The 246,439-nt window shown below is 44.3% G+C and overlaps 3 protein-coding genes across 5 annotated transcripts; 2 read left to right on the top strand and 1 right to left on the bottom strand.

The window, feature by feature from the left end:
* The first annotated feature begins 985 nt into the window (after positions 1–985).
* Positions 986–57,139, top strand: LOC121532201 (inactive serine protease PAMR1). The gene is made up of 14 exons (XM_041837987.1): positions 986–1,154; positions 24,312–24,488; positions 27,721–27,846; positions 33,074–33,188; positions 36,184–36,401; positions 37,012–37,119; positions 46,568–46,738; positions 46,987–47,178; positions 47,413–48,504; positions 48,695–48,871; positions 49,089–49,155; positions 50,202–50,434; positions 53,114–53,490; positions 56,052–57,139. Exons 1-14 carry the CDS (start codon positions 992–994, stop codon positions 56,619–56,621), a joined length of 3,786 nt encoding a protein of 1,261 aa, XP_041693921.1. The 5' UTR covers positions 986–991; the 3' UTR covers positions 56,622–57,139.
* Positions 57,140–80,816: 23,677 nt separating this feature from the next.
* LOC121532202 (excitatory amino acid transporter 2) lies at positions 80,817–154,759 on the top strand. Of its 3 annotated transcripts, XM_041837989.2 has the most exons (12): positions 80,817–81,084; positions 136,475–136,513; positions 137,738–137,877; positions 141,714–141,866; positions 142,081–142,331; positions 142,584–142,734; positions 143,050–143,176; positions 143,973–144,206; positions 144,410–144,604; positions 146,579–146,713; positions 146,916–147,153; positions 150,379–154,759. In XM_041837989.2, exons 3-12 carry the CDS (start codon positions 137,748–137,750, stop codon positions 150,463–150,465), a joined length of 1,701 nt encoding a protein of 566 aa, XP_041693923.1. In that variant the 5' UTR covers positions 80,817–81,084; positions 136,475–136,513; positions 137,738–137,747; the 3' UTR covers positions 150,466–154,759. The 3 variants fall into 3 exon arrangements, with proteins under 3 accessions (XP_041693923.1, XP_041693922.1, XP_041693924.1); XM_041837988.2 differs by lacking the exon at positions 136,475–136,513; XM_041837990.2 differs by lacking the exon at positions 136,475–136,513 and having other exon boundaries at positions 80,818–81,084; positions 146,916–147,104.
* A 9,185-nt stretch (positions 154,760–163,944) lies between these two features.
* LOC121532204 (CD44 antigen) lies at positions 163,945–210,111 on the bottom strand. The gene is made up of 8 exons (XM_041837991.2): positions 209,777–210,111; positions 199,630–199,801; positions 197,944–198,083; positions 197,647–197,745; positions 168,742–169,341; positions 166,082–166,168; positions 165,298–165,376; positions 163,945–164,983 (listed from the first exon to the last, which is right to left on the bottom strand). The coding sequence occupies exons 1-8, from the start codon at positions 209,841–209,843 to the stop codon at positions 164,770–164,772; spliced, it is 1,458 nt and encodes a 485-aa protein (XP_041693925.1). The 5' UTR covers positions 209,844–210,111; the 3' UTR covers positions 163,945–164,769.
* Positions 210,112–246,439: the final 36,328 nt, after the last annotated feature.

A 246,439-nucleotide genomic window follows, 5' to 3' on the forward strand; every position in this document is an offset into this window, starting at 1 on the left:
AATGTCAAAAAAAGGTAATTACCTGTTCTCTTCTCTAAATCTTCGGATTATGGTGGACACAGTGAATCTACTGATGTTTGGTTGTACCCTTTGTCCAGCCTCCCTCATGCTCATACCATGGACAAGAACATGGTCAATCACAGTAGCTCTGATTTCATCAGATATTACTGTTCTTTGTCTTCGCTGACCACCTCGACCACCTCGACCTCCTCTCACACAAACTCTTCCTCTCAGATTTCTATCCATTGTAGGGCCTCACAAACCAGTGCTCTCTGAACTGGCTTACTGTATATGTTCCCTCACATCATTAGCCACAAGTGTGATCAATTTTGAGTTGTTGTGTTCAAGTGGTGATACCTGTGCTCTAATTGTGTTTGACTTTTGTCACATGTGCTCACCATTATGCAGCACGGGTGCATCACAATGAAAATGTGTTGGCAAGTTGTGTCTAAACAGGTGAAAAGTGCTTATGGTTTTGCCAAAAGAGTGATTGATTCAATCAGTGGGTTCAGGCAACTGAGAATTTGGTTCAGACAATAGGGTTTAGTGTTTTAGCAATTGAGAAAAACTGTAATTCTTCTGGACAAGACACTCACATTAATACACCTCTTGGAGTTAGTTCTGTTTCTGAAAAGACAGTGTGTGTGTGTTTGTATACAGCTGAGCGAGAGCATAATGGGTTAAACAGCCTATGGTTTAATTCATAGGCTTCCTGACTGGAGCTCCTTAACAGGCTGGGCTGTAACCTGAAGCCAAGGAGAGAGAGAGAGAGAGAGAGAGAGAGAGAGAGAGAGAGAGAGAGAGAGAGAGAGAGAGAGAGAGAGAGAGAGAGAGAGAGAGAGAGAGAGAGAGAGAGAGAGAGAGAGAGAGAGAGAGAGAGAGAGAGAGAGAGAGAGAGAGAGAGCAACAGAGGGAGAGGGAGAGAGAAAGAGTGAGAGGGTGATGTCAAACCAGCTGAGCTCAGAAAGTAAACAGAGCTCCAGACTGCAGCATGCTTTCTGCGGGACGGGGACTGCAGCTGGGGGAAAGCCATGGGGGGACCCCTACGCTCCCTCACACCGGCACCCACCACTGCCCCGGGACCCCTGGCTCTTTCCTCTTCATCACCCTCTTCATCATCATCTCCCTGCACCAGGGGATAGCATGGCCCTATGGTAAGAACCCTGGCAAAATCAGATATGTTTCTGTCTCTCCACCCTTCCTCCTGTCTTTATCTCTCCTTCTCTTAAAGGGCAGAAAGGCTTTCAGAGTGCCTTGTGAAAGAAGAGCCATAGAGTGAGATGTTAAGTAGAGGCTTTTGAAGAGGGAGGAAACAGAGTTTGTTGTTGGTTTGACTTAAATACCCTGCTGTGGGATCCTTCTATGGGATCCTGCATGAATCAACCTCTTGGTGTTTTAACTTGTTATTGTCAACTTAATAGTCATCACGCTCTTTCTTTCCTCCCCTTTACTTATTGTGCAACATGATTTCACTTCTGCTGAGTACTTTACATTTTTTTCAATTCAACTGGCCATCTCTTATCTGAGATATGTCCTGGATCCCAAAACAAAGCCACACATTCCTTGTAAATAGATGGAGCCGTTCCGAGCCTGCTCATCATCCTGTTAAAAGTTTGGCAGTCTGTGTCTACAGAGTGTTGTGGATGAGGTCTGCTCAGAAGCATTTGTCCATTGGCCCTCAGTGACCATTTGAACCGCTGCAGGGTATGAGTGATATTGGAGTGAATAATGCTGTCTCTGCTGATGTGTCTACCATACAGTGTCTCTCAGACCTTTCCAAAGACATGTCCTCACCTCCTGAACCCTTAGCAGTGAACTACACAGACACTTACCAACAATAACTAAAACCTTCACGTGTTGTGGCAGTACAATAAAGCCTAATTGAAAAAAAAAATACGAGGTAGACTACAACCATTTTAAACACCTGTAATGAAGATACCTCCCTTTGGCGATGAGAGATGTGCCAGAGTTTACTACTTACCTGATATTAAACAGCAATTACAGCAGTGAGGCTGACTCAGGATATTTATGCACCAGTCGCTTCAAATTCTTTATACAATCAGATGATGAAGAATGAAATTGGTTGAGCAAAACAGCAAACACTATGCAACTGTGCCTAGAGGGAAGGCTGTGGGTTTGATGTATTTTCTTAAAGAGCAGAGGTGCTTACACACTGGAGCCAAGTATTTGGGGTGAGGGCAGTGCAAGAGAGGAAGAGTAAGAGAGCGAGAGACGAAGATAGAGACAAAGAGAGACAGAAAGAGAGAGGGGGGGGGGGACTGGAGAGAGAGATAAAAACAAAGACAGACAGATAAATCTTGTGAGAATCCATAACTCTCTGAGGCTCAAGCTGAGTTCAGTCAGCAACAGGCTGCAGGCTGCCTGGACATTCATTCCTGATGAATGTGGGGTTCTCCCTCCACTGTGCTCCCAGAGGCCCTCTGTACTTCTTACACATTTCCTACTCTCCAGTCAGTCAATGATGTCTCCTCACAGCTTATTTGGCTAAGATACCCAGGAGGCTGGTTTAGGCTAATGGGTAGTTAGCAGTCAGAAATAGAGACCAAGGTCACTGGCAGATAGAAGAGAAGGATAAAAGGAGAAAGAAGAGGGTAGAAATAAGAGGGAATAGGGGAGAGAAGAAAAGGGGAAAGGATGAGGGGTGCGGGGAAAGGGCAGAGTGGAGGTGGGAGAGGTGAGAGGAGAAGAGAGAGTGATGGGAGAAAAGATTTGGAGAGTCTGCCATTGACGAGAAAATGTTGGAGAAGTCGAGCGTTTGGAAAATAGAATGTCATATTGTCTGAAGGAGTTCAGTTTAAGTCTCAAGTTAACGGACCAAAGGTCTAAAACAAATGTGCATATTTCAGGCTCCTGTTTGACCTAGATTTCAGTATACATTTTTACACACGACACATCATATAACTAAAGTGGACAATAGGGAAACGGGGTATGTATTCAAATGGACTTGTGGTTTCCTATCGGACAGATGTTTACTTAAAGCATTGAGGAGGTTGTCTGTGGAGATCTATGTTTGGGATCAGGGTCCATATGTGTGAACAGAGCTACAGTATCCCCAACACACTCCATCCCACATACAGTACAGCACACAGGAGGTTGGTGGCACCTTAATCGGGCTTGTGGTAATGACTGGAGCGGAATGAGTGGAATGGTATCAAATACATCAAACACATGGTTTGATACCATTCCACTCGCTCCGTTCCAGCCATTATAATGAGCTGTCCTCCCCTCAGCAGCCTCCACTGGTACACCACAACCCCCAGGGGAGATTCCTGTTCCACGGCCGCTAAATCGCTCAGACCCCAAAATACCAGACAGCTGCAGCCAGGGAGCAGAGAGAGTCAGCATGCACACACACACACGCACGCACAAGCGCACACACGCACACACTACAGATGAGGAATCAGCTCTTTTTCGACAGCTAGTGTCACAGCTATTCTGCTTTGAGTACGGGGACAATTTGTTTGGTAGCAGATGCAACGTGTCATTTTATTGATAGTTTCCTGACACAACTGCTTATTTCATACAACTCAGACAAAGAGCCTGACACAACACTGGCGAGGCCACAAGACACACGGCTCCTGAATCACAACACTTCCTGTGACATAAACACATGCAGCCATCAACAGGCAGCAGCAGGGAAATATGGAGATTTTGAACAGCTTTGACAGAGCCCCGAATGCAGACGGCATTCATCTCTAATACAACGTTAACTCACTGCTCAGCAAAGCTCAGCGCTTCCGTTCTCTCGCTCGCTTGCTCACATTCATGAACACACATACACACATGCATGCACACACACATGCCCGCGCACTCGCTCTCGGTGGTGTCTGACTCTATTGTGATCTTAATGGTCCTCAGCTGTAGTAGCAGGCTTGACTTAAGGAGACAGTCACGCCCCGCACAGTCTACGGTATGGTGCCATTTTTAGAGCAGAGGAAAGGCTAGAGTAGACAATACGTTTTCTTTGGGGGGGTTGAGTACAGTACTCACAGCTGTGCCTCTCAGTGCATTTGGATTTGAAATCAGAGATGATAGGAAGGAAAATAAGTGGATGTTTTCTACACAACAAATAAAGAGACTGTAGAGCAACCTTGAGTTTGACCCAAAAATTTACATTTATAGGGGGACTGCCATGAGTTGATATGAGTTGGCATGCTGCCAGGGCTGGAGTGCATGCTGGTTTATGGTCAATATTAGGATTTTGGCCAATAATATTCTGCATAATAGGCATATTTTGTGTATCAGTCAGAGCAGCCACATATTGGACGTGGCATATCAGTCCATAAGGCTCCTTGTGTTTGTGTGATAGTGTATGACCTCTCCGAAGGTCTTGTTGCTATATGAGACCTGTGGCATGGAGGGGGCAGTAAGGCAGCAGGGTAGCAGGGCTACTCACCAGCTCTGCACCCTCCGCTGCAACTCGCCCATGCCCCCCCCACTTCTCCTTCACACAAATTCAGACAGCTGATGTTCTGAAAGAGCTGCAAAATCTGGACCCCTACAAATCATCTGGGCTAGACAATCTGGACACCTTTCTTTCTAAAACTAGCTGCCGAAATTGTCGCAACCCCTATTACTAGCCTGTTCAACCTCTCTTCCGTAATGTCTGAGATCCCCAGAGATTGGAAAGCTGCCGCAGTCATCCCCCTCTTCAAAGGGGGTGACACTCTAGATCCAAACTGTTACAGACCTATATCCATCCTGCCCTGCCTTTCAAACGTTTTTGAAAGCCAAGTTAACAAACAGATCACCAACCATTTCGAATCCCACCGTACCTTCTCCGCTATGCAATCCGGTTTCCGAGCTGGTCATGGGTGCACCTCAGCCACGCTCAAGGTGCTAAACGATATTATAACCGCGATCGATAATAGACAGTACTGTGCAGCCGTCTTCATCGACTTGGCCAAGGCTTTTGACTCTGTCAACCACCGCATTCTTACTGGCAGACTAAATAGCCTTGGTTTCTCAAATGACTGCCTCGCCTGGTTCACCAACTACTTCTCAGATAGAGTTCAATGTGTCAAATCGGAGGGCCTGTTGTCTGGAACTATGCAGTCTCTATGGGGGTGCCACAGGGTTCAATTCTTGGGCCGACTCTTTTCTCCGTGTATATCAATGATGTCGCTCTTGCTGCTGGTGACTCTCAGATCCACCTCTATGCAGACGACACCATTTTGTATATATCTGGCCCATCATGGAACACTGTGTTAACAAACCTCCAAACGAGCTTCAATGCCATACAACACTCCTTCAGTAGCCTCCAACTGCTCTTAAACACTAGTAAAACTAAATGCATGCTCTTCAATCGAACGCTGCTGGCACCCGCCCACCCGACTAGAATCACTACTCTCTACGGGTCTGACCTAGAGTATGTGGACAACTACAAATACCTAGGTGTCTGGTTAGACTGTAAACTCTCCTTCCAGACTCACATTAAGCATCTCCAATCCAAAGTTAAATCTAGAATCGGCTTCCTATTTCGCAACAAAGCCTCCTTCACTCATGCTGCCAAACATGCCCTCGTAAAACTGACTATCCTACCGATCCTTGACTTCAGCGAAGTCATTTACAAAATAGCCTCCAACACTCTACTCAGCAAATTGGATGTAGTCTATCACAGTGCTATCCGTTTTGTCACCAAAGCCCCATATACTACCCACCACTGTGACCTGTACGCTCTTGTTGGCTGGTCCTCACTACATATTCGTCGCCAAACCCACTGGCTCCAGGCCATCTATAAATCACTGCTAGGCAAATCCCCGCCTTATCTTAGCTCATTGGTCACCATAGCAACACCCACCCGTAGTATGCGCTCCAGCAGGTATATCTCACTGGTCATTGTCACGATCGTCTTGAGAAGAAGTGGACCAAGGCGCAGCGTGGAATGCGAACATACTTTTATTTTTAATGATCACACGAACAAAACAACAAACGATACGAAACGTGAAGTCCGACGGTTACACAAACCAAACGGAACAAGATCCCACAACACACTGTGGAAAACAGGCTGCCTAAGTATGGTTCCCAATCAGAGACAACAAGCAACAGCTGATACACGTTGCCTCTGATTGAGAACCACACCGTCCAACATAGAAACAAATGAACTAGATAATCACCCTAGCACACAAAACACATAGAAACCACACACCCTGGCTCAACATAACAGAGTCCCAGAGCCAGGGCGTGACAGTCATCCCCAAAGCCAACACCTCCTTTGGCCGCCATTCCTTCCAGTTCTCTGCTGCCAATGACTGGAACGAATTGCAAAAATCTCTGAAGCTGGAGACTCTTATCTCCTTCACTAACTTTAAGCATCAGTTGTCAGAGCACCTTACCGATCACTGGACCTGTACACAGCCCATCTGAAATTAGCCCACCCAACTACCTCATCCCCATATTGTTATTTATTTTGCTCATTTGCACCCCAGTATCCCAGTATCTTGTTGTTTTTATCGCACTGCTTTGCTTTATCTTGGCCAGGTCGCAGTTGTAAATGAGAACTTGTTCTCAACTGGCTTACCTGGTTAAATAAACGTGAAATAAAATAAGAAAAGTATAGGAAAGGATTTGGTAAATCTGTGCTATTTCCCTCACACTCTCACAATTATGTTGTCAGGCATGGCAATTGCAGAAAACACCTAATTTACAGATAATTAGGAACAAAAATGCATGCATACACATTTTTTGAAAAAGTCACCTTATAGGCCTACTGTCATTAACATATAGCCTATTTGTTGGATAGATTGGATGCGCATTGGTGTCTAGCTGTAGGCTAGTTGTCTAGTGATATTGTCGACCATCATCAGCGGATCCAGGAAAGAAAATAATAAAGCTAAATAAATGGTCTATTACACGGAACAAAAATATAAATGCAACATACAACCATTTCAAAGATTTTACTGAGTTACAGCTCATATAAGGAAATCAGTCAATTGAAATAAATAAATTAGGCCATAATCAATGGATTTCACAAGACTGAGAATACAGATATGCGTCTGTTGGTCACAGATACCTTTAAAACAAGGTAGGGTGGATCAGAAAACCAGTCAGTCTCTGGTGTGACCACTGATCTCCTTCGCATAGAGTCGATCAGGTTGTAGATTGTGGCCTGTTGAATGTTGTCCCACACCTCTTCAATGGCTGTTCGAAGTTGCAGGATATTGGCAGAAACTGGAACACGCTGTTATACAAGTCGATCCAGAGCAAATTAAATCAAGCTTTATTTATATAGTACATTTCAGACTTCGAATGCAACGCAACGTGCTTTTTACAGAAAAAAACTAATACAAAAAATATGAAAATAAATACTAAAATATTTACTACACAACAAACATAAAATAAAAAACAAAAGACTGACACAAACTGAACAAATAAAAAGCACCCTAAGGAAAAGCAAAGCTAAACATATGTCTCCTGAGTGGCGCAGTGGTCTAAGGCACTGCATCGCAGTGATAGCTGTGCCGTTAGAGATCCTGGTTCGAATCCAGGCTCTGTTGTAGCCGGCCGTGACCGGGAGACCCATGGGGCGGCGCGCAATTGGCCCAGGGTAGGGGAGGGAATGCCCGGCAGGGATGTAGCTCAGTTGATAGAGCATGGCGTTTGCAACGCCAGGGTTGTGGGTTCGATTCCCACAATAATAATGTAAGTCGCTCTGGATAAGAGCGTCTGCTAAATGACGTAAATATGTGTTTTAAGATCTCTTTTAAATATGTCCACAGTTTTGGCCACCCTCAGGTTCTCTGTCAGGCTATTCCAGAGGCTGGGGGCATAATAACTAAAGGCTGCCTCTCCATGCCTCTTGGTCGTAGGCTTTGGGATAGTTAAAAGGCCAGTGCCAGAGCACCTGAGGGACCTACTGGGTACATAACTTAAAAGCATGCCGTAACCCCACTGCCACCACGGGGCACTCTGTTCACAACATTGACATCAGCAAACCGCTCACCCACACGACGCCACAGACGCTGTCTGCCATCTGCCCGGTACAGTTGAAACCGGGATTCATCTGTGAAGAGCACACTTCTCCAGCGTTCCAGTGGCCATCGAAGGTGAGCATTTGCCCACTGAAGTCAGTTATGACGCTGAACTGCAGTCAGGTCAAGACCCTGGTGAGGATGACAAGCACGCAGATGAGCTTCCCTAAGACGGTTTCTCAGTTTGTGCAGACCCACAGATTCATCAGCTGTCCGGGTGTCTGGTCTCAGACGATCCCGCAGGTGAAGAAGTCTGGATGTGGAGGTCCTTGGCTGGCATGTTTACACGTAGTCTGCGGTTATGAGGCCGGTTGGACGAACTGCCAAATTGTCTAAAATAACGTTGGAGGTGGCTTATGGTAGAGAAATTTAAATTAAATTATCTGGCAACAGCTCTGGTGGTCATTCCTGCAGTCAGAATGCCATTTGCACACTCCCACAAAACTTGAGACATCTGCAGCATTGTGTTGTGTGACAAAACTGCACATTTTAGAGTGTCCTTTTATTGTCCCCAGCACAAGGTGCACCTGTGTAATGAACATGCTGTTTAATCAGCTTCTTGATATGCCACACCTGTCAGGTGGATTATCTTGGCAAAGGAGAAATGCTCACTAACAGGGATATAGACAAATTAGTGCACAACATTTGAGAGAAATACGCTTTTTGTGTGTGTGGAACATTTCTGGGATCTTTTATTTCAGCTCATGAAACATGGGACCAACACTTTACATATTGCTATTATATTTTTGTTCAGTGTACTTCGGGCCACGGATGGCACAGAGAACACCAGTATAACCAGTAAAAAATTAAAAGTAAAAATATACTCATTTCTTTTCTTTTTTTTACAAATTAGAAGAAAAAATATATATATATATTTAAAAACAAAAAGTAAAGTGGTTGTCCCACTGGCTATCATAAGGTGAATGCACCAATTTGTAAGTCGCTCTGGATAAGAGCGTCTGCTAAATGACGTAAATGTAAATGTAAAATATCCGCACGCCAATCTGAAAAACATAGCTGACTGACTGCATAGCTGACTGACTGCAAACAACGACAAATCAATGGATAAATCTAATGCATTGGAATAAATGCTATTTCTATCAAGTACGCATGGCAAACAAATGTCACAAAATGTTAAGTACAAAGGAAAATCTATGCTAAAGGAGCTGAGGCTGAAATGCAGCACTACTGAGTGAACAGGTTAAAACGATGACAGAGAGGTGGGGGTATTTGTTTCATTTGGAAGCTTTTATTTTCATATTTTGTGGTTCACACAAACAAGAACACACACACAGTGAATTCACACCAGCCCTAATGTCTCCCCTTGTAAAACCCACAAAATTGTTAGGCTACTATCCAATGTATAGTGTTTGCAGGTGTTGAGCTTGATGCCTCACGCATGTGTGTTTATAGGGCAGTAAGCCATATCTCTCTGCTTTGCATAATACCCGCTCTTCAGGCACATGGCAAAGCACAAACCAGCAGATGTGCTACCACTAAGTCCTGGCAAACAGTCAGTAGTAGAGGAGATGGGTGGGCTCCCCTCAGATATAGATGTACTGTACATTCCTGCATGGTCCAGCACTGACAGAGAGAACACTTTTAGTCACAATCATATTTATCAGCATGACTCGGTCTCAGTAAACACAGTCTGTCTCTTTACTCAGTATAAATACAATATAACACAGTCTGGATGTATTTACTCCAAAAAGATAGAGCAACTAGCTCTCACAGTCTCACGTCAGAATTAGAAATTCATCCATGTTTCTCAAACAGAAAATGTCTAAGTTGTTGCAAACATCAAATTTCGAAGTGTTTAAGGTTACATTTAGGCATTAGCTATGATATCTGAAGGTCAGGCATTAACTTCACACGTTTAAGGTAAGGGTTAAGTTTTGGGATAGGCTTAAAACAAAAACCTCAAAAACAACTTTCTATCGCTCGATTCGAATTTGCAACCTTTGGAATCAGAGGCAGATGCTTATGCCCCATCCACAACACCCTAGCAAAACCGAAACCTACTTGAAGGTAACAGCGTTCACTGTTGCCCCTAGTGGCCGGTTTCCACGTCATCTCCCGACGTCCTCAGATGTCGAAAACTGACTTGTATCACATGTGACCTAGCTGGATAGAGACCAACAATTCACGAGTTCAGCTTCTCGCCATCTGACGAACATTTCGGAAGGGGTAGTAGTTGATGGAGGTTTTTGGCGTGGATGGTGGTCGGAGATGCCAGCCCCTGGTCATGGACCGGGATTGGTAGCTGGCCTCCGGGCAGGGTCAGCCCCCAGTCGTGAACTGTGGTTGTGCTGAGCCTGCTGGCAGGGTCAACCCCCGGCCATAGGCCGAGGATGTGTTGGCCCTCTTGCTGGCGGGGACAGCCCCCGGTAGTGGCCCGAAGTTGAGCTGGCCCCCCCAAAAGGAACGTCCAGCCAACTGGAGGGGTACGTAGGGGTTTTAGACTTCTGCTTGTTGTATGAGCGTCGGCCAGACCGTGATGGTGGAGGTTAGCCTTGTTGTGTGGGAAAGGGGTGGAATCCCGATGTGATTACGCCTGGGGCCCACAAGTTTTGTTGGGCATATCGGACGTGTGTTGGGTTTGAGCGGATGTAAGTGTTTTAGGCTTCGGAGGACCAACGGCCGAGGTGCTTGATGATGGCAGCGGCGAAGCCATTATGTGGAAGAGGTGGGAGGAGTAGAGGTGAGCAGGGTAACCGACGTGGGAGATGGTGGTCTTCAGGTGTGCCTGAAACCAGTATCTGGTGGTGGGGTGGCCTCTGTCAGTTATGAACAGAGACTCATAAGGGGAAGAGTGAAGGGCATGGTAGTGGAAGTAGGAGGAGAGGGAATCGAAGTGGTTGAAGAAGGAGGGGTCCTTCTTGCTGTACTTGAGGTGGTATCGTATGGTATCTGGGTCGAGGATGGTGAGGTCAGAAAAGCAAGGTTGGTGTGAAGATATGTGCAAGGGTCGTGAATTCCGAGCAACAGAGGAACCCAAAGAACGCAAGTGTGTAGATGGCTTCCAGGGTCCGGTTGGTGTGGAGAAGAACAAGTCCGGTCCTGAGAGCGGTGATGCAGGCAGAGAGGATATCGAAGGTGATGGGGAGCCGGGTGAGTGTGCTGGAGGGTGGTTGCCTCTTGCGGATGCCCCTCAGTAGAAGTGCAGTGTGGGGGTGTGTGATGGCTGTGCAGGGGGAGCTGTGTAAATTTGTGCATGAATTGCAGGCTGCTGAGGTAGGTTCTAATGCTGGTGTAGGGGCGGAGGTGCTGGTGGGCATACGTGACATAGGATGTGATGGTGGGAAGGTCGAAGTTGGGGAAGCAGAGTGAGTGCTGGTGGTGGAAGGTTCTGAAGGAGTTCCATGGAGTCCAGTAGGTTTGTAGGGTACTGGAGATGAGGCCACGGAGAATGGTGCCTCTGGTTTGCTGGTTGAGTGTGTGGAGGGGATGATCTAGAGGAAGATCAGCTCCGAATAGGGTGGTACAGGTGTCAGGTCCGGGTTCGTGTCTGGCACCAATTTCCTGAATCTCTGTAGGTGGAAACGGGAGAGAGAGTCAGATTTGAGATTATTGTTCCCTGGGACATGTGCAGCTCGGTTGATTAAATTGTTGCAAGTGGAAATCCAAGTGAGGCCGCAGAAAAAGGGAGCAATGTTTGGGGACCAGGGTGCTGCGAACCAGCGGCCACGGTAGTAGGCGCCAAAACTGATCGAGGGGGCATTATCAGTCTTCTGGGAGGGAGACTTCATAAAATAAAGATACAGTGGGGAAAAAAAGTATTTAGTCAGCCACCAATTGTGCAAGTTCTCCCACTTAAAAAGATGAGAGAGGCCTGTAATTTTCATCATAGGTACACGTCAACCCTGACAGACAAAATGAGAAAAAAAATCCAGAAAATCACATTGTAGGATTTTTTATGAATTTATATGCAAATTATGGTGGAAAATAAGTATTTGGTCACCTACAAACAAGCAAGATTTCTGGCTTCTTCTTTAAGAGGCTCCTCTGTCCTCCACTCGTTACCTGTATTAATGGCACCTGTTTGAACTTGTTATCAGTATAAAATACACCTGTCCACAACCTCAAACAGTCACACTCCAAACTCCACTATGGCCAAGACCAAAGAGCTGTCAAAGGACACCAGAAACAAAATTGTAGACCTGCACCAGGCTGGGAAGACTGAATCTGCAATAGGTAAGCAGCTTGGTTTGAAGAAATCAACTGTGGGAGCAATTATTAGGAAATGGAAGACATACAAGACCACTGATAATCTCCCTCGATCTGGGGCTCCACGCAAGATCTCACCCCGTGGGTTCAAAATGATCACAAGAACGGTGAGCAAAAATCCCAGAACCACACGGGGGGACCTAGTGAATGACCTGCAGAGAGCTGGGACCAAAGTAACAAAGCCTACCATCAGTAACACACTACGTCGCCAGGGACTCAAATCCTGCAGTGCCAGACGTGTCCCCTTGCTTAAGCCAGTACATGTCCAGGCCCGTCTAAAAGTTTACTAGAGTGCATTTGGATGATCCAGAAGAGGATTGGGAGAATGTCATATGGTCAGATGAAACCAAAATATAACTTTTTGGTAAAAACTCAACTCGTCGTGTTTGGAGGACAAAGAATGCTGAGTTGCATTCAAAGAACACCATACCTACTGTGAAGCATGGGGGTGGAAATATCATGCTTTGGGGCTGTTTTTCTGCAAAGGGACAAGGACGACTGATCCGTGTAAAGGAAAGAATGAATGGGGCCATGTATCGTGAGATTTTGATTGAAAACCTCCTTCCATCAGCAAGGGCATTGAAGTTGAAACGTGGCTGGGTCTTTCAGCATGACAATGATCCCAAACACACAGCCCGGGCAATGAAGGAGTGGCTTCGTAAGAAGCATTTCAAGGTCCTGGAGTGGCCTAGCCAGTTTCCAGATCTCAACCCCATAGAAAATCTTTGGAGGATGTTGAAAGTCTGTGTTGCCCAGCGACAGCCCCAAAAAATCACTGCTCTAGAGGAGATCTGCATGGAGGAATGGGCCAAAATCAAATCAAATCAAATCAAATCAAATCATATTTTATTGGCCACATGCGCCGAATACAACAGGTGCAGACATTAACGTGAAATGCTTACTTACAGCCCTTAACCTTAATATATAAGGCTATATATACAGGGGGGTACCGGTGCAGAGTCAATGTGCGGGGGCACCGGCTAGTTGAGGTAGTTGAAGTAATATGTACATGTGGGTAGAGTTAAAGTGACTATGCATAAATAATTAACAGAGTAGCAGCAGCGTAAAAGGATGGGGTGGGGGGGCAGTGCAAATAGTCCGGGTAGCCATGATTAGCTGTTCAGGAGTCTTATGGCTTGGGGGTAGAAGCTGTTGAGAAGTCTTTTGGACCTAGACTTGGCACTCCGGTACAGCTTGCCGTGCGGTAGCAGAGAGAACAGTCTATGACTAGGGTGGCTGGAGTCTTTGACAATTTTGAGGGCCTTCCTCTGACACTGCCTGGTATAGAGGTCCTGGATGGCAGGAAGCTTGGCCCCAGTGATGTACTGGCCCGTACGCACTACCCTCTGTAGTGCCTTGCGGTTGGAGGCCAAGCAGTTGCCATACCAGGCGGTGATGCAACCAGTCAGGATGTTATCGATGGTGCAGCTGTATAATTTTTTGAGGATCTGAGGACCCATGCCAAATCTTTTCAGTCTCCTGAGGTTGAATAGGCTTTGTCGTGCCCTCTTCACGACTGTCTTGGTGTGTTTGGACCATGACAGTTAGTTGGTGATGTGGACACCAAGGTACTTGAAGCTCTCAACCTGTTCCACTACAGCCCTGTCGATGAGAATGGGGGCGTGCTCAGTCCTCTTTTTTTTCCTGTAGTCCATAATCATCTCCTTTGTCTTGGTCACGTTGAGGGAGAGGTTGTTGTCCTGGCACCACACGGCCAGGTCTTTGACCTCCTCCCTATAGGCTGTCTCATCGTTGTCGGTGATCAGGCCTACTGCTGTTGTGTCGTCGGCAAACTTAATGATGGTGTTGGAGTCGTGCCTGGCCATGCAGTCATGGGTGAACAGGGAGTACAGGAGGGGGACTGAGCACGCACCCCTGAGGGGGCCCCCGTGTTGAGGATCAGTGTGGCAGATGTGTTGTTACCTACCCTTACCACCTGGGGCGGCCCGTCAGGAAGTCCAGGATCCAGTTGCAGAGGGAGGTGTTTAGTCCCAGGATCCTTAGCTTATTGATGAGCTTTGAGGGCACTATGGTGTTGAATGCTGAGCTGTAGTCAATGAATAGCATTCTCACGTAGGTGTTCCTCTTGTCCAGGTGGGAAAGGGCAGTGTGGAGTGCAATAGAGATTGCATCATCTGTGGATCTGTTGGGGCGGTATGCAAATTGGAGTGGGTCTAGGGTTTCTGGGATAATGCTGTTGATGTGAGCCATGACCAGCCTTTCAAATCACTTCATGGCTACAGACGTTAGTGCTACGGGTCGGTAGTCATTTAGGCAGGTTATCTTAGAGTCCTTGGGCACAGGGACTATGGTGGTCTGCTTGAAACATGTTGGTATTACAGACTCAGTCAGGGACATGTTGAAAATGTCAGTGAAGACACTTGCCAGTTGGTCAGCACATGCTCGGAGTACACGTCCTGGTAATCCGTCTGGCCCTGCGGCCTTATGAATGTTGAACTGCTTAAAAGTCTTACTCACATCGGCTACGGAGAGCGTGATCACATAGTCATCCGGAACAGCTGGTGCTCTCATGCATGCTTCAGTGTTGCTTGCCTCGAAGCGAGCATAGAAGTGGTTTAGCTCGTCTGGTAGGCTTGTGTCACTGGGCAGCTCGCGGCTGTGCTTCCCTTTGTAGTCTGTAATAGTTTTCAAGCCCTGCCACATCCGACGAGCGTCAGAGCCAGTGTAGTATGATTCAATCGTAGTCCTGTATTGACTCTTTGCCTGTTTGATGGTTAGTCGGAGGGCATAGAGGGATTTCATATAAGCGTCCGGGTTAGAGTCCCGCTCCTTGAAAGCGGCAGCTCTACCCTTTAGCTCAGTGAGGATGTTTCCTGTAATCCATGGCTTCTGGTTGGGGTATGTACGTACGGTCACTGTGGGGACGACATCATCGATGCACTTTTTGATGAAGCCAGTGACTGATGTGATGTACTCCTCAATGCTATCTGAAGAATCCCGGAACATGTTCCAGTCTGTGCTGGCAAAACAGTCCTGTAGCTTAGCATCTGCGTCATCTGACCACTTTTTTATTAACCGAGTCACTGGTGCTTCCTGCTTTAGTTTTTGCTTATAAGCAGGAATCAGGAGGATAGATTTATGGTCAGATTTGCCAAATGGAGGGCGAGGGAGAGCTTTGTATGCGTCTCTGTGTGTGGAGTAAAGGTGGTCTAGAGTTTTTTTACCTCTGGTTGCACATTTAACATGCTGGTAGAAATTAGGTAGAACGGATTTAAGTTTCCCTGCATTAAAGTCCCCGGCCACTAGGAGCGCTGCATCTGGATGAGCGTTTTCCTGTTGATTTATGGCCTTATACAGCTCATTCAGTGCAATCTTAATGCCAGCATTGGTTTGTGGTGGAAAATAGACAGCTATGAAAAATATAGATGAAAACTCTCTTGGTAAATAGTGTGGTCTACAGCTTATCATAAGATACTCTACCTCAGGCGAGCAAAACCTCGAGACTTCCTTAGTATTTGATTTTGTGCACCAGCTGTTGTTTACAAATATACACAGACCGCCACCCCTTGTCTTACCGGAGTCAGCCGTTCTATCCTGCCGATGTAGCGTATAGCCCGCTAGCTGTATGTTATCCATTTCGTCGTTCAGCCACGACTCGGTGAAACATAAAATATTACAGTTTTTAATGTCCCGTTGGTAGGATAACCGTAATCTTAGGTCATCCAATTTGTTCTCCAATGATTGAAGATTGGCTAATAGGATTGATGGGAGCGGCAGTTTACTCGCTCGCCATCGGATCCTTACAAGGCACCCTGATCTACGTCCATGATATCTCCGTCTCTTCCTCATGCGAATGACGGGGATTTGGGCCTTGTCGGGTGTCTGTATGATATCCTTCGCGGCCGCCTCGTTGAATAAAAAATCTTTGTCCAATACGAGGTGAGTAATCGCTGTCCTGATATCCAGAAGCTCTTTTTGGTTATAAGAGACGATGGCAGAAACATTATGTACAAAATAAATTACAAATAACGCGGAAAAACACACATATTAGTACAATTGGTTAGAGGGCTGTAAAACGGCAGCCATCTTCTCCGGCGCTGTTCTAAATACCAGCAACAGTGTGTGAAAACCTTGTGAAGACTTACAGAAAACGTTTGACCTGTGTCATTGCCAACAAAGGGTATAATACAAAGTATTGAGAAACTTTTGTTATTGACCAAAAACTTATTTTCCACCATAATTTGCAAATAAATTCATAAAAAATCCTACAATGTGATTTTCTGGAATTTCTTTCCTCATTTTGTCTGTCATAGTTGACGTGTACCTATGATGAAAATTACAGGCCTCTCTCATCTTTTTAAGTGGGAGAACTTGCACAATTGGTGGCTGACTAAATACTTTTTTCCCCACTGTATGAGGTTACATTGGGAAAGGAGCAAGGACCACATGCGTAGCTCCTCCAGAAATCTGGCCGTGGGGACCAAATGGTTGGACAATGCCTGGGTCGAGGAAGCCAGCTCCAAGAGGTGGGAGATGAAGGGACGGCCTTGGGGAAGGATGCACATGGCAAAGTTGAGGTGAGCTAGGTCCCGTCCATGATGAGCATGAACCAGTCCAGCTTGTCCTGGGGGAAGGAAGCTTGGCTGAGTCGAGGTGGACACCTAGGAACTAAATTGAAGAACTTCTCGGCTGAGAGTTGGACCCCCAGAGTGATGAAAACATCGATTAAGGTGGCTAGCCCAGAACTGGGGGGAGAAGCAGACAATAATTGTTGGTAAGGGCCCAGCACACTACCTCTGAGAGGGTGTCGAATATTTTGGGGCTGCTCCTGCAGCCGAAAGTGAGGTGGACGGCGAAAAAATAGTCTCCACCTGACCCCACCTGGATTTGTCAAGGCAGTTTGTAGGTTGTGGCATTTGGTGAATGCGGTGAACGGGGCCAAGAGGCCAGGGTTGAATCCATTGGTTAGGCCGGTGGTGAGGTATTCTACTAGCTCTCTGTTGGGGTGGTTGGAAAGTTTATGGGTAAGTCGATAAAGGAGTCAATAAATATTTTCTATGTTTTTTATTAATAATTACGCTTGCAGATGGGGAGTGGGAACATAGGTGGTGGGGAGGAGGCATGTGGGAGAGGCGTCTGTGAGCCGAGGCTGGGGTTTCTCGCAGGCGGGCAAAGACCCCTGAGGGGTGGGCCCTAGAGATGGGGCCCTGGAGGAGCTTCCCACCCATCGTGGTGCATTAGACTTGTGGTCTGCAGTGGAGTGGCTGATGCCCCTTCTGGTCAGTACTTCCCGCAGTTGGCCCTTGGTCCAGTCTTGGATATCGGAGAGCGCTGACTTGAAATTATGTGGTGGGAAGGGGGCTCAGGCGTTCTCATGCCGAGAGTGGCCTGAGAGTGGCCTGAAGAGGCTGGCGGGCTGAAGATCGGCTGGAGCAGGTGTGGAGGTCGAGGCAGGGACCACAGCAAGTGCAGCATGTTCAGCTGGCAGGAACCAGGGCCCATTGTATACATTTCAGGAATAATTTATCCTTGCCTAAGGGAATTGTTTATGGGTGTTACATAGAGCCCCTCAAATGTTTTCCTTAGGTAAGGGCATACTTACGGGGTTTTACAGTAGTTTGAAGGCATGTACGGCAGAAAAAGTATCTGGTTACCATGGAGACAACCTGATTCACTGACTGAACGTCAAATCAAAGAGATTACATTTATTTTGGGAGATCGCAAAATAGAAATTCTACATTAAAGACAGGAGAAAAAATTTGATTCAGAAGATAATAACACACGTTTCTTTTAGTTACTTTGTCTCAACTCGTTTTATTATTTTATAGCACGACAAGCTAATTTACAGAGTAGGTACAGTGCATTCAGAAAGTATTCAAACCCTTTGACTTTTTCTACATTTTGTTACGTTACAGCCTTATTCTAAAATTGATTACATATTTTTTTTCCCTCAACAATTTACACACAATAACCCATAATGACAAAGCAAAAACAGGTTTTTAGAAATGTTTGCAAATAAATCAATAATAATAACTGAAATATCACATTTACATAAATATTCAGACCCTTTGATCAGTACTTTGTTGAAGCACCTTTGACAGTGATTACAGCCTCGAGTCTTCTTGGGTGTGACGCTACAAGCTTGGCACACCTGTATTTGTGGAGTTTCTCCCATTCTTCTCGGCAGATCCTCTCAAGCTCTGTCAGGTTGGATGGGGAGCGTCGCTGCACAGCTATTTTCAGGTCTCTCCAGAGATGTTCGATCGGGTTCAAGTCCGGGCTCTGGCTGGGCAACTCAAGGACATTCAGAGACTTGTACCGAAGCAACTCCTGCATTGTCTTGGCTTTGTGCTTAGGGTCATTGTCTTGTTGTAAGGTGAACCTGCGCTCCAGTCTGAGGTCCTGAGCACTCTGGAGCAGGTTTTCCTCAAGGATCTCTCTGTAATTTGCTCTGTTCATCTTTCCTTCGATCCTGACGAGTCTCCCAGTCCCTGCCGCTGAAAAACATCCCCACAGCATGATGATGCCACCACCCTGCTTCACCATAGGGATAGTGCCAGGTTTCCTCCAGACGTGACGCTTGGCATTCAGGCCAAAGAGTTCAATCTTGGCTTCATCAGACCAGAAAATCTTGTTTCTCATGGTCTGAGAGTCCTTTAGGTACCTTTTGGCAAACTCCAAGTGGGCTGTCATGTGCCTTTTACTGAGGAATGGCTTCCATCTGGCCACTCTACCATAAAGGCCTGATTGGTGGAGTGCTGCAGAGATGGTTGTCCTTCTGGAAGATTCTCCCATCTCCACAGAGGAACTCTGGAGCTCTGTCAGAGTGACCATCGGGTTCTTGGTCACCTCCCTGACCAAGGCCCTTCTCCCTCGATTGCTCAATTTGGGCGGCCAGCCAGCTCTAGGAAGAGTTTTTGCTCTGCCATGCACTGTCAACTATGGGACCTTATATAGACAGCTGTGTTCCTTTCTAAATCATGTCCATTCAATTGAATTTACCACAGGTGGACTCCAATCAAGTTGTAGAAACATCTCAAGGATGATCAAAGTAAACAGGATGCACCTAAGCTGAATTTCGAGTCTCATAGCCAAGGGTCTGAATACTTATGTAATTATGGTATTTCAGTTTTTTGCAATAATTTCTAAAAACCTGTTTTTGCTTTGTCATTATGGGGTATTGTGTGCAGATTGATGAGGAAATACATGTATTTAATCAATTTTAGAATGCTGTAACGTAACAAAATGTGGAAAAAAGGGAAGGGGCCTGAAGACTTTCCGAATGCACTGTAGCTAGCTAGCCAGCTAGCTTTGTAGCCATGGATTGTGCACCTTCCATTGTTTAGCTAAGTAGCTACCTAGCTAGCTATACACCTATCTAGCTGGTTGATGTTTTCCTTTTGCCACCAGGGCAGAGGAAAGCAACATTCTACTCCACAAATGCTGTTTACATTGATATCCATACTGAATGATGGACTTAAGGGACCTCATGGGCACCCTTAACTTTTTCACTTAATTAAAGTGGGGAAAAGTAGCTAAAGTTAAGACGTTGTCAGCTATACTCATTATTTGAAATGGCTAGCTAACTAGATGGACTGTAAACCAGCCTCAACACTTCATGGTATTTTGCATCCAGGATCCAAACAACCCGTTTTATAATCTTGTGTAATCCACTTTTTGCTCTAATCATATCAACAAGGATGACTATTTGACAGTTTTTACCACCCAAGCGTCTGTACTGCTGTACACTGTTGTAGATCAGTGAGTGTAGCAGACATGAGTCTGGGTGGAGTCCAGGCCCATAACCACAGGGGCTAGATTAGTCTACCCAGAAACTTAACAGGTGCCATACAAATCACAGGCTCCAGTCACTGTCGCCTCCACCATGGATCTCCTCCAGACTGCTGCTGGTGGTGCACTTAGTGCCGAGCTTTGCAGGATATGAGAAAAGGACAAAGTAGACCTTCTACTTCTTATAAAAGCATAGGGTTTATTGTTGCTACCTTGTAGTCTAACCTAGGTGCATGAATAGAAAAACAGACTGGATACGTGAAAAGGTATTCAGCCACTGTGTCACGCTCGTTGATAGACGGATCGGACCAAGGTGCAGCGTGGTATGCGTACATATTCCTTTATTCACTGAATACAGATCAAAACAACAAAATACAAACGACCGTGAAGTTCAACAGGCTGCACAAGCCAAAACAGAAACAAGACCTCAGGCAAAATGGCTGCCTAAGTATGATCCCCAATCAGAGACAACGATAGACAACTGCCTCTGATTGGGAACCACACCCGGCCAACATAGAAATAGAACATCTAGAATTCACACCCTGACCAAACCAACTAGAGAAACAGGGCTCTCAAGGTCAGGGCGTGACACACTGCTGGAGGATAAATGGAAGTTCGTCAAATTGTCAAGACTGAATGCTGTAAGGCTGAGACGTTTTGGCTTAAACAAAATACACAAACAGTGAGTATGCCTCTGATGCGGTCTGATTAAATGTATGAGTAATTGACTACCGTAACAATGTTGGTGAGGCTGGCTGAATGTGGAGCTTTCTCAAATATCCCTACATGCTCTCTAACAATTTCTGCTGAAGTCTTAAATGCAGGGAGAGACAGGGAGGAGAGAGAAGTTAAGAAGAGACAGCAAGAGAGAGCGAGAGCGAGAGAGAGAGAGGGAGAGAGAGAGACAGAGACATAGACAGAGACAGAGACAGAGAGAGAGAGAAGAGAGAGAGAGAGAGAGAGAGAGAAAGAGAGAGAGAGAGAGAGAGAGAGAGAGAGAGAGAGAGAGAGAGAGAGAGAGAGAGAGAGAGAGAGAGAGAGAGAGAGAGAGAGAGAGAGAGACTTTAGGAAATCCCCAAAAATGTCAATTTAAATAGAAACTATAACTACTAAACTCATTTTTAGTCAGGGAGAAGCAGACAGCCAGTAAAATCTGAAGACACCATACAATACAGAAGAGGTGAGTAGGAATGAGAACAAGAGTACTGGGCCACATGTGTTTTGAACACATAAAACCATCTGGGAGTTATTGAAGGGGAGGGACAGGCTTGTTGAGCAAGGGGCTGGTGTTTACATGAGTAATAGCTCGATGTCATCATACTGGAATTATAATGTAATTCTGAGGTCATAGACATTATGTAAATAATGGATGCCCTGTTTAGACTACGCCCTGTTTAGACTACCCTCCCTGTTCTCACTGGAGTAGAACATGTTGTTTTGTTGTTTTACATTCACCGTAACCCTTCTTTTCAGGGTTACCACAGCAATAATATGTCAGCCAAAGAACAACGGATCCAAAACAAACAGAATTGCGAAATCTTTCCAAACAAAGTGTGAAAGCAGCGCCATTAACTGTCTTCACTTAGCACTGATAATACTTTTGACCTGGCCTATTATGCAATCCATTCTCAGAGTGATTAATATAAAATAGTATGCCATTCCTAAACTGTTCTTGGATGTCAGAGATGAGATTCTTAAGGAGAAGTGCAGATCTTCCCTGGAGTAGGATATAATTTATGAGTTCATTAATGTTACAGGGCCAGAGAGATGTGGGAACTGTAGGGAGGGATATCTAACGGCATTCCAGGACATCTGTACATCCTGTCCAGCTGACTGTCCTGAAACGGACTCTCACAGATTAATCAAAGCCTCAACACTAAGTCACATACTCTGTGTGTGTATGCGTGTGTGTGTGTATGTGTAGGCTAAAACTTAATAACATACTGTTGAGGTTGTTACCATGACAGACCTGCACAGCTACGGGACTTCGGGTCAGAGGAAGGAGCCAGAGAGCTCCTTAATAAATTGAACAGTTCAGGCCTCATTGGCTGAATTTACACCTCATATGAAAACTGGAAACATTTATGTTGAGAGAGAGAGAGAGAGAGAGAGAGAGAGAGAGAGAGAGAGAGAGAGAGAGAGAGAGAGAGAGAGAGAGAGAGAGAGAGAGAGAGAGAGAGAGAGACAGAGAGAGAGAGAGAGAGAGAGAGAGAGAGAGAGAGAGAGGATTAGGGAATCAGGAAGGCAGATAGTTTTCCCTTTAAAAACAGCAAAGCCTTTGGAGGCAGAAGGCAGGATATGCACAGCTAGACAGATGTCCCCAGTTAGAGACGCAGCCAAGTTCTGTCTTCTCTCTGCTCACATGCCTCACAGTGCACACTTTCAATTAGAGGTTGGCTGACTTGTTTTGAAAGATCTGGGTTGGTTGGGTTGGAAGAGTTTGGTTGGGTGGTGTGTGTGTGTGCATGCATGCATGCGTACGTGCTTGTGGAGGGGGGTTAAGAAGGGGTAAAAACAATGCAAAAACAATGCAAACTAGAATGCTATTTGGCCCTAAACAGAGAGTACACCGTGGCAGAATACCTGACCACTGTGACTGACCCAATCTTAAGGAAAGCTTTGACTATGTACAGACTCAGAGAGCATAGCCTTGCTATTGAGAGAGGCCGCCGTAGGCAGACCTGGCTCTCAAGACAAGACAGGCTATGTGCACACTGCCCACAAAATGAGGTGGAAACTGAGCTGCACTTCCTAACCTCCTGCCAAATGTATGACCATATTAGAGACACATATTTCCTTCAGATTACAGAGATCCACAAAGAACTCGAAAACAAACCCAATTTTGATAAACTCCCTTATCTACTGGGTGAAATACCACAGTGTGCCATCACAGCAGCAATATTTGTGACATGTTGCCATAAGAAAAGGGCAACCAGTGAAGAACAAACACCATTATAAATATAACCCATATTTATGTTTATTTATTTTCCCATTTGTACTTTAACTATTTGTACATTGTTACAACACTGTATATATACATAATATGACATTTGAAATGTCTTTATTCTTTTGGAACTTCTGAGTGTAATGTTTACTGTTAATATCTATTGTTTATTTCACTATTGTTTACTATCTTCTTCACTTGCTTTGGCAATGTTAACGTACGTTTCCCATGCCAATAAAGCCCTTAAATTGAAATTGAATTGAATTGAATTGGAGAGAGAGAGAGAGAGAGAGAGAGAGAGAGAGAGAGAGAGAGAGAGAGAGAGAGAGAGAGAGAGAGAGATGGTGTGACCATGGTGAGGGGCGTGTGACCGGAGCTGGTGTTGCGTCTCTGGCGAACTCCAGGCTGCTGCTCCTCAAAACCCCGGCACGGCGACGTTTTCCTCCTCACGTCCTGGTCCATCAGCCTTCCTGGGGAGCGGTTGAGGCGTGGGTCCCCCCCATTGCCCTCTCATTTGTACTTTTACTTTTTGCACACACAGCACACGCTCTTGCACACACACAGGCTTACTGAGCGGGCCCTAGTAGAGCCAGCAAGTTGTGTATTGTGCAAGTAGTTGAATTCGTCTGTGAGCTATTTTATCTTCATTTATAGGCTATTTGATATTTTATTTAGAGTGTATCGATCGACCAACGGCCTGTACAGGTCCTGACTGATTCACTCGTTTTTTTAAATATTTTTATACATAGTTAATAATTTAACATTTTAAACATCTTTCTCTTTTGAGACTTTTGTGTGTTTAATATTAACTGTTACATTGTGATTGTTTATTTCACTTGATTTGGCAATGACAACATATGTTTCCAATGCCAATAAAACCTCTTTGAAAGAGCGAGAGAGCGAGAGAGCGAGAGAGAGAAACTTTCGACTAAATGTTCCTCATCTTTTCTGGGTAACAATTAAGTATCTTACTGTGATTGTTTTCAATTAAAATGGTTACAAATAAACAAAAATATATTCTTAGCAAAGTGCAATTTCTCAAGCAAGAATTTGCTAGGACTGTCTGGGAGTGGTCTGAGTGGGGAGGGAAAACTGAAAACTAGCTGTTATTACCAAATTAATGATGTCTGATGTAAAAATATGACAAAACACACACAGATGAGCAGGCAGAGGAGGAAAATATGTAAATGAATTTTGTAAATACAACTCTGGATCCAGTCTTCTCCATCACCCTCACTTTAATAAATTCCACCTATTTTTGCACCTGAATCTCTGACTCCAAGCCCAATAGGCTGCCGGGATAATGGAATAGTTCCAAAAACTCCAAGCTAATACTTTATAGTATTTGAAGGTATCTGACTCATGTATTTGACCCAGGTGTACTGGTTGGTTCCCAGACTACAGGTACCTGTATAACCACTGTCCCGGCCCAGAGTGGAACGTCATGTGTCGGGGCTGCTGTGAGTACGACGTGATCCGCTGTAAGTGTCCCCTCCAGGGCACCCCCGTTGGCTACGCTGTGCCTTGCTGCCGCAACGTCCTCAACAAGTGTGACCCCTGCATCATCCACCCAGGTAAACCTGTCCAACACACCACCATGCTGGCTCAAAACCTGGGGAGTCCATCCATTTTGGTTATTTTACCATTCTGGTAAACCCGTGGAGGACTGGTTGAATGCATTCCTGCACGCTGTGTATTCGATTTTATTGACAACAACATGGTCAGATACATTATGCCTTGGTGCTGGATTTGTTAATACATGTTTAATTTGCAAAAATACACAGTATAGGAGGCCATTCTACCAGTACATTTCTGAAATGTCTGCCACTACAGTACCCGTTAGATCCAGCTTAATGTCTTGACTGATGTTGTAGTCTCTGTGCCATCTGCCTCCAAGGCTCTGTTATAAGCCTGGCAGACATACAAGAGCGGTGAGTTTGTGTCAGCTAGAGTGAAATGCAGTGAGTTTAGGCCAACAACATTAGAGAGCGATGCCTAATCCCGATTATTTTCCAGAAAATTTACTTTCGTTAAGTGCATCCCTCTGTCGTGGAAATTACCACCAGGGACACCTGAAGTAAATCTTAAATGAATCATTCTTTATTAACAGCAAGCTGGAGAGGTTCCAAAAAAACTAAATGCACCATAGTACACGTCGGTCGGGAGCTCCCCCGGGCAGTCCCGTTAGTTCTCTTATATACTGCTTACACAGACAAGTTCTATTTCCATGATTTAGCTTATTCATTATTCATAATAAATTCACCATTAACGTTTGGACCGACCAATACCTCACGAGCATTGCTTAATTTGAGATGGATCCTGTTCCGGCAGGAGCCACCTGTCCGTTTTGGACTGTTTTATTCCGTAACCTATTTGGCCGAATCCGGTACCTCTCGTGGCATGAAAAATAATTTTCACTTTTTGCAATGTAAAAATACAAGCGATCAAAATTCATTTGAGTTGCCTCTTAATTAATTATACTGCCCCCACACAAAAAACGTCATGTGAAAAAGTTGATTTTCAGCTCGGGCCGGCCCAACCCAAATCAACTCATAGAATATTAGGCCCGGGCTGAAAATCAACTTTTTCACATGACGTTTTTTGTGTGGGGGGAGTAGAATTAATTAAGAGGCAACTCAAATGAATTTTGATCGCTTGTATTTTTACATTGCAAAAAGTGAAAATAATTTTTCATGCCACGAGTTTATGGTTTGCGCAACATTATAACCTGTGTTTGAGACCAATGCTGTGTGGTGGCTGTGTGAGAAGCGCGCCAGTATCTCTCACATAACTAGAATGAGATTCACTTTCTATGATCTCTCTCCCTCTCTGCTCTGATACATGACACTGCAACTCTCCAGCGTTGCACTTCATCATTTATTTCCTTATAGAATCATAGCTGCACAAAGGGTTCTAGAGGAACTGCAGCACCCCTGATAAATTGAAAAACATTTGCCAAAGTTATAGAATTACTGCTGTCTGTTCAGAAATAAATGAAATAATTCAGAATAGCCTACTACACCACGAGAAGCCCTATAATTTAGCCACAGAGGATCAATAGCTTCTTTTTTTTAAATAGCCTGTGGATTGTAGCCCAATAACAAGGAATAGCCTACAGTAGGGGACCACGTGGCAAATCTGTCAGTGAAAAAACAGCACGCAGACAAAACAGGCCTTTCACAATATTTCAAATACAATGGAGGGAAAACACAGGTTGGAAAGCAATGACTCCTGCTGAAAAGAGAAGACTCTATGCTGTAGGCTACCAAAATATTTGATCAACTTCCAAATATTGTTTTACAAAAGAGAGAGAGATAGGCTTTTGGCACAAGCATATCGACAATCACCAGCAAGTGATTGAGTCAGTGAAACTGGAAAGCATTTTTAGGACTATAATTTCCTCCTCATATTGTAGCCTACAATATGTGTCTCCACACACCTAGGCCTAGGCTATTGATGGATTTAAGACAAGGTCGTTTTTATTGATCTCAGATTCTCAGTTTGTCAGTGTCAAAGTAGCCTGCCATTTCGATCATTTGTGCATTATTAAAAAAAGATTCTGCCAAAGTCTCCAGTAAAATGACGTAGAATTGCATGAAATGCGTTTTTAAAAGGCCAACATTTTCCCGGACCCTAGGCTACTAAAAATACTCTACTACTCTACTCTACTCTACTGCTCTATGCCACTACGCAAATGCGATGATATGCATGCAATGCTTTATTATAAAGGTGATTTTTTTCTTATGTGTTCCGGTACCTCAGAAGTCCCCAGGTCACCGCCCTCTTGCGCTCTTTTTTATTTCCGGCACCTCCCGATTTACAAATTAAGCACTGCTCACAAGGCTTCTTCTCTCCAAGCTGAGACCTTGAAACTGATACACCCCTTTCGGTCTCAAAACAATGTTCTGGGATAAGAGAAAACAGATTGCTGAAAAGGCACAATGCGTAGTTATAATATTTCACCACAAGATTATTATTGACCTATGGGAATATGCTAATACTTTCTCTTTATATATTCTTAATCTGCTTCATTTTCACATCAGATGTACTCCTCTGCCTGAACTATTTTTTTATTTGTCATTTTAGCAGACACTCTTATCCAGAGCGACTTACAGTTAGTGAGTGCATACATTATATATATTTTTTTTCATACTGGCCCCCCGTGGGAATCGAACCCACAACCCTGGCGTTGCAAACGCCATGCTCTACCAACTGAGCTACATCCACACTATTGACACACATACACACGCACGCGCATCCCTTTCCACCCTGAGTGTACTGTATGTAGACGGTGGAGGAGACATGGTAAAGTCATGTGATGTTTACACTGATACCTGTTGGTGTTAATATGTCCTGCTGCTGTATCACTGACGTCCATATCCCTGTCTCCCAGCTTGTCCTCAGGATGTCTGCACTGCAGAGCACCACAGAACCCCAAAAGTGAAAATACATCCGAAACTCAGTCCTTCTGGGGGTTTTCTGGACATTTATATTTCAGGAAGCACAAATGTGTTTTTGCTGTTCTGTTACCCTGTTACAGTGAATGAGGAGCCTGATGAGTTTAGCAGGTCTGAGGTAAAGAGCAAACAGGCACTAAGGGGAATACAGTAGAGGTATGTGGCCGATTTGAACCGAACAGTCATTGGGAACGGTCAAACCAAAACTGTGACTGAATGCATCACACTTATGGTGAAGAGGTTTTAGACATTTCAGTGTTCAGTCAGCACTATGTAACCTCTCTCTCTTTGTCTCTTTCTCCCCGCATTCACCCTCTTTCTTTTATTTTCTCTCCTCTCTCTCTCATAGGTTGCAGCATATTTGAGAACTGTAAGCAGTGTAACAATGGGACATGGGGGCCCAGAGATGATTTCTTCATCAAGGGGAAGTACTGTGCTGAGTGTCGTCCCGGCTGGTCAGGCGGTGACTGCTTGAGTTAGTTCACTCCTTCTCCCATATACCTCTACCCACATTACCTCCCACCATTGTTACGGGTAAAACTCACCCTTAACCAAAGATCTAGGATCAGTTTACCTTATTCCCCCAGTTCTAACCAAAACCATTAGGGGGATGAAAGAATATCTGACCCTGTATCAGGGTTATAGGCAACTTCTCCTAGCTTCCTTTCCATGCCTATAGGCACATACCATCTACCTACAAACCAATTATACTGAACAAAAATATAAACGCAACATGCAACAATTTCTAAGATTGTACTGAGTTACAATTAATATAAGGAACAGATATGCATCTGTTGGTCACAGATACCTTAAAAAAAGAGGTAGGGGCATGGATCAGAAAACCAGTCAGTATCTGGTGTGACCACCGTTTGCCTCATGCAGTGTGACACATCTTCTTCGCATAGAGTGGATCAGGTTGTTGATTGTGGCCCGTGGAATGTAGTCCCACTCCTCTTCAATGGCTGTGCGATATTGGCGGGAACTGGAAAACGCTGTCGTAAATGTCAATCCAGAGCATCCCAAACATGCTCAATGGGTGACAGTTCTGGTGAGGCCATGGAAGAACTGGGACATTTTCAGCTTCAGGAATTGTGTACAGATCCTTGCGACATGGGGCCGTTCATTATCATGCTGAAACATGACGTGATGGCGGCGGATGAATGGCATGACAATGGGCCTTAGGATCTCGTCACGTTATCTCTGTGCATTCAAATTGCCAATGATAAAAAAATGCAATTGTGTTAGTTGTCCATAGCTTATGCCTGCCCATACCATAACCCCACCACCACCACCATTCACAACGTTGACATCAGCAAACCGCTCGCCCACATGACGCCATACTGTGGTTGTGAGGCCGGTTGGACGTACTGCCAAATTCTCTAAAATGACGTTGGAGGCGGCTTATGGTAGAGAAATTAACATTAAATTCTCTGGCAACAGCTCTGGTGGACATTCCTGCAGTCAGCATGCCAATTTCACGCTCCCTCAAAACTTGAGACATCTGTGGCATTATGTTGTGTTACAAAACTGCACATTTTAGAGTGGCCTTTTATTGTCCCCAGCACAAGGTGCACCAATGTAATGATCATGCTGTTTAATAATCTTCTTGATAAGCCACACCTGCACATTTTAGATGGATGGATTATCTTGGCAAAGGAGAAAGCCTCACTAACAGGGATGTAAACAAATTTGTGCACAACATTTTAGATAAATAAGCTTTTTGTGCATATAGAGCATTTCTAGGATATTTTATTTAAGCTCATGAAATATGGGACCAACACCTTACATGTTGCATTATATTTTTGTTCAGTGTACTATAGGACGTTTTGCACAACTGTATGTTGGGTGGATGAAAGCTAAATGCCTCAGGGTTTTTTCATTAAATGAGCTGAAATTACAAGTCAAGACATTGTTAATCAACATCCTGGAATCTCACAATACAATTTGATATGTCATGTCTGGAGTATAGCTTTTACAATATGCAAATAACTAAATGTGCTGTGAGGCACAGGTAGAAAGACTTTTCATCAACAGCAGAAACTTGGCATGTATTTACAGCTCTTGGCCGCAGGCCTGTGGTTTCTGCGTATTTAATTTTTTTATTTGCTATCTAGAACCTAAACATGTTCTTCGGCTGTCCCCATAGGAGAACCCTTTGAATAACCCTTTTTCGTTCCAGGTAGAACCCTTTACACAGAGGGTTTTACATGGAACCCAAAAGAGTTCTAACTGGAATCAAAAAGGGTTCTCCTATGGGGACAGCCGAAGAACCGTTTTGGAATCCTTTTTTCTACGAGTGTATTTCATTTTGTTACTATATAACTGGTAACCAACATGCAATTCCTCAACTCTACAAGACAATTACATACAGTATAATTTGTGAACATTTCTAAAAACATAATTCCACTTTGACATTATGGGGTATTGTGTGTACTGTAGATCAGTGCCTTCAGAAAGTGTTCACACCACTTGACATATCCACATTTTGTTGTTGGATTAAAGTGGATTTAATTGTCATTTATTGTCAATGATCTAGTGGAATATATATATATATATATATATATATATATATATTTTTTTTTTTTAAGTATATGATTTTTTACGCTAATATATCTTAATTAGATACTGTAAGTATTGGACCCCATGAGTCAATACATGTTAGAATCACCTTTGGCAGCAATTACAGCTGTGAGTCTTTCTGGGTAAGTCTCTAAGGGATTTGCACACCTGGATTGTACGATATTGTCCCATTATTCTTGAAAAAATTGTAAAAGCTCTGTCAAGTTGCTTGTTAATCATTGCCAGAAAGCCATTTTCAAGTCTTGCAATACAGTTTCAAGCCAATTTAAATCAAAACTGTGACTAGGCCACTCAGGAACATTCAATGTTGTCTTGGTAAGCAACTCCAGTGTATTTTGCCTTGTGTTTTAGGTAATGGTCCTGCTGAAAGATGAATTTGTCTCCCAGTGTCTGTTGGAAAGCAGACTGAACCAAGTTTTCCTCTAGGGCCTTGCCTGTGCTTAGCTCTATTCCGTTTATTTTTATCCAAAACAAAACTCCATAGCCTTTGCCAATGACAAGCATACCCATAACATGATGCAGCCACCACCATGCTTGAAAACACAGTCATGTGTTGGATTTGCCCAAAACATAACGCTTTGTATTCAGTATTACTTTAGTGCCTTATTGCAAATATTTTTATTGTGTACAGGCTTCCTTCTTTCCACTCTGTAGTTTATGTTAGGGCTGTGGAGTAACTACAATGATGTTGATCCATCCTCAGTTATCTCCCATCACACCCATTAAACTCTGTAACTGTTTTAAAATCACCACTGGCCTTATGGTGGAATCCCTGAGCGATTTCCTTCCTCTCCGGCAACTGAGTTAGGAAGGGCGCCTGTATCTTTGTAGTGACTGGGTGTATTGATACACCATCCAAAGTGTAATTAATAACTGTACAATGCTCAAATGGATATTCAATATCTGTTTGTTTTTCTACCAATAGGTGCCCTTCTTTGCGACAGATTGGAAAACCTCTCTGGTCTTTGAGGTGGAATCTGTGCTTGAAATACACTGCTTGACTGAGGGAACTTACTGATAATTGTATGTGTGCGGTACATAGATGGGGTAGTCATTTAAAAATCATGTTAAACACTATTATTGCACACAGAGTGAGTCCGTGCAACGTATTATGTGACTTGTTAAGCACATTTTTACTCCTGTACTTACTTAAGCTTGCCATAACAAAATGGTTGAATACTTATTGACTCAAGACATTTCAGGTTTTCATTTTTAATTAATTTGCAAACATTTCTAAAAACATAATTCCACTTTGACATTATGGGGTATTGTGTGTAGAACTGCGTCACAAAATCTCAATTGAATCCATTTTAAATTCAGGCTGTAACACAACAAAATGTGACCGACCGGCTCAATTTGGTCTTATGTAGCAACATTTGAAATTGTGTTTTTTACATTGGATAAAAGTAAAGACTCAGAACTAGACAATGGTATATCATACACTACAGTTGAGGAACAATGGGGAAGAAATTCTGCTTTGAAAGTTGATACATTTGTAACCTCACTTTTGAGAAAATGCCCCTTGAATGTTTTGGTAAACCTACTGGAGAGCTCTTCTTTGTCTACACCCATTCAGCATTGTTCACACCCTCTTAAGCCTTAGCCCCACCCATCTCTTTAAGGATTCACATGTGAGGCCATGTACCAAACAATCAAAGATTTCAAGACTAAAGGCTGGTATATACTACGTCTATTGACAGTTGTCGCAGTGACATCATTCTATTGTCATCCGACATCAAACTTGTCGTTGTTGTTATGAAAAAGTATAAACACCAAAACTACAGGCTCCATGACATCAGCAGCCTGGTGGTCCAAAATAGCATAACTAGTGTTATTTAACACCAAGAAATCCACCTGTTAAAAAATGTATTTAGTATATTTCAATCTAGCAAACCAGGCAACTAAAAGCAACTTTATAAACAATGTTTTGGTTAATTTCTAGCTTGTTAGCTAGCTAGCTAATGTTAAGTTAGCTGGCTAGCCAGTTCAAATAATGACCATATCATATAGCTGACAACGTCCTCACTTTAGCTCATTTCTCTTCATTATTACAGAAAAATAAACTCACTACAAGATCATTATTTACAAGTTAATGGCAAGCCAATTACAGAAAATAGCTTACGGGTATGAGTGTGACAGAATAAAAGCAGGGCATTCTACCGGATAATTTTTTTACTTGGACACTGTCTAGTTGTCCTAATTTGACTTTGGTGCAGTTCTTTACATTACCGTCTCTGGTAAACACATACTATATCAAATAAAATAAAAGTTGGTTTGTCACATGCACAGGATACAGAAGGTGTCGTGAAATGGTTACTTGCATAGTAGAGTCTTTTGTTTAGACATATAGCTAGCTAGCTAGCTAAATAATGAACCATAATCCCAACTCATAACATTACTAACCTGCATGAATCTGAAGGTAGCTAATCAACCATGTTCAATGTTACCTAGCTAGCTAACATTAGGCTATAACTAGCAATGCAAATGGCTCTGAGATACGAATAATATTACTACACAGATCATACACGCAACATTAGCTAACGAGCCAGCCAGCTAATGTTAGCTAGCTAGCGACTTTCTGACAAAATTATAAATGTATAATATCTGAAAATGTAGCTAGCTAGACTACCTTACCCATATACATGGATGGACGATCCTCCCTCTCTGTCATGGATGCCATGGTTGCCCTTAGTTTGAAGATGTAATCCGGAGACAGGTGTTTTATACAACAGCCTTCTGTGTGTTCTTTTTTTGACTCCCACTGCATATTTGCAATCAAGTAGCAGAATTTTCTCCATATCCTTAGCTATCATACTCTAAAAAAGTTTAAGTTCAAATGCCTCTCCTGTGAAATACTGAGGCGTGTCATATGCCTAGTTTCCTGAAACGAGTCAATAATGTGGAAAAAGTCAAGGGGTTTGAATACTTTCTGAAGGCACTGTATGAGCTACACAATACAATGATTCATTTATAATGAATGGAAACTGGCCAAATTATGTTTCAAATGAGCAATTAGTATGCTGTCTTAAAGTAACATATAATTACATCAAGAAATGAAAAGCCCATTGCATTGCATCATTATGTAAAGTGTGAGCTCTGAGTGGTTCTGTTCCTGTTTACAGAGTGTGGAGGAGTGATCCGTAAACGTCAGGGCCACATAGTTCTGGAGAGTTACCCCACCAACGCTCATTGTGAGTGGACCGTTCAGGTGGACCGACCATTCACCATCGACTTCAGGTGGGTGTGACCAACCGTGTATTTGACCTGGGTTGTCTCTAAACCTCAAGACCGAGTTAGTTCACTGAGCTAAAGCCTGGTGTCGCTAAATGACAGCTAGTTCTAGCTAGTCTAGCATTGTGAAACAATAAGTGTCACTTAGTCATAATTTCCTCTGACATGAAAGGGCTAGACTTTGGCCTCTCTGGTGACCATCTGTAATAGTTATTAATACTTGAACCATTTAAGACTAATTTAATTTCAGTTTTCACAATTCTGTGAGAGGTATTTCATGGACCAATGTCTAGACGAAGGTTGGAACCACTCCTAGTATTGAGGAAAAGTCCTTGCATTTCATTTATGTGATAACTTTCATTTTTTCCCAAAATACATACAACTTTTTTACAGGCAAGCATTTATTTGAGGGCTTTTACGATAAAAAAAAGCCACATTGAATATTGAACTGCATTCAGTCTGTTGGCAAATACGTAGTACATAGAGTAATAGCTTTGTGTGTTAAAATAAACAGATCCATAGTAAATAATGTTAAACTACACAACCATGACAAGCTCAGACAGCCAGGCCAAATCCATGATCAGATGACAAATGGATCTGCAAGCACAGTAAATAAATAAAACTGGTTTCCAGGCCCGCTTTGGGCTAGTCACACAACATGGTCTATCGACAGAAAGAGATTGATGAAACATCTCCAAGTGAAGAAATAAGGCCTCATACTGCTGTTTTCCGTCTTTTATGACATACAAGCCACAGAAACCATAAATGAAATAGTGCTCCTCTCTGTTTCATGTTGCTCTGCTCATAGTTGGACTAATGGAAAGTTATGAGTTTTGGCATCAGCCAGCGAAACCTTACTGGCAGGGCCATCTTGTATTTATTACTCACTACTCTTGTCTACATCCCTCTTATTTATTGCCGTACTAATGAATCTCACTTCACGCTCCACACAGGCAACAACACACTTAGCGAGTTACACAACAACACACGCTGCACGCCAAAACTTTTAAGGCATAAGATTTTCCTGAAAACAAAAACCCAGGGCCGATTAGCACAAGCCCCCTTGACCTAAGAGACTTTGATAACACTGGGGGAACTTGGTATTGTGACAAAGTCTGATTTAAAATATGAGGTAAAATTATCCTTTGTATGTCGAGCCAAAGATCTTAAATCTACCAATATAGAGCCAGGAGATATTCCTTGTTCTTTTTCCTCTTGTTCTGTAAGAGCTGACTGTAAACTCACACTCCTCTATCCAAATCCTTGTTTTCTGTATTCCCTGTACTGTTTCCAGCTGGTATCACTCACTGTGCTGTCCCACCACAAAACCAAGCTTGTTAATTAAAAGGACATATACCAATACGTTTTTCTCACCAATTATCCTATTCACTTTAACTCTCATTAAAACAGGTCCCAAAGCCACACAAACCTCTGGATGACCTTATATTCACAGAGAATGCTGACGAAGCGTGGTGGGAGTTGACATCAGTGTATTCACCAATCATACTATTTAGCTTGGCAGTGTGACTTTTTTAGTTAATAAGCGATAATACATCAATTACATTTCAACAACTCACAATCAATCACTTACAATCAGACCAGTGTTAATACAATCAATCACACACATGTACGTTTGCTTATGATCACTGATTCTAAAGAATGAGATGAGATGTTTACGGGCATCAAACACACATACCATTCATTTGTCACTGGGTTCAAAATATTCAAGGTACTTAAACTGTTTGGATATCTACTCTGATGGAAATCTGTGGGGATCCAGATTGAGTGTTAAGTGCAAATTTACTCTTAAAGTTAGGGTGAACACGTCAAGTATCCCTAAGATGTTTCTAATAGTGCTAAAGCTTGACTATTAATATAGCATCTTTTTTCTATATCTGGACTTGTGTTAACTCAAACATCCGTTCTTGTAAAAATGTATGTCTAAAATATGTTCTGTTTTTGCTGCCTGTGTCACTAACAATTGTGACGTCATATCTTACATTTTTCATCTTAGCTCAAGTGCATTATTGTCCCATTAGTTCCATACAGTAACAATTGTAGCTTTGTTGCCTCAAATTGGACAGCATTAGACTCAGCCATGATCTCAGCTGAAAGCCTTGCAGATGTCTTTTTTATAACGACTCTGATTTTTTTTTTGTTGCATTGATCTCTTTCACAGGCAAGAGAAGCAGAAAAAAGGTGACTGTATAAAAAAGTACTCATGAGTGTTATCTTGGTGAAAAGACACAATATCCATAATAGATTTTGCTTCCAACAGAATGGGAGGAAATTAATAATCACTGTTCCAATCACTACTGCTGGCTAGTAAAAGAGTCAGGGGTGTGAGATGGTGCCAGCCAGGTTGGCAGAGCCAGGAAAGCCAGGTAGGTGCTCCCTCTCACGGTTGCTCCAGGAAAACAAGGGCTCTAGCAGGAAAGAAAGATAATAGTCTCCCTACTCAGGGAGGAAAGGGGGCAACAACGTGCAATAACATGCAATTTACATCATGTTTACCATATATACCAAGTGAGAAACCTCTTAATTGGTTTTATATGGAAAATCCAGGCCCGGCTACTGCAATGAAAACTTTCTGGCTGGAATAAACAGAGGAGTGACTGGATGACGGAATGGTATAAGTGACTAGCTAAAACAAAAACCGTGCCAATTGGCTGCCGTATATCCACCTTTTAAATGTCACTGTAAGAGAATAGGTACGTTGTCAAAATACCTTATTTTTTTTACTTGCAATGTTTTAGCTGTAGACACATCTATTTCCAAGTTTATTCAAAGTGTGGAGATCTGTGTATGTGAATTTGTGTTGCAAACCAACCCCCCAAACCTCATACTCCCATTAGTACTTCACATTGAGGTAAACTGTCAATACCACTAAATAAACTCAGTTTACCTCTGCTACAGGTACAATAATTTAGAACAGTCTCCCTTGGCCACTTCTAACCATCTCCCTCCATCCCTCCCTCTCTCCCTCCCTCTCCACCCACAGGTTCATGATGCTGAGCCTAGAGTTCGACCACTCCTGTCGCTACGACTACATCGAGGTGCGTGATGGTGACAGCATCAACTCTCGTGTGATTGGTCGGTTCTGTGGGAACAACAAGCCTGCTCCAATCCAGAGCTCTGGCAACTCCCTACACGTCCTGTTTGTAGCCGATGGCTATAAGAACTTTGATGGCTTTTTCGCCACCTTCCAAGAAAGCTCAGGTAGGAACAGTACCTCCCAGAGTAGATTTAGTACCGAAAGTTGGCAAATTGATTAATAAGATCTGGGAATATATTGTGGTTTCAAATATCCCATCATAAGTTGGGAAAGTTGAGAAAAATACTTGAGCACCCCGGTAGCTACCTGAATGTTAACTTATGGCTGTTATGATAACTAAGCAGAGCACAACCTTATCAAACTCATTCCAGGGAACCCCTGCTTGGCAGCCTAACAGAGAAACCACTTAAGTACCAACTTAACCTGTCACTCAGCTCCTCATTCAAACCCAATCACCATGAACACACACAGTAACACAGTACTCCAAGCCAACTCCACTCAAGACAAAAAATACATACTGTAGGCTACTGTACATTTTGGGGATGGGTGTTGGAGAGCAGGCATGAATTTAAACACCAAAGTATTTTCTCACCTGTATACAGTTTATACATTTTTTGCCATATCCCCAAAATAAGGAATCCACTACAAACTTTGATTAGTGCAGATGAAGGGAGGGAGTGAGGAAAGCCTGCAATTATTTGTATATTTTTTAACTACTGTTATGTAGTCCATGTAATGTGTCTAAGCCTCCGTTCTGCTCCTGTGTGTTTTCAGCATGCAGCTCCTCCCCCTGTCTCCATGATGGTACCTGTATCCTGGACACGTCCTACTCCTACCACTGTGCCTGTCTGGGCGGCTACACTGGTCAGAGGTGTGAGAATGGTGAGTACACTAAACTTTGGGTCAGACTATTCACAGAGGTGATGTGACTTGTGTTACTGGTGTCTGCCAGCTGTATAGGACAGTTAAAACAAAGACCTCAGACAACAAGCATGCAGAGTATCTATGTTGGAATTCTCCCATGACCATCTCTTCAGAGAGTCCCATTAGTGTTAACAACAGTGAGTGAGTCACCATCACTAATCCTCTAAGTCCCCGGCGGAGCCGGGAAATGTTTGTTCCCTTGGACTGTCGGCGTGCAGCAGTGAAAACTCATTTGAATCTGCTGGGGACTTGCAAACTATTAAATGTATAAGATGAGACATGTTCATTGTTGTCACGGGGAAAGGTCCGATGGATACCTTCATTTGTGAAAAATGTATTGAACTTCATGCAGCTAAAGAAAGGATTATTACACTTCAAGAAGAAATAAAACATTTGACAAAGCGCCTTGAACTGAATAAGGATTCCATGAGACTATCAACATCTTTAAATGCTTCCTATGAAAACAACCAAGAGGATCATAATGGGACCTTCCTGGACTATGATCACTTTCCGCCACTGAACTCCTCTACTAGCTTGAACCAGAAAATGGCTGCTCACTGTTGGACTCCAGGTGAGCGTAAATGGATGCATGTCGGAACCAGAAAGAAAGAGAATAATTATTGTCGGCGCGCCTGCCTTCTTTCCCCGCGTCCGGACTTAAGACTTTCAAATCACTTTGAGCCCCTGTACCAGCTGTCTTCTGCCGGGGGCTTGGGTGTTCCCTCCATCCTGTCATAGTCAATCAACTGCCTGGCCACAGCCTGGACCACCGTGGCCCCCCTCTGCTGGGCCGTGCTCTCTGGATCAGAGCTCTGTCCCTTTGGCGGTTGTGGCCTGCATGCAGCCAGCGTCTCAGCAACCCTCTTCTCAGGTGAGTTCTGTGGCTCTGGCCTCGCAATCTGCTTCGACACACGGCAGAGGCCGGATCATTCCGGCGATTGTGATAGAGTTCGATGGTGAGGAACATATCTGTACCTGGGGCAAAGACTTTGTGTTTTCCTGGGGCAAAAGTTCAGGATATCACCAAGTTGCTTCCCGAGGCTGTGAGTCAGTCTGTCATGGTTCATGTGGGGTCAAATGACATTATGAAGGGCAGCTCAGAACAGCTGAAGATGGATTTTAAAGAACTGATTGGGTCTCTACTTGACACCAACAAATGCCCCATAATATCTGGCCCTCTGCCCTCCCTAAATCGTGACATTGAACGGTTCAGCAGACTTTTAGCCCTCCACAACTGGCTACGAGACTATTGCAGCTCTGTGGGTGTAACATTTATTGACAATTTTGATACCTTCTGGAAACAAAGCTCATATTATAAGGAGGATGGGATCCACCCAAATAATTTGGGTTCCTGGATACTTTCACAGCATTATAAGGCTGCGTTGAGACAATGAGTTATCAATGTCCTAAATCCAGCTCATTTAATCCCTACCATTGTGTCGCTGAGTTGTCATAATGTACATTATATAATAATAATATAATAATATGCCATTTAGCAGGCGCTTTTATCCAAAGCGACTTACAGTCATGTGTGCATACATTTTTACGTATTATCCTAGGGGCGATGGAAGACACAATGTAAATAACCTCATTTATGTCCCTCTTACTGCCCAGAATGCCTCTGCTGATCCTACAGCTATTGTATGCAGTAATCATATGCCTATGAACCAGAGTAATACTGTTAGCACTGAGGTGGTGTGCCCTAGTAGGAAGTCCACTGTGTGCAGCTCACCCTGCACTAATAAAAATAACCTGAGTATGTCTACCTCTGCTAAGCTTCCCAGTAAAGCAGGAAAAATAATCAAGCATCCCAGAAAAGTGTTAAAAATAGCCCACGTTAACATATGTAGCTTAACAAACAAGGTTCATGAAATCAATAATTTGCTAGTAACAGATGACATTCCTATTCTGACTATCTCTGAAACTCACTTAGATAATACCTTTGATGATACAGTGGTAGCAATACAAGGTTATAACATTTACAGAAAATACAGAAATGCCAATGGGGGCGGTGTTGCGGTCTATGTTCAGTATCACATTGCTGTAAAGCTTAGAGAGGATCTCGTGTTAAATACTGTTGAAGTAATATGTCTACAGGTTCACCTGCCTCACCTAAAGCCCATTCTGGTGGGAAGCTGCTATAGACCACCAAGTGCTAACAGTCAGTGTCTGGATAACATGTGTGAAATGCTTGATAATATATGTGATATCAATAGAGAGGTATACTTTATGGGTGATTTAAATATTGGCTGGCTTTCATCAGGCTGCCCACTCATGAGAAAGCTTCAAACTATAACTAGTACCTGCAACCTGGTTCAGGTTATCAATCAACCTACCAGGGTAGTTACAAACAGTACAGTAATGAAATCATCAACATGTATTGATCATATCTTTACTAATGCTGCAGAAATTTGTTAGAAAGTAGTATCCAAATTTATCAGATGTAGTGATCGCAATATAGTAGCCATACAGTGGGGAAAAAAAGCATTTAGTCAGCCACCAATTGTGCAAGTTCTCCCACTTAAAAAGATGAGAGAGGCCTGTAATTTTCATCATAGGTACATGTCAACTATGACAGACAAAAAGAGAAAAAAATATCCAGAAAATCACGTTGTAGGATTTTTAATGAATTTATTTGCAAATTATGGTGGAAAATAAGTATTTGGTCAATAACAAAAGTTTCTCAATACTTTGTTATATACCCATTGTTGGCAATGACACAGGTCAAACGTTTTCTGTAAGTCTTCACAAGGTTTTCACACACTGTTGCTGGTATTTTGGCCCATTCCTCCATGCAGATCTCCTCTAGAGCCGTGATGTTTTGGGGCTGTCGCTGGGCAACACGGACTTTCAACTCCCTCCAAAGATTTTCTATGGGGTTGAGATCTGGAGACTGGCTAGGCCACTCCAGGACCTTGAAATGCTTCTTACGAAGCCACTCCTTCGTTGCCCGGGCGGTGTGTTTGGGATCATTGTCATGCTGAAAGACCCAGCCACGTTTCATCTTCAATGCCCTTGCTGATGGAAGGAGGTTTTCACTCAAAATCTCACGATACATGGCCCCATTCATTCTTTCCTTTACACGGATCAGTCGTCCTGGTCCCTTTGCAGAAAAACAGCCCCAAAGCATGATGTTTCCACCCCCATGCTTCACAGTAGGTATGGTGTTCTTTGGATGCAACTCAGCATTCTTTGTCCTCCAAACACGACGAGTTGAGTTTTTACCAAAAAGTTATATTTTGGTTTCATCTGACCATATGACATTCTCCCAATCCTCTTCTGGATCATCCAAATGCACTCTAGCAAACTTCAGACGGGCCTGGACATGTACTGGCTTAAACAGGGGGACATGTCTGGCACTGCAGGATTTGAGTCCCTGGCGGCGTAGTGTGTTACTGATGGTAGGCTTTGTTACTTTGGTCCCAGCTCTCTGCAGGTCATTCACTAGGTCCCCCCGTGTGGTTCTGGGATTTTTGCTCACCGTTCTTGTGATCATTTTGACCCCACGGGGTGAGATCTTGCGTGGAGCCCCAGATCGAGGGAGATTATCAGTGGTCTTGTATGTCTTCCATTTCCTAATATTTGCTCCCACAGTTGATTTCTTCAAACCAAGCTGCTTACCTATTGCAGATTCAGTCTTCCCAGCCTGGTGCAGGTCTACAATTTTGTTTCTGGTGTCCTTTGACAGCTCTTTGGTCTTGGCCATAGTGGAGTTTGGAGTGTGACTGTTTGAGGTTGTGGACAGGTGTCTTTTATACTGATAACAAGTTCAAACAGGTGCCATTAATACAGGTAACGAGTGGAGGACAGAGGAGCCTCTTAAAGAAGAAGTTACAGGTCTGTGAGAGCCAGAAATCTTGCTTGTTTGTAGGTGACCAAATACTTATTTTCCACCATAATATGCAAATAAATTCATAAAAAATCCTACAATGTGATTTTCTGGAATTTTTTTCTCTCAATTTGTCTGTCATAGTTGACGTGTACCTATGATGAAAATTACAGGCCTCTCTCATCTTTTTAAGTGGGAGAACTTGCACAATTGGTGGCTGACTAAATACTTTTTTTCCCCACTTTATCTAGGAAAACCAAAGTTCCAAAGGCTGTGCCTAATATTGTGTATAGGAGGTCATATAAGACGTTTCGTAGTGATTCCTATGATGTTGATGTGAAGAATATTTGTTGGTCCTTGGTGTGTAAATGACGAGCAACCAGACGCTGCACTTGACACATTTATGAAATTGCTTATCCCAGTTACTAATAGGCATGCACCCATTAAGAAAATTACTGTAAAAACTGTTAAATCCCCATGGATTGATGAGGAATTGAAAAATGGTATGGTTGAGAGGGATGAGGCAAAAGAGATGTACAACCAATTGGCAAACGTACTGCAACTTGAGAAATCATGTGACTAAACTGAATAAATATTACAAGAAACTACACTATGAAACAAAGATAAATGACATAAAGAATGATAGTAAAAAGCTTTGGATCACCTTAAATGAAATCTTGGGCAAACTCCGCTCCATCATTCATTGAATCAGATGGCTCATTCATCACAAAACCCACTGATGTTGTCAACTACTTTAATTATTTTTTCATTGGCAATATTAGCAAACTTAGGCATGACATGCCAGCAACAAACCCTGACACTACACATCCAAGTATACCTGACCAAATTATGAATTGAATTGAATTCCTTAAAGTAAGTGTGGAAGAGTTGAAAAAGTATTATTGTCGATCAACAATGACAAGCCTGACAACTTCAATGGAAAATTACTGAGGATAATAGCGGACGAAATTACCACTCCTATTTGCTATATCTTCAATTAAGCCTACTATAAAGTGTGTGCCCTCAGGCCTGGAGGGAAGCACAAGTTATTCCCCTACCTAAGAATAGTAAAGCCCCCTTTACTGGCTCAAATATCCGACCAATCAACCTGTTACCAACCCTTAGTAAACTTTTGAAAAAAATGGTGTTTAACAGATAAAATGCTATTTTACAGTAAACAAATTGACAACAGACTTTCAGCACGCTTATAGAGAAGGACATTCAACAAGCACAGCACTTACACAAATGACTGATGATTGGCTGAGAGAAATTGATGATAAAAAGATTGTGGGGGCTGTTTTGTTAGACTTCAGTGTGGCTTTTGACATTTTCGATCATAGTCTGTTGCTGGAAAAACGTATGTGTTATGGCTTTACACCCCCTGCTATATTGTGGATAAAGAGTTACCTGTCTAACAGAACACAGAGGGTGTTCTTTAATGGAAACCTCTCCAACAAAATCCAGGTAGAATCAGGAATTCCCCAGGGCAGCTGTCTAGGCCCCTTACTTTTTTCAATCTTTACTAACGACATGACACTGACTTTGAGTAAAGCCAGTGTGTCTATGTATGCGGATGACTCAACACTTTACACGTCAGCTACCACAGTGACTGAAATGACAGCAACACTTAACAAAGATCTGCAGTTAGTTTCAGAATGGGTGGCAAGGATTTAGTTAGTCCTAAATATTTCTAAAACTAAAAGCATTGTATTTGGGACAAATCATTCACTAAACCCTAAACCCCAACTTAATCTTCTAATGAATAATGTGGAAATTGAGCAAGTTGAGGAGACTGAATTGCATGGAGTAACCCTGGATTGTAAACTGTCAAGGTCAAAACATAGCTAGGATGGGGAGAAGTCTGTCTATAACAGCACTATCAACAAGGCAGGTCCTACAGGCCCTAGTTTTGTCGCACCTGGACTACTGTTCAGTTGTGTGGTCAGGTGCCACAAAGAGGGACTTAGGAAAATTGCAATTGGCTCAGAACAGAGCAGCACGGCTGGCCCTTGGATGTACACAGAGAGCTAATATTAATAATATGCATGTCTCCTGGCTCAAAGTGGTGGAGAGATTGACTTCATCACTACTTTGACATGTTGAATGCACCGAGCTGTCCATTTGAACTACTGGCACACAGTTCGGACACCCATGCATACCCCACAAGACCTGCCACCAGAGGTCTCTTCATAGTCCCCAAGTCAAGAACAGACTATGGGAGGCGCACAGTACTACATTTACGTCATTTAGCAGACGCTCTTATCCAGAGCGACTTACAGTTAGTGAGTGCATACATTTATTTTTATTTTTCATACTGGCCCCCCGTGGGAATCGAACCCACAACCCTGCCGTTGCAAACGCCATGCTCTACCAACTGAGCTACATCCCTGCCGGCCATTCCCTCCCCTATCCTGGACGACGCTGGGCCAATTGTGCGCCGCCCATTGGGTCTCCCTGTCGCGGCCGGCTACGACAGAGCCTGAATTCGAACCAGGATCTCTAGTGGCACAGCTAGCACTGCGATGCAGTGCCTTAGACCACTGCGCCACTCGGGAGAGTGGCGCAGTGGTCTAAGGCATAGAGCCATGACTACATGGAACTCTAGTCCACATCAAGTAACTCATGCCAGCAGTAAAATTAGATTTAAAACACAAAATACACCTTATGGAACAGCGGGGACTGTGAAGCAACACAAACATAGACACATGCATACAAACACACAATAACATACGCACTATACACAAATGTACACATGGATTTTGTGTTATAGATATGTGGTAGTAGAGTAGAGGCCTGAGGGTACACACTTAATATGTTGTGAAATCTGTTATGAATGTATTGTAATGTTTTTTAAATGTATAACTACCTTAATTTTGTTGGACCCCAGGAAGAGTAGCTGCTGCCTTGGCAGCACATAATAAATACAAATACAAAATATCCATATTCCCTACTGGTTATCTCCCTCTCTAGCCCTGGGCAATCAGCTGCTGGGGGAAACTGTGTCCAATGTCGACAGATGGACCATAAATTACTATGACCACCTGACAGAATTCTGACTTCTTGAAACTACACCTCACCGTCTAAGTTTACTGTATGAATGGATAGTAAACGTCTTCAAGAGAAAGACAGACTGAGAGCGAATGACGAGAGCGAGAGGGAGAGGCAGAGAGGAAGAGAGAGACAGGGCGAGAGATAGAGAATTATAGATTTGGGCAAATGGAAAATGAGTGAGCAAGACTAAGCTAGGCTAAGCTTCCCTCAGCCCATCTGAATGTCACGCCCTGGCTCTGGGGACTCTTTAATGTTGAGCCAGGGTGTGTAGTGTCTATGTTGTATTTTCTATGTTTCGTTCTAGTTCGTGTTTTCTATGTTGGCCAGGGTGGTTCCCAATCAGAGGCAGCTGATTCTCGTTGTCTCTGATTGGGAACCATACTTAGGCAGCCGGTTGGCACTAGTTATTTGTGGGATCTTGTTCCGTAAGGTTTGTTTTGGTGTGTTAACCTAGGACTTCACGTATCATTTGGTTTGTTGTTTTTTCGTGTGGTGTACTGAAATAAAAGATGTACGCATATCACGCTGCGCCTTGGTCTGCCTCTTACGACGATCGTGACACTGAATCTGGGGCAGTCACCTGCCTGCCAACCAAATCGTGCCAGGCAGCCCCCTACTTTATCCTGAGAGGGCTCCAACAGGGCCCTGTATAGCTGGAGCTCCTTCTGTCCACAGCTACACAACAACCCTGCTTCTTTATGGCCGTCTGGACTCAGGCCTGGGTTTCCTTACCCACCTTCACACCCCTCCCCTCCACCCCGCCCTCCCACTGTTTACCCTGTGAAAACAGCCTGGCCAAGAGCCTTGTCGTTTTTTCAGGGCTAACCTTTAGTCTATACAACTAATGTTGAAACAAACCTGCCTCTATAATATGAGGCAGCTTTTCCATTGGATGAGAGGCGCTCATAAAACGCATTGGAGAAGTGGAGGGATGGAATTTCGTACTTGTTGTTCGTTCATCTGGTATTCCCGTGAGGAGGGCTGGACTGCTCGTTTGTGAGGTAGATTTAGGATAACACTAATGTCGTATACAACCTTTGTCAGAATAACATGATTTCAAGAAAGGATTCTTTCCTAACTTTCTGTATATTTCCGATGCAGTCTTTATTTTAGACTAAGAATATTGAACCATAGTTTCCGAGGCGTTGACAGGACTTAGTGGTGAATTAATTGTGCTTCTTTAATCATAACATCCTCTGTTAGCATTCCTTCATAATGGCCCTATGACTCATCCCAGTAGAGAGAGCCCAGTAGGAGATATACTGGTGGAGAGAGACAGACAGACAGACAGACAGACAGACAGACAGACAGACAGACAGACAGACAGACAGACAGACAGATGGATGGACAGACAGATGGATGGACAGACAGATGGATGGACAGACAGACAGACACTGGGACGGGAGGACTGGGGTGTGGGCAAACAGAGGATTTGATAGGCTCTCAATTCAACATCCCTCCACATTTTAGCTTTTTTTTAAACATTTTTTATTTTCCATGTCTGGAATTCCAAGCTAATTCCCCCTGTCCCATCCCAAATGCGGCTCGACTGAAGGGTGGAAATGCTGGAAGGCAGGGAGACAGTGATTATAGGGAGGGTTCCTCTGATGGTTTTGGACCACACTTCTGTCAGACCATGGCCAGAGAGAGGGAGAGAGGCACGGGGCTGGTCCTGCAATCCTCTGCCCCAATAGCCACAGTATGGCCAGAGTGATATAGCATGAACATAATACGTTTGTGTAGGTGTGTTTAAGTGTATGTAGGTGTATGCATGTGTTTGTGCAGATATGTGTGTGCTTGGTATTTAGCTTCGTTCCGGATCAGAGAGAGGGGACCCAATGGTGAACTACAACTTGATGAGTGCTATTTGTGTCAATCAAATACTCTGTTTCACAGTCGGGCATTGTCTGAACATTTACACACTATTCCATTCCACTCGACCAACCCAAGCCGCATGCTACTAACCCACATCATAAAAACAACCAGTACCTTGGAAAATGGAACAGTTTAACTAAAGCATATTTTTACTGGGAGTGTTCTATTTATTCCTCCGTTACAGACAATGTGTTAGCATCCCCATGTGAGCTGTTCACACTTTTTCCAAGCCTGCTGAAATTATCTATTAATGAGGCAGTAAGATGTGGAGGCTATATTTATAAACTTCTAGCTGCTCAAAGAGGTCATTCTGAGGAGGAAGAATGGGTTTGTGAGCTGTGAACTGGGTTCGGAGAGCCCTGAAGCTGTAGGTGGCTGTTCAGAAGGAGGTGTGTTAACACCTAATACCGCACAGCAGTAAACGCACTGAAGGTTATGTGAGCAGTAGCTGTGTGGTCTATTCTGACGAAGTGGGATGAAGTTGTGTTTAGGGCTGGCAGAAGATTGTTAGCATTATAGTGGACAGAAGACAAAACACTGTAACAATGTGTTCAGAATGTGTGAGGAGGGTTGTTTATATATGACTGTGTGTAGCACTACATTCTGAGGTCTCTCTAATGTCTTTGTACATATGTTTTTGTGTCCTTCCAGTTGTAGGGTGCAGGAGGCCCCCAGTACCTGTCCATGGCTCCACAGAGGGGGTATTCCATCACTCAGGGGCACGAGTCACGTTCCGCTGTGACCCTGGGTTCGAGCTGAGGGGGATCCGCACCGCCATCTGCCTCCGGGATGGCAGCTGGAGCGCACCTGTCCCTCAATGTGGTAAGAGGCCAGAGAGAAAGAGGCACAGCACAATGCACAATTTAGATGCTTACTGAAAAATCCAACCTGATTGACCTTAGTGACCTTGACACTGTAGGTTTGTTTTATACAATACCATTTGAGACATGTGAACACAACAGCTCCTCTAAGGAATAAACATATTTACAAATCATCTGCAAATGCAATAGCGTCTGACAATCTGAATCCCAGCTTCACTGAGCCTACATGTTATCTGTGTTCCTCTGCAGTGCCTATGGTGAAATTCTGTGCCATCCCAGCCAAGCCTGTCCATGGAGACCACTTCCTTGTGTACGGGCCCAATGACGTCATCATAGCCCTACAGTACCTGTGCTACCGGCCCTACAAGCTGAGCGGGACGCACCAGAGGACCTGTTTGCCCAACAACACCTGGAGCGGAACAGCCCCCACATGTGGCAAAGGTTAGGGTCAGAGCAAGGCATGATGGGAATCAGAGTTTGGAGACAGTGGGAACAGGTTTTGATAGACATCAAAGGTGGACCTACTATTATTAGGAATTACTATGTGCTACATGACCAGGCCTGCGTGAAATTGATTATATTGTACTAGTAGAATGTGTGCAACCATTCAGAACTGTATAACAACACTTATTTTCTATCCAGAAAGTCACTTGTTTTCTCTCTTTTTATATACAGTGAATAATACACTTGCTGAACCAGGCAAAGACAAAGAAAATGACATAGCAAGAGATACAGAGAAGGACAAAGAAAAGGATGCAGAAAAAGAGAAAGACACTGACAAAGACATTGAAAAACCCAAAGACAAAGAGATAGACAGTAATACAGGTATCAAGGAGGACGTGGCTGGTAAAGATCCAGACACAGGCCTGAGGAACACAACAGTGGACGGTAAAGATAAAAACATAGACATTACTCTGGTTAACATCCCAGGACGAAGCGAGGATAAAACAAGTGACAAAGAAAAAGAAACTGGGCTAGAAAAACCTACTGGAGGTACCAAGGATAAAGTGGACAGTAAAGAAACGGATGACATCATAAACACAGTGGAGGGAGGGAGAGAAAATTATGTGGGGAAAACCAACGCGGACACAGATGGCAGTCCAGATACTGGGGGAGACACAGACGTGATACGGGAGATAGGAAAGACAACAGAGATCCCTGAGATAGTGGTGGTGCTGGAGGATAAAGGACAGGAGGAAGAGGAGAAGAAAGAGGCACCAGTAGATAACAGCAGTGATCCAAACATAGTTGATCCTAATGACTTAAAACCAAGGGGAGACACATTTGCCATAGATTACACTGAGTTAAAACCAAGGGGAGACACATTTGCCATAGATTACACAGAGTTAAAACCAAGGGGAGACACATTTGCCATAGATTACACTGAGTTAAAACCAAGGGGAGACACATTTGCCACTGTTACGGATGTGTTTGGCACCAATGACATAGAGCACGGTATGAATACAACAGTGTCTAAAGACATTGTGAAGATTATTATTCCAACTAGAAGCAACAGCACACAGTTCACCCCATATTTATCAGGAGGTCAGGAAACCGAGAGGCTTGCAGAAAAGCAACGCAAAGATATAGGAGCAACTAAAGATAAAGGCTCAACTAAAAATATAGGCTCAACTAAAGATATAGGCTCAACTAAAGATACAATGGCAAGTACAAGCAAACCTGAAGAAGAAAATACAGGAAAAGATTCAGACAAACCAACTAAAGAAGAGTCTGAGGATGAGAAGAGAGAAAACCAAAGCATCAATGGTAAGACTCAGAATCACCCCAAACACTTCAGGTGCATGTTGTACAATACACTGCATTATTGAAACAGATATTATAATGACCCTCAGCATCTTACATTTTCTCCTCCACTCTCTCACTCCCTCTCCACCTATCTATCTTCCACTCTCCGCCTGCTCTCTTTCCCCTCTTTTCCCTCCGTCTCTCCTTCCAGAGAGGAGCTGTCCCCCTCTCCCACAGCTCTACCACGGGTACCAGCAGGTAGTGCCAGGGCTGGTGCCAGAGACAGTAGAGTTCTTTTGTAACCACTCAAACGCTCTGAGTGGTGACGCCAGACGCACCTGCCAGCCTGGCGGCACCTGGGGGGGCACTCAACCCCTTTGTGTGAGAGGTAGGCACTTACGTGTGTGCGAGTTTGTGTGTGTGTGTGTGTGTGTGTGTGTGTGTGTGTGTGTGTGTGTGTGTGTGTGTGTGTGTGTGTGCCTGCATTATCAGCAAGGGACACACTGTAGCACCTGCCAGTTGAGCACTCTCAACCCAACATTGAGAATGAAAGCGGCTGCCAGCCTGTAAGTAGGTTTTAATGGGAACCCTGTGTTTGTCTGCAGCCTGCAGAGAGCCCAAGGTCTCAGAGCTGGTCAAACAGAGAGTTCTGCCTGCACAGGCTCCATCCAGGTATGTCTAACGATGTATAATATATTATGTTACAGAGCACACATAAACATACACATTATATAGTCTACATTAAATGCCAGACGTAAGCATTAACCAACACTATACTGTTTATCCACATTAACATTGCAGTCATGATATATCAAAACCACATACATAAAACGTACAGTATATGTGCATAATCATATACCAACATCATTGGCACACCACACAAGAGAGACCATAAACATTATGTATGAACCTCCTTAATACACACATCACAGCAGAAGACTTAGCTCTTTTTAGTGTGTGACAGAACCACTTTACCATGTGATGCCCACATAAAAATGTGGCTGCGGATCTGACTTTTCCTGGATCTTTCTTCCCAACAGCTAAAGGTCCCGAAGTTTGTGCATGTGCAGGATTCTCTACTTTAGGCACAGTCTCTGCGCTCTACTCGTAGAGAGCGGACTACTCTGGTGAATGGTGCTCGATCAAAGCTGAATCAATATCTGCAAGATCACATAATGATAGTGTTGTACATAACAGAGCCAAATATAATAGCATACAGTAGTATAACGTTACTGTAAGACAAAAAACACCACCTCATTTCTAATGAGATTTTAGGACGATTGTGTGAATGGTCGCATTTCTCTCTCATGCGGGCACAACTCAATATATGCATTGATTGAAACAAAACACAGGTAGGCTATGCTACAGTTTGTTAACACTATCTGCTCTAAAATTGCAACACTGTACATAACTAAGAAGATCATTCATAATTGACAGTGAGAAATGTGAAGGGAGGGTGACCACACATTTATTTTGCGTTAAATAGAGGTAAAGAAACACATGCGCAGAACGTGATACAGATCTTTCCAGGGGTTCCAGGGGGGCGAGACGGGGGTGGAACGGGGAAGTTACCTGCAGATCCGCAGCCTCTGCCTATAAATTAACAATTTAAAAACCTAAAAGGACTTATACACACTGCTAGCCTCTTTAGGTACATTATACACTAGTTTGTTTCTGTAAAGGCATCTCCATGGACCCCTCTCCTCTCTCCCTCTCAGGAAGACCCCTGTGCATAAGCTCTACTCTTCCTCTGGGTTTGTGAGGATGTTCCAGTCCACCAGCCCCACCAAAGGTCCTCCAGTGCTATCCCAGCTGCCCCAGGGCTTCCACCACCTCTACACTCACATAGCGTACGAGTGTGCCTCTCCCTTTTACCAACACTCAGGCAGCGCACGCCGCACCTGCCTCAAGACTGGCAAGTGGAGTGGGCGTCATGTCTCCTGTTCGCCAGGTGAGGGCAGCAGAGCCACATTACTTGATGTATATCTTACAGTTTTTCTCGATTGTTTACACACATTTTCTGAAAGCATGCCTCATATTCTCAGAACTCTACACACAAAACAAAAAACACACACACAATGGGCAAAACCCCTCAATTCTCCAGCAAAATGAAACTTTACATTCAAAACAATGTTATTTCTTATCAAAATTGTATTTTGTTTTCAAATGACACACACAAACCATCATATGAATAGACATTTATAAGAACCAGTTGAACACTGATGTGCTCAATGTAAAACACTATGATGAATGGAAAACATTTCTTCTCCATTCATCATAATGACTTAGGCCTTTTTTTGGTTCAGTGTTGCCATTACTACAGACAGTACATACATAAGTGTGTTGTAAAATATTTGAGAATATTGTTTTTATACTCAGAACACACAAATACACGGTAACAAATATATTTCATTTTTCCCACAAAAACAATGTACACTGTGTACATCCCATTCCCAACCAACACAAAGTTGCACATACAGTGGTCTACATACAAAACAGAATAATTGAATGTATACAGTTACAGAAAAAAAATATATATATATATATATATGATGCTGCATCTTCTCTTCTGTTGCGGTCTGGCCACAGCACCTCACCCACATCACAAGCAATGTTTTCCCTGGCCAAGCAGTGGGGGAAATATTGCCTAGCATGGCGATTCCAGCCATGAAAAGCATCAGCTGCTATATCTCCACATGCATCTTCCATAGCTTGGAGAAGAGGTATACGCGTTTGTGGATTTCGGTCATACACTTTCCATCTCCAGGCAGAAAAAAATTGGAGAATATGGAGGGAGATAAACAACTAAAAAGCGTGGGTGGGCAGTGAACCAGTTACGAACCAGAGCAGCCCTGTGGAAACTTACGTTGTCCCAAATGACAACGTACCTGAGCTGCTCTGGGCCATCTACCTGATCTGGTGGAATGAGTGTGTTGTGTAGGGTGTCCAGGAATGTAATCAGATGGGCCGTGTTGTAGGGGCCAAGGGTAGCATGGTGATGGATGATGCCGTGGTGGGTAATCGCTGCACACATTGTGATGTTCCCTCCGCGCTGGCCAGGGACTTGAACAATGGCACGCTGGCCGATATTCCTTCCCCTCTTTCGTCTTTTTGTGAGGTTGAATCCAACCTCATCAATGAAGATGAACTGGTGCTCCACTGCAGCCACCTCTAGCTCAAGTACTCTCTGAAACACACATGACAATATCAGAAATAGACATGGAGTGGTCACTATTGTGAAGCACAATCATTATGATTACAATACTGAAATATGTATAATTTATACAGTGTTGAGAGTATGTATCAATTGTGGGATTGTATAGGACTCACTTGCACATAATTATATCGCAATTCTTTGACTCTTTCTGAATTGCGTTCAAATGGCACCCTGTAGACCTGCTTCATCCTGAGATTATTTCTGCGCAAGACACGGTCCAGTGTTGATAAGCTTACCCTATCAATATTTTGAAATATCTCATTGTTTTCTATTATTTTTCTTTGTATTTGCCGTAATGTTATGGCGTTATTTTCTAGGACCATGTTCATGATTTCAGTTTCCTGTTCAGGAGACAGAACACGTTCCCGACCACCTTGTGTTGGTAATCTTTCAGTTCTGCCAAACAAAGAGTAAAATGCTGTAAATACAAAGTAGAAATACATTTCCCAAATACTTGAAACATACTTTATTTTTACAGTCCTACAGAACACTCCACAGGCAATACTGTACTACTGTACTCATTGAGTACTGTATTGATATGCAGTACTGCAATTTTCTAGTGAGAGTAGATTTCTTACCTATTCTCATTTCGGAATGTCCGGATGATGGATGCTACAGTGTAGCTGCTCAAATTTGGCTGTACTCTTTGCCCAGCCTCCCTCATTGTTAGACCATGGTTGACCACATGATCAACCAAAGTGGCTCGGATCTCATCAGAGATTACGGTCCTTGGCCTTCCTCATCCTCGTCCTTGTCCTTGTCCTCCCCGTCCTCCTCCTCTTACTCTCACTCCTCTGGCTCTGCCTCTGTTTCCAATGTTGGCATCCATTGCTCCAAAACAGAAGAGCTTACCTGTTGCCCTTTTATGCTAAAGCTCTGATTGTTAATTGTAAAACTTTGTGACGGGTGTTTGCCCATGTGATGAGTCAGTGTGCATATTTGAATGGCAGTGTGTTCATTATGAAAACAATATATTTTCTGCATGAAAATTGTGCCAAATGCAAAGATTTGTGTGTAGTGTTTTGAAAAAAGTGTAAAGCAGGAATTGTGCTTGTAGTTTAGCAGAATTGGTTCAGGGGGTTGGTGCATGAGTTACATGTTGTGGTCATTGTGTCTCAAGTACCAGTATTTGTGTGTAAACAATTGAGAAAAATTGTAATATAAGGAAAGGTTTGTCTTGCCACCTAGGCATGCTAGAATTGCACTTTCAAACCACACTTAGACATTAAGCAATCAAGAAAATTGTGCTGAAAAAGTACTATTCCAGGGTGGGTGTGATGTGGAATAAGGTTTTCACACAGTATCAAATGTTGTTTTATCAATGTCTTCCTTCTCCTTCTTTCCCACCCTTCTCCTCCCCGACCACACTTTCCTCTCCTCCACCCTTGTCTCTCCATCCTTCTCTTTTCCCAGTGTGTGGGAAGCACCCCACCTTTGACCCCCAGAGCCCGGCAGAGTCCCACTGGCCCTGGCTAGCCGCCATCTACCGACGCCCCACCAACGGAGCAGGGACCAAGCTGGACAAGAAGGCCAGCCTTGCTGGGTCACTAAAGAAGGAGGCTGGAGCTGGATCAGGTGCTGGGGCTAGATCCAAGGGGCAGGACGAGGCCTCAGGCTGGCAGCTGGTGTGTAGCGGGGCCCTGGTGAACCAGCGGAGTGTGGTGTTGGCAGCCCACTGTGTGACTGAGCTGGGGAAGCTGTACCCACTGGATGCAGCCACGGTCAAGGTGGTGATGGGAAAACACTACCGCAGTGACCTCAGAGAGACCAAGGGCTTGCAGCATCTCAGGGTAAGAGCGGGGATGGAGAGGGCTGAAGGGTGGGGAGTAGAGAGTGAGAGCTGTTTTGGAGAGGGCTAAATGGGTTGGTGGGTGGGTGGTGGGGAGTGAGAGAGGGTTTGGAGAGGTCTAACTAGGTTGGTGGGTGGGGAGTGAGAGGGGGTTTGGAGAGGGCTTACTGGGTTGGTGGGTGGGGGTGGGGAGTAAGAGGGGGGTTTGGAGGGCTAACTGGATTGGTGGGTAGGGAGTGGGTAGTGAGGGAGGATTTGAAGAGGGCTAACTGTGTTGGTGGGTGGGGGGTGGGGACTGAGAGTGGGTTTGGAGAGGGCTAACTGGGTTGGTGGGTGGGGGGTAGGGAGTGAGAGGGGGTTTGGAGACGGATAACTGGGTTGGTGGGTGGGAGTGAGAGGGGATTTGGAGGGCTAACTGGGTTGGTGGGTGGGGGTGGGGAGTGAGAGAGGGTTTGGAGAGGGCTAACTGGGTTGGTCAGTGGGGGGTGGGGAGTGAGAGCCAGTTTGGAGAGGGCTAACTGAGTTAGTTGTTCGGGTGTGGGGGGTGAGAGGGAGTTTGGAGAGAGCTAACTGGGTTGGTCAGTGGGGGGTGGGGAGTGAGAGGTGGTTTGGAGAGGGCTAACTGGGTTGGTCGGTTGGGGGTGGGGAGTGAGAGGGGGTTTGGAGAATGCTAACTGGGTAGGTGGTTGGGTGGTTGGGGAGTAGGGAATGAGGGAATGAGGGGGTTATAGTATATAGCCTAGAGGAGACCACCTGTACTCAGCCACACTGCAATGATTAGACTGAAATATAACTATGGTGTACAGTTCATCACACATGATGTTACACACTCTATAGGTACATTTTCAAGCCTTATGGGATGGTAAAAGCTCAAGGTCTACGTCTATATAATACCAATGGCTGGGTGGTTTTGAACCTGTGTCCAATTAAAATGTATGCTTTCACAAACATGACATCATGTCTACTACATCTAGCCATGTAAAACAGCCCCATGTTTGTTTACGTTCAATCGTTGAATAGGTGCCAGAAAGTTACTTTGACCGTAAGTAAACACCAATGTGGTTGTGCGACATGGCTAGTCTGGATCTAACCAACATATACAGTAGCGTATTGCCATTTTGCAGTGTATTGTAAATAATATGGTGTAATGGTACATTATGCACTTTATAAAGGGCTGTCAATTAATATATGCTACATGACAAAAAGTATGTGGACACCTGCTCATTGAACATCTCATTCCAAACTCATAGGCATTCATATGGAGTTGGTCCCACCTTTGCTTCTATAACAGCCTCCACTCTTCTGGGAAGGCTTTCCACTAGATGTTGGAACATAGGAACATTTCTGTATGGACCTCGCTTTGTGCACGGGGATGTTGTCATGCTGAAACAGGAAAGGGCCTTCCCCAAACTGTTGCCACGAAGTTGGAAGCACAGAATCGTCTAGAATGTCATTGTATGCTGTAGTGTTGAGATTAATTATTATTATTATATTATATTATTATTATTATTTCCCTTCACTGGAACTAAGGGCCTAGCCCGAACCATGAAAAACAGCCCCAGACCATTATTCCTCCTCTACCAAACTTTACAGTTGGCACTATGCATTGGGGCATGTAGCGTTTTCCTGGCATCCGCCAAACCCAGATTCATCCGTCAGACTGCCAGATGGTGAAGCATGATTCATCACTCCAGAGAACACGTTTCCACTGCTCCAATCCAATGGCGGAGAGCTTTACACCACTCCCGCTGACACTTGACATTACGCATGGTGATCTTAGGCTTGTGTGCGGCTGCTCAGCCATGGAAACCCATTTCATGAAGCTCCCGACGAACAGTTATTGTGCTGATGTTGCTTCCAGAGGCAGTTTGGAACTCGTAAGTGTTACAACCGAGAACAGATGATTTTTACCCGCTACACGATTCAGCACTCACGGTACCGTTCTGTGAGCTTGTGTGGCCTACCACTTCGCGACTGAGCCGTTGTTGCGCCTAGACGTTTCCACTACACAATAACAGCACTTACAGTTGACCGGGGCAGCTTTAGCAGGGCAGAAATTTGACGAACTGACTTGTTGGAAAGGTGGCATACTATGACAGTGCCACGTTGAAAGTCACTGAGCTCTTCAGTAAGGCCATTCTACTGTCAATGTTTGTCTATGGAGATTGCATGGCGGTGTGCTCGATTTGATACATCTGTCAGCAACAGATGTGGCTGAAATAGCTAAATCCACTCATTTGAAGGGGTGCCCACATACTTTTGTGTGAGTGAGTTGCCAGGTAACAAGCACAGCCATCCCACTGACAGCCTAGCTGTCACCCTGCTGTTAGGTTTGGCACAGGGTCTCTCTTCTGTCTACAGCTTTTCTTTTTTTGACACCCCCTTTCTTTCTCTATTCTTTCTCTTACCATCCCTCCTCTCTATCTCTGAAAATTCCTTCTTCATTCTGACCATCCCTTCGCTCACTGACCATCCCTTCTTTCTCTGACCAGTCTATTTTCTCTCTCTCCCTGATGATCGTTCCTTTCTGTCTCTCTACCCATCCCTCCTCTTCTCCTTCAGGTGGCCTCCATCTCTATCCACCCCAACTACGACCCCCTGGTTCTTGACTCAGACCTGGCAGTAATCAAGCTGCTGGACAAGGTTCGTATCGGGGAGAAGGTCCTGCCCCTCTGCCTACCTGACACCCAGGGGGGAGAGGTGACCTCCAGAGAAGGGTTGGTGATGGGCTGGGCCCCCCTGCAGGACCCCCGGATTGGGGAAGAGGAGCAGGCCAGGGTGGGTGTGCAGCACCTGGCCGACGTGGTGCCCTGTGAGCAGCAGTACGCCCGTAAAGGGATGCCCGTGAGTGTCACGGACAACATGCTCTGTGGCCGCCAGCGACCCGACTACAGCCCGTCTAACATCTGTCCCGCGGACACAGGAGGTATCCTGATCCTTCCTGCCCAGACAGGCTCCGCCCAGGACCCCTCTCTTGCCTCTCCAGCGAGGCGGGACAAGTCCAAAGGGGAGTGGCGGCTGCTGGGGTTGGTGAGTTTCGGCTATGACCAGGGAGAGTGTGACCCGGACCTGTTTACTGTGTACACACATGTGGCCAACTTCAAAGACTGGATAGAGAGCCATATGAAGTGACATCACCAGGATGTGACTCGCCTTGTATCTCTCTTTTCCTCCCTCTCTTCAACCAACTACCCCCTCTTTTTCTTCATCATTATTTCCCCTCTTACTTTTATTTGCCAACGTCTTTCTCCATTCTCCCTCCTTCCTCCTCCCATCTACCTTCTTCTTGTCATACCCAGGCAGGGAGTGTGGTCAGTAAAGATCAGAGTAACACTGGACTGCACAGTGCTCTGAGCTGACTTTAGGAGGCCCTAACACAAACTGATCAGGTAAAGCTGCGCTCCACTCAGCACAGTACTTCAGTGTTCAGGTTTTACCTAATTTGGTGTTAGACTTGAAAACAATCAGAAAACCAGTTCCCTCAGGCCTCTGGGAAAAGCTGGTTTTCATTGTATTCTTTCATATGTATATATCATGTAATGTATTATTATTATGGCTCTGCACGTGGCTCAAGGGATGTACATATTGTATAGAAGGACAGAAAAGTAATGTTGTTTTTAATTAAAGATATGTGGTTGTGTGTGAAGACACGGTGGTCTGGTTAGAGTTGTTCATCGAGTGTGGTTCTGTGAGCTTTCATCCTGCATTAATTCAAAGGATACCCATGTGATTCTACTAAATATAATTGAGAGAGAGAACCTGGCACTTGCTATGTAAATCAGACCGCCGTTTGGCCAGGGCCAGTTCTTCAGCCTATGAATTAATCCAGGTAAAATATAAACAATGAAGGGCTGCAATCGAACACCGGCAAACTGAAGTAATTAACAAAATAATTTCCCCTTCTTTTATGTGCCTACACAGTTAATAAAGTGTGTATAACGCAGTTAATAATTTAAGTGTTGACCGCTCTGCAAGCATCTAAAGAGAAAATTAGGGAAGTAATCGATGGAGAAAGTGTAGTGTGAACATTTAGCCACAGGGTGGCAGTTTTAAAATGTCAATTTATATGGAGGGATGCTCTGGCATTGGCATTTTGGTATTTTATTAGAATCCCCATTGCAAAAGCAGCAGCTACTCTTCATGGGGTCCACACAAAACATGAAACATGACATAATACAGAACATTAATAGACAAGAACAGCTCAAGGACACAACTACATCAATTCTTAAAAAGGCACACGTAGCCGACATATCAATACATACACACAAACTATCTAGGTCAAATAGGGGAGAGGTGTTGTGTGGTGAGGTGTTGCTCTGAGACAGGCTCAGCCCAAAGCTCACAGCCAGAGGGACTTGGTATTCACACACACCAAAATGGTACTCACTCCACTTTCTCTCTTACAATGTCTACTACATCTACAAAAAACGACTTCAGAACAAGCCCACAAGCCCAGCACAGATTAAGATCAGCTTGTAATTATCATGACCATATGTGTGTGGTGTGTGTGAAGCACTGTAAGTGTGTGTGTGTCCACTGTTCTCTGCTATACGTTGCAGCACACCTACTGTACCTTTCCCCACCTTGCTCTTTCTTCTCACACTCTCTCTCTTGCACACACACACACACACACACACACACACACACACACACACACACACACACACACACACACACACACACACACACACACACACATGCAGACACACACATGCAGACACACATACGTAGACACACATGCAGACACACACATGCAGACACACACGGTGTCTGAAAGATGAACAGATGAAGGGGTATTTCTACCACGTTGGGGGAGCTGCTGTGTCTGTGGTTGTGTTATCGGCTCTTGGGTTATGAGTCATGAGGATTCTGGGAAGGAGAATGAGCTGGTGATGCTGGTGATGCTGGTGCTTAGGAGTGAGATGTCCATCTGTGATTGTACAGGAATAGGAAGCATCTTGGGAGGTGTTTCGACAACATCTACAAGATTGCATTAGCAAGCTGAGAGACATCACATTGTAGCAAATCTGCTCTTGGCAACAATTACATTCTGACCATAGCCTTCCCTTGGACACTCACTGCCCTGGTAGGAATAGTCTGTACAAAGGATACTTGGAGGGAGATCGAAGTTCAATCAAATATTTGGGTGGACTGCATCCTAGAGACATTATACGTTCTCTTTCGCACAGGAACAAGATTTATGAAAGCTTTTCTGTCCCCTTTCTCCTCCTGTTTACTGGAAATGGACAAGGTCCTCATTTAGGCCCCAAATTCCCCTGAGGAGAGAGCTCTTCTACCCCGGCTGAAAGCAGACGTATTCTCAGGCCCCTGTTAGTTCATAGGTCAACATCAGTATAGCCGGCCAACACTTCACCACAACTTGACTGTTCTGCTGGGAACTAGAAAATGACCCTGAGACCAGTGGAAAGCACCTGACAATGCTGAGAAAAGTGCTGCGATGAGGGCTACATAGTGTTTGCACTGAAGAGGCTGAGGGGCAAGGCACTTGACACCTGACGTAGGCCTACACATAATGTCAGTTCACAGTCCAGTTTCACAGTCAAACCAAGCTGTACTACGGATTTCGCTAACGTTGCGTGTTCTTTAGAGCAAAGAAAAGAGATCCGCCTTGACTCACTCATTGGAGACTCCAGGGAGAGGGAATTAGACAACAAAGAGATCGCCTTCCTTCCTGTCGACACGAGAGAGACGTGGGACTAGTCTTGTGATGTTCTCAGGGTTCTGCTGTGTCCATGGAGACCATGCATTTACATTTAACCTCCTCGCAGGTGTTCTGTGATGTGTTTACCTCCCCTCGCTATCACTACCACACACACACACACGCACACACACACACACACACACACACACACACACACACACACACACACACACACACACACACACACACACACACACACACACACACCTACACATTCACACACACACCACCATCACACCCATCCCCACCCTCCTAGCCCCTGATCTACTCACCCTGCCTGCCTGCCACCCCACTCTTCCTCCCCTTTCCATCTCCATGTCTACCCAATGCATGGCTATGAGGGGCTTTAGGCACCAAACAGAAAACATATATTATTCAGTCATATACATGCACAGAAACATATACAGTACTTGCACACATAAGCACATATATTCACATAACACTGTGCACATACACCCACACACACCAATTCTGTAGTGTATTTAAAGCCCACTGTGTGATTTCACGATCACTCATCCATATGGAGGCCTCTGACGAGGTGGCCAAGCAGAGGTGACAATGTGATTTATTGCTGCTTAGTTTATTTGGCTTCCACTGCAGCAGAAACCATGTAATGGATTCTGAAGCTGGTTACTGCTTCTCACAGAGCGAGAGAGAGACAGAGAGAGAGAGAGGGGTGGGGGGGCTTTCTATGATAGACCGGAAGCCCTGGATACATTGAATATAAACACAGCGCCAGAAGTTGCCTAGAACAGGGGTTCCCAAAGTGGCCAGATCTCAAAATATATACAAAATAATAATAATAATAATAATACAATTTAAAAAATACAAATAAAAACAACAGATTAAAGAAGTTTTGGACACGGGGTCCGTGGAAAAAGTTTAGAAGGTGCAATACAATACAATATAATATTATTAATCCACAATGGATGTTCTTAACCCTTAGATGCACAACATCGGCCTGGGAGGCTCACAGGGATATTGGTATCCACAGTACTCCACAGTATCCCAGTTCCCCAAAAATGTTGTTTTGAACATAAATGCACTGTAATTTAAGCTTAAAAACTGCAAATGGCACACTCTGCCCCATGGCAAAATGTGTAGAATTGCAGGAAATTAGCTTTAAAACTGCAACATTTTCTCTCTGATGCGAAGAGGAGGGCCTTTAAAATGTTCTTTCCCAGGGCCCGAGACTTGATTAGTCCGGCCGTGTACTGCAGAAGTCATAGTAATACTGCTTGGGTGCTTTTTGTATTGCACTCTAGGGGCTCTATTCAATCCGCATTGTGGAAGTTCAGCGTTACAGCGTGATTGAAATTTAAAGACAACATTCCCGCTTTAGCAGAGACTGCATTCACGGTAAACACTGCATATGTCGGCTCAATTGGAAATTACCTTTACATTTCTATCACGGAATCTGTAATGCTTCAGCTTTACAGATTGAATGGAGCCCTAAAGCAAGATTTGTGTTCTTATACTATGACGGGGTCCCTGATGAATTTGCTATCACAAAAGGGGTCGCAGACACAAAAAAGTTTGGGAACCCCTGGCCTAGAGCTTACCCCTCTACTGGTTACCAGTATTACACTCTGTACTGCTGATGTTGTTTTTGTTTTTAATCCCCCATCCAAAGATGTGGCTTAAGTTTAAGGTTCAGTCTTTAGCTCCATTCAACTCCCACCATACAACACAATATCTATATCTTCCCTCCTTAACCACTCCATACAACACAATTTCTATACCTTCCCTCCTTAACCACTCCATACAACACAATTTCTATACCTTCCCTCCTTAACCACTCCATGCAACACAATATCTATATCTTCCCTCCTTAACCACTCCATACAACACAATATCTATACCTTCCCTCCTTAACCACTCCATACAACACAATATTTATACCTTCACTCCAAGAGGCATTCCCCAGGATCCGGTAACTTTATTACTCTGTAACACGCTAGCGACATACCCAGAGGTTCCCTGATCCAAGCTACGGTTAATGTTACTTTAATGATTTTTGATTAGATGTATTACTCCATTGCACTGCTTTCGATTGATTATTGATTGCCGTTACCATTAGTATGTATCTATTTATCCTGGTACTGGTCACTATTACTCCTGTTTACATGTATATATTACCATTAGTATATTACCATAAGTATTTATACACTGAGTATACAAAACATTAAGAACTCCTGCTCTTTCCAAGACACATACTGACCAGGTGAATACAGGTGAAAGCTATGATCCCTTATTGATGTCACTTGTTAAATCCACTTAAATCAGTGTAGAAGAAGGGGAGGAGACAGGTTAAAGAATACATTTTAAGCCTTGAGACAATTGAGACATGGATTGTGTATGTGTGCCATTCAGAGGGTGAATGGGCAAGACAAAATAGTTAAGTGCCTTTAAACGGGGTATGGTAGTAGGTGCCAGGCGCACCGGGTTGTGTCAAAAACTGCAATGCTGCTGGGTTTTCCATGCTCAACAGTTTCCCATGTGTATCAAGAATGGTCCACCACCCAAATGGACGTCCAGCCAACTTGACACAAATGTGGGAAGCATTGCAGTCAACATGGGCCAGCATCCCTGTGGAACGCTTTCGACACCTTGTAGAGTCCATGCCCTGACGAATTGAGGCTGTTCTTAGGGTAAAAGGGGGGACAAGGTGTTCCTAATGTTTGGTATACTCAGTGTCTATCCTACTACCAGTCACATTTGATGTATAAACCCACCGCAACCAATCCAGTACCGCTGCACATTGAATATGGTACTGGCACTGACCTGTATATACTTGCATTCTCGTGTTTCTATCTCACATCGTAATACATTTGTATTTTTTATTATCTATATTATAATTATTATCACTGCATTGTTGGGAAAGAGATCTCAAGGTAAGAATTGCACTGTATTGTTTTACACCTGTTGTATCATGTGAACGTGGCAAATAAACATTTTATATATGCAGAGTATGTAATGTATTTGAATTGGGACTGGTGAATTTCACTGCACAAAGTTTGCACATATCCGCTGCAAACAGCCTTATATCAAGAGATATGGTGCCTTCAGAAAGTATTCACACCCCTTGACTTTTTTCCACATTTTGTTGTGTAACAGCCTGCATTTAAAATGGATTACATTTAGATGTTATGTCATTGATCTACACACAATACCCCATAATGCCAAAGTGGAATTATGTTTTTAGAATTTTTTATAATAAATCTAAAGCTGAAATGTCTTGAGTCAATAAGTATTCAACCCCTTTGTTATAGCTAGCCTAAATAAGTTCAGGAGTATGAATGTGCTAATAAGTTGCATGGACTCACTCTGTGTGCAATAATGGTGTTTATTATTATTTTTTAATGACTACCCCATCTCTGTACCCCACATATACAATTATCTGTAAGGTCCCTCAGTCGAGTAGTGAATTTCAAGCACCGAGTCAACGACAAAGACCAGGTAGGTTTTCCAATGCCTCGCAAAGAAGGGCACCTATTGGTAGATGGGTAAAAATAAAATAAAGCAGACATTGAATATCCCTTTGAGCATGGTGAAGTTATTAATTACACTTTGGATGGTGTATCTATACACACAGTCACTACAAAGATACAGGTGTCCTGAGGATGGATCAACAACATTGTAGTTACTCCACAATACTAACCTAAATGACAGAGTGAAGAGAAGGAAGCTTGTACAGAATAAAAATATACAAAAACATGCATCCTGTTTGCAATAAGGCACTAAAGTAAAACTGCAAAAACATGTGGCAAAGAAATTAACTTTTTGTCCTGAGCACAAAGCATTATGTTTGGGGCAAATCCAACATAGCACATCACTGAGTACCACTCTTCATATTTTCAAGCATGGTGGTGGCTGCATAATGTTATGGGTATGCTTTTCACCGGCAAGGACTATGGAGTTTTGACGCAATATAGAATTAGAATTTTAAGAACAACAACAAACAATACCTTGACAACCTGCTGTGGTCATTCCCTTGTGAGAAGGCATTGTCAATGGAAGATCAACTTGTTCAAAGTGGCTAGAGAGGACCCTGTAATGAGAGAGATAAATAATTGTATGGAAAATATTAGCCTACAAGATTCAATCGAGCTACATTTGCTTCAGTTGCATCCCATTAATGTTCTGGAACAGCTCTGCAGAGTGGTCACTAGCTGGCATATCCACAATGTCATAAAATAAGATTTTAATCCTAACCCTAACCTTAACCCTAACCTTAACCAAACCGTTAACCCTAATGCCTAACCCTAACTTTAAATTAGGACCAAAAAGCAAATTTTTCTTTTCATTCATTATTACAATATAGCCAATTTTGACTTTGCAGATGTCCTATCTAAGGGGAAATCGCTCAGTTCTGCCTCCAGGACAAGACTCAATGACAATAAACATCAACTGAGAAAGAAACGCAAAACTGGCACCGGAAGTCATTCCTTGCACATATTCTGATCATCATGACTTGCTTAGGGTAACTTGGGGGAAATCGCACCGGACGAGAACGGTGTGATTTCCCCTTAGATGGGCCAGCTGCAAAGTCAGACTTGGTTATATTGTAAAAATTATTGAAAACAAACATTTGCTTTTTAATCTTAATTTAAGGTTAGGGTTATGCATTAGGGTTAGCGGTGTGGTTAAGGTTAGGGTTAGGGTTAGGGTTAATATTAGGGTTAGGTTTACGACTTTGTGTCTGTGCCAGCTAGTGACCACTCTGCAGAGCTGCCTCCAGAACAAGATGCATGATGTAAAATGCTAATCTGCGTTTCTTTCCTCTCATTAATGGGATGCAACTGAAGCAAACGCAGCTCGATTGAATCTTGTAGGCTAATATTTTCCATGTCATTATTTCTCTCTCTCATTACGGAGGAATCTCTAGCCACTTTGAACAACATGATCTTCCATTGACAATGTCTTCTCACAACGGAATAATGACCACAACAGGTCGTAACGGTATTGTTTGTTGTTCTTCTTAAAATTCTAATTCTATATTGTGGCAAATTTGCGCACACCCAATGTTCCATAATGTTTTGTCATGGAAAATATGAATGTTGTTTCCAACTACCAATCAACAACTGTGCCGTAAATCCGGCTGCATATTGAACGTTGAGATTGCCAAAAGGCCAGTCTCTTCGGCAAATGACAAAAGTAGTGGAAAGTTAGCTCAAAAGACCAGTATCCAGACTAAATGAAGCCTACTTTCGGAAGCTGTCGTAGTAAGTCATCTTGGACCAGTGGCGGCTCCTGAAAAAATTCTCAGGAGGGGCAATTTTTCTGATGATTTAGGTGACCTACACACATTTAAAAAAAGATATGTCCAGCAACAACATGAAGACAGGGGCAGCATATAAGTCAATACCAGAAGCATTTATTGACTGATCTCAAAAGTGTTGGCTTACCAGGTGTAACGATCCCGGCAGTCTGAGTCGGGTCCTGTCTGTGGACTAGTTTTTCTGCTCGTGATCTCCAGTTTCCCGAGGGTTCTGGAACGCTCCGGGGAGCTCTCTTGATTTCCGCACCTGCATCCCATCAGCAATCTGCACACCTGGTCCTGATCATCACCCTTCTTAGGCTCTGGCCTAACATCCATTCCCTGCCGGATCGTTAGCCATGAACAGTAGGTTTATCAGAGTATCAGTCTTAGAGCTTCTAGCGTTAGTTTTGTTGTTTTGCACCTTGTTGGTTTGTTGTTTACTTACCTCCGTTTTGTTCCATCTGCAGTCACTCGTCCGGAACCTTCATCCCACCTCTGCCTGGTGGTCGGCGGCTGCCGAGCCATGATTGGATCAACCACTGCACCCCCAACAACTAATCAACGCCGCCCGCTCTGTTCCCTGGATTATTCAGCATCACTCTTGAATTTGTAAATAAACACTCACCTTCGTTTCAACTTACCTTGTCCTGGTCTGCTTCTGGGTTCTGGCTTTGTAACTCGTGACAGAACGATCCGGCCATTAATGAACCCAGCGGACCTGGACTCTGTTCGCCATGCCATTACCCATCAGGAGAAGATGTTGGGCCATCATAGCACGGAGCTACAGGAGATCGCGTTGGCAGTTCGGAACCTTTCTACCGGTCTGACGGAGGTCCAGAACCAGCGCAAGTTTCCGGTGGAGGATCCACTACCGGTTTCATCCATCTCGCCTGCCGCGTCTGGAGCGGTGTCCTTCCGTGAGCCCAAGGTTCCGACGCCGGATAAATATGAGGGGGAGCTGGGAAGATGCCGTTCTTTCCTTATGCAGTGTGGGTTAGTGTTCGATCTACAGCCCTACTCTTATGCCACAGACAAGGCTAGGATAGCCTTTGTGATTGAGTTGCTGCGTGGTCGAGCGCTGGAGTGGGCTTCAGCCGTTTGGGAACGACAAGACCCCTGCATGGCTTCATACCAGGGGTTCACGGCCGAGATGAGGAAGCTTTTCGACCATTCCGTCCGAGGGAGGGACGCAGCTAGGCGCCTGTTTTCGCTTCACCAAGGAACTCGCAGCGTGGCCGACTTCGTGATCGAGTTCAAGACGTTGGCTGTGGAGAGTGGGTGGAATGAGGAGTCTCTGCAAGCGGCCTTTTACCAGGGTCTGTCGGAGCAGCTCAAGGATGAGTTGATCTCCTATCCGGAGCCTAGTGACCTGGACAGCTTGGTAGCCTTGTCTATTCGGGTGGATAATCGAGTCCGAGAGCGAAGGAGGGAGAAGCAATGGGGTCCGTCCAATCGATCAGCTTCTCAGGTTCCAGTCGGGTCGGGATTGGACCAGAATACGTCGATCATCGTCCACCACACAGGATTAGTGGAGAGGTCCTGTCTCCCGATTCGGAACCAATGCAAGTAGGGCGGCACGGGTTAACCAAGGAGGAACGCCAACTCAGACGTAGGACTAACTGTTGCCTCTACTGTGGTGGTTCGGGACATTACCTCGCCACCTGTTCCCGGCGGTCGTCAAACTGCGCGGCTCGCTAAAGTTGGGAGGACTTTTAGCGAGCCAGTTTCGACCTCTCAATACCTCTGTCAGACCCCGTTTCCCGGCTACCCTTGTGAACAGGAATCAGAGCTTAGCGATTAACGCTTTTATCGATTCAGGTGCCGATGGAAGCTTTCTTGATGCCGAGTTGGTGGAACAGCTGGGGCTTTCCAAGGAGCAATTGCCGGAAGCCATTGAAGCGACCACTCTGAACGGCAGTAGTCTGGCACGTATCACGATGAGGACTGAACCGGTTAAGATGCTGTTGTCGGGGAATCATTCGGAGATGATTTCATTCTTCATTCTGCCGTCTTCCCATGTTCCTCTGGTCCTTGGGTACCCCTGGCTGAAGGAACACAATCCCACGTTCGATTGGGTGACGGGCAAGGTAACGAGTTGGAGCCTTGATTGTCATGCTAACTGTCTCAAGACTGCCTGTCCCCATTCGGTTCCCAGTCAGGTGATTGAGGCTAAACCCCCAGATTTGTCCCTGGTTCCCGAGACATATCACGATTTGGGGGAAGTGTTCAGTAAGCAGAAGGCTCTGTCACTCCCTCCCCCACCGACCATATGATTGTGCCATCAACCTGTTCCCTGGAGCTGTCTACCCCAAGGGAAGGTTATACAGTATCTCCCGCCCTGAACGTGAGGCTTTGGAGACCTACATCAAGGAGTCCCTAGCTGCTGGTCTCGTTCGTCCTCGTCATCACCCCTGGGGGCAGGATTCTTCTTTGTGGGTAAGAAGGATGGCTCTCTTCGACCGTGTATTGATTATCGGGGGTTGAATGACATCACGGTCAAGAACAAGTATCCCCTGCCCTTGATGAGTTCTGCCTTCGACTCCTTACAGGGTGCTACGGTGTTCACCAAGCTAGACCTACGCAATGCGTATCACATGGTCCGGATCAGAGAGGGAGACGAGTGGTTGACGGGTTTCAATACACCGATGGGTCACTTCGAGTATCAGGTGATGCCGTTTGGACTGACCAATGCTCCAGCGGTATTCCAGAGTATGGTGAACGACGTCCTGAGAGATATGATCGGTCTCTTTGTGTTTGTTTATCTGGATGACATTCTGATCTTCTCGAAGGAACCTTCCGACCACGTCCAGCATGTCCGGCAGGTTCTGCAGCGATTGTTGGAGAATCGCCTGTTCGTGAAGGCCGAGAAGTGCGAGTTTCACGCCCACACGACATCCTTTCTCGGGTACATCATCTCCAGGGGAGAGATTAGGATGGACCAGGAGAAGGTTAGAGCGGTTCTGGAATGGGCCCAGCCCGGTACGAGATTGCAGCTCCAGAGATTTTTGGGGTTTGCGAATTTCTACCGCAGATTCATCCGGGATTACAGCCGTGTGGCCGCTCCGTTAACTGCCTTGACTTCCAGTATCAGGAGCTTCAAGTGGAATCCGGAGGCGGATCGAGCGTTTCTGGATTTGAAGAGGCGATTCACCAACGCACCGATTCTCTCTCAACCGGACACGGCCCGTCAGTTCGTCGTTGAAGTGGACGCGTCTGATGTGGGAGTTGGCGCCATCCTGTCGCAGCGATGCTCCACGGACAGTAAACTCCATCCCTGCGCCTACTACTCTCGTCGCCTTTCGCCTGCGGAGAGGAATTACGATGTGGGTAACCGGGAGCTTCTCGCGGTGAAACTTGCCTTGGAGGAGTGGCGCCACTGGTTGGAGGGCGGAGCAACCGTTTATTGTCTGGACTGACCACAAGAATCTTGCTTACGTGCAATCGGCTAGACGTCTCAACTCCCGTCAGGCCAGGTGGTCGTTGTTTTTCGGACGATTCAATTTTTCCCTGACGTTCCGACCTGGATCTAAGAACGGCAAGGCGGACGCCTTGTCTCGGATGTTCTCCAAGACGGAGGAGAGTGGGTCCAAGACCGAGACAATTCTCCCCCGGAACTGCGTCGTGGGAGCTGTTAGGTGGAAGATTGAGGAGGAGGTGATGGCGGCCTTCAGACGCAGCCCGGTCCCGGTAACGGTCCACCCGGTCGGTTGTTTGTGCCTGAGTCGGTTCGTCCTGCGGTCCTCAAATGGTCCCACGCCAGCAAGATGGCTTGTCACCCTGGCGTGGCTCGGACGATGGCGTTTCTTCGCAGACGTTTTTGGTGGCCTGCCATGGCCGAGGATACTCGGGGTTATGTTGCTGCCTGTCCAGTGTGTGCGCAGAATAAGAGTACCAATCGGCCCAGCTCTGGACTACTTCACCCCCTCCCTATTCCCCGGCGACCATGGTCGCATCTGGCCCCTGGACTTTGTCACTGGGTTGCCCGCTTCTGAGGGGAACACGGTCGTTCTGACTATCGTGGACAGATTCAGCAAGTTCGCCCACTTTGTGCCAATTGCCAAGCTTCCCTCTGCCTCGGAGACGTCCGAGATCCTGGTTAGGGAGGTTTTCAGGGTCCACGGTTTGCCCAGTGATATCGTTTCCGACCGTGGCCCTCAGTTTACCTCTGCTGTCTGGAAGTCCTTCTGTTTGGCCATTGGAGCTACAGTCAGTCTCACATCTGGTTTTCACCCCCAATCTAATGGTCAGGCGGAGAGAGCCAACCAGAAGATGGAATCCACGCTACGCTGCCTGGCCTCTTCCAACCCCACCTCCTGGGTCTCTCAGTTGCCTTGGGTTGAGTATGCCCACAATACTCTCCCTACATCTGCCACTGGGATGTCTCCCTTCCAGTGCCTGTATGGCTACCAACCTCCCTTGTTCCCTTCTCAGGAGAAGGAGCTCTCAGTGCCTTCTGTTCAGGCCCATATTCGTCGTTGCCACCGGACCTGGCATCGGGCCAGAAAGGCACTCCTTAGAGTTTCGGACCGGTATCAGCTCCAGGCGAATCGTCGCCGGATCCCCGCTCCCACCTATACCATCGGAGATAGGGTCTGGTTGGCCACACGGGATCTTCCTTTACGGACTGAGTCTAGGAAGTTGTTACCGAAGTTCATTGGTCCGTTTGTGGTGGAGAAGGTGATCAATCCGGTGGCAGTTCGACTCAAACTCCCGAGGACGCTCAGAGTCCATCCCACCTTTCATGTCTCCTGCCTCAAGCCTGTTTTCCTCAGTCCTCTGTTGCCTCCTCCGCCTCCTCCTCCTCCTCCTCGGATGATCGGAGGTGGTCCTGCCTACACGGTGCGACGCATCATGGATTCCAGACGGCGGGGCCGGGGTTTCCAGTATCTCGTGGACTGGGAGGGGTATGGTCCTGAAGAGAGGAGTTGGATTCCGCGGCGACAGATCCTAGATGCTGACCTCATCCGTGACTTCTACCGCCTCCATCCTGGCGCTCCGGGGAGTCCGCCCGGTGGCGTTCGTCGGAGGGGGGGTACTGTAACGATCCCGGCAGTCTGAGTCGGGTCCTGTCTGTGGACTAGTTTTTCTGCTCGTGATCTCCAGTTTCCCGAGGGTTCTGGAACGCTCCGGGGAGCTCTCTTGATTTCCGCACCTGCATCCCATCAGCAATCTGCACACCTGGTCCTGATCATCACCCTTCTTAGGCTCTGGCCTAACATCCATTCCCTGCCGGATCGTTAGCCATGAACAGTAGGTTTATCAGAGTATCAGTCTTAGAGCTTCTAGCGTTAGTTTTGTTGTTTTGCACCTTGTTGGTTTGTTGTTTACTTACCTCCGTTTTGTTCCATCTGCAGTCACTCGTCCGGAACCTTCATCCCACCTCTGCCTGGTGGTCGGCGGCTGCCGAGCCATGATTGGATCAACCACTGCACCCCCAACAACTAATCAACGCCGCCCGCTCTGTTCCCTGGATTATTCAGCATCACTCTTGAATTTGTAAATAAACACTCACCTTCGTTTCAACTTACCTTGTCCTGGTCTGCTTCTGGGTTCTGGCTTTGTAACTCGTGACACCAGGGTTGGTGGAGCCCTCAGTTTCATCTTTGCCTCGCAAAGCTAACTCAAACACTCCGCAAAACTTCACACACTGGATTAGCCGGCTGAGGATGTGGCGGTTCTTGCTAATGTCGTAGTAAATATATTTGTTATAGTGAATATGGAATATGATATGTTGAGTAAAATGTTGTGCTAAGATCTATTTAGGTCAGGAGCTGGTTATAAGTTATGTTCCTATCCAATAACAATGGACAAAAGGGTCCTATCTTGTCAGCCTTGTCAGCAGGTGGCCAAGGACAACACCCACGCCATAGGCCTCTCAGTTCTTCCAACTCACGAGTTCTTGCTCTGAGGACACACACACACACAAACACACACACACACACACATCATCACTGTTAAACACACACACACACACACATCATCACTGTTAAACACACACACACACACACACACACACACAAAAATCCCCTCTCTTAGGCTGAACATTTGAAGACAGAGAACCCGACTCAGAGCCAATGCAACAGTGACAGTAGCCTGGAGGGGACCTCGCCCAACTCATCAGGACCAATCAGAAGATCAGAACTACTAGATTGAACCTACTTCATTTATTGCATAAAATGTCTGCACACAATGTTTCGGGGCTCTCTTCAGATAATAATAATAATAATAATAATAATAATATGCCATTTAGCAGACGCTTTTATCCAAAGCGACTTACAGTCATGCGTGCATACATTTTTGTGTATGGGTGGTCCCGGGGATCGAACCCACTACCTTGGCGTTACAAGCACCATGCTCTACCAGCTGAGCTACAGAAAGTGGATACTCATGGATGCGCATTGCAATTGTAAAATGTCAACACAATTGGAGACACCACGTCATTTTTGGAGACATGTTATTGACAGTAAACTATTGTAGATGCGACTGCTAACTAAATAAAACATTTTAGCTGGCTAGCTAATCATCTTAGCTAAATGTGGGGCAAACAATTCAGTTATTTACCGTTAATTTGAGGGATTGGGGTGAAAGAAATCGAGTTACATAGTGATACTTTACGATATACTGTATTGACAATATCGCAATATTTTAGCGCTAGTTGGCTGTACCTGCACCAAAACACCATTATTGTTCCTTCATAGCTTGTTCTCAATCTTTTCACATTGGGAGCCAATTTGTTTTCAGCACTTTTATTTCCATGACTGATCAAAACTCGTTCTCATGGCTTTCTGATCCCTCTGCAACAGACATATGGTGCGCAATAAAATCACAGTATCGAATCGCAATACGTATAGAATCATGAGACTCGCAATGCTGATGCATATATCTTATCGTGAGGTTCCTGGCAATTCCCAGCCCAAGTTCATTTGCCACAACAAATCTCTTCGCTAGCAAACGCAATGCGTCTCCAGCAATGTTTACTTTTTTGACGTTCTATGGCATCTCCACTTTCCAAGCATATATGACCACATGTAATATTTTGGTAAGTGATGCAAATAGTGAACTATGTAGGGCCAGGATGTAAAATATATGTAGCTGCAGCAATTTCTCTTATCTGATATGGTAAGTAATGGGGCTTGATTTATAGCTCCCTAAGAGTTTGACGAACGGGTCCGTGAACGCGATTGCAGATATCTTTACCTCTGAATAAACTGCCTTATATTATACAATTATCCACCTTGTCCAAAAGTCTCTACTTTTTCTCCGTTCTCCAGTAAACTTGTTTTATCAACAATAGTAAGGTTCAATGACACAGAAAGCAGTTCAATGTCGGGGTACAGTCGCTCTCTTACCAGGATCGCGGTCCGCTCTGACCAGGGTGAAGGTGGCCGGCTCCACCTCTCTGCCAGCAGCGTTTTCATTATTTAGTCCGTTCAGTAGCGGGTATGTACACGATCAACAAGATCAGTCCAAAACCGAAGATCAGTCCAAAGCAGAATGTTTGCAGAATGTTTGTAAACTAAGTCTACAAATTAAAAACATAAAATAACGCCACACTGCAGGTCGCAACATAGACGCTGATAGCCGCCATTGTCTTAGTTACGTTCAACGTTACGTCACGTATGACGAAAGCGTGTAAGTGCATGCACACAGACACCCATAGAGAATGTATTGAAAGCTTTGAAATGTGAAAAAAATAAATTTTACATGACAGGCTATGAGAGACTTCTGGGCGATTTTCAACCTGACTGAAATCGCCCAAAAAACGGGCGGGGCCATTTGAAGCACGACTTTAGCCTGATTTGACATTTAGTGGCTGGCAGATCAGACGTGAACACTGATAACTGCTGTTGCCGTGATATAATTTTTTATAAATTTATAAAAAAAAATTATATATATATATATTTTTTATTTATTTATAATTGATTAGAAAAAAAATCCCTTCCTTTTCCCGTTTGGCAGTGCGTCGCCCATATCGCCCTATTGAACAAGCCGTCCCTGTCTTGGACTCTATTCATGCTATCCCTGGCCTGTGACTTTGTAAGAGGGTATCCCTAAAACACTTTTTTTTTATCCCAGTCCAAAAGGGAGAAAATATCAACAACATTAAAAACACAATCCCAATTCATAGAGAGGAAAATAGAGAGTGAAAAAATACACATGATGGGTTGCACTTTATTTCATGGTAGAGGCAATCAACTAGCAATAGGACTTTGTGTTTTTTTATTTTATTTTTTATTTATTTTACCTTTATTTAACCAGGTAAACCAGTTGAGAACAAGTTCTCATTTACAACTGCGACCTGACCAAGATAAAGCAAAGCAGTGCGATAAAAACAACAACACAGAGTTACATATGGGGTAAAACAAAACAAAGTCAAAAATACAACAGAAATACATATATATACAGTGTGTGCAAATGTAGCAAGTTATGGAGGTAAGGCAATAAATAGGCTATAGTGCAAAATAATTACAATTAGTATTAACACTGGAATGATAGATGTGCAAGAGATGATGTGCAAATAGAGATACTGGGGTACAAATGAGCAAAATAAATAACAATATAGGGATGAGGTAGTTGGGCGGGCTAATTTCAGATGGGCTGTGTACAGGTGCAGTGATCGGTAAGGTGCTCTGACAACTGATGCTTAAAGTTAGTGAGGGAGATAAGTGTCTCCAGCTTCAGAGATTTTTGCAATTTGTTCCAGTCATTGGCAGCAGAGAACTGGAAGGAATTGCGGCCAAAGGAGGTGTTGGCTTTGGGGATGACCAGTGAGATATACCTGCTGGAGCGCAGATTACGGGTGGGTGTTGCTATGGTGACCAATGAGCTAAGATAAGGTGGGGATTTGCCTAGCAGTGATTTATAGATGGCCTGGAGCCAGTGGGTTTGGCGACGAATATGTAGTGAGGACCAGCCAACAAGAGCGTACAGGTCACAGTGGTGGGTATTATATGGGGCTTTGGAGACAAAACGGATGGCACTGTGATAGACTACATCCAATTTGCTGAGTAGAGTGTTGGAGGCTATTTTGTAAATGACATCGCCGAAGTCAAGGATCGGTAGGATAGTCAGTTTTACGAGGGCATGTTTGGCAGCATGAGTGAAGGAGGCTTTGTTGCGAAAAGGAAACCGATTCTAGATTTAACTTTGGATTGGAGATTCTTAATGTGAGTCTGGAAGGAGAGCTTACAGTCTAACCAGACACCTAGATATTTGTAGTTGTCCACATACTCTAGGTCAGACCCGTCGAGAGTAGTGATTCTAGTCGGGTGGGCGGGTGGGCGGGTAACAATGTGGTCCTTACTTCAACAATCCTTTATTTGTATTTAATATTTTATTTTTTAGGGGGTAGATCAGCTTTAATATTACAGATAGATTGCAACTTCCGTCAATGTAATTGTCTGCATCACTTCGAATCCCCCATATGTTTTTTTCTCTCGCATATATATACAGTGGGGAAAAAAAGTATTTAGTCAGCCACCAATTGTGCAAGTTCTCCCACTTAAAAAGATGAGAGAGGCCTGTAATTTTCATCATAGGTACAAGTCAACTATGACAGACAAATTGAGATTTTTTTTCCAGAAAATCTCATTGTAGGATTTTTTATGAATTTATTTGCAAATGATGGTGGAAAATAAGTATTTGGTCACCTACAAACAAGCAAGATTTCTGGCTCTCACAGACCTGTAACTTCTTCTTTAAGAGGCTCCTCTGTCCTCCACTCGTTACCTGTATTAATGGCACCTGTTTGAACTTGTTATTAGTATAAAAGACACCTGTCCACAACCTCAAACAGTCACACTCCAAACTCCACTATGGCCAAGACCAAAGAGCTGTCAAAGGACACCAGAAACAAAATTGTAGACCTGCACCAGGCTGGGAAGACTGAATCTGCAATAGGTAAGCAGCTTGGTTTGAAGAAATCAACTGTGGGAGCAATTATTAGGAAATGGAAGACATACAAGACCACTGATAATCTCCCTCGATCTGGGGCTCCACGCAAGATCTCACCCCGTGGGGTCAAAATGATCACAAGAACGGTGAGCAAAAATCCCAGAACCACACGGGGGGACGTAGTGAATGACCTGCAGAGAGCTGGGACCAAAGTAACAAAGCCTACCATCAGTAACACACTACGCCGCCAGGGACTCAAATCCTGCAGTGCCAGACGTGTCCTCCTGCTTAAGCCAGTACATGTCCAGGCCCGTCTGAAGTTTGCTAGAGTGCATTTGGATGGTCCAGAAGAGGATTGGGAGAATGTCATATGGTCAGATGAAACCAAAATAGAACTTTTTGGTAAAAACTCAACTCGTCGTGTTTGGAGGACAAAGAATGCTGAGTTGCATCCAAAGAACACCATACCTACTGTGAAGCATGGGGGTGGAAACATCATGCTTTGGGGCTGTTTTTCTGCAAAGGGACCAGGACGACTGATCCGTGTAAAGGAAAGATTGAATGGGGCCATGTATCGTGAGATTTTGAGTGAAAACCTCCTTCCATCAGCAAGGGCATTGAAGATGAAACGTGGCTGGGTCTTTCAGCATGACAATGATCCTAAACACACCGCCCGGGCAACGAAGGAGTGGCTTCGTAAGAAGCATTTCAAGGTCCTGGAGTGGCCTAGCCAGTCTCCAGATCTCAACCCCATAGAAAATCTTTGGAGGGAGTTGAAAGTCTGTGTTGCCCATCCTCCCCTCGATACGGTGCAGTCATCCTGTCCCCTTTGCAGAAAAGCATCCCCAAAGAATTATGTTTCCACCTCTATGCTTCACGGTTGGGATGGTGTTCTTGGGGTTGTACTCATCCTTCTTCTTCCTCCAAACACGGCGAGTGGAGTTTAGACCAAAAAGCTCTATTTTTGTCTCATCAGACCACATGACCTTCTCCCATTCCTCCTCTGGATCATCCAGATGGTCATTGGCAAACTTCAGACGGGCCTGGACATGCGCTGGCTTGAGCAGGGGGACCTTGCGTGCGCTGCAGGATTTTAATCCATGACGGCGTCGTGTGTTACTAATGGTTTTCTTTGAGACTGTGGTCCCAGCTCTCTTCAGGTCATTGACCAGGTCCTGCCGTGTAGTTCTGGGCTGATCCCTCACCTTCCTCATGATCATTGATGCCCCACGAGGTGAGATCTTGCATGGAGCCCCAGACCGAGGGTGATTGACCGTCATCTTGAACTTCCTCCATTTTATGATAATTGCGCCAACAGTTGTTGCCTTCTCACCAAGCTGCTTGCCTATTGTCCTGTAGCCCATCCCAGCCTTGTGCAGGTCTACAATTGTATCCCTGATGTCCTTACACAGCTCTCTGGTCTTGGCCATTGTGGAGAGGTTGGAGTCTGTTTGATTGAGTGTGTGGACAGGTGTATTTTATACAGGTAACGAGTTCAAACAGGTGCAGTTAATACAGGTAATGAGTGGAGAACAGGAGGGCTTCTTAAATAAAAACTAACAGGTCTGTGAGAGCCGGAATTCTTACTGGTTGGTAGGTGATCAAATACTTATGTCATGCAATAAAATGCAAATTAATTACTTAAAAATCATACAATGTGATTTTCTGGATTTTTGTTTTAAATTCCGTCTCTCACAGTTGAAGTGTACCTATGATAAAAATGACAGACCTCTACATGCTTTGTAAGTAGGAAAACCTGCAAAATCGGCAGTGTATCAAATACTTGTTCTCCCCACTGTAGGTAAACTAGTAAAGAGTTAATCAGGGTGATTTTTCCACGAATAGACAGGTTTTTACCTTTCCATAGTAGCAAGATCTTATCTATTTTTGCTCACTTTCTATTGAAATGTATTGGAGTGAGATCATTTATTTCATTTTGGATAAGTATTCCGAATATATCCACATCACCATCAGACCATGTTATTGGTAAACTACATGGTAATGTAAAAATTGTATTTTTTAGTGATCCAATACATAATATAGTACATTTATCGTAATTTTGTTTTAATCCAGAGAGGTTAGAAAATGTATCAAGATCCTCTATGAGGCTTTGGAGGGATTGAAGTTGTGGATTTAAAAGAAAACATGAATCATCAGCGTACAATGACACCTTTGTTTTTAAGCCCTGGATGTCTAATCCCTTGATATTATTGTTGGATCTGATTTCAATAGCTAACATTTCAATGGCCATAAGAAATAGATATGCCGTACTATTTTACACCTAGGGTTACTATACATGATTTTAACCCATTTTATAAGAGATTCTCCAAAATTGAAATGCTCCAGGCATTTATATATAAACTCCAGTCGTACTTTATCAAATGCCTTTTCAAAGTCTGCTATGAATAGCAGACCTGGTTTCCCAGATTTTTCATAGTGTTCTATTGTTTCCAGTACTTGCCTTATATTATCTCCAATGTATTGTCCATGTAAAAAACCTGTCTGATTAGAATGAATAATGTCCGACAATACCTTTTTAATTCCATGCGCTATACATGTTGCTAGAATTTTTGCATCACAACACTGAAGTGTAAGGGGCCTTTATATTTCCCACTTGTATCCTGTTTCAGTAATAATGAAATCAGACCTTCTTCTTGAGCGTCTGATAATCTACCATTTACATAGGAGGGTTAAAAAATGCTAATAATGGTCCTCTGAATATATCAAAAAAGGTTTGGCATCGACTGGTATGCCATCCAACCCTGGATTTTTCCCAAACTTCAACAACACTACTTCACAGGAGAGGCATTTGAATGTAAACTTTATTTATTTTTTATCAAAATGCGTTTTTTGTTAGATATTCTTTCTGGAACATTTGAACTTTAATGTGCCTCAATAATAAATGTGTGTGCCATCTGTAAATGGAGATTGAGATGGAGAAAATTCTGGCGTTTGATTGCAAATATGACGAGGGAGTTGAAAAGAGAAAACACCTGTCTCCAGATTACATCTTCAAATTAAGGTAACCTTGGCATCTGTGACAAGCGTTCATCCATGTATATGGGTAAGAAAGTTTAGCTAGCTACATTTTCAGATATCATACGTTTCTAATTTTGTCAGAAAGTTGTTTTCATTGCAAGTTAAAATGTACTGTTAGTTAGCTAGCTAACGTTAGCTGGCTGGCTCGCTAGCTAACGTTACATGTATGATCTGCGTAGTAATATTATTAGAATCTCAGAGCCATTTGCATTGCTAGTTATAGCCTAATGTTAGCTAGCTAGCTAACATTTAACCTAAATTAGTTGGTTAGGTTTATCTACCTGCAGATTCATGCAGGGTAGTAATGTTATGAGTTGGGATTATGGTTAATTATTTAGCTAGCTAGCTACATGTCTAAACAAAAGACTCCACGATGCAAGTAACCATTTCACTGTACCGTTTACACCTTCTGTATCCTGTGCATGTGACAAATAAACTTAGATTTTATTTGATATAGTGTGTGTTTACCAGAGACGGTAATGTGAAGAACAACATGACCTGCACCAAAGTCAAATTAGGATATAACCTTAGGCCAACGAGACAGTGTCCAACTTCTAAAATTCTCCGGTAGAATGCCCTACTTTTATTTAGTCACACACAAACGTAAGCTATTTTCTGTAATTAGCTCACCGTTAACTTGTTGTGAGTATATTTTCCTGTAATAATGAATACCTAAAGTTAAGACGTTGTCAGCTAAAAAGTATTTGATCCCCTGCTGATCCGTACGTTTAAAACATTTTTGACATGCTGGACATTTTCTGGATTGTTTTGTTGTTATTCTGTCTCTCACTGTTCAAATAAACCTACCATTAAAATTATAGACTGATCATTTCTTTTTCAGTGGGCAAACGTACAAAATCAGCAGGGGATCAAATACTTTTTTCCCTCACTGTATATGATATGGTCATTGTTTGAACCGGCTAGCCAGCTAACTTAATGTTAGCTAACTAGCTAACAAGCTAGAAACTAACCAAAACATTGTTTAGAAAGTTGCTTTTAGTTGCCTGGTTTGCTAGATTGACATATACTAAATTCATTTTTAAACAGATGGTTTTATTGGTGTTAAAATACACCGGTTATGTTATTTTAGACTACCAGACTGCTGATGTCATGCAGCCTGTCGTTTTTGTGTTTATACTTTTTCATAACAACAACGACAAGTTTGATGTTGGACAACAATTGAATGTTCATGATGTCACTGCGACAACTGTCTACAGACATGTCAAGATATGTAGTATAAACCAGCCTTTAGTCTTGAAATCTTTGGTTATTTAGTACACTACCATACTCACTCTGTTTAGCACATGGCCTCACATGTGAATCCTTAAAGAGATAGGTGGGGCTAAGGCTGAATGGGTGTAGACAAAGAAGAGCTCCCCAGTAGGTGTACCAAAACATTCAAGGGACATTTTCTCAAAAGTGGGGATACAAGTTTATCAACTTTCAAAGCAGAATTACTTTCCCATTGTTTCTCAACTGTAGTATATGATACAGTACACCACTTTTATCTACATTTATCCAATGTAAAAAACACAATTTCAAATGTTGCTACATAAGACCAAATCGAGCCGGTCAGTCACAAATACCTTGTCATTTAAGTACCGTAAAATAAAGTACTCCTAGCACATGCTTTGTTAGAAAGGAGAGGGATATAGGTGGCAGGTGAGCTATTCCAACACAGAAATAGACCAAAGGATATGTGCTACAATTAGAATTTACTTAACCGTACTCATTTACATTACATTTTAGTCATTTAGCAGACGCTCTTATCCAGAGCGACTTACAGTTAGTGATTACATTTTTTTTTTCATACTGGCCCCCCGTGGGAATCGAACCCACAACCCTGGCATTGCAAACGCCATGCTCTATCAACTGAGCTACATCCCTGCCGGCCATTCCTTCCCCTACCCTGGACGACGCTGGGCCAATTGTGCACCGCCCATGAGTCTCCCGGTCGCGACAGAGCCTGGATTCGAACCAGGATCTCTAGTGGCACAGTTAGCACTGCGATGCAGTGCCTTAGACCACTGCGCCACTCAGGAGTATACTCCATACTCCATAGTACTCCATAGGTCCCCTGTAGCTCAGTTGGTAGAGCATGGCACTTGCAACGCCAGGGTTGTGGGTTCGTTTCCCACGGCGGGGGCAGTATGAAAAATGTATGCACTCACTAACTGTAAGTCCCTCTGGATAAGAGCGTCTGCTAAATGACTAGAATGTAAATGATAGCTACTTTAACGACATCGAGAAGGGTCTCTTCTGCACTCAACATGTCTGTGCCTATCCCACTGTCATCATCCCTTTCCTTCTGTCCTATCCATTTTCCCACCAAACCACTTTCCCTCCAGAATAGCCTCGTAGCACCTTTGAGTTATTACACAATCCACATGAGGTTCATTGTGTGTGGCTGGTAACTGCTCTCATGTTTTCCTCTATGGTCATGGGTCATAAATGGAGGATTGGCAGGTAGCCTAGTGGTTATTAAGAACATTGGGGCAGTAACCGAAAGGTTGTTGGTTCGAATCCCTGAGCTGAATAGGTGAAAAATATGACACTGTGCCCTTCAGCAAGAACATAACCCTAATTGCTCCTTTTAGTTGCTCTGGAGAAGAGCATCAGCTAAATGACAAAACATTTAAAAAATGAGGATGTGCCAAAACAGTGTGGTAACAGGCCATGTAGATGTTGTGCTACTACTGTAACTGAATCCACATGGTACAGTACCAATGATATCCACCTGTCATGAATCAGTACTTTATGTCTGTGTGAGGACCAAATAACAATGTCTTCTAATCCAGACAAACGTTCATACCATATGACAAGTGTGACAAGTGGAGCTAAAGCAAGTCGTCAGGTTTCAGGCAAGGTTACGACTGTGGTTCACCCGACTGCCTCTGCTACACTGCAGTCACCTTTGATTTAGGCTACTCTCCACAACTACCGCATCAATTGATACATCAACTGACAGTTCCGATTAAGGCACCAATGTGACCCACTGAAATTGGTGACCAACTGAATTTGAATTTGTTCGAATTAGCCTGCTGAGTTAAAGCAGGCAGTGGCTTTGGGAGTTTTCAAGTCTCAGGCAAGGCTACTCATTACATGAGCAGTGTTCACTAAATAACCGCCAGTCATTCTATACCCCCAATATAACCTTTACTGCTTACAACAGAAAATAGTGAACTTGTTGTTAACCCCACAATGACTATACCTGACCTGATACTGACACCCCTCGAACAAACACATTAACAAACACATGCACAATAGCTTGTGAGTGTGTTATGTGAAGGTAAAAGTGTTTAAACATTAATAGAGATATATGTAGATGGGGGGCGTCGAGATTGTATCGTCAACCAACGAGAATCGGTCATTCCAAAGCACAAGACAGAGAAGAAAAGGGGTGAACAGGAGGAGGGTAGGTGGGGGAAGTGAACGCGCGAGGGAGCGAAGTGAGGCAGAGCTCATTCAGTCGGATTGTTGAGCACCGGAGCTCCACGGATTACTGTGATAGAAATCCGTCTGTTTGGTTTCTGCTGCTGCGCTCGCTCATGCCCTGGACACACTGAAGGCTTGGCTTTTCAGCGGTCGAACATCTCTGAAGCGGATGCGCGAGACTCAGAGAAGGGAAAAGAAGAGACTGAACTTATTTCCCAATAACTCCGTGATTGAAAATAAAGGTGAGGCGATTATTATTATGCATGCACATTACATGTTTACAGGACATGAGCTTTTGCCTATAAAGGGGATAATAATAATAATAATAATAATAATAATAATAATAATAATAATAATAATAATAATAATCATAATAATAATAATAATAATGGCAGTAGACCTAATACATTAATGACAAATGATAATTATGATAATAAGCCCACGATAATTAATGATATAGGCCTACCTGATTATTTTGATTATAGGTTAATTAAAATCATTATTATAATTATTGTTACTGTCATTATCATTATTATTATTATTATTATTATTATTATTATTATTATTATTATTATTATTATTATTATTATTATTATTATTGTCCATGCTTCTTTACACCAACTTAAAGTAACGTCTTATTGTGGTTAGCCATCATATGGTCCAAACGCCCATATACTGCACTTATAATGGCTTGGTCAGGAACAACGTGTTGGAGCGCGCTCCTCCCTTAAGCAATGCTCCGCACTTCACATTACGCGTGTGGGCTAAACAGGTGCATGTGGACTCAATTTTAGGCAGCACATCAATTTGCACTCCCTCTAGACTCCAAAAAACATCTGCCAATTGCTATATTGTCTTCATATTGTTTTATACAGGCCTACTAAATGATTCACCTGCAACTAAAAGCTACAATTCAAGATGTGTTTCTGTCATGAAACACTCTCATCTAGTCTACTTGTCAGTCGCGAATGTTTGCAGACAATGTGTGGTAATTACGTCACGATATGTCGTGCATCTGGGCTTCAAATTGCGTTAATATAATCCTTCTCCCAAACGGCTCCACCGCTCCATACCTCTGTGCCAAAGCGCGCATTTTGCGCGAGCTGCATCATATTTGTTGCGCCGCGCAGCATTCCCACGTGTGTGGCAGGTAGCCTGCCAGGTCTTACTCAACCCGAGACAGAGAGAACGATGAGAGAGATCATTGATGGGAAGTTTGTTTTAGTGTTTTATGTCTGAGCTCTTCTAGCGGTCATTCAGTATCTTATCGGTCATTCAGTATCTTATCAGTTAAGTCAATCAGCTAATAAGTAGCCTACAACATGGCCATATCCTTTGTGTAAATCGTTCCAAAAATGATGTTTGGTAAACATTTATATATTAGTCATTTAGCAGACGCTCTTATCCAGAGTAATTTACAGTTTTAGTGCGTGCATACACTTCTCACACTGGCCCCCCGTGGGAATCGAACCCACAACTCTGGCGTTGCAAGCACCATGCTCTACCAACTGAGCTACAGGTGTTAAACAGAGTTATATTGCATTGACTATGAGTAATAAAGGCTTTGTTTTCTAGGAGTCTACCTGGTCTGTTGTTACTGTAGCCCAAGGGTGGGAAACTGGCGGTCACCTCAAATCTTGATTTGAGGTGACCGCCAGTTTCCCACCCTTGGGCTACAGTTCCAATTAATTAATTTGTATTTATTTAAAAAACAATATATATATATATATATATATATATATATATATTTATATATATATATACAGTATATATATATATATTGTTTTTTAAATAAATACAAATTAATTAATTGGAACTCAGTTGGAGTCTCAACTTACTGTTGTGTTGGAATAGTAGAATACACAAGGTGCAATTTCGAAATTTGGTTGTGCATTAGCAGTTTTTGGCTTGTTATGTCAGTCACTGATAGTCAGTTTTAGATTTGCTAAGTGGGTTTGGATTGGATGTGGGTGCACAGACCCGCGAACAACTGTGGCCCCTCATGATGAGTTCAGATTTGTTGTAGCCCCTACCCCCATCAAAGTTGCCCATCCCTGACCTACACACTTGAAGAACATTAACCCTAACATTTAGCGGGAAAAACATGTTAATTTTCCTTTTGTGCAAATTGACAAATTGATACATTTTGTGAAGATGGAAGGCAAATGTTAAGTGCTATATATTTACCACCCCTTCCTTGAACCAATCACTTCACACCCCATCCCCTCATTCAATTGCGCACTCATGCACGCAAGATTTGGTTGGGCCCCCCCTCCCACCTCATTGGCAAAACATTTTAGTGGCCCCCCTTTTAAATGGTGGAGATTTAAAAAAATTGTTTTAAAGTTAATTTCCTGGAATTCTATACATTTTGCCATGGTGCATAGAGAAAATGTTGCTACATAAGACCAAATCGAGCCGGTCAGTCACAAATACCTTGTCATTTAAGTACCGTAAAATAAAGTACTCCTAGCACATGCTTTGTTAGAAAGGAGAGGGATGTAGGTGCCAGGTGAGCTATTCCAACCCAGAAATAGACCAAAGGATATGTGCTACAATTAGAATTTACTTAACCATACTCCATAGGTCCCCTGTAGCTCAGTTGGTAGAGCATGGCACTTGCAACGCCAGGGTTGTGGGGTCGTTTCCCACGGGGGGCCAGTATGAAAAATGTATGCACTCACTAACTGTAAGTCGCTCTGAATAAGAGCGTCTGCTAAATGACTAAAATGTACATGATAGTTACTTTAATGACATTGAGAAGGTTATCTTCTGCACTCAACATGTCTGTGCCTATCCCTTTCCGTCTGTCCTATCCATTTTCCCACCAAACCACTTTCTCTCCAGAATAGCCTTGTAGCACCTTTGAGTTATTATACAATCCACATGAGGTTCATTGTGTGTGGCTGGTAACTGCTCTCATGTTTTCCTCTATGGTCATGGGTCATAAATGGAGGATCGGCAGGTAGCCTAGCGGTTATTAAGAACATTGGGGCAGTAACCGAAAGGTTGTTGGTTCGAATCCCTGAGCTGAATAGGCGAAAAATATGACGCTGTGCCCTTCAGCAAGAACTTCATCCTAGTTGCTCTGGAGAAAAAATGTTGCAAGTTTTCAGCAATTTTATTCATTTTGCCATGGGGTGGAGAGAAAATGGTGCAATTGCATAACATATTTCATGCAATTCTACCCATTTTGCCATGGGGTGGAGAGACATTTTTGCAGTTTTAATTGTAATTCCTGCAATTCTACACATTTTGCCATTACTTATGCCATGTTTATATGATATCTGAGTGAGAGTGACGAACAAAATCAATGGGGGCCCCATGGATGTCACATGACCTGAGTGCCCGGTCGGTATTCGGCCATAATTACTACAAGTTTAGATAGCTGGATAACTTACCAATCTAAACAATGTTTGCTGACATGGCTTATTGAGTGACTGTCAGTGACTGGCATAACAAGAGAAAAACTGCTGACGCACAACCACATTTTGAAATTGCACCTTGTGTATTCTACTGTTCTAACTCTCAACAGTAAGTTGAGACCCTGACTGAGTTTTTAGTCAGGTGCTGCCTAGCGGCCGCGAGGTCCTCTCACACACACACACACACACACACACACACACACACACACACACACACACACACACACACACACACACACACACACACACACACACACACACACACACACACACACACACACACACACACACACACACACACACACAATCGCCTCCATGGAAACATACTCTCTTCACACTTTATTGCATTCATATTACTCTGACAGCCTTTAGTTTGAACACAACCAGAGGACATGTTTGCAGATGCAACATCAATCGCTGCTTGGGTGACGGTGGTGGTCGAAGCCAGGAAGAGTGGAGGTGTCTGTCAGGCCTTCAGGGGCTTTGATAATGCATATAGAAGATTATGTGGGAGTCAGTCTGTAGGGACAGTGGTTTGCTGAAGCTATGTCTTCAGGCCAGGATCTGGTAAAATTGTGGCCGTGTAATTTTAGGGAGAATATGAAGGGGAAAGTGGAAATTGTCCATGCGTCTAATATGCTTTGTCTTGAGCCCGGGTGCTGCTCTCATAGACTACAGCACTCGCTGGCTGCTTCCATACATTAATGAATACACAGCAGACATTCAGGGGGAGCTTAATGCACGCTCAAGTGCACAGTGTGCCATTTCATGTATGTGTGTATCTGGAAAGGGATTGGTCTGTGCACACAAGCATGTGTGTGCATCTCGCAAGGGACTGTCTCCAGTGTCAACAGCCATTTACAATAATCTATATGAATGTGTTTCTGTGAGAATGATTCTAAAGAGGAGACTCACATTATGTTTGTCATAGCATTCTCCAGTATTTGTACTCCCTGAACAAGAGGAGGAGAAGGAGCTGTCCTGTCCTCCTTGATCTTGTGATTTCCTAGAGGGCTCTCTTGGTCTGATTGGGGTGTCTGAGGCTAGTCTGTTAACCTGGGAAAAGGAGCTGGATTACTATGGGAGATTATTCGTTTTAGGGAGATTATGCAGAATCCTTCCTTGATTACGCTATGCATTGCCTATGGTGCTCTGTAGAGGAACAAAATAAAACCCAATAAGACACACACACACACACACACACCAAACCCTAATTCTAACCCTAACCCTAATTTTAACCCTAAACCTTAAACTGTCCTTGTGGGGACGTGGGAAATGTCCCCACGAGGGAGGAGTTCCCTTGTTTTACTATCCCAGAGGAGACCTTTAGGGAGTTCAGGTACCCACAAGGATAGTAATACAAGACTACACACATGCGCACACACACACACACACACACACACACTAGGTTAAACCCTGGAGCGGTGCTGATCCAAGTGGACAAAGCCAAAACCATATTAATCAGAATCTATTATCTTAAACATCTGTGAAGAAATGTTAGTTTAATTAGTGTACATGTCACTCATGGGGGAGGGGGGCATGTGTTTGCGTGTGTGTCTTCAGTCTCTGCTTCTGGGCAGGCTAAACACATGTAGGGGACAAGGGAGATGTAATGATTTGCTAACCAAGGCAGATTGGAAATATGGGAGGAATAGGGAGAAGCTGCTCAAATTAACCAAAACATAAAACCGTGTATGCTTTTTTTGCACTAATTGATTGCTCTTTAATATATAGCAAGAACATAGATGTCTAATATAGCAGGCATCCAACTACTATTTTCAAAGCTTTTCCACCCTAATTGAAAAGGGTGCCTTCCCCTGTGACGCTGTGGAAGTAGGAGTGGATGAATTCCACTGTAATATTAAGGTCTGATAGACTGGGAAAGAGATAACCAATAAACAAGAAATAAATCAAATAAATGAAACTGCCTTCACGCTGGTGCAGATTTTGTTGAAGAAAGACTATACATTAACATCAACACTAGGTTCTCCACATGGGGTAGACAACAAAGCATTATTATTGTTACATCAGCCAGGCTCGTTCGCATGGCGCAAAGATTACTCACATTTGAGTGTGTGTGTGTGTGTGTGTTCACTTGGTAATTGAGTTCAGGCAGAATGGAGTGAAACACTTTCATTTTCTGGCAGCGGAGGAGAGAAATGTATATGTGAGAGAGAAAGAGAGGGAGAGAGAGAGAGGGGGAGAGAGAGAGGGAGAGAGAGAGTGAGAGAATGATAGAGAGGGGGAGAGAGAGGGAGAGCGAGGGAGGTAGAGGGTACACAGAGTGATCTATCAGGCATTTTATTTGGAGGAGAGGAGTGAAATGGGCAGAGGGGTGACAGTGGTGTTGGAGGTAGAGAGACAGTGGTGTTGTTGATGGTGGGTGGGTGGGGGGTTGATGGAGGTAGAGAGACAGTGGTGTTGGTGGTGGTGGGTGCGGGGTTGGTGGAGGTAGAGAGACAGTGGAACACAGTGTGATGCTGGGCGTAGCTCTGTGTGCTGAGAGGGTGAAAGTCTGAGGCCACGAGGGGGTCACAGGGCTGTGCCAGCCTCCTAGACGTTAGGCATCTGTTACCTGTCACCGAGTGTGGGGAGTAGGGAAGAATAGAAAGAAAGAGACAGTAAAATATGCAGAATAGGGTGAGATAAGAGAGGGAGGGAAAGCAAAGATGAGAAATTAGAGTGTGCATTTGTGTCTGTGTGTGTGAGTGTGTGTGTGTGTGTGTGTGTGTGTGTTTGTGTGTGTGTGTGTGTTTGTGTGCCTCCATTCATAGGGCTTCACTGTGGGCTCGCTGGCATTCTGTAGCATCTAGTGCTTGAGTAATCCCCCTGGGAACATGCAGAAGCTGCCAAAGTAACATCCAACTCCTTTTTCACCGTTCACCACCCTCTTCTCTCTGTATCTCCCTTTCCTCTCCCCTGCATATACTGTATCTCTCTCCCTCCCCTGTCTCCTGTCTAACTCTGTTTTTCTTCCTCTCCTCTCCCCTGTCTATCTCTCTGTCTTTCTCTCTAATCTCCCCTGTCTATCTCTCTGTCTCTCCCTGTAATCTCCCCAGTCTATCCCTTTGTCTCTCCCTGTAATCTCCCCTGTCTATCCCTCTCTCTCTTCCTCTAATCTCCCCTGTCTATCCCTCTCTCTCTTCCTCTAATCTCCCCTGTCTATCCCTCTGTCTCTTCCTCTAATCTCCCCTGTCTATCCCTCTGTCTCTCCCTCTAATCTCCCCTGTATATCCCTCTGTCTCTCCCTCTAATCTCCCCTGTCTATCCCTCTGTCTCTCCCTCTAATCTCCCCTGTCTATCCCTCTCTCTCTTCCTCTAATCTCCCCTGTCTATCCCTCTCTCTCTTCCTCTAATCTCCCCTGTCTATCCCTCTGTCTCTTCCTCTAATCTCCCCTGTCTATCCCTCTGTCTCTTCCTCTAATCTCCCCTGTCTATCCCTCTGTCTCTTCCTCTAATCTCCCCTGTCTATCCCTCTGTCTCTCCCTCTAATCTCCCCTGTATATCCCTCTGTCTCTCCCTCTAATCTCCCCTGTCTATCCCTCTGTCTCTTCCTCTAATCTCCCCTGTCTATCCCTCTCTCTCTTCCGCTAATCTCCCCTGTCTATCCCTCTGTCTCTTCCTCTAATCTCCCCTGTCTATCCCTCTGTCTCTCCCTGTAATCTCCCCAGTCTACCCCTCTGTCTCTCCCTCTACTCTCTGTCCCTTCTCTCCTGTCTCTTTCTCTTTCGCCCCTGGTCACCCGGTTTCATCATCCCATCTGTTTTGCCTCTCTCCCTCTCTTCTCATCTCCTTCCCTGTCTTTCTCACTCTCCCCCTGGTCCTTTAATTTAATCAATCCATCTCTTTCCTTTTTTCTCCTTCTCTTTTACTGTCTCGTCCTCTTTCCCTCACTGACACTTTTCTTCTCTTTATCTCTAGCACTCTACTCTACTATTCTTCCTATCTGCTTTATATGACTCTCCCTTTTCTAAAGGATACTTGCTCTTTTTGCAGCTGTAGTCCTTCTGTAACTCATGTTACAGTCGTCAGTGAGCTGAGAAAGAATGATAGCCCTTTCACATGGGTTGCACAAACAAAAGCCCCTTTCCTCACTCCTTTACCCTCTGTATGACTGCACCACAACAGACACACAGGCATTCGCCAGCCTGCCTACCCGCCTTCCTGCCCACTCGCCTGCCTACCTGCCCATGGTCGGCACGCCGATAGATCTCCGCTGGTCATAGCGAAAACATTTTCTTCCATTTTAAATATCTATTATTCTGGGTACTTGTGGATAGCCTGTATAAGAAATAATCTAGTCCCAATTGTATTTTTCATAGCTGTTTGCTGTTTCCTCACCTTCTCTCTGCAGTTTGATTCTGTCTTGAATAATGAATCCCTCGAGGCTTGCTTTCAAGTGTTTGCTAGATTATCATAAACTGTGCTTCTAGGAAAGATGAATGGCATTACAGCTCACAACACTTCTAAATATAGTGTGATAAAGCTATCGCTAACACAAACAAGCTGTTTGGGTTTTATCTTCCCTGGTTTGGTGCCCAGGAGAGGGGCAAAGTACACAGGTGGACAGTTGTCACATGGAACATTTTTTACAGTAGAACATTACAGCACTGTAGCGGAAAGGTTGTATTTCCTTTCCTTTTACAGAAAAACTGACAGGTTTCCATTGGGCATATATTTTACAGTAGTCTGCCTTAGCTGAACGTGATAGTAATGGCTAGTGAAATTGAAAGGCTGCTCCTGGATTTAATCCAACATTTGTTCCTATTTACAATTTGTAGGCTAGCTGATAACGGTCAAGGCATAAAAAAGGTAGGAAGTTACAGGTGCAAAGTAGGCCAACTCTGAGGTTAGATCAAATGTCAGTCTAGAATGTCCCTTACTGTCACGCCCTGACTCAAGGGACTCGTATTTGTTGAGTCAAGGTGTGTATTTTCTGTGTTGTGTTTTGCTATGTTGATTTTCTATGTTTAGATCTAGTATGTGTATATCTATGTTGGCCGTTGTGGTTCCCAATCAGAGGCAGCTGTAGCTCGTTGTCTCTGATTGGGGACCATACTTAGGCAGCCTATTGGCACTAGTGGGTTGTGGGATCTTGTTCCGTGTTAAGGTATGTTCTGTTGCGCTGCCTTGGACTTCACGTATCGTTTGTTTATTGTTTTGTCGTTGTGTTTATTCGTTAATAAACATGTATGCATATCACGCTGCGCCTTGGTCCATCCCGTCTGTAAACGATCGTGACAGAAGATCCCACCAAACGAGGACCAAGCAGCGTGCCCAGGAAGAGCGAGTAGCGATGTCACAGGTGGGCAAATTGTGGTCATGGGAGGAGATATTCGCGGGGAAAGGGCCATGGGCGAAGGTAAATACCCAGGCAGGAGAGGAGAAACGGCGCCAACCGTGCCGACGACGGAGACCCGAGAGGCAACCCCAATAAAAAAAAAATTGGGGGGCACACGGTGTGGACGACGAGGCAGCAGGAGGCCGTTAAAGGGCAGATCTGCAGATTAGGAGAGGAGGCCACCATGTTACGGGGGCTATTGGTTCAGAGGGAGCAGGAGTTATTCGGTCAGAGGGAGGAGCTACAGGAGGCAAAAAGGGAGAAGGAAGGTGTAGAGGCACGGCGAGAGGAGCTGGTTAGGCAGCAGAAGGAGCGGGGGTTTATAAAGGAACCCAGTCCCGCTCCTCGCACCAAGCAAGTGGTGCGTGTCGCCAGTCCGGTCCGGCCCGTTCCTGCTCCTCGCACTAAGCCAGTGGTGCGTGTTCCCAGTACGGCCCGGCCTGTTCCTGTCCCTCGCACCAAACCAGTGGTGCGCGTCGCCAGCCCGGCCCGGCCTGTTCCTGCCCCTCGCACCAAGCGAGTGGTGCGCGTCGCCAGCCCGGCCCGGCCTGTTCCTGCCCCTCGCACCAAGCCAGTGGTGCGCGTCGCCAGCCCGGCCCAGCCTGTTCCTGCCCCTCGCACCAAGCCTGTGGTGCGTGTCGCCAGCCCGGCCCGGCCTGTTCCTGTTCCTCGCACCAAACCAGTGGTGCGCGTTGCCAGCCCGGCCCGGCCTGTTCCTGCCCCTCGCACCAAGCCAGTGGTGCGCGTCGCCAGCCTGGCCCGGCCTGTTCCTACTCCCCGCACCAAGCCAGTGGTGCGCGTCGTCAGCCCGGTCTGGCCCGTTCCCGCTCCCCGCACCAAGCCAGTGGTGCGTGTGTCCAGTCCGGCACGGCCCGTGCCTGTTCCACTCCGGAGCCAGAGCAGTCCGCTCCACCGGTGCCTGATCCAGCTCCGGTTAGCTGCTCCACTCCGGAGCCAGAGCAATCCGCTCCACCGGTGCCCAGTTCAGCTCCGGTCAGCTGCTCCACTCCGGAGCCAGAGCAATCCGCTCCACCGGGGTCCAGTCCAGCTCCGGTCAGCTGCTCCACTCCGGAGCCAGAGCAGTCCGCTCCACCGGTGCCTGATCCAGCTCCGGTCAACGGCTCCACTCCGGAGCCAGAGCAGTTCGATCCACCATCGTCGGGTCCAGCTCCAGTCAGCGGTTCCAGTCCAGACCCAGACATCAGCCCCTCTCAAGGTTCGGGTTCTCCCACACCAGCGTCCAGACAGGGCTTGGTACGTCGTGGGAGGAAGGAGAGGGGAAGCAGCGCGCCGAGTTCCAGACCAGACCAGGGGTGCAACAGGGAGGTGGAGAGTAAGTGGTGGTCACGCCCGGAGCCGGATCCGCCTCCGAGGCGGAATGGCCACCCGGCCCCTACCCTGTTATGTTTATGTGGCGCGGTCGGAGTTCGCACCTTTGGGGGGGGATACTGTCACGCCCTAACTCAAGGGACTCGTATTTGTTGAGTCAGGGTGTGTATTTTCTGTGTTTTGTTTTGCTATGTTGATTTTCTATGTTTAGATCTAGTATGTGTAGATCTATGTTGGCCGGTGTGGTTCCCAATCAGAGGCAGCTGTAGCTCGTTGTCTCTGATTGGGGACCATACTTAGGCAGCCTATTGGCACTAGTGGGTTGTGGGATCTTGTTCCGTGTTAAGGTATGTTGTGTTGCGCTGCCTTGGACTTCACGTATCGTTTGTTTATTGTTTTGTCATTGTGTTTATTCGTTAATAAACATGTATGCATATCACGCTGCGTCTTGGTCCGTCGCGTCTATAAATGATCGTGACACATACAAACAGTGAGATAGCTATCTAAATCAATATGTGTAAGGAGTTCTGACAAACTCTTGCAGATCAAAGTGTACAAGATGGACTCTAACTCGCAGAATTCCATGCATTTTCCTCACATAGATTGTTTGCGTCAGATCAAACTGTACTTGTGTATTGGTCAATATTCTATAGTTTTAGTGGAATCTTATTGCACTATGAATGGTTTCAAAATTTCAAGTGCGCTTCTCTTGAAAGGCATCCTGTCGTGTGACTTAGATACCCATGATCTCAAGGACGGAAGTCCAAGATTAATATTTGTATGGAGGGGGTGGCAGGGGTGGGCTGGGGGGCTAGTATAGGCCAGAAGCAATGTGAATTGCTTGCCCCCCTCTCTCTCTTCAAACCCCAAATCACCAATGATCCCCTTGGCACCCGCTCCAGCGGAATTCAGGCCAGCGGGGACGGTGCACTCTTTTTGTTCCTTCTCTTGGCTCCAAGGCCCATGCCACTAAGAACAATCCCCCATTGTGGGGAAACAAAAGAATCATAATTATTAAAGCACATTAAGGAATCATTAAAAACAAATGGAAGACCTCATCTGAACAATTGTAGCACGTCAGACTCCGAGCGGTCATCAGATGGACACAGCATTGAGAGTGGGGATTGTTTTTTGGCACTCACTCTCTTGCACATAAACCAAGCTGTTGGTGAGTACCAGATCTTGTTGGTGATAACAGAAGATTGGTTGGAGTTTTATGCCATAAATAAAAAATTATACTATTCAGCATATACAGATGTAGTATCTTAATTTGATCGCCCTGTTTTTACAGGAAAGTTCCTTAACAGCAGTGTATTTGAGGTTTAAAAAGGTTTCTAAAGTTTGTAATTTCCACTATCAACCCTTACAAAAATGTCCACACATTAATTCACATTTCCTGTTGCTGCAGGACTATTTTCTTGCTTTGAGAAACTGGTCAAATTAAGATCCTATATATGTACATGTTTGCATGAGACATCCTGGTGATGTTCAGTAGAGTGAGTGGATTTCTATTGTAGAAAGTAGGACCCCAGTCCCACTAGGCCATCCTGTCTCTCTCTCTCCAGTGAAACCACTCAGTAGGGAACAAGAGAGGTGTCTCCACAGGCACTCCACAGGGAGCTGTACAAAAATAATCTGACAAACAATATCTGACCTCTCTCAAGCACCTCCTCTCCTCCTCCATCACCCCCCCCGCTCCTTCTCTCCCTTCCTTCCTCTTGCTTTCCTCCCTTTTTTCTCTCCCCCAAATCCTCAATTTATTGTCGTAATGGTCCTGTGAGGCAGGTTTGTGTGCTGTTTTGTGCAGCTCAGGGGGATCGGTGGGCATTAATGTCCCTCTTGACTATGTCAATAGCCCGGGCTGTGGGAGTATAGAGCTGAGCTGCCACTTGTCTGCTTAATCGCAGAGAGCTCCATCACTTTCAGACACTCCGGGAGCCAAAATGGGGACATGCATGAGAACTTCAGCACCAAGGACAATGGCCACACTCTGAAGAGTAACCACGACACCCTGGGCCCACCTCCCTCTCCTTCCGGAGGTCCCTCCTTTCCCTCTTTTTTATCCCTACCCCTCTCCCCCAGAACCCCTAATACTTCCCTATCATCCCTACCCCATAGCCCCCAACCTCCCTCCTGTACTCCCCACTCCCCTTCCCACACTCATACCTCAGCCTATCCCCAAGCCGAGCCGATGGAGATACAGCCCTGTTTTGTTTACCTCACTGCTTTTCCAGCGGAACACACAACAATCTCTCTCTCCCTCTCTCTCGTCTTTTAGTTCTGAAAAGGGGGCTGACAAACAGGCAATGTTTGTCAGCCCCCTTTTCAGAACTAAAAGACGAGAGAGAGGGAGCGAGAGAGGGAGAGAGAGAAAAAATACACAAAAAAACCAGAAGAAACAATTAAAAACCTCTTGTGAACCCTGCGATATAGCGGTTTCCCAGCCCTGGGGCCTGTGAACTAACTTGGAGGCCTCTAAAGTGGTCCATTTTGCCAGCGGGGTTGGCGTGTTCCAAGAGCGCCTCGCCTCAATCGCTGACCAACACAGAGGGGGTTTTGTTCCAGGCTTCTTGGCTCACCACACTATGCACTGGTTAATTAGGACCTGCATTAATTTATCTATCCATCCATCTGTCCACCTACAGTAGGCCTCGTTACTCCACTGCCCTCTCTATCTAAGCATTGCCCATCCACCTGTCATTTTGGATGGATTGTTAGACACATTTGGAATTGATAAGTGTATAATTGTGTGCTGCCGTGAGTATTACCATATGTAACTCTGTGTTGTTGTTTTTATCGCACTGCTTTGCTTTATCTTGGCCAGGTCGCAGTTGTAAATGAGAACTTGTTCTCAACTGGCTTACCTGGTTAAATAAAGGTGAAATAAAAAATAAATAAATAAAAATATTGTATAGTATCGGAGTAGGGAGAGGCAATGGGAGCCACTGAATGTGGTGTCTCCATATTTGAACTGCAAGTCAACTAGGGCTGTGGCGGTCATGACATTTTGTCAGCCGGTTATTGTCATGCAAAAGCCTGCCGATCTCATGGTAATTGACCGTTAATTAACATAAACACATTTAGCATCTCCAGGCCTCCACCATACAAGCTGCATACAAGCCACTGATACAGGCCTTTGGAACATCTACATTTAAATAAGTCCAAAAAATATTTTTAATATACAGCATCACAACAAATCCATTATTTATTTTAGTCACATCTAAAGAAACATTATGATATGATGAAAATGTATTTCAGAAGAACATAATATGAGTTGGCCTACAGTATGCGGCAGGTAGCTTAGTGGTTAAGAGTGTAGTACCAGTTACTGAAAGGTTGCTGGTTCTAATCCCTGAACCGACTAGGTGAAAAATCTGTCGATATACCCTTGAGCAAGGCACTTAACCCTAGTTGCTCTGGATAAGAGCGTCTGCTAAATGACTAAAATGTATGCTTCTGTATCTGGCTATGCTCCATGCCATAGGGTGTAGGCTTTTTCATTTAGCTGATATGCTTATTAGTCCTGTGCCATTATTGGATATTATATGATTTTATAGTAAAAATAACGTAATTGAACTTAGCTGAATGAAATAAAAAGGATATTTTTCCCATTCCGGAGCGAGTGCGCATATGAAGTGGCTATGTTGAGCATAAAAGTGATCATTTAAAACAGGACCTATATGCCAGATTTAGAGTTATTTAGCAACTTTAGTTTTGAATGATACAAACCTTAGAATGTCTTAAAAATCAAAACATATACAGTGGGGAAAAAAAGTATTTAGTCAGCCACCAATTGTGCAAGTTCTCCCACTTAAAAAGATGAGAGAGGCCTGTAATTTTCATCATAGGTACACGTCAACTATGACAGACAAAATTAGAAAATAAAATACAGAAAATCACATTGTAGGATTTTTAATGAATTTATTTGCAAATTATGGTGGAAAATAAGTATTTGGTCAATAACAAAAGTTTCTCAATACTTTGTTATATACCCTTTGTTGGCAATGACACAGGTCAAACGTTTTCTGTAAGTCTTCACAAGGTTTTCACACACTGTTGCTGGTATTTTGGCACATTCCTCCATGCAGATCTCCTCTAGAGCAGTGATGTTTTGGGGCTGTCGCTGGGCAACACGGACTTTCAACTCCCTCCAAAGATTTTCTATGGGGTTGAGATCTGGAGACTGGCTAGGCCACTCCAGGACCTTGAAATGCTTCTTACGAAGCCACTCCTTCGTTGCCCGGGCGGTGTGATTGGGATCATTGTCATGCTGAAAGACCCAGCCACGTTTCATCTTCAATGCCCTTGCTGATGGAAGGTGGTTTTCACTCAAAATCTCACGATACATGGCCCCATTCATTCTTTCCTTTACACGGATCAGTCGTCCTGGTCCCTTTGCAGAAAAACAGCCCCAAAGCATGATGTTTCCACCCCCCATGCTTCACAGTAGGTATGGTGTTCTTTGGATGCAACTCAGCATCCTTTGTCCTCCAAACACGACGAGTTGAGTTTTTACCAAAAAGTTCTATTTTGGTTTCATCTGACCATATGACATTCTCCCAATCCTCTTCTGGATCATCCAAATGCACTCTAGCAAACTTCAGACGGGCCTGGACATGTACTGGCTTAAGCAGGAGGACACGTCTGACACTGCAGGATTTGAGTCCCTGGCGGCGTAGTGTGTTACTGATGGTAGGCTTTGTTACTTTGGTCCCAGCTCTCTGCAGGTCATTCACTAGGTCCCCCCGTGTGGTTCTGGGATTTTTGCTCACCGTTCTTGTGATCATTTTGACCCCACAGGGTGAGATCTTGCATGGAGCCCCAGATCGAGGGAGATTATCAGTGGTCTTGTATGTCTTCCATTTCCTAATAATTGCTCCCACAGTTGATTTTTTCAAACCAAGCTGCTTACCTATTGCAGATTCAGTCTTCCTAGCCTGGTGCAGGTCTACAATTTTGTTTTTGGTGTCCTTTGACAGCTCTTTGGTCTTGGCCATAGTGGAGTTTGGAGTGTGACTGTTTGAGGTTGTGGACAGGTGTCTTTTATACTGATAACAAGTTCAAACAGGTGCCATTAATACAGGTAATGAGTGGAGGACCGAGGAGCCTCTTAAAGAAGAAGTTACAGGTCTGTGAGAGCCAGAAATCTTGCTTGTTTGTAGGTGACCAAATACTTATTTTCCACCATAATTTGCAAATAAATTCATAAAGAATCCTACAATGTGATTTTCTGGAGAAAAAAAATCTCATTTTGTCTGTCATAGTTGACGTGTACCTATGATGAAAATTACAGGCTTCTCTCATCTTTTTAAGTGGGAGAACTTGCACAATTGGTGGCTGACTAAATACTTTTTTCCCCAATGTATGGGCTGCATGGTGCGACTACAGGCTATTGATGATTTGAGAAAGTCGCAAAAAAAGCTTGTGCTCTGTTCCTTGCCTCAGGCTGCACAGCTTTTCTCTCATCAAGTGATCATATTTTCACTCATCAGACTATTCTTAATTTGAACTTGTCTTTACTAATATGTAAAATTAGTTTATATTTAGAATGGCCCATTATCAAATGGAAAGGAATAGGGGCGGGGGAATGCACTCAAATAGCGAATGGAGGACGCACGCTTTCCCGCCGGTCCGTTTTTTCAATTATGCTGGTTATGCTACTTCGGTTTTATAGCGGCGCATGTGCTTAATATGAGCAGCTGAGAAATAAATATAAGAACACTTATTTCACTCCTCTCATCAACCACTCTTTGAGGAGCAGGCTCTCTCTGCGTGACAGGTGGTATTCCGCCCAAACTCTGTATGCCATGGGCTCTCCAACCCTATTCCTGCAGCTACCCAGTGTTTAATTTTGGAAATCAGGTGAAATCTGTTCGGGCACATCGATATAGTAACATGTTTTCGCAACTAAACATATTTCACTAAACCGTTGACAGCCCACTTGAGAAAGGAATAAAGAAGAGTGAGGAGGCGATGGGAATGCACAGTGGTGAGATATTCTGTATAGGTAAAGGTAATGTCTCAGCCTAATAATTATGAAAATATAAAAATCCCTATTAGTAGGCTATTCAAATTCATTGCCTAGGCCTATACGTTCTCTCTCAGACTCATGGATAGAACATTTGGAGCGTAGTATAAGGTAACCAGTCCATCCAGTATGCATAATAATATAGTCCACACTCAAAAACGATTACTCCAATTCAATTAGTTTAATTTTGGAGTATAGGCTACCAAAGACATCTTAAATCAGTTTTATTTTATGTTTTTCTGCCATTAATAATATGCGGTAGGCTATGTATAACAGGACAATCATAATTCTAATTCAGGGTTTTTTATGGGCTTGGGCTCATATAAGCCTAGGCGTATGCAAAAGCTCTAATATGCATATGGAGATTTTGAATTAATCATCACCTTAGAAAGCACTGTCCATTTAATTGTGTTAGGCTTTGAAACAACATCCACAATGACCCTGTTTTACACTCAGTTACAACTTGCTGTTGAACTTCTTTCTTCAAAATGATCATCACAGTGAGGTGAGTTTTAAAAGCAATACACTGTTTTGATGATAAGTGTTTGATGTGATTTTCGATTGCATTTGCATTGATGTCTGAGTGGTTAGAGGGACAATAGAGCACTGAGTACCAAGCCATTAGGACTTGATGGTCGTTAGCAAGTTGGGTACTACCAAAGCATGTCCAGAGGGCATAACAGGAGATTACAGTAATAATAATAATATAATAATATGCCATTTAGCAGACGCTTTTATCCAAAGCGACTTACAGTCATGCGTGCATACATTTTTTTTTTGTGTATGGGTAGTCCCGGGGATCGAACCCACTACCTTAGCGTTACAAGCGCCGTGCTCTACCAGCTGAGCTCAAGTGTCACGTGGAATTTTACTGCGGTCATGACATTTACGTTTACATTTACGTCATTTAGCAGACGCTCTTATCCAGAGCGACTTACAAATTGGTGCATTCACCTTATAGCCAGTGGGATAACCACTTTACAATTTTTTAATTTTTTTATTTGGGGGGTAAGGGGGGTAGAAGGATTACTTTATCCTATCCCAGGTATTCCTTAAAGAGGTGGGGTTTCAAGTGTCTCCGGAAGGTGGTGAGTGACTCCGCTGTCCTGGCGTCGTGAGGGAGCTTGTTCCACCATTGGGGTGCCAGAGCAGCGAACAGTTTTGACTGGGCTGAGCGGGAACTGTGCTTCCGCAGAGGTAGGGGGGCCAGCAGGCCAGAGGTGGATGAACGCAATGCCCTCGTTTGGGTGTAGGGACTGATCAGAGCCTGAAGGTACGGAGGTGCCGTTCCCCTCACAGCTCCGTAGGCAAGCACCATGGTCTTGTAGCAGATGCGAGCTTCAACTGGAAGCCAGTGGAGTGTGAGGGGAATGACTGCCGGTCATGACCCATGACTGCCGGTTTGTTGGTAATATGGTCACTGCAACAGTCTTAAACTCAACTTCATGTTGAGATGTGTAGGGCCCTCCAGGGGCCCTCCAAGTGTTAGCCTTCTGTGTTGTGCATTTTCCTGTGTATCTGTTCCACAGCAGGTGAGGACTGTTTTCTCATGCTAATACAATAGCAGCTAGTCTTTGATGAGAGGGATGCATGGTTTTCTACATTATAGGCTCTAGACCAGGATACTCCAACTGGCGGTGGTTTTATTTGGCCCCCCAAGTTTCCTGAGATGGTGTTTTTTTTATTTACATTTTAGTCATTTAGCAGACGCTCTTATCCAGAGCAACTTACAGTTAGTGAGTGCATACATTTTCATACTGGCCCCCCGTGGGAATCAAATCCACAACCCTGGCGTTGCAAACGCCATGCTCTACCAACTGAGCTACATAGGGCCTATTTTCATTGTTGGACATAAAAGATTGTAAAATCACCAGGAAATCAGCTCCAAGTGATTTTAATTTTAGAAATCTGTTCCCAATTATTCCCACGCATAATAGAGAGACAAATGTAAGCAAGGTTTGAAATGATGTTTTAGTCAAATATTATATCTGTTTGGGCTTCTTGCAGTCATTTTGCAGTCTACAAATTATTTGTAATTATGTTCCCGGCCCCCCGACCATCCGCTCAACAAAAAAAAATTGGGCTGTGGCTGAATCTAGTTGATGAGCCCTGCTCTAGGCCTTCTTATGACGGTTGGATGGTTTGAGTGTAGATGGCCCACTTATGGGGTGTGAATTGTTTTCTCATAATCACCTATAATGTGCAGATGTTGAGGTTTTCTTACAGTTTACTCTGAAGGCTGTTAAAAACTCTGGGAGTTGACATGGCAGCTATAAAAATGTATGCTATCCATGTTACTGTTTTGATTGATACCTTATCAATCATTTTAATTAAATGCATGGAGTGTGCTTGCAACCATATACAGTGCCTTCAGAAAGTATTCATACCCCTAGACGTATTACACATTTTGTTGTGTTACAGCCTGAATTCAAAATTGATTAAATATAGTTAAAATACTGGCTTAAATAAAGGTTAAATAAATAAATTAAATAAAAATAAATTCTGACCAGCCTCGAAACTGGGACAGCAATCAGGGCGTTGAGGACAATGGGGTCGTCCCTCTCCACCAGGTCCACGGGGTCGAACTGCTGGGAGAGCGCGTCAGGCTTGGTGTTCTTCGACCCCAGATGGTATGAGATCGTGAACCGGAACCTGGTGAAGAACAACGCCACCTGGCCTGCCGCGAGTTGAGTCTCTTGGCCCCCCTGAATGTAGGCTAAGTTCTTATGGTCAGTCCATACGACGAATGGATGGATGGTCCCCTCTAGCCAATGACTCCACTCCCCCAGGGCGAGCTTGACCGCTAGCAACTCAGGTTCCCCACGTTATAATTCCGCTCCGCCAGGGACAGCCGATGGGGGAAAAACGCGGGGTGAGTCTTTCCATCCGTGAGGACAGGATTGCTCCCACTGCAACGTCTGAAGCATCCACCTCCACAATGAACGGCAGGGATGGATCAGGATGCCCTAGGACTGGGGCTAATGTAAAGCGCCGCTTAAGCGCATCAAATGCGTTCATGTCAGGTGTCAGTGTGCAGCGGTAGGACGGAGTCAGGCGCAGGACACAGAACTGAGTAACAGACTAACTTTACTCGAAAAGAAACAATTCTAATTTCCACGCAGGGAAATACACCAGCTCACAGCAGTCATAAACGCAAAACAAAGAACAATCACGCACAAAACCATGAGGGAACCAGAGGGTTAAATAGGGAAATAATCATAACGTGATGGGAACCAGGTGTGTACAATAAAGACAAAACAAATGGAAAACAGAAATGTAGATCGGTGGCAGCTAGAACGCCGGTGACGACGACCGCCAATAGCCGCCCGCACAAGGAGAGGCACCAACTTCGGCGGAAGTCGTGACAGTACCCCCCCCCCTTGACGCGCGGCTCCAGCAGCGTGCCGACCCCGGCCTCGGGGACGACCCGGAGGACGAAACGCAGGACGAGCCGGGTGGAGACGGTGAAAACTCCTGCAGTAAGGAAGGGTCCAGGATGTCCTCCACCGGCACCCAGCATCTCTCCTCTGGACCGTACCCCTCCCACTCCACGAGGTACTGAAGGCCCCTCACCCGACGTCTTGAGTCCATGATGGCTCGCACAGTATACGCCGGGGCCCCCTCGATGTCCAGCGGGGGCGGAGGAACCTCCCGTATCTCAGACTGCTGGAGCGGACCAGCCACTACTGGCCTGAGGAGAGACACATGGAACAAGGGGTTAATACGGTAATCAGGGGGAGCTGTAACCTTTAACATACCTTGTTCAGTCTCCTCAGGACATTAAATGGCCCAACAAACCGCGGACCCTTCTGGCAGGGCAGGCGAAGGGGCAGGTTTCGGGTCAAGAGCCAGACCCAGACCCCGGTGCATACCCCGGGGCCTCACTGCGGTGGCGGTCGGCGCTCGCCTTCTGTCGCCTGATGGCCCGTTGCAGGTGCACATGGGCAGCGTCCCATGTCTCCACGGAGCGCCGAAACCATTCCTCCATTGCAGGTGCCTCGATCTGGCTCTGATGCCACGGTGCCAGGACCGGCTGATAACCTAGTACACACTGAAACTGAGACAGGTTAGTGGAGGAGTGGCGGAGGGAGTTTTTGGCCATCTCTGCCCAGGGGATGAAAGCCGCCCACTCCCCTGGCCGGTCCTGGCAATAGGAACGCAGAAACCTACCCACATCCTGGTTAACTCTCTCCACCTGCCCATTACTCTTGGGGTGAAAACCTGAGGTCAGGCTGACCAAGACCACCAGACATTCCATGAATGCCCTCCAGACCCTCGATGTGAACTGGGGACCCCGATCAGACACTATATCCTCAGCCACCCCGTAGTGCCGGAAGACAGAGCCTCCGCAGTCTGTAGGGCCGTAGGGAGACCGGGCAAAGGAAGGAGATGGCAGGACTTAGAAAACCAATCCACAACAACCAGGATCGTGGTGTTACCTTGTGACGGAGGAAGATCCGTCACGAAGTCCACCGATAGGTGTGACCACGGCCGTTGTGGAACGGGTAGGGGTTGTAATTTCCCTCTGGGCAGGTGTCTAGGTGCCTTGCACTGGGCGCGCACCAAGCAGGAGGAAACATAAACCCTCACATCCTTAGCTAAAGTGGGCCACCAGTACTTCCCACTAAGACAGCGCACTGTCCAACCGATGCCAGGATGACCAGAGGAGGGTGATGTGTGGGCCTAACAGATCAATTGATCGCGGACATCAGGCGGAACGTACAGATGCCCAACTGGACACTGGGTGGGAGTGGACTCCATACGTAACGCCCGCTTGATGTCCGGGTCAACCTCCCATACCACCGGTGCCACCAGGCAAGAAGCCAGAAGTGTGGAAGTGGGATCCGTGGACCACTCATCTGTGTCATACATCCGGGACAGAGCATCTGCCTTAGCGTTCTGGGAACCTGGTCTGTAGGATAGGGTGAAAACAAAACGGGTGAAAAACATGGCCCACCTTGCCTGGCGAGGGTTCAGTCTCCTCGCCGCCCGGATGTACTCCAGATTGCGGTGGTCAGTCCAAATGAGGAAAGGGTGTTTAGCCCCCTCAAGCCAATGTCTCCATGCCTTCAGAGCCTTGACAACAGCTAACAGCTCCCGGTCCCCCACATCATAGTTTCGCTCCGCCAGGCTGAGCTTCTTCAAAAAGAAAGCACAGGGGCGGAGCTTTGGTGGCGTACCCGAGCGCTGAGACAGCACAGCTCCTATCCCAGCCTCGGACGCGTCCACCTCTACTATGAATGCCAAGGAGGGATCAGGTGACCAAAAGCCCTGTCCACCCCAGCTGACCACTGCAGTCCCACCGGTCCCCCCTTCAGCAAGGAGGTAATGGGAGCCGCTACCTGACCAAAGCCCCTGATAAACCTCCTGTAGTAGTTGGAAAACCCTAAGAACCGCTGCAGCTCCTTTACCGTGGTTGAAGTCGGCCAATTACGCACGGCTGAAATGCGATCATTCTCCATCTCCACCCCTGACGCAGACAGGCGGTACCCTAGGAAGGAGACGGACTGTTGGAAGAACAGACATTTCTCAGCCTTGACGTACAGATCATGCTCCAACAGTCGACCAAGCACCTTGCGCACCAGGGACACATGCTCGGGGCATGTAGCGGAGTATATTAGAATGTCATCTATATACACCACTACACCCTGCCCGTGCAGGTCCTTGAAAATCTTGTCTACAAAGGATTGGAAGACTGATGGAGCATTAATCAACCCGTATGGCATGACGAGGTACTCATAGTGCCCAGAGGTGGTACTAAATGCCGTCTTCCACTCATCCCCCTCCCAGATACGCACCAGGTTGTATGCGCTCCTGAGATCCAATTTGGTGAAGAAGCGCGCCCTGTGCAAGGACTCGGTCACACTGGCTATGAGAGGCAGCGGGTAATTGTACTTCACCGTGATCTGATTTAGACCTCGATAGTCAATGCACGGGCGTAAACCTCCATCCTTCTTCTTCACAAAAAATTAACTCAAGGAGGCAGGTCAAGTGGAAGGCCGAATGTATCCCTGTCCCAGAGATTCGGAGACATATGTTTCCATAGCCACTGTCTCCTCCTGTGACAGAGGATACATGTCACTCCCTTGGCACGCCTCTTACTAAACACCTCCCCCAGATCCCAATACTGCCAGGGAACGCCTGCCAGGTCTGGGCCGGTGACGGAGTCTGTAGCCGCTGTCCTCCCGGTGGCAACCGCCGCTAGAGCGGTAGGCGGTTCGAAGTGCGGGACCTGGGGAAGAGGTGAGGACTGGTAGGTGGTCTGAGACGGTGGTTTGGGCTGATGAGTGGTCAGTGGAGATCGAAAGAGGATGGAGCCTCCCTCCAGGATGAGCTGCCCCGTGGACCAGTCTATCTGGGGTTTGTGGGCGACCAGCCAGTGGTGCCCGAGGATGAGGGGTCCACAATGAAAAACTGGATATCCTCCCATAGCCCCCCTACCACCCGGACACGCACGGGGACAGTGCGCCGAGTGATGAAGCCCGACCCCAACGGCCGGCCGTCCAGGCTCATGACCGGAACCGGCTCGGAGAAGGAGAGTAACAGAACGCTCCACCCTTGGGCCAGCCCCGCATCCATCAGGTTTCCCACGGCCCCCGAATTCATCAGTGCATGCATCCAACGCGCAACGCGGGCCCACTGAACCCTGACGGGGAGAAAAGTCCGGGAGTCTCTGGGGTTGGGGTTTCGGTTCCGGCTCGCTAGCACCCCTCCCGATATTAGTGAGCCCTCCCGTTTCCCGGCTTCTCCGGGCATGAGTTGCAGTGGTAACCTGCCTGGCTGCAGAACAGGCAACGTATCTGGCACAGACGTCTCTGCTTCTCTATCCTGGACAACCGCGCCTTGTGTCATCCCTCTCTCGTGTGCCCTCTCACGACGCCGATTGTCTACCCGCACGAGAGGTCGACTAGGCCGTCCAGTCGCTCAGGCAGCTCCCTGAAGGAGAGTTCGTCCTTCATCCCCTCTGATATTCCCTGCGCGTAAAGGACGACCAGGGCGGCCTCCTCCCATCCTGCCTCTCGAGCCTGTGTCTGGAACTCCACAGAGTAGTCCGCAACCGAACGGTCACCCTGCCGACAGGCCGTGAGCCGCCTCCTGGCCTCATGCCCCGACACCACCTGAGAGGTGTTGAACACCTTGCGTAGCTCCCGGGTGAATTGGTAGGAGTCGGAGTACGCTGGAGTTTGGCTCTCCCACTCCGCGGTGGCCCAGGAAAGGGCCCGACCCATCAACAGAGTAATAATGTAGGCCACCCGGCCCTGCTCCGTAGGGAAGGAGGAGGGTTGTAGGCTGAATACCAGGGAACACTGGGTGAGGAATTCCCTGCAACCCTCTGGACGTCCGTCGTACCTTTCCGGAGGTGGTAGGCGGGATTCCTGCGATGTCGCAGGTGAGACTGGAGACGCCGCTGCCGCGGCTTCCGCTCTGCCAGCTGTCGGGGCTGGTCGGGTGTCCACCCGGCTCTGCACAGCGATTTCTCGGTACAAAATAACGGACTTGTCACGAACAAAATAAAGGAGGAGCAAATTGGTCTCCAAAAACAGGCTGACAGCAAACATACGAAATACTAACTACGACTGAAAACAACAATGAAACAGGGAGAACACTTCTCAAGTACCTGTACACACGTCTCACGATCAGACACTGATTAGTACTGTTTGGCATCGAGAACTAGCAGAGAAAACAGAGCAAGGGAACACAGGGAAGTGAAGGCAAAAATACACAGGTGAACAGGTAGACACAGGTGACACCAATAGGATAATGATTATCCCAGACTGTGAGTGAGGAGGTGCCTAAGGTTGTCGGAGGATGACACCTAGTGGGTCACTCCGGAACTGCGACCCCCTCCTGTAACAAACTTGTTTCTATTACTTTCTAGCAAGTCAAATTAGCTTCCTGAGCAGCTAGCTAGCTAGCTAAAAGCTAGTCTATACTGTAGCAAACAACCTCCACCTAATAATTATAATCAAAAACAAATGTTATTATCATCTCAATGAACTGAAATGGGAGGCAACAGTCATAAAGTATAATTGGCTTAACAGCCAATGTGTATGATTAAACATACTAGTATAATAGTACTCACTTATAGGAATGGGTAATTGTTTACAAGTTGCTAGCTATCCCATAGACCCGTCGTCGAAAACCACATATTTTCATCTTCTTCTGTGGTTTGGTAACGTCCTGTCCTTCTACGATTTCTGGCCGGACTGAAGGGTTGTGACTAGATGGAGTACAGCGACGACCAGAAGTGACTTTCGTGGCAGGTTAGGAGAGTGTTTTAGCTAACCCTAACCCTAACCCTATCCTTTTTCCTAACCTTAATCTAATTCTCCTAACCTGTTGCGTAAATTCTCCTAACCTGCTATGATAAAGTAACTTCCTGTCGTAGATGTACACCACCTAGTCAAAACCGGACTGAAAAAGACACATAGTTTGGAAAAATGTTAAGTATGACGGCCGTCTCACAACAGAGCCTTCAACCGCAAAGGGGCATTGCGATTCCACTATGTTGTGGAAGCTAAAGCGGTTGACTCAGATCGCATAGATGTTATGTTAGAAATCAATTATACACTGTGTTGTTGGAGAACAGCTGGACATTTCCATAGAAAGCTGTCTTTGACTCACTGAGAACCTGTAAATTGAGAGAACTGTGCAGGGAATCACACACGGTTCTGTTGTAAAATGGGATTACCTCAGGCTGATGTATTTGTGGGAATTTCTGTTTTGTGCCTTAACTCCCAGCTCGAAGGTTTAACACTCTCTGAGAGGATTCCCTGGGTGTACAGATTACGCACACGAGTATCAGACAATTGACAGGGGAACAATACAAGTAGCTTAAACGTAAGTAATTACAATTGACTCCCACTGGTTGTTAGTTGACATAAACAGGCGGGAAGAAGCTCTCCACCCCCCACCCCTTCTCTCTATTTTCTTTATTTCTCTCTCTCTCTCTCTCTCTCTCTCTCTCTCTCTCTCTCTCTCTCTCTCTCTCTCTCTCTCTCTCTATTTCTCTCAAAAGCATTCCAATACTGCGTGAGGCTGAAGAGTTATTTGCATAGTTTGAAAAAACATGCAGCGAATAATGATGTGGAAAGAAAAACAATGAAGTGGGTGCCAGCCACTTCAGGGCATTTCACAAGGTGCAGCAGGCAGCAGTAGACTACCCAGTCTCCATCACAACAACAAGTTTGATATGCCAGTAGACTGTAGACTAGCGTTATGCCTATTCTGAAACAGTCTTGGGACCTGCAGCCTACTTTATAAAATCCTGTATGAAGTGTTTGCCATCAGTGATTTCCATGTAAAATGGCAGTTTTCACTGAAGGTTCACTGTTCTGCTAGAGCGCTGTTCTACCAGATGTCATTCTGAAAGAACAGCGAGCGGTTGTAGCGTTTGACATGGCTCTGAAAGGACAACGAACTTGGCATTACAGAAAGTGCGTTCTGAAAGAAGTAGTCAAAAAGCACAGGCTTGCCAACGCCAAGTAAATCGAGCTTACCCCGTAGGCCCTAGCCTAGGCACTAATTCAAAAAGCTAGACAAAAGTTGCAATTTTCATTTCATATGTTACATATGTCCCCCATGTTTTTTAAATTGTTGATTGAAAGTCGCAGTGCTAGGCTAGTCGTTAGGAAAACATTTGGGTCTGGTCCAGCTACTTTCCCCCCTAAATTCAATAGGTTTATTAGTATGCTCTGCATTGTTTTGCTCAGAAACCAGTCGAGTGTTCCAGATTTTTGGCCAACAGGATCTTTGCTAAGAAAAAGTATTTCTTATTTGTTCAGACACATCAGCACAAGCAAGGCAATGGTCAGCAGCATATCTGGTACTTATCAAATAGACATAGAAGCAGATAAGATAAAGAGAGAGAGAGGAACAGTTTAGAACAGTTAATAACAGTTAGGAACAGTTAGGAACAGTTAAAGAACAGTTAATATCAGTTAATAACAGTTAATAACAGTTAGGAACAGTTAGGAACAGTTAATAACAGTTAATAACAGTTTAGAACCGTTAATAACAGTTAGGAACAGGTAGGAACCGTTAATAACAGTTAATAACAGTTAATAACAGTTAGGAACAGTTAGGAACAGTTAGGAACAGTTAATAACAGTTAGCAACAGTTAATAACAGTTTAGAACAGTTTGGAACAGATAGGAACAGATAGGAACAGAACTAGAGATTAGAGAATGAGAAAGGAAGGAAGAAAGAGAGGAGAATCTCGGGAGCTGAGTCTTGCTACTCCACTGACAGCTCCGTCACACTCTCCTGCCTCCCTGATACCAGCCCTCCCCTCCCTCCGTCCCTCTCTCCCCACAGTACTAGCTGGCATTGATCTGCATCCTGGTTTAAATGTATTACCCAACACAGACACAGTGTCACAATTAGAGACAAAACGCTAAATGAATACTTGATGCCCTCACTGCCAACATCTATTAGCCTGGTTGGCTCCGTAGAGTTTACACATGTTTACCAAGTAGTTCAGTATGTCACAGTACAGTATGCTCATTGCACTGTTTCCACATAGTGTTGTACAACTACTGTGGTCCTTGCTGTTTAGTGAGCATTACATCGTTTCTGTCGGTAGATGACATAGGTATGTATCTCTAGAGTAATGTAACGGTAGCAGTATGATATAAGTTGTGTCTGGAGGAATCTGTAGTTCAGTCTGTAGATACAGAGCAGCTGGTAGATGACAAAGAATGTATGCACTAATGAAGCACATCCTGTAAAAGGTTTGTATAGACACAATGTGTATAATGTTGATGTCTCTGGGGCATTGTGAAGCCTGTATATGAGTTGTTACGGATGGAGTTGGATGTTCTGGCTATTACAGTACCTATGCTACGTTATAGCATAGTGCTGCCAGTATATGATGTAATGTGCATGTCTAATTGTGTGCCTGCACTTGTGTGTGTATGTATGTCAGTGTGGAGAAATGCTGTGTCTCATTTGACTCTGAGGTGGTGTGACTGTATTTGTATTTGTATTTATTAGGGATCCCCATTAGCTGCCAAGGCAGCAGCTACTCTTCCTGGGGTCCAAACACATTAAGGCACTTACATTACACATAAAACAAAAGATAAAACAGTACATCATATAACATTATTACACCACTACATATCTACAATACAAAATGTTTAATATTTATAACTGTGAAGAGAACAAAAGGAGAGGAGAGTGAGACTGTGGGGTGATGTCACGACTTCCTCCGAGGCTGCCTCCTCTCCTTGTTCGGGCAGACTTCGGCATTCGTCGTCACCGGCATTCTAGCCACTGCCGCTCCTGATCTCATCATTCCATTTGTTTAGTCTTTATTACACACACCTGGTTCATATCCCCTCATCAGTACCTGTATAAGTGTTCCTTCTGCCCCATTGTCTTTATGTGTGATTGTTCATTGTAGTGGATATATAGCTCGGTTTAGCTAGATTTGTATTGTGTATCGCCAGGATATTCACCCGTGTGCCTTGTCTTCCCCAGTGCGCCGTTTACCGCACTGGTGTATATTACGCATTGCTGCATACCTCTGTTTATTTGAATAAACCATTTAGTCCGTGATTTCCTCTCCTGCGCCTGACTCTGTCCAACATCACCCGCTACAGGGAAGACAATGAGAGTATAGGAGAGCTGAGCTGGGTCTGCAGGGTTATCCTCAGACTGCAGTGTTTAATTAGTGAAAGGCCATCCATCCTCCTTAGTCCTCTTATTGGCAAATCCTGAGAGAGAGATTGCAACCCCTTCACCCCGCCTTGTATGCCCAGGACCAGACAGGAGGACATTTATGGCGATATGTATGCCGCTGACAGTGTGAGTGTGTGCGTGTGTGTGTGTGTGTCCGCAAACATTGTGCACATTTGAGAGTGTGGCAGGTGAGCCTAGTGATGTATGAAGCAGAAATTGTTTTGTAAGCGCAATAATCAAATTTCACGGGGTGAGCCCTCTAACACAGATGTCAGCCTCTTCTGTAACCAACAAATGTAAATCCAGACTGGATCCCTCTCAGATACATATACACATACAGACTCAATCTCCACTTCAATTGATTGCTTTAATCTGGCCTCTCTACCGGTACACTTGAACCATCCACTCCCACACTCACACTCTCACACTCTCACACTCTCACACTCTCACACTCACACTCACACTCACCACACTCACACTCACACTCACACTCACACTCACACTCACACTCACACTCACACTCACTCACTCTCTCTCTCTCTCTCTCTCTCTCTCTCTCTCTCTCTCTCTCTCTCTCTCTCTCTCTCTCTCTCTCTCTCTCTCTCTCTCTCTCTCTCTCTCTCTCTCTCTCTCTCTCTATTTTATTTTTCTCCCTCCCTCCTCCAACACAGTTCCCAGGTCCAGCACAAATTCAAGGAAACACACACTTAATGTTACTGTTTATAAATGTATGTAAATTGTAAAGTATTTTGTCTGTAATGTCTTTTTCGTTACGTGTCGGACCCCAGTAAGACTAGCTGTCGCCATTAGCATTCGCTAATGGGGATCCTAATCAAATCTAAACACCCACACCTTCCCTCATTTATCCTTCCCCTCTATATCTCTATCTCCTAACCTCTCTTCTCCTCCAGCCGTCTATCTCTACCTCCTTCGTTTGCTCCCTCCTTCGCTCTCTCATTAACTGCCTCCTTCGCTCCCTCCTTCACTCCCTCCTTCGCTCTCTCGTTCGCTCCCTCCCTCCCTCTCATTCTAGTAGATCTGTGCAGTGTAGCGGGTGTAGGAGGGGGTGGGGTGGGCCTGCCTGCCTGCCTGCCTGCCTTCCTGATTTAATGAGGTCCTATGGGGATTGGACTGAAACCATCAAAAGCTGCGCTCCTCTCCTCTCTGCTGTACAGCCAGCTCTGTTAAACAGATGTGCCGGCGCTAATGATAGCAGCACTGTCTCATGCCCAGCATGCGTGAACACAGGGATGGGGAACAGGAGAGAAATTAGAGGAAAGAGGGAGAGGTGAGAAAAGGGGAGGAGAGGCGCTCTAGCGTAGGAACATAGCTCTTCTCTGATTAAGTGGAGGGAATGAGGGAGAGGAGAAGAGGGGGAAAAGGGAGGTGCGATAAGGGAAATCTCATAGATTACAGATTACCTGGGAGGAGAGAGGAGGGAGGTGGAGGGTGATTGGGGGAGAGATGGAGAGAGGTGGAGGGAGGTTTTGGGAGAGATGGAGAGATGTGGAGGGAGGTGGCCAGGGGAGGTAGGTTTGGGGAGAGATGGAGAGATGTGGAGGGAAGTGAAGAGGTGGAGGGAGATTGGGGAAGAGATGGAGAGGGATGGAGGGACAGTAGGTGGACAGCCCAGAAACTAAATCCTCCTGGTGTCTTTGTGAGAGCTAACAAAACCACAAGCTGACAGCAGCATCAGACCATAAAAGACTGTAAGGGAGAGAAACGCGAGAGATGGAAATGGAGAGAGTTTATTGTTTATTAGAATCTATGGGAATTGGACAGAGAGAGATAAAGAGGAGAGAAGAACATGGGAGAAAGAATAGGAGGTGGAGAGAGAGACAGAATTGTAGTTGGAGGGAGAGCATAGTAAAAGGGAAACAGGAATAGAGTGGGAGAGAAAAAAAGAGAGAGATTCATTCATTCACTCATTCATTCTCTCTCTCGCTCTCTCTCTCTCTCTCTCTCTCTCTCTCTCTCTCTCTCTCTCTCTCTCTCTCTCTCTCTCTCTCTCTCTCTCTCTCTCTCTCTCTCTCTTTCACTCACTCACTCACTCACTCACTCACTCACTCACTCTCTCCTCGCTTCCATCTTAAAATCCATTGGAGGAGAAGGTCAGAGTGGAGGGACCTCTGGCTTTCTCATCCAATGGGTTCTGAGAAGGAGGCGAGGAGAGAGGACGGGAGGAGTATACAAGTGAGATTTTCCCACTCACTCTAACTCACCCTTACTCACTCTCGTTGTCTTTCTTACTCAGAAAGCTCTCAGCCAGCTCTGCCTCTGTCTTTCTGACCATCCCTCCCTACCATAATGACCTGTTAACACAGAGTAATTACAGTGGCCACACACACACACACACACACACACACACACACACACACACACACACACACACACACACACACACACACACATACACACACACACACACACACACACACACACACACACACATACACATTCACATACACATACACATACACATACACACACACACACACACAAACGCACTCACTCACACACAGTTAAGTAACAGCAGTGTCCTCAGGATTCCCAGAAGTTTCTCTAATCTCGGCCTCATTATGGGTACAAAGAGGTTGCCCAAACAAAGGCCTAACCTCCGCGCTGCGCTGGGACGCACACAGAGAGGCACGTATGGTTAAATCATGCCTTGTTACCAGATGTCACGGTTTCGGCCGAGACTGCTCCTCCTCCTGGTTCGGGCAGGCTTCGGCGTTCGCCGTCCCCGGAGTACTAGCTGCCACCGTTGAATGTTTCGTGGTGTGATTGCTTTGGTCTGTCTTGTACACCTGTGTCTGTTTGTGTTCTGATTACGTGTCCTATAAGTTCCCTGTTTTGTATAGGTTAGATTGTGTGTTGTTGTCTGCCTGTATTTCGGAGCTGCGTGTTGACGCTCTGTTTGTTTGTTTAGTGTTTACGCATGGTTTACATATTCACTCGCCTCTGTTTGTTTTCGAGGCCGTGTATTGTAATTTTGCACTTTTGACTAGTAAAGTCTGTTGGACGTAGCCTCTGTGTCCTGCGCCTGACTCCTCCACCACATCCACATCGGTTCATCTGACACCAGAATGCTGATAATGCTTCCCTGGGTTATCTTTCCTGCAGTCAAATGACCAAATCACCCTCTAGTGGCCTCATAGGTGGAATATTATTAATATTTTTTTATAATTTCATAATTAATGTTGTTGTTGAAAATCTGGTGTTTCTATGTCGAACGGTTTCATTCATATAGAGTGTAATATTGAGATGCAAACTCAAAATGGAATACATTTCAACTCCATATCTGACATGGTACAGGTCAGGTATCTTCTTTTTTGAAGCCCATAACCATGTGTGTGAGGTGTATACTTTTGTTTCAAAGTAGATTTGTTTAAGACTACCAAGAAACACTCTGTGTGACCCTGATTTAGTCCACTGCAGTAAAAGGTTATTGTAGCATAAAACAGACTGAGAGAGAGAGAGAGGGTGCGGGGAGGGGGGGGTTGTTCCACTTGCATAGGCCTACATTATCCTGTTTTCATCAGAAGTATCAGGGCAAAGTAAGATTTGCTCTCACATAGACAAGTGTGTAAGTTGTCTCTGCATGTCACTGTATTTAGCACTAAACTATATCCTAATGGCATTACTGTGTGTTTAGAGTGCCTAAACTTGTTACAAATTTAAGTGAGTTTTGGAACAGGGCCATGGAACAGGGTGGCTTTGATTGGCTTGAAGTGATCCCTTATGTGGCAATTTTCTCAGAGGATTTTCATAGGCCCTCAAACTTGTTACTAAAGAGGCAAGTCAGTGTCCAGAGTGGACTGTAGTATGGAGTCAGGGGAGGTGTCACTGGTGCTCCCCTGGGACTGGGACTGGGACTGCCTATTTAGAGGTGTTTAGAAGATGAGCTCTGAAATGAGCTCTGAGTAAATGTAATAATCACAGCCACCTGCTGGCTAATCTGGTGTGTGTGTGGTCTTGCTCTGGCTCTGACAATATGAAGGGGCCGGAGGCCACAAACAGGGAGAAATGTTCAGGAATCCAGGGTTCAATTTGTTCTGGTTGGCTACTAGAAACCATTATGTATGCTTCTTTACATAAGCATGGACATTTCACAAACACATTAGTTGCTCTATCTCAATACAGACAGTAGTTTTGTTTGGCACAATTGCTTGAGTGAGGGTAGAGAAGCAAGGCATTGTTATTATGAGAACTTTGATCAATTAACTAGACATCATTTTGCATTAGAGTGTATGAGGATTCGCCCACTCAGAGGTACAATTTCAAACTGTAATATCAGATATGCTCTGTTCCACATCATTATCAGCATCTCTCTAAGCAGTTTTGAGACAGTCATTTAGTTGTTTCCTCAACAGTAACCAAGAGGCAGTCTATGCTTGACTGACCATGTACATGTTACAGAATCTATTCGCCTTATCCACCTCATGGAATATGTAATTAAGACTCTGTAACAACTTTCCCCTTTCCTCCACTTTGTAGAATATATCTCCCTCTTCCTATGCATGGCACAACCTCAAGTGTTTGCTAAGAGGTACATTTAAGCGTCTTTTTTCACAGCCATCCAGTCCAGTGTGTGATCCCATCTCCCATTCGCACTACATGGCAAGTGGCTAGGAGGCTGGTAGGCAGGGAGGCCCCCGAGGGGTGAACAGATATCCGGGGCCCACATGGCCCAGCTCCAGTTATCTCTACCTCACAGCTACATTGTGATGCTCCAGTCATGAGAACGGGCATCAGGCCCCTTGGAGCCCACTCGGAAACAGCAGTTCCATTTACATCTCACTGGCCCTCCCTGGCGCTCCTTGGCACCACATGCAATATAACCAGCAGCACACTGGAGAGTCTGAAGAAGTGGTCTAAAGCAAAAACTCACAACATAGTTAGATTCACAATGTAGTTAGATTCACACAAGAGCCTTGCCTTACGTGCTATACAGACATTTCACTGCATTGTACGGTGTGGAGTACTGTTGTACGGTGTATTGTGCTGATTTGAATTGGGACAGTTCTTTGGTGTGTGAGAGAGGTGGTGTGGGAAAAGGCTAGTTAAGCTGTGTGTTTAAAGCCGTTTAAAAGGCTGCTGCCATAGTCTCTGGGTGTATCTGATGGCTCTATTACTCACTGCTCCTTGAGGTCTTACTTTCTTTAGTTGAAATGAGAATCCAAGGTGCCTACTGCCTCCGTTAATCTATCAAGTGTGTGTGTTTATGTGTGTGTGTTTGTGTGTGTGTGTGTGCACAGCAGCCAGCGAGCTTCCTCTCTCGTCTCTCTTCCACTTCTAAGTGGTGCGCGGTGCGTTGCTAGGACAACTCCTCTGGGTGCTGGCTGCATTGCTACGTCTCTCAAAGCCGGAGCTTGGGGAACCTCCTCGCCCCGGGAACGCAGAATAAAATCAGAATAATCACTGTCGATTATGGGACACAATGGCCTGCCACTTCTGAAAGATTCATTCATTCCGTAAAAAGAGAACTGTGGAGGGAGGGGGAGGGCAAGGGGGGGAGAGAGAGGGGAACCTCACTCCCCTCTCCCCTCCTCTTCTTTGCTCTCCCACGGTGGGCATAGGCATGACATCAGCGGCCCTCAATGGGACTGGCTTTCTGGACATGCCCGCTGCCCCCCTCCAACCCCTCTTACCCTCCATACCCACCTCCCTCCCTCCCCTCCCTCCCTTTCTCGCCCCTGCCAGCTTGGACCCAGTGCTTGGCTGGACAACTTGGGGCCAACACCACTATTTGCGTGAGAGACAAAAGCCCCTCAGAGGAAGAAGAGGGGAAGCGGAGAGCTTCACATGGTCCCAGCCAAGAGCAGGGATGGCTGCCTCCCTCTCTCCCGCCCCTCCTTTGGCTTGGTGGTGGTGGTGTGACCCCTGTATGCCCGTATCCTCCTCTCCCCCTCCCTCCTCATCCCCAAAATGGTCTCTTTCCTCTCCGAGCTAGAGCTCTTTGAAGTAGTATGACATGTCAAGGGATTTGGAATGAGTGATTTCTCATGCCACAACCTCTGTTGACGGTGATGGCATTCCCCTGGCTTTTGTTGGGCTGATGGGCATTTGTCTGGGAGAGGAAATAGCTTTTCAACACATTTCCTTCATTAGATCTAGAATGATGTGGTACTGCTCTATAGGTTGTGTAATCCCATGCTGCTGGGAGACAGGGGACAAATCAACATGACACCCAACTTTAGAGGTGTTCTCCTTCGTCTGTGAAGTCAACTTTCAGTCTGAATGCAGTGATAAATCTGTTTTAGATATTGTCCTCCTAATGTTCCCTATAGCCTAAAGTTTCCCTGACATTAGATACTGTCTGTCACATATGGAAACATGGTTTCTATTTTTATATCAATCTGATGGATAAACTATTATATAAATTAGAAAACCAATATACAGAGACTGAAAAACAGCTTCTATCTCAAGGCCATCAGACTGTTAAATAGTCACCACTAGCCGGCTTTCACCCAGCACCCTACCCTGAACTTTAGTCTCTGTCACTAGCTGGCTACCACCCGATTACTCAACCCTGCACCTTAGAGGCTGCTGCCTATGTACATAGAAATGGAACACTGGTCACTTTAATAATGGAACACTGCTCACTTTAATAATGTTTTCATGCTGTTTTACTCATTTCCTATGTACAGTTGAAGTCGGAAGTTTACATACACCTTAGCCAAATACATTTAAACTCAGTTTTTCACAATTACTGACATTTAATTCTAGTAAAAATTCCCTATCTTAGGATCACCACTTTATTTTAAGAATGTGAAATGTCAGAATAATAGTAGAGAGAATTATTTCTTTCAGCTTTTATTTATTTCATCACATTCCCAGTGGGTCAGAAGTTTACATACACTCAATTAGTATTTGGTAGCATTGTCTTTAAATTGTTTAACTTGGGTCAAACGTTTTGGGTAGCCTTCCACAAGCTTCCCACAATAAGTTGGGAGAATTTTGGCCCATTCCTCCTGACAGAGCTGGTGTAACTGAGTCAGGTTTGTAGGCCTCCTTGCTCGCACACGCATTTTCAGTTCTGCCCACAAATGTTCTATAGGATTGAGGTCAGGGCTTTGTGATGGCCACTCCAATACCTTGACTTTGTTGTCCTTAAGCCATTTTGCCACAACTTTGGAATTATGCTTGGGGTCATTGTCCATTTGGAAGACCCATTTGCGACCAAGCTTTAACTTCCTGACTGATGTCTTGAGATGTTGCTTCAATTTATCCACATAATTTTCCTTCCTCATGATGCCATTTATTTTGTGAAGTGCACCAGTCCCTCCTGCACAAAGCACCCCCACAGCATGATGCTGCCACCCCCGTGCTTCACGGTTGGGAGGGTGTTCTTCGGCTTGCAAGCCTTCCCCTTTTTCCTCCAAACATAACGATGGTCATTATGGCCAAACAGTTCTATTTTTGTTTCATCAGACCAGAGGACATTTCTCCAAAAAGTACAATCTTTGTCCCCATGTGCAGTTGCAAACCGTAGTCTGGATTTTTTATGGCGGTGTTGGAGCAGTGGCTTCTTCTTTGCTGAGTGGCCTTTCAGGTTATGTTGACATAGGACTTGTTTTACTGTGGATATAGATACTTTTGTACCTGTTTCCTCTTCACAAGGTCCTTTGCTGTTGTTCTGGGATTGATTTGCACTTTTCGCACCAAAGTACATTCATCTCTAGGAGACAGAACGCGTCACCTTCCTGAGCGGTATGACGGCTGCATGGTCCCATGGTGTTTATACTTGCGTACTATTGTTTGTACAGATGAACGTGGTACCTTCAGGCATTTGGAAATTGCTCCCAAGGATGAACCAGAACTGTGGAGGTCTACACATTTTTTTAATAAGTGAAATAATCTGTCTGTAAACAATTGTTGAAAAGTGGTTGAAAAACTAGTGTTAATGACTCCAACCTAAGTGTATGTAAACTTCCGACTTCAACTGTATATAATGTATTCTAGTCAAGGCCTGTCCTATTTAACTATTTCTGTACATATACTATTCTATGCTATGTATTCTACATATATATTACATATTCTATCCATATACTGTCCATAATGTCTATACATCCCATCATATATATGTATTTATTTATACTCCGGACTCCGACATTGCTCGTCCTAATATTTATATATTTTTTAAGTCCATTCTTTTACTTTTTAGATTTGTGTGTATTGTTGTGTATTGTTAAATATTACTGCACTGTTGGAGCTAGGAACACAAGCATTTCACTACACCCAAAATAACATCTGCTGAATATGCGTATGAGACCAATACAATTTAATTGTATATATACAGTTCTTCATCTCATGTACATTGCAACATACAGTAGTTCTTATTTTAGAAACATTCTGATGCATATGCAGATATCATTTAGGATTAAAAGTTGATCAGTAACCATCATGATGGGACTTATCCCCTCTATGTTGTATATTGATCACTATTTCCCTGCATAAAATAAATCCCATGTGACTTCCACATTACCAGGATGCAGAGGTCAGCTGATGCAACATTTCCCCCTGTACCAGTACTGAGGATGCTGGGTGATATACACTGTATTTGGTCTGATGACATAGCTGGATACTGTTTTCCATTAACGTCTCATCCTCTGACCATGACGTCAATGTCAGCATTATATACATCAAATCTTCAGTTAAACATTATTCCCATCCATAAAGGGACATGCTTAATAAGCACTGACCATGTCATGCCTTTAGAGAGCTCTCCTTTCTCTCAGTCTCTCTCACTGGCCCATCCAGAGGATATGAAGCCCAGACTTGCTTTCTGGGGGGTTACAGCTAGAAGCAGCCAGTAGGAAATAGATGGAGGAACCCCCACAACAGATTTTCACTCTTAAACTGGGCTGTTGACTCCTCCCTCTAGCCCTCTGTGTGGTGTGTATGAGTCTGTGTATGTGAGAGTGTGTGTGGTTCCTTTGCACAGTAGTCTGGTCCACTTCAACGGTAGTGACAGACATCAGGACTGACTGGGAAGCTCTGGTCAGTGTGGCTGAGGCAGGATGCTTATCTCTCTCTGGATGCTAAAGAAATGTTGCTGGCCTACTGTGAACTGTAGCTGAGTTTTTGGGAAGATCCAGTTGTAGCACTCAGAGGTCAATGTGCTGGGGTGTGTTGTCTTCTGATGTACTTACGACAGTGTCTGGAGCACCAGTGTTTCCACCTTGTCTTTCTACTGGCTGATTGACTCTTTCTATACAGCATAGCCTGAGGCTGAAGATTATCCAACCTTGGTCAATGTACATGTCACGATCGTCTAAGGAGGGAGAGGACCAAGGCGCAGCGTTGAAAGCAAACATATTTATTTTATCAAGATCACACGATCAAAACAACGAAACGTGACGTCCTTGGTTACAAAAACAAACCAACACGGAACAAGAAACCACAACACAAAGTGAAAAGACCGATAGTTAAATATGGCTCCCAATCAGAGACAACCAGCTGTCACTCGTTGCCTCTGATTGGGAGTCACTCAGCCCAACATAGAAAATCAAACATAGAATACACACCCTGGCTCAACATAACATTGTCCCCAGAGCCAGGGCGTGACAGTACCCCCCCCTAAAGGCGCGGACTCCGACCGCGCCAACTAAATCCCACAGGGGAGGGACCGGGTGGGCACTCCGCCTTGGCGGCGGATCCGGCTCCGGGCCTGATCCCCACTCCCTCTCCAACCCCCCAAAGTACCCCTGGTCCGGTCTGGCCCCGCTGGCCGGAGCCGGACTGACGATACGCACCCCTGGCTTGGTGCGTGGAGCAGGAATGGACCGGACTGGGCTGGCGACGCGCACCACAGACTTGGTGCGGAGAGCAGGAACGGGCCGGACAGGGCTGATGAAACGCACCACAGACTTGGTGCGGAGAGCAGGCACGGGCCGTGCCGGACTGATGACGCACACCACTGGCTTGGTGCGGGGAGCTTGGATGGGCCGGACTGGGCTGGCGACGCACCCGTAGGCTTGGTGCATGGAGCAGGGACTGGCCGGGCTGGGCTGGCGACGCACACCGTAGGCTTGGTGCGGAGAGCAGGAACGGGCCGGACAGGGCTGACGCAAACGCACCACAGACTTGGTGCGGAGAGCAGGCACGGCCGTGCCGGACTGATGACGCACACCACTGGCTTGGTGCGGGAGCTTGGATGGGCCGGACTGGGCTGGCGACGCACCCCGTAGGCTTGGTGCGTGGAGCAGGGACAGGCCGGGCTGGGCTGGCGACGCGCACCGTACACTTGGTGCGAGGGGCTGGAACAGGCCGGACCGTACTGGGGACACACACCACTGGCTCTACCTCGGGATCTGGAACGGGCCGGACCGGACTGGTAACACACCCCAGTACCTCTCGCCGTGCCTCTACATCCTCCATCCCCTCTTCGACCAGTGGCCCCCGTAACCTGGCGGCCTCCTCTGGCAACCCGCTGGGCCGCTCTATCGCGCGCCTCCTGCTGGTCCGACGTCGTGAGCCCCCCTAAAAATTTTCTGGGGGTCTCTCCTCCCCCGTGGGCCAGGCCTCCATCGTTCTCGCCAGACTCTCACCCCACTGCTCCAAAGTCCAACCTCTCTCCTCTTCTCTTGGCTTGGCCCAGTCGAGACTCCTACTCAACTGCTCCCAAGTCCATCCTCTCTCTTCTTCACGCTGCTTGGTCCTGTTATGGTGGTTTCTTCTGTCACGATCGTCTAAGGAGGGAGAGGACCAAGGCGCAGCGTTGAAAGCAAACATATTTATTTTATCAAGATCACACGATCAAAACAACGAAACGTGACGTCCTTGGTTACAAAAACAAACCAACACGGAACAAGAAACCACAACACAAAGTGAAAAGACCGATAGTTAAATATGGCTCCCAATCAGAGACAACCAGCTGTCACTCGTTGCCTCTGATTGGGAGTCACTCAGCCCAACATAGAAAATCAAACATAGAATACACACCCTGGCTCAACATAACATTGTCCCCAGAGCCAGGGCGTGACAGTACACAGCACCCAGCTAGCACATAACGCTCTGAGAACCATATGTTTCTTTCGTGGGAATTTCTGTACTTCAGCATTTCCTCATGGTTTTATATAAAGTCATGTTCTCAGAACATTAAGAAAACGTTCCATAAAAACCACAAGAAACATTAGTAAAGTTCAAAGAACATTCTAAGAATGCTATGTAAAAACATATACATTCCATTCTCAGCGTCAACAAAACTCTCTCTATCCTCTATCTTGTTAAGTGTGTTCAGGTGTGTTGGCCATGCCCACTAATTGGCCACACCCGATCTTAATGAGTGCTTGTTTCCTTTGAAATGGGGTCTGTTTGAATAGACGAAAATGAACAGCTTTGTATGAGTAAAAATAAAACATCACATGCTAGTTCCATCCTGCTGGCACAGTGGACTAATTCCATGGATATAAAACAGAAGATCGTAGGTTTGAATCTCAGTAACGCTGTGCCACAATAAAATATAAATATGTTTGTATGATTAATGCCTAAGCAAATTAATTTTCATGTGTGCTTGGAGTTCAAAACAGTTCAACTAAGCTAGTCTTATTGAAGCAATTTCTCAGAACGTTAATAAAACCTCCCAGGAAGACTTTGAGGAAACCATAGTAAAACTCTCCCAGAAGCTCCCTGCAACCTAAAAATGTACGTTTCTAGAACAGACAAAATGTTCACTTCCATTCGCAGAATGTAAAAAAAAACGTTCAGTTTCACTAGTCAGGAAACCTATGGCTTCATTCCCAGAACCAATGGGAAACCAAAAACATACATTCCCAGAACTTCCAAGGAACCAAATGTGCTAGCTGGGCACTCACCACACCAGAGATTAAGTAAGTGCATTCCTGCATTCCTCTGCTCATCTCTTTTCATCTCTGGCACATTGATCCTATTGTTGATCAATGAAATAGCATCTGTCGGCTGGTGTCTCCAATCAGCAGAGAAAATCTGCGCTGTTGGAACATGCAGAGGTTTCAATGTGTCTAGTGCATTTTCTACAGGCAGCTTATACTCACCCGATAGGGTTATTGTCATAACAATTGATGCTGAGTAAGACAAAAATCAAGTCCAGGAAACAGAAATATATTTTTGCATGGAAAGATCAGACTTGTGACGTAGTGTTCTAAATCATTATGCACAATGTGAAGGTACCGTCTGTGCCTAGAAAGAGACTGTCTATAGGCCTAAAGAGCGTCTGCTAAATGACTCAAATGTAAATGTAAAGGTGTGTTCACATGGCATTAGCCATAAAGTGATATGATCACAGATCGCATGTCTGGCCGTGGGGGTTCGACCTTAATTCCATTACACAGGAACTAAACAGAATGGGGATGTTCAGGTTTTTATGCCTACTGTCCCCATGTCACCTCTCACCTACTGTGTATCAAGCCTTTATTGGCCTAGTGAGAAGTGCACCTACTAAGAAACCCAATGTCCTTTCCATGATTAATAATACAGCATTTATGTGTGACAATGCACCTATATCATATGAGGCAGTAAAATGATGGACAGCCTACTGTCACATACTGAAATGTCACCTTTCCCCATGTGTTCTGATGATACAAATGTGAAGTTAGATGTGCCAAAAAATACATGTATATGGATATGGACAGACAGGGTGTTTTCTGCTGCAAAAATAAATTTGCCACAAATGCAGGATAATGAAGCTGTCATTCAACCTGACATTTCCAGGGTTACATCATTGTCATGGTAAAGAAGTGAAAGTGATGGGAGGGGTTCACTGGTATACAGACATCTCCCATGTCCTACTGTATCACAATGAGTGGATCCATGCCTTAGCTTAGTAACTGACACCTTCACATCACCTGGGCCAGCTACTGTTCTGAACTCAATTACTCTGACCAGGCCTCTGAGCTCCGATTAAATCAAATCAAATCAAATGTTATTTGTCACATGCACTGAATACAACTGGTGCAATACAACCTTAACGTGAAATGCTTACTTACAATTAATTCCTTGACCAACATTGCCGTCTAAAAAAAAAGTAAGTAAGAAAATATTTGTAAAAATAAATAACTAATACAAATAAATAAACAAAAGTTAAAAAAGGTAACACAATAAAATGACAATAACGAGGCTATATACAGGGGTACCGGTACCGAGCCAATGTGCGGGGGTACAGGTTAGTCGAGGTAATTGAGGTAATATGTACATTTAGGTAGGGGTAAAGTGACTATGCATAGATAATAAACAGCGACTGAACACACCGATTCTGCATGTGTCTTGGGGTTTTGGTTCGATGTGTCAGTTACTGATGTTTGTCCGCCATGAGACACCATAGGAACAAAGCCAGTATATTTAAGACAAAACTGACTTTATGACCAACATGATCCTATTTACACTTTGTAGTACATTTTGACACTAGAATCAATATTTCAGACTAATATTGATGCCACATAGGCCGTCTTCTAACAGTTGTTTATTGTTATTTTGTAAGGGTGATAGTTCTATGTGAAACCACAATGCCTCCAATAACCCTTGGAGCCCTTTAATGGTTCTTTGTAGTTCAGAAAAGTGTTCTTTCCTCTTTCTTAAATAATTAAAATGTAGGGGCGGAGGCTCAATAGCGTATTTTTGGGGGTGGTTTGCACATCTTTTTTTGGGTGCAACCGTGAGTGAGAATGTCATTCCAGTTAATCTAATCTATTGTGTTAAATAACATTTTAAATAAATATTAAGAGCTTGGGACAATAAGATTCAATCTGCTTTTTTGTCAAAATTGAGTTATTGACATAGCCTTGTTCTGTTCAATGTTCTCTACCTATATATTTCTCAAAATACCCCAATTCATTTAGTTAAGTTTGAAAGAATACAAGATGAAATTGCTGACACCATTCAAACCAATGAGGGTTCGGAATTTTAAAGCCAATTATCTCAGAATCATATTTTTGTAGATAGAACCTTATAGTCCCAAGCTCTCGATATGACTATGGCCAGTAATCGTGTCTCATGAAATATTTACATATGGCCTTGTGTCAATTGAGAACTGTTGTCCAAATCAGTGCTTCTCAATTCTCTCCACATGGACCCCCAGCCGGTAGAGAGTTTGATTCAACTTGTCTATTAACAGAATAATAACTCCTATGGAATTTTAACAATATAATATGGCTAACCAGAAGAAAAAAAACCTGTTCTTCAAAAGGTTACTGGTAGAACCTTCGAGATTGAAAAAGATAAATGTTCTGTAAGGATACAGCGCATTCGGAAAGTATTCAGGCCCGTTCCCTTTTTCCACATTTTGTTATGTTACAGCCTTATTCTAAAATTGATTACATTAATTTTTTTACTCATCAATCTACACACAATAACCCATAATGACAAAGCGAAAACAGGTTTATAGAAATGTTTGCAAATTTATTAAAAATAACAAACAGATTATTTACATAAGTATTCATACCCTTTGCTATGAGACTCAAAATTGAGCTCAGGTGCATCCTGTTTCCATTGATCATCCTTGAGATGTTTCTACAACTTGATTGGAGTCCGCCTATGGTAAATTCATTTGATTGGACATGATTTGGAAAGGCACACCTGTCTATATAAGGTCCCACAGTTGACAGTGCATGTCAGAGCAAAAACCAAGCCATGAGGTTGAAGGAATTGTCTGTAGAGCTCCGAGACAGGATTGCCACTCCTCAGTAAAAGGCACATGATAGCCCGCTTGGAGTTTGCCAGAAGGCACCTAAAGGACTCTCAGATCTGAAACAAGATTCTCTGGTCTGATGAAACCAAGATTGAATTATTTGGCTTGAATGCCAAGTGTCACGTCTGGAGGAAACTTGGCACCATCCCTACGGTGAAGCATGGTGGCGGCAGCATCATGCTGTGGGGATGTTTTTCAGCGGCAGGGACTGGGAGACTAGTCAGGATCGTGGGAAAGATGAACGGAGCAAAGTACAGAGAGATTCTTGATGAAAAACTGCTCTTTATAAAAAAATTAAAAACATTGACAGATTTAGAACTAATATCATGGATCACCCTTCACTCTGCTTTTAAAGTCTCTAAAAATATTCAAAGTAAGTCCCTAGTTTAGTCAGAAGAAAATCTGAACATTAAGAACTCTCATCCTAAACACCAGCAGTCAAATGCACACAAATACTCTATGACGCAATCAAAATCAGCCAGAGGCCAGGGAAATGCCAACTTGAGACCAAACTCTCCAGGGAGGTTGTCACGATCGTCGTTAGATGAAGCGGACCAAGGCGCAGCGTGATATGCGTACATTCTTTTATTGCAGTACACAACACGAACCAAAACAACAAAACAAACGATATGTGAAGTCCTGGGTTGAACAAAAAACCTTCCGGAACAAGATCCCACAAAATAACAGTGCCAAACAGGCTGCCTAAGTATGGTCCCCAATCAGAGACAACAAGCTACAGCTGCCTCTGATTGGGAACCACCCTGGCCAACATAGATATACACGAACTAGAACACACACCTAGAAAACTAAACAATAGAAAATCCACACCCTGGCTCAACATTTAATAGTCCCCAGAGCCAGGGCATGACAGAGGTTCCCAGTGAGGGAGTGGGAGGGTGACTTTAATGGTCAACTGATTTCAGCTGACATCTCCAGCATCCCAGAGGAAAAAACAGGTTCCCCTAGGGGTGGGCCACGGTCGCCTTACAGTGCCTTGCAAAAGTATTCATCCCACTTGGCGTTTTTCCTATTTTGTTGCATTACAACCTGTAATTTAAATGGATTTTTATTTGGATTTCATGTAATAGACACACACAAAATAGTCCAAATTGGTGAAGTGAAATGAAAAAATAACTTCTTTCAGAAAATTCAAAAAAATAACTAATGGAAAAGTGGTGCGTGCATATGTATTCACCCCCTTTGCTATGAAGCCCCTAAATAAGATCTGGTGCAAACAATTACCTTCAGAAGTCACATAATTAGTTAAATAAAGTCCACCTGTGTGCAATCTAAGTGTCACATGATCTGTCACATGATCTCAGTATATATACACCTGTTCTGAAAGGCCCCAGAGTCTGCAACACCACTAAGCAAGGGGAACCACCAAGCAAGTGGCACCATGAAGACCAAGGAGCTCTCCAAACAGGTCAGGGACAAAGTTGTGGAGAAGTACAGATCAGGTTTTTTTTTATTTTTTTATCAGAAACTTTGAACATCCCACAGAGCACCATTAAATCCATTATTAAGAAATGGAAAGAATATGGCACCACAATAAACCTGCCAAGAGAGGGCCGCCCACCAAAACTCACGGACCAGGCAAGGAGGGCATTAATCAGGGAGGCAACAAAGAGACCAAAGATAATCCTGAAGGAGCTGCAAAGCTCCACAGCGGAGATTTGAGTATCTGTCCATAGGACAACTTTAAGCGGTACACTCCACAGAGCTGGGCTTTACGGAAGTGTCAGTAGGTGCTGTAGGTGGGTGTGGTGCAGGAATCAGGCGCAGGACGCAGAAACTTAGTCCAAAAGACTTTAGTGAACAATCACTTAGAACACGAGCCAAAAAGCCCGGAGGCGAGAAAATACGCACACAGGCGTAAAACAAAATGTGCACTAACATGTGCGAGAACCCTCTCCAAACAGAGGAGGAAACAACGAAGCACAGACAACCAACAGTAGCGCAATCACACACAACACATGACAAAACACAACGAGAACTTATAGGACAATAATGAGCGCTAAACGATAACAGGTGTACAACATAAAGACAAAACCAAACGAACATCGAAACATACAACGGTGGCAGCTAGTACTCCGGGGACGACGACCGCCGAAGCCTGCCCGAGCAAGGAAGAGAGGCAGCCTCGGCCGAAACCGTGACAGGAAGAGTGGCCAGAAAAAAGCCATTGCTTAAAGAAAAAAATAAGCACGCTTGGTGTTCGCCAAAAGGCATGTGGGAGACTCCACAATCATATGGAAGAAGGTACTCTGGTCAGATGAGACTAAAATTGAGCTTTTTGGCCATCAAGGAAAACGCTATGTCTGGCGCAAACCCAACACCTCTCATCACCCCGATGGACACCATCCCCACAGTGAAGCATGGTGGTGGCAGCATCATGCTGTGGGGATGTTATTCATCGGCAGGGACTGGGAAACTGGTCAGAATTGAAGGAATGATGGATGGCGCTAAATACAGGGAAATTCTTGAGAGAAACATGTTTCAATCTTCCAGAGATTTGAGACTGGGACAGAGGTTCACCTTCCAGCAAGACATTGACCCTAAGCATACTGCTAAAGCAACACCTGAGTGGTTTAAGGGGAAACATTTAAATGTCTTGGAATGGCCTAGTCAAAGCCCAGACCTCAATCCAATTGAGAATATGTGGTATAACATAAAGATTGCTGTACACCAGCGGAACCCATCCAACTTGAAGGAGCTGGAGCAGTTTTGCCTTGAAGAATGAGACAAAAATCCCGGTGGCTAGATGTGCCAAGCTTATAGAGACATACCCCAGGAGACTTGCAGCTATAATTGCTGCAAGCGGTGGCTCTACAAAGTATTGACTTTAGGGGGGTGAATAGTTATGCACGCCCAAGTTTTCTGTTTTTTTGTCTTATTTCTTGTTTTTTTTCACAATAAAAAATATTTTGCATCTTCAAAGTTATAGGCATGTTGTGTAAATCAAATGATACAAACTCCCCAAAAATCCATTTTAATTCTAGGTTGTAAGGCAACAAAATAGGAAAAATGCCAAAGGGGGCGAATACTTTCGCAAGCCTCTGTATCTGGACCATATACAGTATCTCTCTTCCTTTCTTTACCTCGCATGTTCTTTCTCCATCCCACCCCTTCTCCTCTCTCTCTACTTCATATCTTCTATATTTCTCCATTGTATGTCCTGAGGTTCCACTCAGCATGGCCTACAGGAACTGAAATGGAACTGAAATGGGGCTTTGACCAGTAATTATCCCTGTCTGTCCATACTCTGCAATACTATTAGCAGGAAGCAGGAAGCACCAGTGACTCGGTTAATAAAAAAGTGGTCAGATGACGCAGATGCTAAGCTACAGGACTGTTTTGCTAGCACAGACTGGAACATGTTCCGGGATTCTTCAGATAGCATTGAGGAGTACACCACATCAGTCACTGGCTTCATCAATAAGTGCATCGATGATGTCGTCCCCACAGTGACCATACGTACATACCCCAACCAGAAGCCATGGATTACAGGAAACATCCGCACTGAGCTAAAGGGTAGAGCTGCCGCTTTCAAGGAGCGGGACTCTAACCCGGACGCTTATAAGAAATCCCGCTATGCCCTCCGACGAACCATCAAACAGGCAAAGAGTCAATACAGGACTAAGATTGAATCGTACTACACCGGCTCTGACGCTCGTCGGATGTGGCAGGGCTTGAAAACTATTACAGACTACAAAGGGAAGCACAGCCGCGAGCTTCCCAGTGACACAAGCCTACCAGACGAGCTAAACCACTTCTCTGCTCGCTTCGAGGCAAGCAACACTGAAGCATGCATGAGAGCACCAGCTGTTCCGGATGACTATGTGATCACGCTCTCCATAGCAGATGTGAGTAAGACTTTTAAGCAAGTCAACATTCACAAGGCCGCAGGGCCAGACGGATTACCAGGACGTGTACTCCGAGCATGTGCTGACCAACTGGCAAGTGTCTTCACTGACATTTTCAACATGTCCCTGACTGAGTCTGTAATACCAACATGTTTCAAGCAGACCACCATAGTCCCCGTGCCCAAGGACACTAAGATAACCTGCCTAAATGACTACCGACCCGTAGCACTGACGTCTGTAGCCATGAAGTGCTTTGAAAGGCTGGTCATGGCTCACATCAACACCATTATCCCAGAAACCCTAGACCCACTCCAATTTGCATACCGCTCCAACAGATCCACAGATGATGCAATCTCTATTGCACTCCACACTGCCCTTTCCCACCTGGACAAGAGGAACACCTGCGTGAGAATGCTATTCATTGACTACAGCTCAGCATTCAACACCACAGTGCCCTCAAAGCTCATCACTAAGCTAAGGATCCTGGGACTAAACACCTCCCTCTGCAACTGGATCCTGGACTTCCTGACAGGCCGCCCCCATTTGGTAAGGGTAGGTAACAACACATCTGCCACACTGAACCTCAACACGGGGGCCCCTCAGGGGTGCGTGCTCAGTCCCCTCCTGTACTCCCTCTTCACCCATGACTGCATGGCCAGGCACGACTCCAACACCATCATTAAGTTTGCCGACGACACAACAGTGATAGGCCTGATCACAGACAACGATGAGACAGCCTATAGGGAGGAGGTCAGAGACCTGGCCGTGTGGTGCCAGGATAACAACCTCTCCCTCAACGTGACCAAGACAAAGTAGATGATTATGGACTACAGGAAAAAAAAGAGAACTGAGCACGCCCCGATTCTCATCGACAGGGCTGTAGTGGAACAGGTTGAGAGCTTCAAGTTCCTTGGTGTCCACATCACCAACAAACTATCATGGTCCAAACACACCAAGACAGTCGTGAAGAGGGCACAACAAAGCCTATTCCCCCTCAGGAAACTGAAAAGATTCGGCATGGGTCCTCAGATCCTCAAAAAATTCTACAGCTGCACCATCGAGAGCATCCTGACTGGTTGCATCACCACCTGGTATGGCATCTGCTTGGCCTCCGACTGCAAGGCACTACAGAGGGTAGTGCGTACGGCCCAGTACATCACTGGGGACAAGCTTCTTGCCATCCAGGACCTCTATACCAGGCGGTGTCAGAGGAAGGCCCTCAAAATTGTCAAAGACTCCAGCCACCCTAGTCATAGACTGTTCTCTCTGCTACCGCACGGCAAGCAGTACCGGAGTGCCAAGTCTAGGTCCAAAAGACTTCTCAACAGCTTCTACCCCCAAGCCATAAGACTCCTGAACAGCTAATCATGGCTACCCGGACTATTTGCACTGCCCCCCCACCCCATCTTTTTACGCTGCTGCTACTCTGTTAATTATTTATGCATAGTCACTTTAACTCTACCCACATGTACATATTACTTCAACTACCTCAACTAGCCGGTGCCCCCGCACATTGACTCTGCACCGGTATCCCCCTGTATATATAGCCTCCCTACTGTTCTTTTATTTTACTTCTGCTCTTTTTTCTCAACACTTTTTTGTTGTTGATTTATTTTACTTTTTTATTAAAAATAAATGCACTGTTGGTTAAGGGCTGTAAGTAAGCATTTCACTGTAATGTCTGCACCTGTTGTATTCGGCGCATGTGGCCAATAAAATTTGATTTGATTTGATTTGATGGTCACAAACGGTAGCAGATGGGATGATAGCATAGTCATGTCTTGTAGACATTTTAAGTATCCTAATTAATTGAATGGGAAGTGATTGCTCATTAGACCAGTCTAAACAAGTTGAGTCTATTTGTGTTGAGTTGTGAGTGTGTTAATTGGGTTGGAGGAGAATGACGATAACATGTTGGGAAAGAGAAGGATTGGTTGGCTGGAGAGCAGAGGTGTCATGCGCATAGTGGGCACAAGGGCATGTGCCCACTCAGATTTTTAAAAATGTAATTTGTATATATATACTGAAAAAGAATATGAACGCAACACGTAAAGTCCCCTGTAGCTCAGTTGGTAGAGCATGGCGCTTGCAATGCCAGGGTTGTGGGTTTGTTTCCCACGGGGGGCCAGTATGAAAATGTATGCACTCACTAACTGTAAGTCGCTCTGGATAAGAGCGTCTGCTAAATTACTAAAATGTAAAGGGTTAGTTCCGTGAGCTGAAATAAAAGATCCCAGAAATGTTCCATACCCACAAAAAGCTTATTTCTTTCAAATGTTGTGCACACATTTGTTTACATCCCTGTTAGTGAGCATTTCTCCTTTGCCAAGATAATCCATCCACCTGACAGGTGTGGCATATCAAGAAGCTGATTAAACTGCATGATCATTACATAGGTGCACCTTGTGCTGGGGACAATAAAAGGACACTCTAAGATATGCAGTTTTGGAACACAACACAATGCCACAGATGTCTAAAGTTTTGAGGGAGCGTGCAATTGGCATGCGGAATGCAGGAATGTCCACCAGAGCTGTTGCCAGATAATGTAATGTTCATTTCTCTACCATAAGCCACCTCCAATGTCATTTTCGAGAATTTGGTAGTATAAACAACTGGCCTCACAACCACAGACCATGTGTAACCACGCCAGCCCAGGACCTCCACATCCGGCTTCTACACCTGCTGGATCGTCTGAGACCAGCCACCCGGACAGCTGATGAAACTGGGTTTGCATAATCGAATAATTTCTGCACAAACTGTCAGAAACCATCTCAGGGAAGCTCATCTGCGTGCTCGTCGTCCTCACCAGGGTCTTGACCTGACTGCAGTTCCGCGTCGTAACCGACTTCAGTGGGAAATGCTCACCTTCGATGGCCACTGGCACGCTGGAGAAGTGTGTTCTTCACAGATGAATCCCGGTTTCAACTGTACCAGGCAGACAGCAGACAGTGTGTATGGCGCGTCGTGTGAGCGAGCGGTTTTCTGATTTAATCCTTGTGAACAGAGTGCCCCATGGTGGCGGTGGGGTTATGGATTGGGCAGGCATACAGTAAGTTACGGACAACGAGCACAATTGTATTTTATCAATGGGAATTTGAATGCAGAGATACTGTGACGAGATCCTGAGGCCCATTATTGTGCCATTCGTCCGCCGACATCCACTGATGTTTCAGTATGATAATGAACGGCCCCATGTCACAAGGATCTGTTCACAATTCCTGGAAGCTGAAAATGTCCCAGTTCTTCCATGGCCTGCATACTCACCAGACATGTCACCCATTGAGCATATTTGGGATCTTTTGGATTGAAGTGTACGACAGCTTGTTCCAGTTCCCGCCAATATCCAGCAACTTCGCACAGCCATTGAAGAGGAGTGGGATAACATTCCACAGGCCACAATCAACAGCCTGATCAACTCTATGCGAAGTGAAATGGTGGTCACACCAGGTAGTGACTGGTTTTCTGATCCACGCCCCAACTTTTTTTTTAAAGGTATCTGTGAGCAACAGATGCATATCTGTATTCCCAGTCATGTGAAATACATAGATTAGGGCCTAATTTATTTATTTCAATTGACTGATTTCCTTATATGAACTGTAACTCAGTAAACATTTTGAAATTGTTGCATGTTGGGTTTATATTTTTGTTCAGTGTATATATTTACAAAATACAATATTCTCTCTAGTAAGTGGTTCCTTCCAAGGTGCACCACGGAGCAAAGATATGCAAGGCAGGAGGCTAGATACTTTAGTGCATGCAGACAGTATTGTCAGTGAAGGAGGAGAGAGAGTGTCGAGTGACACACATAGCATTTTATTGGATTTTATCTGTCGGTCATAGGCAGGACTCGCAGAAGGTATGTTTATAAATTAATATGATCAAGCTATGTAAAATATTGATTCCTTCTTGATGAACAAATGCAATTAAAATATGTTGTTGTTTCACTGAAATACTAGCCACCTACTGTAGCAATTTAATTCAGTTTGCTTTAGCTAGCTAGCTAGATAGGTTCCCAATCTCCCAACCTCATAACTAGCTACCAAGCCATTTCAGGCTATCAATCAAGTAAGAGTAGCTTGTCTACCAATCTTAGCTGGCATGCCTGCTGGCAAAAATACCTTTAATTATTGAGTTAAAATACTATATACCAGTGTGACAGTTGTACTAAACTCCTAAGGCATAATAGTTCTTAAAGTATCAATGTGCATCTTTAATTAAAATTACAATTGAACAGGTAAAGAGGTATGCTTAGATAACCTATGCAGAAAAATATATATATATTTTTTTACATAGAATTAGGTATAATGATTATGGCTCTAGATTCCTGGACAAAGCTATTTCAGGTGTATGAAAAATGCGAAATGTTTTTAACAGACTCCCTCATGACCACCCCATCCATCTTCACGTACTTCGTGCCCCCTCTAAAATAATGGATGCATGATGCCTTTGCTGGGGAGAGTGACACATCTTTGTTTCTCAATTCATACATCTGTATTATGTCATTTCCAATCCACTGTCCAAGCAATTTGTTTTAAAAAAATCATTCGAATGTCACTTTTAAAACATCAGTCAATTATTTCACATACAGAGAGACTACAGCAAACCAAAATTGGTTCTGTGAAAGTTCACAGAACATTTGTTAGGTTACGACAAATGTTCTCATAACACATAAACTGTCCAGTCGTGGTGATGATTATAGAATGTTTGTATAAAACATTCACCTGATATAGCAAGAATGTTCCTAGAACACATTTTATCTGTTCTTTAAGCCTCTGCGCCAAACTTTTTTTCAGTCAAATATGATCAATCCGGACACAGAACACAATTTCTGGGTTATTAAAATGTTCCCATCCTCTTCATATGCTGTGTACTTGTAACACTGTAATTTTCATCACATGTTGAAAGTCTTATGAAATGTGATTTTAATTGGATAGGGCTTCCTTTAAATAACTTGTATTCTTGTGTATTCATATGCTTCTTAAATACAGACTCAGAAGCTTCAAACTAAATCAGAAAACCTTTTCTCAATTTCAAAATCACATTTCATGACACTTTCAACACATGTTCTTGCAACATCAGGCAAATGTTTTATACAAACATTATATAATCATCAGCATGAATGGACAGTTTCTGTGTTATGAGAACATGTGCCTTGACCTAACAAATGTTCTGGGAACTTTCACATGTACTGTATATATATATATATATATATATATATATATATATATATATATATATATATATATAAAAATCTTTTTTTTGAATGTTTTGGGGATGTTATCATCATAATGTTAGATAAAACCCTAACTAGAACTTAATGGGCATCTTAGCTAATGTTCTGGGAAGGTTCACGGTTTGCTGGGATGATTGTTTCACTTGTTATCATATGCCCATTGACTCTATTAAGGAAGCGTGACAGTTAATAAATGACAAAAAAAGGACAAAAAGGAAACAATCTGAATAAATAATTCTGAACTTTGACCGTACCCCTGGGGTTAGCAGTACCACAGTCACAAATACACAGAGGGTGTCCCAGTTGCCTCAATATACCTCTGTTCCTCACATTCTTACCCTCATGGACACTAATGGCTGAAAGGACTTGATAGACTTCCACCTCGTCATCATTTATCAAGTCTTTTCAGAGTTGTAGAGAAAAATAAGTACAGAACACAGAAAGAGAGCAATGTAGCTAAGATTCTGTATTCTCTTGTAGGACAAAGCATAAGTATTGTAAACGTCTGACTTCAAATGTATACAGTGGGGGAAAAAAGTATTTAGTCAGCCACCAATTGTGCAAGTTCTCCCACTTAAAAAGATGAGAGAGGCCTGTAATTTTCATCATAGGTACACGTCAACTATGGCAGACAAATTGAGAAAAAAAAATCCAGAAAATTACATTGTAGGATTTTTAATGAATTTATTTACAAATTATGTTGGAAAATAAGTATTTGGTCACCTACAAACAAGCAAGATTTCTGGCTCTCACAGACCTGTAACTTCTTCTTTAAGAGGCTCCTCTGTCCTCCACTCGTTACCTGTATTAATGGCACCTGTTTGAACTTGTTATCAGTATAAAAGACACCTGTCCACAACCTCAAACAGTCACACTCCAAACTCCACTATGGCCAAGACCAAAGAGCTGTCAAAGCACACCAGAAACAAAACTGTAGACCTGCACCAGGCTGGGAAGACTGAATCTGCAATAGGTAAGCAGCTTGGTTTGAAGAAATCAACTGTGGGAGCAATTATTAGGAAATGGAAGACATACAAGACCACTGACAATCTCCCTTGATCTGAGGCTCCACGCAAGATCTCACCCCGTGGGGTCAAAATGATCACAAGAACGGTGAGCAAAAATCCCAGAACCACACGGGGGGACCTAGTGAATGACCTGCAGAGAGCTGGGACCAAAGTAACAAAGCCTACCATCAGTAACACACTACGCCGCCAGGGACTCAAATCCTGCAGTGCCAGACGTGTCCCCCTGCTTAAGCCAGTACATGTCCAGGCCCGTCTGAAGTTTGCTAGAGTGCATTTGGATGATCCAGAAGAGGATTGGGAGAATGTCATATGGTCAGATGAAACCAAAATATAACTTTTTGGTAAAAACTCAACTCGTCGTGTTTGGAGGACAAAGAATGCTGAGTTGCATCCAAAGAACACCATACCTACTGTGAAGCATGGGGGTGGAAACATCATGCTTTGGGGCTGTTTTTTCTGCAAAGGGACCAGGACGACTGATCCGTGTAAAGGAAAGAATGAATGGGGCCATGTATTGTGAGATTTTGAGTGAAAATCTCCTTCCATCAGCAAGGGCATTGAAGATGAAACGTGGCTGGGTCTTTCAGCATGACAATGATCCCAAACACACCGCCCTGGCAACGAAGGAGTGGCTTCGTAAGAAGCATTTCAAGGTCCTGGAGTGGCCTAGCCAGTCTCCAGATCTCAACCCCATAGAAAATCTTTGGAGGGAGTTGAAAGTCCGTGTTGCCCAGCGACAGCCCCAAAACATCACTGCTCTAGAGGAGATCTGCATGGAGGAATGGGCCAAAATACCAGCAACAGTGTGTGAAAACCTTGTGAAGACTTACAGAAAACGTTTGACCTGTGTCATTGCCAACAAAGGGTATAACAAAGTATTGAGAAACTTTTGTTATTGACCAAATACTTATTTTCCACCATAATTTGCAAATAAATTCATAAAAAATCCTACAATGTGATTTTGTGGAATTTACAGCAAAACCTACAGAGCTGGGAAGATTGTATCCCCCATATAAATAACATTATATTGGTAGCAAGAATTTTATATAATAATTTAAATTGAAAGATTCTAATTTTTGAATCCGGTGTCGTTTTGCGTGTCAGTTCATAAACACTTTGCCATGGGATCGGTACGTCAAAGATCTCTTCCCAACTATTTTGCAATCTATATGGGACGGCTGTCAATCCTTTGGTCCTTAAGTGAAACTGATATACTTTTTTATTTATCACAGTTTTCCTTAACCAATTATGTTCTTTAATGCAAGGCCGACAGACAAGTTCCTTACTTTCTCCCCCCTTCCACTTTCCTCTTCCACTTTTGCGGTAAGGCTGCAATTATTTGGTTGTAATTTTGGGTAGAGCAGACATTTCCATATGTTTTTATTAGCTGCATGTGCGACATAACTCCACCAGTCCTACCGATGATATCATTTACGAAGATTATACCTTTTTTAAACATTCTGTCAAAAAATAAAGTTTTTTTGTCAATTAGTATATTTGAATTTAACCACAATGTTTGTTGCATTATTTGTTCTGTCGTTTCTGGTGGATTAAATTGAAATTGCAACCAACTTTCTATGGCTTGTTTTAGAAATAGTGACATTTGGGAGATTATTTCCTTTTCAAATAACTGAAAGTGAGAGGTTGTAATCTGAATAAAGGGAAAAAGGCCTTTCTTGAACATTGGGTGAGACAATCTTACTAATTTGCTTGAGAAACAGTTATATTTTTGTTTCATCAGACCAGAGGACATTTCTCCAAAAAGTACGATCTTTGTCCCCATGTGCAGTTGCAAACCGTAGTCTGGATTTTTTATGGTGGTTTTGAAGCAGTGGCTTCTTCCTTGCTGATCGGCCTTTCAGGTTATGTCGAAATAGGACTTGTTTTACTGTGGATATAGATACTTTTGTACCTGTTTCCTCCAGCATCTTCACAAGGTCCTTTGCTGTTGTTCTGGGATTGATTTGCACTTTTCGCACCAAAGTACATTCATCTCTAGGAGACAGATCACGTCTCCTTCCTGAGTGGTATGACGGCTGCGTGGTCCCATGGTGTTTAGACTTGCGTATTATTGTTTGTACATATGAACGTGGTATCTTCAGGCATTTGTGAATTGCTCCCAAGGATGAACCAGTCTTGTTGAGGTCTACAATTTTCTTTCTGAGGTCTTGGCTGATTTCTTTTCATTTTCACATGATGTCAAGCAAAGAGGCACTGAGTTTGAAGGTAGGCCTTGAAATACATCCACAGGTACACCTCCATTTGACTCAAATTATGTCAATTAGCCTATCAGAAGCTTCTAAAGCCATGGCATCATTTTCTGGAATTTTCCAAGCTGTTTAAAGGCACAGTCAACTTAGTATATGTAAACTTCTGACCCACTGGAATTTTGATACAGTGAATTATAAGTGAAATAATCTATCTGTAAACAATTGTTGGAAAAATTACTTGTGTCATGCACAAAGTAGATGTCCTAACCGACTTGCCAAAACTATAGTTTGTTAACAAGACATTTGTGGAGTGGTTGAAAAACGAGTTTTAATGACTCCAACCTAAGTGTATGTGAACTTCTGACTTCAACTGTACGTACACACACTCAACAACACATGCTGAGGAGAACACTCAAGAAGGGCGATCTCAGCGTCTATAATGATGTGTTTAAGGCTTGGCTACGGGATAAAGCAGCTGGCCTGCCCCCAGGCACACAGATGGAGCGAAGACTCCCACTTATTAATTTCCTATTTCATACGTGTGAAATGCAGAAAGGACATGTAAACACCATGCACAGGCAAACATTAGTCATCATCACGCTATCATCACGGCTGTTATTATATATATTTTTTATGACAGAACTAACTAAATAAATAGTAAGTCACAAAAAAAGTATTGCTTTTGTTTGTTGGAGGAGAAGCCATATTACTTTTGAAGGACATGTATTAAAAACAGCATTTACTTGACGATGTCATTTTGAGAGAGCTACTGCATGAATGCTCTTAATATAATTTTCCTTTTTCCTTTCTTTTCATTATATTTAGAACGAGGGCGAGGGGGAAGTGGGGAGCGGTGTCAAGGAGGTAGGAAATTACCCACTGGTTGAATCAATGTTGTTTCCACATCATTTCAATGAAGTTACGTTGAACCAACGTGGAATAGACATTGAATTGACGTCTGTGCCCAATGGGTTTTCTGTTATGATTAACTATGAATGGCACTCGCATTGGTTCTCATGTCACAGTGCTAGCCGATACAAGATCGGATCTAAAACGTACAGCTAAGAACCCTCAGATTCAGCAGAATAACAAATTAGAGCAAGTTACAAAGTACAGTAATAGTTACAGTATACAGTTATGGGCACTAAAATCCAGCCTATTTATTTCTCTCTCTCTCTCTCTCTCTCTCTCTCTCTCTCTCTCTCTCTCTCTCTCTCTCTCTCTCTCTCTCTCTCTCTCTCTCTCTCTCTCTCTCTCTCTCTCTCTCTCTCTCTCTCTCTCTCTCTCTCTCTCACAGCTCAGGGACTTGACTTAAAATGCTGCCTCAGATAACAAGACCCTGTCAACAACCGATCTAAGTTTCCAAAATATACCATCTGTTCTGATTAAACAGACTTTGAGGTATTTTTTTAAGAGTGCCTGTCTGCCTCTGAGGGAATTCTGTTTTTTAATCAGCAGCTCACAGCCCCTCAACCATTCGTCCTCCATCTGTTGGCTGTCGAAGTAACCCTGGGCAGCCTTGTCTTGACAACCTGCTAGGCAGCAAGCATCACTATGGAGATACCAGAGCACTTATTGTATGACCTGAACATCTAATGTCCTCTATGGATTTAGCATGACAGTACTATCCCATGATCATTCAGATGATCTCACATTGTCTTCTGATGCTTTAAATGGCTGAGTTGCATTTGGGGATTGGTAATATATTTGACTAATCCAGCCTCCTTACTCAAGCTCACAATATGAGGACAGTCGCAATGACACGTGCTGATCATATAATGTACATCTATAGCTTCTACAGACATGTGACTGCATGGGCCTGTCAGACGCACGTTATGCATTTTTAAATAACTAACTCTCTCTCTCTCTCCCTACGTCTGTCTGTCTGTCTGTCTGTCTGTCTGTCTGTCTGTCTGTCTGTCTGTCTGTCTGTCTGTCTGTCTGTCTGTCTGTCTGTCTGTCTGTCTGTCTCTGTCTCTGTCTCTGTCTCTGTCTCTGTCTCTGTCTCTGTCTCTGTCTCTGTCTCTGTCTCTGTCTCTGTCTCTGTCTCTGTCTCTGTCTCTGTCTCTGTCTTTCTCTCTGACACAGTGCCGGCATCATGCCTAAGCAAGTGGAGGTGAGGATGCATGAGAGTCATCTGGAGCCCATCGAGGCCAGGCCCAGGAACAAGTGTATCAGCTGCTTCTCTTCTCTCTTCAAGAACCTGCTGCTCACACTCACCGTGCTCGGTCAGTACAATCGTCAGCTGTTTTACCAAGCACACGATCACAATATCTCTTTCATTCTCTTTCTCTATCTCTATCTCTCTCCCTCTCTCTCTCTCTCTCTCTCTCTCTCTCTCTCTCTCTCTCTCTCTCTCTCTCTCTCTCTCTCTCTCTCTCTCTCTCTCTCTCCCCCCTTCCTCTCTCTCTCTCTCTCTCCTCTCTCTCTCTCTCTCTCTCTCTCTCTCTCTCTCTCTCTCTCTCTCTCTCTCTCTCTCTCACTCTCTTGAGTCTGTCTGTCTGTGTCTAATTGTTTGTTTGCTTGCATGTCCATCAATCCATATACTGTATAATGACAAAGATTAATATCTTACTTGAGATATCAGAGCCCATGATGTGTCTCAAACACCTCTTGAGACACCAACGGTTTAACGTTGAGGCAGAGAAAAAGACAAGCATGGGGTGGGTTACACAAAAGGCACTTCCAACAGATGACACGGTTCAGTATGCTGACCAGATGTGCTCTGTCCTGTTCTGTTAGTGGCCGGTGCAGTGGAGAGGAGAGGAGCAGCCATCTGCGCTGACCCAGCCAGAGAGCCAGGTGGCAGGTGCCCTGATCTTCCCTAGCCCAGTACCACCTTGTGCCCCATCACCACCACCACCTGGCACCCTCCCTTACCCTGGTTAGGAGAGCAGGACAGCATACCATGGTTTCATGTGTAGAGTGGGCCATAGATATAGACTCTGACAATGGATTTTTCTCTGGTTCAGGTCATGTGGTCAGGAATAACTCCTGGCCCTAGACATGTGTATTGTGAGGACATAGCAGGGATGGATATGATTGAGTCATTTATTATAGTGGTAGTGATGCTAAAAATCCCTTTTTGTTTCAGGTCCCAGCGATTTTGTTTGCATTCTGTGGTTTTATGTGTGTTTATTATGCATTTACCCATGATCGTGTGTGTGTGTGTGTGTGTGTGTGTGTGTGTGTGTGTGTGTGTATGTCTGTGGAGGCCACCGTGTCCTGCATAAATGAGCATGTGTGTGTGAGTTTGTTCAAGTGAACATGTGTGTGAAAATAAATGAGTGTGTGTGTGTGTGTTTGTGTGTGTGTGTCTGTGTGTGTCTGTGTGTGTGTGTGTGTCTGTGCGCACACGTGTGTGTATAATATATACAACAGACCACTTGACAGAACACTTCCATAGCAGCTCCCATAGTGGCATTAATCATCTCCCATTATGGAAATTGCATATAGGCTTGGATGAGGGGTTGGGAGAGGGTTAGAGATGTAGGATGCTCTATGCACAGGAAAACAAATGCCTTCCTCATCCAGCAGGTGTGCAGCATCAGTAGGTTGAGGTCATGTTTCTCAAGCTGTGCGTGAATCTAAAATAGCTGACAGATATCTGTGAGATTAAAAGGCTTGAATTGCCCCTCTCAGGGCCTGTGATCTTTGGCAGGGATCTAGCAGCAGAGGAAGTGCAGCCTACGGGGGGTGGGAGGTTTGGGTCTGGGTCTGGGCCTAGCCTTGTCTGGCCTGAGCAGGACAGAGAGAGACAGAGCCGGGGACAGGGACAGAGACTGACCACAGGGCCAGTGTGCAGACGGGGCTGCAGGGGGCAGGAGCATTCAGAGTTCAGCTCTCTCTCTGGGGCACAGGGGGAGGAGGGGGGTTGGGGGTGGAAGGACACAGCTGGAGAGGTTGGGGTGTTGGGGGATCGGGGGCTAGTTTTCTATCTAGGATACATGTAGATTGGAATTGGGAAGTGGGTTAGGGATGTTTTCTAAGGTTGAGCCATGGGAAGCAAAGGAGGTCTGGTGGGGTTGAGGGCACATGGTGATAAAGTCAGGGCCATCGTAGGATCAAAGGAGTGTGTCATTATTTTCCTCAGGACTCCCCTTGGTTATAGGCCTACTCCATATACTGGAGTATAGTGAGAGTGATATTATCATACCCTGATGCTAACTGGTTTCCTAGAATACCTGATGTCTTCAGAGGAATAGAGATGCTCCTCCAAGTACTGTGAGAACCTCTCCCTGTCTGAAGCTCTGACTCCTCCTCTGTCTTCAAAGAGACCTGCTCTTAATCCTCTATCAGACTCTATCAGCCTCTCTCACACTGGGACTCAGTTCTGTCTCCCCCACCCACACCTACCCACTGGCCCCTATACATGCAATCCACAGACTCTCACAACCAGATCCAGACTGCTAAATTAATACGCAACGAGAAGCAGCGATTTAAGGCAGACCTATGGAAATGAAATATTGTTATTGTTTGTTAATATTCTAATAGATTTCTTTATATCATAAGCAAGTCCCATTTGGAAATTATTCTCATTATCTCCAAACTCTCTCTGCACAGTTTTACAACATGTTTTCTAAATGGAGAAAGTCCTTATCACCTTCTCACAAAATGAAATAAAATGAAATTGTATCAAATTGTGTCACATGCGCCGAATACAACAGGTCTAGACCTTACAGTGAAATGCTTACTTACAACCCCTTAACCAACAATGCAGTTTTAAGAAAAATAAGTGTTAAGTAAAAAATAGATAGACAGGGGGTACCAGTACAGAGTCAATGTGGGGGGGGCACAGGTTAGTCGAGGTAATTGAGGTAATGTGTACATGTAGGTAAAGTTAAAGTGACTATGCATAGATAATAAACAGAGAGTAGCAGCAGCGTAAAAGAGGGTGTGGGGGTACCGGACTTGGCGCCCCGGGACCGCTTGCTGTGCGGTAACAGAGAGAACAGTCTATGACTAGGGTGGCTGGAGTCTTTGACAATTTTTAGGGCCTTCCTCTGACACTGGTGTAGAGGTCCTGGATGGCAGGAAGCTTGGCCCCAGTGATGTACTGTGCCATACGCACTACCCTCTGTAGTGCCTTGCGGTCGGAGGCCGAGCAGTTGCCATACCAGGCAGTGATTTAACCAGTCAGGATGCTCTCGATGGTGCAGCTGTATAACTTTTTGAATATCTGAGGACCCATGTCAAATATTTTCTGTCTCCTGAGGGGGAATAGTCTTTGTCGTTCCCTCTTCACGACTGTCTTGGTGTGTTTGGACCATGATAGTTTGTTGGTGATGTGGACACCAAGGAACATGAAGCTCTCAACCTATTCCACTACAGCCCCGTCGATGAGAATGGGGGTGTGCTCAGTCCTCTTCTTTTTCCTGTAGTCCACAATCATCTCCTTTGTCTTGATCACGTTGAGGGAGAGGTTGTTATCCTGGCACCACACAGCCAGGACTCTGACCTCCTCCCTATAGGATGTCTCATCGTTGTCGGTGATCACGCCTACCATTGTTGTGTCATTGGCAAACTAAATGATGGTGTTGGAGTCGTGCCTAGCCATACAGTAATGGGTGAACAGGGAGTACAGGAGGGGACTGAGCACGCACCCCTGAAGGCCCCCCGTTTTGAGGATCAGCGTGGCAGATGTTTTGTTACCTACCCTTACCACCTGGGGGCGGCCCATCAGGAAGTCCAGGATCCAGTTGCAGAGGGAGATGTTTATTCCCAGGGTCCTTAGCTTAGTGATGACCTTTGAAGGCACTAAGTATCCAGACACACCACTCTTGGGTCACTTCCCAATCCCACCTGTTCTCAACTCCTTGGCCTCTGAGTTAGGGACCTCTTGCCTTCTCTGCACTAGGGTTATCATGAACACTGTGGCACAGGACCTCCTCGCTACTGCTTTCTCTCTCTCTGCACTACTTTCTGTCTCTGGTCTCTATTTAGCATTGGTTCCCCTCTCCTCTTATGGTGTCTCTCTCCTTCCTCTGGCTGCAGACATAGGGGACTCCCTCTGTATGTATTAGCATTTTAACTGACCCCGCCCCCCACCCCTCTCATTCTCCAGGTGTGATTCTGGGGGCTGTGTCTGGGATGCTGCTTCGTTATGCCTCTCCCATCCACCCAGACATCGTCATGGTGATTGCCTTCCCTGGAGACATCCTGATGAGGATGCTGAAGATGTTAATCCTGCCTCTCATCATCTCCAGTTTAATCACAGGTATGGTATGGTACAGTCATGGGTTCAATATAGGAGAGAGGACTACCATTTTTTAAATACAGTTTGTTCAGTTTATTATTTATTAGTATCAATCATAATCTTTCACTTTTAGAACTTCAAAAGTAACTAACACTAATTCCACACTGCTATACCAACACATATTTGTTCTGAAAGAGGAAAAATGCCAGGCTTAGAATGCTTGTTTTGGCTATAGGTCTGGCTGGTCTAGATGCCAAGTCTAGCGGTCGCCTGGGAACAAGGGCTATGGTCTACTACATGTCCACCACGGTGATTGCTGCCGTGCTGGGAGTCATCCTGGTGCTGGCCATCCACCCTGGAGACCCCAAGATGAAGGAGCAGCTGGGAGATGGCCAAAAACACGACGATGTGTCCAGCCTGGATGCCTTCTTTGACCTCATCAGGAACCTGTTTCCTGAGAACCTGGTGCAGGCCTGCTTCCAACAGGTACAATACACTACAACACCCACATTTATTTAACCAGGCGAGTCAGTTATTAACAAATGTTTTTAACAACAATGGCCTGGAATAGACAGCCAATAAGGACCTGGATGAGGCAACCCCAGAACAAGTCTTATGAAGACCACAATGATTTAAATGTTTTTGTATTTACATCCTTAGCCCCTTGTTACCAAAAGTTAAGATGGTTTGAAATGTAAGATATTAAGGACTTGTCTGTGTTCTCTTGTCCCACCTCAGATCCAGACAGTCACTAAGAAGGTGGAGAAGGTGATTGAGGAGGACGTCAATGCCACGACCACCCTGGAGGGCCTCCTGTCCAACGCCACCAAGGAACCTGAGTTCATCATCAAGAAGTCCCTCCAGTTCAAGAGTGGCATGAACGTGTTAGGTATGGTGGCTTCTCTTTTGGACCAGGCTGCAATTGTTTCTACAACTGCCCAACTGAAAGGAATTGCACATATAGCTCTTTTAAAATTGTCTTTACTTCTTTGTCTGAGAATAAACCAGTGCATCACATCATGTCACACTTCAAGGGAGCCCTGGGTGCAGCTTGTTCTGTCTCACTAACTGTAGCAGATTGATATTCATCCTCATAAAAATAATTTCCCCATTCATTATCATCTTCTCTGTTCATATCTCTCTGTGAGCCCATTTACTCTACTAATTCCCAGCTGTGATTCCCTCTCCTGACTGTGTGATGCAGGTGTGATTGGCTTCTTCATTGCCTTTGGCATTTGCATGGGGAAGATGGGAGAGAGAGCCAAGCTCATGCTGGAGTTCTTTAACATCCTCAATGAGATTGTTATGAACCTGGTCATCATGATCATGTGGTAAGAGATCTTTAGCCTTTCAAGCACATTCTATATGGATCTACGGTAGCCATAGAAACCAGAGGAGGCTGGTGGGAGGAGTTATAGGAGGATAGGCTCATTGGGTGGCAGGTAGTTCATTGGGTGGCAGGTAGCATAGCGGTTAGAGTGTTTGGCCAGTAACCGAAAGATCACTGATTCGAATACCCGAGCCGTCAAGGTGTATATGTCGATGTGTCCTTGAGTAAGGCACTTATCCCCTCATTTGCTCCAGGGGTGCGTACTCCTATGACTGACCCTGTAAAACAACACATTTCATTGCACCTATCTGGTGTATGTGACAATAAAACATATATATTTTTATTTTAATGGCTGGAATGGAGTCAATAGATCGGAGTCAAACATGTTTGATGTGTTTGTTACCGTTCCATTTATTCCATTCCAGATATTAAAATGAGCTCGTCCTCCTATAGGTCCTCCCACCAGGCTCCTCTGATAGAAATATGACTCTAATTTACCAGTGTTTTTATGATTGCATTTGATAATGCGGCAGATATTGTAGACATTGACTGAGAAGAATACCTCTTTCTCTTCAGAGTGTATACAGTGTTAAACACAGGAGGCTGCTGAGGGGAGGACGGCTCATAATAATGTCTGGAATGGTGTGAATGGAATGGTATCAATCAGATGGAAACCATGTGTTTGATGTGTTTGATACCATTCCATTTATTCCGTTCTAGCCATTACTATGAGCCCGTCCTCCCCAATTATGGTGCCACTGGCCGCCTGTGGTGTTAAACCTCTACTCTGCTCCTAGGTACTCTCCCTTCGGTATCTGCTGCCTGATCTGTGGTAAGATCATCTCCATCGATGACCTGGAGGTGGTTGCTAGGCAGCTGGGGATGTACATGGTGACTGTAATTGTGGGCTTGATCATACACGGAGCCATCTTCCTGCCCGCCATCTACTTTGCCATTGTCAGGAAAAACCCCTACACCTTCTTCATGGGCATCTTCCAGGCCTGGATCACTGCCCTAGGGACAGCCTCCAGGTAAGGGCCACAACCTTGGACGCATCTCACTATTTACACTATTTACATCTAACTGCTGTCACTGTAAATGTACAGATAGATTTTCATAGAAATACTATAAAATGAGTCAAATCTTTCATATCACATATGTGGGCTGAACGTTGTGGAATAATGTATGCAACACCATGACTCTCTCAAACTGTACCTGTGTTTGTCTCTGTCAGTGCTGGGACACTGCCTGTCACCTTCCGTTGCCTGGAGGAGAATTTGGGCATCGATAAGAGAGTCACCCGTTTCGTGCTCCCCGTCGGCGCCACCATCAACATGGACGGAACCGCCCTCTATGAGGCCGTGGCGGCCATCTTTATTGCCCAGATGAACAACATCTACCTGGATGCTGGTCAGATCGTCACTGTCAGGTACAGACTGCCATAGAACATACAGTACCTTCAGAAAGTATTCATACCCTTTGACTTATTCCACATTTTGTTGTGTTACAGCCTGAATTTAAGATGGATTAAATATATGTTTTTTTTTCTCACCCAACTACACACAATACCCCATAATGATGAAGTGAAAACATGTTTTAATACATTTTTGCAAATGTATAGAAATTGAAATACAGAAATATCTAATTTACATAAGTATTCACACCCCATGGGTCAATATATGTTAGAATCACCTTTGGCAGTGATTACAGCTGTGAGTCTTTCTCTGTAAGTCTCTAAGAGCTTTGCACACCTAGATTGTACAATATTTGCACATTATTATTAAAAAAATTCTACAAGCTCTGTCAAGTTGGTTGTTGATCATTGCTAGACAGCCATTTTCAAGTCTTGACATATATTTCCAAGCCAATATAAGTCAAAACGGTAACTAGGCCACCCAGGAACATTCAATGTTGTCTTGGTAAGCAACTCCAGTGTATATTTTGCCTTGTATTTTAGGTTATTGTCCTGCTGAAAAGTGAATTTATCTCCCGGTGTCTGTTGGAAAGCAGACTGAACCAGGGTTTCCTCTATGATTTTGCCTGTGCTTAGCTCTATTCCGTTTCTTTTTATCCCAAAAAAAACTCCCTAGTCCTTGCAGATGACAAGGATACCCATAACATGATGCAGCCACCACCATGCTTAAAAATATGAAGAGTGGTACTCAGTGATGTATTGTGTTGGATTTGCCCCAAACATAACGCTTTGTATTCAGGACATAAAGTTAATTTCTTTGCCACATTTTTTGCAGTTTTGTTTTAGTGCCTTATTGCAAACAGGATGCATATTTTTGAATATTTTGATTCTGTACAGGCGTGCTTCTTTTCACTCTGTCATTTAGGTTAGTATTGTGGAGTAACTTCAATGTTGTTGATCCAGCCTCAGTTTTCTCCTATCACAGCCATTCAACTCTGTAACTGTTTTAAAGTCACCATTGGCCTCATGGAGAAATCCCTGAGCAGTTTCCTTCCTCTTCGGCAACTGAGTTAGGAAGGAGGCCTGTATCTTTGTAGTGACTGGGTGTATTGATACACCATACAAGTGTAATTAATAACTTCACCATGCTCAAAGGGATATTCAGTGTCTGTTTTTTTTTTTAACCATCTACCAATAGTTGCCTTTCTTTGAGAGGCATTGGAAAACCTCCCTGGTCTTTGTGGTTGAATCTGTGTATGAAATTCACTGCTCGACTGAGGGACCTTACAGATAATTGTATGTGTGGGCTACAGAGATGAGGTAGTCATCATGTTAAACACTATTATTGCACACAGAGTGAGTCCATGCAACTTATTATGTGACTTGTTAAGCACATTTCTACAAGTTCTGCCATAACAAATGGGTTGAGTACTTATTGACTCAATACATTTCATCTTGTCATTTTTAATTAATTTTGTAAAAATTCTAAAAACATAGTTCTACTTTGACATGATGGGGTATTGTGTGTAGGCCAGTGACACAACATCTCAATTGAAACCATTTAAAATTCAGGCTGAAAAAGTCTAGGGCTGTGAATACTTTCTGAAGGCACTTTACTTTCTAATCAGGGTGGGAATTTCACTGCCTACCTTATCAATGTAAGTAATGACGTAAATGACATAACATTTAGGGGACACTGTTATTCAAATACACTTACAGTTACAATACATAGTTATGTGTTTGTGGATCATACAGGAACTGAGTACACATCCTCAGGGATGCCATTCCCAATATCCTGAATCCCCATATTATTATTACTGTCACACCAACTCACTCTGAACGTGCTTCATGAAGTAGCTGTACCCATTAGCCTCAAGTGCACTTTGGTTAATAGATACAGTCCTTGGCCTTTGGACTTTTAAGCTTAATCTGTAGAGCAGTTTTAACCATGAACTGTTTTATCTCCTGTCTATCTTTCTCCCCATGCAGTCTGACAGCCACCCTGGCCAGTGTTGGTGCGGCCAGTATTCCCAGTGCTGGACTGGTGACTATGCTTCTGATCCTCACTGCAGTGGGCCTGCCAACTCAGGACATCAGCCTGCTGGTTGCTGTTGACTGGCTCCTGTGAGTTGATCTGCATTGCTAGTGATTCAGAACCAAGTTCATGTAGTCGTATGTATTCAAAGTCAAGGAGCTTATTGTATATACAGTAAATATACCATGCTCTCAGTGATAGCTGATTTGCCTTACCCCTATCCAACCCATTTTCTTATCTCCACACAACACTTTGGTGTATTCCCACCCATTCCTTTTTTTCCTATCCCAGGGACCGGTTCCGTACCTCGGTGAACGTGGTGGGAGACTCGTACGGCGCGGGCATCGTGTACCACCTGTCCAAGGCTGAGCTAGACGAGCTGGACGCTACACATGGCAAGTCAGATGACATCGAGATGATGAACAAGACCTCGTCCTACTACGATGACCTCAAGAACCACCACGAAAACAACTCCAACCAGTGCGTCCAGTATGCAGCTCACAATTCAGTCGTGGTAGATGAGTGCAAGGTACAATTCACGCTTGCGGACATAGAGATTTGTATATAGCTGCCTAACATGCTGCATGCTGCACTGCACCTTTTCATTTCTCTCTTTCGTTTGTATTTGCCAATGTAAATACATACACAGTTATTTTTTTGAAGAATACAAAGAAATACAGCTTTTGTGCAATTTTTATAAGAATACATTCCAAACTTTCAGAATATATTTCTGTTTATGTAAATACCACAAACAGCTTATGTAAATACCAAAAAAATTGCAAGCCAGAAGAAATGCACCCACAAAATGTGAGACAAGTGTAAGTGCAAATCCAAATCAGCGGGCTTACCCTAATGCCCCCTCCCACCACCACCTCCCCCACTCACCACCCGGTCTCATTCCTTCCCTTTCAACCTGCTGGGGTTGGATCTGATAGCGAGGGAAAGCCATCTAAGCCCACACATGCAGGTTTCACCACTATCTCTTTCCCCAAAGCTCTTTCTCCGGGCTACATCAGAGGCTGTGCTGGATTATTCCTGCTGCTTTCTGGGCTTCATGTATCAATTTGTGATCAAATTAGACTTCATAGGGTTTATGAGAAAACACTGTAGCTGTGCATTCTCTTCGTACTCTGTTATATCCATTAAAATGACATACATTTCTCTTTCTAACTGTATCATTTTAAAGGGATGTCATATAATTGCAGAGAGTGAAATAGTGCTTCATTAGCGCTACATATATTGACTGAGCCCTGGCACCCTGCAGACTGGGACTGAGTCATTCTCAGTCTTTAGAGATGAGAAGCTTTTGCATTTTAAGACCAGCTATTCTTACTCATTGTGAGAAATCTTGCAAAAATGGAAGATGCAACGTAGCTCATGCATAATCTGAAGCAGTAACACTTTCAATCCACTGTTTGAATAGATCAAGGCCGTTGGCTGCTATAATGTGGAGGACTTTGGGCTGCTTGTTTTGTAGAGCAGCGGGCCCCGCTTTCAAAGGACCTACTGATGAACCCATTCATTTATTACAGGATCAAGGGTGTTTCTTAGCAACACTGAGGCCCTTGCACTCCAATGGTCTGACCACAACAATATACAGTATTCTGACAGTTTTGTATCCATCCATTAAGCTAGTGAAACATGGCACAAAGGCTGTTTTCTTCCAATGCTTTCTCTCTTTATTTTCTTGTATGTGTTGGCTGTACATAAACTAACTCAAATAACTTTTCTAACATTTATCCAAAGACGCAAACCATTGTAGAACGCCTTGCAAAATAACTTGTACAGACTAAAACATAACTTTGCACTCATTTTGTAGTATTTTGTACCTTGTTTTATTTGTATCTGTTGTTTGTATTTATAACATTTTATATACAGATCTTCTATCTTAATTTGATCACTCTGTTTTCGCAGATAATTTTCCTGTGCAGCAGTAAAAACCAATTGTAGTGTATTCAAGGTTTAAAAAGGCTTCTAAAGTTTGTAATTTCCACTTTAACATTTCAGACTTGATTTGACAAATGTATCCAAGGGTTGGAACCAAAATATTTTTCCAATCGTTTAGTTCTGAACAGAACCATTATTTGTTTCGTTCCGTTCCGCTGTTCCTATCTGCAAAATAAAGTTCTGAACCAGTTCAAACCCAAATAAAGTACCTGTTTATATCGTTCCTTTCTGTTACTTTTTAAACCTACATTTTTTTACATTAGCTCTACATTAAATTACTTCACCAATCAGTGTGACTAGATCAGCTTGCTATAGAGCGGGAAACCTATAGACTTGTTTACATGCTCGATGGACAGACAAGTGTAGGACATGAGATGCGACTGAAATTTTGTGGGGGGGAGAGAGCGAGAGAGAGTGGAAGAGGAGGCTTGGCTTGGCATCTTGTTATGACATATATTATCTGAATTAGGCCCACAGAATTATACCTATGGAGGAGCGGCTTCTATGGAGGAACTTTGAATATCTTTGAACTTCCGAGAATTGGCCTAACATTGGACCAAAGCTAGCTAGCTAGCTAACAAGCTTGTGTGTGCAGAGCGGCACCAGAGTTAAAAACACTTCGTTAATAAATCCAATGTGAGCGTGATAACTATAGTATCTGTAACTAGCATGGAAAAAGTTAATCCATTGTTCTCTAATTAAACATTTCTTAATCACGCTTTTAACGTCAGTAGGCTAGAGTAGCTTAATCTTCGGAGGGGGAGGGGCAGGTAGCCTACAAACGCACACACACTGGCGAAGATTTTCAGCTGACAGGCAGACACTGGAATACGTTTCTAAGTAACAGAGTGACGGCTTTGCAGATGTGCCTTATTGCGTTTTTTGTGGGACGGAAAAAATGTCCCATAATGTGAAAGAACATTATTAATCTGTTCCCATGCTTTTAAAATAATGGTTCTGTTCTGGTACAGAGCACTTTCGTTCCCGGTTCTGATTCTGTTCCTCAATTAAATTTTTCTGTTTTCGGTTCTGTTTCCTGAATCAGTTCCAACCCCTGAATGTATCAACCCCTACAAAAATGTCTATTCGTTATAATCCACATAATAATTCACATTTCCTGGTGCTGAATCATTATTTTCCTGCTGTGAGAAGCAGGGTCAAATTAAGGTAATCTGTATGTCACTGCATGTTAAATGTGTGATTATATGTTGATTGTTCTCAGGTCAGTAAAAAGGTCTGGTGCTCGTTGTTAAGACAGACCACCGTGATTCCATCAGCATGATCCTCAGTGATTGTCCAGGTCTTCCTGATACCTTCAGAATACACCTGTCTTTTATATTGTGATCAATCATATCATTGGAGCACAGAACAATTTTTTTTCATTATGATAGTCTTTCATTGATATTTTGACACATAAAACAATTACAAAAGATATACAATTTTAAAGTAAAAGGCTTTAATTATATAATGTATGTGCAACCAAATGCAAACCAAATGATCAGAGTAGTTCTACAGCACAGACTTCTGGTGTCTGTGCTCCGAAGCATTCAGTCCAGGTCATGAAGCATGCACTGTGCCTGTTTACGTAGATCAGTGGAGGCTGCTGAGGGGAGGACGGCTCATAATAATGGCTGGAATGGAGCAAATGGAATGGATCAAACCATGTGTTTGATGTATTTGATACCATTCCACTGATTCTGCTCCAGCCATTACCATGAGCCCATCCTCCCCAATTAAGGTGCCACCAACCTCCTGTGACGTAGATGTGTAAACCTGCTGTTTAGATGTCCATGGTGATTGCTTTCAGGTAACATCGGCCACTAATGGCTCTACTGCTGCGGCGGCCATGGCGGAGTGCATGCTTGTTGAGGAGGAACCCCAGAAACGTGATTAAAGCCAGCACACAGATCCTCAGCTCCACACGCTTTCGTATCTGGTGAAAAGAAAGAGTGAACAAAAAAAAAAGAGTCATGCGAACAGAACTACTAACTGTCTTTGTAGTTTTATTTCTTTTTTTTATTAGTCCCTTTACGGTGTTTCTAACTGTCTATCTGACTGACTAAGAGGACTAATACTAATTCACTTATCGGTGAGATGATAACAAAGGTCTGTTTTACCTGTTAGAGCACTAATGTGTGTTTCGTAGCAAATTCTTGCACAACGGACATCAAGGCTTGAGAGGGAGGGTGGGAAGAGAAAAAAAACTGTTACTTAAATTATTCCTAGAAATATATGCATCCTGTATCTATAAGATTACTGCATTCAAAGCAGGGGGAGGGTCAGAGTTTGGGGGAGTAACAATGGAACAACAGTCCTCCAGAGTGTAATGGTAGCTGTGAGTTTGGTATTGGCAATCTGGCAGTCTAACAACAGACGATGTGTGGACGATAAGAGTGTAAGTCATGCTAGACTGAAGAAATGCCTGTATCAAACTTCACATTATTACAAGCATGGCATTACTATTACCAATGATACCACAGTAGGCAGCTGTTGACCCCTGGCCCCTTTTACCTCCAAATGAACCTTTGACCTATATCTGACAGAGCCCATGTGACCTATCTGAGTGTCTTTATTACCTGATATTACCCACAATCCCCTGGGGGAATTAGTGTGGTGATACTGTAGAATACAGAGACACAGACCTATAAGGGCAGGGTCTGCAGTCTGAGCCTTACTCCACAAGCACATGTTCTCTGGAATTCAAAAGCACAAAACACATAAGAAACATGGAACCTCTTCTCCCTTTTTTATTGTAATACATTATTTTTTCTACTGTAAGGGAAAGGGACTTTTTAAATGTAATCTCTAGTGTGAGATTACATACTGTATCTGTGTGATTTGTGTGTGAGTGTGTGTATGTGTGGATGGGTTGGGGGTGAAAACATGACATATCTCCCCAGTTACTAATAGGGACCAAACAGGCATATAATCAATCAAGGCAGAAGCCTTTGAAACGCCTCCATGGGGTTTCTTACTCTGTACACAATCCATTTGTAGCTAACTCCAAGAGAAGGTGTCTCATTACTCATTTCAACTCCTACAAATTATATACTACGAAGTGTATAAAGATCACTTCACGCAATTACTGCAACGACTCAAACTGAAAAGTAAAGGTGAAATTTGTCCCCAGATACAAATATATCAATAGCTTCAGTTCAGGGCCGTTTTTCATATTAATTAGTCAAAGTACTACAGTGTTGGAGGTATTTATCGTACCCCTCTCCCATACACTGAAGCTATCAATTTGATTATCTGAGGCCAAAAATAATGAGAACCAAGTGTTAATTGTGAAGGATCTAGGAAGATATCTAGAACCATGATTAATATGACAAGTAAAGCACAAATGAAGTTGGAGCTACTTTCACCAAGCCCTCAACATGTTTACCTGCTCATGAAAGAAAATAGGACATTGACAATTGCCTTTATATAGCACAACTTGAATATGAAAGCTTTGACTTTGAACACATCGACTGTTTACCACCTTGAATTTGTTTTGTATATCTTGCACTCATATGACAGAGATAAAGTTCCCATTTACAACTATTCCTAAGTAAGCTACTTTAATTAAGGGATTCTTGTTAGGAACAGCACACAAAAACGTGTCAATTTTTCTAACTTTACCATTCCATTGACTCCAATTTTCTTGGCTTCCCTTAGTGCCTGAAAGTACAAACACACATATCTTAGCAAAGATGCTACAGAACAACCACAGAACTAGAAAAAAAAGTAATAAGACTGCAAATTTCAACAGGTTGATAACTCACTGCACAACTAGTGGCCAGTTGGCAGTATTACATCCCAACTATTTTTATCCACCCCAAGAGTTGGGTCTCCTTTGTGAGTAAACAACTCTAACCTCTTACCACAGACGATGACGACTGTTCTCCGAGACCCTAGATGCTGCAGCTGTGTGTATCATCGTCTCATATGGTTACTACTGTAAAGCAGTCATCTGGGTGCCTGAAAATGGCCACTATAAACATGGCAACAATCAGGTAGGAGAATTATATCCCCCTAATGGAACCAAACTGGCTAAAAAGAGAAACCCACACAAAATTAGATCACTAGCTGCTAATCTTTAATGCACGTATGTGATTGTGAGAGAGACGTTTTGTGCAGGTGAGGCATTCTGCAGGTGTGGATGTCATTTCTTTTTCTGTGTTGTGTCCTGCTCTATTGTCTAGTTTGTTCATTTGACAACCTTCAATGACAACCTTGCCTTGAAGATGTTAACTCCAAATTGTGCGGTCAGTTTGACTGTCATGACAATGCTGATTAAAATAACACTAAAAAACTTAACAAGCATTCATAGTGCAGTACACAGTCCTTTAGTTACCTGAAACACTTTCTCAGTCAGAAGATCAATGACATGTTGTTTTTTTGTGCTTCTCTACACCACAACACACAATGGTGTTCTGCTGTAAGAGCTGCATGGACACTGCCATCACACACAGACACAACACACAGACACACACACACACCCATGCCCGCACACACACATATGCACACACACGCATGCATGCACACTCGCACACAACACATACACACATCCGACCCATGCATGCACATACATACACACTTTAACCTGGAAGGTCACCACACACAGGAGAGGATGCAGACCAGTGTGTCACCATAGGGATTGAGTGTTGGAACACTATTATGTTCAAACTCACTGTTGTAGAAGCATGAAGTGAAAAATGATGATATTTGTTTTGCACCACTATCTTAAAAGCATGATATTGAAGTGCCTCCTTGCACTTTGTGTACATATTGAAGGTAACATATATTTTGTTTCTTTGTTTTATTTTGGGGGGGTGGGGGGGGGGGGAGTTGACATGGTATGTAGGAATAGAGATTAATTGCTGTGACAGTTTTTTTGTAATCCTCTAGAGAAATATCATCTATGTTCTGAATAAAAATAGATTAGTCAAAATGTATAGGAAATAATGTGTAATAAATTGCATTGTATTTGTTAATAGCTGTTAACTAGTTGTCTCACTTAGCTGTCACACATCAATATATACATATCTTTTTTTGTATCTAATGTAAGCGTTTTGAATGTTTGTTCTATGGAGATATAAGTAGTGTACATTCATTTTCATTGTACATATATATAATTACTCTGTTCAATGGCACTGCAGAATGTTCCAGAGATTACAATGATTCTGATGCAAACAATGTTGAACTGGAAAGACAAATAGAAAGAGGAGGGATACTATCGGATTAAAGAAGGGAGTCTATATGGGGTGATGTGCTGTTTCTAAGTTGGCGAGATGTGGATGTTATCATGGTTTCCAGAGGAAGAGGAAAAGGTCAAATGTACCCTGTATGTATTATTAACTAATGAAACAAGCACAGTTTAGCTATTATTTTAGTTCATTATGACTAAAATAGCAAATCTGATCAGAATGTCTGGCCTAGTACCTGACAAAATATATCTCCTCAGGTGGTCACCCAGATCCTGGTCCAGGAATCATCTAGACTTCCTACCAGAGAACACCACACTCATCGTTAGTGTCCGCCATCTTGTCTTGTGCTTTATGCATAATGCTGTGGTAACTACAAGACATAAATATTTACACCAAACAGTCATAGTTCATGTTTATATTCTTCCTCACAGTTAAAGACGGTTACTGTAATGATCCCAAGTGCCATATCCATACACCAGCCTCTGTCTAACCAGAACTATCAACCCAACCAGCACCATTTCATAAACCCATCCAGACACATATTGGTCAATTAGCCTTTTTGCCTTTCTTCATTTCCATCACAATTGTTTGCACACACACAAACAAATCCAATATTGAGTAAAGAGGATGTTCAAATGGAAATGGGTTGTCACAGTATTTCTAAGATGAGCCAGTAGATCTTCAAGTCTGTATTCTACAGAAGTCTTTGTCTTTCTGATAGGCTCCTCCTGAGTAGACCTGATTACCTTTCTCACTCCTGCCCTACCTTTCGCTCCCTCTCTTACTTTTCCCTTCTTTGTAAAGCTGTTGTTGTAATGTTGATGTAAAGCGAGAGAGTATGTGTGGGAGACACAATATTACAAAATAAAGACAAAAAATATATGAATTATTTTCTTTACCAGATCTGTGGTATAAAGTATGTTCATACATATCAATAAGTGTTGTACCATTGGTGTACATATGATTATGATAACTAATAAATGTTGATTCATAACTAAATGTGGTCTGTCCTTTTAGATTTTTGGATGAACACAACTTACAAGACTGACACTCACATTGAACTGTATATGTGCTACCTTCATACAGTCTCCCTGACTATAAAGTGATAACTTTTCATGGCATACTGTACTTATAATAATAATATGCCATTTAGCAGATGCTTTTATCCAAAGTGACTTACAGTCATGCATGCATAATTTTTTTTTGTGTATGGGTGGTCCCGGGGATCGAACCCACTACCTTGGCGTAACAAGCACCGTACTCTACCAGCTGAGCTACAGAGGACCACTTAACTCTCAGAGTTGACTTAAGGTCAGTTGATTGACACACACACACTAGCACACGCACACGCAAACACACACACACACACAGACACTCACACACACACACACACACACACACACACACACACAAACACACACACACACACACACACACACAAACATTATGAATAATTTACTGCAGCCTTTTGCTTTGGCTCTATTGGACCCGTCTCTGTGTTGCTTCTCCAATTAAACCTCAGTAATTATGAGTGCCCTTTCCCCACATCTCAGAGAGAGAGAAAGAGACAGCCAAATAGAGAGACATAGATTGATAGGGTGTACAAAACCTAACACCAGCATAACAAAGGTGATTCATTCATATTTTATTGATGAAAATGGATAAATAGTATGGACACATTTACTTCGTGTACTGTATTACTCTGCATTTCTATCACAAACTGGACACCAAACACACAAAATGGAGGAGTAACAGAAAAGGAAATACACATGAGTAACAATACTAACTGAATAATAGGTGAGCACACCTGGTGTAAGGAGATCCAGACACTTCTCTATAATAGGACAGGACACACCTGCCTCACACATGCACCATGTTAAGTTTAAACATAAAATCACAGTGCAAACAACAGAAGACAAACCAATATCATGACACACACCATACTTACAGTTTAAAGCAGGTGATGAAGGAATTACAGATTGCAGGTGAGAACCAAATTATCAGTTTCCAAACTACATAGAGAAAATCATTGCTGTTGTGTACAGTCGGTATGTGTGTGTTGCACAACATGAAGGGAATTCCAGCCAAGTGTACTTTCACTTTTGCTTATGTCACACAACTTCCCTTAAAGGGAAAGTGTGTGTGTGTATAAAAGCCTGATCATGGATGAGGAGGAGAAAGATAGGATAGACATAACCTGGCTGCTAAACCTGAGCTGGATAGTTCAGACTTACAGACAAGCTGTACTTTAATATTAACACAATGGCAGAAATGTTAGTATTCTCTGCCCTGCAGAAGTCTTCCTACATCACAGAGCTGAGTAGAGAGAAGTTGATGGTTGCTGAGCAGGCTAGGAGGGCCACCATAGAGATACTGGAGGATGCTTTGGAGAACCGCTTTTATGGCTTCCCAGTCAGCTTTGGCTACAGCTGCTCAAAGCCCGTGGACTCCTACCAGTTCTGCTGCATCCCAACAGAGACGCTTCTCAGGGACCTTCTGCAGATGATGAAGGAGGTGAGCTTCAGAGAGGACTCAGACCCTGAGGAGAGTGAGACCTTTGCCTACGTCCGTCCCGAAGACAGGAACAACTTGGTCTATTTGTGCAAGGAATTCTGGTCAGCACCAGATTACCTGTGCCAGGATTCTAAACCAGGTACCCTCATCCACGAGGTGTCCCACCTGCTGGGAACGGAGGACATCACCTATGAGCTCCTTACAGTGGACATCTTTGAGCTCTACGGAACATTGCTGGGGAGTTCCCGTTGCATTATAGACGAGGATGGGAAGGGACACTGGCGAGAGGAGGTGGCCCAGGTCAATGCCAACTGTCTGGAGCATGAGTTTGAGACCATTATCAACCACGAAAAGAGTTACCAGGATGGCAGATACACGTGCTGTGAGGAGACCAAGATGAACTCTGTCTGTAGATTCAGATCTACAGCACATTACCATTTATATCAGCACTTTGGTTAGTATGGCACTAAGAATGCTCCTTATTTTGCTCAGGCATGGAATGTCAATTCTAAAGAGTTAAATATACTGTAGTTTGCGTCACCAGTAAATGATGCCAAGTATGACAAATGCAAATGTTGATGAATCACAGCTAATAATGATGTACAGAAGAAAATGATAAATGCTTCAGCATAGTTGTCATTCTTGTTAATGTTCCAGCTGATCAGTTAACAGTGTTTTGTTTTTCTTTTCTGCAGAGAGTAAGAGAAAGGATATGGAAGAGAAGCTTCAGGAGTACCAGAGACCAGTCCAACGTCCTGATATTCACAAAGGGACAGTGAAGTATGCTAAAATAAGGAACAGCGCTTGCAGGAAGTCTTATACTCAAAATCCTAAAATTTTTGACAAATAACACTGTTTTATCTACGATTATCATAGCATTATTATAGCCTATGGAAGGGAATGATTTAAACACACAGCATATCACTGTCATTCTGACTAAGAATAAAATCATATTTCTTTCTTGTAAGATGAGGTTCTTGTGGTAAGGTGATCTCATGGGTTATAGAATATTCACAGAACATTGAGGGCTAGGCTTGTGTATGGTCATCCTGTACATGACTCTAATATCAGGATGCAGTAGTTATTGCTTTTATAAGAAACAATTGAAACACTTTACTGAAGCCCCACTTAAGGCATTCAACAACCCTTACAACAGGTACATACAGTAAGACATTATACACAAAAAAATAAAGGGAACACTTAAACAACACAATGTAACTCCAAGTCAATCACACTTCTGTGAAATCAAACTGTCCACTTAGGAAGCAACACTGATTGACAATACATTTCACATGCTGTTGTGCAAATGGAATAGACAACAGGTGGAAATTATAGGCAATTAGCAAGACACCCCCAATAAAGAAGTGGTTCTGCAGGTGGTGACCACAGACCACTTCTCAGTTCCTATGCTTCCTGGCTGATGTTTTGGTCACTTTTTGAATGCTGGCGGTGCTTTCACTCTAGTGGTAGCATGAGACGGAGTCTACAACCCACACAAGTGGCTCAGGTGTGCAGCTCATCCAGGATGGCACATCAATGCGAGCTGTGGCAAGAAGGTTTGCTGTGTCTGTCAGCGTAGTGTCCAGAGCATGGAGGCGCTACCAGGAGACAGGCCAGTACATCAGGAGACGTGGAGGAGGCCGTAGGAGGGCAACAACCCAGCAGCAGGACTGCTACCTCCGCCTTTGTGCAAGGAGGAGCAGGAGGAGCACTGCCAGAGCCCTGCAAAATGACCTCCAGCAGGCCACAAATGTGCATGTGTCTGCTCAAACGGTCAGAAACAGACTCCATGAGGGTGGTATGAGGGCCCGACGTCCACAGGTGGGGGTTGTGCTTACAGCCCAACACCGTGCAGGACGTTTGGCATTTGCCAGAGAACACCAAGATTGGCAAATTCGCCACTGGCGCCCTGTGCTCTTCACAGATGAAAGCAGGTTCACACTGAGCACATGTGACAGATGTGACAGAGTCTGGAGACGCCGTGGAGAACGTTCTGCTGCCTGCAACATCCTCCAGCATGACCGGTTTGGCGGTGGGTCAGTCATGGTGTGGGGTGGCATTTATTTGGGGGGCCGCACAGCCCTCCATGTGCTAGCCAGAGGTAGCCTGACTGCCATTAGGTACCGAGATGAGATCCGCAGACCCCTTGTGAGACCATATGCTGGTACGGTTGGCCCTGGGTTCCTCCTAATGCAAGACAATGCTAGACCTCATGTGGCTGGAGTGTGTCAGCAGTTCCTGCAAGAGGAAGGCATTGATGCTATGGACTGGCCTGCCCGTTCCCCAGACCTGAATCCAATTGAGCACATCTGGGACATCATGTCTCACTTCATCCACCAACGCCACGTTGCACCACAGACTGTCCAGGAGTTGGCGGATGCTTTAGTCCAGGTCTGGGAGGAGATCCCTCAGGAGACCATCCGCCACCTCATCAGGAGCATGCCCAGTCGTTGTAGGGAGGTCATACAGGCACGTGGAGGCCACACACACTACTGAGCCTCATTTTGACTTGTTTTAAGGACATTACATCAAAGTTGGATCAGCCTGTAGTGTGGTTTTCCACTTTAATTTTGAGGGTGACTCCAAATCCAGACCTCCATGGGTTGATACATTTGATTTCCATTGATAATTTTTGTGTGATTTTGTTGTCAGCACATTCAACTATGTAAAGAAAAAAGTATTTAATAAGATTATTTCATTCATTCAGATCTAGGATGTGTTGTTTATATGTTCCCTTTATTTTTTTGAGCAGTGTATTAAGCTTGTTATAATAGGTGTTATGACCGGTAATGTCAACTGTAAAGTGTTACCGAAATATACCTACAGTGCCTTCAGAAAGTATTCACACCCCTTGACGTTTTCCACATTTTGTTGTGTTGTGTTTAAAATCGATTAAATTGAAATTTTGTGTCGCTGATCTACACAAAATACCCCATAATGTCAAAGTGGAAATGTTTCTCTCTAACCAACTGAATTATTTATCTTTAGGCTTCCATACTGGTATATATAAAAAAGTTTGTAGATCTAACTTCACTATATCATGCACGTATACTGTAACTTTTGCTTAATGACAAAATATTAAATCAATGTACCTTAAAAAATATTTAGTTGGAGTTACTTAAAAACTTGAGATGAGACAGATGACATTTTGAATCGAGCAAGAATACTGGCATCCAGGGAAAGTGTTAAACAAAAATGTTGGTGACATAAAGTGGTTTAACCCTGGGGGACATTTAACCCCAAGCCACCCTAATAGTGTTTGACATGATTTTTAAATGACTACCCCATATCTGTACCCCAAACATACAATTATCTGTAAGGACCCTAAGTCGAGCAGTGTTTTCCAAGCACAGATTCAACCACAAACACCAGTAAGGTTTTCCTATGGTTCGCAAAGAAGGGCACATTGAATATAGACATTGAATATCCCTTTCAGCATGGTGCAGTTATAAATTTTACACTTTGGATGGTATATCAATTCACGCAGTCACTACAAAGATACAGGCGGCCTTCGTAAATCAGTTGCCGGAGAGGAAGGAAACCGCTCTGGGATTTCACCATGAGCCCAATCTTGATTTTAAAACAGTTAGTTTAATGGCTGTGATAGGAAATAACTGAGGATGGATCAACAACATAAATGAAAAGAGTGAAAAGAAGGAAGCCTTTACAGAATACATGCATCTTGTTTGTAATAAGGCACTAAAGTAATACTGCAAAAAATTTGCCAAAGAAATTAACTTTTTGTCCTGAATACAAAGCGTTATGTTAGGGGCAAATTCAACATGACACATCACTGAGTATCACTCTTCATATTTTCAAGAATGGTGGTGGCTGCATCATGTTATGGGTATGCTTGTCATCGGTAATGCCTAGGGAGTTTTTTACGACTAAAATAAATGGAATAGAGCTAAGAACATGCAAAATCCTAAAAGAAAATCTGGTTCAGTCTGCTTTCCAAAAGACACTGGGAGATAAATTCACTTTTCAGCAGGACAATAACCTAAAACACAAGGCCAAGTCTAACCTGGAGTTGCTTACCTAGATGACATTGAATGTTCCTGAGTGCCATAGTTACAGTTTAGACTTAAATCTGCTTGAAAATACATGGCAAGACTTGGCAATGGCTGTCTAGCAATGATCAACAATCAATTTGACAGAGCATGATGATTTTTTTAAATGAGTAATGGGCAAATATTGTTCAATCCAGGTGTGCAAATCTCTTAGAGACTTTCCCAGAAAGACTCACAGCTGTAATCGCTGCCAAAGGTGATTCTAACATGTATTGACTCAGGGGGTTGAATACTTATCTAATAAAACATATATTAGTGTTTTATTTTCCATTAATAAATGAACATCTAAAATGTTTCTTCCACTATGACATTAGAAAGTATTTTGTGTAGATCTTTGACAAAAAATGACAATTAAATCATTTTTAATCCCATATTTGTAACACAACAAATAGTGGAAAAAGTCAAGGGGTGTTAATACTTTCTGTACCTATTTTAGAATATTGGATGGCTTAGCTAAAGTAGCTATATGAGACTGGTTTAACCTTTCGAGATTGAATCACAGACACATACAAGAAGCTTTTCCAGCTTTCAAAATGGCTGTCTTTGTTTTGCTGTCTCTCTATCTTGCCTGGGTTAAAACATACTTTGCATAATGACTAGGATACCATGGCAACCATACTTTCTCCTGCTCCTGAGCAACGCACTACCCCTTTTGCCTCTTTCTCTCCCTCTCTCCCTCTCTCCCTCTCCCCCTCTCTCCCCCTCCCTCCCGCTGAATGAACACCACAATCAAACATTTCCTCTATACACATTTATTTCACCCATTACTTCACACATATTTTTTCATTAACAATGTTTTGTTAATTCATCATTACACACTCCTACCCTAATACATTTTCTAACTTTCCTCAAAGTGAATAAAATGAGAGCAAGATCTGAGAGCAAAAAAAACAGAGGCAAAAAGCCACTCAAAAAAGCTGGGACACACATTTGTCATGCCCCTTACTGAAAAGGCATGACAAATATACTGTCAAACTGACATGGGATGATTCATAATACCCACAGACAATCACACATAGAAGTGATTTGCCTATGAAAGAAAGAGTCAGCAATAAAGATTAATATGTAATCACTTGGACGTGTGGAGCAATGGGCACATTGGGACCTGGATCAGTATGGCGACACAGAGCTCCTAGCCAGAGACATTCATCACCTTCCCTCTCTCTGGTGCACATAACAGGGAGAGCCACAGAAATATGAGGGTCTCCTCTCCTTTGTTATCAAAGGAACACAAGAAGTAGAATCCAGAGTTGTGCATGGAGTTCTACTGTTCTGCCCATTACTGTAATATCTGTGTCCAGATCATTTGTTGTTGTCAGTGTGTCCAGATCAATTATTTTGTCAGTGAGGGACGCAGTCACTCCTCAGGATTGGTTGTTATGTTGGCTGTTAACAACTGTTTTTAGGTTCCATCACAGTGTAATGCATTACTACACAATGCTAGGTCACTGTAAACTGCAAGTTTCTGTCAATATAGCAATAGGTGACTTATATGGTAAATGCATGTGATACATGTGTACCCCAACATCCAAATATGACCACTGCATCTATTCTCCGAAAGCTATTGATATTCCATACAATCCTGTGCGCTACTCAACACAACTTTTTTATTTATACAGACCATGTTAATTGACATCATATAAAAGGTATTTAAAATGCACAGTTTTGAATACTATACATGAAGTTGATTCATACAATATCTACTCTGACTATTGCAAATGTTCTATCACAATTTAAGACCATAGGTTCTGAATTTGATTAAATAATTCTCAAATATGACAGCTTTTCCTTATTCATTAAAGGGCATGTGAATGCCAAAAAATATGAATGACAACTGTTGCTAAGGCATTTGTAAAACACGTTTACATTATATACAGAAGCAAAAATAGCTAGAAAATTCCAAACTGCATAAATTAAAATAGTAGCATCTCGTTGTGTTTTCTTGTAAAAAACAAAATCCCAATCCACAGGAAACAGGGTGAAATATACACAAGGTTAATATTGAAAGAAAATGGGGGAATGATAAAGACCATAGACATCAGTGGGCCACAACGTCCCACATTTACCCATCCATAAGAAACAATATTAATCCCATTAACATCCCTCCAAATTATTCAACCACGTCTGTTTAGTTTTCACATTTCTGTGCGTCTGTTTTTCCAAATCAATGCCTCAAAAGCTTCAAGTGACACACTATCAACAATGTCCTTCCCCTAAACCTCAACCTCAACCTCAACCTCAACATCAACCTCAACCTCAGCCTCAACCCCTTACTGGTCTTGGTGGGCAAACCAAGTCCCCCATCCCCCACCTTTAAAAACTCCCACCCACACCCCTGTGACTTTATCAACCCCCTTCCTCTTTCCCCTCACACATACAGTACCAGTAAAAAGGTTTAGAACACCTACTCATTTCAAGGGTTTTTCTTTATTTTTACTATTTTCTACATTGTAGAATAATAGTGAAGACATCAAAACTATGAAATAACACATATGGAATCATGTAGTAACCCAACAAGTGCTAAGCAAATCAAAATATATTATATATTTGAGATTCTTCAAGGTAGCCACCCTTTGCCTTGATGACAGCTTTACACACTCTTGGCATTCTCTCAACCAGCTTCATGAGGTAGTAACCTTGAATGCATTTCAATTAACAGGTGTGCCATCTTAAAAGTTAATTTGTGGAAATTCTTTCCTTCTTAATGAGTTTGAGCAAATCAGTTGTGTTGTGACATTGCAGCCCAAATAAATGCTTCACAGAGTTCAAGTAACAGACACATCTCAACATCAACTGGTCAGAGGAGCCTGCGTGAATCAGGCCTGCATGGTCGAATTGCTGCAAAGAAACCACCACTAAAGGACACCAATAATAAGAAGAGACTTGCTTGGGCCAAGAAACACGAGCAATGGAAATCAGACCGGTGGAAATCTGTCCTTTGGTCTGATGACTCCAAATGGGAGATTTTTGGTTTCAACCGCTGTGTCTTTGTGAGATACAGAGTAGGTGAACGGATGATCTCCGCATGTGTGGTTCCCACCGGGCAGCATGGAGGAGGAGGTGTAATGGTGTGGGGGTGCTTTGCTGGTGACCCTGTCTGTGACTTATTTAGAATTCAAGGCACACTTAACCAGCTTGGCTACCACAGCATTCTGCAGCGATACGCCATCCCATCTGGTTTGTGCTTAGTGAGACTGTCATCTGTTTTTCAACAGGACAATGACCCACACACCTTCAGACTGTGTAAGGGCTATTTGACCAAGAAGGAGAGTGATGGAGTGCTGCATCAGATGACCTGGCCTCCACAATCACCCGACCTCAACCCAATTGAGATGGATTGGGATGATTTGGACCGCAGAGTGAAGGAAAAGCAGCCAACAAGTGCTCATCATATGTGGGAACTCCTTCAAGACTGTTGGAAAAGCATTCCTCATGAAGCTTGTTGAGAGAATGCCAAGAGTGTGCAAAGCTGTCATCAAGACAAAGGGTGGCTACTTTGAAGAATCTCAAATATAAAATTGTTTAACACTTTTTTGGTTACTACATGATTCCATGTGTGTTATTTCATAGTTTTGATGCCTTCACTATTATTCTACAATGTAGAACATAGTAAAAATAAAGAAAAACCCTGGAATGAGTAGGTGTGTCCAAACTTTTGACTGGTACTGTACGTATACGGTACATACATATACAAACACATACTCACCACGCACACACACACACACACACACACACACACACACACACACACACACATCTCCACTCAGAACCCGGCATAGAGCAGGGATGTCAACCTCCAGTCCTCCAGTGTCACATGGTCTGCAGGGTTTCATTTCAACCTGTCACTAAATTGATTAATTCATGTTACTGATTGGCTAGAGAGGCCAGACTGATCTTCTCAGATTAAGATTAGACACTGATTGAAAGGCAGAGGTGAATATCACAATGTGTGTATGAAGCCTGGGTTGACACCCCTGCTGTAGAGACTTAGTCCAAACCCTAGGTCTGGAAACTATCCAATCCTAACCACATACTTGACATAGCAGGGTAGAATGTATCAGTCTGCTTCTCTTGGCTTTAACGGTATAGCTAACCCATCTGAGAGACAGGCAAAGGATAGGGCCAGTTTCTGATGTTGTACCTTAGTAACAAGGTGGGACAAACCAGCCATTCTCCCCAGAATACAACAACAAACAGATTCAATAGAGTATTAACCATCCCTTCCATTTACAAAGCCCCCACCCCAACCCCAGCTGGCATGTTCAGTGTGTCTGTCTGCTTGGTACCAGGCCAAAGTGTCCATCTCCATCCCCAGCTGGTCTCTCTCTAGTCCTGCCCCAGTGTCAGCACCCCCATAGCTATTCATCTCTCTCTATCCTTCTATCCCCCTCTCTCTTCTCCTCCTTCTCATCCTCCTCTCCTCTCTCACGCCAGCTGTCCTTTCTCTGGGGACTCATCAAGTGTGATAACGGTGAACTCCTCTGTGTTTCCGTTTTCCTGGATCTTCTCTTTGTTCATCAGGGTCACCATCTCCTGCTCTCTCTCCTGCGCGCGGGAGCTAGCCACGGACGCCGCCGCCCCGTTACCGTCACTCCCATCATTGTTGGTGATCATCAGGGTCTGCTGCTGACCACACCAGCTAACAGACAGAGAGCAGTTAACACATTAGGATACTGTCACCAGCTAACAGAGAGAGAGAGAGAGAGAGAGAGAGAGAGAGAGAGAGAGCAGTGAACACATTAGGATACTGTCACCAGCTAACACACAGAGAGAGAGAGAGAGAGAGAGAGAGAGAGAGAGAGAGAGAGAGAGAGAGAGAGAGAGAGAGAGAGAGAGAGAGAGAGAGAGAGAGAGAGGGAGAGAGAGGGAGAGAGGGAGCAGTGAACACATTAGGATACTGTCACCTGCTAACAGAGAGAAAAAGAGAATTCCAATTGGTGAAATGAGACATACCTCTTCCGCTTGGCCACAGCAGCACACACGAGGAGAATAGCGCCCACTGCCACAACCACTCCCACAATGATCAGCCAATCTGCACAGAGGAAAACAATTAGAAAGGTTGAATGACATTAGTAATTCATAGTTAATGTCTATAATGTCTCTTCACTTGGAGGTGTAGCATATGCCCCTTTACAATGTAAAGTGCTTTGAAAAGTGTTATATAAATTGAATTGTTTGCTCAATTATTAATATGTTATGACTGGTTTTGCTTCGGGACCCAAAATGAACCAGGTGGTCTCAGTCGTGACCCAATATTCGCATTGCTAAAAAGAATATCCAAAATACAATCTGAAAAAATATTTGTAATGCTATATTGATATTAAATGTACCAATTATATGACAAGGGAACAACATTCCCACCTCTTTCATTGTCAATAATTACATTTAGCCTATATTCTTGATGAAGAATGTTAATAAACTCACTGGTTTAAAACCACAAAATCAACCATAGTGCTGCTAATAGCTCTATATTGAAAATACTTTGATTGAAGACACATAAAAAAAAAAATTAAGTTCATTATCATGTATACACACTTTCTACCTGGTTTAAGTCGTTTAAAGTTCAGAGTGGGGTATATTTTCAAATTTGGGTCACGACCCACCAATTGAGAATCGCTGCATTAAATCATATAACACATTGTAATTACGTGACCATTATTAAACGTATCATTCCTGTCATGTACAATAACAGTATTAATACTACTAGTAGAGATATTAGGGGTAGTGGGCCACTCACTGGGTGTGCTACTGTTCTGCCCGGCTGGAGGAGGGGCTACTCCCTCATCTGGATTCATCCTCCCCCTCGGAATGGGCTGATCTGGGACTACATGGTGAGAACAAGGAGATACAGTTTCAAACAAACATTTCTAATGCCTCACAAATGAATTACACATAGATGTCAACTGGTGTCATCAGATGCCATACACATCCACCCAGGTAACACATACAGACCCCCTGGAGAGATTGCAGCAGACCCCAATAAGAGTGCTTGGATATCACACTAAAGTGTGATGAAGTCCTGTGTCCATCTTGTCAGTCAGTCAGAGGGCCTGGGCATGAGCACTGACAGACAGTGATTTAGTGTGATGATGTAGAACACTATCATGTGATGACCAGGAATCATGTGCTACAACAGGGCTGATGTTATAGCTGTGGAATGCACCGAACCTACTAAGGAATGTGGAACTGTCCCTTTGGGGCAGAGTTGGCACCTGAGAGTGAATGCCAACATTTCATTGCAAAGTAATTTATGAGTTATTGCTGTTATTAAAGTGGCATTGTGACAAGTGTTAAAATGAGAACAATGTGGTAAACCCCCCATAACATTAGCACAGAACAGGTTGTTTATCTGATTAGTCTCTCTCATAGGGTAAATCAATGCCACCCTATTTCTCACAGAGGGCTGTGGTGGAAAGTAGTGCACATTTTCCCCCCAATATTAATCCATCCTGTACCAGATCGATCCCTATGTCCACGCTTCCTACTGTGTCTCCTGTCCTATCCCTACGTCCACACTTCCTACTGTGTCTCCTGTCCTATCCCTACATCCACACTTCCTACTGTGTCTCCTGTCCTATCCCTACGTCCACACTCCCTTCTGTGTTTCCTGTCCTATCCCTACGTCCACACTCCCTACTGTGTCTCCTGTCCTATCCCTCCTTGTCTCCCCCCTCTACTTCTAAACTGAGAATTTTAGCCAGTACAGATGGGGATTTGAGAGGAAGAGTCGTGCTGAGGCACAGCCAATGGTGTACCAGTGCTCCTCTCTTTCGCTCCTCTCTTTCTCACTCATCCGGTCACAAGAGGGGGAGCCTTCTTCAAACTAACTCCACAAAGGAGAGGACACACACAGAAAGACAAACTTTCAAACACACACAGAAAGACAAACTTTCAATATTTCTTCATGAATGGTGGTCAATCTGAGTGTTTAGTTTAGTTTATTTGAAAGTGTCATCAAACTACAACTTTACCATTTGTATTTTAGATTCTTAATTCAGCAACCAGAGCTGACTGTGCAAATGATTCCTTGCACTTGAATATTTTTATATAAATTGGGATATAGCTTTTATAACTAGTGCCAGATGTCTTCTTATAATTTATAACTCTAAATGCACACGGATATTACATTACAAACAAGAGTGGACATTTTATCCACAATCTATTTCACACCCCAACACCAGGGGGCAAGGTTAGTTCTCTAACTTCCCCGAGTCGGACCAAACTTTGCTGTGTGTGGGTGGTAGGCTATCTGTTCCAAGCATCCTTCTCTGTTCTCAGACTGAGAACAGAGAAATGTAAAGGATAATTCTTTTTTACATCAAAAAGTCATTTGGTTTCAACAGGTAAGATGGTGCTTTTTCTGCTCTTCACTTTTTTTAATATCCACTTTTAACATTTCAGCTGCAGAGGAAAGTCAGAGAAGACTGTATTAGAGATTACATGATATTGCGTCTTGACAGAAGTGTTGAGGAGAATAACGAACACAGAGATTTAGAGATTTATATGATTAAATGAATCACCTTTTTGAGTCACCTTGGAAACAGAACAGTAGTACAGTATGGCCAGATGGCAGAGCAGAGAAGTGATGTTATATGTGTTGTCGTGATTCTGGCTAGACTCTGCCAGTTGGCTTTGACTAATGACACGACTGTTCCGTCTAGTAGAACTGAAGATCAGTTGATACATCTTTTTTTTTTTTTTTATATTTAAAAAAAAAACTATTTCTGTCATTATAGATGAATATCATAGTATTAAACGTTTCATCATGGAGATTTGTCAATTTTTTTGGTGGTGCTTATATTTTGGTTTACAAAAACACAGCTAAATATATCTATATTTGTGTGGAACTAAAAAAGGCTATTTGAGACAAACATAGAATGTATCTTTAGTTTAGGCTTCCTAACTACAGTCCACCACTTTCCTCTCTCTGAGGTGTAACCAGGGGCCTAAAGAGGAACACCTCATGTAAACATTCACGTATACCACACTTCCCTCAGAAGTGATGACACTGACTGGACAACGATTGCTGCAGCAGAATGATTCACATCTGCATTAGGAACAAAATGTACATAGGGACTTCCTGCCCTTGAGTATCACAACTGCTATTTTTAAGCTCAGGGAAAGTTTTATGGTGGTGATTCATCCTGTCACTGCAATCCTCTATGAAAAGTATTATTGTTGCAGGGTAATGCCAAGCACGTGTTTTGTACCTTTTATGTTTCTCTGTTCTGACATGAAAGATGATTTACATGAGATGTATGTATTTTAAAGTGTATTTAAATTAAATACATTTTAATCATAACTATGTTCATGATACCAAACTGAATGACAAAGCAAAGCAAAAAACAGTATTCTGTATGTCATATTATGTACGTAACAAACAGAGTATTTCCTTACCTTCTATCCCGTCCACCACCTCCTCCTGCTCTGGCACTATCTCCTGCACACCCTCTTTGCTGGCTGGGCCCTGTGGTTCTCCTGGCTGTACAACAGATGGTGCCATAGAAGAGGCCCCCTCCTCCTCAGCGCCAGTCGGTAGCATCCCAGACCCGGTGGTGTCCTCCATCTCAGTGACCAGCACCCTAGTGCGGCCGACTGACCGGGTCACATCCCCCTCAGCCTGCTCTTCCTCCCCGTCAGTGCTCTGTGTGGCTGCCCCCTCTGAGGCCTCACCCTCAGCCCCTGCTGTTGGTTCCTCTGGGCTAGCCTCAGTGGATGCAGGTTGGGTTGGGTCCACTTCCTCGACTTCCTCAGTGAGGCTCTCGGCTCCCTCTTCCCCAGGGGCGGAGGTGGTGTCCACTGTGTCAGGCTCCTGGCCGGCTGTGTCCTCAGTCAGGGCTCCGTCCTCTGGGGTTGACTCTGTGGCCTCTGGCTCTCCCTGGTCCTGGTCCTCCAACACTGTTGTGGCGTATGTCTGGGTGTCTGTCTGAAGTATCTGGATGTCTGTCTTCTCCTCTGGGACCTCTTCCTCTGTCTTAGTCTGCTCTATGGCTTCACCTGTGGGAAAACGATGCATGAGCCCAGTTCTGATATTAAAACTATTAAAAAACTACAACTATAACTATATAATACTATTATTCACAAAACACATCCCCTCATTTCCTTCTTCCATGAGGTTATCCCAGATCTGTCAAGGTTGGATTGGTGAAAGCAATGGGTTGGTAGCCATGCGTTCATCTGTCCAATCACTCATAGATCAGTGATTACCATAAAGGAATGGAGAAGTGAAAGAAAATTGTGGAGACTAGAGAGACAATCCTATAATTGACCTGGAAATGAATAGCCTGCCAGGTGGGTGATTGATAGCTTTTGTTTGTGTCTGCAAAGACTGCCTGGCCAGTGATAGTGTCCAAGTGGATATCATCACAGTGATAAGGGATCTCACGCCTATCTTTTGACAGCCATCATGTAAACTATGACATCATCTGTTGTGTACCAGAGTGTAATGATCTGTTTACCGGTCATTACAAGGAGTTACACAGTCATTTCCAAATGCATTTACTGTATTGTTTCTGAAGGAAATGAGGACATGGAAGATCAAATTACCAATAAATCATAGCATATAAAAGATGTCTGTTGAGATAGCAATACATATCTAATTCCCTTTTCCCTTTTATTAAGACTGTGCTTATAGTATATTTGTCCTATTTCACACATGTACAAGTGTATATTAATACGTATATGTGAATTGTAAATGTGTTTTTTGCATATCCCACTCCCCCTGAGACACCCTCGGAGATCACAGCAAGGGTCTGCCATTATCAACGGTGACCCTGGAGCAATTACGGTTAAGTGCCTTGCTCAAGGGCATTTTGACAGATTTTTCCCAATGCTCTAACCACTAGGCTACCTGCTGCCCTTGATGTGTAAGAGATATCAAGCTACTTTTGGAGGACAGCCAGCAGTTGAATAAATATTTTTTCATTGACAGACCCAAATTCAGTCAATTACAGATGGTTGTAAAGCACATTCAGAGTGAGTCTATTGTGCGGTTATCTGCAATAACTATGGGCAGGTTGCTAGCTGATGTCAGCCATGTTGTTTTCATCCAAATTAGACCTGTTTTCCACTGGGGACAATCAGATAATCTTGGGTCACTCTGTGCCTCTCTGCCTCACAACACATTATACACCATAGAGAGAAATAGGCTAGTGGCAAGGTCCCCGAGGTATAACAAAACACAACCATGTTTTTCCATATCTTTAAGGTCTCCCATATGTGAAATGGATGGTTGAGTAAAACTATTTTACTGCATTTTACACACGAGTGTGTCCTTAAAAGGGTGAGGAGACAAAGTAGCCAGTGGTGGTTGTAGTTCTGGGGCCTGACCAGCTGGCTGGTCATTCTGATTAAGCTACAGCGACAAGGGTAGTATCCTTCCTGTATGACTGGCGGGGTGTTGGGGCTGTGGAGTGATCAGTTTCCATTTATACTGTTCGCCTTAGACAGTCAGCAGATGCAGCTTGCATACCAAAGAGACCCTTTGACTAACTGGAATGTTATCTAAGCCTGAATGATGCTGGGGATACTCCAGTAGTGGAATGGTTGGTTGTCTGGTTGTGAAAGAAAGTATGTGAAAGGGCTGTCACAAACAGACTTGCCTTTAGATCTTTCCAATGCATAATTGGCCTCTTTTTACGTTTAATGTGGCAAAAAGACCTGCAGGTCACATCCTACATATTTCTTTATATAGTCAGGCTGACTGATATTAACTGTGGGTGGTTGGCATTGATTACAGACTGGGGCAAGCCCAGCAGGAGATGTGAAGAGTGACAGAACCTGTGAGGGTGACCTCAGGTTACTTACAGGTTAGTCAAAGTGTAGCTCCGATTGCTCAGTTTGGCCGGGCGGCCAGCTCTAGGAAGAGTCTTGGTGGTTCCAAACTTCTTCCATTGAAGAATGATGGAGGCCACTGTGTTCTTGGGGACCTTCAATGCTGCAGAATTGTTTTGGTACCCTTCCCCATATCTGTGCCTCGACAAAATCCTGTATCGGAGCTCCAATGACAATTCCTTCAATCTCATGGCTTGGTTTTTGCTCTGACATGCACTGTCAACTGTGGGACTTTATAAAGACAGTCAATTATAATATAATAATAATATAATATGCCATTTAGCAGACGCTTTTATCCAAAGCGACTTACAGTCATGCGTGCATACATTTTTTTTTTTTTGTGTATGGGTGGTCCCAGGGATCGAACCCACTACCTTGGCGTTACAAGCGCCGTGCTCTACCAGCTGAGCTACAGAGGACCAATTACATGTCCAATCAATTTAATTTACCACAGGTACTCCAATCAAGTTGTAGAAACATCTCAAGGATGATCAATGGAAACAGAATGCACCTGAGCTCAATTTCAAGTCTCATAGTAAAGGGTCTGAATACTTTTGGAAATAAGGTATTTCTGTTAAATTTTTTTAGAAATTTGCAAAAATGTCTACAAACCTGTTTATCGCTTTGTCATAATGGGGTATTGTGTGTAGATTGATGAGGAACATTTTTTATTTCATCCATTTTAGAATAAGGCTCTAACGTAACAAAATGTGGAAAAAGTCCTGGGGTCTGAATACTTTCCGAATGCACTGTATGTCCTGCATTTTATCAACAAATTCAAACACCACTCATTTAGAAAGAAAGGTGTCACGATCGTCTGAGGAAGCGGACCAATACGCAGCGCGTTGAGTGAACATGATGACTTTATTTAATCAAAGCAACCACGAAAACAAATAAACGAATGACGATAGTGAAGTCCACAGTGACAAATGACTGTACAGGAACAAAAACCCACAAATACAATGAAAACCAACACAGTATAAATATGGCTCCCAATCAGAGATAACGAGCCGACAGCTGACACTCGTTACCTCCGATTGGGAGTCATTGACCAAACATAGAAAAACAACCTAGACTAACCAACATAGAAATACACCCAAGTGAAATGAACAACCCTGGCTCAAAAATCAAAGTCCATAGAGCCAGAGTGTCACAGTACCCCCCCCTAAAGGTGCGAACTCCGGGCGCACCAGCATACAGTCTAGGGAGGGTCTGGGTGGGCGTCTGTCTATGGTGGCGGCTCAGGCACTGGTCGTGGTCCCCACCCCACCATAGTCACTACCCGCTTGTGTAACCTCCTCCACATGACCACCCCCCAACTAAACCCCACAGGATTAAGGGGCATCACCGGACTCAGGGGCAGCACCGGACTAAGGGGCAGCACCGGCCTAAGGGGCAGCACCGGACTAAGGGGCAGCACCGGGCTAAGGGGCAGCACCGGGCTAAGGAGCAGCACCGGGCTAAGGGGCAGCACCGGACTAAGGGGCAGCACCGGCCTAAGGGGCAGCACCGGCCTAAGGGGCAGCACCGGACTAAGGGGCAGCACCGGGCTAAGGGGCAGCACCGGGCTAAGGAGGAGCACCGGGCTAAGGGGCAGTACCGGACTAAGGGGCAGCTCCGGACTGAATGGCGGATCCTGGCTGGCTGGCTCTGGCGGATCCTGGCTAGCTGGCGGATCCGGGCTGGACGGCTCTGGCGGATCCGGGCTGGACGGCTCTGGCGGATCCGGGCTGGACGGCTCTGGCGGATCCTGGCTGGACGGCTCTGGCGGATCCTGGCTGAACGGCTCTGGCGGATCCTGGCTGGACGGCTCTGGCGGATCCTGGCTGGACGGCTCTGGCGGATCCTGGCTGAAGCGGCTCTGGCGGATCCTGGCTGGGCCGGCTCTGGCGGATCCTGGCTGGACGGCTCATGGCTGGCTGACGGATCTGGCTGCTCATGGCTGGCTGACGGATCTGGCTGCTCATGGCTGGCTGACGGACCTGGCTGCTCATGGCTGGCTGACGGATCTGGCTGCTCATGGCTGGCTGACGGATCTGGCTGATCCTGTCTGGCGGAAGGCTCTGGCTGATCCTGTCTGGCGGAAGGCTCTGGCTGATCCTGTCTGGCGGAAGGCTCTAGCGGCTCCTGTCTGGCGGAAGGCTCTAGCGGCTCCGGTCTGGCGGACGGCTCTGAAGGCTCATGGCAGACGGGCGGCTTTGCAGGTTCAGTACAGACGGGCGGCTTTAGCGCCGTTGGGCAGACGGGCAGTTCAAGCGCCGTTGGGCAGACGGGGCAGTTCAGGCGCCGTTGGGCAGACGGGCAGTCCAGGTGCCGTTGGGCAGACGGGCAGTTCAGGCGCCGTTGGGCAGACGGGCAGTTCAGGCGCCGTTGGGCAGACGGGCAGTTCAGGCGCCCGTTGGGCAGACGGCAGACTCTGGCCGTCTGAGGCGCACCTTAGGCCTGGCGCGTAGTGCCGGAACTGGAGGTACCGGGCTGAGGACACGCATCTCAGGGCTAGTGCGGGGAGAAGGAACAGGCCGGACCGGGCTGGCGACGCGCACCGTAGACTTGGTGCGGGTGGCAGGAACAGGCCGGGTCGGGCTGGCGACGCGCACCGTAGACTTGGTGCGGGTGGCAGGAACAGGCCGGGCCGGGCTGTCGACGCACACCGTATCCTTGGTGCGTGGAGCAGGAACAGGCCGGGCAGGGCTGTCGACGCACACCGTATCCTTGGTGCGTGGAGCAGGAACAGGCCGGGCAGGGCTGTCGACGCACACCGTATCCTTGGTGCGTGGAGCAGGAACAGGCCGGGCAGGGCTGTCGACGCACACCGTATCCTTGGTGCGTGGAGCAGGAACAGGCCGGTCCGTACTGGCGACGCACACCATAGGGTCTGTGCGTGGAGCAGGAACAGGCCGGGCTGGGCTGGCGACGCACACCGTAGGTTCTGTGCGTGGAGCAGGAACAGGCCGGACTGGGCTGGCGACGCACACCGTAGGTTCTGTGCGTGGAGCAGGAACAGACCGGGCTGGGCTGGCGACGCACACCGCGGGCCTGGTGCGTGGAGCAGGAACAGGCCGGGCAGGGCTGTCGACGCACACCGTATCCTTGGTGCGTGGAGCAGGAACAGGCCGGGCTGGGCTGGCGACGCACACCGTAGGTTCTGTGCGTGGAGCAGGAACAGGCCGGGCTGGGCTGGCGACGCACACCGTGGGCTTGATGCGTGGAGTAGGAACAGGCCGGTCCGTACTGGGAACACACACCACTGGCTTTAACTGGGGATCAGGAACGGGCCGGACCGGACTGGTAACACACATCAGTCTCTCACGCCGTGCCGCAACAACTTCCCTTCCTCTACTCGCCAATGGCTCCCGTAATCCGATAGCCTTCTCTCCACGTCTCCCTGTAGCAGCCTCCTGCTGCCCAGCCGCCTAAGCCATGTGCCCCCCCAAAAAACTTTTTGGGGGTTGCCTCTCGTCCTTCCAACGATGATGGCCCTGCTGACGCCGTTGCTCCTCTCTCGCCAGGGCCTTGATCTTCCCCCAAGGTCCCTTGCCCCCGAGCATGTCCTCCCAGGACCACGATTTGCCCACCTGGGCCATCGCCAGCCTCTCGAGCTCCTTACCAGGCGCTTCCTCCCATGTCCAGCTGTCTTGCTCCTGGACACGCTGCTTGGTCCTTCTATGGTGGGTTTTTCTGTCACGATCGTCTGAGGAAGCGGACCAATACGCAGCGCGTTGAGTGAACATGATGACTTTATTTAATCAAAGCAACCACGAAAACAAATAAACGAATGACGATAGTGAAGTCCACAGTGACAAATGACTGTACAGGAACAAAAACCCACAAATACAATGAAAACCAACACAGTATAAATATGGCTCCCAATCAGAGATAACGAGCCGACAGCTGACACTCGTTACCTCCGATTGGGAGTCATTGACCAAACATAGAAAAACAACCTAGACTAACCAACATAGAAATACACCCAAGTGAAATGAACAACCCTGGCTCAAAAATCAAAGTCCATAGAGCCAGAGTGTCACAAAAGGTTGTATTTGTTCCGGATTTCAGTCAGACATTCCAACATGTCTCTTGCAGTCACGTTGCACTTATAAAATATACATAATATATCATAAGGATGTGGTACTGGTGATAAACACTTTTCCAATCGCTGTTGAGATCTGATATTCTGCGCAGCGCAAGACGAGACGTAGGTCAATGTCATAGGCCTATCATCAACCAACCATATTTCTCAAGTCCTTTCGAGCTAAATTCCAGCTAGAGGCCAGTTAGGCTTAACTACTTACAAAAAGCATGCTTCTGGCGAAGAGCTAGAAAAGTAACTAAATAGCCTTATTAGACTGAAAAATTGTAAGGCTCTCCATGCTCATGAGTTGCTCATTCAACACTATATTTGCTGTTACTTCACTCAATCAATTTTTGAAAGTCTCTCTTCCCTTCCTAAATGTTTTACCTTCCCTGAGACCAACCAGAAATGATTCCTTGGCCAAATATTCCCAGATTTTCATAAAACAGCCACACATGTGGTCTCTCATTTCTGCATCACCAACTTTTGCACTTCAATAGGCTACGTGCACTTCAATTAGCTAGTTCGGTGCAGCGGGAGCAGGGGCATAGTGCTGCTGGAGCGCTCCCTCACTTCTCACAAAGGTGCTCATTTAGTAAAGTAATGATGATTAATTAATATTCTACATAACAGAACCAAATATAATAGCATAGTATAACCAAAAACAACACCTTAAACATTTCTTATGAGATTTTAGGATGGTTTGCTGAAGTCTACCCAAAATTATAATGTGGCCAAAACTCAACAGCGCGCCACTAGAGAGAATTTGTTTGGATTGAAATGACATACAGGAAGGCTGCGGGAAGAGGGTTGTTGAGTGTGCTGCAGCACCCCCTGAAAAATCCATATACAGTTGAAGTTGGAAGTTTACATACACCTTAGCCAAATACATTTAAACTCAGTTTTTCACAATTCCTGAAATGTAATCCTAGTAAAAATTCCCTGTCTTAGGTCAGTTAGGATCACCACTTTATTTTAAGAATGTGAAATGTCAGAATAATAGTAGAGAGAATGATTTATTTCAGCTTTTATTTCTTTCATCACATTCCCAGTGGGTCAGAAGTTTACATACACTCAATTAGTATTTGTTAGCATTGCCATTAAATTGTTTCACTTGGGTCAAACGTTTCGGGTAGCCTTCCACAAGCTTCCCACAATAAGTTGGGTGAATTCTGGCCCATTCCTCCTAACAGAGCTGGTGTAACTGAGTCAGGTTTGTAGGCCTCTTTGCTCGCACACCCTTTTTCAGTTCTGCCCACACATTTTCTACAGGATTGAGGTCAGGGCTTTGTGATGGCCACTCCAATACCTTGACTTTGTTGTCCTTAGGTCATTTTGCCACAACTTTGGAAGTATGCTTGGGGTCATTGTCCATTTGGAAGACCCATTTGCGACCAAGCTTTAACTTCCTGACTGATGTCTTGAGATGTTGCTTCAATATATCCACATCATTTTCCTTCCTCATGATGCCATCTATTTTGTGAAGTGCACCAGTCCCTCCTGCAGCAAAGCACCCCCACAGCATGATGCTGCCACCCCGTGCTTAACGGTTGGGACGGAGTTCTTCAGCTTGCAAGCAACCCCCTTTTTCCTCCAAACATAACAATGGTCATTATGGCCAAACAGTTCTATTTTTGTTTCATCAGACCAGAGGACATTTCTCCAAAAAGTTCGATCTTTGTCCCCATGTGCTGTTGCAAACCGTAGTCTGGCTTTTTTATGGTGGTTTTGGAGCAGTGGCTTCTTCCTTGCTGAGCGGCCTTTCAGGTTATGGCGATATAGGACTCGTGTTACTGTGGATATAGATACTTTTGTACTTGTTTCCTCCAGCATCTTCACAAGGTCCTTTGCTGTTGTTCTGGGATTGATTAACACTTTTTGCACCAAAGTACGTTAATCTCTAGGAGACAGAACGCGTCTCCTTCCTGAGCGGTATGACAGCTGCGTGGTCCCATGGTCTTTATACTTGCGTACTATTGTTTGTACATTTTACATTTACATTTTAGTCATTTAGCAGACGCTCTTTTCCAGAGCGACTTACAGGAGCAACTAGGGTTAAGTGCCTTGCTCAAGGGCACATCGACAGATTTCTTGCCTAGTCGGCTCAGGGATTAGAACCAGCTTGTACAGATGAATGTGGTACCTTCAGGCGTTTGGAAATTTCTCCAAAGGATGAACCAGACTTGGCTGATTTCTTTTGATTTTCCCATGATGTCAAGCAAAGAGGCACTGAGTTTGAAGGTAGGCCTTGAAATAAATCCACAGGTACACCTCCAATTGACTCAAATGATGTCAATTAGCCTATCAGAAGCTTCTACAGCCATGACATCATTTTCTGGAATTTTCCAAGCTGTTTAAAGGCACAGTCAACTTAGTGTATGTAAACTTCTGACCCACTGGAATTGTGATACAAGTAATTATAAGTGAAATAATCTGTCTGTAAACAATTGTTGGAAAAATTACTTGTGTCATGCACAAAGTAGATATCCTAACCGACTTGCCAAAACTATAGTTTGTTAACAAAAATGTGTGGAGTGGTTGAAAAACTAGTTTTAATGACTCCAACCTAAGTGTATGTAAACTTCCGACTTCAACTGTATATACAGTGGGGGAAAAAAGTATTTAGTCAGCCACCAATTGTGCAAGTTCTCCCACTTAAAAAGATGAGAGAGGCCTGTAATTTTCATCATAGGTACACGTCAACTATGACAGACAAAATCAGAAAAAAATTCCTGAAAATCACATTGTAGGATTTTTTATGAATTTATCCGTGTAAAGGAAAGAATGAATGGGGCCATGTAACGTGAGATTTTGAGTGAAAACCTCCTTCCATCAGCAAGGGCATTGAAGATGAAACGTGGCTGGGTCTTTCAGCATGACAATGATCCCAAACACACTGCCCGGGTAACGAAGGAGTGGCTTCGTAAGAAGCATTTCAAGGTCCTGGAGTGGCCTAGCCAGTCTCCAGATCTCAACCCCATAGAAAATCTTTGGAGGGAGTTGAAAGTCTGTGATGCCCAGCGACAGCCCCAAAACATCACTGCTCTAGAGGAGATCTGCATGGAGGAATGGGACAAAATACCAGCAACAGTGTGTGAAAACCTTGTGAAGACTTACAGAAAACGTTTGACCTGTGTCATTGCCAACAAAGGGTATATAAAAAAGTATTGAGAAACTTTTGTTATTGACCAAATACTTATTTTCCACCATAATTAGCAAATAAATTCATTAAAAATCCTACAATGTGATTTTCTGGATTTTTTTTCCTCATTTTGTCTGTCATAGTTGACGTTTACCTATGATGAAAATTACAGGCCTCTCTCATCTTTTTAAGTGGGAGAACTTGCACAATTGGTGGCTGACTAAATACTTTTTTTCCCCACTGTATGTACTTTTGTCAGGCAGGACCATACAGCACTGAATGAGATCAATTTTTACTTGGAAAGTTGTCTATTGAACAGCTACCAAAAAAATTCCCAACCACCTCCAGCCAGGCATTATTCTGCACTGTTTTGAGTTAAAGGGGTTTGTCACAATATCTAGCTATCAATTTAACTTCTGCAGTAAATATATTTTTATACAACCATCCATTTTATTTATTGGAGACCTTAGCAATATATGGAGAAAAATGTGTGCATTGTTACACCTCGGGTAGGGGTATCTCAAAAACTAAAGCACTTTTTGAGGATTGGCCACTAGCCTAGAAGGTGGGAGGAGGGGGCAAATAGATATGGCTGCATACAGCAGAGGAGGCTGGTGGGAGAAGATATAGGAGGATGGGCTCATTTTAATGGCCCGAATGGAACAAACGGAACGATATCAAACACATGAAACATATGGAAACCACATTGGGCTCTGTTCCAATCATTCCATTCCAGCCATTACAATGAGCCCGTCCTCCTATAGCTCCTCCCACCAGCCTCCTCTGGTATACAGATGAGATCACTGTGAGCCTCAGGTATTGTCTGAGAGGTCCTCATTCTGATTTCTCTGCTCTAAATCGCATCATGTTATTCAACACACCTTTACAATAGGCAGGGAATGGATAACTAACTGTCTGGTTCCTCTTCTCATCCCTGCCTCTCACAAATGAACGTGTCACTAGCTAGGTTTCCATCCAATTGATGACAGATTTTACTGCAAATATTCTAAAATCCGCAAAAAACAACAACGTGCATTTTCCCACCAGGTGTTTCCATCAAACCGACGTGTTGTGGACAAAAGGCTGTGCGGGATGAGTAGTGCACATAAAAATAACTTTTGCGGTTAACTTCCCTCATACCGAATAAAAAAAGTTTAATAGGTTTCCATCACATTTTCAACTCTATTGATGCTTTTTTCAATAAACATTTTGCGTTATATAGCGAATGTGCCCACTCTGGATTGGCACATGCACTCTAGCCAACAGTGAGGGTATAGCCAACATGATGAGATTATTATGGACAAAAGAGCAATATTATTTGTATTTGTCAAATGGCAGCCAAGCATCGATCATCATGTCACCAGAATAAGACCCTCAATATTTATTGGAAAGGCGCATCAAGCTCATCACTGTGCACATTCACCGCCCTGTGAAGTTTATCATAACCATCAGTAGCCTAATAAACTGCATGCTTTCCTGAGTCATTGTGGGAGGACCACACAACATATAATTGTGTAACTCCAAGTTACTTTGATATGATGGTTATTTTATCAATATTTGTGCATAAAGACGTTTCCACCACCATTTCTTGCATAATACATTTTACAGACACAAAAAGATCCCATGAATGGAGAATCTATCGAGTTGGATAGCCATGGGTGGCATCTTGTCCGAAAGCCATGTTTCAGAAAAGCAGAGAATATTGCAGTTGATAGCAAATCCGCGATCGGAGGTCATCCATTTTATTATCAAGTGATTGGCATATAGAATGGAGGGAAGAGGTGGCCGGTTTTCCCTTCGTCTTATACTCACCAGTACTCCCTCTCTTCTGCGTCTATAACGCCAGCATTTCCTCTTGGATATCCCTAAATTTGGTTCGGAATTACAGAAAGAGCCTAGGGCAGATGAGTAGAAGTCGAAGTTGAAGCCAGAATTGGGGTAAGTAATTGCGGATCTAATGTTCGAAAGTTCTTGGCGGTTATAAGAAATGAAAGCGGATACATTTTGTGAAAATAAAGTCAAGATAAATGCCATAAGAATCACAAAATAGCAAAGTTGTACAGTGCCATCTTCTTTCCCCAAACCTCCCCCTCGGGAGTTTGAAAAGGTTTGGCATGGGCCCTCAAATCCTCAAAAGGTTATACAGCTATACCACTGAGAGCATCATGACTGGCTGCATCACTGCTTGGTATGGCAACAGCACCGCCCTCGATCACATGGCACTACAGAGGGTGGTGCGGACTTCCCAGTACATACCTGGGGCCGAGCTCCCTGCCATCTAGGACCTCTATATGAGGAAGGCCCGGAAAATCGTTAAAGACTCCAGCCACCCAAGCCATAGACTGTGTTCTCTGCTTCCGCACAGCAAGCGGTACCGGTTTATCAATTCCGACACCAACAGGCTCCTGAACAGCTTCTATCCCCAAGCCATAAGACTGCTAAAAATAGCTAACAGAATGGCTACACGCATTATCTGAGCTGACCTTTTTATTTTTGCACTGTCTCTATGCACTCGCACAGGACACACATAACATGCACACACATTTATACTGCCTCTACACACACTCACACACAATCATCAATTACGCTGCTGCTACTCTGTTTATCATTTATCCTGATGCCTAGTCATCTTACCCATATACAGTGGGAGAACAAGTATTTGATACACTGCCAATTTTGCAGGTTTTCTTACTTACAAAGCATGTAGAGGTCTGTAATTTTTATCATAGGCACACTTCAACTGTGAGAGACGGAATCTAAAACAAAAATATAGAAAATCACATTGTATGATCTTTAAGTAATTAATTTGCATTTTATTGCATGACATAAGTATTTGATACATCAAAAAAGCAGAACTTAATATTTGGTAAATAAACCTTAGTTTGCAATTACAGAGATCATACGTTTCCTGTAGGTCTTGACCAGGTTTGCACACACTGCAGCAGGGATTTTGGCCCACTCCTCCATACAGACCTTCTCCAGATCCTTCAGGTTTCGGGGCTGTCGCTGGGCAATACGGACTTTCAGCTCCCTCCAAAGATTTTCTATTGTGTTCAGGTCTGGAGACTGGCTAGGCCACTCCAGGACCTTGAGATGCCTCTTACGGAGCCACTCCTTAGTTGCCCTGGCTGTGTGTTTCGGGTCGTTGTCATGCTGGAAGACCCAGCCACGGCCCATCTTCAATGCTCTTACTGAGGGAAGGAGGTTGTTGGCCAAGATCTCATGATACATGGCCCCATCCATCCTCCCCTCAATACGGTGCAGTCGTCCTGTCCCCTTTGAAGAAAAGCATCCCCAAAGAATGATGTTTCCACCTCCATGCTTCACGGTTGGGATGGTGTTCTTTGGGTTGTACTCATCCTTCTTCTTCCTCCAAACACGGAGAGTGGAGTTTAGACCAACAAGCTCTATTTTTGTCTCATCTGACCACATGACCTTCTCCCATTCCTCCTCTGGATCATCCAGATGGTCATTGGCAAACTTCAGAGAGCCTGGACATGCGCTGGCTTGAGCAGGGGGACCTTGCATGCGCTGCAGGATTTTAATCCATGACGGCGTAGTGTGTTACTAATGGTTTTCTTTGAGACTGTGGTCCCAGCTCTCTTCAGGTCATTGACCAGGTCCTGCCGTGTAGTTCTGGGCTGATCCCTCACCTTCCTCATGATCATTGATGCCCCACGAGGTGAGATCTTGCATGGAGCCCCAGACCGAGGGTGATTGACCGTCATCTTGAACTTCTTCCATTTTCTAATAATTGCGCCAACAGTTGTTGCCTTCTCACCAAGCTGCTTGCCTATTGTCCTGTAGCCCATCCCAGCCTTGTGCAGGTCTACAATTTTATCCCTGATGTCCTTACACAGCTCTCTGGTCTTGGCCATTGTGTAGAGGTTGGAGTCTGTTTGATTGAGTGTGTGGACAGGTGTCTTTTATACAGGTAACGAGTTCAAACATGTGCAGTTAATACAGGTAATGAGTGGAGAACAGGAGGGCTTCTTAAAGAAAAACAAGTCTGTGAGAGCCGGAATTCTTACTGGTTGGTAGGTGATCAAATACTTATGTCATGCAATAAAATGCAAATTAATTACTTAGAAATCATACAATGTGATTTTCTGGATTTTTGTTTTAGATTCTGTCTCTCACAGTTGAAATGTACCTATGATAGAAATGACAGACCTCTACATGCTTTGTAAGTAGGAAAACCTGCAAAATCGGCAGTGTATTAAATACTTGTTCTCCCCACTGTCCATATATACCTCTATCACTCCAGTATCCCTGCACATTGTAAATATGGTACTGGAACTGACCATGTACAGTGGGGAAAAAAAGTATTTAGTCAGCCACCAATTGTGCAAGTTCTCCCACTTAAAAAGATGAGAGAGGCCTGTAATTTTCATCATAGGTACACGTCAACTATGACAGACAAAATGAGGGAAAAAAATCCAGAAAATCACATTGTAGGATTTTTAATGAATTTATTTGCAAATTATGGTGGAAAATAAGTATTTGGTCAATAACAAAAGTTTCTTAATACTTTGTTATATACCCTTTGTTGGCAATGACACAGGTCAAACGGTTTCTGTAAGTCTACACAAGGTTATCACACACTGTTGCTGGTATTTTGGCCCATTCCTCCATGCAGATCTCCTCTAGAGCAGTGATGTTTTGGGGCTGTCGCTGGGCAACACAGACTTTCAACTCCCTCCAAAGATTTTCTATGGGGTTGAGATCTGGAGACTGGCTAGGCCAATCCAGGACCTTGAAATGCTTCTTACGAAGCCACTCCTTCGTTGCCCGGGCGGTGTGTTTGGGATCATTGTCATGCTGAAAGACCCAGCCACGTTTCATCTTCACTGCCCTTGCTGATGGAAGGAGGTTTTCACTCAAAATCTCACGATACATGGCCCCATTCATTCTTTCCTTTACACGGATCAGTCGTCCTGGTCCCTTTGCAGAAAAACAGCCCCAAAGCATGATGTTTCCACCCCCATGCTTCCCAGTAGGTATGGTGTTCTTTGGATGCAACTCAGCATTCTTTGTCCTCCAAACACGACGAGTTGAGTTTTTACCAAAAAGTTCAATTTTGGTTTCATCTGACCATTTGACATTCTCCCAATCCTCTTCTGGATCATCCAAATGCACTCTAACAAACTTCAGATGGGCCTGGACATATACTGGCTTAAGCAGGGGGACACGTCTTGCACTGCAGGATTTGAGTCCCTGGCGGCGTAGTGTGTTACTGATGGTAGGCTTTGTTACTTTGGTCCCAGCTCTCTGCAGGTCATTCACTAGGTCCCCCCGTGTGGTTCTGGGATTTTTGCTCACCGTTCTTGTGATCATTTTGACCCCACGGGGTGAGATCTTGCGTGGAGCCCCAGATCGAGGGAGATTATCAGTGGTCTTGTATGTCTTCCATTTCCTAATAATTGCTCCCACAGTTGATTTCTTCAAACCAAGCTGCTTACCTATTGCAGATTCAGTCTTCCCAGCCTGGTGCAGGTCTACAATTTTGTTTCTGGTGTCCTTTGACAGCTCTTTGGTCTTGGCCATAGTGGAGTTTGGAGTGTGACTGTTTGAGGTTGTGGACAGGTGTCTTTTATACTGATAACAAGTTCAAACAGGTGCCATTAATACAGGTAACGAGTGGAGGACAGAGGAGCCTCTTAAAGAAGAAGTTACAGGTCTGTGAGAGCCAGAAATCTTGCTTGTTTGTAGGTGACCAAATACTTATTTTCCACCATAATTGCAAATAAATTCATAAAAAATCCTACAATGTGATTTTCTGGAAAATAATTTCTCAATTTGTCTGTCATAGTTGACGTGTACCTATGATGAAAATTACAGGCCTCTCTCATCTTTTTAAGTGGGAGAACTTGCACAATTGGTGGCTGACTAAATACTTTGACTCGGTATGGGTACCCCCTGTAAATAGCCTCGTTATTGTTGCTCTTTTATTTTTTACTTTAATTTATTTAGTAAATATACTATTTTTTATTTAAAAAATGTTACCTCATTGTTGGTGAAGGGCTTGTAAGTAAGAATTTCATGGTATGGTCTACACCTGTTGTGTATGGCACATGTGACAAATAAAATGTGATTTGATATATATATATATATATATATATATATATATATATATATATATATATATATATATATATATATATATATATATATCACATAGTACCAGTCAAGAGTTTGGACACACATACTCATTCCAGGGTTTTTCTTTATTTTTACAATTTTCTACATTGTAGAACTGATTGGCTCAAACACATTAAGAAGGAAAGAAATTCCACAGATGAACTTGAAAGAAGGCACACCTGTTAATTGAAATTAATTCCAGGTGACTACCTCATGAAGCTGGTTGAGAGAATGCCAAGAGTGTGCAATGTTGTCATCAAGGCAAAGGGTGACTATTTGAAGAATCTCAAATACAAAATATATTTAGATTTGTTTAACACTTTTTTGGTTACTACATGATTCCATATGTGTTATTTCATAGTGTCACATTCGTTTAAGGACGGGTCAGACCAAGGCGTAGCGTGAAATGCGTTCATGTTTATTCAACTGATAAACACACGACAAAACAATCGAAACGTGAAGTCCTAAGGCTACACACAATACAAGCCTACTAACAGAACAAGATCCCACAACTAACGAGTGCCAATAGGCTGCCTAAGTATGATCCCCAATCAGAGACAAGGAGCGATAGCTGCCTCTGATTGGGAACCACACCGGCACACATAGATCTACACATACTAGAATGACAACATAGAAAACACAACATAGAACACCACACCCTGACTCAACATATAAGAGTCCCCTGAGTCATGACAGTACCCCCCCAAAGGTGCGGACTCCGACCGCACAACCTTTACATAACAGGGTAGGGACCGGGTGGGTATTCTGCCTCAGAGGCGGATCCGGCTCTGGGCGTGACGACCACATACTCCCCACCTCCCTATTGCGCCCCTGGTCTGGTCTGGACCTCAGCGCGCTGCTTCCCCTCTCCTTCCTCCCACGATACTCCAAGCCCTGTCTGAACCCTGGTGTGGGAGACCCCGAACCAGGAATGGGCGGAGCCGGACTGTGGAGGCGGACTGGAGCGGAGAGCTGGCACAACCCGTCCTGGCTGGCTGCCCACTTTCGCACGACACGTGCGGGACGCTGGCCCAGAACGCACTGGGCTGTGCATGCGCACTGCCAATACAGTGCGTATCTCCGCATTCCTAGGTTTCTTTATTAACCCCCGCTCCTTATGCTGCCTAACCAGCTCCTCTCTCCGTGCCTCTACTTCCTCCTTTTCCCTACGAGCCTCCTGCAGTGCCTCCTCTTGAATGGATCTCTCCCGCTCAATTCTATCTATCAGCCCCCGTAATATGGTGGCCTCCTCTCTTACCCTGCAGATCCGATCCTTCTCTCTCTCTCGGCACTCCTCCTCCAGTGAGGACTCCTCCGGGAGCCCCCACGAGTTAGGGAACAGAAACTCATCGTCGTCGTCATCCTCAGACTCCTCAGTATAATACTGTTCCCACTCTTCTTCCCATGGTCGTAGGGAATCAATGTGGAAACCCACCGGGTGCAGTGGTCGGAGCTCTTCTCTCTCGCTCGACGACCACCCCTTTAGCCCCCCCCCCCAAAAAAATGTGCTGCTTCTCGGGCTTCCTCCTCGGCCAGCTTCTGTGTTGCCGTTGCTCCTCTCCTGCCTGTTCTTCGCCCAGGGTCCTTTTCCCGCAAATATCTCCTCCCAAGACCAAATCTTCCCCACCTGTGTCCAGGGTGTTCGGTCCTCCTGGGCACGCTGCTTGGTCCGTGTTTGGTGGAATCTTCGGTCACGTTCGTTTCAGGACGGGTCAGACCAAGGCGCAGCATGAAATGCGTTCATGTTTATTCAACTGATAAACACACGACAAAACAATAAAACAAATGAAACGTGAAGTCCTAAGGCTACACACAATACAAGCCTACTAACGGAACAAGATCCCACAACTAACGAGTGCCAATTGGCTGCCTAAGTATGATCCCCAATCAGAGACAACGAACGACAGCTGCCTCTGCAGGGAACCACACCGGCCAACATAGATCTACACATACTAGAATGACAACATAGAAAACACAACAAAGAACACCACACCCTGACTCAACATTTAAGAGTCCCCTGAGTCAGGGCGTGACACATAGTTTTGATGTCTTTACTATATATACAGTGGGGAGAACAAGTATTTGATACACTGCCGATTTTGCAGGTTTTCCTACTTACAAAGCATGTAGAGGTCTGTAATTTTTATTATAGGTACACTTCAACTGTGAGAGACGGAATCTAAAACAAAAATCCAGAAAATTAAATTGTATGATTTTTAAGTAATTAATTTGCATTTTATTGCATGACATAAGTATTTGATCACCTACCAACCAGTAAGAATTCGGCTCTCACAGACCTGTTAGTTTTTCTTTAAGAAGCCCTCCTGTTCTCCACTCATTACCTGTATTAACTGCACCTGTTTGTACTCGTTACCTGTATAAAAGACACCTGTCCACACACTCAATCAAACAGACTCCAACCTCTCCACAATGGCCAAGACCAGAGAGCTGTGTAAGGACATCAGGGATAAAATTGTAGACCTGCACAAGGCTGGGATGGGCTACAGGACAATAGGCAAGCAGCTTGGTGAGAAGGCAACAACTGTTGGCGCAATTATTAGAAAATGGAAGAAGTTCAAGATGACGGTCAATCACCCTCGGTCTGGGGCTCCATGCAAGATCCCACCTCGTGGGGCATCAATGATCATGAGGAAGTTGAGGGATCAGCCCAGAACTACACGGCAGGACCTGGTCAATGACCTGAAGAGAGCTGGGACCACAGTCTCAAAGAAAACAATTAGTAACACACTACGCAGTCATGGATTAAAATCCTGCAGTGCACGCAAGGTCCCCCTGCTCAAGCCAGCGCATGTCCAGGCCCGTCTGAAGTTTGCCAATGACCATCTGGATGATCCAGAGGAGGAATGGGAGAAGGTCATGTGGTCTGATGAGACAAAAATAGAGCTTTTTGGTCTAAACTCCACTCGCTGTGTTTGGAGGAAGAAGAAGGATGAGTACAACCCCAAGAACACGATCCCAACCGTGAAGCATGGAGGTGGAAACATCATTCTTTGGGGATACTTTTCTGCAAAGGGGACAGGATGACTGCACCGTATTGAGGGGAGGATGGATGGGGCCATGTATCGCAAGATCTTGGCCAACAACCTCCTACCCTCAGTAAGAGCATTGAAGATGGGTCGTGGCTGGGTCTTCCAGCATGACAACGACCCGAAACACACAGCCAGGGCAACTAAGGAGTGGCTCCGTAAGAAGCATCTCAAGGTCCTGGAGTGGCCTAGCTAGTCTCCAGACCTGAACCCAATAGAAAATCTTTGGAGGGAGCTGAAAGTCCGTATTGCCCAGTGACAGCCCTGAAACCTGAAGGATCTGGAGAAGGTCTGTATGGAGGAGTGGGCCAAAATCGCTGCTGCAGTGTGTGCAAACCTGGTCAAGACCTAAAGGAAACGTATGATCTCTGTAATTGCAAACAAAGGTTTCTGTACCAAATATTAAGTCATGCTTTTCTGATGTATCAAATACTTATGTCATGCAATAAAATGCAAATTAATTACTTAAAAATCATACAATGTGATTTTCTGGATTTTTTTAGATTCCGTCTCTCACAGTTGAAGTGTACCTATGATAAAAATTACAGACCTCTACATGCTTTGTAAGTAGGAAAACCTGCAAAATCGACAGTGTATCAAATACTTGTTCTCCCCACTGTATATACAGTACCAGTCAAAAGTTTGGACACACCTACTCATTCAAGGGTTTTTCTTTATTTTTACTATTTTTTACATTGTACAATATTATTGAAGACATAAAAACTATGAAATAATGTGACAGGTTAAAGGACATATTCATAGCCTGTTATACACTAAAAAGTATTAGTAAGTTCATGGTATGTAAGGATCTTAAAATATCTAAGGTTAAAAAGAGAATGCATCCAGTACTAGTTCATAGAGATTGATAAAATGCATAAATGTGTTTAAAATCCGTCAAGAGTCAAAGGGTTAATATTGTAAGAGGAATGTGTAAATGTTATATTGACTACTTTATTTTGTGGTGCCTAATTTAAGGGTAAAAGTGTTCATCTGTGATCTACTAAATGCTCTTAATCTATGAGCCTGAGATCGATTGCTCTGGTCTCCACCCAACTTCCTGGGGGAATCGCGGTCTTTTTCTCATTACACTAAATTTGTCAGTGAGGAAACATAACTGCGTCACGTTCGTGATTATTTCTCCCCTTTTTTCAGGTACGTTATTGATATGAAACGAGTTAATTTGAATGTAATAACTTGCTAACCTGTGAAGAGAGTTTAAGGTATGTGTTAGTAACATCTTGAGGAAGTTAGAGTTAAGTTGAAGAGAGTTATTAGGTGCGTGTGTGACTGTAATCTGCTTGGTTGCAGCGATAGCTTCGTACTGAGAGTAGCTGCCATTTTATGCTAATTGTGAATGAATATGTGCGTTGTTAATATAATATTTGGGGTTATTTGTATAATGTGTTTCGAATACTTTGTTGACATGGTTGATAAATGTAGTTATGGGTTACTGAGCTAAAGCTACTTTGTGTTTGACAGTTATATTGAAACATTTGTATATGTTTTAGTGAATTACAGTTTATGCTGTTGTGACTTGAATAAGCTTTGTACCCTACAAATCTCTGGTTCCTGTAGATCTGTTGTTCTGTAAAATGTGGTATTTTTGTAAAATCATTACACTAAATTTGTCAGTGAGGAAACATAACTGCGTCACGTTCGTGATTATTTCTCCCCTTTTTCAGGGGTGTAACATTTTGGAGGCTCCGCTGAGATTGCTGCTCAGATGTCCGGCTTCCACATCCTGGTCGCTGAATTCCGAGCCAGCTAAATCCCTACATAACAACCCAGGCAGGCTGCAGTGAGGAAAGTGTTGCTGTTCGAGGGGAGCTGGAAGTTGGGGGGGTTAAGTACGTGTCAACTGAGGCCGTTGAGAGACCATCAGAGACAGTAAGGACCACCTAATTCAGAGTCAACTCCTGCACAGTAAAGGTTCCTCCTGTCCTGTCAACATGACAACCGCCTTGGAAGAACTACAGGAAGAGGTAGTAGGAGAATTGCACACCCTGACTAAAGACAAGTTACTAGACGTATGTGATTTCCTTGACATATCAGGCGAACAGAGAAGAGATGTTCAAGACAAATCCCGCATATCACTGATGACTCACATTATGATGTTCCTTGAAAGAGAGGAAGTTGCAGAGTTAGAAGATGGCGGCATGTCGGAATTATTGTTACTTAAAGACAAAATGACAGAGATGATCAGTGGCATAGATAGCAAGACAGGGCAAACTGACCATGATATTGAAACAGCCAGAACACATCACAGAATAGAGGGACTGAGAACTGTAACCCCACAACAAGGGGTGGGAACTGAGCAGAGTACTGCAGACCAAGCCAGTGATTCTCTGCGCCAGCCCCAACCCCCTGCCCATCTTCAGAGGAGCATGCAGCTCTCACCCAGTGCACAGCCCGGCTCATACTGGCGCAAAGAGTTAAAAATTTCTGGTCAGATAGGTGAACCGGGCCAGAAAGATAAACTGACTTTTTCCAGCCTTGCCCATCAGATTGAGAATGGACTTAACAGAGGCTATCCTGAGGTAGAAATAGTAGACGCAGTAATCAGGGCTATTTCTCCAGGCTCACAGCTACGCAGCTACTTGGAAGGTAAACCCCAGCTAACTCTTCCCACACTTAGATGCATCCTGCGTTCCCACTTCCAAGAGAAGAGTGCAACAGAGCTTTACAAACAGCTAGCTTCAGAAGCACAGCATAGCAAGGAGACCCCTCAAAGCTTCCTGATGCGCGTCTTAGATTTGAGGCAGAAAGTACTATTTGCGTCCCAGGAGTCAGAATCAGGGCTTAAGTATGACCCTGCTCTAGTCCAGCGCATGTGTTTACACACAGTCCTTACAGGTCTCCAGAGTGACAGTATCAGGATAGACATGCAGCCTCTCCTGCTTGATAGCGAAACATCAGATGAGGTTTTGCTAGAGAAGCTTAACATTGCTTGTGCTAATGAGATAGAAAGACGAAACAAAAAGCGTTTTAATGCCCCACAGCCTGCTACAACTGTAAGTGTAGTTCAGTTAGAAGATACGCCATCTGCAAAGTGTCCTGTGAAGGAAGCCAAAGCTAAGATACCCGCAGAACTGTTAACAGAGTTAGCTGAACTTAAGACAGGTGTAGCTTCCTAAAAGGTCTCAGTGCAGAGATTGCTCAGATTAAGGAGACATTACAGCAGCCTATGTTTCAGTCATCGCCTTATGCCCATGCCCCACTTCCAGTTAGGAGGCCAGATAGGGACCCCCAGCCACCTGTTTCCCAGCAGCAGTATTACAGCAACTACAGTCAGCCCCAAGCACCTGACCCTGCGCAGTATCAATATGCACCTAACCTGTATACCAACCGCTCTGCTCAAGCTCCAAGGAGGTGTTTTGTCTGCCAGCAGGCCAGAACAGATGCACGCTGCACACACTGCTTCCGATGTGGGAGTGGGGGAACATTTTCAAGCTGGATGTAAAATCCGGGGAGTCAGACCATCCAAAGAGGCCCCTTTAAACGGGGAAGGGTTACCGCTGAGGGACAAGTGTTAACCGTAGCTACCAAAAAGTCCCAGAAATGTGCAAATTGTGCCAGAGAAGATTCATTTGAGAACCTGAAACAATGTTCATCATGTAAAGAGACACTGTACTGTTCCAAAGGATGTCAAAACCAACATTGGACTAAACATAAGGAAAAATGCACTCACCTGAAAATGGACTCTACCTGTGAAAAGCTTTCCTGTACAGAAGAAAATGCCCACTCTTTACCATCCCTAGCTCAAGGTTGCCACCCCCCATAAGGTCACCTCGCTAGTCGGTAGACAGTGCCTTGTTGAGTGTCACCTGAATCGCCACCACCTCCAAGCTCTATGGGACACAGGCTCTCAGGTATCGGTCATTGATGAACGATGGAAAGCGGAATCTCTCCCAAACGCAAGGCTGAGGGATGTTTCAGAAATTCTGGACTCACCTGATGATCTAAGATTGACGGCAGCAAATGGGACTGAAATGCCGTACCTGGGATGGATTGAAACAACTTTTCGGCTAGCCTCTGAAACTGACCAAACGAAGGAACTGATCATCCCAGTGCTGGTAATGAAAGGCTGTCACCTATCTCATCCCATCATAGGTTTCAATGTTATTGAGCACATCCTGACAATGACCGAAAAGACTAAACGGTACAGTACAGTGAAAAAAGCTTTCCCAAGCCTCAAAAGAAATAAGGTGAGGGCTTTTATACAGGCTGTTAGCGCAGAACAGACAGATGAATACGCAGTGAAGACCAAGAAAGAGAAGGTTGCTGTACCAAAACACAGTAGCATTCAGATTGAGTGCCGGGTAGCTTCCCAGCCTTTCAAAGATGACATGACAATGCTTTTCCAGCCAGACCTGAACCCGCAGTGGCCAGATGAACTTGAGTTCTTTGACACACTAGTCAGAGTTAAGAAAGGTGTTTTTCCAGTTGTCATGCTTGATGTCTCTAACCCCCACTGACCACGACATTGCCCTGCTAGGACGCACCATAATCGGTACAGTACAAACCATTATGACTGTGTTACCTGCCCAAGTCTTTGAAAAAGCTGTCACCCCAGCCACAGTGAATCACACTAGTGTTCAAACTCCATGTACTGCTACTGAACAGTGGGATCCACCAGTAGGTTTAAGTCACCTAACCGAAGAACAGAGAGAGGTTGTTAGGAAAATGCTTAGAGAAGAGTGTCACTCCTTCTCCAGATCGACAATGACATTGGCTGCATTGAACGATTGAAAATGACTATTTCTCTAAAGGACTCTGAACCAGTCAAGCGCACATACATGTCAGTGCCCAGGCCACTGTATCAGGAGATGAAGGGTTACCTTCATGACCTCATAGCCCAGGGTTGGGTTAGGAAGTCAAACTCTTCATATTCTTCACCTGTCGTGTGCGTTAGGAAGAAGGACGGGACCCTCCGGTTGTGTATAGATTACAGAGACCTGAACAGAAAGACACATCCCGACCGCCAGCCCATCCCTCGGGTCCAGGACATCATGGACAGTTTAGGTGGTAATTCCTGGTTCTCCCTTTTAGATCAGGGAAAAGCATATCACCAAGGGTTCATCTCTGAAGAAAGCAGATCACTGACAGCATTTGTGACCCCATGGGGACTCTATGAGTGGATACGTATGCCATTCGGCCTCATGAACGCTCCTGCAGCTTTTCAGCGTTGTATGGAGGAATGTTTGGAAGGGCTCCGGGACAACATCTGCATTCCTTATCTGGACGACACGCTAGTTTTCAGTAAAACTTTCGACAGCCATGTGAATGATGTGCAAAAGGTTTTGCAGCGTCTCAGAGAGTATGGCATCAAACTCAAGCCAAGTAAGTGTGATCTCTTTAAACCCCAGGTCCGTTATTTGGGCAGAATAGTGTCTGCAGACGGCAGCAAAGTTGACCCAGCCGATTTTGAAGCAGTAAGAGCATTGAAAGAGATCAGACCACAGACTGTGGGCCAGCTCAGAAAAATGCTTGGTTTACTCACTTACTACAGACAGTACATCAAAGACTTTTCTAGGAGGGCCAGCTGTCTGTATGACCTCCTGAAAGCAGATTCAGAGAAATTACCTGACCACCCACGGAAAGCAAAAACAAAGAAAGTAAGTCATGTGGTGCCCTCAAACAAGCCAATCCTGTGGACTGACCAGCATCAACAGGCACTTGAACAGCTGATTGAGTGTCTGCTTCACCCACCAGTCTTAGGTTTCCCTGACTTCACTCAGCCATTTGTTGTACACACTGATGCGTCACACCAAGGCTTGGGAGCAGTTCTTTATCAAGAGCAAGATGGGAAGCTTAGGGTCATTGCTTATGGCTCTCGAACCTTAACAGCAGCTGAGAAGAACTATCACTACCACTCTGGCAAGCTAGAATTTCTAGCTCTAAAATGGGCAATCACTGATAAGTTCCATGATTATTTGTACTATGCTCCGACCTTCACTGTATACAGTGATAACAACCCGCTGAGCTACATTCTGTCTACTGCAAAACTGAACGCAACCACTTCCAGGTGGGTTGCAGAATTGGCTGATTTCCACTTTACAATAAAGTACAGGCCAGGCAGAGAGAACGGTGATGCAGATGCTTTGTCGAGGATGCCACTGGATGTAGAGTCACTGATGAGAGAATGTTCTGAGGAGCTTCCACCAGACACCATTGCCGCCACTATACAAGCAGTAGAGGTACAGAAAGAGCCTTTTGTGCCTTGGTCAATTTCAGCTGCATCTATGTCAGTATCAGCTGAAGGTGAGACAACTACAGCAACAATCAGCTCGATCCCAAAGAGGGGATAAGAGAGGCACAAGAGTCTGATCCGGTCATCCGTCCTGTGCTCGATTTCAAGCTGTCTGGTTCCAAACCGCCAGTTAAAGAGCAAAAGGAATTCAGTCCAAAGACAAAATGCCTATTCAGAGAATGGGACAAATTGACAATCGACAGTGATGGTATTCTTTACAGAATCACTACAGCCCGCAAGCAGTTAGTTCTACCAGAGCAGTACAAAGGTAAAGTGATGGAAGAGTTGCACAATAACATGGGACACCAAGGTACTGACCGCACTGTATCACTAGTACGTGACCGCTTCTTCTGGCCTTATATGCAATCTGACATTGAGCACTATGTGACTAAAACTTGTAGCTGTGTCAAGCAGAAAAAGCCAGGCCATGAAACAAGAGCTCCTCTGACAAACATTGTGACAACACAGCCATTTGAACTGGTATGTATAGATTTCCTCCATCTCGACAGATGCAAAGGGGGATATGAGTACATCCTCGTGATTGTTGATCATTTTACACGTTACACTCAAGCCTACGCCACCACATCAAAGTCAGGAAAAACTGCTGCAAATCTCATCTTCAATGACTTTGCCCTGAAGTTTGGGTTCCCCTCCCGCATCCACCATGACCAAGGGGGAGAATTCGAAAATCAGTTGTTCCATCAGTTAAAGAAACTCAGTGGCATGGCGGGTCCAGAACAACACCCTACCACCCGATGGGGAACGGTCAAGTGGAACGAATGAACAGAACATTGTTGCAAATGCTAAAGACACTAACTGAGACACAAAAAGTCAAACTGGAAGGAGTCTCTAAACAAACTGGTTTATGCCTATAACTGCACCCGTTGCGAAGTGACTGGCTATTCACCATTTTATCTTCTGTTTGGGAGATCACCCAGGCTTCCAGTTGATATGTTCTTTGGATTGTGCACAGAGGCAGGTTCCAGTAACCAGCGAGACTACGTGGAGAACTGGAAACGAGGAATGGAAGAAGCATACGCCATTGCAAATGAAAATGCTCAGAAAGCTGCTGAAAGAAGTAAAAGTACTATGACACTAAAGTTAGGAGTTCAGTGCTACAGCCTGGCGAGCGAGTTCTGATTAAAAACCTGACACCAAGAGGAGGACCAGGCAAACTCCGTAACTATTGGGAAGATCAAATTCACACAGTAGTGAGACAAATGGGTTCAGACCTGCCGATTTATGAGTTGAGACCAGAAAAGGGTAGGGGACGCTCCCGGGTCCTGCACAGAAACCTGCTCATGTCCTGTGACCACTTACCTTTTGAGAGACAACCAGAAATGACTAAAGATGACAAAAGTAAGAAAAAGAGACATCAGCCTGGATCACAGCCTCTAGATTCTGATGAAGACAGCGGGGATGAATATGACCTTCATCATGAGCCGCTACAGGTCCCCACATTTCCTACAGTACCTGAGAGGTATGCTGAACCAGCGAGAGAGTCGGAAAACAGGCCCCCACCAGTGAAACAAACAGTTGCGGTGCCAGTTCCTGATATGCTACCAGCACAGCCGCTTGTTGAAAATCAGCTGGAGGAGAAAACAACAGTTAAAGAACTGCCTGCTGAGGAGATGAACTTGCCTGCTGAAAATGTGCCTGATGATCGTCCACTAAGTGCCTTTCCTTCATTAACTGCTGCTGCTGAACCTGAGGAACCAGCTTACCAGCTGCCACAAAGAGAGAGACACCCTCCAAGACGTATCACCTATGATCAGCTTGGTATCCCTTCCTGCTACAGTATACAGCCACAGCCACAGTTGTTCCCTGTCTACCCTGCACCAGGACTGGTTCCATGGCTGCCATCACTACAGCGATATTACCTTCAGCCACCCTACATGTATGGACTTCAGCAAACTTGAGGCCACAGACAGAGTTGACATGTTTGACCATGGACTACTGACTGATTTCACAGACTTTCACAAGACAATTAGCAGACTATGCATATAGATCATTAAAACTGATGGACTGTTGACAATAGTATGAGAAAAGACTGCTTATGGACTGTTTATACAGCTGGTCAACAGATATGGACTGTGAATATAACTTCTTGGTTCTATTTGAACTGTGAACTTTGACCTCTGCTCAAGGACTAGCTTACAGAAGAGGATTTTCTACGTCCAGTGCTTATAGACTGTTTAAGAAGATAATGTTGGTAATGTTGGGACAACATTTATTTTGTCGGGAGAGTGTGACAGGTTAAAGGACATATTCATAGCCTGTTATACACTAAAAAGTATTAGTAAGTTCATGGTATGTAAGGATCTTAAAATATCTAAGGTTAAAAAGAGAATGCATCCAGTACTAGTTCATAGAGATTGATAAAATGCATAAATGTGTTTAAAATCCGTCAAGAGTCAAAGGGTTAATATTGTAAGAGGAATGTGTAAATGTTATATTGACTACTTTATTTTGTGGTGCCTAATTTAAGGGTAAAAGTGTTCATCTGTGATCTACTAAATGCTCTTAATCTATGAGCCTGAGATCGATTGCTCTGGTCTCCACCCAACTTCCTGGGGAATCGCGGTCTTTTTCTCATTACACTAAATTTGTCAGTGAGGAAACATAACTGCGTCACGTTCGTGATTATTTCTCCCCTTTTTCAGGTACGTTATTGATATGAAACGAGTTAATTTGAATGTAATAACTTGCTAACCTGTGAAGAGAGTTTAAGGTATGTGTTAGTAACATCTTGAGGAAGTTAGAGTTAAGTTGAAGAGAGTTATTAGGTGCGTGTGTGACTGTAATCTGCTTGGTTGCAAGCGATAGCTTCGTACTGAGAGTAGCTGCCATTTTATGCTAATTGTGAATGAATATGTGCGTTGTTAATATAATATTTGGGGTTATTTGTATAATGTGTTTCGAATACTTTGTTGACATGGTTGATAAATGTAGTTATGGGTTACTGAGCTAAAGCTACTTTGTGTTTGACAGTTATATTGAAACATTTGTATATGTTTTAGTGAATTACAGTTTATGCTGTTGTGACTTGAATAAGCTTTGTACCCTACAAATCTCTGGTTCCTGTAGATCTGTTGTTCTGTAAAATGTGGTATTTTTGTAAAATCATTACACTAAATTTGTCAGTGAGGAAACATAACTGCGTCACGTTCGTGATTATTTCTCCCCTTTTTCAGGGGTGTAACAATAACACATATGGAATCCTGTAGTATTATAAATAATAAACAGATATCTTTTTTTAAACTGTTATATGCCTCCACAAATAATTCCCCGATCAACACTTTAACTTGCCCGAAGGGAACCAGAACATCAAGATGAACTGTATTTAGAATTTTGTTCCAGCAATACGGTGCACTAAAATTAAAAGCAGATTTAAGTAGTTCGGTGGAGACCCTAGGAACCTCAAGAGTTAACCAATCCTGTGAACGGGTTAGGCAACGCAGGTGTCTATACTTCAACAGCAAAGTTACTGTAGATAAGACTGAAGTTTATGAAGTAGGGCCTTGTAAACAAAAAGGAGTATTGTAGAGATCCACGGGTCTTTAGCGATAGTGTAAGCCTTGTGACAGACTAGCGTCCTGTCCAGGGGGTGTACTTGTACAAGCTGTCATATGCAACAGAATCAGGAGGCTCCTGCCCCTATGGGCTGTTCTGGCTTGGACAAGGCTTACTTATTAGATAGTGTAGCCGCAGATTGGCATACTGTGTGAAATACATAGGAGACCAAAAATGTAATGATTTTGCTGATTCTATTGATTGTGGTGTTGATAATGTGGATGGTGAAAAAGACAGGACTGACCTGCAGCATCTGAAGCAAAGTCTCCATTTGTCGCCTGAACACTCTCTGGTCCTGTTGAATCAGGGTTGATGGCCGAACCACAGTTCTTCATAGAGAAATCTGTCAAAAACAGAGGTTGGGATCAAGGATCAGAAATGAAGCACAAATGTGTAATTGTCTTCAGCATACGTTACAGTTCAAGTTCTAAGAATGGCAAGAATCATTCAGATTTACACGTGTTTTAGAGATTGTCTCTCAAAGAGCTCTGTACTCATGCCAAACCTGGTCAATATGAACTATGAAAAAAGAAAAGCTCACCTGATGCATTGAAACAGAAGGCATCGAAGAGTTGGTCCGGAGTGTCATGACGGAAGAAGACTCCTGTCATGTTGTTGGCACAGTTAACATGGGCCTTCTGTCTGATGATGGTGGTATTTCCGTTGCTGATCCAACCATATCTAAAATCAAATGGCAAATATTAGCATTTGGATTCCACATAACTGGGAATACAGATATGCATTTGTATACGGGCATGGATCAGAAAACCAGTCACTATCTGGTGTGACCACTCATGCAGCGCGACACATCTCCTTCGCATAGAGTTGATCAGGCCATTGATTGTGGCCTGTGGAATGTTATCCCACTCCTCTTCAATGTCTGTGAAAAGTTGCTGGATATTAGCGGGAACTGGAAAACGCTGTCGTACTCGTTGATCCAGAGCATCCCAAACATGCTCAGTTGGTTACATGTCTGGTGAGTATGCAGGCCATGGAAGAACTGGGACATTTTCAGCTTCCAGGAATTGTGTACAGATCCTTGCGACATGGAGCCGTGCATTATCATTCTGAAACATGAGGTGATGACGGGGGATGAATGGCACGACAATGGGCCTCAAGATCTCGTCACGGTATCTCTGTGCATTCAAATTGACATCAATAAAATGCAATTGTGTTCATTGTCCATAGCTTATGCCTGCCCATACCATAACCCACCACCACCATGGGGCACTCTGTTCACAACGTTGACATCAGCAAACCGCTCGCCCACATGACTTAATACACGTGGTCTGTGGTTGTGAGGCCGATTGGACGTACTGCTAAATTATCTGAAACGAGGTTGGAGGCGGCTTATGGTAGAGAAATGAATATTCAATTCTCTGGCAACAGCTCTGGTGGACATTCCTGCAGTCAGCATGCCAATTGCACGCTCCCTCAAAACTTGAGACATCTGTGGCATTGGGTTTTGTGACAAAACTGCACATTTTCGAGTGGCCTTTTATTGTCCACAACACAAGGTGCACCTGTGTAATGAACATGCTTTTTATTAAGCTTCTTGATATGCCACACCTCAGGTGGATGGATTATCTTGGCAAAGGAGAAATGCTCACTAACAGGGAGGTAAACAAATTTGTGCACAACATTTGAGATAAATAAGCTTTTTGTGCCTATGGGACATTTCTGGGATCTTTTATTTCAGCTCACGAAACATGGGACCAACACTTTACATGTTACGTTTACATTTTTGTTCAGTGTAAGCTAACACATGACTGTTGCTTTTTGCTATGTCTTGTACTTTTTCTAAATAGGTGATTAAACGCTAAAGTAGTAAAAAAGTCATTTGTATTGACACAGTCGACCAATATTGCTAGCAGCGTTTAGGTTGAGATAAGGAACATGATACAAGGCTACATAATAATACATTTTATTGACCATTACAGTTGTGGTTTTGATTTAGAATAGGTCATTCAATGAGTAAGTAGCCTACTACAAATAAAAAACACATGAAAGATTCACACTTACGATTTAATATCCATGCTAGCATACCACACACGTCCAATACATTGCTTGATTCTAAATGGTACGCTAGTGTGGATATTGGAACAGTGACTTAGTCTTACGGAGACCTTTTGTTGATTTCCATTTAATTATTTACCCGTTGATAAAGTACATCCTGTGGGTCCTAAGAGGAGACTGCGTAGTCATAAAGATGGGTGTGTGACCTCACCTGCAGGTCTCTAGACCTTGGGCGTGGGCCTCTGTGACCTGTTCCTTGCTGGCAATGGTGCCGCCCAGGCTCTCACACAGTTTCTTGGCCAGGTCAAAGGTCAATGAGTAGCGAGCTTCTCCCGCCACGTGGAACACTCCAGCATGGCTGCAGCTACGCGACTTTACTGTAGCTGAGGGATGGAGGAGAAGGTGAGAGAGTATTGAGGAAATCAGCCTGTGAGACACTGTGACTGCATGGCGGCCATTATGTAAGTATGAATTTTAAAACTGTATAATATTTTGACTTCGTCAAAGAAAATGAAACAGCACAAGGTGGAAGAAAGGTTACTTTCAATATGTTCTGAAAAGAACTAGGGATTCACTAGCAACGTACATAGCAACAAGACCAACTGGTGACAAACAAAATGTATTTCCCCCTGGCATTAGCAATAAAGTTGGCATTCACAGTAAAGTTTCCATCACAAATTTGGGTTTACAATAGAAATGAGAAACACTTAAGCCAAGTTCCCCTGTAATTATGTTATTTCAACCACCCATCCATCGTAAGAAAAATAAATCTGCTGCTTTTCTAACACTTAACGTTGTTGAATAGGGTTCTTGGGAAATATCTCTGAAATCAGATGCTAGTTTTTCTAGTATATCACTCAACAGTAAGTGACAAACATAGGATCAGTTGTGACCTCACTGTAGTTCTGACGTACAAGTATTTAAACAGCACTAACATAAGCTGAGTAACTCTATATAAATAGTAATGTCTGTTCTCTTTGTCATACACCTATATAGGCCAACATTTAAGCTCTCAACACATTGCAATACATACAGATTATGCCATACTGTATACAATTAGTATGCATGTGCTCTTGAGTTTCGCTTCCTATAAACAGACACATGACCCAGCCTATACTTCAATAAATACCAATTGGCCAGCTGCTACAATCTGATTCACTGGTTTCCTGCAATAGTAAGGCCTATTCTGAGGCTGTTATACTGTGAAAGGAAACATATATTGCACATTTGAATAACCCCAACTTCCATTATAAAGTTGTAGAGGTTGTTGATTGCCATTGTGCCACTCAGCATACATGTGACTATCCTCCTAGACAATAGACAGCATACAGATGAATACAACTCATCTTACAAATGTATTCAAGCTAGTCATGTTTGTAGATTTTCCTATGAGTTATTACATATCAGAATGGTTTTGATGTAGTCTAAGTGCTGTAGGACAGAAAGTGCTGTAGGACAGAAAGTTACTGTGGTTGAATCTGTGTTTGAAATTCCCAGCTTGACTGAGGGACGTTACAGATAATTGTATGTGTGGGGTACAGAGATGAGGTAGTCATTCAACAATCATGTTAAACACTATTATTGCACACAGTCCTTGCAACTTATGTGACTTCTTAAGCAACATTTTACTCCTGAACGTATTAAGGCTTGCCATAACATTTCAGCTTTTCATTTTTAATTAATTTGTAAAAAATAAAAACAAAACATAATTCCACTTTGACATTATGGGGTATTGTGTGTAGGCCAGCGACACCAAATCTCAATTTAATCCATTCTAAATTCAAGCTGTAACAACAAGACGTGGAAAAAGTCAAGGGGTGTGAATACTTTCTGAAGGCACTGTAACTACACCCCACAGAGTTCAAACCTTCCTAAACACCATTAAAAAAATGGCAATCACAACAACACTTATAAATAAATGAGTTGATGTACAGTAACTTATCGTTTAATTACAATACGGTTACTTCTCTGTGGTGTGTCCCTCATTTCACAGTACAACAATGCTATCTGTTTGGGGAACCACAGGAGAGAAAAGGAGAAGCTGGACACTTCTCTTTGCGTTCTGTACATTTCCTCAATCTCTGACAGATGACAGTTTGATTATTGATGCATCACTAATAAAGTTCCACATTCAAACTGTTGGATGGTGCACACAGTTGCATTGATCTGCCTAGGAACTGATTAACTCATTGGACAGAACAGAGTTCTGGGAAACTATCTTTTGAACTTAACTTTTTGAATAGCAAATGAACAGGATGTAACACACGCACGCGCACACACACACACACACACACACACACACACACAGTAAACAAACAGAATCATTATCAGATTTTACATGTACACACTAAGGGGGATTTCCGATCACATTTCCACAGTCAGTTGCTAGTTGAACAGCACATTTGCATCTGGGTGAGAATCTATTCTGTGACAGAATCCTCCAGAGTCTTGTGACATAAAGAAATGAGAGACAGAAACTACAGATTAGGGGCAGCTAAATGGGAATTACCATGTGACCTTGTCTCTGCCCTGTCTCTGTAGTGACCCTTTGCGCTTGTCAGGACAGGTGGTCAGTTTCACACACCTACTGTATCTCCAGTTTTACTTTACATTTACATTTACATAATTTAGCAGATGCTCTTATCCAGAGCGACTTACAATACTTTAGCAGGCATCATGAGCAGGTGTCATGAGCGGCAGACCTGTTTACAAGACTCTCATGTCTTCTCAGTCTCAGACCAAAATCTCAAAATCTCAAATGTCATCTCTTTATCTGTGTTTCTGTCTATACAAGCAGTGGGAAACACTTCGGGTAAGGGGAAAATAGCCTCATCAGCAAGGTGACGTACAACCTGGCTGTTATCAAAGGTTGATGACATGTCAACTACATGTATGGAGGCCTCCAGAGATGGGCCTTCAGAGTACCCAGGAATAACATAGATATTCTCCTTCTGATTAAGTTTGTAAAGATAGAATATAATTTATAGAAATATTCAATTAATATTCTTAGAATGTCAGGCCTTATTATCTACAGACTGCAGAAGCATGAACATCATGAACACACACACATTGGAAATCACACCCCAGCTATTCTATCTCCGTGGTGCTTGTTGATACAGGATAACCATGGCCACAGGCACAAACATTAGTTGTGAAAGATGTGCGAGCGAGCATCATGTTGTGTCTCGTGTCTCCAGGTCGTTGGGCACTGGCAGAGAAACGGGGCACGAGGATCAGTGTATAGGGACACGAGGGACCACGAGAGAGAGGGGTCCCCAGGGCTGAGCTGCCCGCATCAGTGCTAGTCTACATGTCTCGCTCTCCCTCCATCTCTCTCTCTCTTCTCACAGGGTTTGGCTATACACAGCTTTGAACATCAATGGACACACTGAATTATTCAGTTTAAAGTCTATTCTCCCTCTATATATCACCACAACTCTCAGAGATATCACTCTTCTCCAGAGAGAATTGATAAACACTGGAGGCTCAAGAACATGGGGCCTCTTAAGTATAACATAGATCATATCTTATGATTCTTGAGGAATCAACATCCACATGCTCAATTAATTTATTAATTTGTTGTTGAAACTTATTACAGATTGGATACATATCAATATGGAGCTAGAGAGATCACCATATCAATGGCAAGGCTGACTGAGTACTCTTCCCACTACAGGCACGACATGACTTCCAGTAACTTATTTTCAAATAGCATCCTACATCTATCAATATTCAAATGATGCTCAACTGTACCCAGAGGGGTAGGATGACTGATTCTACTAAGCTAACATCATGGAATTGTTTTATGATGGTCATACCATGGATCATTTCGCTATTTGATTTGGAATTTTAGGACCCCTTTAAGTGTCAAACATTTTTTGATGTTTTATTATTTGTTAAAATATAGAATCTGGCCTACTACTATAGCCCATAGAAATGCATTCAATACGCATTGAGAGTAAAAATTATAATAATAATAATAATAATAAGGAATAAGGTTTTGGAGTGTATGTCCTATATCTATGAGAAATAAGAAAGATCAGGAAATATTGTAATTTTTTTGGACACATATTTAACCACTTCTTTATTATAATTTGTTTAACATGATTGTATTTCATATTTTATAAACAATACAAAACATACACATACAAATGACTACATCATACAAATGTCACACGCGCCCAGACCCACTAGCCCCCACCCCTATCTCCAGTGCCCGCACACACACACACCCACACACATACATACCCACTCACCAACCCAACCACACACACACACACACTCACCAAACCAACCACACACACACACACACATATCCACACACACACATACCCACTCACCAACCCAACCACAAACACAAACACAAACACACACAAACACATACCCACTCACCAACCCCACCACAAACACACACACCACAATGCCCCTGAAATGGAGAAAAACAACCCCTGGTCTCGCAGACCTGCCCAGAGTGGACCAAAGTGAACACAGCCTTTGGATGGCTGAAAAGAGGGTAACCAATGAATCAGAGGTGTTACCATTAGCATGCAGGGAGAGTGGCCATGCACAACTTTGTCACTCCAAGATCCTGCTATTCCAAGGCAGTGACTCTAGAAAAGATGCTATTGTCAGTTAATGGAGTTGAAAGGGCCAGAGACCACGGAGGGTCTGGATATACAGAGGCTGCTAGCTGGGAGAAAGGGGAGCTTTTACACAGTGCATGCCAGAACCTCCAGCTGCACGGACTGGAACAGACAGGCTCCTCTCTCTCTTGTAGCTATACACAGCAAATTACAACACACACACTGGTACACACTGATACACTCGGCCTCCAACACCACACTCACTGATACACTTGCCTCCAAACCAACACACACAATAATACACTGGACTCAAACACCACACACACTGATACACTGGTCTCCAAACCAACACACTGATACACTGGCCTCCAAACCAACACACACTGATACACTGGCCTCCAAACGAACACACACTGATACACTAGCCTCCAAACCAACACACACTGATACACTGGCCTCCAAACAAACACACACTGATACACTAGCCTCCAAACCAACACACACTGATACAGTTGCCTCCAAACCAACACATTGTGATACACTGGCCTCCAAACCAACACACACTGATACACTGGTCTCCAAACCTACACACACTGATACACTGGCCTCCAAACCAACACACACTGATACACTGGCCTCCAAACCAACACATTGTGATAGACTGGCCTCCAAACCAACACACACTGATACACTGGGCTCCAAACCAACACACACTGATACACTGGCCTCCAAACCAACACACACTGATACACTAGCCTCCAAACCAACACATTGTGATAGACTGGCCTCCAAACCAACACACACTGATACACTGGCCATCAGTCGATTTGCAGTCTGTGCTCTCTCTCTCTCTCTAAGAGACAGTGCAGAGCCAGCATGTTTGTTATGGCTAGCCCTTACTCTGCTGGTCACAGGATCCACAGAGCCAATAGACTGGTGGTACAGGTGAAACATGAGATCCCCCACACACAAAACTCACCCAGGCAAAGTCACCTGAAGGACTTTTTCTCCTGCCCCTCTTTCCCCCCTTTCAATTCAATTTAAATGTAAGGTCTTTATTGGCATGGGAAACGTATGTTAACATTGCCAAAGCAAGTGAAGTAGATAGTAAACAAAAGTGAAATAAACAATACATATTAACAGTAAACATTACACTCAGAAATTCCACAAGAATAAATACATTTCAAATGTCATATTATGTATATATATACAGTGTTGTAACAATGTGCAAATAGTTAAAGTACAAATGGGAAAATAAATAAACATAAATATGGGTTGTATTTACAATGGTGTTTGTTCTTCACTGGTTGCCCTTTTCTTGTGGCAACAGGTCACAAATCTTGCAGCTGTGATGGCACACTGTGGTTTTTCACCCAGCAGATAAGGGAGTTTATCAGAATTGGGTTTGTTTTCGAATTCTTTGTGGATCTCTGTAATCTGAGGGAAATATGTGTCTCTAATATGGTCATACATTTGGCAGGAGGTTAGGAAGTGCAGCTCAGTTTCCACCTCATTTTGTGGGCAGTGTGCACATAGCCTGTCTTCTCTTGAGAGCCAGGTCTGCCTACGGCGGCCTTTCTCAATAGCAAGGCTATGCTCACTGAGTCTGTACATAGTCAAAGCTTTCCTTAAGTTTGGGTCAGTCACAGTGGTCAGGTATTCTGCCACTGTGTACTCTCTGTTTAGAGCCAAATAGCATTCTAGTTTGCTCAGTTTTTTTTGTTAATTCTTTCCAAGTAATTCTCTTTTTGTTTTCTCATGATTTGGTTGGGTCTCTCTCTCTCTCTCTCTCTCTCTCTCTCTCTCTCTCTCTCTCTCTCTCTCTCTCTCTCTCTCTCTCTCTCTCTCTCTCTCTCTCTCTCTCTCTCTCTCTCTCTCTCTCTCTCTCTCTCTCTCTCTCTCTCTCTCTCTCTCTCTCTCTCTCTCAATTCAATTTAAGGGCTTTATTGGCATGGGAAACGTGTGTTAACATTGCCAAAGCAAGTGAAGTAGATAGTAAACAAGAGTGAAATAAACAATAAATATTAACAGTAAACATTACACTCAGAAGTTTCAAAAGAATAAAGACATTTCAAATGTCATATTATGTATATATACAGTGTTGTAACAATGTGCAAATAGTTAAAGTACAAATGGGAAAATAAATAAACATAAATATGGGTTTTATTTACAATGGTGTTTGTTCTTCACTGGTTGCCCTTTTCTTGTGGCAACAGGTCACAAATCTTGCAGCTGTGATGGCACACTGTGGTTTTTCACCCAGTAGATAAGGGAGTTTATCAAAATTGGGTTTGTTTTCGAATTCTTTGTGGATCTCTGTAATCTGAGGGAAATATGTGTCTCTAATATGGTAATACATTTGGCAGGAGGTTAGGAAGTGCAGCTCAGTTTCCACCTCATTTTGTGGGCAGTGTGCACATAGCCTGTCTTCTCTTGAGAGCCAGGTCTGCCTACGGCGGCCTTTCTCAATAGCAAGGCTATGCTCACTGAGTCTGTACATAGTCAAAGCTTTCCTTAAGTTTGGGTCAGTCACAGTGGTCAGGTATTCTGCCACTGTGTACTCTCTGTTTAGAGCCAAATAGCATTCTAGTTTGCTCTGTTTTTTTGTTTGTTCTTTCCAATGTGTCAAGTAATTCTCTTTTAGTTTTCTCATGATTTGGTTGGGTCTAATTGTGTTGTTGTTGTTGTTGTCCTGGGGCTGTGTGGGGTCTGTTTGTGTTTGTGAACAGAGGCCCAGGACAAGCTTACTTAGGGGACTCTTCTCCAAGTTCATCTCTCTGTAGGTGATGGCTTTGTTATGGAAGGTTTGGGAATCGCTTCCTTTTTAAGTGGTTATAGAATTTAACGGCTCTTTTCTGGATTTTGATAATTAGCGGGTATTGGCCTAATTCTGCTCTGCATGCATTATTTGGTGTTTTACGTTGTACACAGAGGATGTTTTTGCAGAATTCTGCATGCAGAGTCTCAATTTGGTGTTTGTCCCATTTTGTGAATTCTTGGTTGGTGAGCGGACCCCAGACCTCAGAACCATAAAGGGCAATGGGTTCTCTCTCTCTCTCTCTCTCTCTCTCTCTCTCTCTCTCTCTCTCTCTCTCTCTCTCTCTCTCTCTCTCTCTCTCTCTGTGTGTGTGTGTGTGTGTGAGAGACTTAGCTACAGCCGCTGTATTGGTCCCAGATACAAAATGTAGTCTAGTTGGGAATTGTGGGGCTTAGAGATGGCTGGCCTTGCATCATGCAGTAAGGATCTGTATACATTACAGAGAGAGGACTTTGAAACAGCTTTCCCATGCCTACAAAGACTTCAGTGTATATGTGCAGGGAAGAGAAGGAAGGGGCGGGGGTACAGCCTGGCTACTGGGGAACCTGAGACTCACAGAGAGACTTTACATCATAATTAATATGTTTAACAGCATTCTTGGAGATACAGTAGTGCTGAAATATGTGGTACCCCCCATTTTAGATCAGTTTAAATGCAGATCAGCTTCTGACTGAGAGAAGGGGCCACCAAAAGCACTGGAGAGGGGGATGAGGCCAAAACTCAATGAGAAAGGGAGAGAAGGAGGAGAGGAATGGCTCAAATTAGTGGTGGCCGGCTGTGAGGCCAATGTGTTATTGGTTGGTAGAGAAGGGTAAAGGAGGGTAGAGGAGGGTAGAGGGGTATTGGACAGGGGCCAAACATGTGTCCATGCAGATCAGATGGCAGGTGACGGTAGTCCCAGCTTGCATGGGCACAAGCCCTCTTTGTGAGGCCCTAGTGCTGGTCCACAGGAGCCCCTCACCGCCCCTCACCTTGAAAAGTGACACCCAGTGGTACGGGAGGGGTCGTTACGCCAGGGGAGCAAATACAGCCACAGGCATAGGGGCCGACTGGCCTCGATGGGGTGTGTGTGTGTGTGTGCGTGCATGCATGTGTCCAGCTTGGACGGACACAGCCTGCTCTGGCCCTGTGCATACCTGTAAGTAGACATCTGATCAATCAGGCCTTGTCTAATGTGCTCTGAGGAGCGGAGTAAAGCTGGCCAACAGCCAAGACGCCCTGAGCAAACAACCCAGCAATGGGAACAACTATCTTAATGCCTAGCTCATATTTCTGTAACATTTACATTATGCATGAATGTCGTTTTGTGCGTGTGTATTTGCGAGCGAGTGTGTCTAAAGCAGAACATGCTTTTGAAAAAGTATATCCATTGGAAGGCCTCATTAGCCAGAGGGGCTAGGAGAGCAAATCTTCTCTGAAGGTCAAATTTCAGGGTCCTATTGCTTTGGTCATTTACAGAACCATGTGTGGATTGGATCCACGGTCATGGGAGAGGCCTTGTTAATGGGTTATTGGTTTACATGGATGTCTGGACTGCAGCACATTTAGGGTTCAAAGACTGGGCAGGATGAGCTGTAACCACTCCATGACTCAACTCACCAGACACCCAATTATTGTGAACACACACACAGACGCACACACACGCACATAGATGCATGCACACACAGCTATCCGGACTATTTGCATTGTCCCCCCACCCCCTCTTTTATGCTGCTGCTACTCTCTGTTTATTATCTATGCATAGTCACTTTAACTCTACCTACATGTACATATTACCTCAATTACCTCGACTAACCTGTGCCCCCGCACATTGACTCTGTACCAGTACCCCCTGTATATAGCCTCGCTACTGTTATCTTTTTGTTTTCAATTTTTTACTTAACACTTATTTTTCTTAAAACTGCGTTGTTGGTTAAGGGCTTGTAAGTAAGCATTTCACTGTAAGGTCTACACCTGTTGTATTCGGCGCATGTGACAAATAAAATGTGATTTTATTTGATGTACACAACCCTTCATGCCCAGAGGTTAAACCATGGGGCAAACACTTGTAGGAACACACATTCTACCCTATAGCTCCTCTGTTGTTTGCCTTTAAACCGGTCAGATTTACAGCTGCACGCTGGCTGTACTTTGGCACAGAGCCAGAGAGGAGGCACAGCGAGACCCCCCAGCCAAGTCAAAGAGAGCGAAACTAACCCAGACCTGTTTGATTCAGCACCAACTTCCCATCGTCAGAAAGATGCCGCTCTGAGACACAAATCCAATCAAGAGCCCTTACTGAAGCATGAGGGAGCAAGACAAAGAAGATGAAAGACAGCGAGAGAGAAAGAAAGAGAGAGAGAAAAAGGTAGAGGAATTGATGAATATTCTTAGAAAATGGAGCGTAAAAGCACGGCAGCATAGCTCTCAGCTGTGGTCAGACAATGAATAGAGCTCTTTCGTATCCTCACATTGATTGAAGAGCAGATAGATGCTTTCTGAAGGCTACAGTGGCCATACAATACCAAGATAACCGGCTGAAAGCATGAGAAATTAGCAGCTGCCCGGCATGGGCTCATTGTTCTCTTCCCTAACACACTCACCGGTGAGTGTGTATGTGAGTGTGTGTGAGAGAGAGAGTGAGAGAGAGAGATACTTTCTTCTTTGTGTCTGTGCTGTCATGAGTCTCAGACTGCCAGACGTAAGCCTGTCTGTGCTAGTGTAACCTAGCGCACGCTGCTTTACTGGCGTCTACTCATCCATTCCACAGGCACTGCCTCAGCCTATCGTACTCTCTCCTTACACACACACACACACTCACGCACGATACATGTTCATCAAGCGCTGAGAAGGGAAAAAACTATACTGTCTCGCCATAAAATCTACCAACAAAGGAGAGTGTTTCCAGGCTGAAAGCAGAGAAACAAAGCCCCAGACAAAGAGGTGTCTGCTGGGCAGAGAGAGGTGCACACCCTAACCTTGAGCCGGTTCCAACCTCGAGGAGGCCAGTAATCCAAAGGTAACCCCCAAGAGCAGAGTCCACATCCTGGGTTTAGCGTCTGGCGATGGCTGGGTGAGTTACTGGATGAGTAGGAGGTGTGTATGGTCTCTCCAGTTGTCCTGTCTTCTCTGTGCCAGGAGTGAAGGTTGGTGGGTGTGTGTGAGTGTGTGAGAGAGATAAGAGAGAGAGAGAATGAGAGAAAGGGGGAGGGAGAGTCCAGTCCTCTAAAGGGAGTTGCTCTGGGTGTCTGGGAGCTATTGGAGCTGAGACAGACTTTGCCCAACTTTTTTATATTCTGTGTGAGAGAGAGGGTTTCAGAGTCTAGTGACACAGGCAGAAGAGGGGAGAGGGTGGTGCATGTGTGTACACACCCTTCTGCCTCTTCCTCTTTTGCTCCCTCCCACCCTCCCTCCCTACCTTGCGCAGCCTCTCTCTCTCTTTTCTCTTTCCTGTCACTGTCTGCTTCTTCAGTTTTTATTAGCTTGGAAGGTGCCCCTCTCTTGTATTTTGCTAACTATCCTCTTTCCTCTCCCTCTTCTACCTTTCTCTCATACTGTCTATGACAGCAACAGTTGCTGAGAGCGCATCTGGTCTTTTGTTCACTCCCTGCTCTGCTGTCAATTAATATCATTTTCCCCAGTAGGCTAACTCTCTCACCCCCCCACCCTCTATCTCTCTCTCTCTCTCCCCTCCTCTCTCCCCCCCCCTCTCTTCCTCTCTCTCCAATCTCAACAACCGCCATGATACATTGAGTGACACTATGTCATTGGATGAAATATAGATCACTGCTACTCTTACCATGGGCTTTGTCTCAAGACCTTCCCTATCCTAGACTCTTTTCCATTATCAATGGTAGGTGAACTGGATGGATTTCCGCCATATTCATATTGCTTTCACCTAGCTATGTCCTATAGATCAGGGGTCAATGATAATTCAAGGAGAGCCTAATGAAACAGAACCATGAACTGACTGACTGTACATAAGCATGACAGGAAACTACATTGATGTTCAAGAAGATTTGTTCCAGCTCTAGTCTCAGCTGTGAAGGGCCAAAACTAGCTTTGACTTCATGTTAGATGGAATCTAGATGGCATCTATGCGAAGATTAATGAAGCTGTCAATGAGGGCAATATTATCACTATGACGTTCATATTGAGCTTCTATCTGAAAAGACCCTAGTCTTTTCAGGTCTAAAGGAAAGAAATCAGACAAAATCTTTGTTCATGTTCAAGTCCTTGGTCCTTTCAGGTCTAAAGGAAAGTACTCTGACAAAATCTTTGTACATTTCCAAGTAAGTACCCACAACAGGTCAACAACATGAATGGTGTAGGCCTATTGAAGTTGTCTTGTTTTCTGCTCCTCAACCAAACACGCATAGAGCGTGCTGTAATGGCCCAGCATGAAAACCAGTGGAGGCTGCTGAGGGTAGGATGGCTCACAATAATGGCTGCAATGGAGTAAATGGAATGGCATCCATATGTTTGATGTATTTTATATCATTACACCTACCATTCCACTCCAGCCATTACCACAACCCCGTCCTCCTCAATTAAGGTTCCACCAACCTCCTGTGGTGAAAACAGTATGCAGGCAAGCAGCTCCATAATCATGGGAGAAGGCCAACACAAAGGCACCCTAGTGATGCTATCGTGCCCTTTCACTGGACACAGTAATTAGAATCAATGACTAATAAGACTTCAGGGCAGCAATTTTGGACAATACAATTTTTCCAGACGATAATTTCCAGTAATCCATTGAACCTTTCATGTATTTATTTGGACAGTGAGAATAAAATGTTTAATTTGGCTCTATACTCAAGCATTTTGGATTTGAGATCAAATGTTTTATATGAGGCAACAGTACAGAATGTCACCTTTTATTTGAGGGTATTTTCATACATATCTGTTTAGAAATGAATGCACATTATGTATCTAGTCGACCCATTTGAATGTGTCATAAGTGTTTGTACAAATTCACTTGTAGTGTATTAAATTGAGTAAAAAGTTTAGTATTTGGTCCCATACTCCTAGCACATAATGACTACGTCAAGGTTGTGACTGCATTTGCAGTTTGTTTTGGTTGTGTTTCGATTTATGTTGTGCCCAATAGAAATGAATGGTAAATAATGTATTGTGTCATTTCGGAGTCACTTTTATTGTAAATAAGAATAGAATATGTTTCTGAAAACTTCTACATTATTGTGGATGCTACCATGATTACAGAAAATCATTAATGAATCGTGAATATAATGAGTGAGAAAGTTAAAGATTCACAAAGATCATACCCCCAAAACATGCTAATCTCTCACCATTACCAATAAACAGGGGAGGTTAGCATTTTTGGGGAGGTATGATTTGTTATATCTCTATACCTTTATCCTATATACAATATATGATCTATCTACAGTTGAAGTCGGAAGTTTACATACACTTAGGTTAGAGTCATTAAAACTAGTTTTTCAACCTCTTCACAAATTTCTTGTTAACAAACTATAGTTTTGGCAAGTCGGTTAGGACATCTACTTTGTGCATGACATAAGTAATGTTTCCAACAATTGTTTACAGACAGATTATTTCACTTATTATACACCGTATCACAATTACAGTGGGTCAGAAGTTTACATACACTAAATTGACTGTGCCTTTAAACAGCTTGGAAAATTCCAGAGAATGATGTCATGGCTTTAGAAGCTTCTGATAGGCTAATTGACATCATTTAAGTCAATTGGAGGAGTACCTGTGGATGTATTTCAAGGCCTACCTTCAAACTCAGTGCCTCTTAAAAAAAAAAAATTGTAGACCTCCACAAGTCTGGTTCATCCTTGGGAGAAATGTCCAAACGCCTGAAGGTACCACGTTCATCTGTACAAACAATAGTACGCAAGTATAAACACCATGGGACCACACAGCCGTCATACCGCTCAGGAAGGAGACGCATTCTGTCTCCTAGAGATTAACGTACTTTGGTGCGAAAAGTGCAAATCAATCCCAGAACAACAGCAAAGGACCTTGTGAACATTCTGGAGGAAACAGGTACAAAAGTATCTATATCCACAGGAAAACAAGTCCTATATCGACATAATCTGAAAGGCTGCTCAGCAAGGAAGAAGCCACTGCTCCAAAACCACCATAAAAATGGCAGACTACGGTTTGCAACTGCACATGGGGACAAAGATCGTACTTTTTGGAGAAATGTCCTCTGGTCTGATGAAACAAAAATAGAACTGTTTGGCCATAATGACCATTGTTATGTTTGGAGGAAAAAGGGGGGGCTTGCAAGCCGAAGAACACCACCCCAACCATGAAGCATGGGGGTGGCAGCATCATGCTGTGGGGGTGCTTTGGTGCAGGAGGGACAGGTGCACTTCACAAAATAGATGGCATCATGAGGAAGGAAAATTATGTGGATATATCGAAGCAACATCTCAAGACATCAGTCAGGAAGTTAAAGCTTGGTCGCAAATGGGTCTTCCAAATGGACAATGACCCCAAGCATACTTCCAAAGTTGTGGCAAAATTGCTTAAGGACAACAAAGTCAAGGTATTGGAGTGGCCATCACAAAGCCCTGACCTCAATCCTATAGAAAATGTGTGGGCAGAACTGAAAAAGCATGTGCGAGCAAGGAGGCCTACAAACCTGACTCAGTTACACAAGCTCCGTCAGGAGGAATGGGCCAAAATTCACCCAACTAATTGTGGGAAGCTTGTGGAAGGCTACCCGAAACGTTTGACCAAAGTTAAACAATTTAAAGGCAATGCTACCAAATAATAATTGAGTGTATGTAAACTTCTAACCCACTGGGAATGTGATGAAAGAAATAAAAGCTGAAATAAATCATTTTCTCTACTATTATTCTGACATTTCACATTCTTAAAATAAAGTGGTGATCCTAACTGACCTTAGACAGGGACTTTTTACTAGGATTAAATGTCAGGAATTGTGAAAAACTGAGTTTAAATGTATTTGGCTAAGTTGTATGTAAACTTCCGACTTCAACTGTATGTGAGGCAATAGAGCGAACGAGTGAGAAATAAACCAGTGTCCAGTTCATTAACCAGGGGAAAGACAAAGAGAGCATTGTTATGGCTTATCTTTATCACGCCAAATAAAATATGATGGTACAGATAAATATGTCTGTAACTCCCACCATCTCGATGACAGCTCTAGAGGATTGGCCTTGTTACAGCGAGAGGAAACAGCGTGGGAGTAAAAAGCAAAAATGTTGACATGCTAACAGTAAAACGGTCAGGTTTGTGTAAAGCAATAATATGGCAATAAATCAAAGTGTGCAAGGTGTTGTATTACACATTGAATACATTGCCTTCAGAAAGTATTAATACTCGTTGACTTATTCCACATTTTCTTGTGTTACAGCCTGAATTCAAAATGGATTACACTGATTTTATTTCTCACCTGTCTACACACCATACCGCATAATGACAAACTGAAAACATGTTTATAGAAATTGTTGCTAATTTATTGAAAGTGAAATACATTAATATCTAATTTACATAGGTATTCACACCCCTGAGTCAATAGAAGCACCTTTGGTAGCGATTACAGCTGTGAGTCTTTCTGGGTAAGTCTCTAAGAGCTTTCCACAACTGGATTGTGTAACATTTGCCCATTATTGTTTAAAAAAATTCTTAAAGCTCTGTCAATTTATTTGTTGATCATTGCTAGACAACCATTTTCAGGTCTTGCCATAGATTTTCAAGTAGATTTAAGTAAAAACTGTAACTCGGTCATTCAGGAACATTCACTGTCTTCTTGGTAAGGAACTCCAGTGTAGCTTGGCCTTGTGTTTTAGGTTATTGTCCTGCTGAAAGGTGAATTCATCTCCCAGTGTCTGGTGGAAAGCAGACTGAACCAGGTTTCCCAGTAGGATTTTACCTGTGCTTAGCTTCATTCAGTTTCTTTTTTATCTTGAAAAACTCCCCAGTCCTTAACGATTACAAGCTTACCCATAACATGATGCAGCCACCACTGTGTGTTGTATTGGATTTGCCTTAAACATAACACTTTCTATTCAGGACAAAAAGTTAATCACTTTGCCAATTTTTTTGCAGTATAACTTTAGTGCCTTGTTGCAAACAGGCTTCCTTCTTTTCACTCTGTCAATTAGGTTAGAATTGTGGAGTAACTACAATGTTGTTTATCCATCCTCAGTTTTGTCCTATCACGGCTATTAAACTCTGTAACTGTAACCATTGGCCTCATGGTGAAATCCCTGAGCGGTTTCCTTCCCCTCCGGCAACTGAGTTAGGAAGGGCGCATGTATCTTTGTAGTGACTCGTTGTATTGTGATACAACGTCCGAAGTGTAATTAATAACTTCACCATGCTCAAAAGGATATTTAATGTCAGCTTTTGTTTCTTTTTTTTTTACCCATCTACCAATAGGTGCCCTTCTTTCTGAGGCATTGGAAAAAGAAAAATAATTGTGCGCAAGAACAGCCCTTAGCCGTGGTATATTGGCCATATACCACACCACCTCGGGCCTTATTGCTTAAGTATATATATTTACAAAAAAATATGTGGGATATTGGAAATGATGCAGACAATTACATTGATGGAAGCTAAAATCTATTTGCAGCATTAAAGCTGATCTACCCCCCCAAAAAAACAAGTTTTATATATATATATGTATATATATACATATACTAAAAGAAGTCTTAAAGGGTGTTACAAATCAAATCAAGTCAAATGTTATTTGAGCCGAATACAACAGGTGTAGACTTTCCCAACAATGCAGAGTTAAAAAGTAAGAAAAATGAGCACCAAAAAAAGGAAATAGTTACACAATAAAATAACAAAAACGAGGCTATGTATACTGAACAAAAATGTAAAAGCAACATGTAAAGTGTTGGTCCAATGTTCCATGACCTGAAATAAAAGATTAAAACCAAAAGCTTATTTCTCTACATTTTTTGGCACGGGTTTGTTTACAACCCTGTTAGTGAGCATTTCTCCTTTGCCAAGATAATCCATCCACCTGGCAGGTGTGGCATATCAAGAAGCTAATTAAACAGCATGATCATTACACAGGTACACCTTGTGCTGGGAACAATGAAAGGACACTCTAAAATGTCCAGTTTTGCCACACAACACAATGCCACATATGTCTAAAGTTTTGAGGGAGCATAGAATTGGCATGCTGACTGCAGGAATGTTCACCAGAGCTGTTACCAGATAATTTAATGTTCATTTATCTACCATAAGCCACCTCCAATGTTGTTTTAGAGAATTTAGCAGAACGTCCAACTGGCCTCACAACCGCAGATCACGTGTAACCATGGCAGCCCAGGACCTCCACATTCGGCTTCATCACCTGCGGGATCGTCTGAGACCAGCCACCAGGACAGCTGATGAAACTGTGGGTTTGCACAACCAAATAATTTCTGCACAAACTGTCAGAAACCATCTCAGGGAAGTTCATCTGCGTGCTCGTCGTCCTCACCAGGGTCTTGACCTGACTGCAGTTCGGCGTCGTAACCGACTTCAGTGGGAAATGCTCACCTTCGATGGCCACTGGCACGCTGGAGAATTGTGCTCTTCACGGATTAATCCCGGTTTCAGCTGTACCGGGCAGATAGCAGACAGCGTGCTTGGCGTTGTGTGGGCGAGCGGTTTGCTGATGTCAACATTGTGAACAGAGTGCCCCATGGTGGCGGTGGGCTTATGGTATGAGCAGGCATAAGATACGGACAACGAACATACTGTAATTGCATTTTATCGATGGCAATCTGAATGCACAGAGATACCGTGACGAGATCCTGAGGCCCATTGTCGTGCCATTCATCCGCCGCCATCACCAAATGTTTCAACATGATAATGCACGGCCCCATATCGGAAGGATCTGTACACAATTCCTTGAAACTGTCACCCATTGAGCATGTTTGGAATGCTCTGGATTGACGTGTACAACAGAGTGTTCCAGTACCCGCCAATATCCAGCACCTTCACACAGAAGAGGAGAGGGACAACATTCCACAGTCCACAATCAACAGCCTGACCAACTCTATGCAAAGGAGATGTGTCGTGCTGTATGAGGCAAAAGGTGGTCACACCAGATACTGACTGGTTTTCTGATCCACGCCCCTACCTTAAAAAAAAAAAAGTATCTGTGACCAACAGATACATATCTGTATTCCCAGTCATGTGAAATCCATAGATTAGGGCCTAATGAATTTATTTCAATTGACTGATTTCCTTAAATGAACTGTGACTCAGTAAAATCTTTGTAATTGTTGCATGTTGGGTTTATATCTTTGTTCAGTGTACAAGGAGTACCGGTATTGAGTCAATGTGCAGGGGTAAGAGGTAGTTGAGGTAATTTAGGTAATATGTACATGTAGGTAGGGGTAAAAGTGACTAGGCAATCAGGATAGATAATAAGCAGAGTAGCAGCAGCATATGTGAAGTGTGAAAGAGTGTGAACGTTTTTTCTATGTGTGAGTGTATGTGTGTGGACTCAATATGCATGTTTGTGTGTGTTGTGTGAGTGTATGTAGTGTGTGTGTGTGTGGGTAGAGTCCAGTGAGTGTGCATAGAGCCAGTGCAAGAGAGTCAGTGCAGAAAAAAAGAAAGCGGGTCAATGCAAATAGTCCAGGTAGCCATTTGATTAACTGTTCAGCAGTCTTATGGCTTGGGGGTAGAAGCTGTTCAGGAGCCTTTTGGTCCCAGACTTGGCACTCTGCTTGCCGTGTGGTAGCAGAGAGAGCAGTCTATGTCTTGGGTGGCTGGAGTCTTTGACAATTTGTAGGGCCTTCCTCTGACATCTACTGGTATAGTGGTCCTGGATGGCAGGGAGCTCGGCCCCAGTGATGTACTGGGCCGTACGCACTACTCTCTGTAGTGCCTTGCAGTTGGATGCCAAGCAGTTGCCATACCAAGTGGTGATGCAGCCAGTAAAGATGCTCTCAATGGTGCAGCTGTATAACTTTTTGAGGATCTGAGGGCCCATGCAAAGTCTTTTCAGCCTCCAGCCTCCAGTTGCAGAGGGAGGTGTTTAATCCCTAGGTCCTTAGGTTATTGAGGAGCTTGGAGAGCACTATAGTGTTGAACGCTGAGCTGTAGTCAAATAACAGCATGCTCACGTAGGTGTTCCTTTTGTCCAGGTGGGAAAGGGCAGTGTGAAGTGCAATAGAGATTGCATCATCTGTGGATCTGTTGGGGCGGTATTGTGGAAAATTGTAGTGGATCCAGGGTGTCTGGGATGATGGTGTAGATGTGAGCCATGACCAGCCTTTCAAATCATTTCATGGCTACAGATGTGAGTGGTACGGGGCGAGTCATTTAGACAGGTTACCTTGTCGTTCTTGGAACCAGGGACTATGGTGGTCTGCTTGAAACATGTAGATGTTACAGACTGGGTCAGGGAGGTTGAAAATGTCAGTGAAGACACTTTCCAGCTGGTCAGCACATGCTCTGAGTAAGCGTCCTGGTAATCCGTCTGGCCCTGCGGCCTTGTGAATGTTAACCTGTTTAAAGGTCATACTCACATCGGCTATGGAGAGTGTGATCACACAGTTGTCCTGAACAACTGGTGCTCTCATGCATGGTTCAGTGTTGCGTGTCTCGAAGCAAGCATAGAAGGCATTTAGCTTGTCTGGTAGGCTCGCTTCACTGGGCAGCTCACGACTGGGTTTCCCATTGTAATCCAGGATAGTTTGCAAGCCTTGCCACATCTGACAAGCGTCAGTCGGTGTTGCAGGATTAGATCTTGGTCCTGTATTAACGCTTTGCCTGTTGGATGGTTCGTCGGAGGGCGTAAGGGGATTTCTTATAAGTGTCTGGATTAGTGTCCCACTCCTTGAAAGTGGCAGCTCTAGCCTTTAGCTTAGTGCAGATGTTGCTTCTGGTTGGGATATGTACGTACCGGCTCTGTGGGGACGACGTCGTCGATGCATTTATTTCAAAACACGATAATGTTCAAGTAAAGACCTCTGCAAACTAATATCAACATTTATATTTAGTTTTGCAGAAATTATTTTCCTTCCGTAAATTGAAGAAATATTGCTTATTGGCATATTATTATTATTATTATTATTTCACTCTGTTACCAAAAACCCACATATCTTTAAGATATTTTCTAATTTATCTCCCTCATGAGGAGGGAGGATTATGAAAGTTCACAGAAGTAACAACTAAAGGTACCACTTACAGTACCAGTCAAAAGTGAGGACACACCTACTCATTCCAGAGTTTTTCTTTATTTTTACTATTTTCTACATTGTAGAAAATTAGTGAAGACATCAAATCTATGAAAAAACACATATGGAATCATCTAGTAACCAAAATAGTGTTCTTCAAATAGCCACCCTTTGCCTTGATGACAGCTTTGCATGTTTGAAAAGGAACAGAAAGGAATTATTTAAATCGTTACTTTTTTGGGGGTTCGAACCAGTACAGAACTTTATTTAGCTGGTGGAACAGTGGAATGGAATAAAAAATAAAAATATCGGTTCCAACCCCTGGTTGTAATAAACAAGAAGATGACACGGGAGAGTGAATAAAGTGTGATTAATGATGGGATAGTGAGGCATAGTGTGCTGTAGGTTAAAGAGGACCAAGCCTGAACCACAGTGACTAAAGCAGTCTCCATCCGTCTCCACCCCTCCCTCTTCTGCTGTATCATACTTTACCTCACACCTCCTCAACGTGTCACTTCCGGTTCAGCCGTTGGCATGGCAACACATTTTTGTTTGTTTTCTCCTCTGCGGTAATGACAGGATGCAAAGCAAAGGCAGATAACAAGACGCCCACATGCCCACACAAAACACTCATTTGTCTTCTCATCAAGACTGCTGGAGGTAATGAAAGTGCACTTCCACGGATGAAAAGACTCCCAGGACTGGAGTTAAGACAAACACTTATGAAGATTAAATATACAATCTGTATAAACTATCATGTAGTGTTGAATATGTATCGGAGAGAGAGAGAAAGAGAGACAGAGACAGAGAGGGAGAGCAAGCTAGGCTCAGCTCTAGACCACCAAGCCCAGTTGAGTTACCCTCCAGAGAACAATGGTTGTCCTAGTTTCTCTCTGTGGGGAGACAACAGAGACCCACACGGCAAAGACGGTCCAGTTCTTCATGGGCTCGCTGGGCCTTTTGTGTCATATTTTCTGTTGTCGACTAATGTCTTTTAAAGCACTTAGGCACACAGCGACTGGCATGGCCAAATGCAGCACAGACCAAATCCAAAATGTCTGACTTTGTCAACAGTGTAGCACAATGGAATACTCCAGTTGCTCAAACAGCAAACCATTTCACCTGTGCTTACCTCTTTATCTTAGTCAAAAGTACCCAGGAACTTGCTCAAGAGTGAACATGGCCTTTGACTGAGAGGATCATATTTCTCTGAAAGGGGTCAATTTCATTTAATTGATGTCTGGGATATAAACCCTTAAGGAATAATGAGAGACAGGTTGACAGACAGCCAGTCAATATAACTAGAGAGAGAGAACAGGGAGAAGCAGACAAACAGAGACAAAGAAGAAAGTATTGAGCTGTCTGTGAGCATTCTTTCTAATTGAACCAAAAGCCCAACAAATCCAACTTGGTTCTGTTCTGGCTCTCCACATGATGTAAGTATGAGTAGAACAGGAGCACAGGAGGTTAACTGGTGTGTGGCAGTCGAGCCTAAACCCCCAAAATACACATTAGACTGCTGAGTCAGCCAGTACACATCCAGTAAGAGTTTCCACCGCTCTCATGGGTTTGCTCACACACGCGCACACACACATGCACGCACGCACGTGCACACACACACACACACACACACGCACACACACACAGTCAGACGGCCTCGTGGTCAATACTTATTGTGGTAACGGCCTGGCCGACTAATGGCACTTCCTCAGCATTCCTCTCCAGCAACGTGCCTTTTTCCCTTGGAGCAGCGCATTGAGAGGAATGTGGCTTGACGCGATCGCAAGATGTCCATATATGTGCAGAGCGATGAGAAAGCTGGTTCCACCAATCTTTAAACTATGAGGGCAAAGACTCTGGTGAGGACAAACTGTAAGTTAGAGTTGGACTATACCTTTGTCACACTGTCAGTAGTGCATAGGCAGATGATATTACCCCTTGTGGTGATTAAAACAGGCTACTCATTAAACAGGTATCAGTTAATCAATTGGAGGGAATAAGGAACGAGTACATGCCCTAGACAAGCCTCAGTGAGCTCAACTCTTTTGAAAATACCATCAAGAGCTCGGATTCTGTGATATCTAAAAACTGTCAAACCAAACTTATCACTGGATCTGTTTTTTCTCTTTCTGGTAAAGATGTGAGCTCTAAGGACGATAGTGAGGAAATGGAACCATGTTGGTTGCAGTGGTGCAGTTTCCTGTAGGAATTGGTTAACCTCTCTCTACAACCACTAAAACATGATGTTTATCCTATGTGGAACTCTGTGTTGTAAATGAGTGTGTGTGTATGTGTCTCTGTGTGTGTACGTGAGTACCTCTGTGTGTCTGTGTGTACATGAGGTCCTCTGTCTCTGTGTGTGTGTACCTCTGTGTATGTTTAGAGGATCGGATAGGTCAGCCCTACCTCACCCCTGCTCAGTTGAAGCAGCAGGGTCAGAGGTAGAATTAACCGACCGGGACGGGCATCATGGGAGCATGACTGGGCTGCTTCAGAAGGCCTGGCTTTGCTCTACAATAACAGAGAGCGCGAGGGGCTTGGCTGGTGTTTGGGTGACGGGACGGTACGGGCAGCCAGGTGTTTGGATAGTGACTGTGTCAGAGTCTACTGTATGACCAGCTGGAATGTCCCAGTGTCATTCACCTCTGGGAAAACCAAGAAAGTCACACACTGTTACATTCCTATTTGATGCATTAGTGAACCAATCTCAACCATATTTGGGCACAATGTGCTTTCGTCACACTTAGTGAGTCATGAGCTGTAAGCCCACAGGTGCAGTGGTATAGCGCATAAATGCCACTGTGCATATGGTGCCACCAAACCAGAAACCCTCCCGTCCACTACCACTGAATAAAGAAATTGTTTGCTTGAGGGGACTGTTCAAAGAAATGCCTAAGAAGGGACACACCAATATAGAAAGATACAGATAAACGAAAGGGAAGTGTTTTTTTGCCAGATGACAGATTTCGAGCATACAGTTTCAGTACCTACCCATTGGAACGAGTGATTGAATAAAAGGGAGCAGAAGTACTGAGGGATGAGGGAGGGCAGAGGAAATCCTGTCCACAATGGTTAAATAAACTTGAGCGTGAGACAGTGTGAATGAGAAGGGCCTTTTACCAAGTCTGATGATCATTCACAAAGCCTGCTCACCCAGAGGAGGGTGTGTGTGACAGAGCAAGCTGGCCACAAGAGACAATACAGTCGTTCGTTGGATTAGTTTAATATTTATGGACGCATCTCTAGCAAACAAAACATTAGAAAGTATGAATTTGCTTAAACCGATAAATGTGTGCTTTGATATTGTTTTCTGTGGCAACTGTGGTATGTAAGATTGAAAAGTTTGCCTTCTCGTCAGGACACTCGTCAACACTGATGAGGAGATCGCATTGCATATCAAACACTAGGCTAGAAGCTAGCTAAATAGTTTGTTGCTAGCAAACTTGCCAATATGACAACCAACTGTCCCGTTATCTGGTTTTAATGGCCTCTGATATTATAGGTTTATATAAACATAGTGTGGGCCTCCTGATATTATAGGTTTACATTAACCTAGCGTGGGCCTCCTGATATTATAGGTTTATATTAACCTAGCGTGGGCCTCCTGATATTATAGGTTTATATTAACCTAGCGTGGGCCTCCTGATATTATAGGTTTATATTAACCTAGCGTGGGCCTCCTGATATTATAGGTTTATATTAACCTAGCGTGGGCCTCCTGATATTATAGGTTTATATAAACCTAGCGTGGGCCTCCTGATATTATAGGTTTATATAAACGTAGTGTGGGCCTCCTGATATTATAGGTTTATATTAACCTAGCGTGGGCCTCCTGATGTTATAGGTTTATATAAACCTAGCGTTGGCTTCTGATATTATAGGTTTATATAAACCTAGTGTGGGCCTCCTGATATTATAGGTTTATATAAACCTAGCGTGGTTTCTGATATTATAGGTTTATATAAACCTAGCGTTGGCCTCCTGATATTATAGGTTTATATAAACCTAGCATGCTTGCAAGCAAAAGAACACCATCCCAACCGTGAAGCATGGGGGTGGCAGCATCATGCTGTGGGGGTGCTTTGCTGCAGGAGGGACTAGTGCACTTCACAAAATAGATGGCATCATGAGGAAGGAAAATTATGCGGATTTATTGAAGCAACATCTCAAGACATCAGTCAGGAAGTTAAAGCTTGGCCACAAATGGGTCTTCCAAATGGACCCCAAGCATACTTCCAAAGTTGTGGCAAAATGGCTTAAGGACAACAAAGTCAAGGTATTGGAGTGGCCATCACAAAGCCCTGACCTCAATCCTATAGAAAAGATGTGGGCAGAACTGAAAAAGCGTGTGCGAGCAAGGAGGCCTACAAACCTGACTCAGTTACATCAGCTCTGTCAGGAGGAATGGGCCAAAATTCACCCAACTTATTGTGGGAAGCTTGTGGAAGGCTACCCGAAACGTTTGACCCAAGTTAAACAATTTAATGGCAATGCTGCCAAATACTAATTGGGTGTATGTAAACTTCTAACCCACTGGGAATGTGATGAAAGAAATAAAATCTTAAATAAATCATTCTCTCTACTATTATTCTGACATTTCACATTCTTAAAATAAAGTAGTGATCCTAACTGACCTAAGACAGGGAATTTTGACTAGGTTTAAATGTCAGGAATTGTGAAAAACTGAGTTTAAATGTATTTGGCTAAGGTGTATGTACACTTCCGACTTCAACTGTAAAGCAGGAAAACAGGCATTAAAGCATTCAGTTATTGTTTGATTGAATTTTAGAATGGGAAAAACGAGTGACCTAAGCGACTTTGAGCGTGGTATGATCGTCGGTGCCAGGCGCGCTAGTTGCAGTATCTCAGAAACGGCCTGCTCCTGGGCTTTTCACGCTCGACAGTGTCTAGGGTTTACAGAGAATGGTAAACAAACAAAAAAGATCCAGGCAGCGGCAGTCCTGTGGGTGAAAACAGCTCATTGATGAGAGGTCAAAGGAGAAAGGCAAGAATCGTGCAAGCCAACAGGTGGGCCAAACAAGAAAATAACGGCACAGTATACTGGCCACTGAGTGTATATAAAACACAGGAATATCACATTTTTGACTGCAATGGGCCTTTAAGATATGAATGTATGGTTCACCGCCTTGATGAAGTTTAATGGGTGGGGGACAAGGAGGTGTAAGGCGGAGGGAGAGAGAGGGATGGGGTGGGGAGGTGTTGAGTAGAGTGAAGGAGTTCGTCCCCCTCTCTCTCTCCCTCCCTCTCTCTATAGTCAGAATTTTTAATCAATACCCCCCACCCCTCCTCCTCCACTGCCCACACCACAGTGAGTACTCAAACCTCTCCATTCTGTTAGTCCATTCTGTTAGGCTCCAAGACACTCCTGGTCACACACACACACACCCTCAAGTCGGATCAGAAGGACATCTGGACACTACTATAATAGACGAGCCATCACCCCATGAGAGGATTTGCCCTCTTCTGTCTCCATGGCAACTGCCCGTGGTACTACTGATGTCACGTGACTCACCATGCTGTGTGTCCGTGAGTCTGCCCTCCAGCCATACACCCCAGCAACTATACCATGCTGTCCGCCCTCATTTCATCAAAACCATGTCCTTCTAAAACAGCCAATTGGATGTGTTCCTCTGCAGCAAGCGGTCCCCGGCTCCAGCCGTTCTGGGTAAAGAAATTGGGCTGAATGACGGAGACTTGCAGCCTCCGCTCAAGTAAGACAAATGTCACTCCATGGAAGGATGCCGCAAAATGTCAGAATCCGTTCAGCCATGGGGGTTTACGGGGATGAAATTCCCATTGGAATTCTGGAACACTTTCTGACTCCCAGATAAAAGACAGTCCCGCTGTTTGTCAATAGACCAGCAAGGTTGTGATTTGTATACTGTTGCTACATTAGTTATTATTGGCTGTGTGAATGTATCCACGATAGCAAATGCTTCCACCTGTCTAGTGCCAAGGTTTTGTGGTCTTAGCCTTCTTTGTCTGGCATTCTAACTAGGGTCGTGAAAGGATGTATCCAGGCTCTGTCGTAGCCGGCCGCGACCGGGAGACCCATGGGGCGGCGCACAATTGGCCCAGCGTCGTCCAGGGTAGGGGAGGGAATGGCCGGCAGGGATGTAGCTCAGTTGGTAGAGCATGGCGTTTGCAATGCCAGGGTTGTGGGTTCGATTCCCACGGGGGGCCAGTATGAAAAATAAAAAAATGATGTATGCACTCACTAACTGTAAGTCGCTCTGGATAAGAGCGTCTGCTAAATGACTAAAATGTAATGTATACACCCCTCTCCCGGAGCAGAGAACACCCCCTTTCTCCCTCCTTCCATCCCTCTCCTCCATCCCCATGAACCCCCCTGGCATGTGAGCCAGTCTTTGATGGACCTCTCCACATTCGCTCCCTTTCTCCTGCGGTTCTGTTGAGTCAGGCCTTTGGCCAGATATAATCTATGGGCCAATGGTTCTCAGAGGGGGAATCAAACCTACCGTATCTGCCTGCAGCAGCTGCTGCCTCCCCTGTATCCATATACAGTTGAAGTCGGAAGTTTACATACACCTTAGCCAAACACATTTAAATTCAGTTTTTCACAATTCCTGACATTTCATCCTAGTAAAAAATTCCCAGTCTTAGGTCAGTTAGGATCACCACTTTATTTTAAGAATGTGAAATGTCAGAATAATAGTAGAGAGAATGATTTATTTAAGATTTTATTTCTTTCATCACATTCCCAGTGGGTCAGAAGTTTACATACACTCAATTAGTATTTGGTAGCATTGCCTTTAAATTGTTTAACTTGTGTCAAACGTTTCGGGTAGCCTTCCACAAGCTTCCCACAATTTTCCTCCTGACAGTGGTGTAACTGAGTCAGGTTTGTAGGCCTCCTTGCTCGCACACGCTTTTTCAGTTCTGCCCATGTAACATGAAGGCAACTGTGTTAGCAGTGGGCTCATATGACCATTACGTCGGTGTATGCTAGCTAACACACTTATCTACAGAATTCATATGCCAAAGCACATCCCAGAAAGCCCCTCAATCCCTAACAGGTACCATATACCTACACATGTATGAATCAGTAACGTACAGCAACCTTGTACACATTGTAAAATATAAAACAGTATTCAGAACATGACCTACCCCTTGCATCACATTTTCATACTGGGAAGACCTGACGTTCACGATCTCCCCCTAGCTGCAAGCGGGGCCAATCACAACACGCCTTATTGTCATCAGAGTTGAACCAACCAATAAGAATGCTTGAACATTAAATACACATTTCTTTAGAGGCAAGTGGAAACATAACCAATCCTGTTACATTCTCCCCTGCTGAATTACACTTGCATACTATAAAGAAACAAAATGAGGTATGCAATACCTTGCAATACATATGTCACCAAATATTCCAGTGCAAAGACTATTCTCAAAAGAGAATTAGGGGAATTCAAAGACCCCGTAGGAAAACATGCCTGTTACATGTTCAGTACACTCAGTGACAATAAGAACCTCAGACAGAAAAAACTTGGCCAACTTGACCTCTGACCCATGACCTCTATGGGGAAAGTAAAAAAAAAAAAAAAAAAAAGGCCTACAGACTTGGATTCTAATCCTACACCCACACAGGTATTCTAATGAATTCTGTATGAAAAACCCTCTGTGTCTGCATAGTCTCTATGAGTCTCACTGGGCGTTTCCTAACCCGACCAGCCCCTGACCTGACAGGCCTAACAGAGTTATTACGTTTAACCTGTTCACCTACAACCACCACTGGTGGGTCACTGTCCACAGTCGGTGGATAGTCAAGGTCAAGGGTTCTGTGACTGTTGCTGGAGTTTGTGCTACCAGTGGCATCTTCAGAATGCCTTTCTTCTTCAGAGGGTTCGGATATTTCTTCTCCAAGGTTAGCTCTGATATGCTTGTGCCACCAGTGGCACCCTCAGAATGTGGTGAGTTCTGAGGATCCCTCCCCAGTGGCCCATCTTCCAGCACATCTGGGGTTTCTTTTTCAGAGTGCTCCGGCTGTGCTTCCCCTGAGGTCTGTTCTGATACCCACACCCTAGTCCTCTCACCAATGTCCATTTCTGGTATATCGTTCATGGATGAGTCCTCCATCTCCTCACTCGGATCCTCACGGTCTCCCGTATTAGGTGTCTCCAAGGCAGTGTCGGGGAGAGGCAAGAAGTTTACAGGCATTATCAGATTATGGTGGACCGTTTTCTCCTGGCCAGTTGACATGTTCTGTATCTTGAAGATGTGGATGTCACTATTCTTCTCCGTAACAATATAGAGGTTGTTCTCCCAACGATCTGCCAGCTTTCTCTTTCCACGTTCACCCTTATTCGCCAGCAGCACCCGATCACCGACCTCCACTGGAGCTCCTCTGATCTTCCTGTCATAGAGGCCCGCATGCCTCTTCAGCTGTTTGGTTGCCGACACCTGTACCGTCTCCATGGCCTCCCTCAGGTCTCTCGTCAGGGACTTGATGTACTCGTCATAGTCTACAACCTCTGAGTCTTGCAGCACAGTACCAAACCTCATGTCGACAGGCAGACGTGGGGTTCTCCCAAACATCAACTGGAAAGGGGCGTAGCCCGTGATTTCATGGACTGTGCAGTTGTAGGCGAAGGTCAAAGACTTCAGCTTCTGGGGCCACCTGTGCTTCGCACTCGCAGGTAATGCCCTGATCATGTTTCCCAGCGTTCTATTGAACCTTTCGACTCCCCCATTCCCCATCGGATGGTAGGGAGTTGTGTGCGATTTCTGGACTCCTGCAGCACTCAACAACTCAGCAATCAATTTACTTTCAAAGTTGGCCCCTTGGTCAGAGTGGATACGACGAGGAAAACCATACACACAGAAGATGTTGTTCCACAGCTGAAGTGCCACTGCTTTAGCTGATTGGTTCGGACACAAGAAGGCATGGGCCATCTTAGTAAAATGATCAGTGACAACCAGAACATCCAAGGACTTGTTGTTGGAGTCTTCAGCAGACCAGAAGTCCACACACACCAACTCGATGGGCTCAGTCGTGATGATGTTCTCCAGTGGAGCTCTGGCCTCTGGCTCGGGGGCCTTACTGAACACACACCTCTTGCAGGTCTTGACATACTCTCTCACATCCGACTCCAGACCATGCCAGAAGAACCTCTGTCTCGTCAAGTACAACGTCCGCTGTTGCCCCTGATGACCGGCTTCATCGTGGACACCCTTCAAAACTGTCGCCCTCATTGAGGTGGGTACTACATACTGGTACGTCTTCTTCTTTGACAGCAAACTTTTGGTAATGCGATATATTACACCCATTTTCAGAGTGAGCTTCTCCCAGGTCTTCAGAATCCGCAGAGCCTCGAGTGGTTCATGGCCACGTTCCCTCCTAGAAGGTCTACGGCCCCTGTCCACGTAGAAGACAACTCTGGCGAGTGCGTCATCCTGGCGCTGCTTTGATATCAGGTCGTCACGGGATAGCACTCTCACATCTGACATCTCAGATGGCACCAGTGACTGAGTGAGCTGAGGCAGTAGCAGTGCACACTTCTGTAGACCAGCTTCCCCTTGCGACCTCAGGACTGCTGACACCACTTCCTTTGACAGAGAATCAGGAGAAGGATAGGAGGTAGTTTGGCAGTCCATGACAATTTCACAGGCATCTGCCTCAATTGACGGTGAGCAGCTTTCGAGGTCGAATGGGTGGTTCGACCAGCGGAACACATCTTGCACCTTCTCAGCACGTACTCCCGCAGCTTCTTCCAGCAAGGCCTTGTATGGAACCCTTGTGATGCGGTGGAGAGCGCTCGGCTGCACAAATGGCTGTCTACTGAGTGCATCAGCAATGACATTTTTGGGACCGGGGATGTACTTGATGTCAAACTCGATTGGAGCGAGTTTAGCAACCCATCTCTGTTCACAGGCGTCCAATTTGGGCTTGGACAGGATGTACGTTAATGGGTTGTTGTCTGTCCATACAGTAAAAGGCTTGCCCCTTAGCCAATGACTAAACTTCTCACAGACGGCCCAGCGTAAAGCAAAAAACTCTAACCTATGGGCAGGATACTTTGACTTTGCATAAGTAAGTGATTTGCTAGCGAATGCAACGGGTCTGGCTGCAGACCCATCCTCTGGCACCTGGGAGAGGACGGGTCTGGCTGCAGACCCATCCTCTGGCACCTGGGAGAGGACAGCACCTAATCCATTACTAGATGCGTCTACAGACAGCAAGAAAGGTCTACTAAAATCAGGGTGGGCTAGTATGACCTGATCGAGGAGAGCTTGTTTCAACTGACTAAAGGCCTGTTTGCACTCACCAGTCCAGTCTGCTGCTGTGAGTTTCCTATGTATTCCTCTTTTCCTCTTGCCTTTCCCATGGCGTGATGCCTTCGTCCCCGTTGTCAGCCCATGCAGCGGCTTAGCGATGGTGGAGCACCCCTCAATGAACTGCTGGTAATAGACTATCATTCCGAGAAAGGAGCGAATCTTCCCTTGAGAGGGCATGTCCGTGTTATCCTCCATGAGATCCTTCTCTGTCATCCCTGCAATAGCCTTCACGTTTTCTGGGTCTGTGGCCACACCTCCTTCACTGATGACATGCCCCAAGAACCGCACTGACCTCTTCATGAAATGGCATTTCTTTGGAGACAATTTCAGATTATGGGCTTTGAGACGCTCAAAAACTGACTCCAAGCGTTGCAATCCAAGTTCTTCAGTCGGGGCAAAAACCAGCACATCGTCCAGGTAGCATTGAAGGCTAGAAAAATGTTGATCTCCAAAAATGCTCAACATCATCCTCATGAATGTAGCTGGGCAGTTGCATAGTCCTTGTGGAAGACGGTTATATTCATATAACCCAAAAGGAGAAGTGAAGGCTGTAAACTTCTTGTCGTCTTCATGCACCTCCACATTGTAGTAGCCTGAGGTCAAATCCATTGTAGAGAAGAAGGCATTGCCACCCAAGGCCGCCAGAGCATCAGCTTGGTGAGGTAGAGGGTGAGCATCCTTTACAGTGCGAGCATTGAGCCATCGGAAGTCTGTACACAGTCTCAGATCACCAGACTTCTTCCAGACCAGCACGAGCGGAGAGGCATACTCACTGCTGGATTTCCTGATTATCTCTCGCTCTTCCATCTCATCCAAGGCCTGCCTGAGCTTGTCATAATGGTTAGGAGAGAGCCTACGGTAAGGTAGCCTAAAAGGCTTAGTGTCACTGAGTCTGATGCGATGGACATATCCAGTAGCCTTCCCGCAATCTAGTTTGTGCCAGGAGAAGATAGACTCGTAGCGGGCTATAAGCTGAACTACATTTACGTCATTTAGCAGACGCTCTTATCCAGAGCGACTTACAAATTGGTGAATTCACCTTATAGCCAGTGGGATAACCACTTTACAATGTTTTTATTTATTTATTTTTATTTATTTTTTGGGGAGGTGAGGTGGGGTAAGGGGGGGGTAGAAGGATTACTTAATCCTATCCCAGGTATTCCTTAAAGAGGTGGGGTTTCAAGTGTCTCCGGAAGGTGGTGAGTGACTCCGCTGTCCTGGCGTCGTGAGGGAGCTTGTTCCACCATTTGGGTGCCAGAGCAGCGAACAGTTTTGACTGGGCTGAGCGGGAACTGTGCTTCCGCAGAGGTAGGGGGGCCAGCAGGCCAGAGGTGGATGAACGCAATGCCCTCGTTTGGGTGTAGGGACTGATCAGAGCCTGAAGGTACGGAGGTGCCGTTCCCCTCACTGCTCCGTAGGCAAGCACCATGGTCTTGTAGCAGATGCGAGCTAGTGGAGTGTGCGGAGGAGCGGGGTGACGTGAGAGAACTTGGGAAGGTTGAACACCAGACGGGCTGCGGCATTCTGGATGAGTTGTAGGGGTTTAATGGCACAGGCAGGGAGCCCAGCCAACAGCGAGTTGCAGTAATCCAGACGGGGGATGACAAGTGCCTAGATCAGGACCTGTGCCGCTTCCTGTGTAAGGCAGGGTCGTACTCTCCGAATGTTGTAGAGCATGAACCTACAGAATCGGGTCACCGCCTTGATGTTAGCGGAGAACGACAGGGTATTGTCCAGGGTCACGCCAAGGCTCTTCGCACTCTGGGAGGAGGACACAATGGAGTTGTCAACCGTGATGGTGAGATCATGGAACGGGCAGTCCTTCCCCGGAAGGAAGAGCAGCTCCGTCTTGCCAAGGTTCAGCTTGAGGTGGTGATCCGTCATCCACACTGATATGTCTGCCAGACATGCAGAGATGCCATTCACCACCTGGCTATCAGAAGGGGGAAAGGAGAAGATTAGTTGTGTGTCGTCTGCATAGCAATGATAGGAGATGCCATGTGAGGATATGACAGAGCCAAGTGACTTGGTGTATAGCGAGAATAGGAGAGGGCCTAGAACTGAGCCCTGCGGGACACCAGTGGTGAGAGCACGTGGTGCGGAGACAGCTTCTCGCCACGCCACTTGGTAGGAGCGACCGGTCAGGTAGGATGCAATCCAAGAGTGAGCCGCGCCGGAGATGCCCAGCTCGGAGAGGGTGGAGAGGAGGATCTGATGGTTCACAGTATCAAAGGCAGCAGACAGGTCTAGAAGGACAAGAGCAGAGGAGAGAGAGTTAGCTTTAGCAGTGCGGAGAGCCTCCGTGACACAGAGAAGAGCAGTCTCAGTTGAATGACCAGTCTTGAAACCTGACTGGTTTGGATCAAGAAGGTCATTCTGAGAGAGATAGCAATAGAGTTGGCTAAAGACGGCACGCTCAAGACTTTTGGAGAGAAAAGAAAGAAGGGATACTGGTCTCTAGTTGTTGACATCGGAGGGATCGAGTGTTGGATTTTTTGAGAAGGGGTGCAACTCTCGCTCTCTTGAACACGGAAGGGACATAGCCAGCGGTCAAGGATGAGTTGATGAGCGAGGTGGGGTAAGGGAGAAGGTCACCGGAGATGGTCTGGAGAAGAGAGGAGGGGATAGGGTCAAGCGGGCAGGTTGTTGGGCGGCCGGCCGTCACAAGTCGCACGATTTTATCTGGAGAGAGAGGGGAGAAAGAAGTCAAAGCATAGGGTAGGGCAGTGTGAGCAGGACCAGCAGTGTTATTTGACTTAACAAACGAGGATCGGATGTCGTCAACCTTCTTTTCAAAATGGTTGACGAAGTCATCCACAGAGAGGGAGGAGGGGGGATTCAGCAGGGAGGAGAAGGTGGCAAAGAGCTTCCTAGGGTTAGAGGCAGATTCTTGGAATTTAGAGTGGTAGAAAGTGGCTTTAGCAGCAGAAACAGAGGAAGAAAATGTAGAGAGGAGGGAGTAAATAGATGCCAGGTCCGCAGGGAGTCTAGTTTTCCTCCATTTCCGCTCGGCTGCCCGTAGCCCTGTTCTCTGAGCTCGCAATGAGTCGTCAAGCCACCACAACAAACCACCAGTGTGTCATCACGCCAAGCAGATCATTCGTGTCCGTGTCTAACGTTGTGGGTTAGTCCCGACAGCTTGAGCGAGTCCGTTGTCAACTTATTCAGCCAGTTAGTTAGCTAGAATAGTTAGCATACTAGCTAGCCATTGCTTTCAGACAAAGAAGAAACCCCTCCTTTCACGGCACGAACACAGAGAGAGAGCCAAGCTAACGTTAACTAGTCACCCATGTCCCGAATTCCCTTGAACGACTCTGGCTACCAATATGTAAAAACAAAACACAAATGTAGGTTATAACTTACCCCTAGCAGCTACTGTTAGCTAGCCAAGTGCAAAGCTAGCCACTGAATTGACTCAGCCAGTTTGCGTCTGTTCGCTAGGTCGTTCCAGCTATTGTTTACTAGTAGCTATCCAGGTAGTAACAAGCTAGCTACATTTCAAGCACAGTAGCCACTTACTACCTAACGTAAACGCTTCAGACAATGAGGTTAGAAAACAGCTGAATGGTAGGCATTATTGTATGTAATTATTGTAGGCAGCCAGCTGGCGTAATTACAGGCACTCTCAGGCGTGAAACAACTATCCACCGTTGCTAATAGTTGCCAGTAGCTACCCGCTAGCTAGTCCAGATAGTGGGTTAGCTAGCTAGCTTCGTGCTTCACCGGGCTCAGCCGAATACAATACTAACCTACAATAATTACATACAACAACCCACGATAACTACCTACAATACCTAACTACAATCTAAATACATAGTTTAAACTTTACTCGACAAAGCCCAAATTATGTATAAAGCCAAGCTTACCTCCCGCCAGAGAGAGACACAACCTCACCCGACGACCTTACACTGTTGCGACAACTGAGTGGACTCAATGTCAAAGTCACCTAGCCCTAACTCGTGCAACACCTCACTTGTCACTCTGTGCGTTTTGACGGTACTTACCGGTTCGACAGTGGGCCTATCCATATAGTCAGTGTCAAAGTCCTCTAATGCCATGCAATGAAAAACATCAGCTATCTTGGCATTGCGTCTCACTGTTACTGGCTTTGGTGAGGGATTGATAACTTTGACAGGGACCCAGCCATCGCTCCACAATGTTGCTACTGTTCTCCCCACTAGGATGTTTTTTGGTCTTGAGCGTGCCCTCGTAGGCTCAATAACGACAGCACTGCCCGCGGATACATTTTGAGGCGTACACAGCCGGCCCCAGACTAAATGTTCCTGCATAGGCTCCAATGTGACCACCTGCTTCAGCCTTACTGTGCCCACTCTTTCTGGCACTTCGGTCCCTTTCCATCTCTCTATATTAGCCAGCAGACGGAACAGTTTGTCATCTCCATTGTGTTCAGATGATGACATCTTCTCCCAGAAGTCACCAGTCGTCTTCAGCTCCATGATGAGGTTTTTTATCACGTTGCTGCCTAGGATAAGCTCATCGCGTTGGCCATCCACTACTAGAACAGGGACAGAGACACTGCTGCCATACACAGACAGATTCAATTCACACACCTACAGGCTTGGTCTTCAACCCCCCGCAGCCAACCAACACCACTTCAGTCGGACTGAGGGAGCCACTCTTGAGCACACCTGCTTTCTCAAGGCGTGGCACCACTGTTGAGCTCAATGTGCATGCCATAGAACCGCTGTCAATCATAGCGCTCACCTCTATAACATCCCCCAGTAACACCCTAGTATAGAAGAGTTCATCGTTGTGGAGCACTCTCTGTGTATTTTGCATAATGACTTTTTAGTTCGACTTGACTTCATCACAAACCCTTGAATATATTGACTCTAAATCTACACCACTATCTGATTGGGGCACCTCACAAGGCCCAGCACTTCCCCCCATCCCGTGCGGGCCAGCTAGTTTTCCTGCCGCTGTGTCGTGTTGCTGTCTGATGGAGCGACGGGAGTTACCGATGAAGTGCGAGGGCATTCTTGACGTGTGTGCCCCGCTGCATAACAGAGGAAGCATAGGTGGTTAGAATAACAATGATCCATTGTGCTGTGATTCGCATCCCCACACACTTTGCATTGCAAAGACGGGTTCTCCCTTCTCCTGGGCCTCCTCTGGAAACGGTTATCATAGCCGCCTACAGGTTGCTGTGGCCTCTGCTCCAAGACCCGTTCAAGCATGCCAATCACACGATCCAATGCCTCGGATGAGCCATTTGTGGGCTGCTGCAAGGGGTCCGGGCAGTTTGCAACAGCCGACACTGGCCTACTTACTTTCTGCGTCAGTGTGGTGACCAGTGGGGCCAGCCGCAAGGGACGTGGAGCCTTGCACTTCCTCTCGTACTCCTCCAGCCTGCCATGGACCTCCGCAGCCGTCCACTCATGCAATGGTTTGCACATGAATATCAATGACAGCTCTGGGTTCGGACAGTGCTTGATGAACATGACAGTCAGAACACGTGATGGATTCTCTAGCTCCTTGTTCTGCCTCTTCAAACAGTCCTCTACCACCTCTATGGCCCTGTTCAGTCTGATCCAGTAATCAAATGGAGTCTCCCCTTCCATTGGCAACGTAGAATAAACATCAGTTAGGGGCATGTCGGAGTTGATTGTGTTGCTAAAGTGATGCTTCAGAATGTCAAAAACGGGTCTAGGGCCCTGGCTTAAGTCAACTGGGTTACTGCGTAGGCTTACTCTTACCACGTCACGTGCCCGCCCTGACAGCTTACCCAAAACTTCATCTGACCTCTCCTGCCCACCATAGCCCTTCTTCTGCATGTACACTAACATGGTCTCCTCCTACTCATGCACTGTGCATTCCTCTGAACCATCCCCCCTGAAACAGACTGGTTCCCTGACATCATTTTTCACCACTACATTTAGACTACAGCTGGCCCCAGCCTTGGTACCACCAACATTATCAACCTTCGGTCCCACCCCATCACCCATAGCCTTTGATTCCAAACAAGAGGCAATATTTTCGCCTATGGAGTAACCTATCTGCTTAACAATGCCCGCCAGGAAATCCATAGACACATCCTCCATCCTGGGACTAGGTGAAACTGGCTCGAATGCACCGAGTTGAGGTAGCTCTAAATCATGTGGAAAACGCACTCTTGCCTGTGCAGTTGGCCTGGCCAGAGGTGTGGAAGTAACTGGATAAATAGTTGCCCCCCTACCCACTGGCGGTGAAGGGTTAAACATGAAAACTCCCCTACATCTCCCAAAACGTTAATTTTTTTAAATAAAAAAATATTAGGTCTTTTTTTTTAACACAATCAATATGAACACTTCTATAAAATCAGCTTGAACATAATGCACTCAAAATAAAAGTTCAGTAGTAGTTGTCTAACAAGACCAAGAATCAACACAGAAAAGTAACAAGAAACGCCTTAATAAATAGTTGTCGCCACCGTGTGGTAGAAAATGGCGTCGCCCTCACGTTAATTGGCTTCGGAAGGTTACTAGCATAACAGTACAATTACATCACTAAATAATCATAGCATCACCACATACAAGTAAAAAACAGTACATTAATATTTCCCCCACCTACTCATGCTACCAGGAGCTCCCTGAGAATTCCACTTGTGCAGAAAGCGAAACCTAGGCCTCTGGCGTGCATCAGCAACCACAGTACTTCTTGAAGCCGGGTCTCGGATCCCTCCACGTGACGTCCGGCGAAGACAAGAAGACGAGTCAGGACACCAGTGTAACAGATGTATATCGTACTCTCCTTGCGTTGTGTTTTCTCTTAATAAATCACATCAGCCAGTGGTCCCAGTTGAGCATAATTTATTTATGTTGTTAAATGGGAAACAGCACGTTAGTTGTGCAGAGCTTAACGATATTGATGGCTGTCGATGGCAAAATCTGTAACATGAAGGCAACTGTGTTAGCAGTGGGCTCATGTGACCATTACGTCGGTGTATGCTAGCTAACACACTTATCTACAGTAATCATATGCCAAAGCACATCCCAGAAAGCCCCTCAATCCCTAACAGGTACCATATACCCACACATGTATGAATCAGTAACGTACAGCAACCTTGTACACATTGTAAAATATAAAACAGTATTCAGAACATGACCTACCCCTTGCATCACATTTTCATACTGGGAAGACCTGACGTTCACAATCTCCCCCTAGCTGCAAGCGGGGCCAATCACAACACGCCTTATTGTCATCAGAGTTGAACCAACCAATAAGACTGCTTGAACATTAAATACACATTTCTTTAGAGGCAAGTGGAAACATAACCAACCCCGTTACACCCACAAATGTTCTATAGGATTGAGGTCAGGGCTTTGTGATGGCCACTCCAATACCTTGACTTTGTTGTCCTTAAGCCATTTTGCCACAACTTTGGAAGTATGCTTGGGGTCATTGTCCATTTGGAAGACCCATTTGCGACCAAGTTTTAACTTGTCTTGAGATGTTGCATCAATATATCCACATATTTTTTCTTCCTCATGATGCCATCTATTTTGTGAAGTGCACCAGTCCCTCCTGCAGCAAAGCACCCCCACAGCATGATGCTGCCACCCCCGTGCTTCACGGTTGGGATGGTGTTCTTCGGTTTGCAAGCAACCCCCTTTTTCCTCCAAACATAACAATGGTCATTATGGCCAAACAGTTCTATTTTTGTTTCATCAGAGGACATTTCTCCAAAAAGTACGATCTTTGTCCCCATGTGCAGTTGCAAACCAGTGCAGTGGCTTCTTCCTTGCTGAGCAGCCTTTCAAGTTATGTCGAAATAGGACTGTGGATATAGATACTTTTGTACCTGTTTCCTCCAGCATCTTCACAAGGTCCTTTGCTGTTGTTCTGGGATTGATTTGCACTTTTCGCACCAAATATGTTCATCTCTAGGAGACAGAACGCGTCTCCTTCCTGAGCGGTATGACGGCTGCATGGTCCCATGGTGTTTATACTTGCGTACTAGTGTTTGTACAGATGAATGTGGTACCTTCAGGCGTTTGGAAATTGCTCCCAAGGATGAACCAGACTTGTGGACGTCTACAATTTCTTTTCTGAGGTCTTGGCTGATTTCTTTCATTTTCCCATGATGTCAATCAAAGAGGCACTGAGTTTGAAGGTAGGCCTTGAAATACATCCACAGGTACACCTCCAATTGACTCAAATGATGTCATTTAGCCTATCAGAAGCTTCTAAAGCCATGACATCATTTTCTGGAATTATCCAAGCTGTTTAAAGGCACAGTCAACTTAGTGTATGTACATTTCTGACCCACTGGAATTGTGATACAGTGAATTATAAGTGAAACAATCTGTCTGTAAACAATTGTTGGAAAAATTACTTGTGTCATGCACAAAGTAGATGTCCTAACCGACTTCAAAAACTATAGTTTGTTAACTAGAAATTTGTGGAGTGGTTGAAAAATGAGTTTTAATGACTCCAACCTAAGTGTATGTAAACTTCCGACTTCAACTGTATATATATATATATACACACTATATACTAGGCAGCACAATGAAGGGGAATTGAGACCATTACAATGGACTGGATTACATTTTCAATAAAACGAGATTGGCAGAGTTGAGGAAGGAGATTATTTTGGCTGGTGCAGATATAGGATATAGGAGTATGTAGTACAATAGCATATTGCTTCCTGTGTAAAAAACAAAGCTATACCACATAGAATGTCTTACACCTATCCTGTATACATAAAATATCCTATGGTATGGCAATATGAGAAATAATAGTTGAACCCCACCGAATATTCTGATGGATTTTCAGGGTTGTATGTGAGTTGGGGACAGTAGGAAGAGAATAGCTGGCATTCTGTAACAACAAACAACATGAGTCTTTTCCTCCTATTGTAGCTAGGCGGTTATAACTCTGACTGAAATCTTCAGGGGTGTTTGTCCCTTTCTCTCTTTTCACTCTCTTGCACACCTTCCATCGCCATGGTAACTAGGAGACAGTGGCTGGGTGTGCGTGGAAATGGGTGGAAGAACAGTGGGCACACTGTAGAAAGCAGCTGTGTGGTGCCGATTGCCTGTATGCCCTCTGCACCCCCGCCTCCTTCGCCTGTCTATCTCCCCCCACTCACCCTCCCTCTCAACATAGAATGCACACATCTTTCCCTGCTACCAAAGCAACGGCTCAAGCCAACCTCAAAGAACAAAATGTTCTCTCACCGCAGGTTGTATGCAGTGTGAGGGATGGAAATCAGCACCGTCACCGGTGAAATTGAGGGAGGGACCCTGGGTTTTGCCTTGATGTTGCCTTCTAGGAGGGGACTCTTAATTGGATCCTGCTAATTGTAACCAGTATAGTTTGAGTGGAGCTCAGGTTTCATTTGTGTGTTATTTTCTCATTCGCATGGCATACCACAGCCCTTTCTGAGATGTTAAATATATAGCTAGTCTGAATTTCCTTTACCTACAGTAGATAGCCAAGTAAGGACATATATACATTAGAAAACTTCTAGTGTGTCCAATGACATTATCAATATCCCATTCCTTACCTTAACCCTAACAGAGCCCTTTGTGGCCCTAACAGAGCTCACCTTTGTTACATCAGAGGTACTCTATGTAATTCTGATTGGAGATCAGAGGCATTCCCTGATTCGTCTCAGCCTCCCTTGTGAGACATCACATGGCCTGGGGGATGGCCAAGGGACCTGTTCAGTATACAGAACGTGAGAAACGCATTGAAACAGGAGGTCATACATGGACTTGTCCAATGAGAACACTTGATTCGTTCCAGAGGCTCCACTCTCCAATATTTCTTTACACGCTTCCTATCCCACAACACACTACTTACTTATAGAAGGATACAGTGTTTTTGTAGGACACAGTGCCCCACCAGTGCTGACACACATGTAAACAGCTGTTCTAAACATACACTACATGACCAAAAGTCTCATTCCAAAATCATGGGCATTAATATGGAGTTGGTCCCCCCTTTGCTGTTATAACAGCCTCCAGTCTTCTGGGAAGGCTTTCCACTAAATGTTGGAACATTGCTGCAGGGACTTGTTTCCATTCAGCCACAAGAGCATTAGTGAGGTCGGCCACTGATGTTGGGAAATTAGGCCTGGCTTGCAGTCGGCGTTCCAATTCATCCCAAAGGTGTTCGATGGGGTTGAGGTCAGGGCTCTGTGCAGGCCAGTCAAGTTCTTCCACACCGATCTCGACAAACCACTTCTGCATGGACGGGGGCATTGTCATGCTGAAAAAGGAAAGGGCCTTCCCCAAACTGTTGCCACAAAGTTGGAAGCACAGAATCGTCTAGAATGTCATTGTATGTTGTAGGGGCCTAGCCCAAACCATGAAAAACAGCCCCAGACCATTATTCCCCCTGCACCAAACTTTACAGTGGTGGCGAGCATTCCGCATGGTGATCTTAGGCTTGTGTGTGGCTGGTTGGCCATTGAAACCCATTTCATGAAGCTCCTGACTAACAGTTCTTGTGCTGACGTTGCTTCCAGAGGCAGTTTTGACGTGCTACGCGCTTCAGCACTCGGTGGTCCCGTTCTGTGAGCCTGTGTGGCCTACCACTTCGCGGCTGAGCCGTTGTTGCTCCTAGATGTTTCTACTTCACAATAACAGCACTTACAGTTGACCGGGACAGCTCTAGCAGGGCAGAAATTTGACGAACTGACTTGTTGGAAAGGTGGCATCCTATGACGGTGCCACATTGAAAGTCAATGAGCTCTTTAGTAAGGCCATGCTCGATTTTATAAACTTATCAGCATCGGGTGTGGCTAAAATAGCCAAATCCACAAATTTGAAGGGGTGTCCACATACTTTTGTATATATAGTGTACTTAGAGCATACACACATCTGCCGCCGGGAGCTCAACGCACTCTCTGCCCAGCTATTATCTTAATTGGTTACTATGCAATAAGGATGATGCAATCTCGGCCTTCAGATTCCCATTAAGCACACACAGACATCTGTATTTACACTGGAGAGGCTTATAAAGGACAGGATAGAGGAAACACTGGTACATAATACACACAGAAGGAAGAACGCCTTTTGTGGGTTGAACAGAACATTTGCAATTCATTGGTTTGCTTTGTCCATATGCATTTTTGACATCTGTTTCGGGGGGTGGTTTTAATACAGTATTTTGTATTTTAAATACAGTAAGTTAGAACATATCATATAGACAGATTTGAGAGATTTCAGTGGATTTTTTAGTTTTCCTCGTAACCATTAAGGAGACGTAACATAACCTACAATCCCAACAAAGTCTTTAGTCAGAATGTTGAGGGATATTTAAAAGCGCCACTCTGTTGGGGCCAGATTGATTCACACAGAAGAAATGCAGTGCTGTCGATGGCCGATAATAAATACATGAGAGAAATGTACAAAAACATAAAAGTCTTTACATCAGCATCGGTTTGCATTGTCCAGGTGAATGGATGAGAACTCATTGAGACATGGGTCATTGAATTGGGACTTGATATATGGGAACTGGAATAGCCACTTTATATACAAACATGGTGTGCTAGAATAGCTCCCACAGGTTAAATGGGACGTTCCCTGCTATGGTAACATTTGGCCAGTGCATAGACCTCTCCAGCAACAGTAAAATTACACACCTCCATCACAAAGTTCATAGCAGAGGTCATAAACAGTCATATCTACTGTATATACAGTGGGGGAAAAAAGTATTTAGTCAGCCACCAATTGTGCAAGTTCTCCCACTTAAAAAGATGAGAGAGGCCTGTAATTTTCATCATAGGTACACGTCAACTATGACAGACAAATTGAGGAAAAAAAATCCAGAAAATCACATTGTAGGATTTTTAATGAATTTATTTGCAAATGATGGTGGAAAATAAGTATTTGGTCACCTACAAACAAGCAAGATTTCTGGCTCTCACAGACCTGTAACTTCTTCTTTAAGAGGCTCCTCTGTCCTCGACTCGTTACCTGTATTAATGGCACCTGTTTGAACTTGTTATCAGTATAAAAGATACCTGTCCACAACCTCAAACAGTCACACTCCAAACTCCACTATGGCCAAGACCAAAGAGCTGTCAAAGGACACCAGAAACACAATTGTAGACCTGCACCAGGCTGGGAAGACTGAATCTGCAATAGGTAAGCAGCTTGGTTTGAAGAAATCAACTGTGGGAGCAATTATTAGGAAATGGAAGACATACAAGACCACTGATAATCTCCCTCGATCTGGGGCTCCACGCAAGATCTCACCCCGTGGGGTCAAAATGATCACAAGAACGGTGAGCAAAAATCCCAGAACCACACGGGGGGACCTAGTGAATGACCTGCAGAGAGCTGGGACCAAAGTAACAAAGCCTACCATCACTAACACACTACGCCGCCAGGGACTCAAATCCTGCAGTGCCAGACGTGTCCCCCTGCTTAAGCCAGTACATGTCCAGGCCCGTCTGAAGTTTGCTAGAGTGCATTTGGATGATCCAGAAGAGGATTGGGAGAATGTCATATGGTCAGATGAAACCAAAATATAACTTTTTGGTAAAAACTCAACTCGTCGTGTTTGGAGGACAAAGAATGCTGAGTTGCATCCAAAGAACACCATACCTACTGTGAAGCATGGGGGTGGAAACATCACACTTTGGGGCTGTTTTTCTGCAAAGGGACCAGGACGACCGGTCCGTGTAAAGAATGAATGGGGCCATGTATTCCATCAGCAAGGGCATTGAAGATGAAACGTGGCTGGGTCTTTCAGCATGACAATGATCCCAAACACACCGCCCGGGCAATGAAGGAGTGGCTTCGTAAGAAGCATTTCAAGGTCCTGGAGTGGCCTAGCCAGTCTCCAGATCTCAACCCTATAGAAAATCTTTGGAGGGAGTTGAAAGTCTGTGTTGCCCAGCGACAGCCCCAAAACATCACTGCTCTAGAGGAGATCTGCATGGAGGAATGGGCCAAAATACCAGCAACAGTGTGTGAAAACCTTGTGAAGACTTACATAAAACGTTTGACCTGTGTCATTGCCAACAAAGGGTATATAACAAAGTATTGAGAAACTTTTGTTATTGACCAAATACTTATTTTCCACCATAATTTGCAAATAAATTCATTAAAAATCCTACAATGTGATTTTCTGGATTTTATTTTCTCATTTTGTCTGTCATAGTTGACGTGTACCTATGATGAAAATTACAGGCCTCTCTCATCTTTTTAAGTGGGAGAACTTGCACAATTGGTGGCTGACTATATACTTTTTTCCCCCACTGTATGTACAAGCCAACGGCACACCTACACAGCTAACCTTAACCTTTAGCTAACCCTGACCTGCGCCATGACAATGTTAATTCAGTTAAAATAAGACAGCTGCTCCTTTGCAGAATACACTGTAGGCTTCACGATGTACAGTGGGGAAAAAAAGTATTTAGTCAAATCAAATCAAATCAAATTTTATTGGTCACATGCGCCGAATACAACAGGTGCAGACATTACAGTGAAATGCTTACTTACAGCCCTTAACCAACAGTGCATTTATTTTAAACAAAAAAAGTAAGAATAAAACAACAACAAAAAAGTGTTGAGAAAAAAAGAGCAGAAGTAAAAATAAAGTGACAGTAGGGAGGCTATATATACAATAGAATAAAGTGACAGTAGGGAGGCTATATATACAGGGGGGTACCGTTGCATAGTTAATGTGCGGGGGCACCGGCTAGTTGAGGTAGTTGAGGTAATATGTACATGTGGGTAGAGTTAAAGTGACTATGCATAAATACTTAACAGAGTAGCAGCAGCGTAAAAAGTATGGGGTGGGGGGCAGTGCAAATAGTCCGGGTAGCCATGATTAGCTGTTCAGGAGTCTTATGGCTTGGGGGTAGAAGCTGTTGAGAAGTCTTTTGACCTAGACTTGGCACTCCGGTACCGCTTGCCGTGCGGTAGCAGAGAGAACAGTCTATGACTAGGGTGACTGGAGTCTTTGACAATTTTGAGGGCCTTCCTCTGACACCGCCTGGTATAGAGGTCCTGGATGGCAGGGAGCTTTGCCCCTGTGATGTACTGGGCCGTACGCACTACCCTCTGTAGTGCCTTGCGGTCAGAGGCCAAGCAGTTGCCATACCAGGCGGTGATGCAACCAGTCAGGATGCTCTCGATGGTGCAGCTGTAGAATTTTTGAGGATCTGAGGACCCATGCCAAATCTTTTTAGTCTCCTGAGGGGGAATAGGCTTTGTCGTGCCCTCTTCACGACTGTCTTGGTGTGTTTGGACCATGATAGTTCGTTGGTGATGTGGACACCAAGGAACTTGAAGCTCTCAACCTGTTCCACTACAGCCCCGTCGATGAGAATGGGGGCGTGCTCAGTCCTCTTTTTTTTCCTGTAGTCCACAATCATCTCCTTTGTCTTGGTCACGTTGAGGGAGAGGTTGTTGTCCTGGCACCACACGGCCAGATCTCTGACCTCCTCCCTATAGGCTGTCTCATCGTTGTCGGTGATCAGGCCTACCACTGTTGTGTCGTCGGCAAACTTAATGATGGTGTTGGAGTCGTGCCTGGCCATGCAGTCATGGGTGAACAGAGAGTACAGGAGGGGGACTGAGCACGCACCCCTGAGGGGCCCCCGTGTTGAGGATCAGTGTGGCAGATGTGTTGTTACCTACCCTTACCACCTGGGGGCGGCCCGTCAGGAAGTCCAGGATCCAGTTGCAGAGGGAGGTGTTTAGTCCCAGGATCCTTAGCTTAGTGATGAGCTTTGAGGGCACTATGGTGTTGAATGCTGAGCTGTAGTCAATGAATAGCATTCTCACGTAGGTGTTCCTCTTGTCCAGGTGGGAAAGGGCAGTGTGGAGTGCGATAGAGATTGCATCATCTGTGGATCTGTTGGGGCGGTATGCAAATTGGAGTGGGTCTAGGGTTTCTGGGATTATGCTGTTGATGTGAGCCATGACCAGTCTTTCAAAGCACTTCATGGCTACAGACGTCAGTGCCACGGGTCGGTAGTCATTTAGGCAGGTTATCTTAGAGTTCTTGGGCACGGGGACTATGGTGGTCTGCTTGAAACATGTTGGTATTACAGACTCAGTCAGGGACATGTTGAAAATGTCAGTGAAGACACTTGCCAGTTGGTCAGCACATGCTCGGAGTACACGTCCTGGTAATCCGTCTGGCCCTGCGGCCTTGTGAATGTTGACCTGCTTAAAAGTCTTACTCACATCGGCTACGGAGAGCGTGATCACATAGTCGTCCGGAACAGCTGGTGCTCTCATGCATGCTTCAGTGTTGCTTGCCTCGAGCGAGCATAGAAGTGGTTTAGCTCGTCTGGTAGGCTTGTGTCACTGGGCAGCTCGCGGCTGTGCTTCCCTTTGTAGTCTGTAATAGTTTTCAAGCCCTGCCACATCCGACGAGCGTCAGAGCCAGTGTAGTATGATTCAATCTTAGACCTGTATTGACTCTTTGCCTGTTTGATGGTTCGTCGGAGGTCATAGCGGGATTTCTTATAAGCGTCCGGGTTAGAGTCCCGTTCCTTGAAAGCGGCAGCTCTACCCTTTAGCTCAGTGCGGATGTTTCCTGTAATCCATGGCTTCTGGTTGGGGTATGTACGTACGGTCACTGTGGGGGACGACATCATCGATGCACTTATTGATGAAGCCAGTGACTGATGTGGTGTACTCCTCAATGCTGTCTGAAGAATCCCGGAACATGTTCCAGTCTGTGCTAGCAAAACAGTCCTGTAGCTTAGCATCTGCGTCATCTGACCACTTTTTTATTAGCCGAATCACTGGTGCTTCCTGCTTCAGTTTTTGCTTATAAGCAGGAATCAGGAGGATAGAGTTATGGTCAGATTTGCCAAATGGAGGGCGAGGGAGAGCTTTGTATGCGTCTCTGTGTGTGGAGTAAAGGTGGTCTAGAGTTTTTTCCCCTCTGGTTGCACATTTAACATGCTGGTAGAAATTAGGTAGAACGGATTTAAGTTTCCCTGCATTAAAGTCCCCTGCTACTAGGAGCGCTGCATCTGGATGAGCGTTTTCCTGTTGATTAATGGCCTTGTACAACTCATTCAGTGCAATCTTAATGCCAGCATTGGTTTGTGGTGGTAAATAGACAGCTATGAAAAATATAGATGAAAACTCTCTTGGTAAATAGTGTGGTCTACAGCTTATCATAAGATACTCTACCTCAGGCGAGCAAAACCTTGAGACTTCCTTAGTATTTGATTTTGTGCACCAGCTGTTGTTTACAAATATACAGAGACCGCCACCCCTCGTCTTACCCGAGTCTGCCGTTCTGTCCTGCCGATGTAGCGTATAGCCTGCTAGCTGAATGATATCATTGTCGCTCGTTCAGCCACGACTCCGTGAAACATAAGATATTACAGTTTTTAATGTCCCGTTGGTAGGATAACCGTAATCTTAAATCGTCCATTTTATTCTCCAAAGCTTGAACGTTGGCTAATAGGATTGATGGGAGAGGCAGTTTACTCGTTCGCCGTCAGTATCCTTACAAGGCACCCGGATCTGCGCCCACGATATCTCCGTCTCTTCCTCACGCGAATGACGGGGATCTGGGCCTTGTCGGGAGTCTGTAGAATATCCTTCGCGAACGCCTCGTTGAAGAAAAAGTGTTCGTCCAACGCGAGGTGAGTAATCGCTGTCCTGATATCCAGAAGCTCTCTTTGGTTATAAGAGACGATGGCAGAAACATTATGTACAAAATAAATTACAAATAACGCGGAAAAACACACATAATAGTACAATTGGTTAGAGGGCTGTAAAACGGAAGCCATCTTCTTCCGGCGCTGTTCAGATCTCCACCAATTGTGCAAGTTCTCCCACTTAAAAAGATGAGAGAGGCCTGTAATTTTCATCATAGGTACACGTCAACTATGACAGACAAATTGAGGAAAAAAATTCCAGAAAATCACATTGTAAGATTTTTTATGAATTTATTTGCAAATTATGGTGGAAAATAAGTATTTGGTCAATAACAAAAGTTTCTCAATACTTTGTTATATACCCTTTGTTGGCAATGACACAGGTCAAACGTTTTCTGTAAGTCTTCACAAGGTTTTCACACACTGTTGCTGGTATTTTGGCCCATTCCTCCATGCAGATCTCCTCTAGAGCAGTAATGTTTTGGGGCTGTCGCTGGGCAACACGGACTTTCAACTCCCCTCCAAAGATTTTCTATGGGGTTGAGATCTGGAGACTGGCTAGGCCACTCCAG

Source organism: Coregonus clupeaformis, chromosome 19 (genome assembly GCF_020615455.1).
Source record: "Coregonus clupeaformis isolate EN_2021a chromosome 19, ASM2061545v1, whole genome shotgun sequence".
Lineage (NCBI taxonomy): Eukaryota > Metazoa > Chordata > Actinopteri > Salmoniformes > Salmonidae > Coregonus > Coregonus clupeaformis.

Bases quoted from the DNA above. Each gene is read 5' to 3' on its own strand.
- LOC121532201 (XM_041837987.1), top strand. From the start codon at position 992: ATGCTTTCTGCGGGACGGGGACTGCAGCTGGGGGAAAGCCATGGGGGG. The intron at 47,179-47,412 runs GTTAGGGTCAGA...TTTTATATACAG, and splicing joins AGCCCCCACATGTGGCAAAG to TGAATAATACACTTGCTGAA. The intron at 50,435-53,113 runs GTGAGGGCAGCA...CTCTTTTCCCAG, and splicing joins TCATGTCTCCTGTTCGCCAG to TGTGTGGGAAGCACCCCACC.
- LOC121532202 (XM_041837989.2), top strand. From the start codon at position 137,748: ATGCCTAAGCAAGTGGAGGTGAGGATGCATGAGAGTCATCTGGAGCCC. The intron at 137,878-141,713 runs GTCAGTACAATC...CTCATTCTCCAG, and splicing joins GCTCACACTCACCGTGCTCG to GTGTGATTCTGGGGGCTGTG. The intron at 146,714-146,915 runs GTGAGTTGATCT...TTCCTATCCCAG, and splicing joins GTTGCTGTTGACTGGCTCCT to GGACCGGTTCCGTACCTCGG.
- LOC121532204 (XM_041837991.2), bottom strand. From the start codon at position 209,843: ATGTGGACTCTGCTCTTGGGGGTTACCTTTGGATTACTGGCCTCCTCG. The intron at 198,084-199,629 runs GTGAGGTCACAC...ATTTGATTTTAG, and splicing joins CAAGGTCTAGAGACCTGCAG to ATATGGTTGGATCAGCAACG. The intron at 166,169-168,741 runs GTAAGGAAATAC...CTCACCATGTAG, and splicing joins GGTGGTGGACGGGATAGAAG to TCCCAGATCAGCCCATTCCG.